Source organism: Cornus florida, unplaced genomic scaffold (genome assembly GCF_030987335.1).
Source record: "Cornus florida cultivar Cherokee Brave unplaced genomic scaffold, ASM3098733v1 CherokeeBrave_3.0.0_Hap2_Chr10, whole genome shotgun sequence".
Taxonomy (NCBI): Eukaryota; Viridiplantae; Streptophyta; class Magnoliopsida; order Cornales; family Cornaceae; genus Cornus; species Cornus florida.
In genome coordinates, this window is record NW_026775580.1 from 98,590,008 (window position 1) to 98,878,365 (window position 288,358).

Genomic DNA, 288,358 nt, shown 5'->3' on the forward strand with positions numbered 1-288,358 from the left:
ACACTATTTCGATGATTCATTTGCTTACACATAACTCCAAAAAAAACGATGAAGATTGGTCAATTATTTACCGACTGACTTCTCATGTTTCTCTTTATATGTTCTTTCACATGTAATCTAGAGAGACGTGAAACATTATTTACTTACCAAATTTCGATGAAAGATTGAAGCAATTCAGTAAGGATTCTTTACCAACTATATATGAGTCATTTTTTTTTTTTAATTTAAAGTATCATATTTTTTTTACAAACAATAATGATTTAATGACCTAATTCGGTTATTACCGAATTTGATTTATGTTAGTGTAGCGGTAGGCTCAACGTGATGTATTCGTCATGTGATTAGACTCACTACCCACTCATATAAATTAAATTCAAACTAGATTCGGTTCAAAAATAATTGAATATACTAAAAATTAAAAATATATAATATCATCGTTGGGCATGGCCAGTAGTTCAATTGTCCAGCATGCTAATATTCTATGGTTCTAATTTTATTTTATTTTATTTATCGTGGTAAAAGACGCCCACACTTACTTAAGAAATCTTCGATATGATTTTAATTTTAATCTTAGATGTCAACTAATTATCCCTCAAAAATCTTGCCGTGATATTTGATAAAAATTTATGTTAATTTACTGCTAAAATTATAAACATTGTTTCCATTCCTTTAATACCCTCATCCGCAGCATGGCTAAATTTCACTACGTCGGTATCTGGGCACCGTGCAGTGTACTAATTGGGGAACATTCAACTTTATTTATTTTACAATTCAAACAGTTATCTGTGAAAACTGAAAATTATAGTTCAGGATTAAATACAATTAAGTCTAAATAAAATTGGGATTCAAAAAACATAGATAAATAATAATAATAATAATAAAATAAAAAAAAAAAAAAAAAAGAGAGAAAATGACGCGAAGGAAGGGAAAAAAAACATGGATAAAGGATACAAAAGAAAAAAGAAAAGAATACACAATTTTTATTAATTTTATTGACATGAATGTTGTATTCCAAGGGAAAAAAATCGAATTATTTTCATTTAATTGAATAAGTTAAGAAGCAAAAGGGCACCCTCGTCATTTACGGAAGTTTGAAGCTTGTTGATCAAGAAGTCAAAAATCCTTCCATTCAGAAACACTCGTTCGTTGCATCTTATCAAACCCTCTAAAACCTCTAGATTATTCCTTCTCCCTCTCTCTCTCTCTATCTAAAACCCTAACTTCCTATGAATCAATGTTTGTACAGGAACTTAACAGGCATAGTCTTTATTACGAGCTTAAATCTCTACCCAGAATCAATCGTCCTCCTTGAGAATCACACATCAGTTTGCTTCTATTCAATTTTTGATCAATCTAAGTAAAAGGTAAGTTGTATCACTCAATAAATTAATAGATTATTAACGCTTATATATATATATGTATGTATGTATGTATGAAATTAATAATAAATTTACTCGTCATGGACATTTTCTGTTTAACATTCTTGTGTTCTTGTTAATTTGATTTCATATTCTCTTGTGTTTTTTTTCGGTAATTTCATATTCTCTTTTGTTGTCCTGTTTCTAGATGAGAAATTCTGTGCACAATGTACTTCTAAACCCTAATTTCACTTTGTAATCGACACATAGATTGGTCGATTATTGTGATTAGTATTTGGTTTTTAGATCTATGATTTCCGTAGACACTAGATTTAGAACTTCACATGCATTTTTTTTATTTTTTATTCTCTTTATTTTATTTTATGCTGTTAAGAAGGGTTTAATGAAATTTTGAGACTCGTCAATCAATAATTGAATTTGCTGATCTTGTAAATTTAGCATTCGCTTGAGTATCGCTTGAATATCTTTTGGCAGTCTTATTTTGTTGAATCATAAATATATGATTTAAGGTAAGGATGATGATGATATAAATACATCACATTTGAATTTTGGCCTCGGCGAGAGGATAGCGTCCTATGCATAGAGTTTTCACTCATATTCTCAAATAAGCACCATATGTTGATGAGACCTGATGTTACCAGATGCATGATCCATCTGCATTGAATTATGAGAAAGTAAATAAGGTTCTTAATTATATGATTTGAAGTATATGAAATTCGTGCCTTGGAATTGGAACTAATTTTTTTTTTCAATTCCAATTTCCATGCTTCCGAAGATATCATAAATCTATGTTTGGGAATCAGCAGCGTCTTGGAATTGACCTCTGAATTTTTTTTTTGTTTAAACTTTGAACTAAATTTTCTCGGATTCTAATTTCAAGGTGCAGACTTGGTGCTCCCAAACATAACTAGTATTTTTAGATAGGTCAAATTTCTCAAAATCCCCAAAACTATTAAAAAGTAATCATAAAACCCCAACCAGTTTTAAAAACCCCCAACAATATAACAACGTTATCATTTTACCCCAACTCTGTCAATGAACCGTTAAAAGGTACGTGAAAATGACTAAATTATCCTTATGATATTCCATTTTATTTAAAAAATCAAAAAATCATGTTTTACAAATTACAATATTATCCTTTTGATTTAATCTAGTAGTGTAATTAACAATTGTAATTAATAATTAATTAACAATTAATTACAATTCAGCAGTATACACACACACACATATATATATATATCTATATATATATATATACACACACACACATATATATATCTCTATATATATACACGGCGGCTGCGAATCAGGGTACCACCGGCAGTATCGATGGCTTGTGAGTTGTGGATTGGAGGTGGCGGTGGCCGGATCTCAATGCCAAAATTGCGAACCCAGGATCAATGTGTCTGTGAAAGGGAATCGGTGATATTCGGCGATGCACGAAGTCGGTGAGCAATGGTATCAACACTCTTCGCCTTTTTCAGCCCCTTTTTGTTAGGAATTGGAATGGGGAAGAAGCATGAAAATCCGGCGGTGTCTCCGGCGGGTAACTGGTTTTTCTGGTCTTGGGTCTAAGAATGTGTTAAAATCGGGCGGTGTTTTCCGGTGAGGCGTAGACGACGGCGAGGGCTTGTAGGAGTAGCCGATTAGGGATTCGAGAGCAGGAAAGAAAGGCCACTGGTTGGTGTAGTTGCCATTCAATCTTGATACCTTTGATTGGTTGAGACTCAAATTCAGAAATCCCAGCGGCGCGTACACCTCCACCGGCGCCGGCGCCGAAACCCACGCCGTGTAGTTATTCTCTGCCATTATGAACTTCGGTATGGACGACGAGCGAATTAGCTTCCTCTCTCTATTTGGGTCCACCCCAAATCAAACGTTCAACGAAAGCCCGAGACTCACCTCCACATCTTCTTCCTCCACCTCCTGCAGAGAAACATGGTTCCCTCAGCCTCTGCCATTTATTACACAAATAAAGCTAAATTTGGTGAAATTTTGAAATACCCAGATGGGTGTTTTTGGTTAGGAAGTCAATTTCCAGCAGAATCTGGGAAAATAAGAAGGAAAATCTAGTAAAGTTGGAGATTTTGAACGAACAACACAAAAAATCTTATGAGTTCCACACGTTGCATTGAGTTGAAACAAAATTTCAAATACCCAGATGGTTGATTTTTGTTAAGAAGTCAATTTCCAGAATAATTTCTCAGGAAAATCTGGTAAAGTTGCAGATTTTGAATGAAGAACACAAAAAACTTACGAGTTTCCCATTTGCATTGAGTTGAAACAAAATTCAACAAAATCCCCATGAAGCTCAGAGGATGTAATTTCGGATTTTCCTACACTTTCTCGGGAAAAAAAATGGCCGGCGAAACAGAGAAAGGCATGATAGAGAAGAGGAAGAGAGAGACATTGGATGTGGTTTTGAGTTATTCAAGTTTCTCAAGAGTGGGAATTTGATCGCGGCTTGGATTGATTACAAGAATGATAAGAGGGCAATGGATGTGGTTTTGAGTTATTCAAATTTCAAAATGAAAGCTCTGCAAATGTGTGCCGCATTCAAATTACAATCAAGAACAAAATTATTCATTGGGTTTCTGTATGTTGTAGTATTTTAATTATAAATTGCCAACCAAAATCAAGAACTTCACTCTAGAAAACTAATAGATCGTAAATGCTGTAATTTTTTAATTATAAATTGCCATCCAAAATCAAGAAAATGGGATGAACTAGGGTTTCCTAAAACTATTTCAAGCATGGAGGAGAGAAGGGATGCTTGGGGGTATTTTCGGAATAACATATATAAATAAATATCACTTGTTTGGCACATGTGACAGCAGGAGTATTTTCGTTACAAAAGTCAATTTGGCAAAGCAATTGTTAACCACGCGCTAGTTAACGGCCTCAATTGACAAAATTGGGGTAAAATGATAACGTTGTTATATTATTGGAGGTTTTAAAAACTGATTGGGGTTTAATGATCACTTTTTAATAGTTTTGGGGGTTTTGAGAAATTTGCCCTTTTAGATATCCACTACTCTTGGTGTTTAACTTTCCTAAATCTAAATTCATATATATTTATATATATATACACATATATATTTCATTTATGAGAGCATTTTTTCAGCTGACCCTTTTACTGTTGGATTGAGAATGGATAAATCTGCTCTTGCACCAGAGCATAGGTGACCGAGCTGAGAAAAACAGCATTGCTGCATTTGGGAACAACAAAATTCTTAATTATACTGTATGTTGATATATAATTTTAAATGTATGCGATGGTGCTGCACTGCGACTTTTTTTTTTTTTCTCCGGTATGTACTGCACTGCTACTTCTTCACACACTGTTATTCTAATTACACACATACTTATAAAAGAGGTCACTTCTATTTGCATGATTATGGCGCCTTCAATTTGGTTTCTTTTTCTGTGGTTTGTACATAATTTTCTGACTCACAACCATTACCATGCTTCACTGTATGTTCTAACATGAACCCTTTTTTTTTTTTTTTTATATGTCAGATTCTTATATGTTTTTAATTCTACATCAAAATGTTGCTTCAAGCTAATCTCAGATGTGTTGGCCTCAAAGACATCTGCCATACAAAATTTCGTCCCCCATTGATAATGCATTGCATGTCTAATCTTAGCAGTCAAAGTTTGAAATCTGACCTTCCATTTTCGCTGCTCGGTCCACCAGAAATTTACACCCCAGCCCCAGTCCCAGATCCGGCCATCAGCAACCCCTTCATGGATTCAATGGTCTCCGGGTACAATAAAGGGCCACCACCAAAACCATATATGGGTTTGACAGAAAACCGCTCCCCAACTTTCCTATCTAGTGGAAATCCATGTCTAGATTTCTTCTTCCATGTGGTTCCTGATACACCCTCAGAAGCAGTAACCCGCCGGTTGCAGTTAGCCTGGGACCAAGACCCTCTGACTGCTCTCAAACTTGTATGCAACTTGAGAGGTGTTCGAGGCACCGGAAAAGGGGACAAAGAAGGATTCTACGCCGCGGCCTTGTGGCTTCATGGGAGTCATCCCAAAACTCTAGCACACAATGCCACTACCATAGCTGAATTTGGGTACTTCAAGGACTTGCCTGAAATTCTATACCGTCTGCTTGAAGGCCTTGACGCTCATGACGTGACAAAGCAAGAGAAAATGGAGAGAGAGAGCGTGATGCACAGTAAGGTCATGAAGAAGAAGTTCTACAGAGGTAAACAAGTATTATCAAGTGAGGAGAAAAGGATTGCAGCGGGCAAGAAAAGTGTGGAGAAGTACAATAGTGATCCAGTTTACCGATTCTTACATGATCAGATATCAAATGTCTTTGTAGAAAGATTAAAATCTGATTTACAGAATCTGCATTCAGGCAATAGGAGAAATCTCAGCTTTGCTGCAAAGTGGTGTCCCTCCCTTTATTCCTTTTATGATCGGTACACCCTTCTATGCGAGAGCATAGCAAAGAGACTATTCCCACGAGACCTTTATCCAGAATACCAAGGCGTAGAAGATGCTCATTATGCATATAGAGTCCGAGATCGTCTACGTAAAGAAGTGATTGTGCCATTACGCAAAGCACTGAAGGTACCTGAGGTTTACATGAGTGCCCACCAATGGGGAATGCTTCCTTACAGCAGAGTAACTTCTGTCGCCATGCAAAACTACACAAACACGTTCATGAGACGCGATAGAGAGCGGTTTGAGGAGTATCTGGAGAGTGTCAAGCGTGGGGACAGGAAGATCACCGCTGGGGCATTGCTCCCTCACCAGATCATAGCATCAGCACGCCGCGGAGGAGATGGCGCCAAAGTTGCAGAACTGCAATGGCAGAGAATAGTGGAAGATCTGTCCGCGAAAGGGAAGCTAAAAAACTGCCTTGCCATATGTGATGTGTCAGGGAGCATGGAATACAGATTTGATGGGAGCATGAAAAGTTCCCCATTGGATGTAAGTGTGGCACTTGGACTATTAGTTTCTGATTTAAGTGAAGAACCCTGGAAGGGAAAGCTCATTACTTTCAGCTTCAATCCTCAGCTTCAGATGATTAGGGGAGAAAGTCTTCGATCAAAGGTTAATTCGATAGATCGTCTGGATTGGGAAATGAATACGGATTTTCAAAAGGTTTTTGATAAAATCTTGAAAGTGGCAAAAGAAGGAAAACTTAGTGAGGAACAGATGGTAAAAAGGCTATTTGTGTTCAGTGATATGGAGTTTGACCAGGCGTCTTCGAATCCGTGGGAGACAGACTATGAAGCAATATGCCGGAAGTTTGAGGAGAGTGGGTATGGGTCGTGTGTGCCAGAGATAGTATTTTGGAACCTAAGAGACTCCAGAGCCACTCCAGTGTCGAGCCATCAGAAAGGGGTGGCACTTGTGAGCGGTTTCTCAAAGAATCTACTCAAAGTGTTCTTGGAGGAAGGTGGGATTTTGAACCCTGAGCACACCATGGAATTGGCCATTGCAGGGGATGAGTACAACAAGCTTGTCGTTGTTGATTGATGCATGTTCTTCTATGGATTCATTCTTAGCACAGTGAATATATACACTATAATAAGATGAATTGCCAATTCATTATGGTTTGTCCTAACCTCTCGAGTACGTTTTGTTGGTAAACCATACCCTATTTTGTCGGAATTAGAGTTTCTCTGGCTTGTGCTCCATGTGTATCCTGCAATTTATTTAAAAACAGAGCTACATCCATGATTTTGTCGGAATTAGAGTTTTGCTGAAGAATGGGGATATCTTCTCTGGCTTGTGCTCCATATGTATCCTGCAATTTATTTAAAAACACAGCAACATCCTGCATCAAGCTTGATTGAGTGGATGAGAATATCTATAAAATAATAATAATAATAATAAGAAAGACAAGATAAGATCTATTAGGTGAAGTACGGGATACAGGGGATTGGAAAAATCTGAATCCTTTACCTATCGGTTATCCTAAGAATTGGAGTTTTTCTTAAATAATCTAATATTAGATAAAATTTTAATTTATCGGCATTAATTCATACATTTAAATGATCATTAACTAATACATTCTTAAGTCCTTTAAATGATAATTAACTAATTAAATTAACTAATACATTATATATATATATATATATATATATATATATATATATATCTCACGAAATTTTTAACACTCCAATCGGTGATTCAATTCGTAAGCTACGTAATTTTTTTTTTTTAATCCTCCATCAGTCCATGAGTGTAGCGATCCTATCTGCACGGATCGGATCAAATCGGATTCACGGATTATTTGTCCATCCCTTGCATAAAACAAGCATCATATTCATCACTTAATAAAATTTTAACCTTTTTTTTAACATTTATATTATTTTTGAAAAAATTGTATTTTAATGTTCAAACTTATTAAAAATGTGTTATGAAGTGTCTATCAGTATACGTGTTAGAAATTAAAAAATATATCATAAAATTATGGATACGTTTAATAAGTAAATACCTAAGAAGTCTTAGATACATATTAGAAATTAAAAAAATGTATCATATGGATACGTTTAAAAAGGACACACATCCGCGAGTATTGAAGTATCCGTGTTGCACATATATTCATATATTGTTTGGACATGAATATGATCGGACATATATTATTCGGACACAGATATGAAATATGTGGGACATTGTTCGGACACAGATATGAAATATGTGGGACATTGTTCGGACACAGATATGAAATATGTGGGACATGGGTATGGGATATGTGTACGAAGGCTGGACATACAGATAAAAATCATATCCAATCAATTTATTTATTTATTTTTGCACCCAATCATTTAGTTATATTATATTATAGATTTCAAATGAGTTAAATGTCTATATTGAACACTATATTACATAAAAAAAAATTACTTTGTTCTAGAAAATTAAATAAAATGAATATTTAGCACTGTTCATGTTCCATTCTTTTTAGAAATTTAACACGTCCGATTACATACCCGTATTCCACCAACATTACTAAGGTAAGGTAACATAGCCGTCAACGACCTTGCAGTGGTTGCATAGCCCCTCAACGACCTTGCAGTGATATTTTGCATTATGCTTGATTAAAATTCACGCACTAGAATTCTAAATGTTATTTTTATTTTAATTTCGGTGGCATGAAATTGAAATCTTAGAATTGGAATTTAAGAAAAATAATTAAAAATTTGAACTAAAATTTTCTCAAATTTCAATTACAATTTCAATTTCAAAACTCTAATTTAATGCACGTAACAACACGCGCTTTGGTCACTTTACGGTCTTCTGTGTATTGCATCCCACTTGATGGGCTTTGGTCACTTTACGGTCTTCATAATCTGATCACATTGAAACCCAATCCAATGCCATCTAAAGTAGGGCAATTCTCTTCTACGAGACAAACTTTGCCTTTGCCTATTAATTATACTATTTCATTTACCTTTAAAATGTTCATTCATTTATATATTATCAAATACATTATATAAAAAATTATATTAATTACAAAAATTAGCAATAATAAAATTTAATAAATTAATATAATCATATTTCAGTGTTATATATATAATATAAAATATATAATATACAGACGTTCTATATATTACTGGACATGCTCTAACTCTTCAAGTAATTTTGGTTTTTTACACTTCTTGTAACTTAGCTATTTGAGGGGAAACAAACTAGAACTATTTTCATTCAATTGGTCATCGTATATATTCTCGAGCAAAACGAGTTCCTTAAGGAAGTTTCTTGTTGAAGAAGGAAAAAAAAAATTTATTCCATTGAAGAAATACTCGTTCGCTAAAATCTTATCAAACCCTTGTAAAACCTTTCCCCTCTGCCTAAAACTAGAAACTCCTAAGAGCAGCCGCAGCGGGCTAGCTAAAGCCCGCTTTTGGCGATATGGGAGCCCAAAGCCGCAGCAGCGGCTTAGCTGAAAAGGGCAAGGCCTACTTTGCCTCGCGAGCAAGCTCGCGGAATACTGCTAGCAGGCCCGCAATCGTTATATATATATATATATATATTCTATTCTATTGCAAAACGGCGCCGTTTTCAATTGCTTTTTTTGTTTTATTCTCAAACGCTCCTAGAACAGTGGCTGAACAATGCCGTAAGGCACTGTTTGGCAGATTTTTTTTTTTTTTTGAAAAAACCTAAAAATAGGTTATTTTGAGCTCTTTTTTTAAAAAATAAAATAAAATAAAATTCATTAAATAAAAAATATATTGTTTAAGCACTGTTTGTCCAAAAAAATATTTATTTGGGCCAAAAATAAATTAAAAAACCTTTTTTTTCCCCCTTAAAATTTGCCTTTATGTTTTATTTTTTTGCATTAAATTTTAAATGTGTACCACAAACAATGCATTTGGCTGTTAAGGCACTATTTGTGTAATACCCCTAGTTTTCAAAAGGATAAAAAGGAAATTTAATTTTGTTTTTATAGCATTTTGATTTAATTATGTGACTTATGTGGTTTATTTGCTTAGTTGATTTAGTGTGACTTTATTTTAAATTAATTGGTTAATTGTTATTATGTATTTATTTTATTTAATTGGTTAATTGTAATTATTTGTTGGTTGGTTTTATTTAATTGTTTAATTGTGATTAAATTTACTTCTTTGATTTATTGGTTTTAATTGACGTGTCTTTGGTATATTATATTTGGTAGCTTTTATATGTTGTTTGTGTCGTAGGGTTTTATTGTTTTTTTTGTATAATTAGGTCGCCGACTTATATTAGGGTTTAATTAAAGCCTATAGAGACACGGATATAATTAGACTTAAGATTGGGATGCCTATATATATATCCTGATACGTCTGCTAGGGTTAGGAAGAACTCTATTCACGTGATAATTAAGGTTTTGAGAGGAAACCGAAGAGAGGTCTTGAGAGGAAAACTAGAGAGAAGCTTAAGGGGAAACAGATAGGGTTTTGATGATAGCTTGTGAGGCTAACGAATAATGAAGGGGTTGGTTCTGGATAGAATCAAGAAGTCACAAAGGAGGGGAACAATGGTCAGAGGAGGATAACAATGTTGGGGTTGCCAGAATTTAGAGACCCGGCGTTGAAAGGTTTCAAACCGAAGCCTAAAGGCAAGTTTCATTCTATCTCCTTCCTGTAAACTTGTGTTCTGTGCATTCTCTATAGTCTCCAGGAATATAATTTAATTATTAAAATGGATGTTTATGCGTGATAGAGTCTCTGTACAATTTTAAACCCCTGTTCGTTTTTGAAACTATGAACTGTTGTGTTTTTGTTTTAAATTTTTGTCAATATTTTCACAAGGGAATTTGAGGAGTTTCTAGGATTGAATGAACCTGAATTGAACCTGAATTGAACCCTAAGAATGTAAGAAAAATTCTAGAACGAAGGGTTGAACTTCGCTAAACGCGAAAAAGACAAACGGAGAAAACATAAACTGTTGCGATCATGGTTTAAGTTTTTGCTAAGTAATTCATGCTGGAATTAAATACGTTTCTATGCTTGTTAGGACTTAATTTGAACCTTAAAAATCTTTAATAAAGTTGGGACAGAGGATTGAGACTTGGTCGGACGCGAAGAAAGTAACATAGAGGAAGCAGAGAAGGAAAAACGAAGGCTGGAGAAGTGGAGGCGGCTCCACCCTTCAATGGAGGCGGCTCCATTGAAGTGGAGCCGGCTCCACAAAGTGTTGAGGCGGCTCCAATATGGGTGGAGCCGGCTCAACTTAAAATTGGAGGCGACTCCAATTTTGGTAAGTGCCCAGAACGTGTTTTTTTGGTGGTTTTTGGACTGCAGGGGCTATAATGCAATACTGAAGCTTAGTTAGGGGTTTTAAAATATTATATATAACATATTTAAAGACCCAGGAGTAATGGTTTAGGCTGTGGGTAAGGGAGATCATGAATTATAAACATAATTATGCATGGTGTTAAGGAAGGAGAAATATTTAAATTTCTAGTTATTTAAGCTAAATGAATGGACTGAAAGGGAAGTTGTTCTTGGGATTTTATATCAATGACCTATATAATCTAATCAGGTTCTAGGAACGATGGTTTCTGCTGTGGTTATAGATATCATGAACTTTAGATAAAAGTTACATGATGTCAGGAGTTGAGGGAATTTTAATCACTGGTTTTGTTTTAATCCAATTTATATGGATATGTATAAAATACTTTTGGGGGTTTTACATAATGTGTAGTTTAGACTTCTGAGTGTCATTATATCCGGCACAGGATTTACAATTGAGAATTAAAGGGACGTCATGAGATTTGAAGATTAATTTACATGCCGTCAAGGATTGAGAAGGATTTAAATGCTAGTCTTCGTTTTAGCAATGTAAATGAACTAGTATGGAAGTACTGGTTGGGAATTTTTTTATTATAATATGCTCAGGTTAAAATTATGAATATTATTATGTCATGCCATGGATGTTAAATGAGGAACTGCTAAAATTACTGTTCATTTAATTATGTGGATATGGATGATTTAAATTGTTGATTATGTTTTAGCAATTTAAATGGAAGTTTTATGGATATAATCATATACTGGCTGCATGATGGGATCTTAATAATATCTGTTTTCTATTATGCTGGTTTCTGGATATATTTGATGTTCATTCGAATGTGTATCATCTGTGGATCATATGCATGTATGTACCGGTATGGGACGGTGACATACGGAGGGACGGATTAGATCAAAACGTTAATTCCAACCCAATCATACATACAGAATGGATTAACTAAAACAGTTAACTCCTACATGGATGCATATCCTGTTAACTAAAATAGTTGAACGACATAACGGATGGTTGCTTTACTTTTCTGTATTAGGAAGGATTTAAATATATACTTATGATGCCGTGATACGAGCTTGAGTCTCCTGATCACGGTTAAGGTGCGTATATCGCCTAGGATGGATAACTAGGCCTAATGATGTTTCCCTGGTTGTTCTACTAAGGTTGAGACGGATTATGTGGGCTGGTGAACGTCCTATAGTGTGTACTTATATCTATATGGACTACTTTAGCTATTGTTGAGCTATCTAGGATGTATCTGCGTATCGGGTTTATGTACGGATTGTAGTAGATTGGAACTTGCATGTGGGCCTGACCCGCTCTTATTTTTCAAGTATTCGTCAGTACCAGGCTTAGAGCTTGATCGTGTTGATACAGATACAAACACTCACTCTTCCGCTTACATAGAATTTCCTTTCTATTTTGGTTTTAGATTTTTAATTCTATAAATTTATTTAAGGATTTGGGATTAGGGGTCCACTAGGTGGATTCCCGAGTTGTACGGATTTTAATTATATTAATTTATTATTTAAGATTTGAGGATTTTCATTTTAGTTTTCTTTCAGCGAATTATTCTTTTATTATTAATCAAGTTTTTTCCTGCTTGTTTGCATATTGATTGTCTGATATCCCTCGGTTCTGTGTTCGGACTTGATCACTCGTGGCTCTAGAATCGAGGGGTATCACAGTTTGGCTGACACAAATAGTGCCTTAATGGCTATAAAATTTTTTTTTTTTTTTTAAATAATTAAAATTTTGTAATCCTTATTTTTTTTATTTCAATTCATTATTTTTAATCTTAAAAAACCATTACATAATAAAAATTCTAGTACACAAAATGTCATAAAATCTTAAAAGCAAACAAAATGCAACATAAATTAAATATCTTCATCACCATAGCAGTTCCACAAATTTTCCATCAAATTATTCCTCAACTGCGTATTTGAATCTCTTTTGCGAATCTGAAGTTGGCGAGAGAATATGTGTGCCGCTAAAACCGATGGGCATCTACTTAAAGTGGGAATAGGGATTGCATCCTCCGGTGGCGAAGTCCATCTTCCAACATTTACGTGACGCTCATCTTCAATGATCATATTATGAAGGATAATGCACGTTTTCTTTATGAAGCGCAAGTCATCTTTCTCCCAGTAACGTACTGGTTCTTGCGTTATTGCCCACTTGATCTTCAATACCCCAAAAGTCCGTTCCATATCTTTCCTGCATGCCTCTTGTCGCTGAGCAAATAATTTTTCTTTTCCAGTGGTTGGGTACGGGATGGTTTGCATCAAAGTTGCTCACTTAAGATATATACCGTCAGACAGGTAATACCCCATTCTATAGTGATGTCCATTCACTACATAATTAACCGGAGGTAGTTGGCCATTGAAGATACCGTTGAATACCGGGGAATGATCCAACACATTTATGTCATTGTGTGAACCCGGCATTCCAAGGAATGCATGCTTCCAATATTAGAATATTGTTGCCAGAGCGTCCCCTATGTGTGTCGTGTCACTCAACTAGGCAATTTTTTCACTCCCAGTACATACAGTCGATAGAACCAAGCAAACCCGGAAATCCTCTCTGTTCCCCTTCTTCAAGCAACCGTACTATGTCAACTTCGTTGGGTGGGCGCATATACTCCTCTGCATACACAGCAACAATAGCATTACAAAATGCCTTCAAGCATTTAATGGCAGTGTTCTCTCCGATTTTAATATACTCGTCATAGTGATCGGCTGCACAACCATATGCGAGTATACGAACAGCAGTTGTCATCTTTTATATAGAAGACAACCCCAGATGACCAGTCGTATCCTTTTTTTGGACAAAGTAGTCATCATAAGCTTTGACATCATTAAGCATTAAGGATACGAAGAAAAAGTTCTCGTCGCATCTTGAATCTCTTATGAAAGTACTCCGGTGGATATGTGCAATTCTCGTTGAAGTAGTCTTTTATTTGTTGTGTAATGTGACCGATTTTTCCTATTTTCTATTTTCTGGGATTTATTTGATTTTTTTTCTGATCCTTACTTCATTTTGCGTGTCATGCGGACCCCGAAGGTCGTTTTGGTCATTTTCTTGAGCCGAGGATTTTAGAAATGTAATTTTTATTTATTTTAAGTCATTTAGAGGCGACGGGACTATTTTAGAATTTTCGGAAATCAAGATGATTTTTGGGTTGGGGAACTTCTCCCGGTTTTCTCATTTTAAGTGAGGGCCATTGTAGTCATTTCATATGCATATATGTGTGTGTGTGTGTGTGTCTATTTTGGTGAGAGATATTTTAAGGACCTTATTGGTATTAAAATGGATATAGATGGGCACAAGAGTAACTAACCAAAAAGTTGCAATCACATACATTTTAACAAGGGGCATGCCATGGACCACAAGGTCAAATGTTGACCAACCCATCTTTTTTCCTCTTCCTCCACTTCGGCCGAACCTCTCTTTCTCTCTCAAAAGTTTTCATTTCTGTCTCTATATCTGTGATGACCTTGTGGGCGGGTGTGCCGTGAGCGGGTGCAAGAGACACTGTCAGGCTACCACACTGGCGAGCTACGGGTGCACAAGTCCCACATCGCCTGGGTAGAGGAAAGGTGAAGTTCTTATATGTAAGTGCATCATCTCCAATTGGTATGAGGCCTTTTGGGGTGAAGCCCAAGAGCAAAACCGTGCGGGCTCAGGCCCAAAGCGGACAATATCATACCATGTGGTGGAGTGGGTCGTTACAATATCCATATGTATTTATATTACATATTGCTTCCAAGCCATTTTTTGGAGGTTTAAGTTATGATTTTGGTGATGATCATGAAAGGAAAATTAGAGAGCATGAAGAGGACTTTCATTTGAGACCAATGGTGTAAGGGTTTGGGTAATTTCAAAAATTTGGAGGCCTTAGGGCTTGTTTGGCTTGGCTAGCTTCCTTAAGTTAGGGGTTGTCTAACTTGTGTAGTCCTAAGTCCTTGTAAGTGATTATTATGTTTCCCCTTAAAAGCATTCTGAAATTTTACATGAATTCGGTTGAATTGGATTATAGGTTTCGTTTGTGATTATTGTTTGTTAAGTTGTTGTTTAAATTGAGATCAATGTCACCTATGTGTTGTTTAGTTGTTAATGAGGACTTCTTGTTAAATTGTTGCTAACGTAAAGTCATTATTCATATTGTAATTATGTGGGATGATGGAAAATGTGTTGAAATTTACTCATTTTATTATGCTCTTTCATGCTATGTGTCATGCCTACTTGACTTGAGGAAACACCATATAGGCATCCTCTACTGAGCGGTAGTACTTACCCCTCTTATCTTAAACATTTTCAGGGTTTTAGGAGCAGCGAAGTGGATGAAACGCCTTCACATGTTATACATAGTTAGAAAGTTTATAAATTGAAGTTCATATATCTATATTCAATGTAATTGAAATTATTTTGATGTATAATGATGTAATTTAATCTCATTATGATGTACAAATGTTATCTTATCAATGTGAGCCAGTTTATGGATGTTCTGGAATAGATTTTAACTATTTTAGAAGTCACAAGTGAAGCAATAGGGTTACCAAATTGTTTAGGCACTTAAACAGTGAGAAACTTGTATTTTCTGGCTATTTCAGTCAACCGGTATCATTTGGAATTGAAACCTGTAACGACCCGAACCAGGGTCCAAATCGCTAACTGGGTCTTTAACTAAACCCGAGAACACTGTAACGCCCAAAAAAGGATACCAAAATAATAATTAAAAATATATATAAAATTTCAACATGACCTCCGCAGAAAAAGTCCCTCTACAACCTGTTGAAATACAAAAATAAATGCAATGGCCTCACTGGGGCTTAAATTTAACCTATCATGTCATAACGCACAATACAGATATTATATTACATTCCCAAAATGGCTACATAAATACAGAAGTCCCGTTCCTCCATCTCATTCAAACAAGGGATACACTTTAGTCACATCAATTTACAGTCCAAAATGTAGTAAGAATTTAAAAGTCCATAACTTATAACATTATACTAATTAAACTAAAGTGTCACAAAGTAGTTAATATTACATTTACAAAATACTAGAGTCTAATACAAAAGATAACAAAATAGAATGGGTCTTCAAGCTTGTCTAAACCTGTGGTGGACCGTCGTCCGCCACCTCTTTTCCATATCCTAATAAATGTTAAAAATAAGGGGGTGAGCATAAACTCAGTAGGAAATGTCTAAGACACACTTCTTATGTCCCCGTGAATCCATACAATGAATAGATAAAAAGTGAACGAGATCATGCCATCGGGAAACACACATTCTCAACCACAATAACAAGTGTAATACCCCTAATTTTAAAAAGGATATTCCTGATATTTAAGGGTATTTAATTTATTATTTAAGTGCATTTTATTTGATTATGTGTCATTATTTTTTTTTATTAGGTGCTTAATTGTTTTCTTTTGTGGTGATTTATGATATTTATTTTTATTTATTTGATTGGAATTACTTGTTAGTGTTTTAATTATTTAATTGGCATTAATGGTTTAAGTGTAATTGGTTTAGTTATTTGATTGGAATTACTTGTTAGTGTTTTAATTATTTAATTGGCATTAATGGTTTAAGTGTAATTGCTTTAATTATTTTATGTGTGTCTTATTTGGTTTAATTGGGTTTACTAATTATTATTTTGTTCAATTAGATTATTTGTTAAGTATTTAATGGTGAATAGGGTAATTAGGTAAATACATCTAACTAGGGTTTTAATTACAGTATAAATTAGGGTTTTATATTATAGCCGTCGTAGGTTTTTACGTTAATTGGATGGACCGGTTAGGATTGTGAGTTGGACTTAAATGAACCTAAGGTTTAGGAAAACTCTATAAGTATAAGGTAGACGTCTGTGTAGGGTGTTTTTTAAACAAAGCACACGTTTTGTGGAAGTGGAGAAGGAAAAACGCAGTTTTTTTCATTCTGCCCAGATTTCATTAAACATCCGATCCTGCTTCGTCCATGGTTCGATCGAGCTTAATTTTGGAGGAGAGGTTCACGACTCAGTGACGCACAATCTGAACGGTGCAGATCAGAATTTGACCTCTGGAACAGTGATTCGTACTCGTGAACAGTAACTAGGTCGCACAGGTTTTTTTCATTCTGCCTAGATTTCATCAAACATCCGATACTGCTTCGTCCGTGGTCCGATCGAGCTGAATTTTGGAGGAGAGGTTCACGACTCAGTGACACACAATCTGAACGGTGAAGATCAGAGTTTGACCTCGGGAACAGTGATTCGTACTCATGAACATTAACTGGGTCGCACAGGTTTTTTTTTCCATTCTGCCCAGATTTCATCAAACATCCGATCCTGCTTCGTCCGTGGTCCGATCGAGCTGAAATTTGGAGGATAGGTTCATGACTCAGTGTCGCATAATCTGAACGGTGGAGATCAGATTTTGAGTTCAGGAATAGTGTTTCATACCCGTGAACAGTAACCGGGTTTTGGAACTCACAGGGATTTTTTAAGAAGACGACGTTGAAACTTTGAACAAAAGTTTCTGAGGCAAGATTCTATCCTTACTCTTTCCCTTAGGCTTCATACTCTTTGCACTCTTAAATGATTCCAGGATTAATGAAGATTAAACCAAACTAAAATGATATCTGTTTTGCTATGAAACTGGTAGTTACAGTAGTGTTGTATGCTTGTTCAACCTAGACTAAGCATGTTTGTGGATGCATTGTGGTTCTGTGGTTCACGTTTTTTCTTACCACTGCTAGTATAAATTATTGGAAGGATGGGTCTAGATGATAGCTATCTTAACTTCTGTAATAGCAACTGTTGGAACTTAACTACTAGGAGGATTTGAGTTTAACACTAGATCGGTTTTGTGGAACACTATAATTTGAGCATGTCTACATACATACTGTGAATATTGTTTTGATGCTTACATTATCACAGTTAGTATCAACTGTGGAGGTTAGGATTTTGTGATACATACCCTACATATCTGTATGTCATTTGTAAGGTGTTAAATGGAAGTTTTAATTAATTCTGTCTTTATATCAGACTAAAGGGAACAACTTAAATTGGGCATGTATATGTTGTTGTTGTGACCCTGTTTATCAATGCTTATTTTATCACTGCTAACATTGAATGTTGGATGTTGGAATTTAGTTGATATATACTTGATTTATTGGTATTATTGACTACTGGAGGATTGGAAAGTAGGCACCGGTATGGGACGGTGGCATACTAAGGATGTGTTTGGTTTTTAAAACAATACCATTACCCACCTACTTGGAATAAGGATGGGAATTACTAAAAGTTAAGTCCCGTGGATTTGTATTGTCATGGCAACTACTTGTTGAGCGGTAATACCAGGGATTTTGGATGGATTTTATATATGTACTGTTATGGTGCTTCAGTATGAGCTTGAGCCTCAGGACCGATGGCTAGGGAGCGTATATGCATCGGGATGTGTAGCTGGCTACGATGGTTGGAGGTGTACCCTGTTTAGGTATAGGTACATATGCCCACTTCGTGTGCGTTTTAGCATGTTACCTTTATTCAGGTTGAGACCGGCCTGTAGTCCAGTGAGAGTCCTTTAATGTGACTATATATATATTTACGGACTATCAGCTATTGTTGAATTGTTTAGGATGTACATGCGTATCGGGCCTCTGTTTGGATTGTAGTAGTATAGAACTTGCGCGTGGGCCTGACCCACTTCTATTTTTTCAGGTACACGACAGTTCCAGGCTTAGACGTGTTCGTGCTGAGCAGAGGTCTCTATTCACTCTTCCGATGATGTAGGGCTCTCTCTATAATTTTATTTCTGGACGTTTATTACAGTTGTTCTATCTTCCGTTTGGATGTTTAATAGGGGTCCACTAGAGATGGATTCCCAAGTTGTAAACTGATGGAGTTTTGGAGTTTGGGTTTGATGGATTTTAATAATTATAATATTTTGCGGATTCTATTTTTAGTTCCTTCCAGCTTTAATTTCATTTCTTAATTTATTTTGTATTCCGTGTTCATTATAAAATATTAATTGTTTGATATTCCCTCGGGTTTGGGCCTGGGCCTGATCAACCCGTGTCTCGGATCCGAGGGGTATCACAACAAGTATATAACAAATATCAACCAATCACAAATTTACCACGATGTCATGAGGTGCAATGTTATGCAAATGTCACTCCCCATTTCTGAAACAATTCCATTTCAACAACCAAATCGTTAGTGTAGTCCGACCCAAGGCACCTCCATGACGTCACGAAAGGAAGGTTGGTTAACTATCCACAACCACAAGGCACCTCCAAGGCGTCGTATCCGGCCTAGTTAATTTAACTACATTCCCTTCTAGATTATACCAACATCACGGACCACTAGGCGCCTCCTAGGCGTCAGGTTTTCGCAACACTTTTAGAAAATATTTTCCCCAAAACAATTTTATTTGTTCTAACAAATATTTTTCCCCTTTTCTCTTTCCCAATGGATGCATGAATGCTTCATGAATCATCAATTTAACTATATGATTTCACACATTTCCATTTACATCATCATCATAATTTAATGAAAATTTCTAAACATTCATTTCCTTTATTTATTTATAACCATAACACCCATTTTTTTTCTTCAAGACAATAAATAAATAAATAATCATGGAACATACAACACATCAAATACTAAGCATGCTCATTTACCGTAATAAAAATAGACATATATATGAACTCAAATAACACATGGAACACAATTATCATTTTAATTACACATAATTACAACAACAACAAGCTCAGTAATTAAAATTTAGCATGCTAAGCATCAAACTTAAGGGGAAAAATTCACCAAAGGCCAAGAAATTGTAGATTAGAACACCCCTACCTCAAATTGATGAAAACCCCCAATTTGAGCCCAAGAACCCTAGAATTTCGAACTCCCTAGAGTGCACCAAATGATAATTGGCTCCTATCAAATTGACGGCCTCGACGAGCTCAACAACTTTGCTTCACAATGTTCTACCAAATTCCAAAAGGATAAAGTTAGATCAAGTTTTGAATGGTGAAAGCAAAAGAAAAACAACTATTCCAGAAAGAGAACATGGAAACTGCCGAGAGAGAGAACCAAAATGCGTATCTGTAATGGCCTTATGACCTTTTTGATGTTTTTAATATAGTGGTGGGGCCCACTTGCTTTATTTCTTTTTATTTTAACATTAATTATATATATACATATATATCACAACATTACAGACACACTAGGGGTGAAATGGTCATTTTATAGTATGAGAGGTTAATCCATCCTTAAACTAGTCAAATGAGGTTTAAAATAATCATTCTAATCATTCCATGATACTCGGTGAGGTTCTATGGTCATCGGTTATGAATTCCCAAAAGTGCCCTTATTCGGTTTAAGAAGAATTCCGACACTGTTCCACTAAAACCACTATAACTCTCAACATGAATGGAATTTGAAGATGAGGTTGGTCTCATTGGAAAGCTAACTCAAAATCCTTGAAAATGGACTTAAGAATGACCCTATTTGGTGTAACAACCCGAACCCGAGGGTCCGAATCACTGACTGGGTCCTTACCCAAACCCGAGGTCAACTAAAGACGTTACAGTCCTTTCCTATGTGAATACTTAATATACGTGTCATCCCAGGGTTTAATAATAATAATAAAATATATAAAATTTCGGCATGACCTCCGCAGAAAAAGTCCCTCTACAAGAAATACATAAAAATGTAATGGCCTCACTAGGCATCAAAACTAATCTATCATGTCCCAACACATAATGCAATAATATACAACATCCCCACAATCAATACATACATATAAAATGTCCCGTTCCTCCATCTCATCCAAACAAAGAATCACTTTAATTAAGTTACAGTCCATTAAATATGTTTATTTACACAAATTTTACCATTACAACACTATACAAGTTACATTTAATTTTTATAAAAGGTACATGATCATATTTATATACAAAAGATAACAAAATAAGAGTTCAAGTCCAGTCTTAATTTACGATGGGTTGTCGCCCGCCCTTTCTTTTCCCAAACCTGAAAAATGTTAAAATAATGGGGTAAGCATAAAGCTCAGTAGGAAGTGTCTAAGACGCATCTCTTATGACCCCGTGAATTCACGTAAGGAATAGAGTAAAAGTAAATGGGATCATGCCTCGGGAAAAACAAGTAAAGTAACGATAATAATCAACAAATACATACGCAAGTCGTATAACCACTAAATATACAATGTATGCCAATGCAATGCCATGCCATGCAATGTCGCTCCCCATTTTTGAAGCAATACCGTTTCAACTTCCAAACCGATAGTGCGATCCGACCAAGGCACCTCCAAGGCGTCACGAAGGGAGGGTTGGCTAGCTTTCCTTGACTACATGGCACCTCTATGGCATCGTCTGGGCCTAGATAGCTTAATCATACTAGAGTCTATCACTAACTCCCCTCTAAACCAAACCAACATCACGGACCACTAGGCGCCTCCTAGGCGTCCGATTTTTCACAAACACTTTTGAAAACGCTTCCCAAAAACAATGTCATTGGTTTTAAAAAATATAATTTTTCCCTTTTTCTTTCCCAATGGATGCATGAATGTTTCATGCTTCACAATTTACCATAATTTTCACATCATCAAACCGTAATAACATTTCATACTAAAGAAAAAATTTCTTATGAATTTATAGCTTGCTTTAGGTCAACAAAATTTTGACAATTACACATATTCAACAAGGACATAATCACAAAGACATGCTTTCCATATCCAATCAACAAATCATACACATATATATTATTTACACATAACACACATAGAGATACACATCATATATCTAGCATCATGGCAATTTTTCAAGAAAAATTTGCAATCTAGCATGCTATACTTCAATTATAGGGAATTAATTCAAAAAAAATCTAAAAGATTGCAAATTATAACACTCCTACCTCTTAATTGTAAAAAAGCCCCAAAATCCCCAAATTCAAACCCAAGAAATTCGAAATCCCAAGTGTTCCAAACTGAAAATTGCTCCAATCAATGTGAAGCCCATAACGAGCTCTTCAACATTGCCTAAGGTACTACTTTCAATTTCTCAATGGTGTGCAAAAAAAAAAAAAAAAATCAAGCTTTAAAAGCTTGATTGAAATAACAAGGAGAGGAAAAGAGAAGTTGCTGGCTGCCGGGGAGAGAGTGAGAGAATGAGACCAAATAATGGTCTAATGGCCAACAAAAATCTTAGGGGTGGGTCCCACCGCTAAGAAAATCCACCCTTTTAATTTTTTTTTCACCACAATATATATATATATGTATGTATGCATGAATCATAAACATTACATTTGGGTTCAAAACAAAGAAGTTATGACCGTCCAAAGTTAAGTGATCAAAACTGATACGCTGACAAGGAAAATGTGCACACTAGAGGACTTGAATCGGTTCAAGATGGGTAGTGTGCCCACTTGAAAACCATTTGCACCCCCTTGAATCGGTTCAATGGGGCTGAATCGGTTCTAAATGCCCAGAACCCTAAAAATGCCCCAAACAATCCAAAATTGTGACCCTGTGCACCTAGGCACTCCTTTAGTCCCTTGGTGACCTTACTCAAAGCCCAAACCTATCCCAAATCTTTCATTTAATAGTGAAACTAACACAACTAGGTGGTACTAAAATCAAATAAGGCCATACATGAATCCGATACACCATCCAAATTAAACAAGAGCGTCATACATCTAAAATATGGCTTTAAGGCCTTGCATGGATATTGAAATCTTAATGAGACCACAAAATACAAATGGATGGTCTCAAGACCATTTCTAACCATGTAGAAGATACAAAATGATCCCTAATACTATTTACAATAGAAGGGGATTAAATACACATCGAGCACAAAAGAGTCCAAGTCCGTCAACCCGACTAAACTGATGGTGGATTGTCGTCCGCCTCTTCTTTGCCATGCCTTGAAAATGTTAATAATAAAGGGGTGAGCAAATTGCTCAATAAGTGGTGCCTAAGACACACATCTTGTGACCCCGTGAATCCAAACAATAAATAGAAAAATAAAGAAGCGGGATAATGCCATACCGGGGTAAACGTAGCAACAAAATCGACAGTCCAAGTCATAATTAAATTATGTCGTGCAATGGTATGCAAAGTCACTCCCCATTTTCCAAAACCATTTCTGCCATCATTTCCAAACCGTTAGTGCAACCTATCCCATGGCAACTCCATAACGGCACGAGAGGAGGATTGACTAACTGTCCCTGACCTATGGCAACTCCATGATGTCATTTGGGGCCCAAGTAACTCAACCACGCTAAGGCAATCTCCCTAGTCCCCTCTAGGCCACACTAACTTCACAGTCCCTGGGCAACTCCTAGGAGGCCGGGTTTTCGTAAACCCTTTCATCAAAAACTTTTCCCCAAAAACCCCTTCTTATTCTTTTCAAAACCAATTTCTCATTTCCTTCCCAATAAAGTACATGAATGCTTCATGCTTCATAAATGTCATAGGATTTTACAATTCTACCTTAACACTTGCATGCTTAAATAAGAAATTTCATACGAAACATAACATGTTTATACATGGCAAAATCTCAACAATTACACCTCCAAAGTAAAATACAATCATTTAAGCATGCTTATATCATATTTCATCAACAATCAAACATATAAATCACTAAACATGAAGTTTACAAGGAATTATAACTCATACACATAACATAGAGACAACTTGGCATGAATTAATCACAATTTAACATGTTAAACTACAAATTATGATAGATTAATTCACTAAGAACCAAGAGATTGTAGATTAAACACCTCTATCTCAATTTTGTAGAAAACTCCCCAAATAATGCCCTAATTTTCGAAATTCCAAATGTGGCCAAACGGTGATTGGCTCCGATCAAATCGAAGATCTCGACGTGCTCTCTAATTTTCCGCAAACGACACCAACAATCTCCAAAAGATGAGAGAGTAATTGGAGCTTGAAATTGTGTAGAAAAGAAAAAGATAAGGGAAAGAGAGAGAAAGAAAGAGCCTACGGGAGAGAGAATGAAAAATGAGGCCATAATGACCTCTTTGGCCACTAAAATGTGAAGGGACGGGTCCCACCTCTTAAAAAAAATCTCCTACCTATATATATATCCATTTAAAGGTGAAGGGGCGAGTCCCACCTCTTAAAAAAAATCGCCCACCTTAATATGTGTGTGTGTGTGTGTGTGTGTGTGTGTGTGTGTTTATTCCAAGTAATTCATAACCACATCCATATAAAATAACACACGGCCATATGAATATGCACAAAACAATTATGCATGAAATGCAATAGACCCAAAATATAGTCCCCGTACACAACAGTCCCGGCAGCGGGTCCCACATGGGATCGTTCGGCCCGAAAAATGAAAAAATGTCAAAATGGCAACCCTTGCATTTCAAAGAGTCCAGAACTCAATGAAATGCCCCAACCAACTCTCAGACACACCCGGCACACTCCACGATGTTCGGCACGCAAAACGAGAAAAGATGAAAATACCCTCGAAAAATCATAAAATTCCAAAAACGAAAAATGGCGAAAATCGGAAACATTACAAAACCAATAGCCTCGAACACTCCAGAGCCACAACCGAACGACCAGAATTTCATTTTGGTCGACCGATGGGTCATTTCGGTCGACCGGAATAAAAAGCAGTGTTTGCCGAAATGTAAACAATGACAACTTTGAAACCCTGACTTAAAACGATCATATCTCACTCATTTTAACTCCAAATGGGGTCAAATTAGAGTCTAACTTCAAGGATTTTAAATCAGATTTCCAATTAAATTAATTTCACTCAAAAATTCCAATTGTAGAGAGAGTTATGACCTTTTTAGTGTGGACTATACCAGAATTCTTTGAAAACGAAGGAGGCAACTGTGTGAAATCTTTATTCTTATGTCCAAGATCTTGTGTCATGGGTTTAAATGACCCTTATGACTTATGTTGATTTATTTAGACTCATTTAGAGTTATCTTATTTATTACCACACCTTAGTTGACCGTTTTACCCTTGGATATTCTAGGGTTCAGGTAAGGACCCGGCTAGCGATTCAGACCCACGGGTTCGAGTTGTTACATGCTGATAGTGGCTTCCCTCTCGGTCACGATAAATGTACCGCTTCTTATTACGGACTTGAAATAATTTAACTATCTCTGGTCTCACTAAATTCATAATCTTATAGAATTCGTCTTGATCCTGTTGAATCAACGCGCCAATAAAATCACCTTCCGAAGAAAATGACGAGGAAGATGAAGAATTAGAGGCTGCCAAATGAAAAGCTTGTGATGACGAATCCATTGGAATTTCAAAATTAAAAAAGATGGATAATGATATTTTACTACAATGAAGAAAGATAAATGCAGTGATGATTTTCAGATTTTAATTTTTAAATTTTTTTTTTTTTTAAAAGCAAAAATTCGAAAAGTTTATTGGAGTGTATCTTTCTAGATAGTCAAATCTGTAGACGTGGATCGTAGAAAAGCTTATGTGGTATTTTTAAAGAGCCAAAATCTGGACAAACCGGCGCAGATGGCTTAAGAATCAATGTTCTGTACAGAAGTCACTGGTCTTTCTTCTAAAACCCCTATTGCGAGTTTAAATCTCTACGCAGAATCAATCATCCTCCTTGAGAATCACACATCAGTTTGCTTCTATTCAATTTTTTATCAATCTAAGTAAAGGTCAGTTGTTTCGCACATTAAATTAAACGCTTATATATATATATATATATATATATATATGAAATTAATATCAAAATAGCTTCTCTTGGACATTTTCTGTTTAACATTCTTGTGTCCTTTTCTTGCCCTGTTTCTATTTGAGGAGTACTGAGGACAATGCTCTTTTAAAACCCTAATTTTACATTGTAGGCGATTCACAGTTTGGCCGATTAGTGTGATTAGTATTTGGTTTTTAGATCTATGATTCCTAGACACTAGATTTGGGGGAAAAAATAAAAATAAAAAAGAGAACTTTTAGTTTGTTCAATGGTAGTCTTATGGGATCGAAATAAGAACTTCACATGGATTAGTTTTTATTTTAATTTTTTTTTTCTCTTTATTTAATTTCATGCTGTTAAGAAGCGTTTTAAAAATTTGAGACTCCTCAATGAATTGAATTTTCTATCTTGTAAATTTAGCAGTTGCTTGAGTTTCTTTTGGCATCTTATTTTGTTTAGTTAAAAATACATGATTAAGGTAAGATTGATGATGATGATGATGATGATGATATAAATACATGATCAGGCCAGATGTTATCAGAAGAAGCATGATTGATCGAACACGCATTCAATCGATTGAAGTATGAGAAAGTACATAGGGTTCTTATTTTTTATTAGAAGTATAAAAAAATTAATGATATGTTCTGTAGTATGGAATGGTGCCTTGGAATTGGAATTAAATATATTTTTTTCAATTTCAATTCCATGCTATCAAAAATAGCATAAACCTATGTTTGGGAGTAATGCATCAATGCCTTAGAATTGGACTTCGGAAATTTAATTAATATATAATTCTGTGTGTAAGTGATGGTTCTTTACTGCTACTTCTTCACATACTGGTATTCTAATCATGTGTCTAATCATGTGTAAATGAGGCGTTGTCGCTGGAAAAAATGTTATGGAAACATTAGACAAATACTTCTATTTGCATTATTATGGTCCCTTCAGTTTTGTTTCTCTTTCTGCCGAACATACTACTGGTTTGGACATATTTTTTTCTAATCCACAACATTCTATACCTTGTTTTACTGTATGTTCTAATATGATCCATTTTTTTAATGTCAGATTCTTATATGTTTCTAATTGTACATCAAAATGTTGCTTCAAGCAAATCTTAGATGTGTTCGATTCAGAGACATCTGCTATACAAAATTTCGTCCCCCACTGATAAACCGCTACATGTCTAATCTTAGCAGTCAAAGTTTGGAATCTGACCTTCCATTTCCACTAGTCGGTCCACCAGAAATTTACACCCCGGCCCCAGCCATCAGCAAACCCTTCACGGATTTGATGGTCTCCGGTTACAATAAGGAGCCACCACCAAAACCAAAAATGGGTTTGACACAAAACCTCTCCCCAACTTTCATATCCACTGGAAATTCATGTCTAGATTTCTTCTTCCACGTGGTTCCTGATACACCCTCAAAAGCAGTAACCCGCCGGTTGCAGTTAGCCTGGGACCAAGACCCTGTGACTGCTCTCAAACTTGTATGCAACTTGAGAGGTGTTTGAGGCACCGGAAAAGGGGACAGAGAAGGATTCTACGCGGCGGCCTTGTGGCTTCATGGGAGTCACCCCAAAACTCTAGCTCACAATGCCACTACCATAGCAGAATTCGGGTACTTCAAGGACTTGCCCGAAATTCTATACCGTCTGCTTGAAGGCCTTCATGCCCATAAAGTGGCAATGCGAGAGAAAATGGAGAGAGAGAGCGGGAAGCATAATAAGGTCATGAAGAAGAAGTTTTACAGAGGTAAAAAAGTATTGTCAAGTGAGGAGAAAAGGATTGCTGCGGGCAAGAAAAGTGTCGACAAGTACAATAGTGATCCAGTTTACCGATTCTTACATCATCAGATATCAAATGTCTTTGCAGAAAGTTTAAAATATGATTTACAGAATCTGCATTCGGGCAATCTAAGAGATCTCAGCTTTGCTGCAAAATGGTGTCCCTCTCTTTATTCCTTTTATGATCGATACACCCTTCTATGCGAGAGCATAGCAAGGAGACTATTCCCACGAGACCTTTATCCAGAATACCAAGGCATAGAAGATGCTCATTATGCTTATAGAGCCCGAGATCGTCTACGTAAAGAAGTGATTGTGCCATTACGCAAAGCTCTAAAGGTACCCGAAGTTTACATGAGTGCCCACCAATGGGGAGTGCTTCCTTACAGCAGAGTCACTTCTGTTGCCATGAAAAACTACACTAACACGTTCGTGAGACACGATAAAGAGCGGTTTGAGGAGTATCTGAAGAGTGTCAAGCGTGGGGACAGGAAGATTGCCGCTGGGGCATTGCTCCCTCACCAGATCATTGCATCAGCACGCCGCGGAGGAGATGGCGCCAAAGTTGCAGAACTGCAATGGCAGAGAATTGTGGAAGATCTGTCGGCGAAAGGGAAGCTAAAAAACTGCCTAGCCATATGTGATGCATCAGTGAGCATGATATGGAGTTCATTGGATGGGAGCATGACATCGACTCAAATTGAAAGGTCAATGGATTGGAGCCCCACGAAATGGAGGAGTTTATTGGATAAGAACAAGAAATTTACAGCATTGGATGTAGGTGTGGCACTTGGACTATTAGTTTCTGATTTGAGTGAAGAACCCTGGAAGGGAAAGCTCGTTACTTTTAGCTGGAGACCTCAGCTTCAGATGATTAAGGGAGAAACCCTTCAATCAAAGATTAGATCGATAGAACAGCTGGATTGGGAAGGGAACACGAATTTTCAGAGGGTTTTTGATAAAATCTTGGAAGTGGCAAAAGAAGGAAAACTTAGTGAGGAACAGATGATAAAAAGACTATTTGTGTTCAGTGATATGGAGTTCGAGAAGGCGTCTTTCACTCCATGGGAGACAGACTACGAAGCAATATGCTGGAAGTTTGAGGAGAGTGGGTATGGGTCGTGTGTGCCGGAGATGGTGTTTTGGAACCTAAGAGACTCCAAAGCCACTCCAGTGCCAAGCCATCAGAAAGGGGTGGCACTTGTGAGCGGTTTCTCAAAGAATTTACTCAAAGTGTTCTTGAAGGAAGGTGGGATTTTCAACCCCGAGCACACCATGGAATTGGCCATTGCCGGGGAAGAGTATGAGCAGCTTGTCGTTGTTGATTGATGCATTTTTTCTCTCTGTGTAGTTAGATCACTTCACCTTTGGATTAATTCTTAGCAGTAGATATATTTCAAAACTTCTCAAATCTCCAATTCATTGTGGGCCTAACCATATGCTATTTTGTTGGAAAGTCTGCTGTATAGGGATGTGTTTTCTAGTGCTTCATAATGCGGCTGAATAGGGATGTTTTTCTAGTTCTTCATACACACTGAAATTTTGTTATACATTTGCAGTTTTCGCATGAGCCCGGATCCTTTGCTGTAAATTTTGGCGCTGTTGTAATTTTCAAAGCTATTACAACTACTTTCAACACATTACATTTGTTTTTCAACACATTAAATCTGGCTAAAAAAGTAGACGTAAAGGTGCTGAACGAGCTAGCTTCTCGAGAGCCATGCATAAATTAAACAAGTTTGGCAAAGGCAAACACATCGGGAATCAGTGCCTACCTGACATGCATGTTATCTGGTTTTTTTACTTCACATTATTCTGTTTCTGCTTTTACATGAATATGCAACTAATAATTCTAGAAAGAACTCTTAAATTATAATGGTCTTCAAACCCAAAATTTAAAAAAGATATGTGGCTATACATGCAAATGTATACATATGTGAGAGACACACACACAGGACTATTCACTATCTCTCCATACTTCCCGCAGGAGCTTATATCTAACAACGTTTTGACTTTTTTCTCCCTTTGGCATCCAGTCGGGTTTTGTTGAAGTAGAGGATAGCCGGGAATTTTCAAGAACGATTGAAGTTATGGGAGAATCCAACTCGTCAAGTTCATCATCACTGGTGTATGCTTTTCTGAGCACCAATGACCAGCTCTTTTGCAGAGTCTGGCTTCCTACTTCTCCCATAAAGCCTGCTAGTGAAGCTACTGTAGGTGGTGAATAGACTGTAGGAGTCGCGATGCATGGAAAGCTTGTGAAAGACTCTCCGGCAGCCTCTGGAGCATCCTTAATCAAGATAAAGACAAACATGTTAGAGGAAAATGATTTTCCAGATAAATTGAATGTGCATTCACGATCAAACATCAATTGAACCCTGCACATTTTCAATCAGATAGTACGGATAAAGCACCAAAGGAATTAGCGGCTTCTAAAGGATGAACTAACCTCAGCATCAAGGGCATCAAGAATAGCCACTGGAACTGGGTCTGGGCAAAACTCGTCTGGAGCAAAATTGTTGAGAACCCTCTTGATCAACGGTGCAAGAAATATCGGGCAAACCTTGAAACAGTGAGATTTAAAACAGTTATTAGAAAAAATGATTGTATGTACCGTTATGTTCTTATAAAAGAAAAGGGGGAAAAACTGTTATAGGGATTCACCTCTTTTCTTGTGGACTTATCAGCAAGCATATCAAATGGAAGCATCATGAGATCACTCAATGCGTTGAGGAGTCGGAAAGCCTTGAAAGATGTCTCGTGATCCAGTCCATTGTCATTGCCTAGGTTATTCGTACATCTTGTTGAGTCACTATCTTCAATGCCAAAGAGATCCGTTAGCCATCTGGACCAGCTCCCGATCTAGTAACCAGAGAAAACAGAATAAAATCTTTTGTCATTCTCCATGATTTTACATAATTCAAATAACCTATTCTGTTGCTAATTTAGTGAGTTGAAAAGAAAAGCAAAAGAAAAGGACAGTAGTACAGTAGGCAAGGATTGCCATTGTGAATTTAGATATTCAAGAACCTCCCATGGTGATTCTTGAATCACAGTGATGATTGTTCACATGGAACCATGGCACTATAGTTTTTCCCTGGCGCAAGAGTGACTTCAATAAATTCTAAATTATATTTAGGACTGCAGACGAAAATAGCTGAACAGAGTATTCGAACAGTTTTTTACCTGCCGGGAGAGTGACTTTAATAAATTCTACAGTCATGTTTAGGACTGCAGGTGAAAATAGCTGAACAGATTATTCGATGTTCAATCAGTTCTTAAATTTTTTAATGAATTCAAGCAGAGTCCGGGCTTAAAAGCATCTTGAAACTTGGTTCATTTACATTTTCCCGAACAAGAGCCTTATTCATATTCCGATCAAGCTTGTTAATATACTATTTCACAAATTTATACTAGAGCCTAGCATATTTAACAAGACATGCGAGAAAGTGACTATATAGCATAGACAAGGAAATCTTAACTTTTTCTCTTAATTTATTAGCATTATATACTAGTCAAATCACTCTATTTAATTTATAAAAGCTTCAGAAAAGACAAATTATAACTATATTACATTTATACAACGTGTTCATCATGCTAAAGTAGCCCAGCTTGATATTGTTCAAATGTAGTTCATCAAGCAAAATGGTGAACAAACTGAATGAGTTTCTAAACAAGCATGCCCAAGCTCACAATTCAGTTCACTTTCACCCTTACTAATCTATGACTACAGTTCTCTTTTTCATTTATTTATTTATTTTTTATTTTTTTTTATTTTTTTTCTCAGTTAAGCAAAATCTTATTGCTCAAAGAAATAGGCATTAAAGTACAGAACCAAGATGGGCATACTCATAACTCAGGGAACAAAAAACACACAAATAGGGACTTCCTCCTATGACTAAAACGTGGCACCTACAACTGACCAAATAAGAACAAATTCCGAATTTTCAATTGCTTCTCTTAAAATTCTCAAACAACTTTGTTTCACACTCGAAGCAGAAAGAAGCACATTTCAATGGGATTCCTTGGCCAAAAATGCTCTACATAATTGTCCAATATCCAAATAACAATCCAAGCGACCAAAACCACTTTATTTATAAGATTTAACCAGCCCATCTAGTAGTATGCTCATAACTTAAAGAAAGAGAAATTTTCAGCACTGGATGGTTAAATCATCAAATTCTGTCAAAAAATTTCTACAATATTTACAATTCTGACCAAGAAATGTCCTGAAACACAAATGCCCAATAGAAGAAATTTGCATTCTCATTTCTCCTTATTTTTCATTATATATTATATCGATTATGACTGAATTTGACAATATTTAGCACTAACAACAAATTGATACAAATTTGCAATGTTCAAAAAACAAATAGCAGGACTACGTCCTCCAAGTCTACAAAATAACACCAAGTTATTCACTTATGCATGAGTCAAATAATTATAACCATCATTTTGCTCGTAATAGGTGGCATTGCAAATAACCACATGATAACTTAATTCTGTACTCACAGCATTTTTCAGTTGTGCGCCAGCCCCAAAGCTTGATTTTCCAGCAGGAATCGGGAGGACTCTAGGTTCACTAATGGGATCTGACACAGGATCTGTTGGCATTTCTTCAGATGATTCACGAAGAATGGCATTAAACATTGCCACATCTAGTCTATCTACCAACTGCTCCATTACCTAAAACCACAGTATAAAAGTATTACAGTTCTATCTTCTTGTGTTTAAACAAAAGCATAATTGGTATCAAAAACATTTTTTTTTTTTCAAAAATCTTCCACACAAAATAAGTATTTTGAAACATGAAGAACAAGACCCAGACATACTCAAGTACTCATGAGATGTCATGCATATGAAAAAACTAATAAACACATCGAAGATTGTAAGTTGACAGAAAAAAGGGAAGGACAATTGTAGGATATTAATATGGCTTACATAAGTATGCAAAACGGGTCTGCACAAGGCCATTTATCTAGATCCACTTATCAAGTGAGCCACTAAAATAACCCTGATGAACCTCAATCTCGGATAAATATTTTAAGAAGCATTATTGGGGTCTGCCTTTATTGTGTCTGCACTGCGTGACTATCCAGCACCAATAGTGGGTGTATACAGGAACATGGCTCCTTATACCAACATAAATAGACAACTGCAGGGATATATTTTGGAGATAATCACAAATTGGTTTACTTTTTACTATACAGGAAGGCATAATAATTTAATACAGATAATCCAGTGCAAGCCATCCATCAGGATAGTTTTACGACTCTCCTCTCATAGGAAATGCATGAAGTACCAACACACTTGACTGTTTGCTTATGTGTTACATACAAACACAAATCACCATAGGTACGCTACATCCATAGACAAAATAGGGGGAAAAAAAAAAGTGGGGGGGAACACAACAATGTTATGCACATTGAGGAATATTGTAATGTATAAACGCACCAATTTAGCCAGCACAGGAAGGCAGCCACACTCATGCCCTCCAGCTCGAATGGGACAAAGCCTTTCACAGGCATCCCTAAAAGCCTTCTTCCAGAGTTCCATTGAAAAATTCCCTTGATCATGATCACCCAAAACATGCGTACTCTTAGAGATTTTCCTTGAGCTTGAGGTCCTAGCTCCTCCACTAGTCTTTGCAGCCGTGGACTGCATATGTGGGGTCAAAGTCTGCAGATGACAAGATATAAAATTATCCATGAAGAGTTATACCACCTAATTTGAGAAAAACACTACAAAGGAAATTTGACAGCAACAGCAGCAGCAAAAGATGTAGTACGCAACCTGCCACCACACAGACTCAACAATTCGGGAGAAGATCCAAGCTTCAACTTTTTCCAATGCAACCATAAAAGTTTGCAGGTCCTCCCAGTCTTCAAATTCTTTTATCAAACTATTTTTTCCTTTCCCAACTGAAGAGTAGTCATCCCGTTTCAATGTGAATCTTCCGGCAGACCCCTCCTCACTACCATTATTTTCTATGCATGGTCCACCAGAAAGTGGCATTTCTTCAACAGAATGTTTGACAATTTCTCTCAACATAATTGAATTTGACAACCAGAAAGTTAACCTGTACAAAATATACAAAAGATTCAGTGAAATAACCAACAAAACAGAGGATCATATTTCGAGTTAAACTTACAGGAGCAAGAAATTCATCTGCTCCCCCCCCCCCCCCCCCCCCCCCCCCCCCCCATAATAATAATAAAAATAAATAAATAAAACATCATATGACGATATCTATCAAAAAGTGATCCAGTTCAACCTTTTTGAGTCTTCTGTTTTCAAGATTCAGCCAAGTTATAATTAAATCCATAAGTCATAAGAGTTGCATTTTGCATCTCAACCAGTTGACAACTAAATTCTACATCTTTAGGGCTGCAGGCTTCTTAATTTATTAAGTCATTTATTTTTCCTTAAGGGTGGGTGGATAAGTGGGGGAGTAGCAAAAGTCTATCAACGAAGAATCGTCAATTCAAATTCTCCAAAGCATAAATTGCTTTCATTGAAGCATACATAAATACTGAAATTATTACATACCTTGGGACATCATTTCCACAGGCTTTAGAAACCAAAACTAATCCTGACACAGCACCTCTTGCTGCAGTTGCTCTTTTAGATTGGGACCTCGCTTTCCAAGCATGGAGATAGAATCTAGAGAGGCGACGAGCTGGAGCATGGACCTTATTTGTGGAACTCCCATGCTCCGCAACTACAGAATAAAGGGAAGCCTCAAGGGCAGCAGCTTCCCTCAACTCTTCCTCGAGTATCTTGATTCTAGACTTCCATTCAGTTTTGCTGTCAGCAAACCCATCTTTTGCTTCTTTTATTTCAGCTGCTACATTACCAGTAGCAGTATTATTGGCATCCTCCAGAATCTCAATTTCCCTAACCTTCTCAATTATCTGAGAAGTGCCCAAAAACTCATTGGCCTTCCCTGAGTCATATGGTAACTGAACAGACTTCAAATGCCTAAGTTTATTATTGGTCTTGGCAGTACCCTGCACTCCGTGATCTCTCCTGCTGGATATAAAAGTATCACTCCTTTGTGTCCAATGCTTTCTGCTAGAACCTTGTGAAGAGTTACCAACTAGTTTGTTTTCTGAAGAACTTTTATTATCCTCAAGTATCTGTTTGTCTTGTCTATTATCTCGTTGTTCCTTTTTCTCTTTGCCCTCCATTGGACCAGCATGTATGTCATTAACAATTGTAGCATTTAGTTGTTCATTTTTGCTCCCTCTTGAGGCTTCTTCATAGTACTCTCGACTGGCAGGTGAGTCTCTAGAGTTTAAGTTGGAGTTCGCGCCCACCTGAACATGTGTATCTAAGACTGTAACTTTGGCTGCAAGTTTGTCAACATAATCATCTTGAAAATTTCCCCTGCTGTGATAAATCTCATCATGAAACTCATGGGTGATATCTTCCTGTTCAAAGCTTGTTATGCAGTTACTAGATGCCTCATTTGTATTTGGGAAATCTAATGAAGATGAAGAAGATTGAACAAAGGGGGTAGCATGACCCTTCTGGATTGGAATTAAGTTCCTCTCTTGATATTTGGACTTACTAGCATGTCTGTTGACAGGATTCGCCAAATCAGAGGAGAAGACTGTTGATGACAAAGTCTGTGAACTTCCATTCGCCTGTTTAACTAATTTAGCCTCTGAAATCTCCACTGACTTTGCAGGTTCCACTCCCAGAGGTAGAGATGGTTCTCCACTACCCCTTCCTGTTCTATACTTTGTTGATCCAGATCCGCTCTGCAATTCCATGGTAACTAAAATATAATATCCACAGTACATAACCAGTTGCTTAGAGAAAATGCAGGCATCGAATCAGTTTCCTAGACTGTCTACCTATATATGGCATATCAGTTTATAAAAATGTAGGCAACTTCTATCCACCATAAAATTGGTTTTAACTGTACTATATCAAAGCAAAATGAATCTGGATTACTGCAATTTTTTTTCCTAGTTGGTACTCACACACACTTGTCTCCTTTGAGACTTGAACCCCTGACCCCCTTTGGGAAGTAAGAGGCTGATACCGCTAAGCCACTGGCCCGTTGGTTGGATTACTGCAATTATCTTATCTAATATTTTTTTTCATAGTTCATACTCACACACACATGCCTCCATTGAGGTTCGAACCCCAGACCTCCCTTTGGGAAGTAGGGGCCTAGTACCGCTAGGCCACAGACCTGTTGGTATCTTATCTAATATTAAATCTATACACCTTTCACTATATGCCCAATGACCAACTACAAACATGTCACTGATGCATCCAGGTTGGACAAATGAAATGGATGGACAAAATCACACATGCTTCATAGGTATGGCTCAAGGGCAAGTAGACTATTCAGAAACTAACCAATCTACGTCATATTTTCTTAATTTCAATAAATGTTATTCATTTGACAGATTAAGCAATTTGATTCATATGGGACTGAAGGTGAAAGACTAGCAATGACGAATAGAAAGAAATGAACTTGGGTACCTCTTCATTTTGAGGGGCTGAAACCTTTGTAGCTTCAAAAGCAGAAGAGGAAATGGTCCGCGATGAATGTGAGGAAACATCATCATCAGTAAAAGAGGCAATCTCCGATTCATCGTCATTTTCTTCATTCACTGTCTCTGAAACAGATTCTCCTCCATCCATGTCTAGTGATGCTTCTTTCGATAAAGTACCTCTTGGTGACGATGTGGAGCTATTCTTATCAAATGGTTGTATATTGAAAAATAGAACTGGTTGCGCCGTGTTCCTAGAACTCTTCTTGCAGCTCACTGGAGCACTAAAGGTTAAAGTTTCTTTAACAATTCCATAATCTGCAAGATTTATAATTGCTGTCCCCAAGTGTTTTCCTTTTGCTGCCTTGTCTTTTTGATGTTCGTACAAGTAGAACTCCAAGCAGTTCTTCTGAAAATTATCACGGGCCCTTTTTTCTCTACATAAACTCGTAGAAAGCATGAAAGATTCATTGAATTCAATATTGAGATCCCCAACACCAGAAGCAAGGGACCCAGAATTGTGATCACCATTTTCCCATTGAAGCAATACAGATTGAACCGATCTCAGAGACTGTGATGGAGGCCAAGGCTTAATTTCCTTTACATGGACAAGGTAATCAACTTGAAGGGAAGTGTCTTTCCGGTGCTTTGACCTCAGCCCAAGAACCATTGTTGGTTATATTATCGCAATACTCTTAGTAGACGAGCAATCAATTATAAAGTCTCTAAGTCAAGAAACAAAAACCCAATCGAAAGTTAATATATATATATATATATATATATATATATATATATATATATATTTCTGGTAAATAAGCATATTATTAGAGGTAGAAATAAACACAGGCCAAAACTATGCAAACAAACATACAACAGAACAAGAGAGCAGAAACAAAGCTCTCAATTAAGCTCCCAATTGAAAGTTAATATAAATTAGAAAAGGAACATTCATGGATTTGAAAATTAAAAATATATATATATATATATAAATGAAAAGGAAGCGAGCAGAGAACAATATTCACTAATATTTATAATCAAAATTCAGGAGAAATAAAATAAACTAGACGGAATGCACACGAATTAGTTTAATCAAGAATACAGGGAAAAAAAATGGAAATCAGTGACTGAAAGAGAGAGAAAAGAAACTAAGCACATGATAAAGTCTTCTCTTTCGATTTACAAGTCTTTCGGGTCTGTCATCTGTTTACCCAATTAATTCAACTCATTTCTATGTAAATCCAATTCAAAACAAAATCTGGGGAATGTGTATGCAAAACTGAACGAGTGTGTGTGTGTGAGAGAGAGAGAAAACCAAAAGTAGAAGAAAGGTAGGCCATTTAAGCTAAACTGATGTCAATTGTTGGATTGGATTTAAATCATTTAAGTATAATTGAGAGGTTATCAAAGAGACATGGATTAAAATAATTGGGTCAAGTACCACTGTATAACATTGGCATTGCGCATCGTTACTAAGCAGAAAATCTAAGAAAATCGAGACACACACACACATATATATATAGTGGCACTCGATCCAGATACATCAACAAAAGTATAATCTGAAACAACCAGATAAGATAATGGCTCAAATAATCAACACAATGCAACCATTTTAAAGTACAAAACTGAAGATACATATACACCGATAGATATAGGTGCATATATATATATTCACAGATTGTAAATCAATTACCTAGATACTGTTGAAGGAAGACCCAACCGAGAATTGGAGAGAAGAGAGACACCTCCCTGCTTGTCCGTTGATCTTCTCAACTTTTGCTCTTTTTCTTATTCTTTTCTTTTCAGATCAACTACCTTTTTTAGTCTCTGGTCAAATCTGTAAAAAAATAAAAATAAAAAAAGCGAAATTGCATGGAGATTGAAAAAGTGGGAACCCAAATGATAACCAAAAGGCGAAAGGCAAGGGATAATTAGATAGAGCCACCGAAAAATAGTCCTCCTTTCACATCACATAAGTAGATGAAAATTATAACTCAATAAAATTTCCTTAAACCTCACTCAAATTATGAAACAAACTTTTCCTCTAACATGAGTAATTTTATGGAACTTCAAACGCCCGTGTCAAAAGATTCTTAGTTTCATGTGGGATCTCAAATTCGAGTATAGAGTAATATAACTTGAGTTTTGAGTTACATTATTACGATATTAAAGTCAAACATAGTCCTTCATTCAATTATAGTAAAAAAAATTGTACTATGAAATTTTTGCATATGACCCCTTTGTACTAAATAAATCTCGTGAACCCTCCTAAACTTTTTAACAATTCATCAAGTGACTCTTACGTATATACCATTCAACTTTTAAACTAAAATTAAAACAGTAAAATTAATATTGTCATTTCACAATTTAGATAACAGATTAAGCAACAGGGATTAGTTATTAATAGATGGGCTTATATAATTATTTGTTTTGTTTTTATCCTGACAACAATAGTAATTATTTGTGATTGAGCAAGCTAGTAAAGGATAGGATAAGAAGTTGTTTACAAATATACTATTTCGTGTTATATAAAGGACAAATGTAGCTAAACGACGCGTTTCCATACAGTAATTTGGCTGTACTATTTGGTGTTAAAGTTGAGTTGGTCCATGGGTTGTGTCTTTACTTGAAAACTTTTTATAGATGAATAATTGTTGGTAACTAACCGCGTTGAAATTAATGAAAAATAGAGGGGAAGGTTGAAGCATCCACGTTGAAGTTGAATTGAAGAAATTTCAATTTCAAGGTGTGGGTAGAGATGGCTGAATGATGCTGACGCTGGATTGAGGCTTGGTGGACCTCTATTTTTTTTACATGCTAAATTTATACAATCTTACTTTTAGGTCGTTCTATATTCTTTTAGTGTCACAAGAAGCAAATGTTTATAAATATACCTTTCCCTCAATATGTATCTCCATTTTTTCTTTTTCTTTTATTTTTTTTTAAACTAAAATGAATATAATCATTTGTTCAGAATTACATTCGCACTTCATAATTATCTGAAACGGCAAACAAAACACTTTTCTATTGAGAAGTAATTTCAACATTTTATGTATGAAAATATTATGTCTCATATTTATGATATTGAAGGGTGGGCTTCGAGAAAACTCTTTTGGTAAGGAGAGGTAAGACAAGGGCGTGAATTAAATTTTAAAAGAGATGTTGAGACAATATTAGATGTTATTCATGTTCAACGCCTGCTGTGAATGTAAATGATGGTTTCACATGGTTTCTTTAATTATGTAATTGATAGTTTCACATGATTTCTTTAATTTAACAATGGCTTCTCATTTTAAAATTATTACATTCCGCGAGAGAGAGAAGGGGCACATCAAAAAGTGACAAACAGTGAGGGTATTAAATATACGAATCAATTCGGTTAAATGTTCTTTTTGTTTCAACACACAAATAAATGCTTCCGTCCAATCTGTTCTCTCTCTTTTCTATTTTATAATGATGTGAACACCACCAACCACATTCTTTTAAAATGTGTCAGTTTGATAGAAGCGTTTGTTGGTTGTAAAATAGTGCTTTCAATTCTTTTTTTCTTTTTATTTTTCTATTTTTCAATTCCATAATTGCCTTTTGCAAAGGCAATAGTGGGAAGGAACGGACGAAGATAGATTCGGTTTCGCAGCGGCATTAGTTTTATTTTACAACGACAAAATATCTACCCACACGCATGATATGTATACGGGGGCAACATGGCCTTTTCACATCAATAGAGGTGCTTTGTGTTACTTTGCCTTACAATAATAATAAGGCCAAGTCAGAAGTAATTGTAGGGTAAAGAAGAAGAAAAATCAAACCAAATTTGGACTATATGAAATTCGCCCACCATTTTTCACCCCATCTCCTATTACAGATTTGTTTACATGAAATTTCCATCTAATCTACCAAGTTGGTTATACTTGAACTAATGTCATCACCACGTGATCGGGCGCCTAGTCAACAAATACTTAACGGTAGCACTGAGCCGAAGCAGATTCAGCTTTGTCAATTGGGTGACAGAGCAGATGATCTATATCTATTGGCTGCATCCATTAGTCACGGATTAATTCTCTTGGCTATGGGTTTAATGCATTGAAAGCATGTGCTTCATTAATTGTCATCGCAGAACAATCCCGTCAATTGCCTATAAAACAATAATATACCACAACCATGATCAACACCAACCCACTCACCCACCCAAATTCACCCGAATATCAAATGCCAGCCGAAAAGTTTTACAACTCAAAAAGGAAAAACACATTCGATATACCCAGGGGTCTCATTGTCCCAAGACTGAGGGCAACATTGAGAGTAAACCAGAAAATACCCAGATCATTAGCAGATCCCACTATCAAGTTATAACACTGGAAAGAGCAATTGCCACATACATATTTCTTCCCATTTAAGTGCTATGAGTGCAAGCTCATCAAACACGTCAACCATGAAAACTTCAAATGGTAGCAGAAATACTACTGTCCAACAGTAATAACACACCAAGAAAGATTCAAAAGAATATGGAAAATATGAAAAGAAAATCAAAACAATGACAAGTGCAACTAAAATAAGGATCCATTCCAAAGGCCTACCCCTTCCAAACATTCTACTTTTGAGCCTAAATTGTCCCAAGGTGAATTCATCAATAAGAACTAATTAGCCTGTTCCGTTCAGTTTACAGCTGGAAACTCAGAGAACAGAAAATTATTTTTGGAGAACTATAAGAGACATTTTTATGATAACGGACTTATTTTAAACCAAAATTTTCAGAAAATAGCATTCAAAAAACTGCAACCAAAAAACTCTGTACAAATTATGATTTTCAGTTCTCTGAGAAAGAAAATAAATAAATAAACTGTTATTAGAAAAGTAAACCAAACAGGCCCAAGGTTTTTTAGCCTTGCCAAACCCATGTCCGTTTTCCACCTACCCTTAGCAGAGGCTCCATTGAAACAATGGTCCACTCTCAAGAACAATCCTTTTTCCCCCTTGTCAACGGTCACTTCCACCCTAAATCCTGGATAATAATATATCCTAAAATATAACTGAACCAAAAATAACTGGATAATAACAGAGAACCAAAGTTAACTTTCATCTCATTACAAAGAAATAAGAGCATCTCCAATGTTAAAAGTCATTTTCGCATGCCAAATATATATTTTGACAGGTGCTACAGTGTAAAAATGTTATATTTTAGCAATTCTGCTCCAATGGTGTATTTAATGCAAAATGCTATTTTTTGACATAGCCACCATTTTTTTTCAACTACCATTCCCACCATTCATATTTGCATAGTAATATTAATATTAGGCACATTCCAAATAAAGTTGTAGACGTTAGAAGGAAACTAAAATTATACCTAATTAAAAAATGCAAAAAACTAAAATATCTGATAAAAAAGGAACAAAAAAAGAACAAATTTTTTATAATTTTTTTACCACTTGTGAATTAATTTTTTTATATAATTTTATTTTCTTTTTCGGAAATTTATATATATATATATATATATATATATATATATATATATATTATATATATATTTGAGTATATTTATTATTAAAGTTGTAGATATTTTTAGGGCAAATCATTTCAGCCTCCCCAATTGCCCTCTCTCTCTCTCTCTCTCTCTCTCTGCAACTGCAAACTACAAAATCTACAAGAAACATCAAGAAAGAAATTCACAAGCTTCAGATCGCCATATCTTTCAGTTTGGCAGAATCGGAAGTTGTAGTGAGGCGGCGAGTTGTTTGACGTGACTTCGGTGGATCAAAACGTCAACGTTGTCGTTCGGATCCTCTTGCCAAGCGAACGACGGCTCTACGACGACAGGGACTTTCTCTTCGGGTTGACTCGCCAGTTGGCTCATTCCACCCTGCAACAAACTCAGAACACCAAGGTATGAAGAATTCCATCTATTTTGTTTTGTTTGGATCTGTTAATTTCGTCCAAATGAGTTCTGATTTGGCCTCTGTATTGACTCAGAAAACATAGACGAAGGAAGAGAACGATTGAGGGCGAAGAAGTAGAAGTGAGAGAAGAAGAAAGAGTGGAGCAGCAGAGGGCACCGGTTTCTGCCATTGAAGAGAGATTTTGGCAAAGCGAGAGAGAGAGAGACGGCAGGCAAGGCAAATAGCTATTGCTATTTGTTTTGCTAGATTTGGCACCAAAAATAGCAAAGTTAAATTTTGACAGGTGATATAGCAGGCCATTGGAGGGCTCAATTTTAACCCACCTGCTACATTTTGAATTGGCAGCCCAAATAGCAGGTGGGTTGGAGATGCTCTAATATCATGGACGGATACCTATTTTAACAGATATGCACACTTCACTAGTTAGAATATAAATGGCTCCAAGGAATCAACAGAGGACAATAATGGACAAACAGAACAAAAATAAAAAGTAATAGAAAATAAAGGATGCAACAAAATTCTTCCCAAGAACTACCACGGACGTCTGATAACGCACCACGCACCACTGGTGCCACCACCATGAACTTAACGAGTCTTAGTATTGTGGATAGAAACCTCGTATTATGTTGACTCCCTGTGCCGTGCCCAGTATTTCTTTACATGGTGATCCCAAGTAAAATTCTCTTTTTACTTAAAGTCCAATATTTGTTGGAATTGATACTTTAGATAAAAGATAGCTCATATCTTCTAATTTTTTTCTTCTGTCGATCGACGTTTCTTCTTTTGCGCTCCTTAATAACCAAACAGTTGAATCTCTTGTAATAATAACAATCCAATTTTGGTCTTGTTTTGGTAGTCATTTTTTATCATCACAATATTCTTGAGAAATTTATCTCAATTATCCTATTCATAGAGAAGGAACTTTTTTTGAAATGGTTGATAAGGAGGACGGCATTACATAGCTGTCAGCCACCTTCCTTGGACCTTTTTATACATGAAGATAGATTTGTACCAATAATAAAGGCCAATAACTCGTACTGCTTGAAACAGCCCCACAAATTCCTAAATAGCACCGAGTCATGGACCAATGAATTTACATATCAAGTTTCCAACATAATGGTGAAACCCCTAAATATAACTATTGAGCAACTCAATCACACGCTTAAAGGTTCAATTCAGCAAAGATGATGAAAAAACACCAAAAAAGCAGCTCAGAATTTGTCAATTGCCTCAACAGTTCATGCAAAACTAAGAGGCATGCCAAAGTGAAATTATAAAATTAGGTGGCAAAGCAAACTTACGCAGAACTGAAGAGGTCTCCTACTGTAGCTAACCAAAATTCCTGGTCTCAACTACGTTGTTGATGACCTGCTGTTGCTTTGCTATTCAGCTGTGACACCATCCATAATGGGAAGAGTTGAGAAGAAAGCCAAGTAGATATTTAAAATATATTATGTATATAATAATCACACTTCAAAGCCAAAGAATTATTATCCAAAGTAACCATTTTCAATGTTTAGGATCAATAATACAAAATGTTATAGGGTAATATGATAAGTAGAATTGGAGCAGGTTGGACAAAATGGAGACTGGCCAGTAGTGTTTTCTACGAGAAAAGAAGAACAAATAAATTAGAAGGAAAATTTTATATAAAATTTATTAGACTGACAATTTTATATGGTACAGAATGTTGGACTTACAAAATAAATAAATAAATAAATAAATTTAAAAAAAATACACAGGAACAAGGGAAAAGAGGATCTTAAGATGGATTACAGGATTAACTAGAAGAGGGTTACTAATCAAAATGTGACGGAGAAATTAGGAGTGGCACGTATTAGTGAAAAAATAAGAGAAAGTAGACTTAGGTGACACGACAAATACAAAGAAAACCTTTAGATTCATTGGTAGAAGAGCTAATTTACATATACGATAGAAGTAAAGGCAAAGAGGGCAACCGAAAGTAAACACGTAATGAAATTACTAGAAATGATTTTGAAAAAAGTTAAATCCTTTAAGAGAGATGTTTATAACAGACATAAATGAGAAACGAAAATTAATAAGGCCAACCCCATCTAAATATATTGTTAAAGGAGTCGTACATATTAAAAAGTATCATCTAGTTCTAAATATATGCAAAGCAAAATATTTATTAAAAAAAACAAACCGAAAATTGTACATCTCTAAATGACATTATATGCAAATCAAAATATTTAACTTTCTATGTCACAGGCATAGAAAGTTACAAAAATGCATCAATATCTATTTCTGAAGCTTTCAAATTGTGAAACGTGAAACCCATTGCATCATTCCAGGCTCCGACAAATTGTGTCCCAGATAACCGAAGTTATATTAATTTATTTCTTGTAGCTAACAACAAGAGGACACGAGCCCCTAGCATTAAGCTTGGTGGACCAACCAGGTACCACTTGACCAACCAGACCATTTATGAGGTAAATTCACATTTAAGTGCAAAGCTATTACACCCTATATACCATTTAATACATTCATAATCCCAATTTAAAAAATATAATGTCATTTAGAGAGGCTATTTTTACATTCAACCATTTAACATTTAATTGTGGAACATTTCCTTTGCATGATTTTCCCTCTTACAGTTAAAAAAGAAAATTGAATTAACATAGGTACTGGCCACATAATAACTGAACATCTTAAATCTCAAAACCATGACACAAAATTAACTTCCCATAGTTCAACAGTGCAGTCAAGAGGGGAACAAACAAGTCACTCGTGTTCTTTCCTTGTATTGATAACAGAGAGATGCATCCCATGTATTAAAATCATACATCACATGGTGTTAAATGCAATTATATCAAAAAAAGATTCCACAGAGGCACGGAGGGAAAGCAAACTAAGCAGAGAAACAAATGAACTAATCAATCATATTAATTGTACAAATTATCTCAAATCGGGGGTTGTATAGTACCTCTGCTGAGCCTGGATGGACAAAATCAATTTTTGAAGCACTGAAAACATAATTGGAAATTCTATATATTCCAGGATGTGCAGGTAATCTCCTCAACCTGCTTGCTTTGATACTGCAGTGACATTTGAAGACAAATGTCATAAGAATTCAGGATCCATTTAAGATGAAATATTTTCACACCAAAAATACAAAACAGAACAACAGAATAATTAACAGCTAATATTTTATTCTTAGAATGCGACCTTTTATGGTCAATATAAAGACCAACACAATTAAGATTTGCACGGGACCACTATATCGGTAGCAAAATATATATAAAGCAAGTGTGGAAGGACATTCTTTCACTAAACAGCATCCTGCCAACAGAACAGTAAACTTCACATGAATGGTGAACATTATGGTACTTGTAGCAGTATGGACAAATCATAGCAACTAGAAACTGCAGATATACACTCAATCTATATTTTAATTTGGCAATTATAGAAGCTTCATAAAATCATGCAAAAACAAACTCAAGCAACAAAATCAGAACAAGAAATAGGTGGACTAGCTTTGTACACCATAAAGATATACTGATTCATTTACCAAGTGGATAATCGTCTTGAATGATTCGATTATCCACTACTGGAAATGCAATCATTTCCCAAATTTCTAAACAACTTCACTTTCATATGCTTCACATTTTCTTTTAACAGGGGATGTTGATATTTAAATATGAAAACAGTCATTTAATAAAATCACAATACTGATCCTCTTCTATGAACTATGGTCATTTTATTCAATGCTCCAAAATTGACAATGAAACATTGATACTTCTACAGGCTATGCAAAAGACAATAAAGACATTCAATTTCCAAGATGGATTCCCAACTCCCTGTTTGAAAACAATAAAATTTTATCCGATTGACTAGATGATCAAAACTTGCTTTTGTATTTTAAGTTGTCAAAGTAAAAGCATCATTTAATATGGTTCTAAGTGATCAAATGATTCTTTAAGCATTATTGAATACTCTACAACTCTTAAATTGCCATGGATGTCAAGCATACAATGGAAGATCAATTATTAAAGAGGATGCTGGACTACTAGAAGACACAGAGTCATATGAAGTTGTAGCCTTATAGAGGCTCCAAGTCATCAGTTGGGAGGGACGGTGGGGGAAGGGCAGATAGCCCTATTTTCTATAAAAATGTCGTATTAATCAAAATCAACAAGAAACACCATCGCTCTTCCAATGGAAAATCGCTCCTTATGACACAACTAATTACATGAGATCATCACATTGTAATTCATTGGCTCCTCAGTAGTACCAACATGTCATTGTAGTGGTGGTATTTCGTGAAAAAACAAGTATCAGAGTAAAGCACAAGTTGAGCCCATCCTAATAAGTATCTACAACATTACAATGGTGATATATTCCACATGGATGGGATGGGAAGCAAATGTTGATCCTGATCACTTTCCACATATGTCAGATTTCATAAGTTACCTTCAAGGTGCAATAGTTTGGTAAGCTTCTTCAACATGAAAAGCTAACATGCCCCTCCGCTTTACACCAACCGTCTCTTGCAAACACAATACGAAGATCAAAAAGTATAAATCTAATAGTAGGCAATAAAAATCCGTACTGTTGTGGTATTCAAACCAAATTTTAAGAGAATTGTTTACAATGTGACAATGATATATGTTACATACACAAGTTTCAACTCAAACTGTTTCTAAAATGAAGGCCATTTTGCCACACCTTGCGATGCAAGCACTGTCACAGAAGCATTTCTATATAACAGCCGGCCAAGATGGAGAACCAACTCAACCTGCAACAAATCTGATTCGCATGCAGAGGCAAAAGAATATGTTTCTCCACCCAGATCATCAAGGGTGCCTGCTAAAAAACAGCATGAATGATCGATTTGCAAACAATGTTCGCAACATCCTTTCAGTACACGGCTCTCACCTCATCCATGTCAAATTGTGAGCACAGAAGAGAAGTGGAGCATGGAGATAGAGGGATTCTAAGCACCCATTATTTCCCATTAGCCAAACAAACCACCTGTCCCTGATTCCCCTTGCTGCAACTCCCTCCGACGTTGCTCTTCCAGAGGATCTGGACTCTTCATAATCCTTCGCATACGCCTGACAATTACATAATCAACATATGATTCGTCTTTCCTTCAATCCAAACTAATAGCTAAATATAGTTATAGTTCAGGCTTTTTCTGAAAGATAAAGTTAATATACCTGTCTTGGGCATGTTGAGCAGGAAAAGTAGGCATAAAATCCTTAGACTTGGGAAGAGGAACTTCACGGAACCACTCATGGTTAAGAGCAGCTTCAGCTGTTATCCGCTGCAAAATTACCAAAGGCCACCTTCATAATCAGCTTCACTAAAAAAATAGACAAACTAGAGCAATGATGCAATTCTTCATAAATGTTTACGAACTTTAATTTTCAATCACCTTCTCGGGGTCATAAGTTAGAAACTTGTTCAACAAGTCAAATCCCGAATCAGATAGAACTGGTGAACCGGTAAAAGATGTAGCAGGGAATTTCCTACGCAACAAATTATACCTGAAAAAAACAAATCACTGATTAATAGAAACGTGATACATTTGTTGTACAACTGAAACTGTCGCCAATGGAGGCCAGAAAGCAAGACCAGAATCACCCAAAGCTGGAAGCCTGGGAAAACAGCGGCAAAAATAAGAAAACATGAATTTCATAGACAGCTAACTTCAACATTGAATTAATCAAAAATGAATACTTACTGGTGCTTGACAAAGTTCACCTTGACTCCAGGAAGCTTTGAGAACCCAGACCAAATTGTCTCATTCGGTGTGCCAAGTGTTCTGAAGATCTGCAGTGACATGGAAAGCCAATAGAAAACCAATAAGACCAAAAATTCATGCACAACAACAAATATTTTTAGATATTTTCTGGCAGCAGCAGTAATTATTGACGGTGAGACAAAGCTACCTAATTTATTTTACCTTATCAAGCTGATCAAACTCTGTTTTCCCATTGAAAAGTGGTTCCTTTGATAACAGTTCAGCCATAATACAACCCAGTGACCACATATCAATCGCTGTTGAATATTGTTTTCCTCCCAACAAAAGTTCGGGTGCCCTGTTAAAAAGAAGTCCCAAATTACATGATTTCTCTCTAGAGAATAAGATAACCACATATCAGACTGAACATATAGAATAAATTGAACACTTACAGAAGTCTAACATGACCAACTATAACAGGTGGACAAGTGTTAAAAGATGAAATCAGCAAAATACAGTATTGAGAAATATGTGCAGTAAGATGAAGAAAGCACCAGTAATTGCTCTGATAAGTTACATAATTTAACGAAAAACAATGACAAAGATCAAGTGACAAAATTACAGCTTGAAAAGTTGTGCGCCTTAAACACAACTTGCAAAACAACAAGGTTTCTTCCATGACTAAGGGCTAGGCAATAAAAATGGCACAGAAACACTAAATGTATCAGCTGATGCTAGACATAATCAACCAAGTAGCACCAAGGCACAAGCAGACAAATGTGAGCAGAATAAGCAAAGCCGTAAAATCAATTAAAAATTAAGAAGATTAAAATTAGGCCTGAAGACGCAACGAGACAAACAATCATCTAGATCACAACTGCAATTATGAAAAACAGAAGAGAATCAAAAAAGTGCAGTTAGAGTGCAGCTCACCTGTACCATAGAGTAACCACCAAATGAGTGTATGGTTTCAATGGGATACCATATTGACGAGCCAACCCAAAATCACAGATCTTCAACTCACCCCGATTATTTAAAAGCAGATTTGACGTCTTTAAGTCGCGATGAAGCACCCAGTTATCATGAAGATATTTGACACCCTCCAATAGCTGAAGCATTAAGCATTTAACTTCACTCTGACTGTAAGGCTGTTTCATTGTCTCCATTAGTCCCTTAAGATCATGTTCCATGTATTCCATTACCATAAAAATACTATCAAGATTGCTCCCAACTACAACTTCCTTGACATCAACAATTGAAGGGTGATGAAAAGAAAGAAGTATATTTATTTCCCTCAAAGAAGTCAGAGGGAAACCTTCTCTCTCTTTCTCCATCTTGACCTTTTTCAGTGCAACAATTTCTCCTGTTTTTTTGTCTCTTGCTCTGTAAACAACCCCATAAGTGCCTTCATCTATCTTGTTCAGTCTCTCAAACTCGTCAACACTTCTACACCCCTGAAGCATGTTTACGCTTCTTTGTGGAGGGACTGCAGGCTCCGGTGTATCATGAGAACCACGTTCATCCTCAGTATCTGTATCTGAGTCACTAACACTAGTACCACTGTTATTGTGTTCCTCATCTATCTCCATGTAGTTATTCTGGTCCAAATCATCGTCATGGTAATCATCTCTACTGGAAGATCTAACACGGAGACCTCCTTCATCAGATTCAGATGACCTCGCCCTAGTTCCCTCAGAACTTTCTCTCTTAAGCTCTGCAATCTCAGGACTCGGTGATTTACTCCGCACCCTCTTTTCAACTGAGTCAGAAAGGGGCATAAGCTTCCTCCTTTTAGGCCTTTGTTCATCATCTAAGATCTCACCTTCATCGGCAGGAGAATTGGCATCATCTGCCCATCGAGAGGCTGATATATTCCGTGCTGTTACATTATCTTCATCTTCTAATTGCCCTGCCTCATGGTAGTTACTCCAGAGCTGCTCTTGAGGTGGAGAAAAAGATAAACCTACTGGGGATTCAGATGCAGCAGACACGTTCAATCCAGAGGCCTCATTAGGCTTAACCGAATGTTCTGAGCTCTGAAGCTTACTATTTTTTGTGGGAGATATTTTTACATGACCTTCCGGAATAAGGTTGGGTGACAGCTGGTAGGACTTGGGGGGCGGAAGGGGAGGGAGAGCAGTAGTTGGTGGGACACTTCTGCTCTTAGATGAATTGCTCACTTCATTATCATCTCTATCCCAAACAATTGGAGAAAACTTCCTCTTCTTACTTTCTAAAGGAGACTGAGTCCCATTTTCTAACTTCAAAGCTTCATTATCTTTAACCTGCGATCTGGAATCAATAGCCTCATCAGACCCACTTTCACTCGACAATTCACCAGGCTCTCGGTCCACAGTCCTAACTGAAAATCCACACCGCCTTGGACCACCGCCACCGCCTCCACTGCTGCCTGAATCACTCCTACTCGAAGTAGAGTGGTAATCACCATTCATTACTTCCCTCTCTTTAATATCCCTCTGCCTAACCCTAACCCTATCTCTCAAGTCCCGTCCACGTCCACGAACCTGATTCAGCTCATAGCCACGATCACCATTCCTAATTCGATAATACTCTCCCTTTGGATAAGCAAAATCCCTCCTTGAAACATCAAAATCAGACTCATGGTCCCTCGTGTCATTATCACGATAACCTCCATGCTTTCCTGCCGCCATATATATCTGAATCTAACGCTCTAACTCCCCGAGCAAAAGATTAAAAAGAAACCCTAAAATTACTTAACTAATTAAGCCTAAACACTAAAAATACCAAATCAGAACTTCAAATCAATTTTTTTTTTCCTTTTTTTAATAATTTTCGAACGCAAATTTCAGAAAAGACGATGCGACACCCTAGATTAAACCAAACACAGATCTGATAACAGTATGACAAATAAACAGGTGAAACAGTTTGCACCTATTCAAGTATCATCCCTTTTCGTGCAGTGAAACTCGAATTTTAAACAGAGATAGAGGGGAAGCGAGAGCGAAACCCTAGAAGTCGAATACGAACTACGCTATAAAAATGAATCAAAAGCCCTAGAAACTGTAAATAATTCTTTCGTGCTCTCTCATACGAGATTGAGTTTGAAAGGGCTTACCGATGATGAAGCGATACGATTGGAGAGAGAGAAAGAGGCGGCGACGCTGCTTCTTTAGAGAGAGACTCCCAAATTCGCCAGTATGAAACCAAAGAAGCGAAGTCGCGACCGCAAAGCCTATTTTAGATGGTTTTGTGCCCGATAAATGATGGCCCTCGATTTTAATATTTGTTTAATTAGATATTGAAATTACGAAAACCTCCCCTGTTTTCTCGATATATCATTTGTTACCCCTTTTTGCTTCATAATTATGATTGAGCATATGGGCCATGGGAGCAATGGCCGCCCAAACTTTTCAAAACCCCTTATAGGCCACGGGACTTCAATTGGGCCTTACTTGGGTTTATTTTCCTAAGCCCAATGGTGTTATAATATACATATATTTAGTACAAAGACATAATATTATAGTATTATTTTACAATTTATGGATCTATTCCTTAGCAATAGCATGAATTGAAAGAGCTTGTTTTAATCAAGTTTTCATGAATATATATGCATTTATTTATTTATACATATTTGTTGCCTAACTAATTAATTTCACTGAATTCGTATAAATATTTGTTTTTGAATGCCTAATCAATTTGTGTCGGTGAAACAATTATGTACATAAAATATGAGCATGAACTATGTGATATTTGTTTTTGGATGATATGATTTCGCATAAAACTTTGTCACCTGTTAAGAATTTAAATCTAACATCAACATGAGTTTAAAATTATCTATTAATATTTAAAGTCAAGTCTTGTAATTTTGACGATTAACGTAAAACTTTGTCATTCATTAATATCAACATGAATTTAAAATCAAATCGGTATACAATTGACGTAATAATCAATCAGCATACGGTTGATGTAATTACTAACGTGGACGCGTTTTGAGGCACCTTTGACAACAATTCTGATGGAACAATTCACATATCATAATATGACATGATTGGAATTCCTGCGTGAGTCTCCAAGCATTGTTTGTTGCATCTATCAACAGCCATAGCCATGAGTAGAATGTACTTTTTGAAAGGGATAACACCTAAATGAACAATCAATTTCACTATGTATCTGTCCACAAGTTATGTGTTTAACCTATGCGAGTACCAACGATAGGGACTCGGCATGGAATAAGTCCAGCTACTGTTCCTACATATTCATCAATGACCATGGACCATCACTTGTGTCATGAAACTACACGGAACGTCGTCACCGAAGCGTATTATTTCCAAATAAATTTATGTTATGTTTGGGAAAATCAAAGGCGCTAATTCAGTGTTATACAATATTACATGATTTATTAAAGGATAATGATTTGAAATTCAAAAATAAGACATTTTTGATTGATTTATGTTTGTGGGATCAACATGACATTAGTCTTTATTCACATAAAATTAGTCATCCGACTATTAGATTCTTTTTCATCACTCTTTACACGTTTAGATTAGTAAGAGAATTATTATATTAGTAATGTTACTTCTTTAAAGAAGTGAATTTTGATAGAAATAAATAAGTTATTTTCTTGTGACTTGAGAAATAATAGAGTTGCTTATATGAACTAATTCTTATTACTTCTCTAAGTAGGGTATGAATTTTTTTTTTTTATTTAAGTTGTTGACCTTTTGGCGGTGAAAGTTGTATTTAATTAACTCCACAACACATATGCAAAGCTATATTATAAATCTTGTCTCTTATGCTTAATGAAAATTTCACCCACATAAACTAAAGAAAAGGTTGCAGAAACTAGTGAACAAGTGAAACTAACATGAAATTTGTATGGAATTGGCAATGCACAAGGGTTCAGAGGGGGTTTATGTGAAGGTGGATTTAAAATACAAACCAAATTGGGGACCCACTGATAACCATAGTAGTATTTAGATGGTCAATGAGTGGTGGGCACTGTAGTAGGGATGAGCAGTTCCCAAATCCAGTAAGTAATGGGACATTCAATGGTCCGTTCTATAAAACGAATGTACCATTCCAGTGACGCAGACGAAAACAGACTCACAGTCTCAGCCTATCTTAGCCACGTGAAACCCTCAGAAACCCAGACGAGCCAGATAGCCAATAGCCAGCAATCAAAGAGGGCCGACACGGACAATTATATGATGACGCGCGTTCACTCTAACGGATACTATGCCCATAAGTAAACTAAAAGGACAACCGTATTTCAAAACTCCTCTCTCTCTCTCTCTCTCTCTCTCTCTATCTGTCACTATTAGTATTATTATTATTTAGAAAAGTGAATTGTCATCAATTATTTTTAATTGATTACTTATACAATAAATAAAAAGTAGAATCCATCCATTCCTACGTATTTTATTTAAATAATCAATAAAAATTATTCAATTAAGTGTAATTTTTATATATATCATTACACACGTCTGTAAATGTGTGAATAATTTGTTTACTAAGCTATATGATTCACAAATGATAAAGAATCGAGTGGAACTAAATCGTTAAATTTGGAACAAGTCGAACCACGCACAAGGTACTTGTGGGCCCTTAAGCCGAACTGACCAACCAATGAAGGTGGGTTCACAATGTCTTTGTGAGCTTTTAATTGTTTTGGTTTTGATTGTAAATTATTTTTTGTTTTTTAAAAGTATTATTATCAAGAGAGTTTTGTGATTACAAAAGGTACATTTTGCATTTAATCACTCAATTTAGATATTTTTTTAATATTTTTTAAAAATTAAATAAATTATTTAGTACATATATCAATCAAATGATTAAATTTGAAGAGTTTACTCTTAGTAGCACTATTTAAACCGTTTTAACTCACAATGCATAAATATTGATACATAAATACTTAACTATTTGAAAAGGATAATATTATACCGTCAAATTTTCATAATAAATTTTAGTTACGATAGATCATACACTTCAGCGAAATTTGACCAAATTTCAACCAAAGTAAAGGTTAAATCTTACCAACTCAAATGATTTTCTTCTAAGGTAATTTTAATTTGTCCTATTCTTTATAATGACCATTTTAAGGGCTAGACCATGTCAAGAAACCTGAAAGATTTTCTCTCTCTCTCTCTCTCTCTCTCTATATATATATATATATATCACCTATATATATATATATATATATATATATATATATATATACACACACACACTAGCATATATTATTTGATCCACATGGGGAGCAGAGCAGAGCCTGCTACAATATATTTATGTGGGTGTCACTGAATGAAACTCTTCCCAAGATTCCATAGTGAGTGAAGGTAATAAAGTCCATCACTTCCAATGTAAAGACTATTTTATAGACACAGCAATTATTTTTTAACCATTTTTGCCATCTGTTGTTACATTTAACCATGCAAATGGAAAATATTTTACCTAGTTATATACTTTAATGTCCAATGGATCTGATTTCATCTTTCTAAACTCTGCCAATCTCAAAAATTCATGCTTTCAAGGTTTTGTTCTCTGCACATTTTGCTTTTCTCCTTCAGCAAAAGCAGTACCCAGTTGGGGTTTGTGTTGTTAGTTACTCACTCACTGTGATACATTTATGTGACTCTCTGTCCAGTTTCTTTGGTAGGGTATGAATATTTATGGTGTTTTGGTCTGTTCTGCTTTAGATCTCAAGTGCACATGGCATATATAATGCATTCACAAGATTGTTTTTGGGTTTTAGTTCTCTCTTAATTTCATTTTTTGTTATTGTGGGTGTTGAAGTTTTAACCTTTCAAGGTTTGCTATTATTACAAACAACAATTGGGTTCATTGTTAATAGTGCCTAGCTTGTGTTTGATGATATTTGTCTGAGATAACATTTATAGCAGTTTTGCTAGAGTCACTTGGAAAAGCACATTGATTGTTTACTCAATTTAGTGAGTGGGTTTTAATGCATAGAATTCATGAGAGTGACATTTTTTTTAAAATCCTTCAGACACTTCATCTTAGGCTTTGAAGCTTCCAGTTTACATTTATTTGTTTTAATTATATGGTTCTCTTTGCAAAATCACATCATAGATTGTGTTGCATAAAAGGAATCAGTGTTGGAATTTATACTCAAGTTGTAGATCTATGTGTGCACTCAGTTAGCAACTCATATTTCAACTATATGATTGTGTCTCATTGATTTACTTGGGATCTACATTGTGTAACTGAGATAGGCACTACTAGGGTGTTCATCTTCAAGAAAGTGGGCTAAAGGGCTTTTTCTTTAGAATTTATTTACAGTTGTAGTGAGTGTGTTTGTAAATGTGATTGAAAGAGAGAGAGAGAAAGAGACAGATCTATATGTTGTGCACCCACAAGGTCTTTGAGCTGTCTGTACTAGATTAGAGAGGAGGCAAAAATGAGGTCCATAGAGGATAAGGGGTGTTTGAACTATGGACCAGCACAGGAGATTTCAACAAGTAGTGCCATTAGCTTTGAGTTTCACAAGGAAAATGGAACAAACCGCACCTCTCATCATCGAACAGCCTTAGGCAAACCGACCCCATCAAAGTGGGACGATGCACAAAAGTGGCTAGTTAACTTGTCAAGGGGAGGGGAGAGGACCCAATCCAATGCCAAGCCACGAAACTCAAATGCCGATGACAGGAGATTGATAGCCCCGGTCCCAAAGAAGGAGGACTACTCGAGTGGCGAAGAGGAAAATGGATGCTCTGGCTCTGCAAGTAGAATTCAGTATGGAGTGGAGACAAAGAAGGTTGATTGCCAAGATCCAATCTGGCGAATCAATAAGACTTCGGAACTTCCCACTTCAGCTGTTCGATCAATTTGTGTGAGGGACATGGGGACAGAGATGACTCCAATTGCAAGCCAAGAGCCTTCACGAACTGCTACCCCGATTAGAGCCACAACACCAGCAGCTCGTAGCCCCATTTCCTCGGGGTCCTCCACTCCGGTAAGGTTTCAGCATGGGTTGCATACTCTCGAAAGCTCTCAGCCCGGTCTGACCTTTCCAGAGAGCGGAGGTGAGGCTGGCAGGGGCAGTGGTGGGACCAGGCAATTTAGCCGAGACGGGGAAGAATCCAATGCTAGCAGAATAGCTGAGAACAAGAACTCGGAACAAGATAGAAAGCCAAGTCCTCTGGAAACCCGAGCACTGGCTTGGGATGAAGCTGAACGCGCCAAATACATGGCCAGGTGATACGTTAGTACTCTTCTATCTGGCCATTAAGTAGTTGTACCCAGTTATGCATCAATCTTTATTGTTTTCTGCTACTCATCTCTTAAAATATATGTAAAGGCCAGCTTCTACACACTGTCATTAGATGCTACAGGTCTTAAATATTTTAGTGCACTGATGTGTATATATATGAAATTGTGTATTTACAGGTATAAACGCGAAGAGGTGAAAATACAAGCATGGGAAAATCATGAGAAGAGGAAAGCTGAAATGGAAATGAAGAGAATGGAGGTATTTAGACCCCATTCTGTATTTGCGGATCAATTTGTGTATATATATATATATATTTGGATTCAGCACACTGTTTCTCATATGACTAATTATTGCAGTTTTCTTTATGTTCTGATTAAGAATACTTGCAGCATAAATTCTCCTGTGAACTTACTAGCAATATAATTACTTCTTTTATTCTTCACAATATCTTACGAGTCCTGTGAGTTGGGCTGTATTCAGTGAATGATAGTAGGTAGATGTATTGACCTTACTTGCCCAATAAATTGTAATCTTTGAAAAACATTGTTGGGGGTATACATGGTCAGGCACTCACATGTATGCAGGGTCTTAATTTGCTTGTGAAGCAACTTGAAGGAAAATTGGCTTCTAGGGGGCACTATGTTTACTATGTGTTTATGCTTGGAGATAAGGAGAATCACTCACTGTCAACTTAATGAGAAATACTTGCCATTAATGGGTTGAAATTGGTTTTCAAAATGAAAAGATATAAATAATGATTCTCAGACACTCAAACCATATATTGTTCAATGTCTTGAACAAATTTGTGTTTATTCAGCTTCTAAATCCTCGTATGTAGGTGAAGGCTGAGAGATTGAAATCTCGGGCGCAAGAGAGATTGTCTAACAAACTTGCTGCAACAAGGAGAATAGCTGAGGAGAAGCGTGCAAACGCGGAGGCTAAGCTAAATGAGAAGGCTGTTAGAACATCTGAAAGGGCAGATTATATAAGGAGGACAGGTCACCTGCCCTCTTCTTTCTCCTCCTTCAAGTTGCCCTCTTCCTTTTGCTGGTAGCATTTCTGCAGTGTATTCACTTGTATTATCTACTGGTGTAATTTTTGTTGGCATGCCATGTCTTTATTTTTCTTCAAATTTGAACTTGTGGATTCATTATGAGTTATTTGATTACGTTAATTGTTGGAAATATGCATTCATGGGATCATAATTCCTTTGAATAAAAATTTGTTTAGCCCATATTAAGCAAACTCTCTTGATGATGATGATTATAGGTTTAACATGAAAACCCAATGTCATGTTCTTGTTCACACTTATATAATTATATATATAGAAGCTAGTATTTCTGTCTTCCATTGATAGCAAACACATGATACTTAAGATGGGATTGATCAAATATTATTTAAATTCATGAGTTACAAGGATTTAATATTTGGAAGCTACTCATGAATTTAAATCATATTTAAATTTTAGTTGAATATTATGACATTTCTATTTCATTTTAATTTATTTATTTTATTTATTTATTTTTTTTTTTTACCTTAACTTATTGCCCTTCAATAATTTATGCCAACATCGCGGGCGACTTCATTGTAGGGTTACGGCATGCGGGGCCATTTCATTGTATTTGTACCCGTCTAGTGCAATTATTTACGTGCATTCCTATACACTCAGATAGTACTGAGTTGAATATTATGGCATTTGGAGATGCAAACAAAAACCATCAATTTTATGTAGCCATCGGTTTCATTTACCAGTACTAGTCTTACATTTAATATTGTTTGGTAAGTAATAATAATAAATAATTAAAAAAGGTACTTTGTTAGTGGAAGAGTTTTTGCCCTATAAGCTTTTTGGATGTAAAGGTGAAAATTTATTTTTTTTAAAAAAGTCTATTTATGGCAAAAGTATATTTATGAAAAGTACTTTACATATTCCATCCCACACAATATTTGATCAACGACACTTAAACTCTACATTGAAAATAGAAAGGAAAAAAAAATGTCTATTACAAGTTAAAGCCAAACATGCACTATTAATGAGATTCTCCTTGCTTGTGCAGTCTTCACCATTCCTGTATGAAGCAGAATCTTCAAAATTTGAAAGTGAAGCAAGAATTTGTACCCTCTACCCTCAAAGGATGCTTACTAAATGGCTAATTAATTATGAGACAATTGTAGAAACAAACATTGTTTGAAAATTCTTGTGGCATTCAACTTCAGTATATGTTATCTTCCACTTCTGTAACAAACTTTTCTCCAGGAGCTAATATTACCCCTGCAACATCATTTTCCATATTGGCAGTAGAAAGCTCGCAGATTTTCATCAGGTGTTTCTTTTTCTAAGACAAAGCTTGGAAAACATGACTTGGAGCTGCAGAGAAAATTGATGTGGTGAATTGTTGCTCTCTGTTCATGTCATAACCGTAACTTTTCATATTGGCTTTCCGGCAGATGAGCCTTTGTTTGCTCAGCTGAGCCTTAAGTAAACACAAAATAATGTAGAGGGACTGGAGCTTCTCACGCTTTTTTGCACTGTTTCTCGCGTAGGAAGGAACATCATAATGAATGCTAGTGGCCCTAAAAGTCCAGCCTTACATAACAGGGCCCTGCAACTGAGAACTGCCTGAACTCTTCAGCAGCCTCGTACCTTCAGAAACCTTTAGTGTGTTTTGTAGAGAGGAAGGAAGGCGGAGAAAAAAAATGGGGAAGGAGGGAGAAGGCTTCTACTGTTTGGTGAAGGGAATAGGGAAAGGGAAATGGTCAAATTACTCGATAACCATTCCATTCCATTCCTTATTTCCTTCCTACTCAACCAAATCGAATGAGGACAAGACTCCTTTGACCACGTATACCTGTTCCATTCCTCCCACCTTTCTTTTCGTCCAATTTTCCATCTTCATACCAAACAGAGCATCAAATTGGTATTGTCATTACAGAGATGCATTTGAGGACCTCCAGTGTCACCACCATTTATTTGTAGGCTATATAACCGACACCACGTTGACCCATCACTTAATGGTCTTCAAGCCTTTGCCCAATTTCAGTGAAAGTGCAAGAGAATTTTCAAGAGTGAGAAGAGTTGAAATTCCCAAGTCCAAATATCTAGAAGAGTTGTAGCTCCAAGTCCAAGTAAGGTGTATGTAAAGAATCTCCTTAGAACAGCTGTTAAAAGACAAACTTGAACCAATCTCTCAGATTGGAGCTTACTATAACAGCTTCAATACCCCTTTGTTGCAACCAAAAAAACCAAAAAGAGTTGCATTCTTGTTCTTACTTTTTCTTCTCTTCTTCCTGAGAGAGAAAAAAAAGATGGAAAATAGCATATGGAACAAATAACCTTGGCCATTTTTTTCACATTAACCACTTAAGTTAACGCTTGATTAGCATGCCCACCAGGAGCAAAACAGAAGAAGCATTTCGCTGTTAATAGATAGCACAGCTTTTAGCTCCGGTCAAAAGATTTATGAACCTGCAAGTGTTGTTTGACAGTTCTTGACGAGGGTGGGAGATAGGTCCAGCAGCTATTAACTAATACAAACCAACCACACATTGCAAAGTCGTATAGATGTCCTCTGTTCTGGGATGTGTTTTATCAAAAGAATAGAACTGATGAACTTCGTTATCAACCTCAATCCAACTGCAACCAGGGATCTTATGAGCATTCTGCTCCTTCAACATCTTCCTTGTCTTCCGGGCCTCATCCCAATTCCCTAACTCCCCATAAACATTTGCCAGCATTATACCATAACCACCATTATTTGGATCCATCTCAATCAGTTTTTTGGCCGCAAATTCTGCCAAATCTGTACGGCCATGAATCTTACATCCATTAAGCAAAGAGCCCCAAACAACCTCATCAGGTGGGATCCTCATTCCCCTCACGACTTCCATGGCTTCTTCAAATCTTCCTGCTCGACCAAGAAGATCTATTAAGCACCCATAATGCTCGATCTGAGGCTCAATGAGATAGTCCCTGATCATCAAATCAAAATAATAACGGCCTTGTTCAACCAACCCTCCATGGGTACAAGCATTCAACAAGCCGACAAAGGTAACTCCATCTGGTTTTACATCATGCCCAGACTGCATCATTTCCTCAAAGACACCAATTGCACTCTCGCTTTGGCCATGGAGAGCAAAGCAATTGATCATGGAATTCCATGATGTCAAGTTTCTATTTGGAATCTTGTCAAAAATCCTTCTTGCTTCTTTCAAGCTCCCACATTTTCCGTACATATCTACAAGAGCATTCGAGATAAATTTATCGTGACCAATACCGTTTCTATAAATATAACCATGGATGCATTTACCAAGCTGGAGCATGCCAGTGTGTCCGCAGGCTGAGAGTGCACAGACAACAGTAACCTGATTTGGCCTAATGTTCCGGTTCGGGCCCTCTTCTGCAACAATGACCATTCTCCTAAAAAACGAAATTGCTTCAGTGAATAGCCCATTCTGAGTGCACCCAGCAATAACAGCATTCCAAGACGGAACGTCTCTCTCAGGCATTTTTTCAAACAGCACTACAGCATTCCCCATCTTCCCAAGTCGGGTATACCCACAAACCATTGCAGTCCAGGACACAACATTCCTCTCAGACATTTCATCGAACAACTGTCTCGCGGTCCCGAGATCAGAACAAAACCTCGAGTACGAATCCACAAGAGCTGTTTGCACAACTGGGTATCGTCCAAAACCGGATTTCAGAATCTGGGTATGCACCAATTCGATGCCTTGAGATTGCAGAACTTCGGGGTAAGACTTCAAGACATGAGGATAGATGAAATGGTTGGGCCGAGGACGTCCCCTTCGAACCATATCGCGGTACAAGAGAAGGGACGAGCAGTGATCGGGTTGGGAAGTATAGGCAGTGATCATGGCGGTGTAAAGGTAGATATTGGGGGAATTGAGATGACTGAAGATGAAACGCGCGTATTGGAGGTTGGAGAGGGAGAGAGTGCAGAAGCGAACGAGCTTGAACGCCAAGAACTGGGTTTGGCCATGGCCGAGGGTTGTGAGAAAGGCTTGGAGTTGCTTGAGATGGTTGAGGTGACTGCATTTGTCAAGAATTGCTAGGACATGTTGGCTTAGAATCGGGTTGTCCAGACCAGCGCCAATCATATTCTGTAGGGGTAGGCCTCTCTTTTCTTTCCGGCCCTGTGCTTTGATTTCATTTCACAACAGGAGTAAGGAACTCCTTGTTTTTAATGGGTTGACCACACCGCCTAAAACCTACTTTTGTTTCAATCATTTGAAAAATTATTCATGGTTCGAACCATTATTGGTTTTGAGTCTTTTACCATTAACTAGTGTATGCAAATTAAAAAGCTCAAAATTGATATATTTATTTGGTAAAAGTTTCTAAAGACAGAACAGAAGCCTTTTTTTGTCAATGACAAAAAATAAAAAATAAAAAATAATAATGGTTTAAAAACTAAACAATTGCTGTCATGAAATAGTAATTTTTTGTCCGACTCCATAACACTAAATAAATTTTGATGTAAGAATAATTTATTTTAAAAAAGTAAGTGCAAAATAAACAAAATAAAGAGAGAGATGAAGGAAAGAAAGAGGGTTACATTAGATTAAAGTATAATACTAATTAATGCTTCAATCATATGGTTTCCACTTTTTAGGATGGAGACCACGGTAATACAGTAATCATTAACAAAAAATGCACATTCCAAAGCAAATTTCTCAATATTTTCAAGAACACAAATATAGCGCTCTTTCTTTCAGTTTATCGCAGGTGATAAAAAAAATTAAAATATTTTGTTAGATCAGCGGACCTTTGAGGTTGCAGTCGTACAAATAATCATGTTTAACAGGCCATAACAAAGCCAGATGCTTCCAAAGATGAACATTGAACCAGAATAAATTATGGCATTTTTAGCAACAGTGCTATTTGAGTGATAACAAATATGAATAAGCGAGAGATTGAATACACACTTCTTCAGCACCACAAGAAAAGAATCCACACCTCTAAGTGAGGACTAGAACCGAAACAAATGACTAACAAGAATATGGCGATTGGAGCAAACACGAACATCCAACGCCTCTCACTATTACCATCCTAATAAAAATTAAGACTTTACAATGATTATGTCACTAATAATAGGACAGTTGTGTTTCATACAAATATATCTGAACCAGCAAAAACCAATTGGCAATCATCCAAACAGCCCCCAAATGTAAATTAAAGCACTTGGCGTCCTCTCCTCCAAATGGGATGGAGGGAGCACACAGAGAGTTTCACGGCAGGTCCACCAGCATGCTCTGAATGGAAAGACTTTCACATTATTGTGCAATTGCACTTGGACTCCAGCTTTGGAGGCTTCATACCGTCACCCTTATTTGGAATCCCAACAATACGAGTTGTAGACTCGTTAGTCTTGTCATCATTTTCAGTGTCGTCAAGAGGCCCAAGAGGGGGTTTTGTATCTATTTCAACCCGCCTCTGCACTGACTTTTGGGATTTTTGGGACTTGGAAGCACGTCTGCCAGCATTTCTGCCCCTTGATTCTTTTCTCTCTGAATTGGATTTTCCCACTATTGTAACTGTTGGTCGGGATCCTTCTAGTGGGACTAAGTTTTCCTTTTCCATTGCTATGGAAACAGCCTCATAGGCCAGATTGTGAATGATAGAGCTGCAGAAGAGTATAGTATCTGTAGCTTCGTCCAGTGTTAGGCTTCTGGCCTTAGTCCCTCCTTGGCCTCCTAACATTATGGTTGATTCCTCTGTCATGGCAAAGTTAATTATGAACATACTCATACGAACTCAAAGACAGGTTTTATCAGACATAATTTAAGATACTGGGAGTGAATCATCACAAAATAAAAAAAACTTGAGAAAGAAACAACAAATGACAGATGATTCAATTCTTCCATTTTTCCTTTTCTTCTTTTTGGTGGGTAAGGGAAAGAGGTAATTTGACCACTGATGATTAGTTTCATGTCACCAGCTGGAAAAGAAGCTCCTCTAGGCCAGCAATTCAAGTACAAGTTCGACATCAAGTAAATAAACATCATTTAATCTATCTTAATCCTCACGTATGGAATATGGAGGAAATAAGAAAAATAAGGAAGATCTCAAGCATGTCAAGATAAGCCCCAATTTTCTTGAGAAACCTTGCAGTTGTAGCAGGAGAGAGCAATATTCCTCAAAAGGAAGAGAAATTTAACACAGAACAACTACCAGATTACTACCTTAATTACCTTTTTGTACTTTATATTTTTGGGAATCAATCTAGATAGTGTTATAGGTCATAATGTGAAAGTTAGAAGACAAAACTTTCTTAGAACTATTCATCACCACCTCTTAAAGGAGGAACAAATTTGTTTCAAGACAGCAAAAGAAAGCAGAAACATCAAAAATCACATTATGACAGATACAGCAATTAAAAACATAAAGAACCACATACACAAAAACCAGACTAACCAAGCAAGTTCAAAGCAGGCAGTACTTGCTTAGTATCCTTCTCTCCCCCCCCCCACCCACAAGTTATAGTATCCATTTATATACCATCTAAAAACTTTCTAAGGGCACATGTTCATGTTGGACAAATGTCAAAAGTGCAACTCGAACGAGTTGAGCGGTTTGAAGAGTCAACTTTAGAATAAAATCCTCAACCCAAACCTGGGTCCAACCAAACGAGACCAACCGAAGAGCCCATTTTTTCTAAAGCTGGGCTTAGGCTCATATTGGTTGGGTTAGACTCAGGTTTGGTAGGATTGGCTCGGGTCAAGTTCAAGTCACACAATGATTAATATTATTTCAATACTAATATAATTACAAAATAATAATATATGTAGAGTATGGAGTGGGCTCTGTTTACGCTAAAATTCTACCCAAACCCAAATCGAGGTTTGGTAAGCAACAAAAGACATCCAAGTCCTTCCCAAAACCAGTTTGGTGACAGAACTGTCATCCTAGGCTCTGATATATCAGAGTATGCTAAGTCCAACTAAACCTAGAAGGAAGGTGAATAGGTCTTGTGTAACCCAAACTGTTATTATCCGATTTTCAATTTTTATATTATTAGTTCAAGTAAATGCAACAAACATAAATACGAAGAGCGAGAAGTGAGATGAACATAAAATAAAGATCAAGCACATACTAAAAACCAAATTGACATGGAAATCCCTGTAGGCAAAAAGCAACAGCCCCCTAAACTAGACATAATAATAAGATCCCCTATGAAAAGACATCGCAATTTCAAGTATTAAATTCTTAAACCTCTTGAAACCACCTACTTACCTCAGGTCTAGACTCATATCAGATGTTCTACCCTCCAGAGATTCTACCCTCAACTCTGTTGTTGTCAATCTACGAACCCTTAATCCAACTCACCACTCTTCTCATAACTGTTAATGGCACACCTAGGATCCAAAAAAATTCTAGTTTTGTCAAGGCTCAATTAGAGAGAGTGCCTCAACCAATCACATGCCAAGCCCCTTTAATCAGGCTCACGTAAGGCCCTCAATCTCACAATTTTTAGCAAGCTCTAGGCTCAAAAAAAGCAAGCAACTTAATGTTAGTCATTCATTCATATCATTTTCTTTTCCTTTTTTTAAATAAGTTTACATACTCTACTTCGCATTATATTGGATCATAAAATTTAATCTTTTCCTATATTTGACGGAATCCATGAGCTTATGGTTGACTATTTATATTAAGTACGTCAAGTGCTTGATTCTGAATTTTTATAACAACATTATATATGCTTTAAACCAACAAGATTATTGCTTTTAATTGATGCACATTTTTAATGATATATGATTTAGTTAATGCATGCATATGCATATGAAAAGAATTTCATGCACATGATTTACTTGATCCTATAAGTTTATGTCAAAAATCCATTTTTAAAGAATTTTAGATGAGTGGAGTTGCATATCTTGAATTGTTTCAAATGTACATTGATCTAGTTCAATTCATATACAAATTGAAAAGATATATATGAAGACTATTTTTCATGATATGTGTAAATTGATTTAGCCAATCCATTGAAATGATGTATTGAAAATTTCCTAGTTTGTGTTGCAAATTTTAATTTCTTTCTAAACTTATTTTCAATATTTATCTTTGTTACACTCGAGCCTTACTTCAATCAGGCTCTCGCCTTGCGCATAGTGCGCCTTGAGCCTTTAATAACTATGACTCATCCCATCATGTTCTGTTTGTTAGCAATCTAACCTTGTTGTTCATTTAGGTTTGATTTGGTGTTGAAACCATTGCTGCTCATCCAAGTATATTGATTCGACAATAAAAATAGTAACTCACCCAGCTAGTGCAGAATGTTAGATGATGCAAAGAAAAGCGCTCATAAATTGCCTAATGTTTTCTCTTTGAATCTATATGCATGTATATGTTAAGAGAACCCTAGTTGGGTTTATATAGCTTTCCTTTTTCAAAAGAATTAGGCTTTTAGCGTTAGAAACAGATAGGAAAACAATCTCGCAAGGTTCAATCCATCAAACTTCGACGGTGGAGGTTGAGCTATCCTTGGATCAATCCAACTCCCTGTTCCTTACCGAATCCTGTTTTCCATTTTAAAATAAATCTAATGCACCTTTATAGGGATCTAATATGAATAATATAAATGTACAAAATAAAGGCCTAGTTTATGAATTGGATATTCAAGAGATAAAGTAACATTTAGTTGAATATTCAAGCGATAAAGTAACATTTAGTTGGATATTCAAGAGGTAAAGTTACATTTTATCCTTATTGAGATCTTAATTTTTCATATCATCAAGGTCCATGAATCATAAGGTAGCTAAAATTTAAAAATAACTAAAGTAAAAGAAATATATTTTGTTACGAAATTTGACAAAACTAAGTCCTAGTGACCTAATAATTTTGCTCTGATTAGATACAAGTTGGTTTGACCAAGTTGCATTGCACCCCTAGTGTCAGAACCAACACTTCTTGGATGCTATTGAACATATTTGCAACATTTTGGATCTGTCTATAAGTTAAAAATGATTTTAATTGCAAACAAATAAACGACGCTAATTGAATATTAACCAAAATATAACTAATGAACTTTGTGCAATGGATAAAATTTTCTTCTAACATATAAAAATATTACTATAAAAATTTAAAGGTTTAAATTAAAGTTATAAAATGTTTTACCATATTAAAAAACAAAATATATAGAAAGGCTTATATTTAAAAAGTGGGTGCAATTTTTTTTTTTTTTTTCCTAGTTGGGATTTACACACACTGCCTCCACTGAGGTTCGAACCCCTGACCTCCCTTTGGGAAGTAGGAGCCTTGTACCGCTAGGCCACAGGCCTATTGGTAAAGTGGGTGCAATAGTAGTTGAGGATAGAGTCATCAAATTTTGTGTAAATATATATATATATATATATATATATATATATATATATATATATATATACATATAGAAATAGAAAAAAATGTATATCCTTATTATGACATCCATCTAACAAGGATGACTATAATTAAGTAATTTATAAGTCATAAATTTAATCTAATGCTTTGTTCGGTAGGAAAGAAAAAAATTGAATGGAAGGGAGAGAAGAAGGGATGGATAAGATATCCCTGGGAAAGAGATTGTGTACTTCCTTCTTTTTGTTCGATTGAATAGAAGAGAAGAAAATAAACTCATAATTTACTATGTTCATTAAGAAAGTTGGAAAGAGAGAGTTTTAATTGTTTTTACCATTATATCCAATAATATTTATAATATTGTAATTTATAGAAGATGGTACTGTAATTTAAAACTTGTATAATATAGGATAGTATTTAATTTAAAACTTCTATAATAGTCCACTTGTCTTCCCTCCTTTCTTCCGCCCATTTTTGGACGGATGAAAATTTGTTAAGGAGGAACGATGGATCATCCTTCTTATTCTCCTTTCTTTCCTTGTATCATCTCTACCAAACAAAGGAAGTTCGTTTCTTCCTTCCTATTTTCTCTCCACACCACTTCTTTCTTTCCTACCGGACACAGCATAAGTAATGTTTGATGTATACAATAGAATTATTACCTGTAAAAGAAATAGATTTAATTTTCATAACCATGACATATTTGTACCCTAATTTTTAAGACTTACAATATCAATGTGTCTGCCTCATGTTAGTATTGGTGGTGTATATCCAACAGATTGCTTTTAACCAATCCGAAATATGCAGCCAAACACCAGATGGGGAAACATATATTCTATCTGGTTATTAATTTTAAAGCTCTATTATAATGTAGTTAATTAATAAGTACTCATTTCAGGTCTAATTTAATGATGAGTGGCTCATATTAAGAAGCATTATCAGGTAGCCAAGCCCCTTGAGTGGCAAACAGTTGGTTATGGTCATTCAAATTGTCAATTTCCATTGCCATTGATAACTCAAAAAGGAAAACTTAACAAAGATTCAATGTACCTTACAAGGAAATCTATGACCACATAACAGAAAAATGAAGACACTAAGATATAATCCTCAACAGCATCATATGGTGCCATAAACATGTAAAGTTTAAATATGCAAAGCCATAGCTTGCTTTGGGAAAGGGTAAATTGTTTCAAAATTCTTAAAATGAAAACTCCAAAGAAATTCATGGGAATGCCAAATCGTTGTAGCAAAGCGGTTATGTTCTAGTATGGAATCTGAAAGAGTGAGATGAGGTTAAGAGTCAATTCTCATTATCGACAGATAACAAAACTTAAAATGATTTGAGAATAATTTAACAAAATGCACGGCCAAGGATGAGTGAAATGACTATCTAGGATTTATGTAGCCGGCCTCGTATGTTTGGGCAAAAGATTTGTTGTGTGGACTTGCGTCCAAACTGCTATAAACCATCAGGACAGCCTTCTGCTTGTGTATTACTATAATAGCATTAACAGTAAAACTACACGCCAACATTGAATTAACTAAGTTGATGAGATGAAAAGTTCATTAAATATTCTAAGTGCTTTCATGCATGTGTGTGTGTGTGTGTATCTATATATATATACATAAATCTCTTCTAGATAAATGGAACTACGGAGTACAGACTTCCTTAATCCGGAAAGATTTTAAAATTTAAATGCTATACCATATTAATTAAAATATTAATGATAGTGATTATAAAAACAAAACATCTCGGATATGGAGACATTAAATCAGATACGACCATAAGAGAGGAAAAATAAAAATAATAATAAATAGGTCAACAGCAATCATGATGCAAGATACACATACCAGGGATACCATGTGCATGATCTGAGGTATCAGACTCTGCAGCGGAAGCTGTTATATCCTTATCACATGCAGCAGGAATAGAAGGCTCCTGTATTTCATCTATGTGGCTTCCTGAATGTACAGAAACAACATCAGATTCTGAACCAGGAGAACTCGGATGACCATTCTCGATTTCTATTTCTGATATTGTGTCCAACGAGCTTTGAATGGGAATCTCTGTAACATGCACTCCGTCAATATTGGAATTTGACATTGCACTTTCCTCTACAATAGAAGATTCTGGAGTCATAGCTGATACTTCTATATCTGAGATACTCCTTGCATTGTTTGTGAAGTTGTCACTGTTCCTATTTGAAGCAGAGTCTTCAAAATTTGAAAATGCAGCAACCGAACTGTCCCTTAAATGAATATTTAGGTTATGTTTTGACAACTCTGAAGTAGAAACATCCATTGTTTGACAATCATTGTTGAATTCAACTTCAGTATATGTATCATCCACGCCTGTATATTCTGAAGCAAGGAATTTCTCTTGAGGAGCTACACATGTGAAGTCTACAGCATCATTTTCCACATGGCCAAAGGAAACCTCAAGTTTTTCTTCATGTGTGCTTGTTACAATACCTAAACCTTGGGAAGCATGATTCGAAGTACCAGATAAAGATGATCCAGTGCGTTGGTGCTTCGTGTTCATGTCATGCCTGTAAATTTCCATGTCAGATTTCCTGCTGCTTAACTGCCGCTGCACACGAATCTCTGTTTGTCTAGCTGAGCCCAAGTCCATGGACGATGATGCAGAGGAACTGCAGTGTCCAATGGAATTTCTTATGCTGCTTGCACCGTCTCTCGCATACGAAGGATCATCATAAGGAATGCTAGTGGCAGTAAAAGTCCTGCCCTGGACAGCAGGCCCCTTGCCACTGCTTGACCTCTTCAGCAGTATGGAAATGCCTGCACCTTCTGAAACATTAGCCTTTAACTTTGAATAGTCACTGAAGTGCTGCATATTTTTACCCGCAGCTTCACCATCAGGTAAGCTATTAACAACAGTTGGTCGGACTATCAATTGCTGGTTTGCAGGTTCCTGCTCACTTTCCTCCACTAGTGGCTGCACAAGAGAATCTTCTGACAAGAAATTCTTGCTTGGCTCACGGTAGGAAATTTGGTGTGCCTCAACAGTCTCTTCATGTTGAACTGCCCTTTCAGCATCCATATCGGTCACTTCTGGAAATTCAGATACAGCCATCAGGGGCTCCAATGCATCAAATGATTCATCTTCTTCTGAAATCTTCATAGAAAGACTAGGTGAATTTTCAGCACACTTTATGGACGTGGCAAGAGTGGTTGTGGTCAAAGGTACCTCTAACTTAATGCAGTCTGGGCAAAGGTTTAAGTCCAGTTCTGATAATTCACTGGCTTGATACCTACAAAGGCATTTAGAACAAAGTCGAATATCCTCACGGCTATTAACTTCTGATAAATCACCCTTGACATCCAAAGCTTCAAAAGTTGCAGTGACTGCCATAGTAGTATCATGGTGGCTAACGTTTCCAGAGCCAGCAAATTGAGAAGTAGCTGCAGAGCCTTCATTAAAGTCACAGTGCCGAGTGTTAGGTGATCCATCGTGGATTTCATGCCCAACATCTTCATTTACATCATCCACCGTATCAAATGCAAACACTTCATCCTGAACATCAGAATATGATGCCTTTCCAAATTCACTAGCCATATTATCCTGGTTTCGCTCACTGCCTTCGGTATCATGTGCACCAGTTGTACCTTGATCAGAACTTGTATTACTGCTAGTTGTGACTGAGGAGTTCCTAGATATCATAGCACGATGTGCAGCACTTGCTTTTCCAATGTAGAAGGTGGAACTGGGGACGCTAGATAAGAGTGGCCTGAACATATTCTGAGGACCTTTCCGGTGATCCTAAACAAAAAATGATTCAACAGCAAATCCTCCTTCAGAATTGGCTTAAAATGAATGTTGCATAAAAAAAATCTAACAGGAAAATAGGATATTTTGAACATTAAAAATAGGATACTATCTCTTTGAAATATTGTGTTGCGTTCCACTCCGTTGCCTCAATTAGGGAAAAGGCAATAAAGCTTTGAGACTTGATAACATTTCAGAGGTTCACAGTGGTCATTTGGCAATTGAAAAAAAATATATATACATTTGCAGAAATTTTACAATATACTTGTTTGATAAGAAGTGCCCAGTGTATGCCCCTCTACAGGGAGTGAAGGGAGGGAACGACTAGAGAGACCTAATATGTGACAGTCACATACAAAGTGATTGCTTTGAGACTATAACCCAAAACCTTATTATAGTCACTCTAAGCTATTACCATTTCACCACACCTTTGTATGTACTTGTCTTAGATAATTATACAATATGTTTAATTTGATGTCACACCACTTCATTTAGATTTCACATTCTAAACTTCTAATATATAATTTTTAAGGCTTCAGAATTTTCTCTATAATAGCAATTTTCCATTAATCATCCCAAATGTAATGGGGAAAAAAGGAATAATAATCAAGCTCCCCTAGTTTGAAGGGCAAAAATAACTCACATGCAATTCTAATCTTATGGAGAGTATAATTTAATCAGGAAAGCAAAAGTCTTCTTTTTTATTTAACATACTTTCCAAATAATATTATAAAAAAATTCCCTAAAATATGCTTACACTTGAATTTTCTCAAATTTAGTCCTAGCAAACAATAAAAACACAAGTTACCCCTACAAGGACTTGAACACTCTAACCCTTCTACTTTCGGAGTGAGAGAATATACCACTGGGCTACAACCCTTGGTCGACATATATCATATTGTATTGTGTATCACGTGTAACCTACCGTCTGTTATTAGACACGTTCAACATAGGATACTTGCTAGTGAATTAGTGATACACATCGATTTACTTGTAAAGCACACCATATCATCTGTATCATATCGTGTATCATAACATACTGATGACTATGGTTCAAAACAAGCCCGGTTAATAAATATCTTACTTATAAATACACAGAAAAATTAGAATTGTTGTTCAATTCAACTTAACTATTAACAAATAAGATGGAAAAAGTTCTTGAAAAAGACATATACAATGTAGACCAGAAGATGCACCAATTAGAAGAGGATTATTGGTTAAATGTAAGGTAAAAGGCAAAGAGGTAAAATTAACATGGAATGGAGTAGTTAAAAAGACCATAAGAAATTAGATATAACAAGCGATATGGCTTACAATAGAAAGGAATAGAAAAGGAAATTATGTGGCCGACCCCCTTCATTGGGACCAAGGCAAGGATGATGACGATGTTAACAAATTAGATGGAATAGATTGAAATACCCACTGTGGTTATGATACCAACACCTGGCAGCACCAGATACAAATAAAGGACTACTTAAAAATTAAATTAGCAACTAAAGGATTGAAGTTAGGTTGAACATGTTAGATAATAATTTGACCATCAGCCCAATTTTCCTTTGATGATGGTACCAATATGCTAGAAAGTAACATCTATCTCATCATTTTTACTGCATAGTGAATCTATATATATATATATATATATAATAAGGCTTAATATAATATTCCGGAGTTTGCTTTACTGGCCTGCAAATGACAAGAAGTCCCCCAATTTAAAGAGATTACCATAGTTGGTACCATTGAGGTGCCAGATCCAAGATGATATATATTTCCATTTTAGCATGATGTTTTTTTGGGCAATTTTTTCTGATAATTCATTTTAGCATCATGCTGTACAGGCCAAAAACTGAAATTGTTGAAAACTCTATCAAACTAAAGAAATTATGCATTTCAAAAGAATAAAAAATAATCGAAATGAGATATTCTTAACAATAATGAATTGCCGAAGATTAATAAAAATATGTTAGGGTGTATTTATATGTCCCCTTGAATGACCCTGTAAAAGGAAAATTCACCACCTAAAATGGGGCAATCCAGAAAAATAGGATACCTCACCATATTTATTGATATGCAAAGATTTTTAGGTGGTTTATGTAAAACCAAAGTTGATTGTTTTTTTTAACATCAAAAGTCAACGAACTGTCTTTTCCTTAGTGATTCCATTAGGATTTCTACTTAAAATGTCCTGTAAAATGGTGATGGGCCATCAAAATTTCATAAAATCCGTTCCCCCCAACCATCTCCCCCCCCCCACACACACACACAAACAAACAAACAAACAAAAAAACCTCAAATTATTGCCCATATTCAGCCTATGCAACAAAAAGTTAAACAGACAAATCAACTTTCTCTAATCAGTTGCAAGTCTATTGTTGCTCAAGTGTGTAAATCTAATAGTGGAAACAGTCACAGTCAAAATGAAACAAACAGTATGATACCATTTGTCGAAGAGCTGAGTCAAAGGATCTTTTTGGAGCAGAACTTGAGGACACTGTTCTGGTTGGCTTCTTGGAAAAGGCCGGAGCTCTATTATTTGGAAATGCACCTACTCTTCTTGAAGCTGAGCGATCTGAGCTACCCATAGGAATAGATTGTAAAGAGTCTACATCATCATCACCAGATGACGCAACAGAACCTTTACTGTGGGAGCTAAACCGGTCCCGATCATAACTATGTGATGAACTGATGCTTCTAGAAGCAGTTGGAGACATTGATTGTCGGCCAGATTTGGAGGATGAATCCCTACCATTTCGGGATGCTGGCGAGGAACCTCTCACATATGATGCCGGTCGATCAGCCAGTGAAGTACGCAGATTAGGAGGTGCATCCAAGGAAAAACCTGGAATATTTGACTGCCATGCCCTTATTTTTGGTGATGCAGAATTCCCTCGACTTGTCTTCACAGGGGAGGTACCCCTCACTCCAGATGAAGCCACAGTACCACTAGACCCTGTGCTCATCCTCCGAGGAGTTGGTGTAGAAGACCTCGGAGCAGGTGTTGGGGATTTACTTGGCATGGGAGATGGTCTCCGTGAAGGAGTGGCATGTCGTAAACTATGAGTAGGACTAGAATGAGGTGCTGAAGAAGACCTTCCCCTTGATTGGAAAGTACTACTCTCAGACCGAGGAGATGGGCTTAAGCGATTTGGACTTGCACTACCTCTACTACTTCTGTAACCCTTCTCCATCTGCAATTAGATACACATTAGTTGTCTTAATGTACAAAGGGAAAAGAAAAACATGACCAGGGCATAAAGGGACAAGTAAATGAACAGTATATATTTGTTCCTATGAAATAAATTATTGACCTACCGTGGAAGATCTTGAGATTGAAATGGGTTGACTTCGAGGTCTTCCCCTTGTTGCAAGATTAACCGGTGGTGTCTCATCATCCAAAGAAGGGAAGAGAGGGGTGTCGGGGGGAGTCAATAACCTTTATTTCAATAACACCAGTTGTTATATCAGGATCAAGAATAGTAAATTACAAACAGCTAAACAGTATCACAAAGAAGAAAGAATAAACTTTATATATCCAAGAATTGATAACCCCTCATTCACTCAATTGGCCCTATAAATTTTAGTTAATAAAGCGACTAGTTGCTAACACCATAAGTTCCATAATTCCAGCTTTGAGATGAGAAAGTTGAACTTATAATGCAGAAAAATGTATGATTTAAATTTTACATTGAACATTAAAAAAACCTTCTGAATGGAAATTATATTCTTTTCTGTTTGTTTTTTCTGTTTTTGGGCTTATTTTTTGAGAAACATTGAAGTTCATAATTGTATTAATATACAATGACAAAACAATGTAAAGTTCAAAGGATCATAAACAGAAGAAAATGACCCACCAGTCATAGTCATTCTTCTCTCCATCCCCATTAAGCAGGTCACTACTCTCTCCTCGAGCAGGGATGGAGATACCGAGCTTATAATCTGAAAAGTATCTCAATCTTGTAGCTGCAAAATTCAAATAAGAATCAAAGGTAATAACAAGGAATTGTCAGTCAAGAGGAACAATAAAAAATCCATCCTTAATAAAAAAAGGGAAGCTAAAAATCAAATTTCAAAGTGGGCTTAGTATCGAAAATTACCGAAAATGTCTTCAAAATCGTCATTTGACTGAAGCAAGAAATTGTCTCTTTCTTTGGTCTGCATCTCGTTGAACAGAGCTAGATCATCGGCTTTCTCTTTGAATAGTATTCCACCCTCAAGACTCTGCCCTCTCTTATGATTTTCTGCTCTAAGCTCCCTCCCGGGAGAGCATCTCATTACCGGAGAAGGAGACATCTCTGCCACCCTATTTCACCACACGCTAGTTATCACTCCAGCACCTCCATAAAACCATATTTGGAAAGCACCTCACAAAATCGACAAAACATAATCAAGCTACAGCCGTCAGCATAAAATAACCTGAGCTCTTCGACCACTCTTAAAATCAAACCAAGGTGTTGCTTGCATTGATATGGAGAAGAATATCAATTAATCCAATGCAATTCCACTTCTCCAGAGCACATGCCCATCCAATTATACTGTCACGACCCAATTACTGAAAACAAGCTCATCTCCCCATTGTCATAAAGAAAAGTGTCATCAAATCAACATAATTACAGTTCCGTAATGCCTAAAACCAATATGAAAATTGTGCCTTCTAAATTGACCCAAAACCCAATCCTTGTAATTGCACAAAGAAACAGTGAATGCTATCGTAATAACTGAAATCCCAGTACCCCTTCAAATGCGAAGGCATGACAACCACAGTGAACGCCAACAAACAACTTTTTCCATGATGACGTACAATTCAAGGCCCTCGAAGCATACTGCAACCCCAATAACCCTAGATTCTGTCAGAATGAGATCTCAACAGTGACGATTACGCAATAAAAAAACCTTAATTCGACTCAAATTCAACGAGAAGCTCTGTTAAGAGTTCGAATTACATGTACAGAATCGTCATTTGAAGAAAGTGGCAGCTCTTTGACTTACCGTCGGCGAAGTCAAATGCCTTCAAAAGCACAGTGAAAGCGGTCGTTAATCACGATTAAGATCTCAAATTACGATGAAAATTGAAGGCCAAACAACTCTGGAAGTAAATTAATGCTTACAGAAGTTGAATCAGAGACTTGGATCTGCCTGCATTCAATTCAGTGTCGGACAGATCGGGAATGTAGATATCGGTAGATCGATTTGCAGAAACCCTAAAAGAGCATTCTCTCTCATCAGTAAGAGTGTAGAGAGAGGAACTGGAATGAATGGAGAGCATCAGCAACGAACCTTTTGTTCAGATTTTTCTTCTTTCCTCCTCAGCAAGCTTTCGTTCTTTCTCAGTTTCTCTCTGCTCTGTGATATTTTTCTCTCTTTTTTTTTTTCTTTTTTTTAATTTCCTCTTTATCTCTCTGGTCAGTTGTCACTTTTTTTCCATTTTAGTTGGCTAATTTTTTTTAGTGACCCCTCAATCAAAAATAATAAAAAAATACATAAATAAACTGATTAAACGACCGTTACAAATTACAGCACGCACACAAAAAGAAAATAGTTCTCACATGATTTGATTCTATCAACGTTGATCGGTCACTTTGTAGTTATGGGTTCAAATCCTGTTACCTAAACAATATATATATATATAAAATATATATATATATATGAAAAATAATTAATTTTTTGACATCATAATTCATGCATATGCAATTTTTCCGTTCCATGAGGACTATTACAAATAGTAAAAGGACCAGTGAATAAATCTGCATTTGGATTTATACACACGTCAAAAAATTAAAAATTTTATCATCCACAATGATTTGAGAAAATGATTTAATTATATTCTCCATATATATTAATTAATTTTTAAAATTAATTTAAAATGATGTTGTATAAATTAAAAAATCATCATTATTATTCTTACCTTTATTTGTGTGAATAGATTCCACATATGGCGAAATAAATTATACTGACCACCCATAATTAAGTAAAAATATAGAAATCATTTTTCTAAATTAAAAAATGATGCTGCCCTTACATGTAAAGAATCTTTATTATTTTACACACATTTCAAAGACAAAAAATAATTTTAAAACATTTATTTTGTTTACATAATGGACCAATTTTGACAGTTAAGGAATTGTAAATTCACTTCATTATATAGGAGGTCAACTGTAACTAATATATCCGAAGGAAAAAATAAATAAATAAATAAATTCATATATACATTAATGTACAACGTGTGTGTGAGTTGGTTATGATTTGACTGTTTGATTAACTGGTTAAGATGATTGGACGAGAAGTACAGCTTTAGAATGTTTAGTTAGACCATGTTTTAATTTATAATTTAACAAACTTGAGCCTCTAATAATATTGTAAATTGCAATTAGACCCACTGTTAAGAAATTTAATCCTTGTCATCGTCTTGTTACTATTTTTTTATTTTTATTTTTACCCTTTTTGGACAATTTTACCTCATTCTTCTATACCATCATCAAACCTTGGGTCCACTAAATTCAATGAAAGAGAGTAATATTTGCATGTTGATAATTAACTGTGATGAGTAGTAGTAGTAGGACAAATAGAATTACAGTTGAGGGATTAACTGTGGTAGTTGGGCTTGCATGTTGATTTTTAAGATACAATTATGTAAAATACTACTTGAAGATGTCAAATGAGAACATTGAGGGAAGAAAGTGCTACTTACATACCTCAAAAGCAATATTGACAAACAAAAAAACAACAACGAAAATGTAAATACGAATACCAAAATAAATGTATACCAACAACCACAAGAAAAACAATATCTGAAAATTGTTACTTTGTCATATTTTTTTAATATTATTTACATAAAACGGGATTATACTGGGTATATGGCGTCATAATAAATGAAATGATATATTATATGTGTGGTTTGCAAGTGATTGCACCTTTCTGGAATTTGTAAATCATTTGAAAGTTCATAATTCTCTACTGCAAAAATAATACTCTAAATGATAACGAGTCACGTATAATATACATATATATATATATATATATTAGGATTCTACATTGATTAACTATTTATTAAATGCCTTTTCACTTAATTAGTTACATCCTAAGACACTTGTTTTTTTTTTCTTTTTCTTTTTTTAATAATATATACACACACATGCCTATATATTATAAAAAAAAAAAAAAAAAGTGTGGAGTATTTTTCAATTCAACCGTAAAATGGAAAGTTCACCCTTTTTTTTTTTTTTTTGGTTAGTTCACCCTTCCTCACCCACAAACTCCAAAACTCTAATAAAGTAGGGATTGAATCCCAAGTCCTGTTTGTTGGTCGCCTAATTACCACCTTAATTGGATCAACATGTCAAATAAAATTCACAATTTTTTTATTTTCGTATTTTTGATAGATAAGCATGCGAGATTTAGTAAATCACAACAATGAGAATTCACTATTTTTTAATGAAAATTAATAATAATCAACTACTTTAAATAGACAGCTAAGAATTAAAGTGACGAATGTACATGATCATGACTTTAGACTTTTAAAAATGCTGGGACAACTATTGCTTAATCTGAATACATCCAACAGCATTAATTAATTTACGGTAAAGGGATGATCATAGTTTGGTGACAAATAGTTTCTTTGTTTTTTTTGGGATCATTATGTTACGTGTTAGGTTAGTTGAAGAGAGAGGTTTGTCATGGCTTTTAAAGTATGGTTTTTATTTCTTTAAGTATGGGATTCAGTGAACATAATTTGTGAAACAATCTTGCTGAAGTACTGTTGTTGAAAATGGGCTACCTTTGTCCACTTGTGGAATGATATAATATTTATGTCATTTTAGTTGGTTGGTGGACAGGGGCAAAAAAGAAAAAGATGTGTCATAATGGATATAAGTTGGTGGGACTTTTCCGTGAAATGTTTAATTTCAACTACTTATTTAAATAAAATGATGAATATATATATATACAATTGTAGTGATTTTGTAAACAACAAGAGATACTGGTTATCACACTAGGTGATCTTGCGAATGGGTGCAAGAGGCACTACTAGTAGGTTATCACAATAGGCAATCCCGCACTGGGTGTGGGAGGGGATGTTCTTTATACGTGGGATTGTATATTTTAATTGGTACGAGACATTTTGAGATAAAATTTAATAATAAAATTATGCGGACTCGATTCAAAGTGAACAATATCACACCATATGGTAAACTAAGTTATCACACTAGGTAAGTTATAAGTGCACAATCTCACATTTGGGTATAAAGAGGGAGATGTTCTTTATATGTAAGGAGATAAAACTCAAGAACAAAATTATGCGGGTTTAATCCAAAACAAACAATATCACACCATTTGGTGGAATGAATCGTTACAAACAATATCAGAACCTGATCCAACAAAAAATGTGGCCAATGATGATTGAACTAAGGGTATACAATTCCACTTTGCCTACCTGTAAAAAAGGAATATCCTTTATATATATAATTGTACACTCTAATTAGCACGAAGTATTTTAAAGTAAAACACAAGAACAAAATTTTTGGGGCTTGAACTCAAAACAGTTATGCCAACACATCACTGCTCGGTGTAAAAAACACTTCCAACTACAAAGTTATGTGGATTGATGAAGAGTTAGTGGTCATTGTCCATCAAATGTTTAATTAATTTCAGCCGCTTGTTAAAAGAATGTGATAAATAATATAAAACTACAGAGCTATGTGGATTTGATGAAGATCTGTAGATTATCCAACTCTACATATGATGAGGTTGACAAAACATCCTACTTAAACCACAATGATTTGCTGATTTGGTGAACCTAATCATAGTTTTATGGTTGATCAATTTGTTAAGCTCTGATTTAGTTAGATAGAAAATAATAGATAATGAAGGAAATTATTTTTTTAACATTTAAAATTTTCTAATAACAGAAAAAGGAAAATTTTTGGAAAATAATTAAATTTTCATAGCCACCTAACTTTATCATAATTTTTTCTTGAAAGCATACATTAAAATTTTGGTTTCTTGAAAAAGCTGTGTAAAGCTTACAATTATACCTTTTTAATCTATCTAAAATCAAATGTGTTTCGCAGCCACATAACTTTATTGGAATTTCTTTCTTGAAAACATACATTAAATTTTTGATTTCAAGAAAAAGTTGCTTAAACTTACAATTATATATATACAGACATACATATATATATATATATAAACAATAAAATGTGTTTTATTTATAACTTCTAAAAGTACAGTACAATGGTCGGTATATCTCTCTCTCAATGTTTTAGAAAAATATTTATTTATGTTCATATATATATATAACCTTTATTATTTTGAAAAAAACTAAAAATATTTATTCAGAGAAAATGTACTTAGACTTGATACATTTGTTAATTAAAAAAGGATAATTTATGGAATAATAACATAATTGGGATGGACCAACAAAATTATGGGAGGAAAGGTGGCCTTTAATATCCACGAGATAAAAAATGTTATGGGGGAAACAATAATGAATTTTTTTATAATTGCGGTGGGAATAATTTTAAAATTTAAGAGGTATATAATACAAAGAATATATATATATATATCAAAATTAGTCGGGACAATTGCCCCCACCGACTTCCATACTGGTCCGTGCCTGTTCTCTGGCCAAACTACCATATAAATTTTTCAAAACTTCCTACATTAATTTTTAGGGTTAAAATAATAAAAATTTCACTATTTTTAAATTTTATCACAAAACACTTATGCTACGACAATTCTCATTCTATTGTTTGGTTGTAAATATGAAATACATAGGAATGAAATGATAAGAACTATTCTAGTGTTTGGTTGGACCAATTTAAAATTTAGAATGAAATAAATTTCAAATTGAATTCTCCAAAATATCCCTCTTAGTAATAAATAAATAAAATTAACAAAATGATATTCTTTTATATATATATATATATTTTAAATAAATAGTGGCAGTAGCGGTGGTCGAGGTGAAAAACGGTAATAGTGTAGGTGGTGGTGTTGGAAAGCGACGGTGGTGGCAATGGTAGAAAACGGTGGCAACGATGGTGGTGGAAGGCGGCAGTGAAAAGCAATGGCTGTAGTGCGGTGGTGATAGAAGGTGATGTGGTGTAAGTGACGATGGTGGAAGTCAATTGAGGTAACTGTGATAGTGGTGGAAAGCAATGGAGGTGGCGGTGGCAGTAGTGGAAAGTGGTGGTGGTGGAAGGCAGTGACGGTGGTGGAAGTGGTGGTGGTGACGGTGGCGGTAATGGTGAAAGGCAGCGGGGAAGGTGGTGGTAGCTGCGGTGGTGATGGTAATAATGGAAGGCGGTGACGGTGGTAGTGGTGGAAGGCGGTGGCGGTGAAAGGTAGTGGTAGTGGAAGGCAATAGCGATGGTGAAAGGTGATGGTGGTGGTGGTGGAAGGTGGTAGCGTTGGAATGCGGTGGCGGTGGAACTTTGGAAGGTAGTGGCAATGAAAGGCAATGGCGGTGGTGAAATGTGGTGGTGGTAATGGAAGGTGGTAGCGGTGGTGAAAAGGGGTGGTGGTGGTGGAAGGTAGTGGTAGTGGTGATGGTTGTGGTGAAAAGGGGTGGTGGAATTTGGTGACGGTGGTGGTGGTGGTGGTGGTGGTGGAAGAGGTAGGCGGTGGTAAAAATCGATGGCAGCGATGGTAAAAATCGATGACAGTGGTGGTGGTAGAAGGCGGTGGTAGTGATGGAAGTCAGTGGTGGTGAAAGGCGAAGGTGGTTACGGTGAAGATAATGGTAGTTTTTGGACTCCGAACACGAGAATTTTTTGGAACGTTGAATTTAAAAAAAAAAAAAAATTACTTGGCCATTCCATAGGTTTAATTGTGGAATGGATTTTCATTTAAATGGAATGACCATTCTCAATTTAAATTGCATACCAAACAAAGGAATGGACATTCCATTCCTGCACATCAAATACAACATTATACTTTAAAAAAGTGAAGGAATAATTTTTGTAATTTAGTTTTTAATTTAACATTAAATATTAAAGTTAAAATTTTCATTTCATAGCCTCGTTAAATTTTTTATTATTATTTTTAAATCTGAATTAAAAGTCTAAAATCTTTTATTTATTCATATTTATTATTATTATTATTATTTTTTATTTATCTAAAGTCTAAAATCTTTTTTGACCCTGCCAAAGGGTCTCTCCTCTCTTCTCTCTCTCTCTCCTTGAAACTGAACCCTTGCTCCTAGTCTGCACGTACGCTTTCACTCAAAAAAACTGCTCGAAAGTGGGGATGTTCTGATTCAATTAGTAGTCTCAATGTGGGCGGCTCTAAGATCGCGAGCTCTTTCTCTCTCATCACCATCTTCTTCCCCTGCTACTGTTCCACGATGGAAATTAGGGTTTTTAGAGGTCAATCGCACACTGTGTTCGTCCCTGTTCGAGAACAATACCGACAACAACAACATCAATAACAACAACAGCAATGGATTACTGAACTTGGAAGAGGTCGAGAAGATTCTCAGCGACGTCAAAGCAGACAACGTCAAAGTCATTCCCGTTCTGAAAAAGTGCGATTTGACCGATTTCATGGTGGTCGCTACCGGTCGATCAGCCTGGCATGTCCGAAACATCGCTCAAGCCCTAATTTACAAGGCAAGTTCTTCTCTTTCCTCACAACGAACAATGTATTTTATGGAATATATAAAAAAAAATTTGACTGTTTTTTATTTGAATTAGATTTGACAAGAATTAAAAAAAAAAAAAAAAAAAAAAAAAAAAAAACTAAAGCCCTAGAAGTGGTACTCTCTGTTGATTTAAATTTGTCGTTTGGTGAACAGGTTAAGCAAAAGCAGAAAGGAGCTAAGAGGATGTTGCTGCCCAGTGTGCAGGGGCAAAGGGGGCAAGAGGGAGGGAAGTGGATTGTCATTGACTCTGGTATGCTAGTATCTCCCTCTACAAAGTTAAGATTTTGGGTTATTTTGATGTGATTCGCTTAATGATTCAACATGCATTGTTCATATCAACCCATGATGGTATGGGCAAAGTTTAACATGTAAAGGGGTCGACTCTTCTTGGTGCTTTTTAATGGACATGTTTTACTTATGAAATAAATTGAATATTCCATGGCTAAATTTTTATTTTTTTATTTTTATTAATGTGACCTTGATGATTTTCTAAACCCGACATGCCTCCACTAACCACTTCAAGGGTAAAAGACCAATGAAGAAAACTTGCAGTGTCAATTAAACTACCTTGCCATGTACAAATGAGCTTGAGGTAATGTAGGTTGCTTCTAAGGTCAAGTTTTACTGGTCTAAGTAGTTCTTATGTAACAGAGTAAGGATATGGATCCATAATCTATGTACACTGACTCAAGTGCCTCGGTTGGGTGTCTATATGCATTTTGAAGTGTCAAATTTATTAAATTCCGAATTCTGAGGATACAATGGCTCAGTTTTCATATATATATATATATATATATATTACTGTTCTTCTTGAAGTAATAATGCAAAAAAGGGCTTTACTTAGTTTACTAGGCTTATTTAATAAGCATGAATTGTTGAAAATGCTAGCTATGCTCATGTTCAATTGTGGTTAATGAAGAAGCATATACACTTCTATGAATGTTTTGTCTTTGTGTCAAACACCGACGCTTCGTGAACACTCCTTGACACGTGTGCGACATCTCATGTGCACTTCCAAACGGGGTTAACACATTGGATTTGAAATGTCTTGTGAGAAAATAGAAGCAAGTTCTGTAGTAGTGAAATAGGCTAACACCACCACGTATAACCTTCCCATTTATAACCTTACCACGTATAACCTTTTTAACCAACACCACGTATAACATGCTTAACCTTACACCCATTTATGACCTATTTAACCAACAACATGTATAACTAGTTTAACTGACACTATGCTACCTTTTTGTGACCTATTTATGACTCCTGCATTTTCCTCCTATTTCTCGGCAACCAAACAAGTTAAAAAAAAAAAAAAAAAAAAAGATTCAATATTCAGAATCCCACTTACCACAGTATGTCTTGCATCTCATGCAGAATGAATCTTGGTAGCAAACTACTACTTTCCATCGTTCTCTCTTGTTTTACCTTGCTAAGAAAAAATAAAATGGAAGAAAAACAAGAATGAACAATCACAGGCTTGCTGTAAGCACCATATGCAAAATTTAGACCAAGAGATAAACACAACATGAATGCAAATCAGGCATATCTGAGATTGAAGAACTTTCTAATTCATGTAGTGATTGAAGAACTTTCTAATTCATGTATCAGTGAAATGTTAGTGGAGCTGACTATTGTTAATAAAATTATATTGTTTTTTAATTACAAATTCTAGTCATTAATTTATTTTCAATGCATGTGTTTTATATATATGAAAATGAATTTTTTATATTATTATGTAATTCTGAAAGATTTCTACACGCCAAATATTTCGATTGAAGTTCATAGCTAATAATTTTTTTTTTCCTTTTTGTATATGGTAGTATCTGCTCAGATTACAATATCAAATGCTTATTTGCTCTTATTAACTTTTCAACCTATTTTTGATGACTATCTTTGCTGAAGGCACAGTGATAGTTCACGCTCTTGATGAGAAAGCGAGAGAGTACTACAATTTGGAGAAGCTTTGGACCACTGAGACTTCAGATATAGAACACTCTCAGGTAAGTGTGATGGTTATTTTTATAGTGGATTTCTTGAGTTATGTTGTTTGCTTTGAGCTGTTTAATTTGTTTGGATCGGATATATTACGGGAAAATTTTAATAGTTATTGGGTTATCTAATATTTTACTTTCTGCACTTAGTAGTTGGTTCACTGCTTGAACTGCAAGATTACAGGCATGAAAAAAATATGGGGATATGAAAATTATTATTGTCTTTTAAATAAGGATTTGTGAATCCAATTCCAACTAATTGAGATTGAAAGCTTTATTGAGTTGATTTTTTAATCAAAAACTTTATATTTACTCTGTTGACTTTGAAGAAAGAAATTACTGGCATTTGAAAGAAATTACTAATAACCAAGAGTAGGGATTTTTGAAATCTATATAGAGTTGGACATTCACAACTCTTTTACGGCATGACCTAGTTTCTTATACAAGTTTTGAGTCATTTTAAATCAGAAGTGATGGTATTTGTGGGCTCATTTAGCCTTTTAGAGTCAATGCTTCGGTTAATAAGAAGCTGATATAGTTTTGGTTTTCTTTTATATTATAGGTATGGGCAGAGGTGATGACCCCATTGCTTTTATTTCATCTGATGGGCCTAAATGTGCCCATGAGTTTTTGTCCCTAATTAGATTTAGGTTATTCATACTATTCAAAGTTTTTGGTAATTTTATCTTATTCTTGCAGATATGGATTTTGTTCACCTAATCTTTTGACAAATTGCCCTAGATGTAACCTTAATTATATGTATTTAGGTTATACGATTTTGAAACATGCTATTAGGAGATCCTTTGAATGATAAAGCTGAAGAATCCTGCCCCGTTGTGTGTTTGTTGGAAAGGATCCAAGTCAGATCTATGTGTCTACTCTGTTCTGTTATCGTAATATGTTTCTTGTTAATCACATAATGTAGATGTTTTCCTTAAATTTACTTAACGACTAGCAGATATTAGATTTTGTTTTTTAAGTAGGCTTCCTGATCCTACATTTTAAATGCCATGGAACTTGGGGAAGGTGAAGAAAAACAATTTTTTCTAAACCGTACGGTTTTAGTTGTTGCAGCTTACTGCTCCTGCTATTTTGTTGCTATTACTGCTGTCATTACTACTGCTATATGTACTCCCAAGTTTTTGGTTTCTTCAAGTCTTTTCGTATCTTTTTCTGGAAGAAACTTGTTCGTCTTTATACGAGGGTCACATCCATCTTATTTTGTCCTAAATTGATATCTTTATTACGAATTCGAAGTCTAAATGACCCTTAAGTTTTCTAGAATTGACTATCCGCAAATATAGCGGGTTTTAATTGATTGGGGAACAACCATTAGGTTTAACTTTGATTGTTTGTTTTCCATCTTTTCGTAGTGATGGGGCATTCTTTCATCTTTGTACCTAAAACCATTGCAATATTTGTTTAACAAAATCTTCCTTTATACCTTTATTTTATTTTATTTTTTAAATTCAGGAGTATGAGAAAGCTTATGTGAAGGTGCGTCGCAAGAATAACTCCAAAAAAAAACCTGCGCAGAGAAGTGCTTAATATCCTGATTTCCCTGTGCAAAACCATGCTTCTTTATTCGAGTGAGTGCAGACATTCTCCATAAGTAGCTATCAAGTGAAAAAGCTCCAAGCATATTTATGAAGGAAGAACAGATTCTGAAGGAAATGCGGTTGGCCTGAATTATCGTCCTTCAGAATCGCTCAGTGTGATGGTGTTAAAAACATGTACATCTTATTGTTACGTTTTACCGTTTTGGAATTGAAATTATGGACCATGTTAGTTTAAATTTTGAAATAATTATATTGCGTTTACAAATGTGGAATCAATGCTGTGTAATTAGATTGCAAGAAAATTAACTAGTGTAATTGAGGTACCCTTACCAAAAGAAAAATCTAACAAATTTTGGATAATCACCATAAGCTCAAAGGGATGGTCCAAAAACAAATTTAGGTAACAGATTTGCTCAAAACGTACTTTAGAAAACTAGAAAAACAGGAATGAAATAGAATGAATATTTTTATTTTATTTTATTTGGTATGATATTTAGAGTGGGAATGATCATTCTCTTTGAAATAAAAATTCGTATAAATTTTGAAAATCTTGACCCCCGCTTTTGGCCACTGTCCCCACCAATGAGAATCACTAATCACTATTTCATGACTATTTCATTCCCTTTCCAATCATATTCCATTTCGTTTATGTGTACCACCTAAGTCTTCACGTAAATGATTCACCATTATTCAAACTTTTGAGTATTTTATAAAAACATCATAGATGATAACTATAAAATCATATAATTTTTGGTGATTTGATCGTGAACTAGTGGTCACCGAGTCACCGAAGCAGAGATCGGTTAAATTTGTTATAGTGGTCACTGACTCACCGAATTAGAAGTCGGTCGCTATAGTGGTCACCGACTCACCGATTCAGACTAAATTCGTTACTTACGTCTTAAAAGAGTCCCTTATAAATACTAAAACGAGGAGTTTCTATTTACATATAAATAAACCATTTCTAGTATAAAATCTCAAACTAGAGTAGATATAGAAATTTCCATTCTCTCTCTCTCCCTCCGGCTATACATATATTAATCCGACCTCACATAGGAGTTTCTATTTTGTAGGAACAGCTTCTAATTGTCAGACTCAACCTCTATTACTAGTTTGTAATATATATATATATAAAAGCCTTCTTTAGCTTTTTTATCTCATCGTTGAGAATTGGAGCTGGAGGTTTCCTCTCTCTCTCAGCCATCATCAATTATGGGTCCTTTCTTCCGGTCTTGTACGAGTCGTGGTCCAAATACAGATAAAAGAAGAAGAAGAAGAAGAAGAATGAACAGCACATCAAGAAACAGAATTATACGGAAAAAAACAAAACCAGTTGGAAAGGTCTCAACCTCCGCCATTAAATCTCTTTCTGGTGATTTGTTGATTGAAGTTCTTGCTAGAGTCGGCTCCTCTTCCTTCACAGACCTCTACAACGCCAAATTATGGTAATTTAATCAATTTAACCCTACCTTCTTATATATTCTCTTCTTCTACATGTGTGTGTATATATATATATATATGTTCATAATTATGACTTGGTGTTGGTGGGTAATTAATGGGTTTTTTTTGTTCTCTTGATTTATGTTTTGGTTTATAGTTGCAGAGAATTTCTTGGAGCAGTAGAGGATGATTATATTCTTCAAAAGGTGTCTATGGACAAATTCCCAATAATTCCATGGACTCCAAGCGATGAATTGATTTCCTTCCTCAATCGTTGCAAGGAGAGTGGAAATCCAGAGGCTCTATACAGGCAAGGATTGGTAATTTTCCTATTTTCCCCAATACTCTGTTTCTTGTTGCCTTGCCTAACTAATTAGAACAAAATTGAATGGTTGATCATATGTGGCTGTCTATGGTTGACTATTGACCCACTTTTAATTGCGTGGGGTGGCATTGCATGTGCTTACCATGTTATATGAGTGCATACATACATGTGTTGTTGTCTCTTTCATCCCTCTGTTTCTTGTTTTATTTTTAGACGTTTTCCTACTTTCTAACATGCAATCATGCTACTCTCTCACTAAACTCAAGGATGCTTGCACGTCCATACATTTTCATTCATATAGAAATTATTACATGATTTGTACTGTATGTTCTCGTAAGTTATAAAAATGTAGTATCGAAAACAGCATGGTAGACTTTTTATATTCTTTTACTTTTTTAAAAATGATATGGTGATCTTATAAACAAAACGAGAGTTAAAATAAGCATCTTATGATATGGTGATCTTATAAACAAAACTATAGTTAAAATAAGATATGTAAGATATGTACAATTATTCATAAATCACACATATTCATTTACAGATTATTATAGACGCATGAATTTATGGACTCATATTTATCATTTAATGAAGTTAAAGTCATATTGTTTTAAAAAGATGAAATTAATCAAAATACTAACGTGGACATGAAAAATTATTATTCATTGTCCACATTACCCTTACTCTTTTCAGATACCACTTTTGTCTTGGGTCATAGAAGTACCACTTTTCTACACATATGTTACACTTTTTGTACACGCATGTACCATAGAAGTACCACTTTTATACACGTGTTTCACCTTTTTGTGCACGCATGTACAATTTTTTTGTGTAACACAAAAAGTGATACATAATGACGTGATCTGCAAAAAAAATGGCACATGCATGTAAAAAAATTATACCTCTATGCCCAAGACAAAAGTGGTATCCAAAAACACTAAGGGTAGTTTGGGCAAATGAATAATATTTTTTCATGTCCATGTAAGCATTTTGGTCAACTTTATTTTTTTAAAATATCATGACTTTGACTCCATTAAATGGTAAATATGGGTTCATAACACCATGTATTCGTAATAATTCCTATCATTTAAACCTCCAATGAAACAACGTTGTAAGGAGTCTCTGGAGGGAAAAATCCCCCTCTAGTAAGAGTTGTCCATGTCATCACAATACAAATTTGTACTTTCAATCCTTAGATAAATTGCGAAAGCCCAGCTCGGGTCGAGCCCAAATTAAGTCTCCATCTAGCCTAAGATCGCTAATACTAAACTTCTGACCTGTCAATCTAGCTCAGCTAGCCCAACATGTATTCAGCCCAAACTATTTGGGAGTGAATGAGTTCTACTAAGCAAAGGATCCTGCATAAAAGGAAAGTTCTACAAAAGAAAGAATTTGACATGGAGATAACTATAAAAGGCAGTAACTTAATTCGTAAAGAATTGTATATGGAATTAATTGGAGGACAAGTAAGGCGAGTCTTACCATAATTCAACCACATTTTTGTATATAAATAGAGGCTTAGTCCTCCAATAAAGATCATCGAGCAATATACGTTTTTTCCTGAGTAATTCTTGTTACTTATTATTTTATTTTGAATGAGTTGTATTATTTCTTTTAAATTCTTTTATAGAGAGAAATTTTGCACCAACACTTTGGCGCCGTCTGTAAGAAATGTATAGAAATATACTCCCACAAATGATTTAAATCGTTTATGTTAATACGATCTGGAATGTCAATCGGAGGATCTGCAGCAGCAGCTGATCAACAGATGGAGTTAATGCAAAAGATGCAAGAAGAGTTCTTGCACCAATTTGAAACGCTTCGTTAAGCGAACGAGGCCAGCACGGCCCAGATTGCGATGCTTCAACAGAGGAACGATGCCTTCCAAGTAGCTATGGCCCAGATAACACCGCAGCCACTATCGGGTGATGCGATAGCACTTCCCCCAACCAAAACATTCCTCCGGTTAATGAACCTCAAGCCAATGAGGTTCGGCCTAATGAGGTTCGACCTAATGACGTTCAACAAGAACAGAGGACAAAAACCAAAGTGGTCGTTTCGGTCAATCATCCTCGTCGCACGCAGGACGAACAGGCCGAGTCCAGCCGTAAGCTTATAGTATGGTCTAATGGTATTCCGGATAGCGCTGGCGTCCAGAAGGCCTTTAGTGAGAAGAGGTTCCTAGGGATTCAGATACCTGCTGAGATGGCCAGAGAGCATAAGAACTCTCTAGTGAGGACTCCATTCACCGATAATATATACCTTGTTGACAGACCTAAGAAATTCACCATACCTTCTTTCACTCAGTTTGATGGTATAGGAGATCATTCTCGTCACCTCGACCACTATTTACAGAAGATGGCTCTGGACAATCACAACGATGCGTTCATGTGTAAGGTTTTCCTTACTAGTTTAACGGGAGCCGCATTGGAATGGTTCGAGAATAGGCCACACAAATCCATCCCGAACTACGAAACTTTGTGCACTATGTTCTTAGCACAATTTTGCGGAAACAAGAAGCAGAAGAAGACCATCTCTAGTTTCTTCACCATAAGGCAAAAGAGAGGAGAAACGCTACAGGATTTCCTGTCCAAATTTAACACGGAGGCCTCAGAAATAGCAGATTGTCATCCTGAGACTGCTATAGAAACATTCAAGATCGGTATGATTCAGGGAACCAAGTTCCATACCTCTCTAGTCAAATATTCCCTTCCGGAAATGCAAATTCTCAATGTTAGGGCACAAATCTACATTCGACTTGAGGAGAATGTAGCCCACCTAGCGCAACATACCACCCTCGTTACGGTAGAAAATAAGTCTTGGGAGAAAGTTTCGAGTTCAAAAAGTCAAAAAAGCCAACATACCTCAGCACCAGTCGCCCAGGTACCCGAGAAGAGGCAAAGGACAGAGAGAGGTTCACACTTCTTCGTACAACCCTGGCTCGGCTATTCCAAGAAAACAAGATGAGGTTCACAACCCCTCAACCAATGAGGTAACCCTTGGAGCAAAGAGACAAAAGCAAACACTGTGCTTACCATAGGGATTACGGGCATACAACCAATGATTGCATATCTCTTAGGCGACAAGTGGAAAACATGATAACCAGAGGTGAGTCAGTAAACTACCTCACACCAAAAGAGCATATGAAGCATAGGGAGGTCAATCCTTGGAAAGTAGAGAGAAATCAAGTGAAGGTTATTCATGCGATACATGGGAGGTCAGAAGACGACCAAGAGTCGGAAGAGGTGTACCGATCCAGATTGAGGGCAGCCCACAAGCTATTCTCAGTAAACACTATCGCTTTGGGCAGTATCAGTATTGGGTTAGGCGATAGAGATTTATCCAGAGTTCAGCTTCTCATGAGGATCCACTAGTCATCAGTCTTCTGGTGGCAAATTGCATAATCAAAAGAGCTTTGGTGGACCCGAGTAGTAGTGCCAATATTATCACAAAGGCGGTTTTCGAGCAATTAGAGATCCCATCATTATCAATTCGGCCCACCTCTAGTCTTTTAATGGGATTCGATGGCACAAAGGTGGACCCCATTGGGGTAATTGATTTATCTGTCACTGTGGCAAAAAGAATATTGAAGGAAAACTTTATTATGACAGAAATCCATCTTTCTTATAATCTCATTATGGGAAGAGGTTGGATCCACCGAATGAATGGGGTCCCGTTTACCCTTCATCAGGTGATGCGATGCTTGTCTCCAGACGGTAAAAAGGTTATTAATCTTTGGGGAGATTAGGTCGCTACCAAATAATGTTACATGTTAACATTGAATGAGGCAAAGAAGAGAATCAAGCAGTCCCAGCCAAATGCAACCCCCGAAAGTACTTCCAAATAGCAATTACAGAGCCATCTGCCCAAGTATTTGAAAACAGAGGAGGAAGCCAACCTACAAAGCCGACCGAGGAATCTCTCAAAACCCTCAAAGTTGTCCTAGGCAATCTTCAGAAAATCACTTATATGGGCTCTTCCCCTACAGCTGAAGAGAAGCAAGTGTTAATTGATGTCATCCGAAGGAATGCAGATGCGTTTGTTTGGGATCATTTGGACATGCTTGGGATCAGCCCTTCGATCTCATGCCATAGCCTGAAGGTGGATCCGGCATTCAAGCCAGTTAAGTAAAGACACAGCAGGTTCGCCCCTGAGTGCAATCGAATCATTGTTGAAGAGGTAAGCAAGTTACTCCAAACAGGTTTCATCCGAGAAGTGCATTGCCCACAATGGCTCTCGAACGTGGTGGTAGTTCAAAAGAAGAATGGAAAATAGAGAGTTTGCATGGATTTTACCAATCTCAACAAGGCTTGCCCCAAGGATAGCTTTCCATTACCCAAGATAGATCAGATGGTTAATGCTACCACTGGGTATGAGAGACTCACGTTCCTCGATGCGTATTCTGGATATAATCAAATCCCTATAAATCTAGAGGATGAAGAAAAATCATCTTCATTACAGAGAAGGGCACTTATTGTTACAGAGTCATGCCCTTTGGGCTTGAGAATGCTGGGGCAACTTACCAACGTCTCGTTAACAAGATCTTCGAAGAGATGCTGGGAAAAATGGTTGAAGCCTACATTGATGACATGGTGGTTAAAAGTGTGAAGAATGAGGATCATCCCAAGCACCTCCAGGAAGTTTTTGACACTTTGAGAAAGTATAACATGAAGCTGAATCCTTCCAAGTGTTCTTTTGCGGTCTCTTCAGGGCAATTCTTTAGCCATATTGTCAACAAGAGAGGAATAGAAGTAAGCCCGGCTCAGGCTCAAACCCTCATACAGAATCAGGAACCAAAGACTCGCAGGGAAGTACAGGTTCTAACAGGCTGAATCGCAACTCTTAGCCGTTTCATATCCCGATTGTTAGATAAGTGTAAGCCATTTTTCGATACCATAAGATCAAAGAGCAAGGATGTATGGGGACCACAACAGTAGGAAGCACTAAATTGGTTAAAGTATTACATTGCTAAACCACCAATATTGTCTATTCCGAAGCCTGGTGAAGCCCTCATCATGCACTTAGCAATCTCCAGCATAGCTACTAGTGCCGTACTAATCCGAGAAAAAGGAAATAATCAGTATCCAATCTTTTACACAAGTAAGACGATGACAGATGCTGAAACAAGATATAACAAAGCAGAGAAGATCATACTAGCCTTGGTGTACGCAAAGAGAAAGTTTCGGCACTATTTTGAGTCTCATAGCATCGTGGTCCTTACCAACTACCCCATGCGAGCTATTCTTTCCAAGCCAGATTTATCTGGAAGAATTACTAAATGGGCAATTGAACTCAGTTCTTTCGATATAACATATGAACCAAAGGTGTCACACAAAGGATAGGTGTCAGTCGATTTTCTCTTGGAATATGAAGATAAACCCGATGAACCTGAGCTTCCTGAACCACATTGGGAGCTTCGGGTAGATGGTTCTTCGAATTTAACTAGTGCAGGGGCTGGAATCGTTATTACAACCCCTGAAGGCACTAATCTGCAACAGTTAATCCGTTTGAATTTTTCTGCCACTAACAGCGAAGCCGAGAATGAGGTCTTGCTTGCCGGGCTTCGGTTGGCAAACCAGTTCCAGGTAAAGTGTCTAAAGGTTTTTAGTGACTCTTAACTTGTTATGCATCAGGTGACAGACAAGTATCAGCCCAAAGAAAAAAGAATGAAAGTATACAAGGAGGCTGTAGAGAGTGCTACACGTGGATTCGACCAAATCGAATTCCACCAAGTACTTCGAGAAGAAAACTCTGAAGCTGATCAACTGGCCACAGTGGTGTCTTCCACAGACGAAGATTTGGTCCAAATAGTGCCAATCGACACCCTGGATGAACCTAGTATGAGTCCTCGGCAGGAGATAATGGTGATCCCAGACATTCCACGAGAACCATGCTGGATGGACTCGTTGGAAGCTTACCTCAAGTATGGTACTCTTCCGAACCAGAAAGTCGAGGCAAGGAAAGTAAGGTTCGCCGCAGCCAAATACTCTATTATTAATAATTAACTGTACAAGAAATTATTCTCAAGTCCTTACCTGAAGTGCTTAAGCCCCATTAAGGCCCTCACAGTATTAAAACAAATTCATGACGGAGATTGTGACAACAACTCCGGCGGCAGATCCCTTGCACATAGGGTTCTAACTCAAAGTTACTTCTAGCCATACCTGGCTCGGAACGCTGAAGAGTATGCCAGGAGATGCGACAAGTGCCAGCGACATGGCCCAATAAAGCATTAGCCTGCTGAAGATTTGAACGCAATGGAAAATCCATTGCCATTTGCACAGTGGGGGATCGATATGGTCGGACCCTTACCCAAAGCTGTGGAGCAAAAGGAATACTTGTTATTAGCCACGGATTACTTCACAAAGTGGGTAGAGGCAGAGGCTTACTCAAGCGTAACTCATGAGCAAGTAAAGAGTTTTTTATGGAACAATATAATATGCCAATTCGGAGTGCCGAAGGTCATCATGATTGACAACGGTAAGAACTTGGACAACAGAAGTACAAGAAAGTTCTTTGCCGAGTATGGAATTAGGCAGAAGTTGGCCGCGGTTAGTTATCCATAAGGGAATGGGCAGGCTGAAATAACTAACCGAACCATCTTCAACTGTCTGAAGAAAAAGTTAGAACAGCTCAAATCAAAGTGGTATGAGAATCTAAATATATCCACAACAGACTAAATAAAGTTTTTTCGAAAAAACTTGCTAGTGGGGGAAGACCTCCTAAGGATAAGAGACATTGGGCTAAAGAGAGAGCTAAAAAAGGATCTTTTGTGTATAATCCTGCATAATCTCGAATGTTATTAGTTTTAGTAGGTAGACCAATTAATACAATGCAAACAAAAGTTCTTAGATCATGAAAATATGGAATATCTTATAGTGCTTGCATATCCATCATTTAAGTCTCCAACAATTATTTCAATCATTACATATTCGATTTGACCTATGACGAATATCCAAAGAGTCACATCCAATGATGTGCATGACTCGGTATGCTTAACTCACCTAATATTTACCCAATCTGTAGAGAACCACAGTAGGCTATTTTTTAATGCTTACTAAGATGCGTACCTAATTTTCATTTCCCAATTGAATGCAATAGATTGAATATTTTAGTTCGTTGAGAACTGAATCGGGACTGGAAAACTTGAAGAGAGCAGCAGAGAAAGGGCACGCAGAAGCATCTTATGTGTATGGTATAATCTTGGTGTGCAAAGGGGGTCAATTGAAACAAGAAGGGTTGAAGCTTCTAAATGCAGTGATGAGTTCAAAGCCAAGAAGTTTGAGGATCAAAGAGTGTCGGAAAAGAATAAAGTCCATTATTTGGAGGATGTGGATACACAATAAAATGGTCCCACAACAACTTCCTTCTTGCAATGGGACAGACTGCTGCATCAGAAAGATCCAAACATGGGATTCGGAGGATGAAGAAATTGATGCCATGAATTGTGATGCTTGTAGATGGAATCATGAAGTTATTTCCTTCTGTAATATGCTACATCGTGGATGATGCGTGTTTTTATTTTGGAGGATAAAAAAAAAAAATTATGTTTAAATTTTTATTATTTTTTAAACATTAAATTAGACTTTATTATTATTTTTTTTTTATTAATCTCGAATGTTTTGAGCTTTTCTTGTGTGAGATTTTTTTTTTTTTTTTTTTGTATATAAATTAATTGTTTTTAGGAAAATGATATTATAAAGAAATTATCTATTGCAAAGCCACGTCATCTTTACTCATCAATATGTGTCCACGAGATATTATCGTAGAGTTATTTTTTAAAATGATTAATTCAAAATATACAAATTTTTCACTATTTTTATTGTGTCGGTAACAACTTAAGTGATTATCATAGGTCAAATCGAATATGTAATGATTGAAATAATTGTTGGAGAATCGAATGATGGATATGCAAGCATAATAAGATGTTATTAGTTTTAGTAGGTAGACCAATTAATACAATGCAAGCAAAAGTTCCTAGATTCATGAAAATATAGAACATCTTATCATGTTTGCATATCCATCATTTGAGTCTCCAACAATGTGATACCCCCTAATTTTGAAACATGGGTTGATCAAGTCCGCGCACAAAATCAGGGAAATATCAAAACAATTAAAGTATTTAAACCAGCACAGAGTACAAAATGAAATAAAAAGGATAAATAATTCGCTGAAGGAAAATCTATTAAATAAAAATTGCATTAATAATTCTCCAACAATTACAATTCGGAAATCCCGTAACTCAAGGACCCCTTAAAACATTATCCAATAATTCAATACTACTTAAAAGTACACAAGATGAATAGATAAATGACAGTCTCCCAGATGCGGATACTCAATCTCGAGACTGGAACCTCTAATAACCTAAAAAAAATAAATCGTGAGTTAAACCCTACGAGCAAGTTCTCTCTACCAATCCTCTTAAAACCAATAAACAAATCATCTAAACCAAAACCAACCCTAATAAAGTTTTAACTTAAATATATGATGATACACATAGATATAAACACTTATATATAATACAATACTCGTATCCATTAATAAGTACATTAAAATATTAAAACCATAACTTAATCAATGATTAATTAATAATCATACTCAAACCAATCCACCAATATAATTTTCTTACAACATAAACTCCACTCACCTTAATTCCGTCCTAAACCGTCATTTAATCATTTAAGTAACAAATTACAACTAAAGGAATAATATAATAAATCAAAAACCCAATAATAATTTTGATTATTTAAGTTACACATCCAAAATTTAAGCCTTGGCAAATCATCCATGTCTCCACCAATATCATTTTATTAATTTATATAAAATAATACACTAATCTGTAAGTACTAGACTATTCTAACCATAATCCAACCTATACATACACTAACCAAGATGAGATTTTAAGCATCTAACACATAATAATTTAATTATGCAATGACAATTCAACCATGCCATTAAAAATATATCTATTTATATATTAGCAATTCAACCATGCTTCCTTAAGTATATTTCTTTATACTTTTAAATAGCAATTCATCCATACTTCCCATTTATGAAATTTATTCATAAATCATAAGGCCATTTATTCAAACCTTTGGCAACTCATCCATGCCTACAATTCAACCATGTATTAACTTTAACTTAACTATAAGCTTAACCATTCATAGATTTCACATGCGTATTATCAGCATGTCCATACTTTAATAACCACTCTATTAATATTTTAAATCAACCACACCATCTACAATTCAAGATAATACCAAATAAGACTTATGACATTTAATAATCATAAATGATATATATATATACACATATATTTTATAATATATATATATGTATGAAACCTTCCATAATAATCCTGGATTATTTAAATCACACACACACACACACATATATCAAAAAGATGTATATACATACAACCTTCCATGCTTACCATCAACTAATTAAACCATATACATGTATATATATAAATAATTGTAGATATATTTATACACATGAACCTCCTTTCATAATAAAATTGTTACTTAATTGTTCCACGCAAATAAATGCTACTAAATATGTTACTAACACTTAATGGCTCTCTAAACCCTACGAATATCTCCACTAATGGCTGATTTCGACCCTGACAGGCTTAAAATTAACTCTGGAAATTCACCAGACCCCACAGGACCTTACCGGGACATCAAACACCCCCGCATGCGCCGCCACACGTGCCTCCACTTGTTGCACGTGCTCCCACGCGCATAGACTCACTGGCAGGTGCGTCCATGCACCTGCACGCGCCGTCACGCGCTTGATTCACTCTTAACGCGTGTTAGCAGCTTTTGGTTGGCTACTTCTCTCCTGTCTTGTGAGCCGCAAAGCATTGGAGCACTTCCCTTGTTGACTAGACTTAGTCAACGTTCTAGATCTGTTGTGCACCAAGATTAGATGCACTCTACCTCACCTGATCAATTACCATTGATCTAGCTATATCAACGGCTGAATCTGAAGGTACATCACATTACTATGTGCCGCATTACACCAGATTACCTCACTAGCCATCAACTCCACATCAACGGTTCCCATCCATGGCACACCATAATTCAGTGCACTGCGCCGCACGGAATCCTAGCCCCTTTGTGACTGCACCGATTCCTAGTAACTTTGTAAAAACATATATATATATATATATATATATATATATATATATATATAACAGTATATATAAAATAACTCCTAAAATAACATTAAAAATACAAATCAATTCCAGAAAATTTCTAGAAAATCCCAAACAATTCATAATTAATATTTTAAGTCCATGATTAATTTATCTAATAATTTAATCATCCATTCAATATACTTAATCATGATAAACATAATTAAGTCCAACTTACACAATTTCAGAAAAATAAGAATTCAAACGTCATAATAACACATACATATATATACACATGATTAATCTACATATATACAAGGAATTAATGTGCTCCTAATAATTTGATTAATAAATTATTTTAAATCCACAAAATTTTAAAGTATAATTTTGGATAATCAAGGTGAAAAGTTTATAAGTCTTAAGAGAAGAATTAGAAAAGAACTTGCCTGTCTATTCCAAATCCAGTCTCCTCTTTCTCTGATCCGGCCTCCTTTTTGTCGGCCTTCTCCTTCTCTCTCTCTCTTATTTTTCTAACGTGTAAACTTTTAACTCTAAAGTCTTATGCGTATATTTATACACATTAGACTCCAAATCCTATTCCTACTAGGACTTTCAAATACAATAATAATCCTTAAATAATATATATCTATAAACATATTATATTATATATATATATATATATACCTTCCATAATTAACACATTGACTATATATATCCACAAATATATATCTCTATATATATCTTTCCATAACAATTATTAATTAATTATATCTATATAGAATTTTATATATTTATAATTAATACAAAAATGATCATTTAAATAATTAAATAACCATGGGCCTTTATTAGTTAACCCAATAAGGCTTCATACAAGCCCAAAACCACATCTTTTGGTCCAACTTCCCTTAAACCCAAATCCAATTAATTTAAATAAATCAAATAATTAAATAAATACTTAAATTAAAATAACTAATTACACTAAGCACATAAACAGAACAATAAATTACAACCAAGTCACACCATACCAATAAAATCAACACGCCAATAATTCAATCAATAATTAAACACACACACAACAATCATCATATCAATAATTCACGAACTATAAATAAAATAAAACAATTAATCTAAGCACTCAATAAAAGAAATCAATTAAAAATTAAAATAAACGCAATTAATTCAAATTAAATCAAATAAATCATTTAGAAAAATAAAATAAAATAAATTAATCATAATTAATAAATCATTTAAAATATCGGGGTATTACAAACAATTATTTCAATCATTACATATTCGATTTGACCTATGACAAATATCCAAAGAGTCACATCCAATGATGTGCATGACTCGATATGCTTAACTCATCTAATATTTACCCAATCTGTAGAAAACCATAGTAGGCTATTTTTTAATGCTTACTAAGGTGTGTACCTAATTTTGATTTCCCAATTGAATGCAATAGATTGAATATTTCAGTTCGTTGAGAACTGAATCAGGACTGGAAAACTTGAAGAGAGCAGCAGAGAAAGGGCACGCAGAAGCATCATATGTGTATGGTATAATCTTGGTGTGCAAAGGGGGTCAATTGAAACAAGAAGGGTTGAAGCTTCTAAATGCAGTGATGAGTTCAAAGCCAAGAAGTTTGAGGATCAAAGAGTGTCGAAGAAGAATAAAGTCCATTATTTGGAGGATGTGGATACACAATAAAATGGTCCCACAACAACTTCCTTCTTGCAATGGGACAGACTGTTGCATCAGAAAGATCCAAACATGGGATCCGGAGGATGAAGAAATTGATGCTATGAATTGTGATGCTTGTAGATGGAATCATGAAGTTATTTCCTTCTGTAATATGTTACATCGTGGATGATGCGTGTTTTTATTTTGGAGGATAAAAAGACAAAAAAAAATTATGTTTAAATTTTTATTATTTTTTAAACATTAAATTAGACTTTATTATTATTTTTTTTATTAATCTCGAATGTTTTGAGCTTTTCTTGTGTGAGAATTTTTTTTTTTTTTTTGTATAAATTAATTGTCTTTAGGAAAATGATATTATAAAGAAACTATCTATTGCAAAGCCACATCATCTTTACTCATCAATATGTGTCCACGAGATATTATCGTATAATTATTTTTTAAAATGATTAATTCAAAATATACAAATTTTCCACTATTTTTATTGTGTCTGTAACACCTTAACTGATTATCGCCTAAGGCACAAATTATGTTTCCATCTTTAATAGTCCACCTAACAAATTCTACCTTAAAAATATATATACAAAAATTGATGAAATTTTAAAATTAGATTAAAAAAATTACGTTTTAAAAAAAAAAAAAAAAATTATTTACTTATTTAACCTAACTATGATGAGTTGAAATACAAGAATTCAAACTTTTTATAGATCATGAAAAATTATTAGCTTTTTAGACAATATACTCGAACCACAATTTATGTAAAATTTGTTAGGTATTACCACATCGTTGTAATTACCATATTCATATTGTGAGGACGCAAAGAAAATTAGCATGCTTTTATCTTTTATTTATTTACTTAATATTATTTTTTGATTGGTGCACGTCAAAACACGATGGATATCAAAATAACAATGATGATTATAAATGTATTATGTTATGAATTATCTGTTTAAAACCCTAATGATAAGATTTCTCTTTTAAGGTTCAAAAAGAAAATCATTGTTTAACAAGAATTAAGAAAGAAGACAGAGCATTGGTGGGCCTGACCAGGTGGTAGTGTTGATCAATCCTCATCCAGATATTATTGGCAGCCCTAAGTCACTATGCTCATGCTAATGGGCTGATTGATGCTTCCAAGTTAAAAAAGTCGTAATTATCATGGTCATTCTTGCTTTTATTCTATATATATGGACTTTTGCATAAATACTTACGAGTGTTTTTTTCCTATTTAAAGATGTTTTTAGAGTTTGAGAAAGTACCTACAAAATCATACAAGCGAACAGAAGATGTGAGTTTGATTGAACCAAAATTTAGTCAAAGAAAAGATTTCATTGCGTGAAGTATTGCTCTTAATGCAAGGATTAATGTATGATTGTTGTTGAAATCCAATATAAGTTCATATACAGCTGGAAGTTTTTTAGAGGTTAAAATGGGAATATTCTACGAGCACATCGTTGTAACATTCAATTATTCATTCATTACACAACAATTATATATAACGTGTGATGTGATTTTGGGACAGCGACAGTGGCGTACTGAATTAGTAGTACATATCCTATTTACACGAACGTGTATCACTAACTTTATTTTGTTTTCTTTTTTGTCCAAACGTGTGAATTGATTGATCGATCATACAAGGTACAGATATTTTCAAGACCTTGTTTTATCAACAACTTTCCCATTCCCTTTCCCTTCCTCTTCCTCTTCCTCTGGTGGAATTGATTTCCATGGAAATTCTGAGCTTTTTACCTCCGACCCTTCCTGTATTTGTATCATTCTATATCATCATATATCTCTTGGGATACTTCATAATCTTCCGAAAATGGAGAGGAATAAACAGAGCTCAAGCTTCAAGTTGTCTTCTCTCTATAGCCCACGCCACACCTGCTGTTCTTTTAGCATCTTATTCAATGCTCAGCACGCAAAACCAACTCGATTTTGCTTCTCCAAACACCGAATTCCAGAACATGGTACTGGAATACAGCATTGCCTACTTCTTCATAGACCTCTTGCACTACATATTTTTCATTCCGAACGACGCCCTTTTCATTGCTCACCATTTGGCAACACTGTATGTGTTCGTGACCTGCCGGTACGTGGTTCATCACGGGGCCTTCGCCATTCTTGTGCTGCTTATTCTCGCCGAGGTCACCAGCCCGTGTCAGAACACTTGGAGCCTCGCCAGATACCGGAAAGACGACGTGCCGGCGGCTGCAAAATTGTGTGAATTCTTGTCGTTGCCGTTCTATGCGTTTTATTCTGTTGTTAGAGGTGTGTTTGGACCCCTTTTTGTGTATAAAATGGGGGTTTTCTATACGAGCAGAGCAGCCGATGGTGTGATTCCTATATGGGCTTCGGTTTCTTGGATGGTTGTGATTGTGAGTGCAATCTTCCTTAGCATATTGTGGGTTTTGAATCTTTGGATAGAACTTTATAGAGAGCGAGCTACAAAAGAACTCAAGAAACTGAGTTAGGGTCTGGAAGTCGTTATTAATAATGGGTTTTGATACCAAACTTATTATTGTGGTGTGAAGTTATTGATTTATGTCAAATTTGTATATATACCATCTTGTATTATAGGCCATTAAAAATATGAAATACAATTGACACATTTTTTTTTTTTGGGTGTGTGAAGCTGGTATTGTATTGTGGATTTGCTGCTTGTACTTCTCTGCCTGCTATGTTATTTTTAGCTGCTTGCATTTCTCCGCCTGCTACTAGCAGAAACAGATACTGTAATAATTTCTGAGAGAAGTCTGCAACTGGGATCCATGATTTGTATTGATCATCCACATAAACATCTAACTATAGTGGAGATATAAAGACCAAACCATAGATTTTTCTTTCCTTCCAAAACACATCACAATCCATGAAGTAAAAAACTAGAAGCAAATTTATGAAAAATTGGGAAATGTTCAATAGCGAAAAGAGAAGTCTTATTAACTCATGTTATATATTACCATCCTGGCAACGAGATCATGAAAACAGAATAAAATTGTTTATATCACTTTTCCTTCACTTTTAATAAGGAATAAGAAGCGCGATTAAATATTCAAAATGGAACCACCAGCAACATTAGACCAAGACATCATAACCACAACTCCAATTTATTCCGGCCATAGACTGAACACAAAAAAAGGTCGGGTCGTTCCTTGAGAAGCATCAGATCAGGCAACAGAAGCCATGTGGACGATCAAGTCAATCACACGTGAACTGCCAACAAGAAAACAATTATGTCAAGAACATACCATTCTATCAATCAACAAAATCATATTTCAACAAGAGATCAAGAATGTGAAATTTAATTATTACCTGTAACCCCATTCGTTGTCATACCAAGAGACAAGCTTGACAAAGTTTTCATTCAAAGCAATCCCGGCCTTGGCATCAAAGATGCTTGATCTGTATTATTACATGAATCAAAATACTCACATTAATTTAATTTCACACTTCATGCATTTAGTAAGAAACCCAAAGAATTAACATTAGTTTACCTGCTATCACCGACGAAGTCAGTGGATACCACATCATCTTCAGTGTATCCCAAAATTCCCTTGAGCTTGCCCTCTGATTCCTCCCTGGGAAAAATTAAGAAACAAAACAAAGGATTAGTACAGAAGCAAAAGTAACATTCCTTGAATTATCTATCAAGGGTGGAATCAATTTCATACTTTGGACAAACAATTAAACTCGACAAGACTTACTTGATGGCAGATTTAATCTGCTCATAGGTGGCCTTCTTCTCAAGCCTTACTGTGAGATCCACAACTGAAACATCCACAGTTGGAACTCGGAAAGACATTCCAGTCAATTTGCCATTCAGTTGTGGCAGCACTTTCCCAACAGCCTATGTTATAAAATAAAAAAATTAGAAAAATTAAATCATTTTAAGTTCATTCAAATCACATTCATGCCAAACCAAATACAAAATTCACTATTCAACAAACAATCGTCCAACTACAATCTGGTGTTTATTCCACAATAAATTACCTTGGCAGCTCCAGTGCTGCTAGGAATAATGTTGAAGGAAGCAGCTCTTCCACCCCTCCAGTCTTTGCTTGATGGCCCATCAACAGTCTTCTGAGTAGCTGAATAACATATCAAAGAAGAAGAATTAATACCAATTTGCAACTCCAATCTAAAATTAACAATACAACTAATCATACAAGCAAAAACACCCCTCACCAGTGATGGAGTGGACTGTGGTCATGAGACCTTCAACAATGCCAAATCTATCATTAATAACCTGAAATTTTCCAAGACGAAATAAATTTAGAAAAACAATGTACATGTTTTACAATTATACATAAACCTTCTTATAAATAAATATAAAGAACATCTTTAAGAATATACCTTGGCAAGGGGAGCAAGGCAGTTGGTAGTGCAGCTAGCATTGGAGACAATGTTGAGTTCGGGTTTGTATTCCTTCTCATTGACACCGACTACAAACATGGGAGCATCCTTGCTTGGGGCTGAAATGACAACCTTCTTGGCACCACCCTGATTATAACAAAGACTCCAAGTCAATCACTACCATGCAAAAATGCAACCTTCAAAGTTCAACAATTCATTTTTGATCAAGTAAGTGCTCACAAACACTGCCACACCGGGCTGCCCCTCCTCTGAGGGTAAGTGTATTATACCATTGGACATGTGTAAAAGACCCTAGGTCAAAATTTTGAAATACGAAAGAAATCCAAAACAGCACTTAGGGTGTGTTTGGTAGGGTTGATTTGGAGGGATAGGTAGAGAAAAGAAAAGAGAGGATAGTGTAAGAGTGTGTTTAGGTAGGTTAAGTGGAGAGATAAGGAGGGATAGGGAGAGAAAGGGAGGGATAGGTATCCCTCCGTATCACTTGTGGGCTTTCTCTCCCAATTTGAGAAGATAGGGAGGGATAGTAAGTTATAAATTATGGGTTACCAAAAATACCCTTTACAAATCAATATACTTAAAAGTAATTCCATTTATGTCCCAACTCTCTCTAGAATAGAGTTAAGAAGCCACTCTGTAATTCAGCCGATTGAAGTTTGACCTAGCAACAAATTCACAAAAAGATACAAGATTTTATTGGTGATTATCTCACAGAGTCCCATCAGCATTTTTTTAGGGGCGGAAATTGAATCCAACAGAAAAAAGATTATGCAATATGTACACAGATATGTACATGATCCCGTCAATAGCATATAATTTTAAGATGGCAGATAATTGTGATTTTATCTTTTAATGTATTACTTTTTCCGTGGGCTTCAGGCAAACAATATAATTTCTACTTCCCGATTGCTTAGGTTGAACGAGTCCTATCTAATTTTGTTTTTACCCATTACTTTTATTTTTTACTTTTGTTTTTACCCATTACATTGAACTATCAAAAAGAAATAAGATTTTGAAAATGGATAATGTATGAAGTGGTTATGAAAGGGTAGGACAGTAATTTCGTCACTATCCTTTCTTTTCTTTTCTCTCCTCTATCTTATCCAAACAAGAATAATTATCATTTCTTTTCTTTTCTCCCCTATCTATCCAACCACGAATAAAAATTATAACTATCCTTTCTTTTCTTTTCTTTTCTCTCCTAACTAATACTATCATTTCTTTTCTTTTCTCCCCTATTTATCCAAACACACCCTTAAAATAAAAGAGAAATTGAATCAATTCGCGAGCAAGGCATGGCACGCCGAAGACCCACCCTTACCAATAGCACTAGATTGACTTGCCTTTTTTCCCATTGTTGGATAGATAGTGGAGCTTTTCTCGGTCTCGGTTGAATAAAGATGCAACTGCTCGAGTCATAAAGGAGAAGAATGGCAAGACCACACCATAGGCTCTTACTCCATGACCTAGAGTGTTAGTTCCTCTCTAACCTTCTTATCAACGAGTGGAACATGTCTGATGGGACAGGTTGACGCCTAACTAAGGAATACAAGCAAAGAGTCTCAATCCAAGGGCTGCAGAAACCAAGAGAGGAAAGCAAGGGTATGTTCCATAAGTCTAAGCAGGAAGTCTCGCATCGGCAGTGTCGACGAAGAAAGGAATTACCCTAACTCCCTTATAAATAGATTAAAGCAAATCAATCACCTTTAATGGTAGTCCAATTGGTTTGAAATAAAAGAAGAGACGTAAGACCAGGAGCCTTATAAGGTCCCATGGACCACAAAGCAGCCTTTAATTCTTCCTCAGTACATACCTTAAAAAGAGTATCATTCATTTTAAAAGACATTTGGGGAGAGAAAGAAATGACGCTATTCAAACAAAGCCTTAATGTTTATAGTTGATTTAAATTTAAAGTATATATAAATTTAAAGTTATACTTAAGTTTTAATTGCTTGTTTGTTGGGTGTACTTGTTTGGTTGATTTGGGTTGGTTGTTGCCGTCACTAAACTACTCATAGGTAAATACCGGCTAAACATAGCAGGAGCCTTACTCAGTTTGAGTGAAGACCAATCACCATTAAAATAGAAATTTTCTCCATTTGGTAAAAAGGGGTTTTATATTGAAATCAGATGAAAGCCAATTAATGGTCAATACTCATTACATATAGCAATAAATTCAACAATATAATCAACAAACAGAAAGGAGATCATAGCAAACCTTCAAGTGGGCAGCAGCCTTATCCTTGTCAGTGAAAACTCCAGTAGATTCCACAACAAACTCCGCACCAGTTTGGGCCCAGGGGATTTCTTCAGGGTTTCTGAAGAATCATGCACAATTTGTATAAAATTATAAAATTCTCTCAAATTCATGTTCTGAATACTCCGATTTTAATATCACAAATGCCAATTGGGGAAAAGGAAAAAAAAGAGGGATCAATACCTAACGCCGAAAACAGCGACGGGCTTCTCACCGAAGAGGAGGGTCTTGTCGTCCTTTACCTTGAGCTCATGGTGTTTCCATTGGCCATGAACACTGTCATACTTGAACATGTATGTCTACACATATCGCAGTCACAAGATCACACTATAAGTAAATGCTCATACATGTTCATGAATTTTCACACACATAGGCGTTTGTATATATATAGAGAGAAAGCAGATTATGGTACCATGTAATCAGTGGTGATGAAGGGATCATTAACGGCGACAAGTTCAACATCGTCTCTCTGGAGAGCAACTCTAGCAACCAGACGACCGATCCTTCCAAAACCTAGTAGTAGATTTAAGAAATCAATCAAATCAGTCAACGCATACAAAATATCAATACCATTACTAAAAACAAGAATCAACCAAACCTATTTTAAGAAAAAACAATCAAACTAAGATTGAACCAAAAAACCAGTACCGTTGATTCCGATCTTGATCTTCTTATCAGAACCTGTAAAAGAAATCAAAAACCCACAAAAATTATTATAGATGTAAATAGAGAAGCAATGAGGAGATATCAGTAAATTAGAATTACTGTTATTACCCATGAATTTAGAGCTAGAAATGAACGAAAAGATGTAGAGAGAGAGAGAAAAATCAACGAAGAGAGATATGAGTGATGTGAGAGAAGTTCCGGGTAGAGGCTATATTTAAATAAGGGGATTAAAAGGGGTTTAGCGGGTGTTAAGCCGTTTTCGTTTTGTCTTGGGCAGAAAGAAACAGCCGCTGAATTCCAAATCGGTATGCGTCGCTGATTTGTGTTTTCTTTGTTCTAGAGTTTCGATCTCAACCGTACAATATTTGTGATCTACTCCTTGGACGGTTCAAGCGTTTACTATTCTAGGTAATATATACTTTTCTTTTTGGAAAATAATTTGGGATCTCAAAATTAAAAAATAAATACTTGTGAAATTTGAATAACACTTTCCTTTGTTCATTTAAGGCGAGAATGAAATATTCGAAAGGAACAGTCTAGAAGGTTAGGATGTGTATGTCATGTGATTATGCAAAAATTGACATGTCTAAAAGAAAATTAAATTTTTGACCATTAAAGTCATAGTCGTGATATAGAAAAATTTGGTTACCATAGATCGTCAAATCAAATTTTCCTTTTGCATTCATTCCCTAATTGAAAGAAACGGCTGTATTGCCAAAGAGGGTTGGACGACATTGTTAGGGAAAATTTGGTTCAATTATTTTAAAATAGTTTTTATTTTAAAATAATTATAAATTATAAAAGAAACTCTTTTTTTTGGTAAATATAAAAGATACTTGGAGTAGTTAAAAATATCTGCTTTTAAATAAAGACATTTTACAGTTGCCAAAAACAATTTTATGTTTTTATAAGTTATGAAAAACTAGTTTAAAAAACTAAACGTGAAGTCATATGTCGCACATTTATTGAGCTTTAATTAATAAAGTATTGGATGACAAATCAATCTCATGTAATAAGGTATTGGATGACAAATCAATCTCATTTCAATATATATATATATACATATAAATATATATATATATTTCGAGACAAGACATGTTATATGTTGAATTTGTAGATGTAGATGAAAATGATAGAAGTATGATATTCCAAATTTTATATAAGGCATTAATTTAAGGAGCAGCTGTTTTTAATTTTCATTATAAGAGAATATACAATTAATTATTTTAAATATTATAAATATTTTTTTACATTATATTTAATGAAACTTTATATATCTAATAATTTAAAGTTGAGAAATTCATGGATGGTAGAGTGATTGAATTGAGTTGGAAAATAAATGTAAAATTGTCAGTGACCAACAAGATACCATAATAAATATGTGAAAATTTTATTATTATTAATTTTGTCAACCCTACCTATCACATCTGAGAGACTAATTGTGATCTCATGGTGCATGCCATTGATAAAAGAAAAGGGTGAGAACGTGCTAATTTGTATAGGTTATTAACAAACCACTTAGTTGACGCAGTTTTTTCAAGCGTGACAGTCGACGTATTGCAAAACGGCAACAAAAAAAAGTGATACAATATGGCGTGACAGTCGACGTAGTTTTTTCACATATTAAATGAAGGCAACAAAAGAAAAAAGTAATACAAAATGCCATCGCCCGGACTCGAACCGGAGACCTTCATCACGACACCTTTGTGTCTAACTTTAGAAAATATCAAATATAACAATAAAAGATTAACATTTTTCTTCGGTATAACTATTTTGGTGCGCATGAAAATTACCATAAAGTTTGGGGCAAGTCTTCCTTATGAGTCCCACCACTAGGACTATTTTGCCCCCCACAAATATATACAAACACGTAAAGAGATATGAGACCAAGGCAGAAAATATCCTAAAGTATATTTTGCGTAACACTTTTTCTATCTGTTTGACAAAGTGACATAAATTAGTGTTGTAATACCCATTTTGCTCTTTTACTCTTCCAAAAATGTATAAGGGGTATATGTGCTACTAATCTTGTAGTATAGAGATATTATTTGCACATTACTTTTTTTTTTTTAAGATTTTTTTCTCTACATATATCTCTAAATTTTTTTTTTTTAGATTTATTTTCTTTAGTTTGCACTTTATTTTCGTTTTTTATTTTTTATTTTTATTTTTATTTTCTATATTTATCTTTACTTGTCATTGCCGGCGTCCTCCAATAGTATCATTTTCGGTCATTTCACAAAATTATTTAATTTTATATATTTTATAAAATGATTTAATAAGTATAATTTAGTCAACTTAGGGTTTAAATTTGTCAGGGATCTATTTGCACCAAATTGAAACTTTAAGGGTGTTTTTTTGCAATTGAGGGGCTTCATATAATAATGTCCTTTTCGGTCATTTTATAAAATTATTTATTTTATATATTTATTTTTAAGGATGTTTTTTTTTTTTTTTGCATGTGGACGTCATCCAATAATGTCACTTTTGGTCATTTTACAAAATTATTTATTTTATATATTTATTTGTTAGAAAGACAATATTTTTTGCATGTGAGAGATGTGATATACAATATAAATCATACTTTAAGTGTGTTTTGTGCACTTCACCCATGGACAATATAGTTATTGGCGTGCTTATCATTGATATTTCTTGGAGAAGGGTCGTTCTTTCTTGGACAGTTTGGCATGATTACCGATTTCACCGACTCTTACAAAGACACATCCAACGATATGAATGGTTACTATGTGAAATGACTAGCAAGGAGTCTTATATGTAACACTATGGTGTGCTCAGGTGATGATATACAAGCAGAGCAGCCCATGGTGTGATTCCTATATGGGCTTCGGTTTCTTGGATGGTTGTGATTGTAAGTGCAATCTTTCTTAACATATTGTGGGTTTTGAATCTTTGGATGGATCTTTATAGAGAGCAAGCTACAAAAGAACCCAAGAAACTGACTTAGAGCCTGGAGGTTTTTATTAATTATGGGTTTTGATACCAAACTTATTATTGTGGTATGAAGTTAATGATTTATGTCAGATTTGAATATCAAAACCAATTGTATTATAGGCAAATATTGTACAATTAAAAATATATACAATTGACACAATTTTTTTGGGGTTTGTTTTGAACCAAAACATTGGTAAATCTTTAAAATAAAATCTCATGAAACAATAATTTGGTGAATTTTAACAGGAAAGAGAGAGAGAGAGAGAGAGAGAGAGTGGTCATTCCGTGATTTGTATTGATCATCCACATTGACACTATAACTATAGTGGAGATATAAAGGACCAAAACCATTGATTTTTCTTTCCTTCCACATCACAACACATGAAAAAAAAAAACTTTGCGCAAATTTATGAGAGATTGGCAATTATTCAATACCGAAAAAAGATGTCTCAACTCATATTATATATATCATCATAATGCCAACAAGATGATGAAAATAGAATAAAATTGTATATATCACTTTTCCTTGACTTTAATAAGGAATAAGAAGCGCGACTAAATATTCAAAATGGAACCACCAGCAACATTATACCAAGACATCATACCACAACTCCCATTTATTCCGACATTAGACTGAACATGTAACAAAAAAGGTCTTGGGTCATTCCTTGAGAAGGATCAGATCAGGTCAGGCAACAGAAGCCATGTGGACGATCAAGTCAATCACACGTGAACTGCCAACAAGAAAACAATTATGTCAAGAATATACCATTCTATCAATCAACAAAATCATATTTCAACAAGAGATCAAGAATGTGAAATTTAATTATTACCTGTAACCCCATTCGTTGTCATACCAAGAGACAAGCTTGACAAAGTTTTCATTCAAAGCAATCCCGGCCTTGGCATCAAAGATGCTTGATCTGTATTATTACATGAATCAAAATACTCACATTAATTTAATTTCACACTTCATGCATTTAGTAAGAAACCCAAAGAATTAACATTAGTTTACCTGCTATCACCGACGAAGTCAGTGGATACCACATCATCTTCAGTGTATCCCAAAATTCCCTTGAGCTTGCCCTCTGATTCCTCCCTGGGAAAAATTAAGAAACAAAACAAAGGATTAGTACAGAAGCAAAAGTAACATTCCTTGAATTATCTATCAAGGGTGGAATCAATTTCATACTTTGGACAAACAATTAAACTCGACAAGACTTACTTGATGGCAGATTTAATCTGCTCATAGGTGGCCTTCTTCTCAAGCCTTACAGTGAGATCCACAACTGAAACATCCACAGTTGGAACTCGGAAAGACATTCCCGTCAATTTGCCATTCAGTTGTGGCAGCACTTTCCCAACAGCCTATGTTATAAAATAAAAAAATTAGAAAAATTAAATCATTTTAAGTTCATTCAAATCACATTCATGCCAAACCAAATACAAAATTCACTATTCAACGAACAATAGTCCAACTACAATCTTGTGTTTATTCCAGAATAAATTACCTTGGCAGCTCCAGTGCTGCTAGGAATAATGTTGAAGGAAGCAGCTCTTCCACCCCTCCAGTCTTTGCTTGATGGCCCATCAACAGTCTTCTGAGTGGCTGAATAACATATCAAAGAAGAAGAATTAATACCAATTTGCAACTCCAATCTAAAATTAACAATACAACTAATCATACAAGTAAAAACACCCCTCACCAGTGATGGAGTGGACTGTGGTCATGAGACCTTCAACAATGCCAAATCTATCATTAATAACCTGAAATTTTCCAAGACGAAACAAATTTAGAAAAACAATGTACTTGTTTTACAATTATACATAAACCTTCTTATAAATAAATATAAAGAACATCTTTAAGAATATACCTTGGCAAGGGGAGCAAGGCAGTTGGTAGTGCAGCTAGCATTGGAGACAATGTTGAGTTCAGGTTTGTATTCCTTCTCATTGACACCCACAACAAACATGGGAGCATCCTTGCTTGGGGCTGAAATGACAACCTTCTTGGCACCACCCTGATTATAAAAAAGACTAACTCAATCACTACCATGCAAGAATACAACCTTCAAAGTTCAACAATTCATTTTTGATCAAGTAAGTACTCACAAACACGGCCCAATTTCATTTTATATCAATATAATTCAATTCCATTCTTATCAATATAATTTGGTGACTGTCCACATTCACATTTTCCTGTCAATTCAATTTCCCGAGAAAAATCTCCTATACCCATCCCCCTCTCTCTCTAGCACTATGCCGCATGCCAAACAGTGTTACAATGTCCTTTTCCTAGGGACAATCAGTATATTGCTCTCTATATGATTCTTTGTAGAGGAGTCAAAGAAAAATAGTTTTAGGGTGGCATTCTGCATTCATTGTAGCAAAGTTAAATACAAGTGTTAAGACTTTTCTTTTTTTTTTTTTTTACATTTATTGGCTCTTCAGAACCTGAGTTATGCCGGTCACACATTGCCCTTAACCACTCACATCTTTTTGCTTCACTGTGGAAGTACTTACTTGTGCACTGCCAGCGCACACATAGCCATACCTCATGGTGCACCTATAAGGCGCCCATGGGCATACCAGCCCAGCATACTGTGGCATGCGCATGGCCATTCCCTGCCCGAAAGGGTTGTTGCACCAAGTACATAGTCATTATTATAAATATATATGTACATATATGTGGTATTTACATTCTATAATTATTGAGTTACAATAGGATAAACAAGTGAAAAACATATTTATCTGACTTTCAGATTTTGACTTTTTTTCTGAAAGGTTATTTGCAAAACATAAAACTAATGTTATTAATATATCAAATATGTAATAGACCATTGGTCAAAATTCAATTCCATTCTTATCAATATATCAAAATTTTACTACACTGAAGACCAATCACCATTAAAATTGAAATTTTCTCCATTTGGTAAAAAGGGTATATTGAAATCATATGAAAGCCAATTAATGGTCAATATTCATTATATATAGCAATAAATTCAACAACATAGTCAGTATACAGAGATATATTATCTAACAGTATTTACAAGTGAAATCAACAAACAGAAAGGAGATCATAGCAAACCTTCAAGTGGGCAGCAGCCTTATCCTTGTCAGTGAACACTCCAGTAGACTCCACAACAAACTCTGCACCAGTTTGGGCCCAGGGGATTTCTTCAGGGTTTCTGAAGAATCATGCACAATTTGTATAAATTATAAATTCTCTCAAATTTATGTTCTGAATACTCCGATTTTAATATCACAAATGCAATTGGGGAAAATAAAAACAGGAATCAATACCTGACACCGAAAACAGCGACGGGCTTTTCACCGAAGAGAAGGGTCTTGTCGTCCTTTACCTTGAGCTCATGGTGTTTCCATTGGCCATGAACACTGTCATACTTGAACATGTATGTCTACAAGTATCGCAGTCAGAAGATCACACTATTAAGTAAATGCTCATACATGTTCATGAATTTTTACACACACATATAGATGTGTGTAATGTGTATATATAAAGAGAGAAAGAGAAAACAAATTATGGTACCATGTAATCAGTGGTGATGAAGGGATCATTAACAGCAACAAGTTCAACATCGTCTCTCTGGAGAGCAACTCTAGCGACCAGACGACCAATCCTTCCAAAACCTAATGGTAGATTTAAGAAGAAATCAATCAAATCAGTCAAAGCATACAACTACTGATCAAGATCAATATCATTACTAAAAACAAGAATCAACCAAACCTATTTTAAGAAAAAAAAAAAAAAAAAAATCAAAATAAATAGCAAACTAAGATTGAACAAAAAAAACAAGTACCGTTGATTCCGATCTTGATCTTCTTATCAGAACCTGTAAAAGAAATAAAAAAACCCACAAAAATTATTATAGATGTAAATAGAGAAGCAATGACGAGATCAGTTAATTAAGAACTAGTACTACTGTTATTACCCATGAATCTAGAGCTAGAAACGAACGAAAAGCTAGAGAGAGAAATCAACGAAGAGAGAACTGAGTGATGTGAGAGAAGTTGTGCCGGTAGAGGCTATATTTAAAAAGGGAGATTAAAAGGGTTTAGTGGGTGCTAAGCGGTTTTCGTTAAACAGCCGCTGAATTCCAAATCGGTATGAGTCGCTGAGTTGCGATCTCAACCGTACAGTATTTGTGATCGGACGGATCAGATTTATTCAAGCCTTTACTATTCTAAGTAATACAGTACATACTTTTGTTTTTGGAAAATAATTTGGGATCTCAAAATTTTCTATGTTCGTTATAATTCTTTGCAGGGTAAAGTGCAAAAAAATGCCTAATTATTGATTTTTTGTAATTAATCGCTGAATTAAAAATTATTTTTTTAAATTATTGATTTGTTACAATTAAAGACAAACTCATCACAAAAGATTATTTTACTCATTATTATTAAATTTATCATTTTTTATTATTTAAATATTAATTATACTATTTACCTTAATTTTATAATTAGCCTCGACTGACTATAAACATAAAAAAAAAAAAAAAATTTGTAACTATTATTTTCTAAAATGATTAACTTATTATAATAAAACTTATTATACTCACTTTAAAAAAATTTAGTATAAAAAAATATCTTCTTTTTCAAACAATATTAATGAAAAATTAATAAATTACGTAAATAAAAAATATTTTATTTTTAATGCAATATATTCATGAAAATAAGAAATTATTTAAATTGTTTCAAATTTTTTTATTTAAATAATTAATTTAAAAAATTAAAAGTAAACTTATACAAATTTAATGAAAAATATTTCATCAAATTAGTATGAATTTTTTTCATAATTTATTTTAACAAGAAAAATATATTAGTTGTAATTTAATAAGAAATGTTATTATAATCATTTAAATATGTAAGATAATGAAATATTTTACAATTAAATATGATAATTTAAAAAAATTTATACACAAAACATAGATCAAAAGAATTATTTCTAAATTTAGACATTGTCAAAAAGGGTTTTGTTTTGCACATTACCGTTCTTTATATCAACACTTTCCTGTAGTCATTTAAGGCGATAATAGAATATTCGAAAGGAATAGTCTAGAAGGTTAGGATGCGTAAATCATGTAACCATCATGCAAAGATTGACATGTCTTAAGGAAATAAAATTGTTAAAAACAAAAAGAAAAGAAAACAAAAGTCATAGTCGTGATAAGGAAAATTTGGCTACCATGGACTGTCAAATCAAAATTTCCTTTTGCATTCATTCCCGAGTCGAAAGAAACGACTGGAAATAAGTTGCGAGGTTAAATTTGGTTCACTTATTTTACAATAGTTTTTTATTTTAAAAGAATTAAAAATTATAAAAAACTTTTTTTTTTTTTTATCATTTTTTTAAAGATTTAGTTTAAAAAATCTGTTGGAAAGAAATTGTTAGGGTAAACTTGGTTAACTTATTTTACAGTAGTTTTTTTATTTTAAAAGAATTAAAAATTATAAAAAAAAAACTTTTTTGTTTATCAAAATTTTAAAATTTAATTAAAAAAAATCTATTTTCAAATAAACATATTTTATAGTTCTCCAAAAATAATTTTATGTTTTTAAAAGTTTTGAAAAACTAAACAAAACATACCTTCTCTCTTTAAACTCCTGTCTCGAGCGTGGAGTGAAAATCAAAATCTAAAAGAAGATCTTCATTAATTAACTAAATAAAAAAAATCAATCTTTTATAAGTAATGAAATTTAAAGTATAAAACAACGTCATTTTAATGAAGAAGGTTTTAAAATTGTTTTAGTGAGAAGGAGGTGGTGGCACCATTACCCTCACAGTCTACGAACTAAGTTTCAAGTGTGTTACATTAATTCTTAAATACTCGGTTGTACTTATTATATGACATACATTAATCAAACTTCAATCAAAGTTTTGGAAGAATTTTAAAATTAGAATGTTCAATTCAACTACAAATCAATTTCATTTTTATTTTTATTGTAAAAAAATAAATTAATTATTCTAGATATTACAAATTTTTACATTCTGAAGAACTTCTCCAATGTCCTAACCTTTCAAAATCAAAATATAACATGTATGAAAATAATACACTTCAATAAACTCTCAAAAGATCTCTCATATTTTGAGATTGTTAAAAGTATTGCCACATATAGCAGTTTTTAAATTTTTTTGAAAAATTTCTTTTTTTCTCATACAGTTTCTCAAAATATAGCAGGTGGATGAAAATAATATACTCCAAATAACATACATGAAATGTATCATTGGAGCATAATTTTATTTTGACATTGTATCTCATCTAAAAATATAACTTTGATATGAAAAAATAACATTTTGCTTTGTAGATGCTCTTAGATCCCAGAGTGATTGAATTGACTTGGAAAATTAATGTAAAATTGTATGTGCACCAACCAGAAACCATAGAATATGTGAAAATTTTATTATTATTAATTTTGTCAAAAAGGTTTGACCAGCGTGACAGCCGACGATATTTTTTCACATGTATCATTAAATATGGCGTCGCCAGGATTCGAACCGGAGACCTTCAGTGTGTTAGACTAACGTGATAACCAACTACACCACGACACCTTTGGTTCAGCGTTTTCAGAAAATATAAAAATAAACAATAAAACACTCTTTTTTAACACTTTTTCTTCAACATAACTATTTTGGTGTGCAAGAAATTACCATAAGCAAATGCCCCAGAAAGTTAGGGCCATTGGTTCAAAGTCAGATGCCAAAGCCAAAGTCTTCCTTCCTTATGAGTCCCACAAATAGGACTAATTTGCCCCTCAAATGTATGTATACAAAAGCATAAAGAGACGGACGGTTTGGCTTTTTTGAGGAGATCATGCATATTCAACCATTAATCTCACTGAAACATTACTTCTGCAGATAGAATTGATTTGAATATCAAGCTAACAGATCTATTGCATTGTTACCTAATGTTTTGATGATTCACAATTTAAACTGTTTTGGCAAATGCATTGCTGATCAGAACAATTGGAATGAATAATTTAGATCACAACTATAATCTATACCTTTCATGTTAGTCAAGTATTCCAGAAAATTGAAACAGGAACTGTATATTCTTTAGTATATTGGGATCTTGCAATTCTTGTCACTATTGTTGAAGTTATTCAAGTTGGGGATCGGAGCTGCTCAGGAGCTTCCATTTCCATACCTAAGTTATCGACTGTACAATGACGATTACTGTTGAAACCTTTCTTGTCTGTCTTTTACTCCCAATGACGATTGCTGTCGGATGATCACCTTGTAAATTCCATTACCAACGTTGAGAAAGCAGAAGAATTGTGTCCTTGAACAACTGATTTGGCGAGCATACTCAACACCCTTACCTGCATTAATATAATAGCACTGATAAGCAATTCAATCTATTTCACTAAAGTAGTCCAAAATGAATAAATGACCTTAATTCCTATTGATAATAGCATTTACTCATGTTTTATAGCTAGTTTATACACAGGTTTAACCAAAACAAGGATTGTGCATAGTTATCAAAGGCCAATCTAAAAGTCATAGCTGAGAATATGTATGCTAATATTTATCTCTGAAGTTCCATAAAATTTTCAATATAAACCTTATAAAGTAAAAAGTCTGTCAATCTTTTTGTTGTTGTTGTTGTTGCAATTTTAATCCTTACCTTCATGAAGAACCAAAACTAGGTTGTTGTCAATGACAGTAGGTATGCGATGGGCCACTGTCATGACTGTGCATCTGCTTGTTAATTTCTTCTCTTATCGTCTTCTAAATCAAATTATCTGTTGTTTTTTTTTCTTCTGTAAATCAAATTATCTGTTGTTGGATCAACTGAAGCAGTGGCTTCGTCCAGAACCAATATTCTTATCCTCTGAAGCATACGAGCTGCCTCTGCCCAACACTCCAATTTTCTCCATCTTCTGCCACTGCAAAATTTCCAAAATTTTCAGTATAAGCAATCGAACCATTTATAGACCACCTGCTCTTTCCTTTTCCTTTTTTTTCAGAGGAATGAGGGGGTAGGGGAGGCTTCTCTGCTTCTCATTTTTGTATATTTTATGCTTTCATGCCTGGTGCATCAAGATGTCTTTCATCATGCCTCACTATCTCAGCAAGTTGACATTTGTTAAGAACCTGACACATTGATTCATTTCAACATAAGTTAGTCTCCATATGATTTGAAATAAACAAAAAATCAAGACCTAAAAACAATGATTCTACCTCCCAGATTTCATGATCTGAATGATGTTGTAGAGGATCAAGATTAGTCCTCATGGTGCCTCAAAACAGTGTTGGGTCTTGTGGGATTATACTCAGCCTAGACCTCGAATCCTGTAAGCTAGTACCTGCTTGTTTATTATTTTTAAATTATAATTGATGTTCAAGTTCATAGTCTCAGCTTCATTTCAATATGATTATGAAGATGTTATTCTTAACTAAAACCCATTCATAGTGCATAAATAATATAGGACTGGCATGCACCTGGCGCAAGTTCATAACCTCTACAATTTTCACATTGAGAATGTACATATGCGAGCTAGTTGAGGAGATCATACATATTCAACCACTAATCTCACTGAAAGAATACTTTTTACAGATAGAATTGATTTGACTATAAATCTAACAGATGTATTGCATTGTTATGTAATGTTGTGATGATTCACAATTTTAACTGTATATTCTTTATATATTGTTCCATTTCCATACCCCCAAGTTATCGACTGTACAAATTCAATGTCACGTCTTCTTTTACGCGCAATGACGAATACTGTTGGATGATCTCCTTGAAAATTCCATTACCAGCTTTGAGAAAGCAGAAGAATTGTCCTCGAGCAATTGATTTGGTGAGTCATACTCAACAACCTTGCCTGCATTAATATAATAGTACTGATAAGCAATTCAATCTATTTACCTACAGTAGTCATAAATTAATTAGCGAATTTTGTTCCTGTTGATATTACCATTATACTCATGTTGTTTTATAGCTGGTTTATGCCTACTGAGTTTCACCAAAATCAAAATTGTGCGTACTTGATCAAAGGCCAATCTAAGAGTCTCAGCTAAAAATATGTTTGCTAATAATTCTCTCCTTATAATGTAAAAAGTGTGTTAATCTTTTTATTGTTGTTGTTGGATTTCTCATCCTTACCTTCATCAAGAACCAGAACTAGATCGTTGTCAATGACAGTAGGTATGCGATGAGCCACTGTAATGACTGTGCATTCACTTGTTTCTTCTCTTATTGTCTTCTGAATCAAATTGTCTGTTGCTGTATCAACTGAAGCTGTGGCCTCGTCCAAAACCAATATTCTCCTCCTCTGAAGCAGTATCCTGGCCAGGCATACGAGCTGCCTCTGACCAACGCTCCAGTTTTCTCCATCTTCTGCAACTGCAAAATTTCCAAAGTTGTCAGTATAACCAATCAAATCAATTTATAGACAACTTGCTCTTTTTTTTCTTTTTTTGGGAGGAGGGCAGTGGCTTCTCTGCTCCTCATTGTCATATATATTTTATGCTTTCATACCTGGTGCATCAAGAAGTCTTTCATCCTGCCTCACTATCTCTGCAAGTTGACATTTGTAAAGAACCTGACACATTGATTTATTTCAATACAAGTTAATCTCCATATGATTTAAAAAGAAAAAAATCAAGAACTAAAAAACAAAATTTCTGATTCATACCTCCCAGATTTCATGATCTGAATGACGTTGTAGAGGATCAAGATTAGTCCTCATGGTGCCTTGAAACAATGTTGGGTCTTGTGGGATTATACTCAGCCTAGACCTCAAATCCTGTAATCCAATCTTTGAAATATCTAATCCGTCAATCAGAATCTGTCCTTCTGCAGGCTCCACTACCCTGAAGAGAGCTTGGATTAGAGTGGACTTTCCACTCCCTGTTCTGCCAACAACGCCAATTTTCTTTCTAGCTGGGAAGGTGCAAGTGATTCCTTTGAGAACTCTAGGGAGAGCAGGGTTATATTGGACATGGAGGTTCTGGAGTTCAATTCTTCCATTCATTGGCCATTCAGGTTCTGGTCTGCATTCTTCAATAACAAGCGGAGCTTCACTCGGTATTTTAGTGAACTGAAGGATTCGTTCCACTGAGATCATTTTGTTCTCGACGTTGCATAGGTTCCAAATAACCCATGCCTGGAGAACATTTAGGTTCAAACCATAAGTAGCTGCAAGTCCTGCCAAGCCTGCAATCAGATCAACCAGTCCATTAGTGCAGATTCAATATCTAAAGCCCTCACAAACAAAAATCACAACCAAAACATTGTTTTACCAATAAAGTCTCTATGTTTCCATATCTACAGTCTCTATATGCATATAAGTAAAATGAAAATGAAGCCATTCCATTTCCATGTACTTGGAACCCATTCAATTTTCTCTATGCATCGAAAGTCTCTATATTCATATATGAAAAATACAAATGAAGCCATTCCATTTCCATGTACATGGAACCCATTTTCAGGGTTCCTTATTTTCTCGATCAACAAATATGTAATCACTAATCCTCATTATGGATTTAAATACAGTTGAAATAGAGTAGCAGCTTACTTGGGTCAATGGCCGACCTTGGGAGGTTCACCAAGATAACAAGAACAAGGAAAAAGACAAGGTTGAAGAGAAAGTTGATTCTAACAGAAAGCCATTCCATGGTGGCAGAGTTGTGGAAGGCAACACGGGAGTAATCATCAATGAGACTTTGATTTTTCTTCAAGAAGCGATCCTGCTGACTGAAGCACCGAATTGTTGCTGCGCCAGTGATGGATTCCGAGAAATGATGAAGGATTGGGGCTTTTCGGATCCCAACCATCCTGGATAGTTCCCTTGCAGTGGTAATGTAATAAGCCTGCAAAAATATAACATGCTTCAGCATTTGAGCAATAAAATCAATAAAGAAGAAACATGCCAGTGCATGTGGCATATTTATAGAATAAGTGTCATCCTTCCGATTTTAATCTTAAAGTGTTGGATATCCTATTTAAAACATAATTGCACACTTGATCTTTATTCATTTGTGAGACTTGTAAACTATATTATCACAATTCCTTTCTTCATAGTGACTTAGTTTTATAAAGTGAAACTGTTAAAAAATGGAAGAGAAATTCAAGATGGAATTTTTTCTTGCCTGATACCAAACAGAGATTGCAATGATGGCGAGGAAGAGAAAGGAGACCTGCCAAGCAATCTGGGACATTAGGATAATAATGCTTAACAGCTGAATAAGTGCAAATGCTAATCCAGCTAATCTGTAGGGAATGTCTGTGTCCACTATGCTCTGATCCGTAGAAGACTGTAAGGAAAAACAATCAAGTTCAGTTTAATCTTGATGATGCAAAAATAAAAGAAAATAAAAGCACTAATGAAGTCGGATATAACTAAAATACTGACCCGGTTGAGAATTCTGCTTGAAGGTGTGCCGTCAAAGAATGATATTGGTGCTCGAAAAACAGATTTGATCATGCCGAGGAAGAGGCGCTGAGCAGTTTCAATAGCAATGGTTGACAGCAAAACAGCCCTCCCCAGTATGAAGAAGGAGCTTCCACCAGACAGCAAAACAAATATTCCAATCATCTGTCCTTTGCTGACCTTTCCCTTCTCTTCTGTTGCCCAAGCAATCCAGTAATTACTTCCCATTTGCAGTGCCTGGAAGAGGACCTGGCAGAGAAGGATAAGTGGAACAAGAGCTCCTTTGTATGCAGCAGTGACAAAGCTCGAGTAAACACTCCATTTCACCCGACCAGTTTCTGTTTCTTCTTCATATGTTCTCTCCGAGAGTCTGTCACTTGCGCTGGGGATTTCAAGTTTCTCTTCTGCAACTTCAATTTGATTGCTTTGGCAGTATTTGTTGGTGGAGAATTTGTGTTTATGAGGACTGTTCACTTGGTTTAAAGATTTACTGTGAGCAGCCATATGTCTAACAAGTTCGCCATCCGGATCTGAATTCAATTCTTCAAATTTTCCTGATTGAGTGATCCTTCCATCTTTCATTACCTAAGGAAATATGCATACAGAAGTTAGAGGTATTAAAAAAAATGACTACCTTAAGTGCTTCAGAAACATAGCAAGAAGCCTACTAACTTACCAGAACAAGGTCTGCAGCATCTAAAAATTCTAACTGATGAGTGGCATAAATAACCGTCTTCGAGGACAAGAGATTCTTCAGACAATTCTGCAAAAAAATATTTAAGTTCACAGGATATCCAATAGCACATAATACATGGTGTTTGATTTACAGTGAGAAGATGCAAAGATGTTGCTTGCCTCGAACAGATGAGCCCCAGTATGTGCATCAACAGCACTGAAAGGATCATCTAGGAAATAAACATCTGAATCACTGTAGATTGCCCTTGCCAATTGAATCCTCTGCTTTTGTCCTCCGCTTAAGTTCATCCCTCTCTCTCCCACCACACACAAATCTCTATCAACCCAGGTCTCAATATCTTGGTTCAAAGCACATGCCTGCAACACATCCTCATAGATAGCCTTGTTCATTTGCTTGCCAAACAGCACATTTTCTCTGACAGTGCCTGATTGAATCCAAGCACTCTGTGGGACAAATGCTTTTGATCCATAAACTTCAATACCAGCCCCAGAAATCCTAGGAATCTCACCAAGTATGCTACATAGTAGGCTTGATTTGCCAGAGCCAACTGAGCCACATATTGCAACCTTGCATCCTTTCATTATTTTTATTTTCTCAGTTATTTTGATTGTCGGTTTTTTTGAAGTTGAATCACATGCTTCCCAAGCATATTCCCCGGTCCCAATTTCAAATGCAACATCGGATGCTTTTGGATTGTCATACTGTAGTGACATCCTTTGATGTTCTTCTTTGATGAACTCTTGTAGTCGATCAATTGAGACCTTTGTTTGAGCTATCATGGAGATGAGCTCTGGCAGGTTATAAATGGGTTCCTGTAGAATTCGAAAAGTTGCTAGAGCTGAGAGAACTGTACCTGATGTCAATGGTGTTCTCAATACAATGCAAACACCAAAGGTGACAACTGAAATTAAAGTTGGTGAAGCCCAAAAGAGAAAGGCCACTGCCGAGCATGTGTAAAGGTATCTCTTCAACCAACTTCTCTCAGTCTCCCTAAGTTGAAGGAGCTTCTTCATGAAAGTGGATTCCCAAGAATGCAACTTCAAGACTCTCATGCTCTTCAGAGTCTCTGAAGTAGCTTTGATTCTTGAGTCCCTGGCTTCCATAATCTTGGTGTGAAGCCCTTCTTGCATGTTGGCCAAAGGAGTGTTGCTAACCATCACCAAGATTGTGGCCAAAAGAGCAGCAATTGAAGGGGCAGCACCAAGGTTTTTGTATAGAATCATCAGGGCCAAAAGGACCTGAACCGGAAGCAACCAAATTCCATTAATGTACCAGCAGAAGTCTCCGATCCTCTCTACGTCCACAGTGATGAAATTTATAATTTTACCATTACTCATGCCACCATACTTGATTGACAAAGACTTCTTGTATATCAATACCATGAGAGCTGCACGAACTCGTATACCAATACGATTGGCACCAAAGTACCAATGTCTCTGAGACAGTGATTCCACTGTCTTTGTGAAGAAGAAGATGAATGCAAGAATTAGTCCATGGTTCCAGCTTGAATTTTCGTGCTTCCCCGATAAGAAATCCACAAAGTTTGTAATAAGCAAGGGACCAATGTATGAAGAAACTGTACAAACTCCTATAAAAAAACAATTCCAACAAAAGCATGTAAATTCATCTAATTTGAATCTTAAAATGAAAAGTGATTGAGAACAGAGTTACCTGCAAAAACTGCATTAATAGCCAAGGAACCCCAGATGGCAAGGACTATGGCTTTTGGCAATAAAGAAGCTCCAGCTTTCTGTTTCCGAAGTGATTCTTCCAACGAAGAAGAAGCTTGATCAGCTGTTTCGGATTGAGGAATAGAAGGTATGTGTGGTAATTCAAGTTTTTGAATTCGACCCGTCTTGAAGAGAGGGTTGAGCCATTGGAAAGTGAGTTGGGTCCAAATACCAGCACTAGTAAACGCATCAGCGTTCTTAGATTGGTTTTTTACCTCTTTTTGAAGTAAAGAATGTTCGATATCACTATCTTTCTTGCTATAACTAATAGGCAGAGCATTGAAACCGAGAAGAATCAACAATGGGGAGGAAACAAAATCAACAATGTTAGCTTCTAGCAGAAAATTTGGCACATCGATCGATTTAAAATAGGTTATGAGGTGAAGAGAGACAAGAAGTAAATTGCAAATGCAAGAACAGACCCACCAGAGAATGAGGACTAAAGGCCAGGTTTTGTATTGTGTTAGAATTTTGTTCTTTGAGTAGACTACAATGACACTAGCTAAAATCCAAGTTAGAGCTGAGAAGAGAGTGTCTAATCTGATGGTTCTAGAATCCCAAAATTCATACAGACAAAAACCCATATAGATGGAGGAGAGTATGACATTAGAAAGAAACGTAATCTTAGTAAAAACTGTAGATCTTCTCTCACTTGCTCCAATTTTTAACTGTTCATCGCTAACCTTTCTTCGATTCAAAATGTCCACCAAAACCCATGTCAGTAACACCAAGAAAAATACCACATTCAAAAGCTTTACAGAGATATCCATCTGCAAAAATTTATAGAACCCTAGTTCAATCCAATTCTCACCCAAGCCGAAAGTTTGAAGAACTGAGAAGTTACAGACACTTGGACCTGTAAGAACAAATCTATTAATGTAACAGTAATAATTAAAATAAACACAAAACAAAAAACAAAAACCCATTTGATTTTACAGGTTGTAAAATTAAGAATTAAAAGAATTAAATGAGAAAAGTATACCTAGAAACAGAATTGAGTCAGTTTGAGTATTGCAGACCTGTGAAGGTATGAAGACAACACGTAACGTGAGAGAGAAATGGTCCGAGCTTTACAAATGGGATGGTTTGTGATTTGGTGCTCGTGGATTATATATATAATAACAATATAACAGTCACAATCGTCAGAACCCTCTATCAGTGTAGAATAGTGAACAATATACCTTTTGTCACACTATGTTTAATTTGTGTACATATTATACACATAAAAAAGAATATTAATGGGACCAGAATCTTTAGAATTGGTATTTAAGTTTATCTCTGGAGTAAGGCTGTCAATTTTTTCAGACTAATGTCTTCATGCATGTTCTCATATATATATATATTTGATATTTTGTTATTTCAATAGAATAATTAAAAACAGAAGAATATATGGTAAATAGATATAAATATATATGTATATGTATCTACGTGTTTTGTATATAAGATTTAGGGTTTGATTGAAGTAAAACGACGAGTGAGAGAATCAATTTGGGTGGAAAATTTACACAAACCTCCTTTATGGTTTGCCATAATTACTGGGACCTCCTCTCCTGTTTCGGAATTATTACTCTCTTAATTTTGAAAAACAGAAGAATATATGGTAAATAGATATAAATATATATGTATATGTATCTACGTGTTTTGTATATAAGATTTAGGGTTTGATTGAAGTAAAACGACGAGTGAGAGAATCAATTTGGGTGGAAAATTTACACAAACCTCCTTTATGGTTTGCCATAATTACTGGGACCTCCTCTCCTGTTTCGGAATTATTACTCTCTTAATTTTGAAAATACCATACACGGACCTCCATTGTGTGTGACGGACCATTAAATATTTGTCAAAATTACTGAAACACCTCCTCTTTAGCATCTGAATACCATACACGGACCTCCATTGTGTGTGACGGACCATTAAATATCTGTCAAAATTACTGAAACACCTCCTCTTTAGCATCTGAAATTACTAAACTACCCATCTGAAACTCTGGGGTCTAGAAAAGATCTGCGAATTTGCAGAGGTTGCAAATTATTTTTCTCTCTGCAAGATTTCAACAGAGGTTGAAAACACTCTCTCTCCAAGATTTAGTGCCTTATCTTTCTCTCTCTGCTCTGCAAATTATTTTTCTCTCTGCAAGATTTCAACAGAGGTTGAAAACACTCTCTCTCCAAGATTTAGTGCCTTATCTTTCTCTCTCTGCAATAAGTCTCTCCTCTGCCTTTCTATTCTCATCTTTCTCTCTTTACTTGTGTTTGGGTTTTTGCCGCCTATTAGGACTAAATGTGCATATAAACACAGAGAAATTTACCAAAATAAAAATAAATATACGGAAAGAAATTTACCAAAATAATAAATATATATATTAAGAAAGAAAAGGGACTAAATGAAGATTATTAGGGTGTGTGCATATATACAGAGAAGGAAAGAGTAATAACTTGGAATTGTGTGTCTTTGGGATTTTGTGATTTTCGGTGATTTTCTAGATCAAAACTTGATTTTGGAGGATTTAGTAGTTTTGTTGGGTAATAAAATATTTAAGGGCGTGATAATTTTATGGTCCAATCTCCGGTGGGGAATTTACGTTAATTTTAACAAAAGAGAAGTTTGTGGAGGATATTTTCAAAATTAGTTATCCTATATATTATGTGCGTGTGAGAGTGGAATGATGGGATGGCCTGGTTACCATCGTCAATTTCCATTCACAATTTGAATTCTAAATAATTTTTAATAAAAAAAATAAAAAATATAGTTCCGGTATTAGTGATTACCAATTTAAAATCGTTGATGCAAATCATTAACCTACTACTTTAAAGAACTTCTCCACCCACAATTTGGACTCTAAAAAAAATTCATAAAAAAGAAAAAGAAAATTAGAGTTCAATATTATTATTATTATTTTTACAATGTCAATATTAATTGAGAAGTGCGTAATTAAAGTGTGAATATTAATTGAGATGTGCCTATAGCTCAAAAGTAAGACAATACTTACACTCCACTTACTCATTTTAATAAAATATAATTATCATACTACCCTTTTTGTATTTAACAATTATCAAAATTCTACGTCTCTTTTCTCTTGTGTTGTAATTTGTTTACTATGGTGTTTTGTTTTTGAACTCTCATTAAACCTTAACTTCATCTAAATGTTAAAAAGTACTTATATTTAATCAAACAAAAAAGAAAATGAGTTTCAGGCTTGTTGCTAAAGAATAATAATTTTTTAATAATTAAAATTGTATCCAAATCCAATACCTACAAGATTTTTAGTACAAAAAAGTAAAAGACTAAAGAAACAACAACGGTGGAGACAGTAGCCACCACTGGTTCAGCACCCTCGCCACCCCGCTGCCACTTGGAGCAGCCAAAGGTCCTTTTTTTCTTCGGGCAGAGCAACTTCTCCAGCTCCACGTCTGCATCCACACGGCCTTTCCTGGTGTCATTCACTAAAATTATGCCCGTTTAAGCATCCCCAATGCAAAATATTATATTTTCATATCAAATATATTTTGAAAAGAGTTACGGTATAAAAATATTATACTTTTGTAATTCTACTTCAATGATCCATTTTATTTAAAATACTATTTTTTAACACAACCATCCATATTTTGAGAGTCCATTAAAGTACCTTATTTTCATTTTAGCAACTTTTTACAATCTCAAAATATGAGAGGTCTTCTAAGAAAGTCCATTGAAATGCCTATTTTTATCAACTTACTATATTTATATTTTGAGTTTGAGAGGCCATTTGAAAGTTGTTATAATTGAGAATACATTTAAGAATATCAAAATATGAGAGAACTTTTGAGGGGCCAGTGCCTTATTTTCATCCATTTGTTATATTTTGAGTTTGAGAGTCCATCTAAGAGGTTGTCGGAGATACTTTTACATAAAAGGATTTGTACTTTTTTGGGGGTGTATCTATGATTTAGTTTTGTACTTCACACAGAATCTTTTTAGTCTAATTTTTTTTGCAAATCATATCTTTATTTATTTTTTTCTTTTTCTTGATTGTTCTGTAGCAGCAAACCGGGAACTCAATTTCTTTTCCATTTGATTCGGAAAAGAAAACATAAACACAGAGTGAAAAAATCGCATGCAAACAAAACGGGAATAAAAAACTTTCATAATTAACATAAAATACTAAAAGAGTACTTTGTCATTATATTTACTAAAATAAGAAATAAAGTTTTAAGTATATTTGTGAAGCGCCACAATGAGCTCCATATTATTAAACAACTTTCCTGCACTTATTCTCACACATTTTACATTGGAGAGATTATGTCATTAAAGACACTTTTTCACCCTTATACACACTTTTCGTCTTCGTGGAGATATCATACATTAAACTAAAAGTCCTTTGGACACTTAAAAAAAAAAAAATAAAAAAAAAACTGTTTTCTTTTTCATATGTTGCATTTTGTAGGTTCTCCATTTATTACTACATTTGTGCCAGTAGAGAGACACTTGGAATGGCATTAATGTCTGCATTGGTTTTGACTTTTGAGAGCACTGAAATGCTCAAGTGTAGGGATGGCACCCAAGCTGAAATCAAATACAGTACACCCACATTATTCAGAGTTTTTTTTTTTTTTTTTGGAATACGTGTATCACCATGTAAGTCATTTTTTTTTTTTTTTTTTTCCCCGGTCATACATGCACCATTAAAGTTAATAGTGACAAAATTTGGAAGAATTACCTTCGAGATCTGTCCCAACCCCACTATGCCACGGGGTATTGAGTTTACGTCACTCTTAACTTTTTGGACTAATAAATATTTGGTTAGATCATATATAATTTTAACTTCTAATGGCATGCATATTTGATGCAGTAAAACCCTGACGTAGACCAGATTTGGAGATCTTGGAGGGCAACTTTTCTGGGCAACCAAACAGTGTCACATGAGTGATTCGGTATATTTAGATTCCTGAATTCTGGATGTAAAGGACAATGGTAGATAGTTGGTGTAGCATTGAGAAGGATGACCATCATATGGGTTTGAGCGTATTGGTCTGCAAAAATTAACCTTTCCTTGAACGGACGAGGCACGGCATTCATGGGGATGGTAAAAGCAAACGCACTGTAGAGCTGTGTTTGTCGCTTGCCCAGTACAAGACACGAATAAAGTTAAAGCTAACACAGGACTATTCCACTTATTTCAATTTCTTTAACCTATGGTCCTCAATGTCAGGTCTAGTTGCTACTTAAATAAATAAAATAAGAAATCAATGAGGGCTAGGAATGGTACCACCATCCAAGCTAGCTGTCCAATGTTGATTCAAATTCGTGTATATATATAAATAAAATAAGAAATCACTGAGGGCTAGGAATGGTACCGCCATCCAAGCTAGCTGTCCAACGTTGATTCAAATTCGTGTGTGTGTGTATATATATATATATGGGTCGGACTGTTGAGTATAAAAAACATCCCTATAATATATTCACAATGCATATTACACTTTTTGTGTATAAAAAATACTCATAAAGTTTTAATTTGGTGTAAATTTGTCCGTTCTGAAACTTTTAAATTATAATTTGACTAAATTACCCTTATATACACATTTTACATATTATTTTAAAATACTTCATTTTATGAACTGACGAAAATGGTCATTTAGCACATGAAGTATGTGATTAGTACTCTATAGGGGTGTTTTTTGTAATTTATAAACTATTATTGTTTTGAATCTTTTGATTTTTACTATTAGATTTAATTGAGAACGTCATTTTATCGCGATTTGAATAGTATGATGATGGTTGGTTATTGAACTTCTTCCTTTTTCTTTTTTTTTTTTCAATAAAGATTTAACACCCATTTGTTGCTATGTAAAGAATTATATATGTGTGTGTGTGAAAATTTATTGTAAATTTAAAAGTTTAAAAAATTAAATGTTTATTGTTTATATATAATGAAATAGTATCTTTAATTTAATTTTTTAATTATATATTTAACGAAAAATTATAATTATATTAAAATATAATTGGATTTTTTTTTATAATTATAAAAGGAATTGAGGTTTTAATTCCATATAATATACCGTACATTAATTTGACAACTGTGACAACAAATTTTTTTTTTTTTTGAGAGAAAATACATTGTTAGCAGAAATATATAGAGAGAAATTTCTCTAAAATGTGAGAGAAAATTCTTAGAAGTGGATTAAATATAGTTAATGTGTATCCTTATATTATGAAATTATTAGTATACATACCCTCTTAGGCATTTTGCGAAAGAATAAAAGGACAAACACATATATTAAAATATTATTTTATGATTGAGGGTGCTCCGAACAATTTTAAAAGAATGAGAGTGTTTTTAACACATTTTTTAAAATAATGAGTAAAAATATTACGTAAAGAAGAAGTATTAAAAATTAGACTAATAAATATAAATAATTATTCTAAAATTTATCAAAATTACTAACCCACCTCACTATCAAAACATTTACGACCATCAAGACACTTGCGAACATGTCGGTTGATGATTGTGTCCCTTGACATACGTGTTGATTACAATTATTAAATAGATAAGATTAGATTGTGTCCCATAAATATCTTGATACACGTGTTGATTACAATTGTTAAATAGATAACATATTACTATTAATAAGAGATTGTTTTATGATTTCAACGACTTTGACTGCAGGAATCTTTTGTTTCAGTCAACTTTTTATAATATCCCCAAAATAATCATAACGCACCCTTTTGTCACCCCCGTCTGTAGAGGTTAGGTCACGCCCGTGACACTTTGCTTCCGTGTTTAGAATATTCCTTATTTACAAAAAATAATAATAAAAAAAATACCTGCATGTCGTCGTCGGCTGTCTTATAATTTTTTTTTTTTTGTTTTTTCTCAGTTAGGTTGCTTTGGAATTTCCGTATTAAAGTACAATCCTCTATTTATTTAAATGTTTTTCCAATGAAATAATGTTTCATAAGAACTATTTTTGACAATTAAAAAAAAACACACACACACCCATTATTAATTTTGATTTCTTAAAAATCAAAGCAATCAAAGAAGCGAGGGCACAACATTATTTTTGACATTCAAACTCGCATCCTCACACAAGACGAACAAAATGTATAATTTATAATTATTCTTTATTTTCAAACACGGTTATTTATTTAAAGAGTGAGCTTCTACAATCAGAAAGGAATTCGGATTTCTCTAGTATTGATATTTTTTCTTCCTAATTCTAAAAACTCGTCTGCAGTTTGTTTTACAAGCTGCAACTCAATTGTATAAAGTTGAAATTGCTACTAATTACAAGTCAGTCATACGACGACGTTGAATTCATTTTCAGACAATATACACACACCGCTCGTTACACTACCAGAGTTGGCAATACTTGAACAATTTACAATTGTGTACCCAATTGAAATGCAACTCTCGAACATTGTAGTCTTTCTTATGAGGCCCACAATAAAGTTGTGTGTTGGCAATAGTTGCCTGTCGCAGTAAAAATATTTTTTCCTCATTTTCATAATTCAAAAGATTACTGCATTATATAAATCCGTATGGAGGAGGATTGCAAATTGACACGTGTTTTGTGTAAAGTACATAGATAATTTATTCTTATTTTCATAAGGGCAAAGTACAGAAAACTCCCGTCAATTTGTAACTTTTTTAGTAAATTCTTTGTCTACTTTTTTATCAAACAATCCACTCGAGTTGTCGCATTTTTCCAATAAATCTTCTTGTCTAATTTTTTACCAAAGAATCCTCCTCAACTATTTAAATGTGGTAAAATAGTTAATATTTGGACCAAGATATCCTTTTATTTAAATCTTAATTCTTCCGAACTTCAAAAATTCATATCTCACAAACCTTATATTTAAAAATTGTAAATAATATATATACGAAAAGTTTATAAAATAAGGATTCTAGAAATATAAGATTTGTACAACAAACCTTCATAACCAGAGAGAAATAGACAATTTAAAAATCTACTCCAACAATCTTATTTTATTTTAAAAATAAAATACTCGAGATATTTGTAAGAAAATTTTTAAAATTATTTATTTACGTATGGAAATGAATATATAAAAAATTTAGCCCCAACAGAGATCGATTTCATGAGATATCATACTTTGCGTTAAAGTATTTTTATTTTTTTATAGACTAACCATTTAAAAAAAATAAAAATGAATATGCGGTCTCTATTGGGGTTAATTTTTGTATATGTTATGTTCGATATGAAAATGAATAATTCTGAAAATTTTCTTACAAATAACCCGAATATTTTATAAAAAATAAAATAAAATAAGATTGTTGTAGTAGATTATTTAATTATCTATTTCTCTCTGGTTATGAAGTTTTGTTAAACAAATCTTATATTTCTGAAATCCTTATTTTATAAACTTTCTGTTCATATATTATTTGTAATATTTTGATGTACGATTTGTGATATATGAATTTTTGAAGTTCGAAAAAATTAAAATTTAAATAAAAGGGTATTTTGATCAAAATATCAACTCTTTTACACCCTTTAGATAGTTGATGGGGGTTCTTTGGTAAAAAATTAGATAAGGAGAATTTATTGGAAATGGTTATAAGTGGAAGAGATTCTTTAATAAAAAATTAGACGAGGTGGTTTATTGAAAAAGACTACGATTTTTTTTTTTTTTTTTTTGGGTACTCTGCCCTTTCATGATTCAAAACCATGGACTGTCCCTAATTGTACCATTATTGACCTAGTCAGTGGGCCAGGTTTAGAGCAATTCTAATAGGCTGTCAAATGGGTTGCCAATTTCAAAATATAACAGGTATGTTTAAAATGGGCTCTCTAATGGCATGTTAAATGGGCTCCCAAAATATAGTGTTGTTAAATCTTGTGCCAAATATAACACAATATATAGCAGATGCCAAATCTGCTATTCTGTGCAAAACCCACTTCCCCATTTACTTTCCAATTTCTATTTTCATCTCTCTCTATATATAACCTTAAAATTCTATATATACACACGCGCATATATATATATATATATATATAGTTGTTCATCTCTTTTACTCTGTATCCACAATTAAGATTCAGAATTCTTGAACATAATCTAATTGAGTCGACGTACTTTTGCTTGTTGCACAAGGATGATTGTTTTATTATATATTTGTGGTGAATTAGTTGATTTATTATTTGTGAGTGATGTGTCCTAAAAATATTTAATGATTTGCCCTAAAAATATTTTATTTTTTGGTTCAGAGTTGCTAATAATATAATCAAATATATAATTTATATTTTATTTATTTTTAATGAGGCAAATAAGCTAAATAAAATACAAAACACTAAAAAAAAAACGGTTGTTGAAAATTGGTAGTTGAAAATAGTAGTTGAAAAAGAATGGTTGTGTAAAAAAATAGCATTTTTTATGAAATGCACGCAGAATTGTTAAAATATAATATTTGGACATTGTATCTCCTCTCAAAATATAGATTTAGCATGCAAAAATGGCATTTTTGCATTGGAGATGGTCTCACCTATCAAGTACCCTTATGACCTTGCATATCTTTTCAAATTTAAGAAGAAAAATATCACGCCATTGATTGGGCAATTGTGATTGTTAACTTATTAAATGGGTTAATTATACTTATCTTCCATGAAGTTTGGACAAACCTCACATAGGTGGAGAGTTTGAAATTTATTATTCTGACTTTTCTTAAGACTATAAAAAGTCAATTAAACCCATATATGTAATACAATATATTTTTATAATACAAAATATATTATAAAATCTAAAAAAATTAATTTTTTATCTCATCTGTCTTATTACTTTCTCTCTCCTCTCCACTACCGTTACCCTCTCCTAAAAAAACCTTGTAAATAAATAAAAAATGAGGGTAAGGGCAGTTTGGTCATTTTATGAAACTTTTTTACAAGTTTTGATGGAGAGGGAATTATTGAACATACACCCAAATCTCAAGGGAGGTAAAAATAATAAATCTTAAACTTTCACTTGTGTAAGATTTGTCCAAACCTCATGTCAGTGTAACTTTTAAATTTATATTTATTAAAAGATAAAAGAGTACTCCGAAATTAGTACACTTTTTAAATCAAATTAATGTCAAAGGATAATTTAGAAATATTATAAAAAATAATACATCCATCTATTTTTGGAATAAAATATGCATCCAAAAGGTGAACAATAATTTTCGAACGGAGTAACACTTATATACAAAAAAGTATTAGGGTATTTTGGAGTTTTTGTAAAAAAAAATTTGATCAAAATTAATAATTAGGGGACAATTTGTTACAAATTTTTAAATTATGAAATTTATATCAATATGCTAAAGTGTTTCGTGCAATTTTTTGATAACACCGTTTTTTTTTTTTACCCTTTACTCAATAAATGCACACAATTAGTTAGAGTATATTATATACACAGTTACACACACATACATTCACGTGTATGAGTGCACTCATACCGGCCGAGCCATGTACAAGTATAACAAACCCGAAGATATAGGTGATGAAGCTTGTATGATAATAAAGTGGATGACAATGATGGTGATGAAATGTTAACATAATGTGCATACTTGTGAAGACATAGTGTCGACACTTTTTAATTAGAAGTGGGTAAAGAATTATCTTAGAAATCTCCATACCATGTGGAAGTTGGAACTTAAGCATGTAGAATATATCTTGGAATATATATATATGGTGAAGAGGACCACAACAAGCTTCGATCTATCAAATTCTTGTGCTTCATTCCTTGAAATTTCTAGATTATGGATATCACTTTCTCTGAAAGCTATATATAGGAATTGTATCACCCACAAATATGAAGGACATTCTATATAGCATAACACAAGCAACCATATATATATAAAGTCTTTGTCATACTCAGCATTGAGAAATATCCAAGTCCAGTCGTAATTATCGTGGTTATACGATCTCAATTATTGAATCTGTGAGTTTCACTCTAAGACTCACATGATTTAAAGATTAAGTTTGCATAATCAAAATAATTATGAGAAACTTACATGATTTAAAGACTGAGTTTACATTATCATAATAATTATGAGTACGCATAACACGGCTCATTAACATTTAATATTTTTTAATGATCATGAAGAGACTTCAATGTCACGGGCTTGGGCCTTAGGAATTCGTGTGTAACACTAAGCTAACGTATTGATGGTCTTTTAAGTATGATTCAATGGTCAATTTACATTGTTAATTGACTAATGTTAAATTTATTTGAGGTATGATGTGACAAATTAACATATGAAATTTTGGCATATATATATATATATATATATAAAAGAACTCCACCTGATGTATTAAATTTATTAATATTTTGTTTATTAATTAAACAACAACAAAAATAAAATGACAATTTTTGCATTTTTTTTTTTTTTCATGCAGCTTTTAATGATATGTGAGACTCATATATTAAAATAATAAAAATAATTTATTTGGTATATCAAAAAGTTGTATACCAAACATATATGAATATCGAATGATAACTAAATATTTGAATATTCGATTGGAAAAAATTGTCTGCAAAAATTATTCATTTAATGCGTCAGAATTGAAGATTAGGATAGAAATGCTCTTATACTCCATTATTTGGCTTGATTGACCATTTTAAGTCTTGCATATGGGATGGGACTTGTCGAGCACACTTGTTAATGTCTCATTCGATATGCGTTTTGCTTTTGGGTTGTTACAGTATTAATTTTGACAACAAAAGCATGTTTGGTGTAATGTTGTTTTATTTTACACAGTACTAAAACACTTTATGAACAATAGTAAAAAACAAAATACCCAAAAGTTATTTTTTCTTATTTTGACAACTGTTCATGATTCAAAACTATAATAATAGTACAACACGGGCCTAACATTTTCATAACAAAATATTGTTCCAAAACATACTTTCGATTTTTTTTTTTTTTTAAAACACTCTTACAGCAAAAATACTATTTCTATTTTAGCTAAAAATAAAATGCTTAAAACAAAATGCATGTCAAAAGGATTCTAATATCTTTGGATGAATTGACCCCTCTAAAAATAGACGTAGATATTTTAATTAATTTTGATTGAGAGGCTCGTAGTAATTGGGATAAGGCTACACTAAAATTCCACGAGGATGTTGATTTTATTGAGTCATGCACCATAGCTCACCTTGTATGATGGGGAGTTATATCGTCACTCGGGAATAAATTCCATTATAGTTAAAGATTCCAATTTGAAGACTTTGCACAATATTCTATTCTCAATTGATGTAGATATCCTTAATTAATTGCATGTGATGTGGTTGAGGATAACGCCACATTAAAATTCCACAAGGATGTTGATTCTACTAACTCATGCACAATAGCGGCTATAGCCCACCATCTATGAATTAGTGTACCATTTATTTCATAGTTAAAGACAGCGAGTTGGAAGCCCTCGTACAATATTATTGGGATGACATATTATTTTATCATTTATTTAAAAGAAAAGAAAATACTGAAATATTAATAGGTCATAAAAAAAATAAATCACATAAAGCGGGAGTGAGAGCGAGAGTAAATTCGAGAGCGAGAGGATAAGAGCGATAGAATTAAATCATAAATAATGAAAATTTGAATTAGAACGCGCACGGAGCGTGAGACAGGAGAGTGAGAGCAGCAGAATTAAGTCATAAATAGTGAGAATTTGAGTCAGAACGCGAGCAGAGCTTGAGAACAGAAGCGCGCTCGAAACGTGAGAATGACAACAGTGGAACGTGAGAATAGGAGTACGCTCGAAACGTGAGAATGACAACAGTTAAAAAGATTGTGTGACTTAAGTTAGGAAACAACCATTTTTTTTTTAATAAAAATCAGTAGATGGTAATCATGTTCCAGATAGTGTATTAACAATAATGAACTGATTTAGAATTCCTAAATTATGTGTTGGATAATAATTAAGGTGATGATTTTATTATACTTTTGTATAGCTTGTGTTAATAATATAAGGGCAGATTATTGTTTAAAATTAATTAGCTAATATAAGTCAAAATGAATAATCTTCTATATGTATTTATAGTAATTGAATCACTTATTTGATGATTCAACGTAGAAAAAAAAGAAAAGAAAGTAAAATCACAAAAAGAGAAGAGAGAGAAAAATAAAATATAGAAAAAGAGCAGCTAGGAATAGGATCCAACATATATGGTTTGGTTTGGACCAGTTTAGCATCAAGTTTTGTTTGCTGTAGGAAATTCTTTTTAGGCTCATGGAAAGGTGGTTAAAGTTTTAAAATGAAAAGTCTAAAATTTCATCGCAACGAGTCACTATTTTGTTGCCAATATTGAAAAGTTGAGTCTATTCTTTGTGGAAAAATAAAAAAGTAGTATATATGGCTGGCTTTAATTTTGGATTCCAGCTTTTTAGACTCGTGAAAAGGGTTGTCGAAGGAAGCTTTTATTTATTACGTGTGTGTGTGTGAAATCCTTCTATCCGTGGCTTATTATTTTATTTATTCTTTCAAGTCAAACACGTCATAAGATACGTCCAAGATACGTCAGAGGATATTCAGATTCTTGTTTGAAAGAAAAAGAGGGTGAAGAAATATGTGTTTTTTTGTGTGGGCGATGAAAGACAACAAACCAAAAGCAACTATAAATAAGAAAAGTGGAAAGCAACTCTAAATAAAAAAAGTGGTGGGGATGAGAGAGAAACTGAAAGAGAAAGAGGAAATCAACAAAGAGATGATGTGTGGATTAAACGAAGACGGAATGAAAGAAGAAAACGTGGTAAATGGGAAGAGACGGCCTCTCTCTGGAGGAGAGAGAATATGGTCAATAAAACATGGGAAGATCAAGGAGATAAGATTGTTATACAAATTTTAGTATTGGATATAAAGATATATTACATATTAATAGAATTTGAATTGGACTTTATTCAAATGGATCATGTCTATTAATGTAAATTAAAAATGAAGAGAAATTAAAATTTTATATATAATAAAAATATATATTATTATTTTATTGTCGTATCCTTGCCGTGTCCGTATTCTATTTTTTTAAAATTTGTTGTATCGCCGTCTCCGTGTCATATCGTACTCGTGTGATGTGTCGATGTCCGTGCTTCATAGGTAAAATCAAATTGTCTATAATAATAATCCACTAAGAATATATTATTATAGACAATTTCTATGATATTTTGTATCCTTAGATTATAATGTAATTATTAACATTTAATGGATTGAATGGATTGTAATTTTCTAACTTATTGATAAAATAACTCTCAAATGAGATTTGAACTCAATATTTTCTTAAAAATTTCTACCCCTCCAGGTACATGCATACAAAATCACCATCTTTATTAATAATTTTCTTTAATATATGCATTATTGGCAACATGGTGTTTTATGATTTATTTTCAACAGCAACTGGCAGTGCTAAATCTCTTTTTATTTTTATTTTGTTTAGCATTTTTCTAGTAATTTCAGAAGTTATCCCCTTTCAAAATATCTAAAACCTCTTTAGTCACAAGGTTATTATCACTTTAACCCAAAATATATTTAGGACTCTGTTCATTTTATTTTTTAAATAAGGGTTAAAATTATAAAACCTTCTTCTACTTTTAAAATCGTGCATAAAATCCTAAAAAAAGATTTTGAACTAACAAAACTTATTAAGTCACTCCCAAACACGTGACCAACCCGTTAAATGGGTTGTGAAATATCAAATTTGACCTTGCTATTTAGTATTAAATTAAAAGTTATAATTTTTATTTTAAAATTTAAAAAATGCACCTTTATAATAATATTATAAATGTTAGATGAGAGGTTGTTATCTTACTGGCTATCGATTACTCATTTTTCACCCCCCAATATTATTTTTATAATTTTAAAATAATAATTATATTTTCTAATTTAATATTAAATAGTAAAGTCAATTTTAACATTTCACAACCCATTTATAAAAAAACTAAAGAGAGTGCAAATATCATAACCCTTGTTTTTAAAATTCAAATTAATTCCTAAATAAAATACAAGGAAAACACCCATTAGGTAACATAAACGACTTTCTTGCTGGTGAACTTCAGAATTATTGTAAAAAGTAAAATAAAATAGTGTACCATAAAGAGTCCTAAAAGATGACCTTTTTGGATAAGGATTGAATTTTATAGTGGTTACTGGTTACATGCATCCTACTACCTTCGTACTAATGAACATGGAGGATATGCATGAATGTATCTGTCCTTTCGTTCTTACATATATATATATATTTTTCATGCGGTCAATTCTAAATTTGGTCTCGTTCTTACATATATATAAAGGACAGATACATTCATGCATATCCTCCATGTTCATTAGTACGAAGGTAGTAGGATGCATGTAACCAGTAACCACTATAATATATATATATTTTTTTCATGCTGTCAATTCTAAATTTGGTCAAATTTAGAATTTAATTAAGTGGAGTCCAGCAATAGAACTAGGTACTTTCCATTTTGTGTTTCTAAATTTGTTTCCAAAAAGCAGCAATCTTTTTTTTTTTTAAAGGGATGATCTTTACCCACTTCCACTTTGAAAAGTCTTGTTGCAGTGGTGACTAGCTCTTTCGAGGTTTCTTCTTGGTACATGTATACTCAAAGTGGCTTAGGGTTTATCCTTTTATTTATATTTATATTTATTTTTATATTTATTTTTATTTTTATTTTTTCTCCTTTTTTTGTAAGGCCATCTATGGAGACATCTCTTTATAATGTTCATCTTTGAATTGTCAATTTGTTCATCCTAAAATATGATTCAATTTGTTCTTATCTTGCCAAACAAAAGTAAGGGTACCTACCTACCTGGGTCAATATTAACGATTAAACAAAATTGGTTTTTGGTGCATGTCATTTCCTCCATTCACATAATAATAGTTTGTAATTGTGAAAATTTGTTCTCAGAGAACTGAAAATCAAAAAATTATACAAATTTTTTTAATTGATTCAGTTTTTTAAAAATCCAATTATAAAAAAGTCTATTTTGAGGTAGTTGTCTTTTATAATTATCTGAAAATAATTTTTTGTTTTCTCAATTCTTGATAATTGTTTTTAGAGTTACAAATCAAGCAGATCCGTGTCTCATTGGTTAAATTTTTTGAAAACATTGGTTTGTTTTCTAAGAACTAAAATTTAGAAAGCTATACAAAAATTTGTTTGGTTATCGATTTCTAAAATTATTTAAAAAAAACTAATTACTTTGGTTCTACAAACTGTCTACGTTAACGGGTGAGAAGAAACTAATTATTATATATTTTGTAGAATAATTACGAAGTAGAGATTTATCAACACCCAAATGAGAAATTAGCTGTGTGTGTATTCAATGGACTACATATACCTCGATACCCCATTGAGTTAGTGTTTCCGGTGAACTTTGGAGTGTTAGGCTTCGACTTTCTGCATTTACTAATCTAACTTATAACACTTCTTGCCTTGTAAAAAAAAAAATAAAAAAAAATCACTGGACTGGGTTATTGGCAGATTTGTTGTCATGTTGATTGGGCTGGGCTTTACCCTTTGCAACCAATCTTTGGCATCTCTTTTGTTTGGGCATGGCCTTCTTTTAGGCTTGGTCTTTTTCATTCCTCTATAGTTCTTCAATGCAATATGCCTTTTATTTTATACCCAAAAATATAATATATAGAAGCTACCACATGTACATGTATTCAAAGTTGTATTGTTGTAAATTTGTCTACGGGAGTTGATATGTTTGTATTTTCTCTATGAATCTTCAATGAAGTAATTGCCTTTTAGCAAAAAAATAAAATAAAACAATAAAAAATTGATTAGGTGATTAAGAAAAAAAATGGAATTTCCACAACACAGATATTGAAAGTTTAAGAAAATAAATCAATTCAATTCCTAGAAAGTAGAAATATTTTAGTCTTTATATTTTTCAAAAAAAGAAAAAGAAAAAAGAAATAAACATATTAAATTGTGCACATAAAAATTACAAAGTTCAAATTAATGAAACTGATGACATTTATAAGCATAACTGATAAGCATAATATTTTAGCATAACTGATATTTTTCAAACTGATGTCATGTGAGTGCGAATAAAAGTACACCCTTTTTATCCGCATCTGCTCTTCTTCTTTTCTCTTTGAATATTTCCTAAGAATTGTGCATTTTTCACTGTTTTTATTGAGAGTTAGAAGGCATTGATTCTTCGATCAGATATTAGTACTCAATCTCAATCCGAGATTTTATGCACTTGCAGTGGCATCTTTCAATTCCAAATCTAAAACACTGATTTGGTGCTCCCAAACATAACAAACATGCTTTTATATTTTAGCTTCCAAAAATTTTGCAACAAATAAACATTACAAAACACCTTTTCAATTAGAAAAATGAGAGGCCTTCTGACGTTAATTGTCGACTTATTCTACGAATATAACGTCGTTGGATCCCACTGGAACTCTTAAAAAAATTCTCGTAAACATCTCTTTCTCTTCGACTCATTCCAAACCACGTTATATTCTGAGGAGTAATTGGCAATTAAAGTCGGAAGACCTATCACTTCTCTTTCAATTATTATCCAAAACATCATATAACAAAACACTTGTTTGTTTCAAGTTAAAATAAAAACACAAAAACAAAACGATGTTTGGGACTATGATGAATTAGAAATTACTCGATCATAATCTAAGTTGTTCATGTCAATTTTTTTGTAATATCTCATTAAAATTTTATATGTCCACTTTTCTTAATTAGAAACTTAGTTGGATTAAACTACATGGTCCAAGACCATTTCATAATTTATTGTAACATGGAGCCATAGACGGAATGCAGGCTTGTTGCTGAATGCGAAAGAAATCTTCTCAAGCCCAATTAGTTTGAGCCCAGCTAATCGGAACGAGTCTCATGCTGCTTGGTGGACCTCCACATCACATGGGCTTCTCTCTATTTCAGCCTAAATTTAGGTTGTACTAGAAAAAGGGCTGCTGTCTGTCGCAGTAATTTAATAGGCTCTCACTGATTTTATTTCCCTTGGTAACATTTTGATTTGTCGTTAGATTGAAAATATAAAAACTGAAATGCACAAAATAAGTAACAAAAAAAACTATACACAATAATTATCTGGACATGGTTTTACCAACAAGATAGCCCAACCGACATAGCTTGCATCTTATTAGGTATAAATTAGCCTTAATAACTTAAATTAGCCTCAAATTATACACAATAATAAGTGGTTTTAGCAGCAAGAAATGCACTTTCATATAACAAAAAAAGCTCTGATAGTAGAAAATATGTAGTCACAACGCTTTGTTAATAAAATCCTATATTGAAGTAGAAAATAACATAAAGGAGGCCAGATTATAACAGACGAAAACTGACATGAGGTAAAAGATGATTGTCAGTTCATAATTCGAACACAATAACAAATGCAATAAGATAATCGACTTCCCCAGCTCCAGCATGAAATGTAGTGCTAAATTTGTGGCTCCATCTTCAGTAACGCGGAGAATAATGTGCGTGCAAGCAGGAACCACCATTGCATCAACAGTTCTATCTTGATACATAGTGGAGAGACCATATTCTCCGTTATTCAAATGACTCAAGCATCCCACTTACCCAATAACTGCCTTCTGGGACCTTCAACGGGGTTGCATACAAGCATATGCAGAACAATGCCCGCTGTTAAAACCACAAAACACACAACATTCCTCTCCGCTACGGTACTCTCACCATTAATAATGCTGTTGTAAGTAACATGATGCCCCTCCCCAACTTCCATCAACAAATCAAATTGGACTCTTCCGAGTTGATAAGACCAACATCAACAAACAACTGGGCACGTTGACAATGCTGCATTAATCAGATCCACTTTCTAACTTCAACAGGCAAACCCACTGTTGTCCAGGGGAGTCTTTTAAGAACTGGTACCAGTGAGACAAACCAGCTGTTCATATGGAACAAAATACGAGGTCCAAAACCTCATTGAAATTTTCCGCTTTCTTCAAATATAAGTCACCTTTTCTCTTTTCTTTACTTTTTTTTTTTTTTTTTTTTTTCTTTTTTTTCCTCCATCCTTTTCACTTAAAGCCATAAAATTGGTTTCAATTATACTTTATCCCCAATGCATCCCGACAAAGAAAGTTCACTAAAAGGCTCCACCCAGCAAACACAAAGAGAGGCAACAGTACACAGAGAGGGAGCCACAATATCACTGGACGCATTGTATTTCTCAATAAGATATCTGAATAACAAAACATGCAATCCCTCATCCATTCATCCATAACACGAAACCAGAAAACAGAAACCAATATCAGCCTCTAGCCATGAAGACAGAAGTTATCACTTGACTTGTCGAGAACAGCATTCTTAGCAAGCCCAATTTTTTTATCTTGCCTTGCTTGGCTCTTACGCAGCTGCTTAAAACAACCTGAGCAAAGAAATTCCAGGCAAAATGTTTCTTCATATTCACTGTCGTTGATGCACCGGCCACACTGAACACACCGTGCTATGCAGAGTGTGCATGCCCTACACAACTGAGTGACACAATCTTTCCCTTGACAACCCTCGGCGGGACAATCATAGACTAGCCTTAATTTTTGGCATCTTGGGCATACTTCAATATCAATAGCGCGATCATCATCACACAAAAGATAGAAGTTCCCCCTATGATAGAAATGTGGCTTGCGTCCATTTTGTGGTGTGGTCCTATCTGTGCCCAGCATAGACTTCAACTCTTCAAAATGATGGTCTGTTATGCCATAAAGCCCACCAATTCTAAGGTACTTTATCCCTGGTGAACCTTTAGACTTTAAAGCTTTTAAGCTATTCACAATGCCCTCAATGCTGAGTCTCGTACATCCAGGAACACAAAGCTGCATTAAGCAACAAAATAATTAGCAGCTTATCAAAGCCTAAAGCACACAGCAACTGAAGTAGAGCTCAAACAAACAAACTCCATCCCACCGGAAAATAAATGAGGATTTGTAAAAACTAGTGTATGCTCAGTCCAGAATGGATACAGGAGCACAAGTGACAGAGGGTCAAACTTCACTGGCCTTAAATCAGTATAATTGTCAAATATGACTGTACAATGCAAGTTAATTTGGAGTGCCAACAAAAAACCAACTCAACAAAACCAAAGTCACCAACCTTAGGTAGTTAGGTGTTATTTTGTTCTTCAAGCACTTGATAAGTAAATAATAATAATAAGATAAAATAAAAAGGAACAAAGTCAGTTCCATTCAAATTAATATTTATGGCACTGAGTCTTCAAGACTAATTCATACACACTAAATCAATCCTCTTCCAAATATACAAAAGATGTTTGCAACTACAAGATTCCTGATTTAAGTTGAAATTAAAAGGGTAATGAGGTTGACTTTAGTAATCCCAATCATTCAACTAACATGAACCAACCTGACATCAAGATAAGTTGATTTAGTCTGATCACATTCGTGTTTCAACCAGCTGATAGACAATGAAACCAACCCTAACTGAATTGTAAAGTTACATGCAGAAAAGGATCAGTTAATGTAACAAGTAATAGGAAAATATATAATGTTTCCCGTTCCTTATCTGACAAATTTTGCAAGCTTTTGTTTCAGTTACTATTCTATCTTGAACCCAGTAATACTAAGTATCATCAACATTGTTAAAGCCAGATCCACATAAAGACTAGCTAGTCAGTTTCATACAAGAGGCAACTCAAAAAAGAAACATCTTGTTGCTGAAGTACAGATGGTAGAAAAGTAAATTCATGACCAAAAAAAAGAGAGAGGGGGGGGGGGGGGGGGGGGGGGGGGGGGAAGATCATAAATACAGGAAAAACTTTAAACACGTGATTAAGGACTACAAGCTTTAAACAAACCAGCTTTGGTTAAAAAATGGTTCTTGAGGGATCATATCTACAAGCAAGCCGTGCTGAATGTATTCAAACAAAAAGCTGGCCTGGGCATCTTCCATAAAGGAGCGAATGAAACTAAAGTTTCTTGTTCTGTTTTAAATCAGCAATGTTAAAAATACTGAACCAAATAATGAACCAAAATTGAGCCCCACCACCAAAGGAGAAAAAGAAAAACAGCTACTTAATAAATAATAAATAAATAAACAGTTAATCCACAGAGGATTGCCCGTGATAACCACAAATATGTATTGCATGCAAATAATTAACAGAGATTCAAGAACCATTGTGAGAGCTAATATCGATCAAATGAACTCTTACTGACCTTTGTTAACTTCGGATTAGTTTCAAGTACATGCTTCAGACCATCATCAGTGATCCTCGGACACTCCACCAAGCTCAAGCATTGCAGGTTACCTTGAGCCCTGCTGGTTAATTCCCAAAGAATATCATCAGTGATCTTCTCATTCAATGGTTGATCTATGTGGATACTCCTCCAAAGAAGGGGATCACTTCGAACCATGGAACGCAAAGATTCGCAAACCCTTTCCATAGAAAGAAGATCCCTCACCCCCAAAAAACTAAGGGCAAAAGGCAAAGCCATGTGAGGAGTCCTTCCATCCTTGTCACAACAAATTCCTGAACCCTCTTGAGATTTCCCAACTTGTTGGTCAACAGTGTTCACAATATCCTGTACACAGCAAGCAGACGCAAAACTTCCCTGGAACATTGCATTTTCCAGCTGCTTCTCCTGAGAACATCCACCAATCGAGCGAACTGTATTAGAATTTTCATCAAACTGCATGTTGCCAGTAAATGCCTGAAATGTCACAGCCTTGTTCCATATCCAATTCAAACCTGCAAGTAGATCGTAATCTTCTTTTCTTGCCCCAATGCTGTTATAGTCCACTTCCAGATCCTCAAGCCAACCCGTAATTGCTGTAAAAGTACTACTTATTCCCATTCCAAAAGGATCTGAAGGTAATAGATCAAGAATGTCTTTAGACACCGACTCCGGCGAGCCACCCCTATCAATTCTATCCCTCCCATAATCAAGGCAATCCTCAACTTCCCGATTCAAATGCCACGGCCTAACAAAACTGTCCTCGTTCCTCTCGGGAATCCCTTCCACAAGATACCCATCAGCAATCCTCATCGGCGAAACAAAATTGTCTTCAGACAAATGGGCCGGAAAGACAGGACGATGCGAAAAATTCAAGGTCATCCTAAACGTGTCTAACCAAATCTTTAACTCAAAACAACCCTTGATTTCATCAGGAGTTTTTCAATAATTTTTTTTATAAAAAAAAAATCAAAGAAAACGAAGAGATTTACAGATATGAACGTAATGATTATGATATAAACAAAGGAAGATCCAACAAGAAAACCCTCGATTTTTGATGACAAACTAAAACAACGCACCTAAAATTTCACAGAGTTTCTTGTAAAGAACCTACTTTCAGCTAAGAAAGTAATCGAAAAACGACTTCATAGATAGGAAACCAATCAAACTAGGGATTGCAAAGAATTCGAATACAAAGAAAGTGGAATATCATCAAACAAGAATAAATAAAAATAAAAATAAATAGAGAAATAAATGAAGAATACCTATTCAAAGGATAATGAAATCAATCATAAAAAAACGAGTCGATTACCACCAAACGAAACCCTAATTTTGCTCGGCGAACGCAGTCGACAGATTGATGAAGATTCTTCTGGCGAGTGGGTGCTTCGATTTGGAAAGTTTGACAGAAAAAGAAAGAAAAATCAAATCTTTTTCTATGATAGAATTCGATCCAAAGAGCAATGTGTCTGTCGATGGAGTTCAGGGAAACGAGAGAAGGAACCCAAAAAAAAAACCAAACGAGTGTGGAAGAGAGAGATAATTGTTAAAAGGGGTATGTATATATATACATATATATTTATATATACGTATTTTTTGTAAATAATATATTTACGTATTGTATAATGTTGAAATTAGGAGAGAAACAGAGTGACGGGAAAACGGACACGTGTCAGGCAAAAAAGAGTTGACTGTCGTTACGCTATAAGATGTGGCGGGAGACGAAATCCTCTATCGGTACTGCCCCTACGTTATCGCTCTAACGCTTGGATTTACCGGCCACTTGGCTTTCGGAGTACATCATAATTCATAAACCAATAAACTCCTCCTCTACATACTTAAATACAGTATATATACACACACATCCACATAGTCATATCAATGAATTTAATTGCAGAAGTTGTGCAATGATTGAAAATTATTGAAACATTGGTCATATACTCCTTCGTGTGACCAAAATAAAAATATTGAGATAAATTGTTGGAGTAACTAAAAATGTCAAATTATATAAAGAATAATCATATATCATTATTATCATTGGTTTAGTTGCTCTATTAGTCTCTTATTTTTTTTTTACATCTCTTAGTTTTTTACACACACTAGACCTCTTACTATTAGTTGATTTGTAAGTCTTGATTATATAAGTTCATATTAATGTAATATTTAGAGTTTTGCTAATGATTAGATTTGTAAGGACTAATATTTTTATTTTATTGTTTTTACTGATAAAAATTATGTTTACACACTCACAATGCTCAAGGCTTAGAAATTTCAAATTTTTTGTTGAAAAAACGAGAAATTGTTATTCTTTGGTGTAATGAACTAAGATTTGATCTTCCTTACTTAAATGTAATGTGATAAATTACTAGTGTAACATAAATACCACTGTTAATTTTTTTATTTTTTTTTGGGCTACCACTGGTAGATTAACCATCAACGGTGTCCCTATGCAATAGCTTAAACCGGAAAATGCGTGTGTTGCTGTACTAGAGACAAGAGTATGCTTGCTTAAGAGTCGCGAAGTTTGACCCGGTGGTGTAATTTATCTGACTAGCCTTGGCCTGATTCGGGGTTAATTGATCCGACCCGTTTCCGGGAAGAAGGTTGTATTGTAAAAGTCCATAATGAAGTTGCCTAGTGGATTCTAATTCCAAGGAAAGTTCACCGGGTCATACAACGTGACTGGAAGATGACCCATGGAGAACTTAATGTGCAAGTATCGTGGGGTGGTTTAGAAATTCCTCAGTGTGAGGAGCAAGTATTCATAAAGCATTGTCATTTATAATATAAAAAAGATAAAGCAACTCAGAATAGTGAATAAAGGACTTTGGGATATCAAATGGACAGCTTGACAAATAAGCATCACTATATTTTAATTCCTTTAGTTTTCAAATACTATACAGAGTTTCTTATCACACATTCAGATGCTTGGGCAACTCGGAAAATAATAATAATAATAAATAAAAGAGGAAAAATGACTCGAGGACTAAAGTTTGGTAGTCTCTGGTGGAGGAGAATAAAAAAACGTCTATAAGGTTTGGTATAGTTTGAACACACAATGTAAATTTTCAAATTAGTTTTTATTGATAAATGTTCTTTTGGTGGCCCAAAAATATAAAAGGAAGAAGAATAAGGAGTTAGAGCTCCAATTGAATAATGGGTCTAACCCAAACTTGGATTAGATACGATAAGGTGAATGGAGTTACGAAAAATGAAGAGAAGATGATTCAATTGCACGTGGTCCTAACAAAATTGCAGTGGTGATAGATATTGCTTTAAACTTTTCCATCGCTAAAGCATAGCCAAATTATGAAGAAAAAACACCAAGATAGAACCAAAAACTAATAATCATTATTATTAAATAGCACCTAAGGCCTTACCTGTTGCCAAATAGAGTCTTTAATGCCACAAAATGAAATAAACACGACAAAACACAGGCCAGTGATAAAATTTCCAAAATTTTATCTTGGTCCCTAATGACACCGAAACAGATCGTTCAAGTATGAATGATTTAAAGAAAGAAAAATCAACTTTTTAAAAAAAAAATAATAATTTTTTTTTCCGAAGTTATTTTCTAGACTTCTTCCTAGAAGACTTGGATGACGAAGGTTTTGATTGCTCTACAGCTGCATCCTGCTGTGATGATCCTTTCGAATTAGATTGATTTGATTTTGAATTCACAATGTTGACAGACTCTTTAGTCACTGCACCTTGCGAACCCCGGATCTGAGCAGCTCTCTTGTCCTTTCTTTTCGGCCTGTAACTAGATCTCTCCCTCTTAGGTAGCCACCGTTCTGGATCTGGTGGAGGACCTGGGTTCGCTGGGTCAAACCCTTTTGGGTATCTCGGTTTTCTCTTCCTCTTTTTCTTTGTTTTCTCTTTACTCTTAGCTTCATACGATTCAGTGATTCCCACATCAACATGTTTTGCACCAGAAGTCTTCTCCAAACTATCCACATCAACTGCTTTCAGACCAGGCAGCGGTTTCAGTTGCTTCTCGTAAGCTTCTGCTTTATCAATGTCTGCATGAGCAGCTGTCCTAACCAGCCCAACCAAAGCTTCAATACTTCCATGGCTTTTAACAAGACCCTCAAACAAACGGGCAGCCTCCTCCTTCCGTCCATGCTTGAGCTTGAAAGAAGCTGCCTCTTGCATAATGATATTGAGCTTGTTGTCTTCAGTCATTGCATCTGACCACCACCGGATTGCTGAATCCAGAATAGCATCTGCACCATCAATATCTCCAGCACGTTCTTTAAGAGTCACAAGAGTGGCAACAGTGGCAGGCATGTGTTCAATTTCAGGAATCTTTGCCAGGGACTCAGCCGCAACTTGATGGTGGCTAGCAGCAGCAGCAACTTGTGCCCTTGCAAGGAGAAGCACCTTAGACTTATCCGGGAACTTCTCTGCAAACTGCCCTAGTATTTCTTCAGCTCTTCCAGCCTTGTTCTCTCTGACCAAAACAGCAGCTTGAAGCAGTACTGGCATCACACTGTCAGGGAACATGTCGGGCAGCACAGCAACAAGTTCTCGAGCCTAAAAAAATTCGTCTATAGTTAGTATTCAAAGAAAAATGGGATCCCCGAGAGGGTAAGAGTGCGAGGTTCATCATTGACACATAACTTTAACCCCATCTCATTTACTAGCCAAAAAAATAAAAATAAAAACGGAGTGACATGCAAGATAGAAATACAAGACCTGATCCATCCTATTAGAATGAAGTAGAAGCAATGCCCGGTTGGTGTATATTGCTTCCCTTTGTTTTGGTGAAAGCTTCAAATCAAGTCCACGAGCAAGCTGGAAGCCCTGTGGCCCATTGCCTTTCTCTACGAGACGGTCAAGTTTCTTCAGACTATCAGATACATCTTTTGGACCCCTCAATACAATAAGGTTGTTTATTGCCACCGCAACCGATGATTCATCTGCCATATTTCGTTTTATGATATCCGTATAAGATCCACTTGCTTCTTGTGTGTGTCCCAGGAGCTGAAGAAATAAGGTAATTTCCATTAATGCCGACTGAACAACAGCAAAATGAAAAGGGAAAACATATGCATTTTGGTATTTTACCTGCTGAACATATGCCAACTGGACGGCAATAGGAGCCAATTCAATCTCTATCTCGTCATCAGCCAAATTCTCTTCCATTAGTGATTCCTGTCCAATTCTGACCTCAGGAAAAAAAGAAAAAAAGGAAGTTGTTAGCATTCAAAGAGTTTATTGATCACCTGTCCAATTCTGACCTGAAAAAATATGCTAGCATTCAAAGAGTTTATTTTGAATTTCATATGGAAAACTCAATCTTCATCAACCACGTCAAGAGGTTTTATTTTATTTTTATTTTTTCCTGAATAGAGGTTTTTATTTTCCATTTGTAGAATGGTAAAAGAAACAGAAGCCAAAAAGTAGAAGGAACACTAACAACCCTAATAGAGGTTTTTATTTTCCATTTGTAGAATGGTAAAAGAAACAGAAGCCAAAAAGTAGAAGGAACACTAACAACCCTTTAAAGAAACTTCTCTAGAGAATGTCATTAAAACATGATTCCAACCAAATTTCAGGAAACAATAGATCTACATAGCATTGAGTAGTTACTTCTCAAAAAGAAAAAAGAATGTTGCATAGCTGTAATGAATTAATGAAGCTCATCCAATTCAAAGTCTTTAAAAAAGCAGAATATAAGTGCTTAAACATTCAGTAACTATAAAGCAAACTGCTAGGTTTAACCAATTCCTTGTGCAAATAGAGGATCACCTTCGAGCTGACAGTAGGAGTTGTTCACCATCTGTGTACTTGTTCATTTCAATCAATGAGCAAGCTGTGTTGTATGCCAACTCAAAGCTGCTGGTTGCTTTCACTCTGAGTGCCTCCATCTTCCCCTGCACTTCAGAAGCTTTCCCAGCAGAAACCAAACCAGCAACGAGATTTATCTCTAATGAGTCGATCTTAGATTTCTGAAGTCTTTCATAAATCTCTATACAATCATCCACCTTTCCCAAGCGAAATAGGATCTGAGATTCTAATAACATAGTCGCAGAGTTTTCCTCTTTGCCTTTCAAGGTTTCCAAAGCTTCACTTAGTTTATTTTGTCTGTATAAGCAGTATGCCTATTTAGAAATGAAAAAGGATGAAGAAAGAAACATGTCAATTACAAATATCTACGTGCATGTTTAAGAAACAATTTCTAGAACAAAACATAGAATAATCTGATGAAGCACATGAGTAATTTTGACTTGAACAAATACAAGGGTACAGACAAAAATACCACTAAATGGATGTATCATATAACATATTCTTGGATAATGCTTACAAGCTCGAACAAAGTGGACGGCATTAGAGTAATGCAATAAAGGAAGCAGAAAAATAGTGAGATAGATGAGCACACATAGTTCATTATTGCAATCTGCAGGAAAGTACCTAAAATGCAGGGATCCTTCTTGTTCCCTGCTAATTAGAACAAAGTAAGCCTGTGGGTTTTTCTCTTCTTCACTTGGTTAAAATTCCCCATCTAACAATGCATTTGCAGACATTTCTTGAAATAATGTTGGTAAGAATAACAACTAGTGACTCAATCAATCATAGCACATCAATAGAAACAACGAGTTCACAAGGGGAAAAAAAAAAAAAAAGAAGAGGAAAAAATAGTTAAACCCTTCAACAAACTATGACGGGATATTGAAAAGTTCAACATATTATTAATTCAAAAAAACAGGTAAAGATGTGATCGGCATGTCACATAGGACTAAAGAAATCCTTAACTTGTGATGGTAAATGAAGATTAAGAAAAATTGGAAAAAAACATGCTTCTCTTTCATAAATAATACTAATTCATGCCTGGGGTAAATGATACGTTATAATTTATAAATATGATTTTAAATTTGTGATTTGGATGTATAACTCTTCCATGTATGTTTGCATAAGTAATGGAGAGGTTAGTCATGACGGTAAGGTCATCGCCATTGTGAGAAAAGGCATTAGGATGGTAAATAATTAGGCAGACCAACCGTATTGAAATGCAATAAAGCTCCAACCTCCTAAATGAGGTCAAATTTGAATACAAACTTTGGCTCCTATTCGGTAATCAATAATTGTAGAGAGGCTTATTTATCTCCTAGAAACCCAAATTTGAGAATACAGATGCAACCATATCGTCCAAATCAAATTCCTTGTAATATGAAAAATAGTGAAGCCATCTTGTGATAAATAGCAATACCAAGTCTAACTCAATAAACTTGACCTACAAAATGGATTTTCCTCTTAGATGCTTGCATTATAGAATGCTTTTTATATAGCTTTAGTATATATAGCAACACAGAACATATAGGTTGCAGATGATTTGAATCAGAATAGCATAAATATAAAAGCAAGTGAACGTGAAATTGTTTAAAAGCACAACAACTCAACATTCATTCTTTGCAAGCCGCATAATATGAAAAAATAAGTACCAAATGATACCCAACGGATAAGACAACACAATTCAAGGAAGAAATTGAAATGCTGGACGATGCTAGAATGGATTACCTTGAAGAAACTGAAATCAATGGGAAGCCTCCGAGAAGACTCGATTGCTGAAAGAGCTTTGTCAATGTTGTCAGCCTTGATTAATGCCACGATCTTGCATCGAATTGCGTCCTCATCGCCAGGGGCAATTGCGAGAACTGCCAACAGGTGTTTAATTCGCAAATCAAAAACATTTCATACTTCCACATATATATATCAAGCAGTTGAGAAGGAAAAATCATATGGATATATAGATATAAGTGTAAATGTAATGACCTTGATCCGTGATTTTGATCGCCGGCCCATACTCTGATCGTTGGATGTGTCGATTGAGAGATGTAAACAAATCTTCGATGGCGATGGTCGGCTGTGCTGCCGTCGATGGCGAGGGTTTCGAGGGTTTTGGCTTCTCCTTAGCCCTGGGTGCCATGGCCGTGTTGTGTGAGCTTCTTCTGCGCTCTCTTCTATTTCAATGGGCTGTCTCTGTGTTAGAAGCCAAAACTGTAGGGATTGCTTGTTAACGTGTGCAGAGCTACTGGGCTTGTATTAATGTGATATTTGCTTAACAGGCTCAATACACGGATTGGGCTTTGCCGAATAAAAAACATTTCAGATGTAGCCCAAAACATATAAATATTTAAGACTGTTGCTCATAAGAGTGGGTACTTAACAATTTAAACTTAAGTTTTTTAACAGTGGCGGTGGGGCCTACCTTTGACAATAATAGTATTATTAAATAATTTAATTCAAAATAATAAATATAAAATTAAAATATTAATGCTAATATATTTTCGTTATTTAAAAAAAAAAAAGAAGTTCATGTAGCCAAATTAACTTAAGAATTCACATGTAATAGATGATTAATAAAATAATATAGTTTACTTAAATCCAATGTAGTTGTAGAATTCCATATTAATATGTTTCATTCTATTTATTGAAATAAAATAAAAAATAAAAAATTTTGACCCAAAAAATAAAATATTTCATTCTAAAATATAAGTAAAATAACATATGTACTTATTAGTCTTTTATTATTAAGTTCTCTTTTTTATATTTAACAAAAGTGTTGCAAATTTAGTAAAACAATTCAATTCTAATCAACCTCTCTAATTAGCCCTGACAAATCAAGTAATAACTAAAGATAATAGAATATGTATATATATTAAAATCTACATCATAATTAATTCATGAACAAAAATAAATTAATTATCTTGATTCACACATATCATTGTAGTTAGATGTCAATTGCACATCTCTCTCTTTCTATTAGTCTTAAAAATGCAAAATAGACTCCCTCTCTCTTTACAGAGAAAATGCTTTTAACTTAGTAAAATATTGTGGGGTCCAACATGAGAGAAAATGCATGGTTATTGGGTCTTGTTGGCTTGGTAAAATGGGTAATTTTTAGCGCTTTATTATAAAACGGATTAAACAATTAAGTGCATTTGATAAATTTGAATATCACTAATGATAAGCATCACTTAAAATGGGATAAAATTTTAATTGATAGAGGTATCACATATCACTAAATGTTAAAAAATAAATATATATATATACAGGGCCAGCCTTGAGATTCCAAATATTTTGAGAGGCCCTAGGCAAACTTTCAAATGTGAGGCCCTCAAGTTTCACACGCGCAAAAAAAATTAAAAGAGTGCGGAATTTTCACACGATGTTTTCAAATTCTATAGCTAATATAATTGTGCGCATGTGCATTGTGCATAAGACAACTAACTAATAACTATAATCTTCATTCATTAAATCTTTATGTTCATTGACTAACTTCCTATGATCTTCATTCATTAAATCTTCATGTTTATTGAGATTTTCTTCATTTGCTTTTGCATTCATATGTTCTTCATCACCAAATCTTCAACTAAACTCTCTATTTGTGTATTGCTCATAAAATAATAATAATAATTTGCTTTGTTTAAAGAAAATATATATTACTCAATATGCAATGATTTGATTCAAGTTCAAGGCAAATAACCTCATGAGATCCTAATAAGAGTGTCCTGTTAGCATGTGAAAGAAGATCACAATTAACATAAAACAGATGCAGAATCAAACAGAAACAATAATAACTAAGCATTGCCGATCATACAATAAATATAATAATAATAAAAAATCCAAAATCAAGCAGTTTGGTCGAATGATCTCCTGGCTGGAGTTTTCACTGGAATCTGGAGGAGAGGAGAGAAGACAAAACAGAGTATCCAAAATACAGTCCAAAAGTGGAAATGAGGAAGAGAAAACTGCAGCTTCTTTTTTACATTCATTGTTTATATAGGTGCTAAAATTTGATGATTAAAGATGACAAAAATATGTGGAGATGAGGTGACTATATATATATATAGGAGGCTGAACTTGTAGTGCTGAAGAAGTAGTGGGACTTTTAGGTTATATGTGGCATCCACTATCATATATAGTTTTGTCTTTCACTCTTTATATTAACTACACTTTGTGTGTGTGTTTTTTGGGAGCCAATTACCCTTTTCTTGATTTCAGGATGAGGAATCAACTTTAGTAGCAGTGATTGATTGATCATTGCTACAGAAGACCTGTGCAAATTAATAGAAAAAAACCATTAACTTTTGTTTTGTTAAAGCCTGCTCTTGATTTCCATGTGTTTGTACGTTCTGATGGCAAGTGCTTTGACAGTATTATTAACTGAAATTCTAGCTGAGCCAACTTCAAATAACATCAATAATGGTGGTATGTATCTTCATATAAAAAAAACCCTTAATTTGGCACTTTTAAGTATGAGCATAATTTAGAGATCGAAAAACGGTTCAACCCACTAGAAGGGATCCTTAATTTTCGTAGTATTGAATGTGAAAATGCAAAAACTTATGAGCAAAAGGGGCATGGACCTATAGTTGCTGCTGTTGTGAGATTGGAGTGGAATTAGGAAGAGCAAAAAAAAAAAGTGCCTGCCATAGATTATGGACTCGATCGCCATGAAAGACACATGTAGAAAGGCACAAATTTATTAAAATACTAAGAGAACCATAATATATTCATTCAGCTTTTGATAGCCATCACACACAGTGACACACACACACACACAAAAAAAACCCTAGTTTGGAAGCTACTTTTCACTATTGGAACAAAGGTAAAGGCCCGAATCAAACGAACCAAAGTTAGAACAAATCAAATGATGAGATGAACGAAAGAAAGAAACATATATAAAAGATCGATTCATACAAAAGGAGAGAGAAGAGAGAAAGAGGATGAACATACCTTGTCACCTGAGGCGATAGCGGAGGCTGCGCCCTTGTCGAAGCAGATTGTGTCGTCTGAAACTTGCCCTAACTTTATTTATTTATTTATTTTTTCCATCCTCTATGGGCCTAAAATTTTGAGGCCCAGGCCGGCCCTGTATATATATAAAATTATTTTTTGTTTATTGCTTAAAATTTTAAACACTAAAAGTTCTAGCTCTTAAAATTTTAAGTACTTGAATCTTGATTTATAATTTTATATAAGACGCCAATCGCTTAATAGCTAAGGGAGTCTAATCCCTAGGAAATAATTTTAATCCTCTATACAATTAATCAAATTACGGAAGTATGGAAATAATTTAATACAAATCAATAAATTTAGAATTGAAGGAAATTTTAATTCAAATTGTATATTAAAATTTATCTAATTCCAAATGAGTAATAGAGTAGGTATTTTGAACCTAGACCTTTTGCCACAATCAACACATATCTTATCACTGAATTATCACACTCAATATTACCAAACATAACATAAATACTTTACTCTAGAAAATTTATTCACATAAATCCACCTACCGAATAGACTATATATAGCATGCTGATATTATTAATCAGTGGGTAGCCGGGAATAGACTATATATAGCATGCTGATATTATTAATCAGTGGGTAGCCGGGATCAGGACCCCCCACTCCCCTAAAAGGGAGTGAGAAGAAAGCAGATGGAGGAAGGCGAGGAGCGACGGCTAGGATAAAGAGAGCAGAGAGAAAAGTCGGGTAGAGAGAGAAAAGTTGTGCACATGTTTTCTTAAATTTATTCACAATTGGTTGCACCTACATCATGCACCATTTACATACAGGTGCAGTTATTTTTTCCGCATTGCTTTGATGTAATTGAGAGAGGACACATGCACATGCAAGCGAATTAATTTTAGTCATAACTAGTAACTGTACAATAAAGTTATATCACCAGCAAATTTGGTATATCTTGTGCGGGTCATACGGCTCATTCTGTCATACCCATATACACAAACAGCACTAGAATTTCTTATTCCGCCGCAGCATAACCCAATCACCTGGTTGGATATAGTTTCCATGACACCCAAACAATCCATTGAGGCATTGACAGCTCTTATCTCCTTCCATTATTCCGTTTCATTCGCCAAGCTCGCCGTCCCCTTTTTTTTCAAAAAATATTACTACTTAAATTATATAACGTACGGAGTAGCGTTTGGTCTGACGTTGAAAGCTCAATTTTCTTTCCGCCCTCACCTACCCAAATTTCCCTCGCATTTGCCGTTTGGTGAGAGAGAAAACGAAACACAGAAAATAGAGAGAGAAAATGACGAAATCAAAGAGGGATAGAAATAACCTACTAGCCCTCACCGGAGCTGCTGCTCTGCTCGCGATAGCCGTCAACTTCGCCATCACTGCAATCAATGCCCAAAAGAAGAAGCACAAGAAGAAGGGTTCGTCTCTCTCTCCGTGTGTATATATCTGTATATCTCTATATACACACATACATCACCTCTAGAAATACACATCCAACTTATTTATGTGTCAGTCTAATAGTATACTAATTTGTTCGATTTGGTTATTTCAGATCTTTCGGGGTCTAATGTTCTTGTCAATCTCTCCGCCTCTGAAATACATAAATTAGCGGACCGCATCATCGGCAAATCGAAGGAGGTTCATGACGCAGTTGCTTCAATTCCCCTCGACAAGGTACTGCAACCCACTCTCAGGACATGTCTATTACTTCCATTATTAGTATTTATGTTTTTGTTGCATAATTTTGAGTGTAATTTTAATTCATGGTCAAGTCGAATCACGGCTCATTTGTTTTAAATTACTGGCTTTTGTTTCAATTGAGACTGTGGGATATATATATATATAAAATTGTTGACACTAAATATTATAGCTGATGTTACATTAAATTTCAGATAGGAGACCTGTTAATTTGAAGCAAGTAGGGACTAATATCTGTTCCAAAACTTCATTCTTTTGGGTATATTTTTTGTTATTTGGATTTGTTCAATATTGGTTCTTGTAAAATTTGCAGATCACATATAAGAATGTTATATTACCATTGGCAGAATTGGAAGCACAACAATTCCCGCTGGTCCAATCTTGTGTCTTCCCAAAGTTGGTGTCCACTTCGGAAGATGTGCGCAAAGCAAGTGTTGCTTCTGAACGGAGAATAGATGCTCATGTTTCAATATGCAGGTTTTACATTTTATTTTGCTGCTGTTGTGTCAGTTCTTGTAATGCTGTGCTCCCAAATCTAATGTGACGGTGCCACTTTAAGGGGCTCTTAAAGACAGAGGAGATAGTTAAGATAACTGCAGACAGGGTCGTTAATAAGATTGTAGATCCTTAGTCTTCAATTTTGCAATTAGACGTATATGGTAAGCTTTAAGGTGACCGTTAATAGCTGGGACAGGGAAATAAATAAATAAATGAGCTCCTGTTCCTTAGTGATGAAACTCTAAGAAAACAGATTTTACGGTATGCTTGTGACATGGCCGGCCAAAGGGTAGAGGTCGTAGTAAGAGAGGCTCAGAGGTCTTCTATCTTTATTTTGATTTTTTTTCCCATATAATAGGAAAACATGGAAATAGAAAGAACCACCTTAATCCCATCTGTGTCCTCCTGCGGTTCTCTACCAATGGAAGACATTAATTATGGCAAGGTTTTGGAATACTTGTTGGTGGAGCAACATAATTATATTTAGATTCCTATCGCATGTGAGACATTTAACACTTTCAAAGTTCTCTCGTTGAGATGTCTCATAAAGTATCTCAATAAGGTTGTTCGAATGGCTTAATGATGTTATTCATGAATCATTAAGTACAAAAAATATGTTCATCATCTAAAATATTATTTTGCTAGGTAGCTATAGGATTTATGATTTAGTTTCGCTGGGCAGCCTATACCTAAAAAAAGGGTTCTTGAGATGACACTATCAAGGGTTAAAGAAATTAGGGAAGTGTTAGAGAAAACATGGCAAATCTTCAAAGTGAATGAAGGCCATGATGAGACAGAACTTGTTGATGCGTATAAAAACCTTTGTAACGATCATCAGGACTAACAAACATGTGCTTAACGAAGTGAGGAATGATCTAAGGGTGTTTGTTTAAAACGTAATCAGGGCAAGACCAGGACATTTTTGATAAATAAGATCAGAGTTGAGTATGTAAGAAGTTTAGTTGGTCAGAAGTAGTTGGGAGAAGTTCTAGATGATGTTCTCTAATAATAAATTTGCTCAGGGTGTTTCTTGTATGAGGGCTTTTGTATTACATTATCTACCAGAGAGCAGTTCTCATTATTCCTACTTCCATTTCATGTCCAAGTAACCAACACTCCTATTAGAAAATAGATATGTTGTAATTTGAAGAGTATATCAAGTGACTTCTTATCATTACTGGATGTTTAAATTCCATTATTTCATGCAAGCTGTTCAGTAAACGTGAAGATGTGTACCGTGTTGTCAAAGCTTTTGTTGCAAGGGGAGAATGGATGAGCCCTGAAGCTAAACATTATACTCAGTGTCTGGTACGGAATTGTAATTGCTTCTTTCCACGCTATTTATTATTATGAGTTTCTCAAATCATTTGCTTTGTATTATTGTTTCATTCCCATATTCATTTTGCTGGGGGGTTTAGCTGGATTTTAAAATATGTACTTCATTTTACTTGTTAATTGAGCATTCCAAATGTTTGATACTAACTTCAGTTATGCCCAACAGTTCCATTTTTGTATATGCACTTCACTTTTACATGCAGAATTGAAAGCATGAATTCATTTCAAATATTATTATTATTTTCAAAAAATCTCTATGTCACTTATCAAACTGTGTCCCTGCTGTTAGATGCTGACACCAGTGTTCTCTCGAGCTTTTATCTACTACCACTCTTAGATACTGGATATTTATGGTTGTGTGACTTGTGATTGTATATGTATAATAAAATGAAGCCAAATAATGGAATGATTTTTGATAGATGATCATGACCTTCAGGCGTCATTATTAATGTTATAACCTTAATTTTGGGAAGCCTAGCATGGATCTATTTAATATTTCGTTGAGATTGCTTAGTTTAACACATTCATATGCCACGAGTTTTATTGAAAACAGCAATTACCTTGTGATGATCACATCAATTCAAGTGCAGGGAGCTTATGCTGTGTAAAAAGACAAATTCTGGCCTTATTGGCATGGGATGACTGTCCTTTGATTTGAGCTGTGTGTTCATGCTTTTCAGATTGTGATGTTGTGGCCTGAATTTTGTTTGGGCTTCGGTTGTGTTGCGACTTGGGAAAGCCACGGTTGCTCTTGTGGGTTGCGGACACGGCTTTAGAACTCTCTTGTAGCCAAGTGGGTTAGGGAGTTTAGGATTTGGGGAGTGCCACAGAGAGAACACTGAAAACCACAGGAAAGAGAGAGAGAGAGAGAGAGAGAGAGAGAGAGTTGGGGCTGAAACTTGTAATCTCTTGTTTCGCACAGTGAAAACTTTTGTCAGATCTTCATTGTGGATGTAGGCTTATGCCGAACCACGTAAATCTTTGTGTGTGAAGTGTTTACTTTTCTATCGTGATTCTTGACTTGTTCTTGGTTCATGGCATTTGTTGTAATATAGATCAACCTTTATGGTTGCACCAAGCAATGACCTTTTTTTTGGAGATGTACCTTTACAATACCTTTACATGTTGCTATTGTTCGAGTATTAATGCTAATATTCTAATTTCATCCAAAAAAAATGTATGACCACTTAAAATGAAAACAAAAGATGTTGGTTTGGATTTTCTATGGTTGAGAGGAGGTCTTATTGCATAAGATGCTTGTTTCCATTAATGCCTGTAGTTTGGGGTTACGTTTGAAAATGCATGGATGGGATTATTTTTGAATGTTGATAATGTTTTTTCAACTTAGTCATAACCCTAGCTATTATGAAGTCCCTAACCTATAAAGAAGCAAAGAGGATGGTTCCATAGTTGTTAAAGCCTTACGGTTCACAATTCGCATCTTCTGACTCAGTCTAAATCTACCCATCTTTGATATGAATTGTTAGGCAATTCCAATAGTGTAAGAAATCTCAATTTATCAATGTGAATCAAAAGAGACTCACATGATTCATGATTCTAGCACGATTTGTGTGATTCAGTAAGCTGTCAACTCCTTTTTTTATTGTTTGTCCCCCCTCCCCTCTTTCCATAAAAAGTTTCCAAAGCCTTTTTAAGGGATTTAAGATTAAAATATATTATCCTTTGCCTTTCTTCCATCTTTTTATGCTGTTGAAGATATTTAGGTCATTTATTTCAGAAGTAGGTTTATTTCTCTTTCTACAAAGCTGCAGATCAAAAAATTGTTTTTTCAGGCGTGCTTCTCGAGGGGTATCTTTTGAAGCCAACTTTTATAAAGTTTAAAGTGGTTTGTTGTAATGGGTAAGTGCTTTGCGATTCGACCCAAAAGTTTAAGCTATTAGGTGGGGCTAACACCCAACCTACTTATACCCATTGAACTTCCTATCTGGATCCGATGTGGGACAAGTCTCCCCTTGTAATATTCTCCCCCACGCAAACTTGCAACGCCCTCGTTGCGGTTGGGCCACCCTGCCAACCCGGATGGCACACCCGGACGTCTTCTGGGTCGAGCGCTTGGCGTGGCACCTGATCAAAGACTGAGTCTGGCTCTAATACTAACTGTAACGGGTGAGCGCTTGCCCATTTACCCAAAAGCTTAAGCTATTAGGTGGGGCTAAAACCCAACCCATTTATACCCATTTCACTTCCCATCCGGATCCGATGTGGGACAAGTCTCCCCTCTTAACATTTATATACTATAATCTTTGAGGTGGGTATTTCATTTAGTGTGTGGATGTTTTATTTTGTTATTAGAAAAGTTGCTAAAATGGGAAGGGAAATGAGGGATTGATCTCACAGTCTACCATTTGTATGTATTGTACCTATGATTGTATAGGTGCTGGAGCTAGGATGGATTTTAAGTATAATTATTGTAATATTGTATGTTTGGATTGTTGTATTTGGATGAAACATCACATAATCAAACTTGTGAAGATGATTCCAATTGTTTACTTTTTTTTTTGGAAGGTTTAGATAATTCATCTGAAAAATGTAGTGGATATCAAAATGAAGACCAGAGTTGATTGTCATTGGCTGTATTGTTTCTAGGAAGGTCATATTGTTGGTGTAAAGGAGCCCATGATAAAATGCTTATGCATAAGGTCTAAATCTGAACATGATAGTATAGGCTCCACGGGGACTACAGTTAGCAATGCTTTGGTTGGGTCTTAGAAACTTTATCCTTGTCCCTCATAGTCCAAACCTCCTTAAGTGCAATACTGTAGTTGGATCTTAGACACTTAACCCTTGTCCCTCATAGTCCAAGTCCCCTCAATTGTCTGACTACCTACTAAAATGGTCTAGCCTACTGAGAAGCAATGCTTTCTAAGCCATAGTGGAACCCTTTGCTGGAGCTCATGATCCTTGGATTACCACCAATTCACTTCCTTGCTCCTCCATTTTATTTGAGTTACCCCACTCTGACTTGAATTAGTTTCCATGGGTGTGTCCATTCTAGAGCTAAGACCCAATTCCTCAACAAGCTGGCCATCAATCTATAATAATGCAAGAGAAGATCTGTAATTTGACAGCATAAAACCTTGATCTATTCTACTCTTCCATTTATCTATATTTGTCCAATGTTCACACACAGTGTAATGAAATACACACACACACATTCATTTCTGAGAATTATTCAAAGTATTTGTACAATTTTCATTTATTATTAGAATAACTACATTTCCTTCCATTTGATTGCTTGTTATCGATGATGGTTTGTATTCCTAATTTAAGAAACAAAGTTTTATTTGAAGCTGTTTCAACTGTTAGGTTCAAATATTTATTCTGTAATATTCAGTGACAGGTTAGAGACTTTGAACGCAATGGATTGAATCTTACCTTAACCAAGAGAGAGGAATTGCAGCGGTTGAAGGCTCAAATAGATGAGCTAAGTATGCGATATATCCGAAATCTGAATGATGACAGTACATCTCTTCTTTTCAATGAGACAGAGCTACTTGGATTACCACCAGAGTTTCTGAAGGTTAAATATCATCATTTTCTCTTATTATCCAATCGTACCATCTTGAATGCATGAGCAATTTTTTGTGAAGAATTTTCTAAACTCTCTCCTCCTATAATTATGATTTGGTTAATTTTATTACCTAATTTTTGTTGGGATGATCTATTGTTTGGTGCATGGTTATTAGCAGTGAAATCTCTCAAAATGGAAGATTAAAATTAGCACCTTAAAATTCTGGCGTGTACCTTGGTTCGCTTTCTTTGGTTACAGATGAAGTAACATCACTCATTGTAACGTGTAATTTGATATGCGTTTCTTCACTTGTGATGTGGAATGTAATATCACTCATTGTGGAAGGTGGAAGAGCGGCACCATTAAAGTATGGTTTGATATTTATCTTGGACGCAATAAGCCAATCAATTATTGTATGCCTTCACTAGATATATCATATTTTTCTTGTTCATTTAGATCTAAATGAAGATTGGATTTTGAAGTATGAAAATTTTGGCTGGTTAAACATGAATGCCATGAACCCACAAATGCTGTCATATAATTAGTTTGAGATGGTAGTTTTGTTTCTGAGACAGAGTAAAGTTGGTAAAATTTGATTTCAACCTGCCTGGTTTCATGGGCACAACACTCATATTTAAATGGTGTGCATCCAACTGCAGTATCTTATAATTTTGTAAATTAAAGTAATTAGGTTTTCAGGTTGGAATTTGAACAGTTCTGGGCTTGTCCAAAGCCAACTTGTAATGTTTTTAGCACTTATTATCTTTAAACTTTTTCTCTATTTCTTTATCCAGCCCATTGTTTTTTTAGTGCATATGGTTGCGTGTTAAGTTAAACTAGTAGCAGATTTTAAATGAGCAAACAATTTTCATTTGTTGTGTTTTTTCTTTTTCCTTTTTATTTATTTATTTATTTTTTATTATTTTTTTTCTGCAATAACTTTTGGATATGTTTCTGTGCAGAGCTTAGAAAAAGCTCGAACTGGTAAATTCAAGGTCACCTTGAGAAGTCATCATGTTTCACCTGTGCTTGAGCTCTGTAAGGTACAAACTTTATGTATCATGTAAAATGTGCCAACCTTCCATCTCGTCTTCTAAACTTAGTTCTCTGGCATCACAAATTCTCTTAATACTGTTACTAGTAGTAGAAGTTTTATTTTTTTCTTTTTCTTTTCATGCTGAGTTAGTTAATTAGCTGGGGAGAAACTCAAATGATCTAAATAATGGTGAAATTTCTTAGGCTCGGTCATATTTTTAGTAACTAAGAAGTCTATATGTTGCTTAAGGGGGTTGAAATACCTTATTGCTACCTTTCAGAAATTCTTTGGATAGACCCATTCCCTGGATCAAAGTTCAAATGATATTGGATAGGTTGAAGCAGTAAAAAATGATCAAATTCATGAGAACACGGGAGTCTAATTTCGCTGTAATGGTTAGTGTGGCTCTTTAAAAGGTTTGGTAATTTTAGGTCCCATTTCTATAATGTTTTGCCCATTCTTTTAGAATTCCAATTACCTATCTTTATTTAGTATTCCATTTTAATATATATTTTTTTTATGAGAAACAGTCTTTAAATTTTTACTTGACCAGTTTGCGGAACATCCTCCTTTCGTTGCCACCATGCATTTTCTTGTTATTATCCTTCTTAAATTATATATATATTGTATCTTGGGAAACTATCAAAAAGAAAAAGGAAGAGTAAAATTAGAAAGAGTGACAGTGGCCTGGGGAAAAAAGAGAGTAAAGAAATTGGTTAATGTTGGAAAAGATGGAGTCTTGAAATCTAGATGAAAGAGTGGAGAACAGCGAGCCTCAACTACTTGGATTGGCTACATGGATTTTTTGTTTTCCAAACAACTCCTTGTAAAATCAATCTTTGGTTAAATTGAAGGCAATCATGTCCTTTATCAGGAGCTTCAACCATGTTCTTTGTCTACATTTTGTCCTTTTCACATGTTCGATTTAGTTTTAAGACCAGCTTTATGTAATCAACTACATTCTTCTTCTGTTCTTTGTGTCAACCCTTTTATTTATCCCTGTATCTTTAGTAATACATCGTCGAATGGTTGACTCTTTCAAATGGTTACTCTGGATACATTTCATTTTGTGTGAGTCTTTGTTAATGCTTGTACGCTTACCTCAATTAAGATATTACAATCCTGGATATTTTGGTTTGCCTATTTTTTTTTCTCACTTGGGTAAATTGTGTTTTGGGGGTTGACTACATGAACTGTTGCTGGTCTACTCTAGGTAAAGCCTTGTCTTTGACCAAATTCGAGCCCACAACATCCTTTCCCATAGCCTTAACTCATGTTCTTTTGGTTTTCCTTTTAGATCTTTTAGTCACAGTTTTATTGGTGTGTGAAACCATTAACAGGTCTGCATTGTACATGGTCAAATCACGTTTGGCGGTTTTTCTCATCAACTGGTGCCACTCCTACCTTCCCAAGATTTCTCTCTTTCTTGTTCTTTCTTTCTTTATATTGTTATTCTTCCATTCCAACACTCTTGTTCAGCTACGTTCATTTTTATTCTTTCTTGATCTCCAGACGTAGTGTGATTCCTGGGTCGGTTGTTTAGTTTGTAGGTAAAGGGCAAAGCTTCTGTTTTAATAAAAGGGCCAGGGAGGAGCAAAAGGAAGAACATTATGCGTTACATGGAAATATTTTGAAAGACTGTAATAAGTGGACCTTTGAATGAGTGGATCGGCTTTTCATAAGTCAATAGATTTGTTAGTGAGTTACTTATTTCATTTGTTGTTGAGTCCCTTATTTTGTAGTTATGTGGGGGTTTCTTTCTCCTCCAATACTTTGTTGATTTCTTGGGTCATAGTTTATTTATTTATTTTTATTTTTTATTTTTCCTGTTGGAGCATAGTTTCTGAGCACTCCCATACACTTTAGCAGCCTTCTGCAGTGCATAGCCATATCCTTTTATTTCTTGTTAAATCACGGTTTTTGTTCTACTTTCTACTATGTTATAGAATATTATATATATGGGAGTATTACAAGTTCCATTTTGTGCTTGTGAAGGTAGGATTAACAAGGCGGGTTGTAGCTGTCTCCTATGGGCGGAGATGTGAAGTCAATCTTTCTGTCTTAGAAAGTCTGGTAATGCAGAATGGACAATTCTTTTGCAATTGGTATCATAATTGGATATAAATTGGTGTTGTTTTACCATCACAATATTGAGAAACTTTGTTCCTTCACAACGTGTTACTATTTAACTTTCTTTTGTACATTTGCTCACTACTTTTGTGTTCAGTTCAAGTTGCTTGTTAATGTAGCTATTATTTTCTGATTTGTAGCTCGCCATTACCTTGTTGTCGGCATTGGTGTCTGAAAGTTTTGTTTTGTTTTTTTTTTTCCTGCTGTTTGACTTGTTAATGGATTGGGCATGGTACATGTCCTGTCATTTAGTAATGCAACCTTTCTCTCTTTTACTGGGTGTATATATGTTCTGATCCACGGAACAAAGCATCTTGTTCTTTCAGGTCTTGTCTTTTGACTGAATAAGTAAATAGCCTGAAATTATTGACCTACTTGACATAAATCCAAATTTATTTTCTGATACTACCAAAGTTTTTATATTCTGACTCATCATTATTTAATACCATAATAATTAGTGCTACTTTGTATATCTCTATTTTTTATACGAGTATTAAAATGCTTCAGCAGATATAGTGCAATGAAAAATTAAAAGTTTTTTTTTTTAAAAAAAAAACAAAAAATTAAAAGTTTTAAAGGATGCCTCTTCTTTGCATTTATTACGTTTCTTTCTAAATGAGTACCGTAATCATAATTGGATTAATTATTATTACTCCAAAGAAATCCAGTTCCTCTTTTTTAACATTTATGATTTGTGTTACTTGTCAAAAAGAAAAATCTAGCTTTTGGCCTGATGGTTGAATATGCAATCTATATAATCAAATGCAAACTAGGTCTTAAATATGGTTAATATGAAAAATATAACTAAAATTTAGAGAATCTGTTTTACTAGTTTCAAAAAGATTGCCTTTTTATGGATAAAGGGATTTTATCCTGTGTGGTCTTTTAATCGGGGTGCTGGGAGGTGGTTGCTTGGAATTGGGAGTAAATTTGATATAGACCTAATTTTTTGTATGAATTTGCATAAAATAGCTCTCAGTATTTAAAATATTGTTCTCATGCTTGACGGTATGAACTTTCACCATTGTACCAAACAATGAATCATATATTTAATTATTTTTTATAACTAGTTTGTCTCCAGTCAACATATTTTTATATATCTATTAGATTGTCTATCAATTGATAAGTGAATGCAACCAACATGTCCCAAAAGTTTTGTTTATGCTAAATTTGCACTAATTAGACCAATTCTCCCCGTTATTAAGTTAAAGCACGAAATTCTTTAGTTACAGGAAGATAAAGCAGAAGTAAGATATCTTTCAATTTGAAATTAAATCTTTTAGTTGTATTCTTTTAGATGCATTTATTTAGTTATAGAAGTCGTAAAAGATAGGGACAAAACAAAAAGGATGATGTTTTTGTTGATCGTTTCTTTTATTATATCAACTATATTCAAAAACCCCTCTTTTAAGTTTTAACTTTAATGTTTAGTTTTTCATCTTTTCATATTTTTTATACAATGAGCTGTTGCTAGCATTGTTTAGTTGTTGAAATTATTTAAAGTTTTTAATGTTGGGCTCTAGGTGATTTGAGGAATATATTGCAAATTAATAGCATGTTCAAAGACATAGTTACAAGTCTTGTAGTTTTATTGATGACTAGAAATCCAATGCTATTGGATAGCATGACAGGAATATGATTGCAGTGAATGAATTAAGGTGTGACTAGTAATTGATACGAAGCAATAGAAACCACCTTATGCATGTGTGGATTCCAGTCTTTTTTATTACTTATTTCCATGTTGGAAGTCGGAACATTCCAATTTGTATACAATAAATATATGTTTTACTATGTCATAACTCATTGTATACTCACATTTCTTGCTGTCATACACTTGGATGCATGATAGTTTCTAAAAGCCAGATGGCATTGATCTTGTATCATATGTGTAGGTAAAATTGCGCCATAAATTTGCTAGATTGCTTGGCTACTCAAACTATGCAGATTATGCTGTTGATCTTAGAATGGCAAAGTCATCCTCAAAGGTTTGCACTAGTTCATAGTTTTTAATTTAGCAATATTTGTACTACATGGAGCAATTTTTAGATGTTCCAACTAGGGAACTTTTTTTATTTTTTATTTTTCGTGGTTACTATGTTTGTGTAATTTCGAGTACATCTTTTCAGTTTTCATCCTGTCTTGATGGATCATTTGATCGTTGATTAATCACGCTGCCCAATCAATCGACTTGTTCCTTTTAGCAGTCAAGTTGGGTCAGTTTGGCCCACTTGTGTGAGACCCATGTATATGTCTACATTTTTACATGCCAACTTATAGTGCCATTGGTTTGGTGCGGGTGGGGGCTAATTGTACAATGCGAAGTTTAAATTGTTACCACTTTGAGAGGTGGCCAGACATTTTAGTTGTACAAATTTATGTTTGGTTTGTTAACAAGGGAATTCAAATTTTAGTTGCCTTGTTTTTGGAGTTGTTGTCAATGTTTCCACTATTTAGGTTCAATTATTCACAGTGAAAGAGTAATTAGAGATGATGGTAATAACATATCAAAAATTAGAGATGATGGTAATAACTAATATAGTCAAGGCATGATGGGTTAAATGGAGGAGTCTATCTAGAATATTGCGTGATCAACGTATCCCTATAAGATTAAAAGAGAAGATTTAAAAAAAAAAAAAAAAAGAACTATTAGACCAGCCATTCTATGTGAGACAGAATGCTGGGCAATTAAGAAACAACATATGCACAAAGTGAGCATGGCGGTAATGCGAATGTTGAGATGAATATGCAGGAAGACAAGAAATGCAGAATTAGAAATGAACACATTTGTGAGATGGTTGAAGTAGCACCCATTAAAGACAAAAAAATCAATTAAGGTGATTTGGCCGTGCAAAGAAGGTCACTAAATGTACCAGTAAGGATGAGTGACATGGGTCCACAATGAGAGTAATGCCAGGGGAATGGGAATACCAAAATTAACATGGGTAGGGTTAGGAAGTATATGATACCATGTGGTTTGACTGAGGATATGACCTTAAACAGAATAGAAAAAATAAGATTCATGTTGCTGACCCCAAGTAGTTGGAAAAGCTTTGCTTCTTGTTTTTGTGATAGCATAAGATATTTTTCATGAGCCTTAAAGTCATTCAAATAACTACAGGATTGCCTAAATTCTGTTGGGTTCTTGGAACTTCAAAATATAAACACGGACTCAATTGGGCTAAAATGGGCTTCAGAACCGTTTATTGTTTTAAACAATTCCCATATTCATTTTGATATGTCCCAATGGTGGATTGATGCCTCAAAAATAATATTTATTCTACAGATAATAAAAAAAGTATGATTCTCGACCAAACTCTCTAAAAACTTATTGGTTATGCAGCTATGCCTTAAACATGAAAGAACTCTAAATTGCATAGATAGCTTTATCCGCATAAATTGCTTCTCTAGATAGACAAAATGGGTGCTTCTAACTTTATTGGTGGAATTCACATGTAACTTACGGGTGTGATTTCATGTGGATTTAAGTAAGACTTTCCTTGATGAATTATTTTACAATATGGCTTAATGAAAGGTCCCGAATTGATAAATTTTAGAGATGTTATCTTCTTATTATTGAATTGATTTAGTAAGAAAACCATAATAAATAAAGATCAACATTGACTAGAAGGGAAAAGAAACACTCTTCCCTGCGGTCATCAGATAATTATTGGGCCAGCTTATAATGGTATACAAATCACCATGAATTATCTAGAATAATATTAAAATTTCGTGCAATTGATCTCTAATTTTTTTTATTCTTTCTCATTTCTCTTATTTTTTGATGATCTCTTTATTGTATTTTCTCTTTCACAACCCTTGTTTTATGAAACTAATTTTTCCTAATGAGCATGTTGTTATTTTCAGGTATTTGAGTTCTTAGAGGACATCTCTGCTGGTTTAACTGACTCCGCGTCTAAAGAATTTACTATATTGAAAGACTTGAAGGTTAGTTATAGTCGGGTTTACGTATAACTTGTCCTGTCGAGAACTTACTCTATAAAAAAGTATTTAAAGGCTTGTTTTTCAGTGGTCTATGTCATCAAATACCAAGTGTTCATGTAATAATTTGTGTATTTGGACACTTCAGAAGAAAGAGGAAGGGGATTTTCCCTTTGGGATTGAGGATCTACCATACTATGTGAAGAGGGCTGAGGAACAACAGTTTGATCTGGACTTTGCAGCTGTTAAGCAGTACTTTCCTGTCAATCTGGTTCTGTCTGGGATCTTCAAAATATGTCAAGACCTTTTCTGTAATTCTATAATATTCATTTTTCTGGAACTCAGAATTCACTCAACCTTTTCATCTCATATATGATGAGCTCTGACTTTCCTTTGCATTGGGCAGGCTTCCGAATTGAGGAAGTTGCAGATGCAGAGGTTTGGCACTGTGATGTGCACCTTTATTCGGTTTTTGACTTAAGTTCTAGTGAACTTTTGGGTCATTTCTACCTTGATATGTACTCCAGGTTCAATTATTACCTATGAATTTAATTTTGGGTCAATACATTTTTGTTGATTAACTTATATGAGTTAGAATAAAATGAATTTGTTGTATCTGTAAGCAGGGATGGAAAATATGGTCACACCTGCGTTGTGGCTCTTCAAAATGGTTCATTCGTCAATAGTGCCAGACAGGTGATTGTTATATTTCATTATCAGTCATCTTGAATTTTAAATATGAATTTTTTTTATAAATATAAACGTTATGTTTTTCATTTGGTGTTAAATATATTATTCCCTTTCTTCATATTATTTCCATGATAACAGCTCCTCTATGATTGTGCACACTCCTACCCTACACTCACTCCACCATGAACTTTATCATACCATCTTAGCACCTTGATCAGCTTAGTTCTACAATCAGTGACATTATCTCCTTCACAGTTGTTATATTTGCCTTGCTAACATTGCCACCACCAATACCGTCAGCTGCACTTACACCACCACTACCACCATCTCTAGTGCCATCCCTACCACGCCTTTTGAACCATTCAAGAACCACCAACACTTCTGATGAGGAGCCGGGTCTGCTCTTTGTGTTTTCATCTTTATGTGCATGTAAAAATTCTTCTTAAAATTTATGGGAGACTTCAACTTTCAAATATACCAAATTTATTACATGGTTTTTATTTTTTTATTTATTATTTATTTTATTTTTATTTTTTGTAATAATTTTTGTTTGGCTATATTTTGTATCCAGATTCCCGTGGCATTACTTATTTCCCAGTTCCAAAAGGAAGTTGATGGTCATCCTGGGTTATTACGATTCTCTGAAGTGGTTAATCTTTTTCATGAGTTTGGCCATGTGGTATGTTGACCTTCACCTTGACACATAATTTCTTTAGAAGTATTTTGTTCGTCTTCTACTAGTCCTATTATAATAGTCTAATGGTATTTGCACTCCCAAACATTCTGTAACGCTCCACTTCTTTTATTACTTCCATCTATTTTGGACCCTTCTTCTGACCCAATGTGTCCTTACCCAAAAAAAAGTCTCTGTATTAAATCAGAGTATAAGTTAATTTTTGTCAAATAGTGTGGCTATTTGAATTCACCTTTTGGGTAATGCACTCCAGAAGTCAGATGCCAGATTATCTATCCTTGCATTTTTTTTTACCCCTATTCTCTACCGGAATAAAAAAACATGTAATGTACTCCAGAAATGAGGTGCCAGATTATCTATCCTTGCATTTTTTTTTTTTACCTATTCTCTATCGGAATAAAAAAACAAAAAAACCTAATTTTCTACACTATAAAAGCTATTCTGAGCTAAAAAGTTTCAGGCAGGTCATGATATATCAAACCCATGAATGTTTCAAACAGTTGTTGGCTTTACTTGAATACAAGTGCATAATTTTATCTAATGTATCCTCTTGACAAGTGTCAAGACTTGTTATCAAAGCAACTGTGATTTATCATAATGACTATTGTGGCTTGATTTTGGTGTCGAATAACAATTTATCATTTCTGATGAGCTTTTAGGTTCATCATATTTGCAATAATGCATCATTTCCTAAATTTTCTGGGTTACGACTTGATCCTGACTTCGTGGAGATCCCTGCACAGATGTTAGAAAACTGGTAAGCTGATAAGTTTACAGTTGCTTATTTTAATTAGACAAAAGAACACAAACTTACGACGCCATGCTTTTGGAAATATTGTGCACAGGTGCTATGAAAGCCTTTCTCTAAAGTTGTTATCTGGTTTCCATCAGGTGATGCATGCTTTTGATGTCTGTTTTAATATTTGAAAATGATGCTTAGACTTCTAATATGTGATTTATCACAACTATTTTGTCAAATTTGATGTCATGTTTTCATATTTGAGAATGGTGCTTAGACTTGATATTTGGTTTTCTAAACTATTCTGTTAAAATAACTTGTCTCCAGAGTGCATGATACTTTGTGTGTGAGGAGCTGTGTGTGTGTCATAAGCCTTTATACTTTTGTATATAGGGATCTGATGAACAACCAGTAAATTTTAGTAATAAAATTGTGAGTCTAGCCTATATATTGTAATGGTTAACAAATCATATTACACATTACATTACATGGTGTATGTTCTCCCACCTACCCGGGTTACTGGGACGTTGGAGACATATCTAACCTTTTGTATCATTTAACACAAAGTGGCTCCTCTGAGACTTGAACTTGCGACCTCAGATTTATGCTTGAACTTTTATCATTGCCCCAGGCAAGGACCCCTAATGATTAACAGATCATGATAGATCCAATTTCAAAAAATGGTCCTTTGCGTCATATTTAATTTGTTATGTCTACGATTTGTAGGATATCACGAAGCCCATCAAGGATGAAATATGTAAAGCCTTGAAAAGGTGGCGATGTTCTTTTTCAGCGCTTAAATTGAAGCAAGAAATTCTTTACTGTAAGTCCTATTATGTCTTTCTTGAAACTGAAAATTTACTTTTCTCCACATAGAGGAAATAGATGTGTAGTTCATGTGGAAGGCCTTTTACGGGTTAAGAAATGTTGGCTAGGATATATTCAATTACCGCAACAATAAGAAAAAGTAGAAGCTACATGTATTTATAATTCAGATTTGCCAAGGCAATTCGGTCTGTATTGAAAACTATCCAGTTTAGCAATGGGGTCAGACATTTTCATAACATCCTTCTGTTAGTGAATAGAAAAAAAAAAAAAATTGACCTCAGTTCGTACTCTTCACCCTAGGGAAATATATGGAGAAAATCCATTAGAATTTGAAAATAATTTTTTTTGATAAACAATTTGATTATTATTATTATTATTATTTTGTAAGTTCTTCATTTTCTTCTTTAACTAGTTATAAATAAAATTTCAAAACAGAATTTTCTTTTAAGAGGAGAATCTTCATTTTAGTAAATATTTAGAAGTTGATGCAAACAACCATATGGACAAGTGGATCCATCAATCACTTCTGGTTTTTCATACTTGAAACAACGATTACCGGTCTCGATAGCTCTTGCTTGCTAGAATTTTTCTCCTCAATGAGATGTGAGAAGAACCATAAAGGGATGTGAAAGCGTCTTGGAGGTGCTCACTCTTTTCATAGTTGCAGTGCCAGCTCAATGTAAAACAAATTTGTTTCTGCACCTTTTTTTGTTTTGTTTTTCCTTAACTCACACTTCTGTTATATTTATTTTAGACTTTCTCTTCCTATTATTTCTCTACTCCCATACCTTTTCATATTCTTGTAAACTCTACTTATAATGTGGTTTAACTTAATCTTAATTTGATAATAATCTCTATGAGAAAGTCACTTTTGTAAGTTATCCATAAATGTAAGATAGGATTAAGGAATCTGTAAAATATCCAACACTCTTGCAGTTTCACACGATCAATAGAATATGGACAAGGCTTCTCCCAACGTTGCCCTTCAATCAATTATAAGCCAATAGAAACTCCTATTGTTATTTAATATATATATATATCTTTTTTTTTTTCCTAGTTGGTACTCACACACACGTCTCTTTTGAGACTTAAACCCCTAACCTCCCTTTGGGAAGTAAAAGGTCGGTATCGCTAGGCCATTGGTCCGTTGGTATATATATATATCTTAGTCTTCGTATTTTTTTTTTTCATAATAAAATCGTGTTTATTTTGATTGTAAATATCTTAGTATTTTTTTTCATAATAAAATCTTGTTTATTTTGATTGTAAATATATTCTATCTATACATATGTTTATGAGAAAATGTCAATTTGGATCTGAAAAACTTAAGCAGAGAGAGAATTAATTAATTCAATCTCAAAAAGATGCTCTTGATAAATTTTAAAAGATAATAAAAAATAAAAAAATCAACAAAGATTTCGTAAATAAAATACCGAGTTTTTCGGAATGAAGTAGAATTTCTGCAATCAAGAAGAATTGACTATAAATAAGAATTTTCAACAATATACAGAGTTAGTATTAATTATATTAGTACATTAAATATCAAAAAACCTCCTCTAAACTTTTTGCCTTAGGCCTAAGCTTCTGTTGAGCCGGCCCTTCATTGCTTATTTGTCATTCATAGAATATTTTGGACCTATCCAGTTACTGAGGAATGCTCTGACTAGAGACACTAGCTTCACTAACGACTGTTTGGACTACTGTCACCAGCTTTATTGAAACTATAAGATGTAAAGTAAAAGATTCAGTTAGTTGAGAACAGAAATCTGGAAGGCTAAACCCGATTGGACAATCCATTTGTTTAAAGTCCGCAAATCCAATTGCAAACTGGCTAAATGAATTTAAGTGGCCAACTCAACTGTTCAATGCATGTTAAACTTGTAACTTTGTATTAAAAGTACAAGTTAATGGCGTATAGAAGTATATCGTTGTCATTGAAATCGTGCATTTGTTGTCAGGTCTTTTTGATCAGATCATACATTCCACCGAAAATGTTGACATGGTTGGGTTATTCAAGCATCTCCATCAAAAGGTAGTAGCTGCCTCTGTAGTTCTCAACTATAAAGGTAAAATTATGGTCACCACTTTTACATCTTAATCTGTTTATTCAGGTAATGTTGGGATTGCCAATGTTAGAAGGAACCAATCCAGCTTCATGTTTTCTACGTAGTGCTATTGGCTATGAAGCTGCTTGCTACAGTCGCATTTGGAGTGAGGTTTGAATCCACTCCTTTCTTGCAATCCATGTTTTCAGCAGCACATTTCATCTCCCTGCTTGCATTTTCTGTGACTATCGACTTTTTTTGGCAAATGATATTCACACTCCTATTTTAAAAAGGGAAATGGCATATAATTTTGTGCTTTAAAGCACTCTCACACTCCACTATTATCCAAAAAATACTAATACACTTTACTTTTGTGTAATTATGTAATTTTTCTTATTGAAAAATCTAAGTGGAGTGCAAGAATATAATAATGAGGTGTGAATATCACATATCTAATTTTTCATTACTCAACTATGTGTGATGCGTTGTCGTTATTTGTTACTGTTCTGTCATTCGTCTGGAGTTTTTTGCTCCTTTATTTGTGACACCTGCAATAAATGTTACTGATGCCTCTCTAGGTTTTTGCTGCTGATATATTTGCTTCAAAGTTTCGTGATGATCTTTTCAATCAGTATGCAGGCATGCAATTCAGGAAAAAGGTAATCAAGTTACTTCAATAAACTAATTGGCCAACAAAATTTAGACAAATTAGTTAAATTTTTTCCTGTTTTTTTTTTCCTTGTATTTTATGGTTAAAGCATTGCCTCAAAGTCTTCCTTTGACACACTGCGCTTGGGTATATATGATATGCCTCAAATATATTTTCCTTGTATAGAAATTACAATATTAATTTATATTTTCATTCTCTTGACAGGTGTTGGCTCCTGGAGGAGCAAAGGATCCTGTAGAGATTCTGACGGATTTTCTAGGAAGAGAACCATCAATCCAAGCTTTTATCGATGACAAAGCTGCATTTGGTTTGTAATGATAATCATTGGAAATTTTAATGATTTTTTTTTTTTTTTTTTTAATTCTTTTATTTCTTGTAGAAAGAAACCCTTGATGCTAAAAACAGTGGCAGTAACTTTTATTCATCATTGTAATGGATCTCCTTTTTGTAATCAATTTAGTTGCAGTAAAATCTTAATTGTAGTGTTCTTGAGCTGATCTGTCTGATGAACAATCTATTGGTTTATTTGTAAAACTGTAATTATGATATGCATATATTCATATAAAACTAGGTTCATGAGCACGGTGCAGATATATTGTCGCTCAAGACTTTGGGTTTTTTTTTTTTTTGTTCCTCTCATCCATTCGTTAGAATGGTGAAATGGAGAATCGTATCGAAACAATGATTCGTTCCTTTTGGTCATTAGGTTTGATTTAGCTTGAACATTCTCCAATTTCTGTGGCAACTTGGTATCCTCATATCAACAACTGAAATGCCATTCCTTTGAGAATACTCATGATGCTTATCTGTACTATCTATCTATCCCATTGAATTGCTTGGAGTGCTGGATATTATGAAAAGGGTTGTGATGGTTTAAGCATGATAGGGTCCGTTTATTGGGGATTGAAATTCACATCAACTTACCGTTGACATCTCACATATGTAATTATGCACACGTGCGAGTGATAAGAACTCTTGAGTGTGTTGTAGAGGATCTGGATACTTCTTTAATTCGGCATGGTTTTCAATCAATTGTTTAGGGTCAAAGGACTGTCTCGCGAACAAAGTAATTTGATATCAAAATAAGTGTGGCATTGTAAGAGATTCTCGTAATCAATTTAAAATTTTAGATTGGAATTATAAGATTTTTCCAAGTCCGGGCCTCTGGGCCGTACTTGTGACAATTTGGATTTAAATCGGGCTTATTTCAACACTTATAAGGTCGAGTTCAAATTGTATTATAAGTTGACTACAATTTTTTTTTTTTTATTAACTACAATCAAACCTTTTTTTTTTTTTTTTCACAAAATGTATAACTAATTCGACTAAATAAGTATATACTTATAATTATTGGTACTTAAATAGTTTATATATATTTAGTTATAATTAAGTAATAATAATTATATATTAAGATTTATAATTTTATAGTATCTTCTTTATTTTTTGAAGTGGGAGGTGGGGTGGAAGTCCATATATATTTCACATTGAAATATGAAATATGAAGTTTGATTCAAACAAATATATTAGTAAAAAAACATTTCCGTGTTGATATGTCTGTGTTGAATAGGACTTGAATGGATGATTTTACAACATATATTAAAATGTACACTGCCTTTAATAAGAGAGAAATTAAAAGTCAACAGCCCACACTCGGACCATGTGGTGGTAAATTGGCAATACAATTGGGACGACCACTTTGACTTGACTCTTAATAATTAAGACTCGCATTTGATTGAAATTGGAAGGAAGAACTAATTATTACATGGTCCGCACTAAATTACTAAGAATTTATTACATATTACAATGACATGAATGGAATTGAAGTATAATTTTAGAATTATTAATTTTAATTAAGAAGTAATTATTAATTGATACATAAATAAAAATTAATTTAAGTGATCAACGGGTCAGTCATGATATCAAGTTATTACTTTCTAAAGAAAAATTAGAAATTCAAATTTTAACTAATATAAAATTGACTTAAATTATAATTTTTACAAATTATTAGCTGACTTGCAAAATAAAAAATTAAATAAAATTTATACGGAGTATTTATTTGTGTGTCAATTAGTGTTTGGAGGGGGATTTGTAAAATGTTTGTAAGTCCTTGCCTTAAAAAGGAAAAAAAAAAGGAACAAAAAAAAAAGAAAGAAAGAAAGTTTTACTTAACTCCCAAGACTGGCTTTTGATTGAAATGAGGAATGATCGGAAATAAATAAATAAATAAATAAAAATTGCTGAAAGACAAGAAAATATTACTAAAAAGAAAAGAAAATTTTCCCAGTCAACAAACAACAAAGAAGAAGAGAGTAAAGACAATCGTTGGGCGGCGTTTCCTTCTACAGTTTTCTTTCTAAGCCTCTGTAAGTGTCATTTACTAGCACTCTCTCTCTCTCTCTCTCTCTTGGGGTTTCGTTTTCTTTTCTTCTCTTTTTCGTTCTTCGAACTCTGTACATGACATGCATAATGCATTGTTGACTAAATGAAAAAAAATTGTTTGTTTATTCATCTAAAACCATACTCTGATATGTTTATTTTTTTTGTTTAATTCCTTTCAAAGGTATTGATTTGTTAAAGAAAGGGAGTGTGGTGAATATACTTCATCGATTACCTTCTATTGCTAAGTAGAAGAAGCAATTCATTTTGGAATTTTACTGTGGAATGTTGTCATTGATATCTGATATCGGCAATTAAACATATGGGTGTTTGTGTTCAATTCAGCTCAAATCTTTTTAGTACTTGGAATTTGGAAATTTGTGGATTTGCACGAAGGTGAAGAGGGTTTCAATTTGGGCTGATTGAGATTTTATTGTTTGGGTTGGTCTGTATAATCTGTATTTCAGACTTGATTTCTGTATACAGTATATCTGAGCTTTCTCTTTCTAGAGATGATTTTGATTTCTCAACTGTTCAGATGACAAGGAGGTCTTCGGTTCTTCTTTTTTTGTTAATAGTAGAAATAATGGAGGTTTGCTTGTTTTCGGATTGATGGACATAGATTAAGTTTTTGAGTGCGAAACATCGGCTTTTTTCAGCTACTAATTTGGGTCATGTGGGTTATAAATGATTCTGGTTTTTTGATTAATTGATATTGGGAAGGCAGATTTAGGTCACAATTAGCTTTGGGTGGTTTTTGCCTTAGATCGGTATAGTTCCTTTGGTTTTGTAGAGGGTGGTTTTGTGTTTGTTTAATAGAATGATCAAACAGATACTTGGTAAATTTTCTCGGAAGGGCTCGAAGTCAGCTGGAAATCGTGAATTTGCTGGAACATCTACCCCCATTTTAAATGCTTCTACCACTTCAAAGAACGGCGATGCAGGAAATAAGAATTCAGGGAATCCAATCAATGCATCTTTTTCAGCCCCTTATCCTGCTTCATATATAGGATATAGTCAAGGAGAAAATTTTTCATCAGGTGTGAACTTGAAGTTGAATGGGGATTCAGTCATTGCTTCTTATGATTCTTATGAAGCTTTGCCAAGTTTTAGGGATGTTCCAAGCTCTGAAAAGCAGAACTTGTTTATCAGAAAGCTGAATATGTCTTGTGTGGTATTTGACTTCACTGATCCAACAAAGAACATCAAAGAAAAGGAGATCAAGCGGCAGACATTGTTAGAGCTTGTGGATTATGTGACTTCTGTAAATGGGAAATTCACTGAAACTATGATGCAAGAAGCTATAAAGATGGTATCTACAAATTTATTTAGGACACCTACTCCTCAGCCACGTGATAACAAAATTTTTGAAGCCTTTGATTTAGAAGAGGAGGAACCCTCAATGGATCCTGCATGGCCTCACTTGCAGCTCGTGTATGAGTTTCTATTGAGATTCGTTGCGTCACCTGAAACGGATGCAAAATTGGCTAAGAGATACGTTGATCACTCGTTTGTTCTCAAGGTGCTGGATCTATTTGACTCTGAAGATCCCAGAGAAAGGGAATACTTGAAAACGATTCTGCATCGAATTTATGGGAAATTCATGGTACACCGTCCATTTATCCGGAAAGGTATCAATAACATATTTTATCGTTTTGTTTTTGAGACCGAAAAACATAATGGTACAGCTGAACTTTTAGAGATTTTGGGCAGTATAATTAATGGATTTGCTTTGCCACTGAAAGAAGAACACAAACTATTTCTTGTTCGGGCGCTAATCCCCCTGCACAAACCAAAGTGCTTGGCAATGTACCATCAGCAGTTATCTTACTGTATTACACAATTTGTGGAGAAAGATTGCAAGCTTGCTGATACTGTTATAAGGGGTTTGTTGAAGTATTGGCCAGTTACTAATAGTTCAAAGGAAGTCTTGTTCCTCAGTGAGTTGGAGGAGGTTCTAGAAGCAACTCAGCCATCAGAATTCCAGCGCTGTATGGTGCCTTTGTTTCGCCGAATTGCTCGTTGCTTGAATAATTTGCACTTTCAGGTACAAAATTTTCAATTTTTGTGCATGTTTCTTTCCCTACCAACAACACAACAAACCCCAAACCCCACCACCCCCCCCCCCTTCTCTCTTTCCTAACTGATTTATGGTGCAAGATGTGTTTTCATTTCAAAATATACATCACAAGTCCTGTGTTTTTAGGCCAATAAGTGCTCATTGTGAATGTTTTAAAAATTGTATTATTTTAATTCCGTGAGGGTTGAATTCCCCTACAATATCTAAAGGTTGCCGATCAGTAATGTATACACAAACTACACCATTTTGCGCTTGTATTTTGCATTTTAACATTATCTCTCCAATGTTGGGATGCCTTTGTTTTAGAGATTTATAATTGATGTTGGAATTTCCACTTCAAAGAAAAGAGAATTAGAATTGTAAATGTGTAGAATACTAGAATGTGAGCGGATAGATTTTTCAATTCTTCTTTGAATTTGGAACCTGAATTGGATATGAAGACATTTTGAGTAGTCTACCTCTCTCAAACATCGCGTATTGGCAGGATAAATGTTTGGTGATGGTCCTATTATTCTATTCCGTTCAATATGGAAATTGGAGTTAAATGGTGATAAGTAGGTAGTGGAAAGGACAGGATCTTGAAAACAATGGCATAGTGGTAGGTGTTGATAACAAGAAGTCGATGACTGTTAAGATTGTGGTAATGTTATGGCAATGTCCCAAAAGTTATAAAAGAGTCAGCAAGTTGTTGTGGTAACGACAAGTTGTCAAGTTGAGGGTGCAATGGTGGTAAATGATTTGCTAGAGGTGATGGTGGTGATGGCACAGTAATGAAGAAGTTGAGAAAGTAGCATGGCTATGGGGTCTTAAGAGAGTTAATCCATTAGCAGCAGTGATTGTCTGGCATGATACTAAAATTGGAGGTGTGTTGGTAGTAGTAGTTAGTGATATGTAATTTTGGTGGTGGTGGCAATGGATGGACTGAGGTAGTAGTGGTGGATCAACCATAGTGGCTGTCATGTCTATGTTGATGATGGTGAAGGTGAAGGTTTGTAGTGGTGGTGTAATTATGTTGATGATGGTGATCATGGGGTGTGTAGTGGTATTGATGTTGTGGTGATGGTGAAGGTTGTTGAGAATGACACTATATTGGTTAAGTGTCGTGTTTTAATTTAATTCCCCCTCAGATAATATGTTGTTAGCTGATAACTTGCATTTGTACTCACATTACAGAGTTGATGTGGTTTGGGCCTTTTGAGATTGTAGCAAGCCCATGGATGTATTTACTATTTATCCACCTTCCTTAATCTCACTGTGAAATGGTGACTACTTGTCTGACACTATTGGCTTGTTAAATTGCTTTGGCATCGCCTATTGATTTGATGACATTCTGGCATGGTTTTCCTTTTTTACTTCTTCTACTCTACTAGAAAGTAAACATTGAAGATGAGATTAAATATGTGTAGAATGTAATGACTTAAGCCAACTTCATGCCCTTGAATGTTGGAACCAAAGTCTCTTCATATATAAATGGTCTTGGGTTTTACATTAGTTGCAAGTGCATTGAATTGATTGTTCTTATAGATGTCAGTGAACAACATACACTTAAAAGATATATCATTGCAGATTTGCCAGATTGCAATGGATATCATGCCATCATCATCCTTGCCTTATGTTTGTCTTTGGAATTATTAAATATTAGCCAAAAGCTGAATCCTTGTGAAACTCAGAACCATATTGACAAAGATCTACCACCATATCAGTACATCAGCCGACCACTTTGATGATGGTCACTGCAGTTTTTTCCTGTTTGCCTATGTTCTTGGGTTTTGCTGATATCTGAACTGAAAATACTTTACATGAGATGCATTCCTAGTTTCAATTACATAAGTTTCCAACTTTAAAAATAGCAGCTCTCAAAAATCTTGGAATATCCGCTAGGTCTTGGGATATATTTGTAATGTGCCTTGCTTAGTTTTTGTTCCCCAGATATCCTATCTGCAATAGGGTGATCTTTTCTGCTGTTTATCCAAAGCAGAAAAAAATCACGATCAATGAAATCAGGCTTACCCAGAAGTTGATATGGACTAATAGATATATAATGAAAGTGTAACATTTTCATGATTCATGACCACTAGGTCTATGGTATTGAGGTTCACTTGTCATGAAAAGTCTATGGTATTGAGATTCACTTGACATGAAATTTCAGACAAGGTCATTATCATTTTTCATGATGCCTTGCTCCTATTATTAGCAGTCCAGTATATAGTTTAGGCTCTGCCGATGCATCCCGAGCTTGCTTCTTTTGCTTCCAATGTTGTTTGACGTGGTCTGTATGGCACATCAGCTGAACGAGTAGGACAACTAACAGGCTGTAAACATCCATTGGAATGACCTTAATGTTGCAACCATCTCAATTTACCTTTGCTAGATATGATATCTAGTTTGGAATATTGATGTTATGCATCCATTTAACTTATTGGCCAATGTAATTTGAAGTTCCTTCCGATATTAGAGAACGTAAATGGGAGCTTTGCGTGACAAATTTTGGTTGGCATGCTTTCAAGGCATACTTTTTGTGTTGATTAATATTTGATCTATCTTTGGCGAAACGGTACAAGTGACTCTTGAATAATGCCACGGGATGGATTCAACCAATACATGTAATGTGGTAAATGTGCACGATTAACAACTGATAAGTATAAATCAATGGGCAATATGTTGAAGGTAGGAATGAGAGAAAATATATATCAACATCGAGAATTTTTTCTGTGTGTTCTTTCCGTAAAATATATCAACATACATAGAGGGGAAAAAAAAAAATTCTGTTTTTTGCTAGTTTCTTTGGTATTTGTTTGCTTTCATGCAAATAGCTCTCTTCTAGCACATGTTATCTTATTAGATTGAAATTCAAGTTCCTTAGGGTTTCAATGAGCAATATATTAAAATTCTAGTATATTTTTTATTTTGTATTATTATTATTTTTTTAGTAAGAAAATATATTATTAAAGAGTGCCAAGGGGCTGCAACTCAAGGACAAGTAATTGTACAAAGAATAAAAACAAGAAAATAACCTATTGATTTGAGTGATCTTGAGGAACTATGAAAATCTGGCTGAATGAACGACTTCTCATCCACCCACGAAAATAAAGAACTCAGAAAGACATAGGTAACTCCACTCCCTAAAATGACCTTCTTTGCCTATATTTCGACACACCAAGAGGACCTTGATGGGAGTTATACAAATAAACAGCGGAAACACGTTCATGTGTATTTCCGAGACCTTTCAAATGAAAAAAGTCCAAGGTTATGGTTGCATGCGGCATAATTGGAGACATTTATCGAAAATAATATTTGATGATATTATCACAAGAAGTCAAGATTGTCCTTTTCAATGAGGCATAATACTGAAACAACGAGGTTTCTGAAGTTATTAAATCCCTGTGAACAGCCTGAATGAAAATGACTTGAGTCGTGTCTTTAGCTTGAGATTAACTTATTCTGATTGTGTAGCTTCCTCATGGTGGTCATTCTTGATGCCTGAATCGTGTTAAGTGATTGATGCTCATTTTTTATTTTTTTTTTCCCAGGTTGCAGAGAGAGCTTTGTTTTTATGGAACAATGATCATATCGAGAACTTAATCAAACAAAATCGTGAGGTTATACTGCCCATTATCTTCCCTGCTCTGGAGAAGAATTCTAGGAACCATTGGAATCAGGCTGTTCATGGTTTGACACTAAATATCCGTAAAATATTCTTTGATCTTGATCCAGAGCTATTCAAGGAGTGCTTGAACAAGTTTCAGGAAGATGAATTAAAGGAAGAAGAAGTTAAAGCAAGACGTGAAGCCACATGGAAGCAATTAGAAGAAATTGCTGGAAAGAATGCTGCAAGCAATGAACCAGTGCTTGTACCTTGTATATGGCCCCGTCGTATGTCTTCAGGTTAGAGAAAGATGAAGAGAGAGATTTAGGTAGTTCCAGTGGGCCATTTCATCTTTCCTGATTGAGATGTGCACTTCACAAAACCAGTAGCACACTGCAGAAAGGCAGAATTTTTGTGGATTGTCATTGGTTCATTTTGTTACTCCCCAAGTAGGGCCTGTAATAGAAAAAAACATAGCTTTATGTGAATGGTCTGTTGATTTAATCAAATCCATAGTATACTTTTTTACCATCCATGCGGAATTTGGGAAATGAATAAAGGTCAAACAAAGAAGATTCAATTCCCAAAGATTAGGACAATGCTTTTAAAGTTTTGCTTTGTGCTATCTAGTTTCATTACTGGTAATAATTTGTATGGAACATGATACTATCCAAAGAATATTTTGGAGAAAGAAAATGAACAAGAAAAAGGGGTGTCGGCGGATGGAAGATTATTGATTCGAGCAACAGAATGTTTTATGGCTGTTTTAAGTGATTTTAGAGCGTCCTAAATGCTCGTCTTTTTTGGTATTTTTCCCTACTTTCAGTTCATTGCTTGTCAGGTTCCAGCAAAAGAATGTTGCATCCTGCTGTGTAATATGGTGCGTAACTGTTGCATTCTCGAGATAAATGCGTTCCATGTTGCATTCTCAATGTAATTATATATTGAAAATGTTTATATAATTGACGACATTGTGACACCAACTAAGAAATAAAGAGGGTGTGAGGTGGTGGACTCATGCTCTCTTTTCTTTCTTAGTAGTAATGTCGGCAATTGTAGCAATCTCTTTTCCCTCTTAATAGCAATGACGGTAACTGTAGCATTGCTCATTTCCGGATGTAAATGTATGTATATATAATTCTAAACTGCTATAATCCCAAAAGCAGATTCAAAAGGAGACCCAAATCATGGCCAACTCAACAGGGTTAAATGAGACTTCCCCTTGGGCAGAAAGCCCAGCCCACCTATACCTGACACAAGTCAACCAAGCCCAAGTACCCAATTTGGATACAAGTTAAAGTGACGTTGGATCTGATCAAACTTGAATCAAACTCTCTCCATTACAAGCTCTAATTCTAATAAGATTTAACTTAAAACTAATACAGTACTTTAGAACATTTCTCTTTCTCTGCACCACTTTTATTCTAAATTTTAAGTTGACAAATAATGAGAAAGAGTAATGAGAATTACTACAATTTTATTTAAATAAGACATGGTACTTCAATCGGATTTCTACAATGTAAGAACAATTGTGCATTTTATTGCTTGCTAGAAAGATATTTATTATGTGGTGCCCCAACTAATTCTCAACCATGTTTTTACCTTAAAAATTCTCAATTTATCTCTTCTCAAGATAAATTAAAATTTTTCTTGATTGTCCATTTATTGAGAGATATTATATGTATATAACTTGCATTATTGTATACTTTCTCGATGCTTTGCACCAATTTCTTCAAAAAAGAAAAGAAAAGAAATGTATAGCAGAGAGAGAAAGAGAGTTGTAAAGGCACCAATATCTACAAAGAAACGTGAAATGCCTAGAGAGACGGGGAGAGATACTTGTTGCACCAATGCCAACAAAGGAAGACTAGTTGCATTGCACCAATGTGGACAAAGAAATGTGGCCTAGAGAGAGAGAGAATCAATTCTTGTGTATTATTGAATCCGCTTCCTTTCACGAGACTGTCTTGGAAGCTGGGACATTAATTAAGTAATTAATCACATTTTTTTTTGGAGTTCAATACTTTCAAATAAAAAAAAGATTTAACTATTCATCAAAAGAATATCGGTTTAACCCTTACTCTTTCAATATATTAATTAATGACCCAATAAAGTTGATAGACGCAAATAGTGTCAAAAACATTAAGACCAAATAACTCAAAATTGAAATAGTAAATTGTTTAAAGTCTCTCTAGTCTCTACTCAAATTGGAATATAAGATGAATGTGTGTGTGTGTGTGTGTGTGTGTGTGAGAGAGAGAGAGAGAGAGAGAGTGAGAGTGGTGCTGGACCATATACCTTTCTAAAAGGCTGAATAAGAATAATGATTTTAAAATTGGAGGAGTACTGAATTGAACAACTAAAGGCTGTTAGATGCTCTGAATTGGGATCGGTCCCCACTTCAAGGTAGTTTTTCTAATATTTAATTTTGGGTCAAACTATACCTCTTTCTTGAGACAGATTATTATGTGATGCCGAGCAATCATATAAAGTCACATACGTAAAATGTTAGATACAATTATATACATGGCTGATACCTTGATAGAAACAAAGCCGGAGTGATTAACTGATGATAAAATCTTTAAATAATACTCAAACGCATTGGTGGGTTTTTCAAGTGCTAACACCACACATAGTGACACCCCAAGTCCGTTTTTTAATTGCAATGGCATCCTAATGTTGTTTTTCATTAATCATTCTTGCAAATTTTAATACATATGTAGATTTCTAAAGATTTTGTCAATCAGTTAGATATATAATATGAACCTTTCCAGCTGCTAAGCTAGCCCTTTGTCTACTTCAAGAGGGAATCTAGCTAGCTCTCACACAAATGAGTGGCGATTCGTTCTCCAAATCTTTAATCCTACATATATTGGCTATATTTATGTGCACACAAGCACATGAGGAATGCCAACCTATAGACACAGATTAACCATTAATGGGAGAGCTAGGTACCATCCAGGTTAAGATTATCTCAAGAGAAGTCATCAAACCCTCCTCTCCAACTCCTCCTCACCTCCGAATTTACAACCTCTCTTTGTTGGATCAGTTCACTAGTCCCAACTATGTACCAAGAGTTCTCTTCTACTCCAACAACGATATTGTGTGTGACAGCCCACTCATCTGTACTACTGCCAACAACAAATCTCATCAGCTCCAGAAATCCCTATCTGAAATCTTGACCCTCTACTACCCTTTCGCCGGAATTCTCAAAGACGACGGAGCCTCCATCGATTGCAACGATGAGGGCGTTGAGTTTTTGGAAGCTCAAATCGATAGCCAACTGTTTGATATTCTCAAACAACCTACGTTCGAGGCTCTACGCTCGATGTTTCCCAGTGACCTACTGGGAAACAACTCATCATACAAGGGTCGTAGTTTAGTGGTCATTCAAGTCAGTCATTTCACTTGTGGTGGAATGGCCATTGGCGTGTGCATGTCACATAAAATAGCCGACGGCTCCACCATGGCAAACTTTTTGAATGACTGGGCCACCACGGCGCGTCGTAATGAAATAGTACCCTCTCCTCATTTCATTTCACTATCGTCTGGCTCATCACCGATCGATGATCCACTCATTGTGGGCGAAATCAAGATGGGAAGAGTAAGTTCTGTCACGAAGAGGTTCGTGTTTGATGCCTCCAAATTAGCTGAACTCAAGGCCATAATCACTTGTGAATCAGCAGAAATTGAAAATCCCACCCGAGTCGAAGTTGTGACTGCACTGCTCTATAAATGTGCTATGGCTGCGTCAAAAGCAAACTCACCCTCTACTTCGAGGCCATCCATTTTGAGCCAAGTAGCGAACATGCGCCCGAAAATGGTCCCTCCCTTGCCGGAAAATTCTGTTGGGAATTTTGCGTGGCACTTCGACATCTCTGTAACAGACGAGGAAGAGGTAAATTTGCATGGATTGGTTGGTCAATTGAGGGAAAGTAGGACAAAATTTTACAAGTACGCGGAAAATGTTACAGTGAATGAATGGTTGTTAGTAGTACGAGAGTTTTTCAAGGAGGTAAAAGAGCTATTTGAAAGAAAGGGTGCTAATAATGTTGATTTCTATATCAGCAATAGCATGTGTAGGTTCCCATTTTACAAAGTGGATTTTGGTTGGGGAAAGCCAATATGGGTATCTACTGATGGAGTAAATGTGTCTAAGAATTTATTTTCGTTGATGGATTCAAATAGAGAGGGTGGAATAGAAGCTTGGGTATCGTTGGGTGAGATGGAGATGAGATTATTTGAACGTGATGAGGAGTTACTTTCATTTGCCCAATTCAATCCAAGTGTAAGGCCTTATTTGTTGCAGTGATTTTTGCTTTGCTGTTTGACATACACTAAATATGTTACCAACTATGTCATTAGGTGATACCTGATAATACCATGCATAATAAAGTGAAACTACTTGTTTATTTGCGCACTAAGTATAAATTAATTTTTTTTAATTTAATTATTAAATATTTTATCAAATTTTTTTTAATATAATTAAATAACAATAAAAAAAAAAAAATTGATGGCATTAGAGAGCAAATTCTCACCCACAATTTGAGGAATTGCGATGAATCCAGACGAATCATCCATGACTGAGACTTTTCTACCGCCTGCCTCATCAGGCCATCGCCTAACCGATTTCTCCATTGACTGACATCAGTTGTTGCGTTGATTCGAGTACAAAGCTCTCCTATCGGGCATGGGCTTGGATTATGCATTTGTAACTTGGTTTTGCCTAAGCTTTTGCTTCTGGTTCCTTTTGTTCTTGAACCAGTAATCACTATACAGTTTATACTTCTACTTCGATTTAGCAAGGGTATTTAGATAGAACTTAAATGAAGAAAAAAAAATCTCAAGGGTAGGACTCATTGATCATTTAGGTTCCGTTACCGTTTGTTTCAACTTAAAATATTTTTCTCTCAAAATATATATATTTTAAGTAATATATATATATATATATATATGTATATATAGGTGTTTGGCAAAGTTTTAAGTTGAGGTCGAATCTATCGGGTAAGACATGTAAAAATTGATAAATAAATTATTTTTATTAAATTTTAATATTTTTTTGTTTGTAAATATTTTATGACAATCAAACACCAGAAAACGAAAGTATTTTAAACTCAAACACATGGAGCCTTAAAACAAATATTTAGGACAAGATTCTCTGTTAATAAACAAAATTAAATAGGACTTGATGTTAATTTTCCCTAATTAAAAACAAAGTAATGTTGATTAATTGATGATGACATCTTTAAATAATATAAGCATGGGTGGAATTTTCATATGCTAACACCACACGTAGTGACATCCTAAGTTCCTAAGTTTTTTATAATTGCAATGCCATCCTAAGTTTGTTTTTCATAAATCGTCTTGAAAATTTTAATATATATATGTCGATTTTCCAAAGATTTTAAAAATCCGTTAGATATACTATAGCATGGGTGGAATTTTCATATGCTAACACCACACGTAGTGACATCCTAAGTTCCTAAGTTTTTTATAATTGCAATGCCATCCTAAGTTTGTTTTTCATTAATCGTCTTGAAAATTTTAATATATATATATATGTCGATTTTCCAAAGATTTTAAAAATCCGTGAGATATACTATGTCCCTTCCCGGGTGCTTAGCCAGCCCTTCAATTTGTCCTCTTCATGCTGGAATCTTGCTCTGACAAATGAGTTGTGATTCGGTTTCCAAATCTGTATCATATATATTTATATATAGAAAATAATTAGTTTAACAGATTATATAAGCAGGGATGCGCAAAAGAAATGTAACCTATAGACGCAGCTTAACCATTAATGATGGGAGAGCTGGGCACCATGCAGGTTAAGATAATCTCAAGAGACATCATCAAACCCTCCTCTGCAACTCCTCCACACCTCCGAAATTACAAGCTTTCTATAATGGATCAGCTCAGTAGTAGCAACTATGTTCCCTCAGTTCTGTTTTACTCCAACAATATTAATGTCCCGCTCAACAACATATCTCATCCACTCAAGAAATCCCTATCTGAAACCTTGACCCTCTACTACCCTTTCGCCGGAATTCTCAAAGATGATGGAGTCTCCATTGATTGCAACGACGAGGGTGTCGAGTTTTTGGAAGCTCAAATCCATTGCCAACTCTCTGATATTCTCAATCCACCTAAGTTTGAGGCTATACAGTTGATGTTTCCCAGGAGTTTGCTGGAAAACAACTCAGATGAGGGTGGTCATAGTCTAGTGGTCATTCAGGTGACTCACTTCACTTGCGGAGGAATAGCTATTGGGATGTGCATGTCACACAAAATAGGGGACGGTTCAACCGGGACCACCTTCTTAAATGACTGGGCCACCATGGCACGTCAGTCCGGTGAACTAGTACCATCCCCTCATTTCATTTCATCATCATCCTCCACAGACCATCCGGTAGTTGTGCGCGAAATCAAGGTGGGGAAAGAAACTTGTGTCACTAGGAGGTTTGTGTTTGATGCCCCAAAGTTAGCTGAACTCAAGGCTATGATCATTTCTCAATCTTCAGCCAAAAAAATTGAAAATCCCAGCAGAACCGAAGTTGTGACTGCACTGCTCTATAAATGTGCCATGGCTGCTGCTGCATCAATTGCAAACTCGCCTAATTCTACTTTCAAGCCGTCCATTTTGAGCCAATCCACAAACATGCGTCCGAAAATGGTCCCTCCGTTGGCAGAAAATTCTACTGGGAATTTTGTATGGTACTTTACGATCTCAGTAACAGATGGGAAGGATGCAAATTTGCATGGATTGGTGACTCAATTGAGGGAAAATAGGACACAATTCTACAATAAGTACGCGAAAAATGTTACAGTGAATGACTGGTTGTTAGTGGTACCAGAGTTTTTCAAGGAGGCAAACGAGCTATATGAAATCAAAAGTACCAGTAGTAATAATGTTGATATTTATATGAGTAGCAGCAAGTGTAGGCTCCCGTTTTACAAAGTGGATTTTGGTTGGGGGAAGCCAATTTGGGTATCTGGTGGTGGATCAATTGTGTATAAGAATATATTTTCTTTGGTGGATTCAAATAAAGAGGGAGGAATAGAAGCATGGGTTTCGCTGGGTGAGAAGGAGATGTCAGTATTTGAACGTGATGAGGAGCTACTTTCTTTTGCCGAATTGAATCCAAGTGTTCTGGACACTGACTTGATCTTCGCCGCAAATATCATGTATTAGCTACTCGTAGTATAATAATGTGAAATTGCTTGTTCATTTTTAAAGTATAATTTATTGATAAACAATAGCCTATTTAAATTTTTCGGTAAATTATAGAGACAATCCATGAGGTTTGTCAAAAAAGCATTCAAATGAAAGTTTGTCTATTATGGGACAACCACATTCCCTTGTGAAATGAATCTTAAAACATGTGAAAATTCATTTTACCCTTCACTATTTTATTAATTTTAATTATAAAATATCAAAATATTTAAATGACCAAATTACCCTCAGCACCCAATCAATCCTACAACCCTACTACTAGATTCTGGCACCACCACCACACTAAAATCCACAACCACCACCATCCCCACCCCCAAACCACCGCCACCATCTCCACCCTAACAACCACCCCTACATATTCCGACAATTTATTTTCTCTGTTCATTCATCATTAGCAGACCTTCACCCTTCATCACCAATTATCACCACCAATCAATTACAAAGCCAAACCCACCAAAAAAAAAAAAAAGCAAGAAAGAGCAACCCATTTATAGAACAGTCAAGCCATCACCGCCGGATTTTTCTCTTTGGTCGTCCTTGCTCAGCGGCGGCCATCATCCAAAGCCGAGCTTGCCGTTGCCATCATCCACAGCCGAGCTATGACATCACTGAGCTCGCCGCCGCCTCCATCACAACCGATATCATCAAAGCCGAAGCTTTCCGCCGTCTCCTTCATCTGAGCCGCCACCGATTCATCCACGGCTGAACCAGTCCGTCTCCACCAGTCGAGTTCTCCTTACCCGCTGGTGTCGCGCCAGTCCACCGCTGTTCTGCGCTTTCTGCCGCGAACCAGCCCATCGCCTTTATCTTTGCCATCACCCATCACGGTCGAGCCCTCCACCGGCCGAACCATTGCCGCACTTATCTCATTAGCGACTGTGGGGCTCTATAAGTCGATGGAATCGAAGGCGAGCTGCGGATCTAGAGTCGGCCACGTCGGATTCGAAGGATCTAGAGGCGGAGGATAACGATGACTCCGACGGTGGAGGAGAGGCGGCTCGCCGTCGTCGCCGTCGCCGCCACCACCCGTCGCCGCTTTGTGTGTGTATATAAGTATATGTATGTGTATATATGGGGGGTATGTGTGTGTGTATGTGTGACAGTATGTATGTATGTGTTGGTGATGGGGCAGAGGAAGAGAGAACAGAGAGGAGAGAAGGAAAGAAATGGTAATGGGTATGAGGTAATCAGAAAGGTCATTTCAACATTCAAATTAGTCAATATAAAAGTCAAAAGGAAGAAATGTCAATTTATTACCATTGGGGTATCTTTGGTAATTGTATCAAACTTGAAGGGTTGTCATTGTCCCAAAATAGACAAATTTTCATCTCGGTATCCTTTTAACAAACCTCAGACGGTATTGCTGTACTTTACCCATTATTAAATATTTTATCAAAATAAGTTTTAATATAATTAAATATCAATAAAAAAATTATTGAAGACATTAGAGAGCGAATTCTCACCCACAATTTGAGGAATTGCGACGAATTCAGACGAATCATCCATGACTGGGACTTTTTTGCCACCTGCCTCGAGTTATCGCCTAACTGATTTCTCCATTTACTGACATCAGCTGTTGCATTGATTCGGTTCAAAGCACTCCTATTGGACATGGGCTTGGATTATGCATTTGTTTATTACTTGGGCTGGGTCCAATCACTATATAGTTTATACTCTTTTTTTTTTTATAAAATATATATTTTTATTTTTCGGTATTTGATAAAGGTCTAAGTCAAGATTGAAAATGATCCGTCGCTTGAGTCATGTAAAAATTGACAAATAAATTATTTTTGTTAATTTTTAATATTTTTTTCTTCCTAAATATTTTAGGACAACCAAATACGGAAACACAAAATATTTTTCGAAAAAATATTTTAAGCTCAAACACAGTGCCTTAAAAAAAAATAAAAAAATAAAAAAAAAACGATTTAGGACAAATTTATTTATTTATTTTTAATAAGAAAATTAAGTAGGACTTGATGTTAATTTTTCCAAATTAAAAACAAAGTGAGGTTAATTGATTGATGATGACATCTTTGAGTAATATAAGTATTTCATATGCTAACATCACACATAGCGACCTCCAAACTTCTTAAGTTTGTTTTATTTTAAGCTCAGACACACGGTGCCTTAAAAAAAAAAAAAAAAAAGATTTAGGACAAAAAATTTTATTTATTTTTTAGGATGCCGAAAACGGCACGGGCTGGGTATAGCCTATGCGGCGAGAAACGGGCCGGGTAAGTGATCTTGGACAAAACCAAGTTCTTGCAGGTCAGGCCCAAAATTGAGTAATCAAGCTGAAGGCCTGCTGGATATGATCAAGCCCATGACTAGAGAAGCCCTATGAATGAGCCCAGCGCAAGGAGTTAGTTAGAAAATATCTAGAAGGTCTGTAACAATCTATAAATAGGCTGAAAATAGAGAGAAGAGGGGAGAAAAAAATCTTGAAGTGTAAAGATATTTTGTCAAAATAGAGAGAAATTCCTTGCATCTTTAATGGTGCCGTCTGTGGGAATCGATCAAGATTGATTCGATCAAGACTAGTTCGTGAAGAAAAAACCTAATCTTTGAAAATTGAATCCAGATTGGTGCGATCGGAATTTATCCCGTAGAGTTTCGATTCTGGCTGTGTAATACCCCTAATTTTGAAAGGATAGTCTCAGCATTTTAGTTATTATTTTATTACATTTTTGTTTGATTATTTGCTTATTTGCTTAATTGTTGAATTGTTTTATTATTTATTTGATTTAATTGTTTAACGGTGTATTTAATTGCATTATTTGGTTAATTGATTATTGAATTGAATTTATTGGTAAATTGTTTTATTTAACTGTTTATTGAATTTATTTGATTTATTTACATTTATGCTTAGATTAGGGTTTTATTCTTTTATGAAATCACGTTGTGGCCGACTAGGATTTAATTAGGGTTTTCGGTCTCTAATTATAAGTGGACTTAAGTTTTATATTTGCCTATAAATACACTATTATAAGTCTGCATAGGGGTTGTAGAACCTTATTCACGTGCAGAGATATAGAGAGAAACAGAGAGAGAATTGTGAGAAAAATAAGAGATTTCAGTTAGGGTTTCGACTGTGGATTAAAGGACGGACCTAGGAGGAGGGAAGGTTGAGCAGTAGGAGGTTGATAGTGAACGGACGTCGTCGAAAAACTTAGGAAGATGCATACTAGAGTTTAGATGTTTTATGAGGAATTTTGGGACATGAATTGAACCCTAGGAACTGTATTAGACATCACAGTAGGTTCAGTAAAGTCGTCAGAGGCGAAGAAAACGAACCAGAACAGGTAACGGCTCTCTGTGAGAGAGAGAGCCGGCTCTATGGATTGAGCGAGCCGGCTCCCTAGGCCACAGAGCCGGCTCCCAAGGTGTGGGAGCCGGTTCTCAACTTATGAGAGCATGCTCTCATGCCAAACTTGATATTGGACGTGGTTTGAGGGTCTGTTTTGGGTTTTTGAAATTCCTGGACTGTTTTGGGTGATTAGTAAGGACTTTAAACATTATATTATGCTGTATTAGAACCCACATTGCATAATTAATGTCTTTATGCTAATGGATTTAATAGTAGGGAAGTTTAAACAATCTTGTATGTCGTTAACGGATATAAAGGATTAAATTGTTTAATTTTTTCTGGACTGTTTTGGGTGATTAGTAAGGACTCTAAACATTATATTATGTTGTATTAGAACCCACATTGCATAATTAATGTCTTTATGCTAATGGATTTAACAGTAAGGAAGTTTAAACAATCTTGCATGCTGTTAATGGATAGAAATGATTAACTTGTTTAATTTTGTTTTAACAATTTAACGGACTGTAGCATGATTATAAACTTGTTTTGGATGTGCAATAGGGTTATTTATTTATCAGACTTGCTTTATACTTACTCTGGATTCTAATTGTTGTAATAATAAACTTTGTTCTGTAATTATATAGATTATTGTTTTAGTTACTAATTGCTGAACTATTAAACTATGTTCTGTCAATTACATGAATTTATGTGTTGGACTTTAATTGCTGAATTATTATATTAAATTCTGTCAATTACATGGATGTTATGGATTGTATGCACCGGTATGGGACGATGGCATACTATGGATGGTTTAGCTCAAAACGCTAAGGCCTACTTTATTGGAATAAGGGAATAGATTGTAAAAATTGAATCCTACTTATATTTAAGTCAGATCAACTGAGTAAGTTGAGTGACTACCTGGATTAATTGTTATTTGTGGTTAAGTCAGATCAGCTGAATAAGTTGAGTGACTAACTGGATTAGAAATCTTATGTCAGATCAATGAACAATTGAATGACATACTCTGGTTTTGGACGGATTTTAAATATATGACTATGGTACCACAATATGAGCTTGAGTCTCAGGATTGTTGGTTAGGGAGCGTATATATATTGGGATGCATAATTGGCTATGACGGTTGAGGTGTACCCTGTTAGGTCTAGGTACTCATGCCCACCTCTGGTGCGTTTTGCATGTTGCCTTTTATTCAGGTTGAGACCCCTTTGTAGTCCAGTGAGAGTCCCTTAGTGTGGATATATATATATATATATATATATATATATGTATGGATTAGATAGATATTATTGAGGTATCTAGGCTGTATCTGCTTATCGGGTCTCTGCTTGGATTGTAGTTAGAATAGAACTTGTTCGTGGGCCTGACCCACTCTTATATTTTTCAGGTGTTCGATAGTTCCAGCCTTAGATCTTGATTGTGCTGAGCAGATACAGTCATTCATTCCTCTGATTACGTAGGATTTCTCTTTATGTTTTAGTTTGGATTTTATTTTCAGTTATTTAGTTCCAATTGGGATTAAATTTAGAGGTCCACTAGATAGATTCCCAAGTTGTACTCTTGGAGGTTTTGGAAAGTTTGGATTATATTAATCTTTAACCTTTGAGAATTTTATATTAATAATTCTTTCAGCTTTATTATTTATTTCTTAAGTCTTTTTGTATTCATGTTCATTTAAATATTAATTGTTTGATATTCCCTCGGGTTTAGGTTTGGGCCTGATCAACCCATGTCTCGGAGTCGAGGGGTATCACAGGCTGGTGGTGAGAGATTCGCGTTGGATCTACGTAATTGTCATTTGTTTAGTGAGGCTAAATCTGACAAGTTCACGGTAGGAGAGATTCAGATCCAGCCAAAGGAGATCAGAATTCGGCTGGTTCGGGTCTAGATTTAGTACGTTCGCATCAGCGAAGCTCAGATCTGATCCGGAACTTGTAGTTAATGACTTTGCTCCGATCAGGAATGATGATAGGAGGTGAGAGCTCAAATCCGTTGGAGAATGGCCAGCAGTCAAAGCTTAATGAACTGATGAGTATGATCAAGGTCCTGAGAAGAGAGAATGCAGAATTGCGAGCTGGAATGGAGCATCGAGAAGTTCCGGTCATTCCACGACCACCTCCAGTAGGGGAGAGAGTTTTGTAGTCCAATATTGCTCATTAAAATGATCAGGACAGAGACAATCACATGGATCTTCATCATGAGGAGATCGTGCCAGGCAGTTTACCGCCAAATGTCCGTCAAATGGAAGATCTAGAAAGATCTATCCACTTAGATCCGCATCGTGAGCGGATCATGTGAGAAGAAGTTACAGTGTTTGATCCTAATCAAGGAAGATTGAGGCGTGAGGAAGCCATAGAGTTAGGTCATCATAGAGCTACGTCACCGTGGCAGAGGGAATTCACGAAAGAAAGATCAGTTGATCCACCCTACCGGCCCTCAATGGCTACATATGATTACAGGAGTTCAGAGAGAAGATCTGAAGATCAGAGGATTCCTTCACGGTTTTCAAGGGAAAATGGAGCCCTCCGGTCGTCAGCATAAACGGTTGCCTCTCCATTCACTGACGAGATTTTGAACGCTTCGAATCCGAGGAAATTTTCCATGCTGGTATTCATTCTATTTAACAGAACGTTTGATCCGATTGATCACATTTACCACATTCAGTTGAAAATGGCTCTAAACACTGAGAATGATCCTTTGATGTGCAAATGCTTCCCTATAAGTTTGGCCGGGCTAGCACTCAACTGGTTCAAGAATTTGGCTTAAGGCTTAATCGCTAGCTTCCAAGTTTGTGCGACAAGTTCATAAGCCAGTATTATGGGAATAAACGCTCGGCTAAAGATGTTTCAAGCCTTTTTACAATGAAGCAATACGAAGATAAGAAGCTCTAAGCTTTCCTCACCAGGTTCAACCTTGTCAAGAGTATAGTAATGGAATGTTATCCGTCCACGACGGTTCAAGCATTCAAGCTGGCCAAAAATCGAGGGACACTGTTCCATACAAGCCTAGTGGTGAATACGCCAAAGACCATGGATAAGCTGAATGAAAAAGCTAACGGATTCGTGCATCTGGAAGAAGATGAGGCAATTAATGTAAGGAAGACGTCGATTATATCAACAGAGGGGAAGTCTAAAGCTAAGATCCGACAGAAACAAGTTCCGCTATAGTGTCAAACCTCCTAGAAGGAAGAAAAGAGGCCGAGGGAAGAAGAACTGGTCACTCCACTCAAGGTCACCTTGGCTAGATTGTTCCAAGAAAACAAAGATAAGTTTTGCTCTCCTCTACCAATTAGACAACCTCTCGAACAGAGGGATCAATCCAAACACTATGCTTTTCATAGTGATTTCGGTCACCTAACTAATAAATGCAAGAACCTAAGGAAGCAAGTGGAGACGCTGATATCCAGGAGGGAGTTCGTAGAATATGTCCAAGGGCCACTAATGGAGCAGAACCGACTGACTGAACAGGTTAAAAGAAATCAAAAGTCAAGCCACCATAGCGCCCAACCTGTTCGGATTATAAACACAATTCATGGCCGACCTAAATAATTCGAAGAGTCAGAAGAGTTACTCCGAACATGTTTCATCAGGCATAGATGAAGAGGAGAATCGGCAATGTAAATGCTCTGCACCAACATAATGCCTCAATACAGATAAAGTTTGACAGAACAGACTTGTTGCGAGTTCAGATTCCTCAGCACGAACGGGGAGGAAGAGCTTTCGGCATTGACCGATGAACCTCTGGTTGAAGTGTAAATTGATCATTCGAGGACAGACCAAACCACAAAAATAGGCTCAGGGCTTGCAGAGGAAGAAAAACGCCAGTTAGTTGATTTCCTTTCTCAGAATGCAGATATATTCGCTTGGAGCCATTCAGATATGCCAGGGATCGACCCCTCTGTCTCTTGTCATTCCCTTAACGTAGATCCAAGCGTCAAGCCCGTACGACAGAAGCAGAGGAGGTTCGCCCTGGAGCGCAACCAGATCATTGCTGATAAAATAGATAGGTTGTTGGAGGCTGGGTTCATTAGAGAGGTTCAATATCCATCCTGGCTATCGAACGTGGTTGTAGTGCAAAAGAAGAATGGAAAGTGGAGAATTTGCATTGATTTCACCAACCTGAATAAAGCCTATCTAAAGGATAGCTTTCCACTTCCAAAGATTGATCAGATGGTGGATGCTACAACTGGTTACGAGCGGCTAACCTTTTTGGATGCTTATTCAAGCTACAATCAAATCCCTATGGATCTGAACGATGAGGAAAATACATCTTTTGTTATTGAACGAGGGATCTACTGTTATAAGGTCATGCCGTTCGGACTGAAGAACGCCGAAGCCACGTACCAAAGGCTGGTCTAGGATTTTTAAGAATCAAATGGGTAAGACTGTAGAAACTTATATCGATGACATGGTGGTAAAGAGCAAAAAGAAAGACCTTCATTTACTACACTTGCGAGAGGTGTTCGGATTATTAAGAAGGTACGGTATGAAGTTGAACCCGACCAAGTCCTCGTTCGGTGTAGGTTCCGGGCAATTCTTTGGCCACGTGGTTAATAACATAAGGATTGAAGTTAGCCCAGCCCAAGCAGAGGCTCTACTGAAAAATGCAGAACCAAGCACAATTAAGGAAGTGCAAGCCCTCATCGGACGCATAGCGGTACTAAGTCGATTCATTTTGAAGTTGTCTGACTGATGCAAACCATCCTTTGATACAATAAGAAGTTACGGAAAGCAATCTTGGGGGGATGAGCAGAGGCAAGCATTGACCAAGTTGAAAGAGTACATGCGAAACCCACCAGTCTTAACTGCTCCAAAACTAGGCGAAAAACTTTTCCTGTACCTTGGAGTCTCCAGCATTGCAATAAGCGTCGTTCTGATACAATGTGAAGAGGGTAAGCAGTTCATAGTGTTCTATGTCAGCAAAATAATGTCTGAGCCGGAGAGTAGGTACTCAAAGGCTGAGCGAGTGATCCTATCTTTGGTGAATGTAAAGAGAAAACTCAGACACTATTTTGAATCCCATCCTATAGTCGTTCTGACCACTTTTCCCATAAGAGTGATTCTGCATAAGCCAGATTTGTCTGGGAGAATGACGAAGTGAGCAATAGAGCTGAGCTCTTTTGATATAACGTATGAACCTCGAGCGGCCATTAAAGGACAAACGGTGGCTGATTTCCTATTGGAGTGGGATGTAGGGGATGCGGAGGAAAATCCTGGAGAATCTTCATAGAAGCTTTTCGTTGATTGTTCTTCAAATCAAATAGGGGTAGGAAATGGGATTAAGTTGCAGACGCCAAAAGGCACCACGTTGAGTCAAGTGATCAGACTTGAGTTCAGGGCGACCAATAATGAAGCAGAATATGAGGCATTGCTGGCTGGATTGAGGCTGGCTAATAAATTAAAGGTCAAAAGTTTAGTTGCATTTAACGATTCGCAGCTAATCGTTCTGCAGGTGACTGGGGAGTACGGAGCTAAAGATGAAACAATTGAGGCATACTGTTCTGCCGTTTTGCATGAGGCTAAGAGTTTTGATCAAATCAAGTTCATCCAACTGCCGATGGAGCGTAATGAGGATGCCAATCGGTTAGCATGCGGTGCGTCGAGTTCTGGAGAAACATTGGCAAGGATAATTCCGGTTGGTGTGTTATGCCAACTGTCTATTTTTGAAGAACCACTGAGCTCGGATCCTTGGCAAGTGAATGTCATACCATATGAGCCGAGCTGGATAGATCCAATTATGACTTATATACGAGATGGTGTTCTGCCTAAGCAAGGAAGATCAGATAGAATGCTACAAAGTATGCCATAGTACACAACCAATTGTATAGGAAGTCTTACTTAGGGCCTTATTTGAAGTGTGTTACCCCTACAGAAGCTAGGCGGATATTGCGAACTATCCATGAAGGTATATGTGGTAATCATTCAGGGGGGAGGTCTCTAGCGCACAAAACGATGACGTAGGGGTATTTTTTGCCAAACATGTCGCAAGATGCGGAATAATTCTCTAGAAGATGCAATAAGTGCCAAATGTTCGGACTATTTATCCACCAACCACATGAAGACTTGCATGTAATGGCCAAACCATGGCCTTTCGTGTAATGGGAGATGGATGTGGTTGGTCCACTACCGACCGCCAGATCACAGAATAAGTACATTCTGCTTGCAATAAATTACTTTACCAAATAGGTAGAGGTAGTTACATATCCCAGCGTCACTCAGACTCAAGTGAGACGCTTCATTTGGAGTAATATCATTTGTCGATTTGGTGTTCCAAGGTCAATTGTTTTGGACAATGGGACTAATCTTGACAGTAAGCAAGTGAGGGAATTGTTTGAAGAGTATCGAATCAATCAAAAGTTAGCAGCGGTCAGCTACCCGCTGGCAAATGGTCAAGTTGAGATCATGAACAGAACAATCTTTGCTTGTATAAAAAAGAAGCTTGAGGAAGAAAAAGGGAAATGGTTGGATGAGCTCCCAAACGTCCTGTGGGCTTACAGAACAACCCCGAGACGACCGACCGGAGAAAGCCCATTTGTTATGGAATATGGCACTGAGGCAGTAATATCGGTCGAACATTTAGTTCTAACTATTTGGAGCTTAGCATGGAATCAAAAGCAGAACGATAACATGTTGAGACTCAACCTTGACTTACTAGAAGAAAAGAGAGACGCAACAGCAGTAAGGCTTGCAGCTTATCAGCAAACGCTCATGAATAGCTAAAATAAAAGGGTAAGGCGTAGAGGTTTTGTACTTGGTGATCTAGTTCTGAAGAAGAAGGTGGGAATTGTCAAAAGGATGATGTCACCATGGGAAGGTCCATACTGAGTTGCGGAGGTCATAAGAAAGGGGGTATACGTTCTGGAGACTATAGCTGGAAGGTTGGTCAATAAACCATAGAACACTACATCCTTGAAAAGGTACTACCAGTAGGAAGTTGAATTCCATTTTAAGCAATGCACACTTCGAGTTATGTACTCACAAATGTATGCATGGAATTTCCAAAATCTATATAAAAAAAAAAATGCCATTTTATTTCAAGTAAGAAGAGAAAACAAAAGCTGACTGAGCGAAAAACACTTAGCAAAGTAAGTGGCAAGTAGCACTCTGAGTCGAACGCTAAGCACTTGCACAAAAATGAAAAGTCAAGTGGCAAGTGGCATTCTAGCCGAACGCCAAGCACTTAGCAAAGTAAGTGGCAAGTGGCACTCTAAGCCGAACGCCAAACACTTGCACAAAAATGAAAAGTCAAATGGCAAGTGGCATTCTAGCCGAGCACCAAGCACTTAGCAAAATAAGTGGCAAATGACACTTTGAGCCGAACGCCAAACACTTGCACAAAAATGAAAAGTCAAGTGGCAAGTGGCATTCTAACTAAGCGCCAAACACTTAGCAAAGTAAGTGGCAAGTGGCACTCTAAGCCGAACGTCAAACACTTGCACAAAAATAAAAAGTCAAGTGGCAAGTGGCATTCTAGCCGAGCGCCAAGCAATTAGCAAAGTAAGTAGCAAGTGGAACTCTGAGCCGAACACCAAACACTTGCACAAAAATGAAAAGTCAAGTGGCAAGTGGCATTATAGCCGAGCGCTAAGCACTTAGCAAAGTAAGTGGCAAGTGGCACTCTGAGCCAAACGCCAAATACTTACAGAAAAATGAAAAGCCAAGTGGCAAGTGACATTCTAGCCGAGCGCCAAGCACTTAAGCCAAGTAAATGGCAAGTGGCACTACGAGCTGAACGTTAAAAACTTGCACCAAAAAAGAAAAAGAAAAAAAGAGTCAAGTGGCAAGTGGCATTCCAGCTAAGCGCTCAGCACTTGAGCCAAGTAAGTAGCAAGTAGAAATATGAGCTAAATGCCAAAAACTTCCACTGGAAATAAAATTAACTGTTAGAATATTATCATGGATGAGCACCAGATACATGTCAAAAGACAAAAGCAACAATATGATATTAAGAGTTGGCTAAAAATAGTTTATCTCATTGAAGTTCAAGTTTTGGATTACAATAGTGGAGTATCTTGTTGAAGTTAATACATTGCAAAAAGCTGGCATATTCGTAAGCTCTTAGCTAGCCCTATTCGTTCTCTCAGTTTCCTGATCGTGCTCGGTGTTTTCCTCACCATCATTAACTGTCCCATTTCCTCAGGGAGGAGAGTCGAGCTAGATTATCACTTCATTTTGTTGCGTTCCACCCTCGGCAACAGGTGCAGGGGGAATCATAGTGGATAGAAGAGGAATATCTAGAGGATGATCAGATGAAGGGATAGGGATGACCCCGGAGGAAGCAATTTGTTGGCATTCTTCAAAAATGTGCTCTTCAGGAGTGAGGTCTGGGTCAGCATAGATCCGACCCATCCGCTGGGATGAATCGGGGGTTCCAGGAACCAGTTCAGGAAGGGAAGTAGAAGTTCCGCCAGTTCTAAGAACGTTGATAGCCATAGTTTGGGGTGTTTAGGATGCACCCACCCCAGAGGGTCGGATCCTTCTCGAGAAAGGGATGTCATCGGGGTCGGTTCCACTATCAGGCTGAGGTCTCTTCCCTCGTTCTTTATTTTGGACAGGAGTAGTGACTCTTGAAGGGTTACTAGCCCTTAGAGCAGTGTTCGGATTGACAGGTGAAACGTTGACAATTGGGCTGGTGGTAGCCACAACGCTCAGCGTGGTGCTGGAAGTAATGGCAGAAGTGGATGCCGAGGCTGGAGAGGAGTCTAGGGTAAAAGTGGTGACACTCCTAGGAAGGTTTTTCCTTATGCTGAAAGAAGGGATCCGAAGCTGACTCATGGAAGTGCCGAGGAGTGAAATATCTCTGAGATTCTCAGACACAAGGAGTTCCGAGCAAGAAAGAACGTTGCTCAGAAAGTATTCCTTCAGGTGGTTGATCCTATCCTTACAAATGCTGTAACTAAGTTCGTTATGAGGAATACCTAAAGAATTGTAAAGAAAAGAACAGAAGCGATGAGTACAAATTTCACAAAGGCAATCGTTTTTGTGGTTCTTGAATTTTTAGTAGGAAGAAGCAGAGCATTCGTCGAAGGCGTTCGGGACGGGGTAATCCTTGGCAGCCGGAGCAAACCGAACCCCCCGAACCCCAATTATGTTATTCTTCCACCCTTTCTCAGAGTCAAGTTTGTCCGTACATATGGATCTCTTTTCAATAGGGTAAAAATGGTAATACATGTCATTCAACCTGATCTTGTTGACTTTGTAACAGAGGAAAAGATCTATAATATCAAAATCTAAACCCCTGTCATGGTTCAGAAGTAGCATAATTGACAAAACCCTAAGAAAATTGGGGTTTACTTGAAGAGGGGAAAACCTCAACCTGTTAAAGACGTAACTGAAAAAGGATGCAAAGGGAATCTAATAATGTTTAGGTGGAGGAGGGAAAACAAGATCTCACCAGGAAGAAGGCCGGCACCAGTTCTAATGTCTACATTCTTGGGACATTCCCTAATATGGATATTGCTAGGGAGTTGGAGTTTCATGCGAAGAATGTCTAAATCGATGGGCATGGTGAAGACGAACAAGATCCCCAAGGGAGTATAAAGTTTTTAAAGAGAAAGGGAAACAAAACTAAACTCAAGAGGAATGAAGGTTGCAAAAGATGTTGCAAGATAGCTGAGAAGGAAGAATCTTTCGTAGGGATTCGTCGCGGAAGATCTGATTTGCTGGAAATGATGAACAGTGAGTTGATTGACAGCGAGATGTGATTTAGACAGTAAAGAAGGTTGAGAATACGGATTGGGGGTTCATAAAGGAAAGGTGGACCTAATAATCGAGACATCAGGAAAGTAAAAAGACTCCAAATTTAAAAAACATTGAGTCTTGAGCCAACCGCTAATTCCCCCACGTAATCACCCCGAGCCGCCAAATCATGATTAGTTCCCATTGATACTCTCACCCTAATTGATTAAGGAAAAGATTATGGGGGCAAATGAGGATGCCGAAAACGGCGTGGGCCGGGTACAGCCCATGCAACGAGAAACGGGCCGGGTAAGTGATCTTGGACAACCAAGTTCTTGTAGGTTAGGCCCAAAATTGAAAAATCAAGCTGAAGGCCTGCTGGATGTGATCAAGCCCATGACTAGATAAGCCCTATGAATGAGCCCAGCGCAAGGTGTTAGTTAGAAAATATCTGGAAGGCCTGTAACAGTTTATAAATAGGCTGAAAATAGAGGAAAAATGGGAGAAAAATTCTTGAAGTGTAAAGATATTCCGTCAAAGTAGAGAGAGAAATTTCTTACATCTTCAATTTTTAATAAGAAAAATAAGTAGGACTTAATGTTAATTTTTCCTAATTAAAAATAGAGTGAGGTTGATTGATTGAAGAAAACATCTTTAAATAATATAAGTATGGGTGTAATTTTCATATGCTAGCATCACTCGTAGCGACATCCTAACTTCCTAAGTTTGTTTTTCTTAATGGTCTTGCAAATTTTAATATATATATATATATATATATGTCGACATCCTAACTTCTTGGGTGCTTAGCCAGCACTTCAATTTGTCCTCTTTAAATAATACTCGTACGCATTGGTGGGTTTTTCGAGTGCTAACACCACACATAGTGACACCCCAAGTCCGTTTTTTAATTGCAATGCCATCCTAATGTTGTTTTTCATTAATCATTCTTGCAAATTTATATATATATATATATATATATATATATATATATATATATGTAGATTTATAAAGATTTTGCCAATTAGTGAGATATATTATGTACCTTTCCAGCTGCTAAGCTAGCCCTTTGTCTACTTCAAGAGGGAATCTAGCTCTCACACAAATGAGTGGGTGGTTCGTTCTCCAAATCTTTATCCTATATATTGGCTATATATATGCACATGAGAAATGCCAACCTATAGACACAGATTAACCATTAATGGGAGAGCTAGGTACCATCCAGGTTAAGATTATCTCAAGAGAAGTCATCAAACCCTCCTCTCCAACTCCTCATCACCTCCGAAATTACAAGCTCTCCTTGTTGGATCAGTTCGCTAGTCATTACTATGTACCAAGAGTTCTCTTCTACTCCAACAACAATATTGCGTGTGACAGCCCACCCATCTGTACTAACGCCAACAACAAATCTCATCAGCTCCAGAAATCCCTATCTGAAATCTTGACCCTCTACTACCCTTTTGCCGGAATTCTCAAAGACGATGGAGCCTCCATCGATTGCAACGATGAGGGTGTTGAGTTTTTGAAAGCTCAAATCGATAGCCAACTGTGTGATATTCTCAAACAACCTACTTTTGAGGCTCTACGCTCGATGTTTCCGAGTGACTTACAGGGAAACAACTCATCATACAAAGGTCGTAGTTTAGTGGTCATTCAAGTCAGTCACTTCGCTTGTGGTGGAATGGCCATTGGGGTGTGCATGTCACACAAAATAGCCGACGGCTCCACCATGGCAAACTTTTTGAAAGACTGGGCCACCACGGCGCGTGGTCATGAAATAGTACCCTCTCCTCATTTCATTTCATTATCGTCCGGCTCATCGCCAATCGATGATCCGCTCATTCAGGGCGAAACCAAGATGGGAAAAGTAAGTTCTGTCACGAGGAGGTTCGTGTTTGATGCCTCCAAATTAGCTGAACTCAAGGCTGTAATCACTTGTGAATCAGCAGAAATTGACAATCCCAGCCGAGTCGAAGTTGTGACTGCACTGCTCTATAAATGTGCTATGGCTGCATCAAAAGCAAACTCACGCTCTACTTCGAGGCCATCCATTTTGAGGCAAGTGGCAAACATGCGCCCGAAAATGGTCCCTCCTTTGCCAGAAAATTCTGTTGGGAATTTTGCGTGGCACTTTGACATCTCTGTAGCAGACGACGAGGAGGTAAATTTGCATGGATTGGTTGGTCAATTGAGGGAAAGTAGGACAAAATTCTACAACAAGTACGCGGAAAATGTTACAGTGAATGAATGGTTGTTAGTAGTACGAGAATTTTTCAAGGAGGTAAAAGAGCTATTTGAAAGAAAGCGTACTAATAATGTTGATTTCTATATCAGCAATAGCATGTGTAGGTACCCATTTTACAAAGTGGATTTTGGTTGGGGGAAGCCAATATGGGTTTATGGTGGTGGAGCAAATGCAACTAGGAAGAATATATTTAGTTTGGTGGATTCAAATAAAGAGGGAGGAATAGAAGCATGGGTATCGCTGGGTGAGATGGAGATGTCAGTATTTGAACGTGATGAGGAGCTACTTTCATTTGCCCAATTGAATCCAAGTGTTTTGGACATTGCTTGATCTTTGCTGCAAATATTATGTACTAGCTAGTAGTATAATAATGTGAATTTGCTTCTTCATTTTTAAAATTAAAATATGAATTCCGAAGAGACAAGTCAATATATAATGCGCGTGTTTTAATGTAAATATGTATTAAATTAAATTAAAAACTGTGTGTATAAATTTAAAATAATTGTTTGTTTTGTTATGTAGTACTTTTGTTGTTGCGGGTAGTCCAATGAATTAGTGTCTGTCATAAGTTTTGTAGTGTTAGGATTCAATCCTCTGTATCTACTAATCTAACATCTAACACTTCTTATTTTGTCAAAAAATTAATAATAACATATTCCCTCAATTTTAAATTTCTTTTTCTAAATTTATATTTTAAAATTTATTATTATTATTTTTTTCATTGATAAAAAACTCACACAAACACCCCCTTTACTAAGATTCAGATGCTCATCATCTAGTACTTTATAATAGAGAAAATACCACTCGTAAGTACAATTTCTTCTTCTTTTTTTTTTTTTTTTTTTTTTTTTTTTTGGGAAATTAATTGAGAAAAATTACAAAGGTGGGCTATTGGCCAAACTGCCCAAAAGGGCACACATAATAGGCCCAGGAGCAACAAGGGACCAGCCCAACAACAAGGAAAACAGAAACTGAAATAACAGAAAGATTCTGTTAATAATTAGCCCCCCCAAACCCCCTTTTTTTATTATTATTTTTTTTTAGGGCATCTACAAACACAGTTATAAACACCGTACAAATACTAACGGACCACTCATGAAGAAGAGCATCAATGAAAGTGACTCAAAGATCAGGCCATTATCAAGGCAACAGCTCCAAGGCTGTATCCACAAGGCGCCACCGATTGGAAAAAAAACTATCCAAACCACGCACAAAAAGGCGGGGACACCAAAATCCGACATAGATCAGGGATCTAGCCGAAGACAAAACTCCAGATCCACCCTGTCAAGTCAAAGCAAACCAAACCAGGAGCAGATCTAGCAAAACGGCGTGAAACCACCCACCGAGCGAAACTATGTACACCACACGCGAATTTATTTATCGGTGGGAGGCAAGGATCGGGCCCTCCCCACTCCCATGGGAGGGAGTGGGAGCAAAAGAGAGAAGATGAGAGGGAGGCGACTGAGGTTTAGAGAGAGGCGAGAGAAAAAGTAGAGAGAGAAAGAAAGGCGGTGTGATATAATTAGCTTGTTTGGCATACACTTTGTTTTAAACGTTCTGTTTTTGGTTAAAACAGAAACAATATTTTTGCTATAGGAGTGTTTTAGAAAAAAATTTGAAGCACATTTGGGAACAATGTTTTGCCGTGGAAATGTCGAAAACAGAAACGTGCAAAATATGATTATGATTTTGGGTTATGAACAATTGTCAAAACCTAAGTCACATAATTCGCTCAAACCACTGGCGCTCCATTGCTCTGCGTGTGAATTGGCGTTTTGAGAGCGAATTCACCAAAAATTCACGCTATCATGTTTTTGAATTCGCGAATTCATAATTTTGAATTCGCAAATTCAATTTAAGAATTCGTTGATTTTTAAAGTTCAATTCGACAAATTGTGTAAGGTAAAATTGCGTATTTTGTTCAAGAATTCGACGACTTTTGACAATAAATTCACGAATTTAGTATGAATCTAGAGGAATTTCGATTTAACCCCAACTTAAATAGACCAAATAAGGTTAATTATGTCAAAAAGTAATCAATTTAATTTAATTAATTAAACTCTGTCCTTTATAGGTAAAAATAAAATAATATAACAATATACTTAATATTTAATAATACTTATTTATTAGTAAAGAAAGAAATGAATGAATAACTTTTCATATTTTGATTGTGATTTCTCCTGCTATTAAGTGTTGGGTTCGTGATTCTTAAACTTCTTTTACTAGTAATTGACTCTTGATTCACTCTTATAGTCTTATTCTCATTCCATCATTTCATATTATCACTGCTATTTCATATATTTTTCATATGCTTTTGAACATTGCTATTTCAAAAACAATGATTGTCATCCTGAGAGTTTAAAGTATGTTAAATATATAAAAGACAATGTTTTTGAATATTGCTTTTTCTATTATGCCCTATTCACTGTTATGTTTTATTTTTATAAAACAGCTTGTTTGATTGTCATATTTGTTAATTTATGCATTTTTATAAAGTAGGTTATATTGGTTGTACTGGACTCATATTTGATTCACTATTTTATCTTTTTATTTGCATTAAATTTATTTAAAACATATATTTATTATTATAAATTAATATTTTATATATTTATAATGCGGCACTCTAGCGACGCTCCCGTTCTAAGATTTTTTGAGGTATGCCGCTCTCACGCTCCGCTCCCGCTTTATGTGACGTAGGTCAAAATACGAAAAATATTACTGTTTTGGGAGTTACAAAAAAACTGTTCTTGGTTTTTTGGTCTGCTTGGAGCCTATTTTCACAGAATAGTTTTTAAAAAACTGGGAACTGATAGTATCAGTTTTCAGAAAACACCTTCTAGGTGTTTTGAGAGTTTTGAAACTCAGTTCTCATTTTTTAGAAAACACGGAGAACGCCCCCAGACTTAAAAAAATGACGTAATTTCACGCTCGTTTAAAACACTCACTCCTTCAGCAACCCTCTCTCTCCTCTCTGATAGATCTGACGGCTCGCTCTTTCTCAACTCCCTCCTCTACTCTCTAGACCTGAGGATCCAGACTCATCTTCATTCCTCAACATCTATTTCTCGCCCCATCAGTAGATCAAGAAGCCCTTCAGGTGAGTTTTGTTGTGAATTTGATTTTTAGTTTAGGGATTTGTGATTTTCAATTTAGGGATTTGATTTTCAATTTAGGGATTTGATTTTCTCCTTTTTTCTGTTTGTCATCATTAATTTAATTTTTAATTTTGTTCACAGAAGATTGTTGTGATTTTCTTTTTCATCCTCTTTTCGTTTTTGTTCCTTCTCACTTCCTGTAAAAAGGTGAGATAATTTTTACTTCTCTGTTAGGTGGTATGATTAGCATATATATGGCAAACACAAGCACAAAAAAAGGCACAATTTAGCTAGATTTGAGTCCCAGAATTCCCATATCTCGTTCTTCCCAAATATGTTTAGTATGTTCCGCTATTGTTTGGAATAACGAATTGGTATATATAATATATGTGTTTATACATTTAAACATTAGACTATAGATTATAAAAATAGGATGTTGGCTTAAATTCCTCTTAGTTATATGCACCTGTTGAAGAACTTCACAATTGCTTGTATTTTCTGCTAATTGTCTATTATGGTTGGTGCATTATACTATTGTTCTTATTATTGTTTTTATTGTATGTTTATGTTTTATATTAGTCTATCAACTAATTTATGCATGCCAACACTGGTATTATTATACATTGAATTTGCTGATCCAATTCACAGTGGTGAAGCCTTAAACTGGTACCACATAGGTGTAGAACAACCTGTGAAAGATAAAAGAGATGGTAAAGATAAAAGAGTTTGATTAAAAGGAATTTAATCAAGTAAGAGGGAAAAGGCAAAGAAATAGATGGTGAAGGATTAAAGAGTTTGATTAAAAAGAGTTTAATAAAGTAAGAGGAAAAGAAAGCAAAGAAATAGATGGTGAAAGATAAAACAGAGGGAAAGAATAGGAAAAAAAAAAAAAAAGAAAGAAAAACAATAAGGGGTTCTATATAAACTTACGTAGTGTCTTTACTTTCAGCACCAAAAGAATGAAAATCTTAAAAGATGTGAAGGATTGAAATTTGAAGGTTATAGAAGGAAGAAAAGAAAAGATTAAAAAAACAGAGAAGGTTGCACAATCACACCCAAGTTCTTTGGCAGTTATTGAGAAGATGCATCAATAATTGAAGATGCATCAATAATTGAATACTGGCTCAAGGGGCTTTTCCATTCTAAGATACAAAACTGACATATTGCTACTTAGAAGATTTTTGTTTGGAGACCAACTAAAGTTAGAATTGTATGAAGGTTAAGACTTGAGACTACTTTAGAAGCCGCAAACCAGTAGACCTATTAGTACAATTGATTGGAGACCTTTACAATCCTGTTCAGCAAACAAAACCAACAATCCATATCACTATTAACCTGATCTATTTATTTCTCTAAGTTGATATCACTGCCTAATTCTTTGCTTGTAATTCATTTTATTGCTTGTAATTCTTTGCTTAATGCACAAATAAAGGATGGCATCTCAAATTGCTGATGTTGTCTACACAATTAGAGAGATGTTTTGTTGATATAATGGTTGAGGAGGTTAACAAGGGGAACATGCCATCTGGGATATTTACTTCCAAGTGTTGGAAAAAGATTGCAGAGGAGTTCAAAACACAAGACTAATCACGCTTATAATGTGAAACAACTAAAGGTAAAATTTAATCGATTACGTACAAAGCATCGTGAGTTTTCAACTCTTCTAAATGAGACAACTGGGTTTGGTTGGGATGCGGAAACAAACACTGTGACTGCTGATGAAGAAACTTGGCAAACATATTTGCGGGTAAAATATGTATTTAATTAATTATTTTACAATAGTTAGTTTAATTTTTAAATATGGTTATTCCTAACAATCTTTATATATATATATATATATATATATATATATATTTTTCAGGCTCATCCCAATGCTAAGTGTTTTCGCAAAAAAGGTTGTGAAAATTACAAACTTTTGGGAGTTCTTTTTAATACGTCGACTGCTACTGGGCAACTCACTATGCATCCACTCAAGATCCACCTAATACAGACGAAGAACGAGAGCAGGAGGATCAATTTATGAATACAGGTGTCCATGTTAGTTCAACTGCTGAAGGTCAAGATGATTCAAATAATATTCTAGTTAAAAACAATAACCCTCGTCGTCGTAAATCCACATCCTCTGATCGTCGTGCAAAAAAGGTGAGTAAAAAAGATTTCATTACTGATACTCTTGCTTGTATTGTTGAAGCTTCCAAAGCAAGGACTGAAGCTTCATTAGCTAAGGCGGAGACGTATAAGAAAATGAAACATACTCAAAAGGCAACTGGCCCAGACACATACTCTCTAAGTAATTGTATTGAATGCCTTGAGGGTCTTGATGAGATAAATGATGACACATATTTGAAGGCAACTGAAAAGTTCAAGGAATTGCACTACAAAGAATTGTTCATTAGGATGAGTATTTCCAGGAAGTTTGCTTGGTTGAAGAGCTTGGACTGACTTGGGTGGTTACTGAATGCAGGGCTTAGTTTTTGGTTGCATGTGACTTGAAACACATATTTGGTTTTATGTGTTATTGAACAATTTCCTTATGCCTTTTTTTTATTTTTTTATTTTATGCATGTGACTTTATGTTATATTCGTGTGGGGGACAATTTATTATGTTTTATGTTATGAAAACTTTGTTTTGGTGTACCTTTTATTATGTTTAATTTATAATGTTTCATGTAACTTTTTTATTGTATTTAAATTTAGGAAGAATGTACATTGAGTCCCATGAAGGGGAAACAAAATACAAGCACCAAACAGAACCTCCATTTTGGAGTTATGCAGAAAGAGGATTGTAATTAACCTTGATATATGTATTTGTGTAACTGTTATTAAGTTAATAATACTAGCTAAAATGAATATACCTCCGACACTTATTTACATTAATAGTTAATATTATAAATTAAAGAAATAAAAAAATGAGGTACAATAATATTTTTATTTATTTTCTTAGTTTAGAAAATTATTTTCAAAAACTCATACAACCAAGTAGTTTTATGAGTTTTTGTTTTTCGGAAACTGTTTTGTAAATTCTCTTAACCAAGCTGGCTTGAAATCTGAAAAAACTAAAAACCGTTCTTTGAAAATTGTTCTCGAGAACTGTTCTTGAGAATTGTTTTATGAAATGCAATCCAAGCATGGCCATAACTTTTTTGTGTTTTGGTTTTGGAGCACTGTTTACGAATTATTTTAGTACTGTGCAAAATAATATAAGCCCCACCAAATATACTTTTGTTGCTAAAATTGATACTGTACAGTCCAAAAATAAAAACAGCAAAAGCAAAAACAAACGGGCTTACAGCGTCCAAAAACAAAAACAGCATAACCAAACGGGCCTAGTAAACTTATTATTAACGTTGTCACGGAGCTCCGATCACTCTCTGCACTCCACCTTACCAAACTCAAAGAATTCATAGATTAACTGGTTCAGAGAACTCACAGATGACCTAGTTCAGAGAAGTCCATCGTCACTCGATCTCTCGATTTTCTCGATTCCATCGTCATCATCCTCTCTCTCTCCAGGTTCTCTCTATGTGAATTATATACATGCAAATAGAATCAATAGACCTAGTTTAGCTAATCGTGAAATTAAGTCTGGATTAAAATACGAGGAAAAACTAGACAGATAAAAAATAATGTGTCGTTTTTCTAATCAGAATATCTATAAATGTATATATTGTATAGCCGTGTGTAATGAATCTCTCTCTAGTTGTGTATATATATAATATATAGTATAGGTTGTTTGTTTGTATTTTCAATTACTACTGTATTTTTTATTCATCTATGTCTTCTCTTCGGAAGTAAGGAATAGAGGTTGGGTGAGTTTAATTTGTTATTTGATACATCTAAGCATATAGTATTGTTATCATAAAGTTCTATTGTGAATGTGGGGAAGTCCCAGTTTGCGCTTAAAATGTTTGATAAAATGCTTGGTGTTAAATTCTAAGCTGCACTTCCTCTAAACAATTGTAAAGTCGTAGTCTATGGCTTAGTATTTGAGCAATAAGGAATCTGGCTTGGGAAATACAGATTTATTAATTGATTGTTGTTGGGGAAAGTGATGAAATAGATTTCAACCCATTTTAATGTTTGAAGAAGGTAATAAAATAAATTTTTTTGGTCTAATATATCATAATAATTTGGTGACTTTGGGTCACCTTTTATATGTCTGAACATATGTATTAATGGCAGGTTGATTTGATATGGTTGCCTTTTGAAAGAGATTATACATCAGGTTCAAACAGTTTTTATGGGTCTCTTTCATCACAAGAAGCTCTTCCTGTCCACACAAGAGAACTCTTATGACCCAACATGAACCTTTCTAATTAGCATTAATCAATGCTTTTCAACCACAAAATTTGTACATAAAGGTCAATTTTTTTAAAGCATTTTTCTAACTTCTCTTCTCTGAATGTGTTCCTGTAATAAAGTCTCAGAGCTCAGGGTACAAATTAAAGAGATTGTATGCAGGATCTGACATATATGTTGAACACACCATTCTTATGGCTGTAATGCTTGGTGTTGGACCCCGATTCATTGAACTTAATAACACCCTTATTAAAGTTATCATATGGATTTTCAAATATTGTGCAGCACTGACGCACTACCTTGTAAAGATGGCCCAGCAATAATGTGAATCAATTGCTATCCTGGTGGTAATGCCATAATGGATATTTGGCTGGAATTCAGCAAGAGAAGAACTCCTTTTTATTTTTAATTTCCATTTCACATTCGATCAATGTTTGCCCTTTTACTTGTCCAATTTTCTCTTTTTCCAAGACAAAGTGACCTTTTATAGCATTGAAGAATAATTAGTAGGAAAACTCAAATGTAACCTGACCTATGTGAGTTCAGGGAGGAATGAAATGGGTTGTACCAGATCTTTTGGACCTCCTTTTGTTTAATTAATTGATTGGGGTGCACTGTATGGTATATGCGTCTCACCAAATATTTGTGTTTTTGTATATATATTTATCTTAAATCTTTATCATTGCATTTTGTAGGGAATTCAAGGTAAGCCAGCACCAGCAATTGAAGAAACTACTGTGCAAATTGGGAGTTATTCAGTAGAAGAAAGGAAGGACAAAATTCTCGGATATCTGAAGAAGAGAAACCGAAGGAACTTCAACAAAACTATCAAGGTTCTCTCTCTTTCTCTCAGACACACACACTTGAGAGTCATTGTATAGATTGTATGTTTTGCTAATTGGTTGATGAAATGCCCATGCCCATCTAGGCTCTCTCTAATTAAATGCCATCTAGGCTCTAAGTCCTTATGTTGTTGGATACATATGAATATAAAAATTTACAGAAAGTTGGTCCCTCTGGATTCACCACCTGAAATCAATCCGATGCTTCGTGGAGATGTATATATGCCTTACTAGATGAGCAGATGATGTGATGAGAAAAAATAACCAAGACTATGATGTGAAGCATGCAAAACTAATGGAGAATTGTAAATGAACCAATTCTATATGACATAGCTTTGACAGGATTGAAAATTAGTAGGTTTTATAGAATTAGTGGATGTAAAGTGACATAGCTTTGACAAAATTGAAGCACAATTAGTAGGTTTTGTGATACCCCCGGATTTCCGAATGCGGGTTGGCCAGGCCCACGCCCGAATACCCGAGGATATTAAAACAAATTGATAATAAGCGAACACAGAGTACAAAAGAATAAAGAAGAATAAATAAAATGCTGACAAGAAACTAAAATGATAATCTAATAATAAACCTCAGAATATATTTCAATTAATTAATAAACTCTTCTGATACAACTGATCCTCCAAAATACAACTCGGGAATCCATACTGTGTGGACCCTTAGAAAATCCAAACTAAATAAATGACAGCAATAACTGTCTAAATCAGGAAACTGAATCATAAAGGAACTCCTATGTAGCATCGGAAGAATGAAGTAGACTGATCCTCGCTCAGCACGAACAACCTCTACTCCTGACGAACACCTGAAAAATAATGATGGGTCAAGCCCACAAACAAGTTCTACTCTACTACAGTCCAAGCAGAGATCCGATACACGTATACATCCTAGTCAATCCAACAGTAACTAGTAGTCCGTATATATATATATATACACACTAAAGGAACCTCACTAGAGTATAAGGTTGTCTCATCCTGAATAGTAGGCAACATGCAAAACGCACATATAGTGGGTATGAGTACCTAGACCTACCAGGGTACACAACTACACTATATCTAGCTACACATCCCTGGCGATATACGCGCCCTAACCACTGATCCTGAGACTCAAGCTCATATCATGGCACCATACTTATATATATATAATTTAGTAACCATCCTATCTAGTATAAATTAATCCTCCATAAGTCATTCAACTTGTTCAGCTGACCTGACTTAAATATAAGTAGGACTTAACATTTTAGTTAATCCATTCCCTTATATAATAAATTAATCCTCCATAAGTCATTCAACTTGTTCAGCTGACCTAACTTGAATATAAGTAGGACTTAACATTTTAGTTAATCCATTCCCTTATATAAAATAGGTAGGACTTAACTGATAAGTTAATCCGTCCCTAGAATGCTACCGTCCCATACCGGTGCATAAAACCACACAATCCAACAATTGATGTAACGATTAAGAAAATACATCAAACAATCCAGAAAATAACTATGATAATATGATATCAGTTATCACAAAATAGGAATGACTTATTATTTATTTATAATAAGTCTATTCATACGATGATATTTTATTATACCGTCAAATAAGCATTCTCCATATCTATTCATCCTACACATTTAATCTCAATTGTTAAAACATATTAAAAGATTAAATTCATTCGTTTGTTTAAAACATTCAAATAGCAAGCATCATTATGATTAAGTTTATTTAAATTTATTTAAACCCAAACTTAGTTCCTATTTAATGTTCAGGAATCCTAGGCATGTTTCTACATTCCATCATTCCACAGATATGAAATATACATAATTTAAACATGTAAAAATTCACACCGGAAATCAAATCAAAATCATGCATTTATCAATTCATAACACAAGAACAGATATGAACCAAATTCATAAAACCTATGATCTAATCCAATTAAACATGCATAATTATTTAATTTTATGTGTTTAATAAATCCTGAAATTTCCTAGGCATGTATAGAAACACGAATCAAAGGGAAAGAGATAGAAGAAGAACTTGCCTTAAACTTTCGGATTGAAAGTTAAACTTCTTCTTCCTTGATCTTCACTCTAAAGGGTTTTTTCCTCATTCCTTCCTCTTCCTCTTTCTCTCTCTAACTCTCTCTCTCTAGAATATATTACGTGATATATTTTCACTCATTTTTCAACCTATAGTTGTGTATTTATAGGCTAAATAATAACCCTATTCCTTTTCCCAATCTAAGTTAACTTAATAAAGAAAAATAAAAAATGAAAATATTAAAAAGGAAACTTAAAATATGTTACGTATATAATCTATGTATATCCTTATTAATTAAATAAAATATATACATTAGATTATTTATTAATACTAAAGTTACCATAATATTAAAAGGTAACTTAAAACTTGTTACGTATATAATCTATCTATATCCTCATTAAATAAATAAAATATATACATCAGATTATTTATTTATACTAAAGTTACCATAATATTAAAAAGTAACTTAAAACATGTTACGTATATAATCTATCTGTATCCTCATTAAATAAATAAAATATATACATCAAATTATTTATTTATACTAAAGTTACCATAATATTAAAAAGGTAACTTAAAACATGTTACGTATAAAATATATGTATATCCTTATTATATAAATATATAAAATATATACATCAGATTATTTATTAATACTAAAGTTACTATAATATTAATAAATTACTTTCCTTTATATATATATGTATATACATATATATCTATATATATACATATACAACTATCCATGGGTAATTATCCATACCTATCCAACCTCCTATCCAAGTAGTCCATGGGACCCAATTAGTTAGCCCATTACCACTAACCATAACCATAAAATAAAATAAAATAAAACATTTAATCATTTAATTTACAATTAATCAAATACATCATTTAAGCACACAATTTAATTAAACAAATAATACAAATAACACCTAGACAAAATACAAATAACATATAGATAAGTAGCCAATTAATCAAGTAACACTTAATTCAATTAAACACATAAATAATTAGTCAAATAATCAATTAAACAATTAAAAAAAATACAATAAAAATAAATAAATAAATACCGAGACTATCCTTTTAAAATTAGGGTTATTACAGGTTTTAGAGAATTAAATTTCATGGAAGTGCTATTGTAAGACGACCAAGCCACTGGAGTTTGGTTCATGATCCACTCGATTAAAGATTTGTCAAAAGAGTCAAACTCTTATCATATTTTGAAGTTTGTTAGTTTATTAGCATTAGCTAGTTAAATTGTTTAGCATCATTGGACTATGATCAATTCACTTGAACTTATATCTAGATCATACTGTTAAGTACGGTTCAAGTTGGAACTTCTTTTCTGAATTCTATCTTTTCTATAACCTCCCTACTGTCTTCCTCGTAAAAAAATCAACTTTTTTAGGCTGTTTTGAGCAAACCAATACTTGACTATGCTTAGGTTGGTAACTGTCCTGCTCCAAATTGATACTGGATTTCTAACCATGTGACCAAGTGGTTTTTGCAACAGTGACATTACCAAAGTTTAGGACTATTAATAAAACATTTTGGACTCATCATCATCTTCCTCATCATCTGTGCTTTATTTCTATATTAATAGAGCTTTTTGTCTTAATATCATCATCATCATTCTGGACTGCAAAATGCAAAAGCTTCCACACATTTATGATAAGATGATTGATTTTACTAAGACACATTAGGGGGCAGAGAAATTACACATACCATACAGCTGCCTTCCATGACATTGAGCTCCCATCTATAGGCTCCAAGTAGGGGTAAGCCCAAATCTCCTATTCATAGGTTATATGGAGGGCGTAATCCCAAAGAAACAGAAACTAATTACACTAGAACCACTTATATATAGTCATGTGCTATTAGGTGGTACCTGTGTTAGATAGCACTTGGTTTGTTTCTAAATTTTGTCAACACAGAAAAAAGAAAAAAGAAAAAAGAAAAAAAAAAAAAAAAAAAAAGAAGAAGAAGGAAGAAGAATAGAATAGAGAAGAAAAAAAAGAAAAGAAAGGAAATAATCAGCTGATGGTTCATGTCTCCATCATGGTTGCTTACTAGTGATAGTTGCAATTAACTTATATATAGTCATCTGCTCGTATTGGATATTTAAAACAACTCCCATTCTGCAAAGAAGTTGGAGCTGGTGCATAAACTAACATGATTAGGTGAATCATCTCTTAACTGGTCCTATTTCTTTTTGATTTCCCTTATTTATTTGCTTTCAACTGTTTAAATTATGCTGCAATCACAACCCATACCTCATTTTAAATTGACGAATTCAATGGTAATCTAAACCATTTGACCTAGTTCAATATAATAACCACAACTTCGCCTCAAAGTCTTCAGATAGCAATAACAAAAGCTTTTAACTGTCTTCAAAACCTAATGCATGTGGACACCATACTCTCAACCCTTCTCTTCCTCCATAACTCTCTCTCTTCCCTTCTCCTTTTGCCGTTGTCACCGAAATCATCCACCACCGCCAAAACCTTTTGATTGAAAACGCATTGTATTTTCCAAAGACTCCATGTTTTTAGTGCATCGTCTTGTATGCATATAATATATGCATACATATCCAAGAGAATACCCTTATTTTTTCCATCAAAGAGAGATTTATTTATTTGTTTTTGTTGTAATTTTATAGTATTTTAAGGGTATAAGGCCATTTCAATTGGTTTAAGGGCATTTTAGTTGGTCTGTTCATTTTTTGGCAGAGTAAACATATATTTTGGCAGAAGGGGTCATTGTTATTACCCTTCAAAGTTATCATGGGTGTGTAATTAGGCCAAACTTCATTGTATTTTAACCTAATAAAAACAAAGTGAGAGTGATTGATGATGACGTCTTTAAATAATATAAGCAGGTTTTTTATATTCTAACACCGTGACATCCTAAGTCTATTTTTTAATTGCAATGCCATCCTATAGGTTTGTTTTCAGTTAATCATTTTTGCAAATTTTAATATATATGTAGATATCTAAAGATTTTGCCAATCGTCAAGAAGATATATTATGCGCTAGCCCTTTGTCCACTTCACACGGGAATCTAGCTCTTAAATGAGTGGTGATTCGGTCTCCAAATCTGTATAATATGGTGGATATGTGGAACTACGCTATGATGATCCAGAGAAGCCTTAGGTGACTGCTACCACCTTAGTAAGGTGTTTCCAGCAGTTTTGAACCCTTTTTCCAAATATATATATGCTTGCAAACACGTGAGAAATATATGCCTACCGCTTATGGAAGAATTAGGCACTGTTCAGGCTAAGATAATCTCAAGAGAGATCATCAAACCCTCCTGTCCCACTCCTCCTCACCTCCGAAATTACAAGCTCTCTTCGTTGGATCAGCTTACTAATCGTAACTATATACCCAGAGTTCTCTTCTACTCCAACAATATTAATTACTGTGATAGCCCACACAATACTACTGCCAACAACAAATCTCATCAGCTCAAAAAATCCCTATCTGAAACCTTGACCCTCTACTACCCTTTTGCCGGAATTCTCAAAGGTGACGGAATCTCCGTCGATTGCAACGATGAGGGTGTCGATTTTTTGGAAGCTCAAATCCATTGCCAGCTCTCTGATATTCTAAAACCACCTAAGCTTGAGGCACTACACTTGGTGCTTCCAAGTGGCCTGTTATTGGGAAACAACTCGTACAAAGGTGGTAGTCTAGTAGTCATTCAGTTCAGTCACTTCACTTGTGGAGGAATGGCCATTGGCATGTGCATGTCGCACAAAATAGCCGATGGCTGCAACATGGGCACCTTTTTGAACGACTGGGCTGCAATGGCACGCCAGTCAATAGTACTATCCCCTCATTTCATTACAGTATCGGCCATGTCTTCAGTACCTCCACCGGGTGATCCATTCATTGTGCCTGAAGTTGAGATTGGGAAAGAGGCTCGTGTCACTAGGAGGTTTGTGTTTGAACCCTCCAAGTTAGCTGAACTCAAGGCTATGATCACTTCTGAATCAGCAGAAATTGAAAATCCCACCCGCGTTGAAGCCGTGACAGCACTGCTCTATAAATGTGCCATGACTGCATCAAAAGCAAACTCAGTACCTTTTACTTTGCGGTCGTCCATTTTGAGCCAACTATTGAACATGCGACCGAAAATGGTCCCTCCGTTGCAAGAAAATTCTGTTGGGAATTTGGTATGGTACTTTACAATCTCGGTAACAGATGAGAAGGATGTAAATTTGCATGGATTGGTTGGTCAATTGAGGAAAAATAGGACAGAGTTCTACAATAAGTACGCGAAAAATGTTACAGTGAATGAATGGTTCATAGTATCACGGAAGCTTCTCAGGGATTTAAAAGAGCTATTTGAAAGTAACAATAGTACTAATAATGTTGATTTTTATGTGAGTAGCAGCATGTGTAGGTTCCCATTTTACAAAGTGGATTTTGGTTGGGGGAAGCCAATATGGGTATCTACTGCTGGAGGAAATGTGTTTGAGAATAAATTTGTTTTGATGGATTCAAATAGAGAGGGTGGGATAGAAGCATGGGTATCGCTGGGTGAGATGGAGATGAGAGCTTTTGAACGTGATGAGGAGCTACTTTCATTTGCCCAATTCAATCCAAGTGTTTTGGATTAGTCTGTTTTTATCATCGTCATTGATCTTTGCTGCTTGTATCATGTATAATAAAGTGAGAATTGTTTGTTCATTTTGTGCACTCATGTATAATAAAGTGTAAAATTTGTGTATAAATTTAAAATAATCATTTGTAATGTGAGATATATATTGTTGCTTACATTTCTGACGACAAACCATATGAAGGTTGACCGTTATATTTCATGAATAAATTTTAAGACCAAATTAATCATGATGTATATTTCAAAACTTATTAATGAATAAATTTTTGTAACTTTAAATCACATAACCCCCTCTGTTATTATATTCCTACAAAAAACTTCATTAAAATTAAACAGTCTCCGAACTAAAAAACAAGGTTATCAAGTTACCATGGCTGACCCCTGAACAAAACTAAATTAAAAATTTTGATAAAGATAATTTTAAAATTACAAAAGTACCCTTTTAAATGGGTCTTCTTCCTCGTACCGCGTCAAAATCCGCCAAGTTGGTCGGCACGAATCCCCGAAGTTCGAACTCTACACTGATACGAACTGAAAAGTACATCAATTTCCTAAAATTTCTCCATGCCATCTGCAACAGACCCGGACATATGGTGGGTTAGGACGTGCTCTGCTCCTTCGCGGGTCCCACACAACCTCTGCTGGCGTTTTTTCCTTTCCTTTCTCTTCCATCTCTTTCTTTCCTTCCCAGTTCTCCATTCATTTGACCTCCTCCGATTTCCATCCCTCTCATGTCGACTCCATTGAACTCGCATTGACCTTCTCCATCACTCTAATTTGCTCTGCTCTGAATATGAGGCTATATATATGTGCCATTGTTGTATTGACATTCGTAGAGTGCCAAGTCGCGGACGACGACGACTACAGCCAAATCGACAACCCTGCGGTTCTTCAGTACCTTACATAGCATGTTGTGGAGGGAAAAAAACTCCCTCCAATAAAAAGCGCACACGTCACCACTACCCATATCTACATTCCAAGGACATATAAGGCCCATCATGCTCAAGCCCAAATTGAGGGTATTTACAGCCCAAGACCATTGTTATTTATCCTCCAACTTCCATCAAGGCCGAATCAAGAAGTCATCAGCCCAGCTTGTCGTCAGCCCAGCGTATGAGTATTTAACATCCGGCCTGTTACCCAAGCCCAGCCGGATCAAAATATATTCAGCCCAAGAATGCACAAATCCTACCATTTGAAGGATTTACTGTAGAAGGAAAATTCAGATAGGAAGTTCTGTACAAGGCAATTTCTATGCATGGAAGATTCGACAATGGAAAGAACTCTATTAGAAAAGAATGGTTATATAGAAAGAATTGGAGGGCAAGCAACGCGAGTCCTACCATAATTTTGCAATCTTTTGTATATAAATAGAGGCTAAGACCTCCAATAAAGGATCAAGCAATTTTACGCCTCTACACACTGTTCTTATTTATTTTTATTGTTTTTGAGTGAGTTGTTTTATTTTTCTCAATCATTATTGGTTGGGCGAAATTTTGCACCTACACTTTGGCGCCGTCTATGGGAACCGTATAGAAATATACTCCCACTTGTTCTTCAAATTAAATCCTTTAATCGTGTCTGGAATGTCAAACCGAGAGTCAGCAATGAATCAACAGATAGAATTGATGCAAAAGATGCGAGAAGAGTTCTTGCACCAATTTGAGACACTCCGGCAAGTAAACGATACGAGTGTCGCCCAGATAGCTGCGCTTCAGCAGCAGACTCATACGCTGCACACGGCCATGGCCAGGCTAACGCCACAACCACCACCAGGCGATGCTACGGCACCACCCCCCACCCGGAATTTACCTCCGGTTCACGAGCCTCCAGCCAACGAGACACCACCCAACGGGGCTCGACCTAGTGAGGTTCAGCAAAAGCAAGGGATGAGGTCCGAGGCGGTTGCTTCGGATAATCTCCCGCATCGCACACAGGACGAACAGGCCGAGTCCAGCCATAGGCTTACGGTATGGTCCAATGGCGTTCCAGATGGCGCACGTGTACAAGATGCCTTCGACGAAAAGAAGCTCTTGAGAGTCCAGACACCAGCCGAGATGGCTAGAGAGCACAAGAACTCCTTGGTCAAGACCCCCTTTACTGATGAGGTGTACCTTGTGGAGAGGCCGAAGAAGTTCACTATGCCATCCTTCACCCAGTTCGATGGGGCAGGAGACCCCTCTCGGCATCTCGATCATTATGCGCAAAAGATGGCACTGGACGATCATAACGATCCGTGGATGTGTAAGGTTTTTCCTACCAGTTTAACCGGAGCAGCGTTAGAATGGTTCAGGAATAGGCCACACAAGTCTATCCCTGACTATGAGACCTTGTGCACTATGTTCTTAGCCCAGTATTGCGGAAATAAGAAGCAGAAGAAAAGTATCGCCAGCCTTTTCACCATAAGGCAAAGGAAGGGAGAAACTTTGCAAGATTTTTTATCCAGGTTTAACATGGAGGCCTCGGAGATAGCAAATTGCCATCCTGCCACGGCAATCGAAACGTTTAAGTTGGCAATGATCCAGGGAACCAAGTTTCACACATCCTTGGTCAAATATTCCCCCCCGGATATGCAGACTTTGAACGCTAGGGCACAAATCTACATCCGGTTGGAGGAAAACGTAGCCCACTGTGCACAGCACGCTACCCTCGTCACGGTGGAAAACAAGTCTCGAGAGAAAGCTGCGAGCACAAGGATGCAGAAGGTTCCTCATACCGCCACACAAGTCACCCAAGCGTCTGAGAAAAGGCGAAGGACAGAGGACAGGCTTACCCCTCTCCGTACTACCTTGGCGCGCCTATTCCAAGAGAATAAGACGAGGTTCGCGACTCCTCTGCCCATGAAGCAACCCTTGGAGCAGAGGGACAAAAGCAAACATTGTGCCTACCATAGAGATTATGGGCATACCACCAATGACTGCAGGTCCCTACAGCGACAAGTAGAAAGCATGATAGCGAGAGGAGAATTGGTGAAGTATCTCGCCACGAAGGAGCACGTAAAACCTCGGGAGGTTAACCCTCGACGGGTAGAGGGCGGTCAGGTAAAGGTTATCCATGCTATACACGGAAGGTCAGAGGATGATGAAGAGTCTGAAGAGTTGTACAGATCCAGGCTGAGAGAGGCTCATAAGTTACGAAGAGTGTCTTCGGTCAACATGGTTGCGCCAGGTAGCATCAACATTGGATTCGGTAACAATGATCTTTCTAGAGTCCAACGCCCGCATGAGGACCCCTTGGTCATCAGCCTCCTGGTAGCGAATTACATGATCAGGAGAGTGCTGATAGATCCGGGAAGTAGCGCCAACATCATTACAAAAACAACTTTTGATTAGTTGGGGGTTTCACCATCGTCCATCAGGCCAACTTCCAGCCCCCTAATGGGATTTGATGGTACTAAGGTGAATCCGCTCGGGGTGATCGATCTATCCGTTACTGCAGCAAAGAGGACTCTGAAGGAAAACTTCGTCGTAACAGAAATTCATCCATCTTATAACCTCATTATGGGGAGAGGTTGGATCCATCGTATAAACGGAGTCCCCTCTACACTTCACCAAGTAATGAGGTGTTTATCCCCGGATGGCAGAGAGGTCATCGACCTCTGGGGAGACCAGGTTGCTGCAAAAGAATGTTACATGCTAACGCTACATGAAGCAAAGAAAGCGTCGAAGTCACCTCAGTCAGAGGCGAATCCCAAAGACACGATCAAATAGCAGTTACAGTATCCTCTGCCCAAGTATCTCAAGGCAGAGGAGGAAGCCGAAGCTGAAGCACCTACCGAGGAGTCCCTCGAAGCTATAGAGGTAGTCCTCGGAGACCCCCAGAAGATCACCTACATTGGCTCATCTTGCACAGCCGAAGAGAAAGAAGCATTGATTAGGGTCATTCGGTGCAATTCGGATGTCTTTGCCTGGGATCACTCGGACATGGTGGGGATCGATCCTGCAGTCTCATGCCATAGTCTGAGGGTTAACCCAGAGTTCAAGCCAGTCAAGCAGAGGCACCGACGGTTCGCACCTGAACGGAATCGCATAATAGCCGAGGAAGTAAATAAACTATTACAAGCAGGATTCATTCGAGAAGTGCAATACCCGCAATGGCTCTCAAATGTAGTAGTCGTTCAAAAGAAGAATGGGAAATGGAGGGTATGCGTAGATTATACCAACCTTAACAAAGCTTGCCTAAAAGATAGCTTTCCTCTGCCCAAGATTGATCAAATGGCGGATGCTACGACGGGTTATGAAAGGCTCACATTCCTCGATGCATACTCCGGCTATAATCAGATTCCCATGAATCCTGAAGATGAGGAGAAAACCGCTTTTATCACAGAAACAGGCACTTACTGCTACAGAGTGATGCCCTTCGGTCTAAAGAATGCCGGAGCCACCTACCAACGACTTGTCAATAAAATTTTCAATAATCTGCTGGGAAATACGGTCGAAGCCTATATCGATGATATGGTGGTCAAAAGTATACGGAAAGAGGACCACCCGAAGCACCTCCAGGAGGTCTTTGATACTCTCAAGAGATACAATATGAAGCTGAACCCCACCAAGTGCTCCTTCGCCGTCTCGTCAGGACAGTTCCTTGGGCACGTCGTGAATAAAAGAGGAATAGAAGTAAGCCCAGCTCAGGCAAAGGCATTAATACAGAACCAGGAGCCGAAAACCCGCAGGGAAGTGCAAGTTCTAACCGGCCGAATTGCGGCTCTCAGCCGGTTCATATCCCGATTATTTGATAAGTATAAACCTTTCTTCGATGCTATTCGATCCAAAAACAAAGATATGTGGGGACCTCAGCAGCAGGAAGCTCTCAATCAATTGAAAAGCTACATGACAAAACCCCCAATCCTTTCTGCTCCAACGCCCGGGGACACTCTCATCCTGTACCTGGCAGTATCAACTGTAGCAACAAGCGCAGTGTTGATCAAAGAAGGAGGCAAGGTTCAACATCCAATCTTTTACACAAGCAAAACGATGACGGATGCCGAGACACGGTACAGCAAGACAGAAAAGGTAATCCTGGCGTTAATTTATGCCAAGAGGAAACTTCGACATTACTTCGAGTCTCACAGCATAGTGGTACTTACAAATCACCCTATACGGGCTATCCTAGCTAAACCAGACCTGTCTGGTCGAATTACAAAATGGGCTATTGAACTTAGCTCTTTTGACATCACCTATGCACCGAAGGTATCTCACAAGGGGCAGTCAGTAGCGGATTTCGTACTAGAGTACGAAGATCAACCTGAGGAACCGACACTTCAAGAGCCATACTGGGAGTTACGGGTTGATGGCTCTTCCAACCGGAAACGAGCAGGGGCCGGTATTGAAATCACAACACCCGAGGGTACCAAGCTGCAGCAATCAATTTTGTTAGATTTCCCATCTACCAATAACGAGGCCGAGTACGAGGCGATGCTTGCCGGACTTCGGCTAGCTAAACAGCTGCAGGTACGATGTTTAAAAGTTTTTAGTGACTCACAGCTTGTGATCAATCAAGTGACAGGGCAATATTCTCCCAAGGAGGAATGTATGAAGTCGTACAAAAATGCTGTAGAGAGTGCTATCCAGGAGTTCGATCAAATCGAGTTCCATCAGGTACCACGAGATGAAAATGCCGAAGCGGATCGATTGGCCGTAGCCGCATCATCTTCAGATGAAGAGTTGATTCGGCTTGTTCCAATCGATGTTCTCGAAGAACCCAGCATTAATCCCCGGCAAGAGGTGATGGTGATCCCGGAAGTATCACGCAAGCCCTGCTGGATTGATCCAATCGAGGCCTACCTCAAGGAAGGGGTTCTCCCGAATCAGAAAGCTGAGGCAAGGAAGCTTAGGCTTGCCGTGGCTAAGTACGCAATCATCAATAACCAGTTGTACCGAAGGTCATTCTCCGGTCCCTATCTCAAGTGTTTAACCCCTACTGAGGCTCTCACAATTCTAAAATAAGTTCATGAAGGAGATTGTGGAAACTACTCCGGAGGAAGATCCCTTGCACACAAAATTCTAACCCAAGGTTATTTCTGGCCATACTTGGCTCGGAATGCCGAGGAATACACAAGACGATGTGATAAGTGTCAGCGCCATGGTCCAATAAAGCACCAACCTGCCGAAGGTTTGCACGCCATGGCTAATCCATGGCCGTTCGCACAATGGGGGATTGATATAGTAGGACCATTACCCAAAACCATGGAAAAAAAGGAACATGTGCTTCTGGCTACGGATTACTTCACCAAGTGGGTGGAAGCTGAAGCCTTCTCTAGCGTCACCCATGAAGAAGTAAAACATTTCATTTGGAGCAACATTATTTGCCGGTTTGGGGTACAAAAAGTCATTGTAATGGACAATGGTAAGAACCTCGATAACAGAAGTACAAGGAAATTCTTTGGCGAACATGGAATCTTGCAAAAATTGGCTGCAGTTAGTCATCCACAAGGCAATGGGCAAGCTGAAATAACTAATCGCACGATATTCGGGTGCTTAAAGAAAAAGTTAGAGAAGTTGAAGACAAAGTGGTACGAGAATCTCCCTCAAGTGCTTTGGGCCTATCGAACCACTCCAAGGCGACCCACGGGAGAAAGCCCATTTGCTATGGCATATGGATCCGAAGCTGTCATTCCTACCGAGTCCATAATCCCAACCCTTCGGACATCCTTGGTACTGGAGGGGAACAATGAGCAACAACTCGAACAAAGCCTTGATTTGGTGGACGAAAGGAGAGATGCAGCAGCAATTCGTCTCGCGGCATACCAATAGCAGGTGTGTAACAGTTACAACAAACGCGTCAGATTCAGGAGTTTTGTGGTAGGCGATTGGGTTTTGAAGCAGGAGACAGCTCATGTAAAGAAACTGGAACCTAATTGGACCGGCCCCTACAGGGTTACCGAAGTAGTAGGGAAAGGAGCATATCGTTTGGCCGAAGCTGGCGGACGTCCCATTGCGCGTCCTTGGAACGCAATACACCTGAAAAGGTATTTCCATTAGTTAAGTTTGTCCATTTTGCTACAACTTTTTCACAAATAAAGCTGTGTATATCCACAGTCAGCCAAGCTTTTCTTTATTTTGCTTCTATATTCAGTATCACTTTCCTCTATTTTTTTTTTTTTTATAAAAATGGGGGGCCATATTATGCATGGCATTCGTTTGATTTTTTGACACAAAACAAAAATTCGTCTGATTTTTTGACCAAAAACAAAAAAGCACAAAGCAACAAAACATGAGTTATGGCCTGTGCTTAAACCTTTCTATCCCACATCGACAAAAAAGTATGTGCCACGTTCTGTTATATATGGAAATATTCAAATAGTTAATCACGGTGTAAGGAGGGCCCACTTGTATTTAAGGCTGTCAAGCTCAATACCAGAGGCATTCCTTACACCGACCTTTTTGACAAAATTTAGTCTATGTCCCACATCGAATAGAAATAGAAAAGAAATGCGGTTCATATATGCGTGGTCCACAACATTTGGTTGCCAAGAAAGGAGTATCAGTGGAGGCAGGTCTCTAAAGTCAACACTTGGAAAACTTCACAGCCACTGTTACTCGCTTTCTTGGCCTCCTATCATTTTTGAGTCCTCGGCCTCATGATAAGTGGTTTGAGGAAAAATATAAAACAAACCTCCCCTCAGGCTCAGCGCCGGGGAGTAATTCATTCGCCTCGGACCTTAAGTGTCCGGTTCGGCACGACCTCCCCTCAGGCTCAGCGCCGGGGAGTAATTCATTCGCCTCGGACCTTAAGTGTCCGGCTAGGCAAAACCTCCCCTCAGGCTCAGCGCTGGGGAGTAATTCATTCGCCTCGGACCTTAAGTGTCCGGTTCGGCACAACCTCCCCTCAGGCTCAGCGTCGGGGAGTAGTTCTCTCGCCTCGGACCCTAAGTGTCCGGCTCGGCAAAACCTCCTCTCTGGCTCAGCGCCGGGGAGTGATTCATTTAAACCTCCCCTCAAGCTCAGCGCCGGAGAGTAGGTCATTCGCTTCAGACCCTGTGTATTTGGCTCAGCAAAAATCTCGCCTCGGACCCGAAGTGTTCAACTCGGCGAAAATTTCACATCAGACCCTAAGTGTTCGGCTCGGCGAAATTTCACCTCGGACCCTAAGTGTTCGGCTCGGCGAAACCCCCCCTCCGGCTCCACGCCAGGGAATGGATAATTCGCCTCGGATCCTAAGTATCCGAGACAGCTTCGGACCCTAAGTGTCCTATTCAGTACTAGTCCTCCGCACTCAGTGCCGAGGAGTAATTCGCTTTAAACCTCTGGTACCCGGATCAGAACTCTTTCCACTAGACTCCAAGTGTTTAAAACCCTGTGGATGCGGATATATCATAAGTTCATCATACTCCACCTCACATCAGGAACACATGAGAAGGAAAGAGTATGTATACGTCTACCACAGGCAAGTAAAAGGCAAGGAGGGTCATTTAACAATTAAATCATTGTCCATGTGAATCATCCTGCGATATCAACTAAACTATTAAAAGGATCTCCTTCTTCCCACAATCCTTACGTTTTCACGGATAGCATAAATCCGAAGCATAGAGACAATGTTTAGTGTTTAAACACATTACCAGACAGAGAAATATGAATAGTATCAAGAGCATACAGCAAAAACAAGTCAGGCAAAGCCTAAAACGAAAAATTATATTCATTATCCCAAAACAGGCTGTTCATAAAAACAAAATACATGGCTCTACTTCCTCTTCGGATCGAAGGGAGTAGATTCGAAAGCATCCACTACATTAGGACTTGAGGTAGGAGGAGTTGAAGCCGCAGGAGCAGGGGAGCTAGGAGTACCCTTCAGGTGCGCCTTCACCATCTCGGCAAAGCGAATTTCAGCTTCCAAAGCCTCTGGCCCTTCATCTTATGGGAAGTGTACCCCCACTTTCTTGTCAAAAGCGTCCGGATCCATCGTCTTAGGGCCTGAGCCCTGATTGTAGCCAGATTGAAACGCTTTAGCACTAGCCAGGTGCGCCAGACAAGAGTAGCGCCCCTGCATTTGCTTCCCCGCCTTGAAGCAAGTAGTAAGAGCCTCGGTTAGGCGTTGAACCTCGGCCTGAAGAGAATCCACCTTAGCCTCAGAGGCCGACAACTGCCTCTTGTACGCATCCTTGGCTTCAGAAGCTATCTTCAGATTGGTAGAGGCAGTAGTGGCTCTCTTCTCTGCATTGTCAAGATCCTTCTCCAACTTCTTGATGGAGAGGGATTGAGCTTCAGCAGTGGCGCAGAGGGCCATGGTGTGGTATAGACTCTGTTTAACAAGGAAGCAAATATAAGCATAAAGAGAAACATAAGCAAGCAAGAGTAACTTAATGCTGAAGGAGCAATGCGAACCTCTATGGCCCGGACTGGGGCAGAGGGGAGTAGTTGCTCCAACCCCATTTGGCTGATGGCTTCCTCGTCCTTTGGGAGCCACATTCCTCGAGCCACCGCCAGTGCAGCTGAAGGGTCTGTAATCACAGAATCCCCTGAGTGAAGGACTGACCTGTCAGCCCTGGTGAAGGAAGGAGTCCAAGGAGCCCCAGTCTCAGCCAAGACAAAGGCCCTGACTTCATCTTCAGGTTCGGCCTCTCCAGCCTTTTTCCCTCTGCTTTTAGAAGGGACCTTGCCCTTGCTAGAGGATGAAGGGTTGAGGCGAGATTTCTTCAATGGTGGTTCCTCAATCTCCACTTCATCCTCAGTTGATCCAATGACGACCAAGGGTTGGGCATCTTCGGCTTTCTTTTTTAAAGCCTCAGCCCTCTGTATCTCCTCCTCAGTCATGGGGAAACTGTCAAAGGATGGTAGAGACAGATCCATGAGGTCTGCAGCAACGGCACTGGAGGTAATGTCCTTGAGGTTTGAAGAAGTTAGCAGGTCCTCGATAGGCGAGGGGTCACTCCAGACTCGTTCCTCAAGAAAAGAAAGTCTGTTCCTTGCTGCGGAGGATGGGAATGTAGCTAAAAAAACACCAAGAAACTCATAAATACGACGAAATATTAAGACTTGGCAAAGAAAACAACCAGAACACTTGGTATGAAGGGAGGTTAAATATTCTATACCTAATTTCCCGAATTTGCGCGGGATAGGGAGCGCAATTGATTGGGACACGAACCATTTTCCTTTAACTACAACCATCCTTTCTTTCCATTTCTTTTCGGATGAAGGGAGGTTCGTGTATATCCTCTGATGAAGGGGAGAAGTAAAAAAGAAGCGACCAGGCTCGGTCCCATGCTTAGATATATTGTAAGTAAGCAGAAGGTCGGCAAGGGTCAAATCTAGAGCCTCTAATTTCCGGCGCACCAACAGTGCCGAAAGGATGCGAAAGAAATTAGGATTTACCTGAAGGGGGGCGAGACCTAGCTTATTGAAAACTAAATGATAGAAGGGATGAAGAGGGAATCGGAGGGCGTTAAGGTGCCCTACCAAAAGAAGCAACTCATCCTCCTCAATTCCCTCGCCGGAGGTGAAATCGGCACCCTCGGGATATTCTGCAATTTCTACTCCCTCAGGAATATCAAATTCTTCCATTACCGAAGCAATAGAGAACTTGATGCGGCGAATAGAGATGATTGCTTTCTTCTCTTCATGGGTAAGAACATAATCAGAGCCTGAGGTGGATGTTTCGGTTGGGAGAGGGGAAGTACCTAATGGATTCAACGAAGGGCGATCTGTAGAAACCCTAGGAGGGGGAGCCCTAATGCGAACGGGGGAAGATGAAGGTGTGGATTCAGAATCCCCAAGGTTTGCACGTTCGGGAGTAGATGAAGTACTCATAATGAAAGATTGAAGAGAAAGATGCGAGACTAACCTGACAAAGCGAAGGAAACGATGGAATGAAAGACGCAGAAGTGCAGCAAGAGCAAATGTAACTCTTGCAAAATCTTGTGTGACGGAGTAATAACGAAAGACCACGAACCGTTTCTGAAGCGAAGTAAAAACCGGTTTCAATTCCCTCTTTAATAGGAGCCGTCACTCAATTAAAAATGGAATTTGGGGCAAAGTGTGGAGGGAAAAAAACTCCCTCCAATAAAAAGCGCACACGTCACCACTACCCATATCTACATTCCAAGGACATATAAGGCCCATCATGCTCAAGCCCAAATTGAGGGTATTTACAGCCCAAGACCATTGTTATTTATCCTCCAACTTCCATCAAGGCCGAATCAAGAAGTCATTAGCCCAGCTTGTCGTCAGCCCAGCGTATAAGTATTTAACATCCGACCTGTTACCCAAGCCCAGCCGGATCAAAATATATTCAGCCCAAGAATGCACAAATCCTACCATTTGAAGGATTTACTGTAGAAGGAAAATTCGGATAGGAAGTTCTGTACAAGGCAATTTCTATGTATGGAAGATTCGACAATGGAAAGAACTCTATTAGAAAAGAATGGTTATATAGAAAGAATTGGAGGGCAAGCAACGCGAGTCCTTCCATAATTTTACAATCTTTTGTATATAAATAGAGGCTAAGACCTCCAATAAAGGATTAAGCAATTCTACGCTTCTTTACACACTGTTCTTATTTATTTTTATTGTTTTTGAGTGAGTTATTTTATTTTTCTCAATCATTATTGGTTGGGCGAAATTTTGCACCTACACATGTCTACGCTCAGCTCTCGAACGTCAACAAATCGATTCTCACTAGCGAAATCAGTAATCGCTCCAGATTTTGCGTTAAGGATCTGTGAGTTGTTCATATCTCTTGTGGCCTCTGTTTGGTTGCCGGGGAAACTGCAGGAAAATTTGGGAAGAGAAATTGTAATTGTGAATTCTTTTTCGAGTTGAGTTTGAGATATATATATATTTTTTTTAATCTCGGCAACGGAACAGAGGATTAGTGTTTCTTTGATGTATGTAATGTTGGGATGAGTATGAATTTGATGTTTTAAAAAATATTTGTACTTCAGGGAAGCTGATTGGGATCGTGCCTTCAATTTCTCTTCTAATTTGGACTTTTTGACTTCTTTTTTTTTAGTTAAAGACTTTTTGACTTCTTGCATTCAGAAAACTAAAGGTATTAGTGGTTATTTTTTATCCTTTGGTTGCTGAGAAAATGTAGAAAAAGAAAAGGAAAAAATTCAAATTTTGACTTTTAAATTTGACTTGTTTGGGGTTTGAGGAAACAATTCCCTCAATAACCTGTTGCCAGTATTGTTTTTAGCTTAATTCAACCATATATATATATATGTGTGTGTGTGTGTAATGAATAAACTGCTTAAAGCATGAGTTTTGAATTTCATTTTCTTTTCGTTTGCTTCCTTTATCCTATTTATCAAAGGTGATCAAGTGAAATTGTGCTTTTTCTTGGTCTGAAATGACTATCTTGATGGATCAGCATTGATGGGGAATAACAGGGTTTAATGATATAAAACTTGAGGTACCAGTTCTGCCGTGTCTGGTAGATTGAATTGGCTTTTTGCTACTACTTAGTCAAAGCCATTCAAATCTGGAGGGTTTCACTTTAACATAATTGCAATTGATTGGGTAATTTTTGGAGGGTGAAATGAGGAAGAAGACCCATTTAAAAGGGTATTTTTGTAATTTTAAAATTATTTTTATTAGAATTTTTAATTTAACATCAAATCATAAGATTAATTTTGTCATTTCACAACCTAATATAATTTTTTCATTATTTAGGGGCTGTTTAATTTAAATGGGAATTTTTTTGCACCAATATAATAATAGATAGAAGTTATGCGATTTTATCCCAAAAATAAATTTATATACAATATTGACTTGGTTAAATATGTGTTCTCATGTTTTTCTTTTCTTTTTATTTTTTTTATTTTTTTGGCATTTCGAAAATTAAAAAGCAAAAGAATTAATGTGTCCTCATGTTGCCAAAATATGTGAACCCATTCCCTTCCCTCTCTTATTGAGCCACCTTGTGGCATGCGTTTGTATAGGACCACATTGTCCTTTATGAGAAGTCAAAATTCTACCATAAGAAAGGACGTGGGACCATCTTCCACCCAGTTACCAAACGTCCACGACCTTTTCAAAGTTTATATATTCTCTATCTAATAGTAATATTCATGCTATTGTGAATAGAGAAAGAAAAGTAGGGGTTTAGAGCTTTGGTTTTTAAGAGAATTCAAAATGAAAAGTGTGAGATTCGCATTGAATTGATCAAATTTTCAGTTCCAATAGTTTAATTACACTTTTAAATTTCACATTTAAGTAAAAATAATAAAAATACATTTTTATTTTATTTTTTCTTGAAGTCACGTAGATATATGAATTCACACGAGTTTAAATCTACTGACAAACACTCAAACAAGCAAACTTACTTTTACACTTGAAGCTACTTCTTCGGGCAATACATACATATATATATTTGGAAGGTTAAGTAATCACACATGCGCATGCTTCTGGAACTCTGGACCTCTTCTTTGAGAATGAAACATATGCAAGCAACTCCTTGTTAACTTCAAACTTAGCCATGTCTTTCTCCTCCAAATTTATCCATGCTTCTATACCATCCCCTTCTCTGGTGTCCATGAAAGTCACCAGATTTTTGAATGTCAACCTTGTGGAACCCACCTGCACCGGCTTCCCCCACCCAAACTCAACTTCATACAAAGGCAACCTGCACAAACTTGTAAACCTAAACGAAACCACCTCTCCCTTCATGAACTTCTCTGCTCTCTCTTTGATGAAATTCAAGTGTTCCTCACCTCCCCGGAGTTTCTCTACAAACTCTCCGTCAATACTCTTTACGGTGCTCTTCATCTGCCTCACAAGGCCTCGACACTTATCCCCGGCTTCCATGGACGGCGTGGCTATTGCTATCCGGTACAGATTCCCGAAAGAATATTCCGGCAGTGGCGGGTCCATCCTTGTACGGAGGTTCACCGCATGAAGCACTGTGTAGAGCCTCTCATCATGTCCTGATGATGCTCTTGTGGAAGCAACAAAACAGCTCCAGATAAACACCGATAACGCCTCAACACGTGTTGGACGTATCGGGTTTTCTGTGTCGGAGCTCTCAGTGTACTTATCTCTGAGAGCAGCCACGACAGGGTTGCTAAAAACAAACCTCTTTGTCACAATCTTGTCCTTGGTCATCCCTGTCTGTGGTTGAAACCCGGACAGGTTTCGAGGTGGGAAGAACTTGGCTCCATCAAATGTTGGACATGGAATATTGGTTTCCGCACGAGAAGTTGCCGCCCAGCTAGTGATGAACATGACAATGGACAAGCCATCCGCGATTTTATGCGAAAAGCATGTGCCGACGGCTATTCCACCGCAGTTGAAGTAAGTGACTTGAATGGCCAACAACGTGTCATCCACTTTGTCCAGTTCATGGGGAAGAAATTTGTTGTATTCATTAGGGTTTGGGTCAGTGACCACTTGTGAGAGTCCGCACTTGGCCCGGGCTTCGGTGTAGAGGACTCCCTCGTCGTTGCAGGCTATGGAGGTGTTGTCAATGAGTCGTCCGGCCAGTGGGTAGAAGCGAGTTAAGGTCTCCGATAGGGAGATCTTAAGGCGGTCGGATTTTTCGGTGTTGGTCAGTTTGGTGGTGGAGTCAGCTGAAAAGAAGAGGATCATAGGCATGTAGACTGGAGGGGATATTTGATCAAGGAAGGAGAGCTGGTAGTTTTGGAGGTGGTGAGGAGTTGGAGCAGATGGTTTGATTGTTTCGCGGGAAATAAATTCAACTTCAACCTTCATTTCTCTTCTTAGAAGGTTTATGCATTCAAACAGTACTGTGTGTAAAAACTGTGACGCACTGTGTTTGTGTTATTTTGCAAGTGTGTGTGGTGAATGGCTTTCCCAAAATTGGCTTAAATAGAGTGTCGCATCGTGAAAGATGGAAACAACACTCCTCATGCGCCCATTACGTGCATGTTTGATGTTTGAACACATAATGCAAAATGTCTACTCAGCTAAACGTGGCATTGTCGACATGACAAAAAAAAAAAATAGGTAAAAAGAAAATAAGAATTAAGATTAGGAACAATCATATGTGTAGTAGAAAATTTTAAAATAATTTAAGAAAATGATTGGCTTTCAAGATCAACTTCTCTCTCAGTTTAAATAGCAGCTATAGTGATAAAATATAATCCAGGAACTTACAAGTTTGGACCTACTTATAGGTTTATTCATTTAATTGATACGTACTTCACATAAAATTGAACAATAATTGTCTCCTTACAAGAAGGAATTTTTTTCATAGTTTGATGTGTCATGAGATTATTGCGGATGTATTTTTTATTTATATAATAGTAAGAGATAAAACAGAAAGGAAAATAAAGTAATTGTATAATGAGTTTGGGATCAATTTGACCCAAATAATTAAAATGGGTTGTCCAAAAAAAAAAAACATATGGGTTATCATATTCATGACAAGTATTGTTCATAGAAACGTTTAGATAAATGAGATGAAAAACATCCTATTGATGCATTGTGGGAAATTTAGGATAATAAATTGTGATTTCCAAAAATTTTGCGGTACTAAATATTTTATCAAAAGTTCAAGTAAATATACCACACTACTTACAATATTGTTCTTAATAGATTTGGAATACTTAACCTCTTTTTTTTTTCTTCTGATAAATATACTTAACTTCTCTTTCAGAAAGGAGATATCATATCATTTAAACTAATACCCAATAATCATATTAATAAAAAAATAAAAAAAATTAAAAAAATAAAAATTGAGCAAAACGCATCTAAGGTCGACTCTCTCTTTTTTATTACTATTATTATTATCTTTTTCGAATGTTCATTTCGATAGGCTTATAAAAAACAGATGGTATAATCGTCTGATTTTAAAATCAAAATTCAAAGTCTGTCTATATAAGCTAATAGTTTTGTAAATTAATCAAAAACTTAAAAATAATCAAATCAAGCGGATTTCTATTTGTTTTGACACTCCAAGTCAGATCATCTTACCATTGATCTCAATCCATTTAATTCTTGAAAACAGTGCGTGATATTATTTCTATTTAGTATGCATGATGTAGCATGAGATTGACCCACACACATAATGTAAAATTATGTCCAATACTTGTACAATTACTTAAGCATGTGCCTAATCATTATTTAATAGTTTCTTAAGAGTTTCGACCTAGTTTTCATCCAAAAGATAAGATATGACAAGGACTTAGATCTTTGTTTTCAAATGCACATGCTATATAGTATCACACACTTCTCCTAATATAATTAAAATAAATAGAATATATAATTATATTTAACTAATTAAATATTAATTCTTCTATTTCAAACTCAATGTGTCGATTCGGTGCTCTAAATATATTTGATGGGAAATGAAGAACCTGAAGTTCTTATACGAATACAAACCCTAGCCTTCCATAGAATTTTTGAAATTCACCAGCTGTCTCTAATTTAATTATATCCAAGACTTGAAGTTTTACGGAGGAGATCTCACAAGTTATTTACAAGAAGTTTTCTATGATTTAATTATACCCAAAACTTGAAGCATTACAGAGATCTCACAAGTTAATTACAACAAGTTTCCAAATTGTATTAATTCTAAAAAAAAAAGGTTGCTTCAAACGTGACTATTGTTGAGACTGTGACACGCAATATTTGTCACAAATGGTTTTTCTATTATCCTATACAAAACTTTGTCCACTCCATTCTTTCCGGCAAATCAGATGCTCTTACTTCAATACTTAATTTGTTGGCATAACCAATCTATATATACAATCAATATATATTCATCAGAGCTATAATTTGAATCATTTAGATGTGGATTTGTCACCTAATATATATTGGCCGGCTTCTTCATAAAGCGTTGAAGATCACGCATGTGAGGCCCTGCAACATTCCTAGGGAGGGGTTGTATGACTAGCAACTAGGAAAAAAGAAAAATAAAAAAAAAAGAACTAAAACCCTTGACTTCTTCCATAGCCTCACCCTTTTTGGGGATAAGAGGCATTGATACTCCTCTCAAAGTGGCCGTGAATAATAGAGGAAGTATTAAGCGATCCCATTGCCTTCGCCACTCTCAATTATGTAGAAAGAATGCCATACTGAAACTATATGGGTTTGGTGCCTTGTGTCCATTACAAGGGCTTTTTGTTTTTTTTTTTTTACCTTGCTTGCTTGCTTGGAACTTACACACACGTGCCTCCACTGAGTCTCAAACTCCTGAATATGGGTTTGGTACCGTTAGGCCACTGGCCTGTTAGTATGTCCTTTACAATTCTTCAATGCCACTTCTACCTTCTCCACCCCAAAAGGCTTCTCTGGCCATTCTCTTACTTCAACCAAAATACTACCAAACTCTAAGCCATCTAGTAAGGGTCTCCATCTATGTAATTATGTTGCTCCATATACAAATGTTGGAAGAAAGTAGAAATCCCTTGCTTTATTTCCTCCTTGCAAAGCTTGATGCCATCAACCCGAATTCTTCCAATGTGATTACTCCTTCGGTGAGCATTCGCGAGCCACTAGAATAACTTCATATTCTTGTCCCCTTCCCTAGGACATAAAGCCCTCGACTTTTGCCTCCAAGCTATGTTAGATGGACTCTTCAATGGTAGGTGAAGCACACATTGCTTGAACATGGGTATAGGATATGTGTCCGGTACTTTTGGTTGGACATGCACCTAAAAACCATGTCCATGAATTTAATTTTATTGTATTATTGCTTCAAAATGAGTGAAATGTCAATATTGCACACTATGTTGCATAAAAACATTATTTTACCTAGAAAATAAAATAGAATACTAAATAATATAAACATTTGGCAGTGTCCATGTGTCTTTTTGTTTGGAAATTTGACACATCCGACATGTGAATATATACCCACACCTGACATACGTAAGTGAGTCCATGTAACATTGCCTCCAAGATATTTCCTCCATAATGGTAATCTCGCCAATTGCGCTCTGCCTTGTATTCCTCTCTTCTGCTACTTTCCACATCATCCAACCGTTCATGTCCTTCCTTATGGTCCCACTCTGATATCTAGATCAAGAGTACCACTCCAAACTGCCAAGTACTACTTTGTTTCACTTCTTGACATCACCCTTCAACATACTTAGTTTGTTGGCCAGGATGTAGCTTGGACTTCTTCTCACAACGGAGCCATCCCACCAAGTGGTAATCAATTTTAGAGAATTCAAAAGGACATTCCTTGACAACTACTCTGTAATAGGAGATATTTCAATGGAAATGAGATATTTATTTCTATTCTTAAATTCTCTATTGTTTCCACTCTTTTTTGTTGGGTTTCAGGAAGAGATTCTAGATCTTTAGTGGATATTGTCGATGTTTTGGCCTCTTTGAAGGCTTAGAGGCTCTTTTTGGCCTTGTGTAGTTCTCTTGGGATGCACTCCTCCTTTAAGCTCTTTTTATACATTTTTTACTTTAAAAAAAAAAAAAAAAACTCTGTAAATATCATGCCTTTCTTAATCCTACACAAAATTGGAATTTGACTTGTGTTACTCCCTTGGTTATTTTTTTTATTATCAGCTTTGTAATAGGCAATATCCATGTTCCCCCAATGTTCCATTTTGTGTGTTGAAACCTTGTACCACTTCCTTGTTTTGCATCTAGATGCATTGCTTTAGCATCTTCCTTTTATCATACCATCATTGCATTAAAGGCCATTTGCTTTGATTCTTTCGACATCTAAGAGGAAACCAATACGCATAATCCGTGTTCTAAAATGGGATGACATAAGGATGACTTTTATCTTAAACTCAAGAACAAAAATTTATAACCACAACTTTTGTTTACCTTGAACTAAATTTTCTCCAATTTCAAATCCAAACTTTAACGTGTAAAATTATAAAGAATGATGTCCCAATGTGTATAAGTCAAACTCCATGTGGGTGAGTTATGTCACTTATGTGGATTTTTTTGATAAAAACCAACAGATGTGGACATTGAAACAACCTCCTATAGAACTCATTGCAGAAACAAAGGTAGGAACAAAAGTTCTACAAGACGGACCTCGCTATAAAGGCCATACGGTGGAGGAAGTTATTCCCTCTTTCGAAGATCAACCACTTCGAAGTACTTATCTTTGGTTGGATTTACGATTAAATTAAGTCGTCAGTGTTTCAACCTAGCATTGCCTCACATAATATTAATGTGCTACTGAACACTCGTTAGGAGGACTTCCCTTGTACTCTATTTGATCTCTTCCTCCAAGATATACCTCAAATAGGAATGGATCCTACATTGTACATAGGGATGGCAACGGGGCGAGGTGGGGTAGGGATTCCATTCCCTATCCCCATCCCCGATGCATTTTTCATTTCCCATCCCCGCCCCCATCATCGCTTAAAATTTTACCAGAATCCCTATACCCACCCCCGCCCCCGACACCTTATCCCCGTCCCCGGCCCCGGCCTCATAATTTTTTTTATTAAAAAAAAACACATTTTTTCTTATTTTCATATATATAATAAATCTAATTTAGTAATAAACTATTATATGTAAGGGTATATTAGTAACTTCACACTTAATCGGGGCGGGTTTACCCCATCCCTGCCTCTGGCCCCGGTCATGGCAGGGATTCATAATTTGCCCCCATCCTCATCCCCATTTAGCTAAAAAGATCCCCATCCCCGCTAAAAACGGGGCGGGGCGGGGATGGAGAAATTGCCATCCCTAATTGTGCAACTCCAAATTCATGAGGGACCTCTCTTATAGCTAAGTTCAAAAACTTCATGATGTATCATGGTATCCTCTATAACTGTGCGTTTGGCGGCCTTATTACCTGTTGCACAAGACCACATGAAGGAAAAGCTAAGCATTGGTTTGGTCATTAATAATCAGTGATGTCAACCGTTTTTTGTCGCATGTAATGGCAAAGATATTATCGATTTCAACTAGCTAATGAGGCGACAGTGCTCGAATAAGATTATCCCAAGTTAGAAATCCAAACAAAGAGTATAATTTATCATTTTTCCTTGGATTGGAGACAAAATGCACATTGACTGTCTTAAGGAAGAATCTGTTTTCTAGATCGTATAGCAAGGGTGAAGGAAAGTTAAAAAGTTAGCTCAGCTCTCTTGTCCGTCTTTTGATGACACTGGTTTGCACATTGTTTAATGATAATAATCCACTTCAATACGTTGTTGCCTCATTGTCACTGAAATCTAAACGTCGATTTCTAGGAAAGTGAGTTTTAGGGGTTAATAAACATTATAAACTCATTCTTCTCATTTTGCAGTTTCATTTCCATAAGTTACTTTTGACCTAGACTCATGCAAGACATTCCCCTCAAACTTTGCTGCTGTTAGGCAGCAAATTTGCTCTGCTCCTCAAGCAATCCGCTCTTCAATCCATACTTTGATCTCCTAAACTAGTCATCCAAGCCTTTGATTGTTGATGATGAATGAAGTAAGCAAAAATCTAGCAATAAGATTGCTAGAATGAACTCTAGATTTATTGTATCCCTATTTTATTTTATTTTTCTGGGTTCATGATTGATATTGTAAATCTTTGGTGGACATTTTGTAGATTTTTTGGACAACTTGAGAACATAGTAGGCCTTCTGTTGGCTTCTATTGGCCTTTTGTGTAGTAGTACTTTATAATGCGCTCTCCTTTTTCTTTTTCTTTTTTTAAGTAATAATTCATTAAAAACTTTCAAAAGGGGAACACATCTCTCAAAAAACAACACAAGGCCAAATAGGGTCTCTAAACCCTTAACAAATCCAAAAATTCTACAAGCTCATCCAAGGATTTACAATTTCCTCTTAGGACCCAGCAAAAAACAGTGCTAAGAATGGAGAACTTCAACGACCCAATATGATTTTCCTTTTCCTTCAAAGGATCTTTTATTTCTTTCAAACCACAAACACTACCAAACACAAAAAGGAGTAACCCTCCAAGAGTCACGAGCTTGGGCCCCACTATACGACCTCTCCAAGCCTCAATTTTGGTAGATCGTGGCATAACCCAGTGAATTGATCTCAAACAAACCCAAAAACAAAAGCCAACAATCTCGAGCCATGTTTTTGATTGTTTTTGGTGTGGATTGTGTTGCTTCAAGGACCATGGTGGAGATCTTAGAGGCTTGGAGAGGGTGTTTAGTGGTCAGCCGAGTTAGAGAGGCTTGGAGGGTAACTCCTCTTTGTTTATGGTGGGGTCTGTGGCGAGAGAGGAATAGGAGATCCTTTGAAGGCGGGGAGTCCCCTTTTTGGAATATTAAATTGAATATTTTGCATTTTTTTTTTTTTTTTTTTTTTGGGTCAACCGGAAAAGTTGTTTATCTATGGATAACCTCTCGGAGTTTGTTGACAACTTGAAGTTGTAGGGGTACCTTGGGTGTCTTTTTCTTTTCTTGTTTCGGGCACGCTCCCCTTTTTGAGCGTATTTAATGATAATTTTTGTTTACTTAAAGAAAAGAAAAAAAAAAAAAAATGACCAAACATCAAAGCGCCCATGAGAAGATGGAGTCCACACACAAAAGTCAGAAGTCTCCTCCACTATCTCCTAGCTATATAACAACTCCAGAAAGACAATCGCCTCCTCCATCTTCCAATCGTGAAACAGCCTTAAGAAACGTACATCCCACACCATTCTTTCACTATCAAGACATAGCCAGGGGCAAAGCTGGGTGGGTGGGGGGGGGGGGGGGGGGGGGGATTTTTTTGAATTTTTTTTAGTATAGGTAAAAATAAAAATAAATATAGTAATATACTTGGCCCCCCTAAGAAAAAAAAAATTATTTCTTTAATTAACATTTAACAGAGATAATTTATATATAATCTGAAGGAAAGTGATTTAATTGACGACTATAGAATCTCGATAAAAACTGACTCATATAAAAATTTAATGTGAATATCTTAAAATTTCAACTCTAACACCGTTTTTGTTCATAATTTGACTATCTTAAAATCCTTACAACTATTATTTCCATAACCTTATTATTCTAAAATTCCATCTCATACATGATTCTTTCCGATCACTTTTTTAAAATTTATTAATTTTTATTGGAATTCTTTTATAAGAAATTAATTTTTACAAAATCTAGAACAAAAATTTCATTTGAAGTTTTGAATATCAACAAAAATTCTTATTTTATTAATTTGTTTGTGTTTTTTTTTTTTTATCATAGATATAATTTTTATGATATATTACAATGATTATTAATTTGTGCAAGTATTACATCAATTTCTCTAATTGTTTAATTAAAAAAAATTTTAAAAATTTTTGGCATAAATCTTATTTGTGTTTGTTCAGAAAGTTTGATAAAAAGCTTGTTTAAATAACTATTTTTTAAAAGAAATTGGCAAAAGTTTAGATAGATATATTTTTGTATGACTATAATAAATTGTAAAATATTTTTACCTATGGAATTTTTTTTTCTCCAAAAAATTCTAATGTTGCTTATAATTTTAGCCTCCGAACCTCAAAATCCTGATTCTGCCCCTGACGATAGCAATCATCCATGATAGCATGTCTATCAATAGTAATCCCAAAAAGTCTAGGGAAAGTGATTGCAAGGGAACGATCCCCACACCATGTCATAAAGAAAAACGTGATCTTCAATGGTTAAATATATATAAGAGGAATGTTGCAGGGCCTCACATGCTTGACCTTCAACGCTTTATGAAGAAGCCGGCCAATGTATATTAGGTGACAAATCCACATCTAAATGATTCAGTCCTCCCCCTCTTTTTGCTTTTTGGAATAAATTACGCAATTCAGGCAACACACGCAAATTCACTTGGACAGTCGAATGTACTGCATCATTACGAGCTCTACTTCTTAATCGTCTTGCTTGATAGAATATTTATTTCAAAATTTATTTAAATTTTTATAGATCTAAAAAAATGGTCTTGATCCAGTGATTAATAAATTAAGGAGTTTATTGCTCTTGTCTACCAGCTAGTGGAACGAAAGATTCATGAGCAAATTATATACATTGAGGAAGAGGAGACCTAGCTTGAAGTTGAAGCTGGCTTTTAAACATGCATCTAATTAAGGTACGATGAATCAGTAGTACTAGGTGATGAACTTTTTGTTTGTGATTTACTACATCAGCCTTTGTCACTCTTTTCATATATAATATATATTTCAATATTGTTGTACGGGTGCTATACATGCAAAGATTTATTTTATTTTTTATTTTAGGAAAAGTCACATGCAAAGATGTTGTTGAGGCACAAGGTCATGAGTTAAGGGAGGATTCATGAATTGTTAATGGGGTGGGTTAATATTTTTTTGAGTTGGCTAATACTAATAATTATTATTATTTTTATTTATTTATTTATTTATTTATTATTTTTTGGACTGGGCTAAAATTGACTATAGGGAAATTTTTTTTTTGGGATGGGCTCAACCCACCCCCTAAATACGCCCATCATATATTCGATATATATATACACACTCATATAAATAAAAATAATATGTGAGATAGAATTAAGTTTGTTTATAATGGAATGTTGCACTTAGAAAAAACTTAATGTTACAACAATGGTACCAGGTTATGGATCCAAGCCTCAGTATAAGCTGTATGTGAGTGAATTGCTTTACCTTTTAAAAAAAAAACATTTTATTACACTCAATCAACTCCAAGATAAAAAAAAAAAAAAAAAACATTTTATTAACCTTGATAGTCCTCCTCTTTTTGCGAGTTTTGACGAAATTAGTCAGCTCCAAGATATAACTCAACCAATTCGCAGTAGTGTTTCCTCTGTACACAACCACAGGAAGACTAATTCCAAATCTATATGTGTCTCGTTACTCATAAACTCAATATATAAATTACTCTCAAGAAATAAATAGAATAGCTAGGTTTACAATCTTATCAAAGTGTCACTCTATATTTTTACAATACACCAGAAGTAATATTCTAGATGTTTTATATACAGAGTATACATATATAGGGAGTAAAATATGTACCGGCTAAGATATAATAATGATAGAAATTATAATTAAAATAATATACACTATAACTAAATTTAATTAGCGGAATAAAATTTCATTAAACTATAATCAATAAGATTTAATTACATTTTTATTAAAATATTTTCAACAATGCAGTATTGAATTCAGGGATAATTCCATATGGTATTGAAATCCGATAGAGGAAAGGTGACAGGACATTGAAAGTTCTTGAAACTTCAATCCTTCTAATTTCTTAAGGTATGTGCAAGTCTCTTATTTCTAATCCGCCAACTTATGGGCAACAAAGTCAAAATGTGCTACTGCTGATGAGAAATAGTTTTTCTTTTTGGAAGTCTCTAGAAAGTCGGTTTTCCTCATGTCTTTCTTTCCAGGTGTACTATAAAATTGCGACATGCTTTTACCGGCACGTGTTTTGATCGCGACACTTAATCTTTATGGTATGGGGCGCTTCAAAGTTCAAACCCAATCCAATGACTTTTATGAATTGGGCCTGATTTTGACAAACGATTAAGGCGACCAAGTTGAGTTTGGATGCTACATGGGAGTAAACGCTACACGTTATACCCACCCAATCTTATCTATACCACAATATTTATAGGTATTTATATTTGTTTCTATTTTATTGTTTACAATATTTTATCGTTTACCTATCCCCCAACTAGTAAAATATCTTTTTGTCAGAAAAAAAGAAAAAAGAAAAGAGTAACTATTATTATAGCATATATTGTCAATAGTTATTCTACTTTTGATTTTCTTACTTTTATTATTTTTCATGATCTTTTAAGTTTTTAAATAAATAAATTAGGGGAGTGATATTTGTACTTCAAGGAGATGTTCTAGCACTCCACTTATATTTTTATTAAATTGAAATGACAAAAAACTCCTCTCTTTCCTTTCTCTCCTTTTGGTATTTCTTCTCCCCTCTAATTGTTTATCTCATTTGCAAATCTCTTAAACTTTCTTCTCAGCCTCCACCACCAATTATAACGCGATTAAAATGACTCATCATCCTTCTCAACCATCACAATAATTTCACGTAATTTGTAAATTGAAGCGAAATCAAAAGACTCAAGAATACTCCTTCAAAATTGAAGCTATGAAAGAGTGGGAGGGCTGCAAAATTGTAGAGACAAGTCTCTTTGCAAATCATATAATGCTTAATTTTTCTTTTTTGTATGCTTTATCAAAAAATTAAAAATATATATTTTTTAATAAAATAAAAGAGAAGATATTCATACTTCACTTCTTTTCTTTTCGTTTACTTTTTACTTTTTCCTCAACAAAAAAAATCACATAATTGTTCAAAACACAATACTATTATCATATAAAACGCATCTACATCATTAAAAAAATAATATTTTCATTATCTCAAAATAATTGAATACTTTGATAATTGTAATTTGAGGAAGTAATAATCTACACTTAGAAAAATAATTTTGTCATGATGTAAGTAAAAAAAAAAAAAAAAATTATAGATAGGTGGATAGTGTTGAATAGTATCCAGAATCCAGCTAGATATTGCAATGTAGCCACGTGTCCGCGTATTACGCACCCCCTCACCTCACCACACTGAACATAATCAAAACCAAATGCGACTAATACACAAATTATTCAAACGCGGTCTCTCTCTCTCTCTCTCTCTACTCTCTAGAAGAGTAGAATTACAACAACACGCCTTTTACAAATTATATGATAATTTGATTTGAAATTGAAGCAGTCTCTTCTCTGATTTGTTAATGTCGTCTCCATAAAAACGTATAATTTCATCCTTCATGAATACTTTTAAAGAACTCTCTCTCTCTCTCTCTAAATCTTTCTCTCTCTAGAGACATGCCAAGCGTGTCCGTGAAGCTCTACAGCATACTCTACAAATTCCTTCTCAAAAAGCGATTGCAGAGCCTAATTGAAGCTTCTCTTCAGCCCAACACCACCGCCAACCCATTCGGCGTCACATCTCGGCCCGATGAATCGGTCGCTCCTGCTAACCCTTCCTTCTCTGACGGCGTCGCCACCAAAGACCTCCACATCGACCCCTTAACCTCTCTCTCCCTCCGAATTTTCCTCCCCGAAAACGCCCTTTCCACCACCAACTCCGTCCTCCCACCTAGGGTTAGAGTTAGGGCTTCGACGAATTCTCCCAATACTTTGAAGCAGGATTTTGGGGATTATAGGGGTTATTCGCCGGCGATAGATAAAAGGCTGCGTAGATTGCCGGTGATTTTGCAATTTCATGGTGGAGGGTTCGTCAGTGGGAGCAATGACTCGGTTGCGAATGATTTGTTTTGCAGACGAATCGCAAAATTGTGTGATGCGATTGTTGTAGCAGTCGGGTATAGGCTTGCGCCAGAGAGTCGGTACCCTGCGGCGTTCGAGGATGGGATAAAGGTGTTGAATTGGCTGGGGAAGCAATCCAATTTAGCCGAGTGCAGTAAATCACTTGATGGGGACCTCAGGAGATGGATCGTTCATAAGCAGATTGTTGATGGTTTCGGAGCATCTATGGTTGAGCCCTGGTTGGCTGCTCATGGAGATCCTTCAAGGTATATTTGACTTTGCTTTTCTTACTTTACTGGTTTAGAGTTTTTCCATGTCCAGTGAAGTGGTGTTAAATTTGAGCTAAAGCACATTCTCAAGTCTCTTGCTTGATACCAAAATTCAATTTCACATAAACCACAAGTAGTTCATTGATCACTTAATGATGCCGTGTTTGGATTTTGCTTGAGTTGAATCTTGGCGGTGGAATTGTAGCAATGCTAGCTAACATTCTAAATTTTATGCATTGGAATTAGTGTTGTTTGTTGGTCATGTTACCGTTACACTAACATGTAGATAGATGCATGAGCAATGATGCTATACTGATAGGGAATGTTATTCTAGTGTTAATGCTTAGTTGTAGCACCGCTGCAATCCCATCCGTTGCCACTGCCACCTTATCCCACTGGTGAATTTCATCTCGGCCACTATAGCTGCCATCACAACAATGTTCCACCCCCATTGTCGACTAGCAGGACATCCCACCGGACCCACCTACACTCAAATGTTTACACCCTTGCACCTCATCCACCACTCGTTTCATGATCGTCCCTGCTTCACTACTACACCCTGCCACGACAACCGCGAATCACTGGCATTTCTAACTACTTGTCAGTGAGAGTCTCATTCCTGATTTGCCGGGAATAATATAATTTCCATAATGACATGATGTAAATATGACCGCTAGGTTAAGCAATAGGTCTGAAGAAATTTAGTGTAAATCCATAGATATGCGCTGATGTTCTTTGAACTTTTGGAAACTGGTTTCCCTATTGTTTCAAATATGTTTTTTCATAAGGAAATTTATCATTTCTTGAATGTGGTTAATAATAGGAAACACTTCTTGGAAACCAACTCTTTTAGAAGAATTTTTGTATCAGTTATTTATGCCCTTGTCAACTGCCAGGAAAAAAGAAAAAAAATCTGAACACGGAATATCTAAGGTTTATTAATGTGGCCATTTCATAGGATTATTCTTTAATTAGCGGAACGCAAAATAGTCATTCTCCCTTGTCATCTTTTTGAATGTTGTTTTCCTTTCTTTTTTATTTTTTGCTAATGTAACATGTATATAACCACAAACTTGTTATTTCATTAAACAGGTGTGTTCTCCTTGGAGTGAGCTGCGGTGCAAACATTGCAAATTATGTTGCTCGAAAAGCTGCAAAGGCAGGCAAGCTTTTAGATCCTGTAAGGGTGGTGGCACAAATTCTGATGTACCCTTTCTTCATTGGGAGCATGCCCATGCGTTCTGAGATAAAACTGGCAAACTCGTACTTCTATGATAAGGCTATGTGCATTCTCTCATGGAAACTCTTCCTACCTAAAGAAGATTACAACCTGGACCACCCAGCTGCTAACCCTCTGGTTCATGGAAATGAGATACCCCTTAAGCACATGCCCCCAACACTAACAGTTGTAGCAGAACATGACTGGATGCGGGATCGTGCTATAGTTTATTCGGAGGAGCTTCGTAAGGTCAATGTGGATGCTCCTGTTCTTGATTACAAGGATGCTGTGCATGAGTTTGCCACCCTTGATGTGTTATCTAAAACACAACAGGCCCAAGTATGTGCGGAGGACATTTCTATATGGGTTAAAAAGTATATCTCACTCAGAGGGCATGAGTTTTCTTATTGATAAGTTGGAAAAAGGGAGAAGTGAAGGGGCAAAATGCAACTAAAAGAATTGCAGGAGTAACATTGTATGTATATATCAACCAACTTTGTTTGTACAATCTTTTAGGTTGCTCATGGTTCCTCTCCATCCTTTTCCCCATCACTTGTTGTCTGTAATCTGATGGTTGCGATAGGCATTTTTGTCCATTGTTTTTGGTTGGTAGCTTATTCATTTGTTCATATTCTTTAGATTTAAGTTGAGTGGAATATATATATGCTATTTTAATACAGCAGTTTTTTGGTTTCAATTCGTATTACTACTGCTTGCCACAACTTGGAGCAACTGTAATTATGGTTCGCAGTCTTAGTATCTGTTGTAGTGTAACTGATTCAAATAAAATCAGTATAAATTGACCGATACAAGTCGTGTATTGGACTTAAAAATAGGTCCATAAGTCGCGTATCGAACGACTGCAGGCAAAAAATTTATCACGGTGAACAATAATATTTGAAGCTTGGAAACCGTGGGATTCCGTGAAAATGATGGAAAAGAATGTCATATTAATCTCTCTACCCTACTCATTTTTTATTTCTTCTTGAACATGAACAAGTTCCGGATCATTTTTCTTTTCTGAACTTTTCAAATATTTTATGTTTAAATATTTCAAAATCTGGTCCGTTAGCCGCCACTTGGGGAGAAAAGTAGCGAGGCTAATAGCAAGAAACGGTAGGTGGGTAAAGCAAAGTCAGATTGCTAACGTGTTAAATTAATGTCAATAATGCCCCCATCAGATTGGTGCACCTGTTGCTTCTTTAATCAAGTCTTGAATCAAGTGTTGGCTTCTTTCTGAACAAAATTCACACAATCTGAATTTACACTTCTATTTTTACAAATCCTAAAAGCTTTTCTCCAATTCCAAACATTATATAAATTTAATAATGAATTCAACACAATAAATCTGATCATTTACTCTACTATTTTTATATATTAAACAAAAACAATAAAGTTCATCTCGACTAAGAGTAACAGCTCTAAAAAAACAAAACGAAGAAAAGTAAGAAAAAGAGGGGAAAGAAAAGAAAAAAGAAAAAAGAAAAAAGAAATGTAATGACCCGAACCCGTGGGTCCGGATCATTAACCGGGTCCCTACCCAAACTCGAGGTCAACAAGGGTACAATGATCATTTCCTATGCTTATCGGTAGTACTCAACTCATTCAAAGGTCCAAAGTATACTCCAAATTACAGCTCAGGTGAAAATGTCAAGATGCGGGTCAATGGAAAAGTTAGCCGGGTCAATGGGAGAGTCAGCCAAGTCAATGGGAGAGTCAGCCGGGTCAATGGAAAAGTCAGCCGACTGAAAATGCATGATCGGCCGGCTGACTAAGATGGTCAGTTGGCCGAAACGATATCAAATTTGCAAACTCTTGGGACTTTGTTAGAAAGGGTTCATCGGCCGGCTGAAAGTGAAGTTCGACCGGCTAAAGAGAGGTTCAACCGACTGATCTGCAGGGTCGGCCAGTGAAACGATTTCCAAAATTATGTGCTCTCGGGACTTCTTTAAAATGAACTGTCCGCCGGCTGATAATGGGGTGTCGGCCGACTGATGATGAAGTTTCGGTCGACCGATGGTGAGGTTCGGTCGACCGAAACAAGACTTCTCAATTACCAAATTCACTGGAATGCCTAGAAAATGCTTGTCAGTCGACTGACATACCTTGTCAACTGACTAATGAGCCCTGCTATGCTGCTATGTGCAGCCTGAAGTCTAGAAATCTGGGCTCTTTGTGAGCCAAACCTATTAGACAATTCAATTCCGAATTCATGGCAACATAAATAGCATTTCATGGATATATGAAATAATCAATTTCCCAAATTATACATCATTTTCCCAATTAAAACATAACATAGACATAGTTCCGAATACATAAAAATACTATCAAAATCACAGTTATAAAACATGGTTGTACTTTACACAAAACGATTACATTTTCTTCAAATTATTATTTTACAAAAAAGAATGGAATCCCATATACAAAAGACGACAAAATAACTTCTAGTCCGCTAAACTTGTGGTGGGTTTTCTTCCGCCACTCATTTCCCAAACTTGAAAATGTTAAGTTAAGGGGTGAGCATAAAGCCTAGTAGAAGTCACCTAAGACATTAGTTTTGGACTCCCTTGAGTCACATAACACATAAGGAAAATGAGATGAAGGGATTATGCTTTGGGGTATGTGGAACATTACAATAAGCCAAAAATATTTCCAGCATATAATACAAAATTCTACTAGTGCCATGCATGATAATAAAATGTAAATGCACCGCGTTTCCAACTCGGTCTGAATCGGCCTAACCCACACCTTTGGAAAACCCACTAGCTGACTTTACCGAGGCAAGATTGATGACTATCCCAGGTTCCAATTCTGACAATGCCTGGCAACTGTTAAATGGTATAGTATCAACTTTTTCACGCCCAAAGCTGGGCCGTGCTTCCAATAAGTCAAGCGAGCCCCAGACTTGCGAAATCTGGTTTATTTTTTTAAAAAAAACTCCTTTCCATTATTGAAAACTTCACTTTCAAAAAAAAAAAAAAAAAAAAAAAAATTCTTTTTCAATTCATTTCCAAAACTCTTCTTGATGCCATGATATGCCCTGCATAACCATTCTGTGACAGCCCTGGTTTTTCAAGCCAGTGCGTCCTATGATGAACCGAAGATTGACCCAATAACGAATCCGAATGTGGAAGTGAAAACAGAAAATAAGACTCTAGGAAGTTAGAGTGACCTTCCATGAGGTCGTAGAACTCAATGAGAACTGATGCGGAAGCAAAAGATCGAAAATATGATAAATAAGCCCCTAGGGGCAAAATGATAATTTTCTAAAAATATGAATTTGGGTGCCACCGAGCACACCGCTGGAAAGACAACAAAAAACTAATCAAAATGGACTCAAGAATCACATGATTCAGAGTTCGGATGAAGGAGAAACGACATGACGAAGAAAAACGAGCACTTAAGGCTAAAAGGGTACACTGATAATTTTATAGGAAGATCTGGGTGCAACCGAGTACATCGTTGGAAAGATAACAAAAAATTAGTCAAGTTCAAAAAAAAATTTCACTCGATTTGGAGTCCGGACGAATGAGAATGAGCGAAAATAAGAATCGACGTCACGACGTCGAGACGAACACCCCGCGAGCATCCTGACAAGCACCATGACATGCCAAGGAGAAAAAAAGTTTCAGCCAAAACTGAGAGCCGAAATGAGGTTTGAAACAAATTTTTCTGGAAAAACACAAAGAAGAAACACTTCCCAAGATCGAGTTTTGTACCCGACCTTGGAAAAGAAAACGAAAAAAACTCACTGTGAAATACCTAAAATGCCCCTAGATCAGAAGAGGTCAAGAGGGCCAAAAAGAACTGCTACAGTAACTGTCCACATCTGAGAGCAGAAATGGGCTACCAAACGAATTTTCCTGGAAAAACACGAAGAAGAAACCCTTCCCAAAATCGAGTTTTCTACCCGGCTATGTGAAAAAAAAATGAAAAAAATATAATATGAAATACCCGAAATGCCCCTAGATCATAAGAGGTCAAGAGGACCCAAAAAGATGCTACAGTGACTGTCCACATCTGAGATCAAAAACGGGCTATCAAACGAATTTTTCTGAAAAAACATAAAGAAGAAACCCCTCCCAAAATCAAAATTTCTACCTAGCTGCTTAGGAGAAAATGAAAAAAAACACTGTGAAATTACCAAAATGCCCCTAGATCAGTAAGGGCTTAAAAACTCAAAAAATGCAACTTTGCACAAAATATGCATTTGACCCTAAATGCATTTCTAGGTTGAAACAAATGTGCACGCAAGTGTAATAAATGATTCTAAGCACGGGGGAATGGTCAGCGGCTCCCGAGAAGCCCCGACTCAAAATCCGACCCCTCGACGGCCAAAAATGATAAAAATGAACAAGAAATGGAAATTTTGAAAACTAAAAATATAAAATAGAGTCAAATTACCGTTTGGCCCTTGATCACACTTCATACATGATAAATGAGACTCTATGAAAGAATAAAAACGGAATTTCCACACCCGATGCAAAAGCAATAAAGTAATGATTTATGAATTTTCAATATTTTTCATAACATTTCATGAAATCAAGAATTACATAAGATGCAATATAAATGTCATTGGTCTCCGGCCTCATCTCATACAAATCAAATACATCGTAAAAGGTGTACTTATGTACACATTACATATATGGAATCAAAGATACAAGTTTTGATATATAAGGCTATAAAATGATATTTCATACTAACATTTGCATGAAATGGAAATTTAACAGTTACAAGTCATCCAAAGAATGATGAGCATCACGAACCAAGCCTTCGTACCTGAAATAAATCCCCAATAACTTCGGGGTGAGTAACATAAAGTTACTCGTGGGAAATGAGCATGCATCGACCTAACATTTTACAAAATTATCACCTTAAGGTGAAACAAATCAAAGGGGCTCATGCTACCTAACGTCTATGTTAAGATGAGACTCAGGAAGCATCCTAAGCTACCTTAGATATTTTCTAGCGTAAATCACATCATTAATGCAATTTAAACAATATAGAAACATGTTATACAAATCAACAAGATATAGATTCTCAAAGTCCTCAACTTGAAATCTAAAACACGAAAACAACTAAAGTGGATCATGCCACCTAACGTCTATATTCTAAATGAATCTATAGGATCGTTCCTAAGCTACATTTGAACATCAAAATACAAATCACAATATCGATGCAATTTAACCAAAATTGGAACTTCCAATATAATGCATAAAACATGATTTTTCTAAGTTAACATCTTGAAACTCAAAATGGGAAATCAATTAAAGAATAACAAGTTACGATATCATCTAGTTATCAACTTGAAATGAAATGCGAAATCAAACAAAGTGGGTACTTGGATATTACGCCGGATCAGACCGACACCATAGTTACTTTAGAATTACTAGCCCATGGGTAACCTCCCTATGTGCGCACTAGACTGTAGAGGGATAATCCCACGTACTAGAACCATATCCTAGCCGTAGTCAAACAACGACATTCCCAAGTTTCCAAAATCAACAAGTTATGCAATAACGTATATATCAATAGGAATACACAAGATAATCAACTATCTACCAAGCACAACAAAATTTGGAAACACATACAATACATGCACTAAGTCCACAACTACTATGGCATGACAAATATCGAATCTTCAGTGTGCGATTCATTACACGCTATAAGAATATATTTCAACATTGAAAACATAAACTCATGAATCTAATACATGTCCAAAATCATGATTTAAATATATAACTAACGTGAAACACATGATTAAATCATTAATGCTATAGAAACGAAAATTAATTAAATAAACTAATTAATTTCTCTAAGTTTCAAATCTCAATCAAATGACCCTTAATTAACACATGTTAAACAACATTGCATGGTCATTACATATATCCATTCAAAATCTTAATTAGGCCGGAACAACAAATTAGAATTTAATTAAATCATGATAATTAAATCTTTAACTTCTAAAGCAACTTCAAATGGTCCCAAATTAATATATATGCTAGTAAACAAGTCTTAGTCATTTCAAATATCAAGTTTAAAACTCAATTAAGCCAATGGAACCTTTAAATCGATTTTAATTAATTCTTTTAATTAAAGTCTCTAGATTTTCAAACTCATCCCAATTCTCTAAAATTAAAGTATGTTAAAGAGCATGCCAAGACTTAATTTAATAACATATCACAAGTTAATTCCATGCAACGTACAACCATAATAATTAAACTTTCACAAAAGAAAATTATTAAATAAAAGATGCAATTTTTATTCAAATAATTCCAATTTAATATATGTTAACAAAAATACCAAAACCTAATTTACTGGTATGCCACAATTTAATTCTAAGTTGAATATCATCATGAGGTTAAATCTTAAACATAGAAAATAATTAAATTAAATTCTAGATTTTAAACAAAAGCATGCATAAAAATTGTATAAGCATCAATAGCATGCAAGACAATAAAAATAATAACCTATAACATCCCCTACCTCAATTTGAGATGAAAATCTCAAATGCCACCAAAATGAAACCCTCCGAATCTGACAAAACTTCGGGGTTTTGTTAGGGACAACACGGTGAACAATAAACTCCAAAGAGGACATACCAAAATCCTAACTTGACCTCAAACCCGAACTCAAAAAATGGCCAAAAATGAATTCTAATAAGAGGAAAAGATGCGTGTAGTCAAGACAAACATAAAACACAAAGGCATTACGACTTTTTAACAAATGGAAGAAACTCAAAAGAAGAGAGAGAATGTGGCAACCCCTTGGCTGCCATGGAATTTGGCCAAGAGAGGGAGGAAGAAGGTGAAAAAGTGATTTTTCACTTTAAGGCATTCTATTTATAGTAAAACCCTAAAAGTGTCCTGAAAGGGCCCCACCGGGTCCGAAAAAGTAGAATTCGCTTAAACGCGCTCAAACAGCAAAACTCCGTGAACAAAAAAGAACCGAAGTGAGAAAAGATGAACAACGGAAGAAACGGTGTCAAAAATCGAGTCCCGAGTATAAAGATATGTGCCGAACAAGTTCGGCAGCAACCTAGGCTCGACAAAATGTGAAAATGAATCCCATACGAGAATTCAGGTTCAAAACGAGGCATTTTTGTAATAACTTTCATTAATTGCACAATGACCCCTCCAAAAAGTGAAAACTGCACTAATGACCCAGAATGAAAATATCTTCTAAAAATATTTTCTTAAAAACCCTTAAAATAATATATCTTTAAAAGATATTTATGAAAAGCACTCCAAGAAAAGAAAAAGATTCTGAAAAACTATGAATCTATGCCCCTATGGACATCAGGAGAAACCATAGTACTTTATTGCAAAAGTAAAGATACGTATTTCCTAGACACTACTTAGAATGAAGATACGTGAAGTCAAAAATCAACTCCGAACACAAAAAGTGAGGTTATGCCAACAAAGTGACAAATGGGAAAAAGACAAAATAGGGAAAATGACGAAAAGCGAATAGTATCGAAAAAATGAAAATGTGGAAATGACGCGGTCCTCAAAGGAAGTTGTCAATCCAAAGAAAAGAGTCTCAGAAATCATTCAAGAGCACCCGAGATGACACAAAGTGATGAGAAACTGAACTCAGAAAAGAAAAGATCAACGGAAAAAAAAATATCCGTGAAAATCTAAGAAAAATGAAAGGAAGGAAAATGACCGGATCATTACACATTCATTCTTAAAAATCATGAATTCATTACTATAATAAGAACAACATCATCATTTCATATTATAATAATTAAGGAAAGAGCATGGCAAGATTTGGAAACCTCATATAACAAGAACATCATCAACCAAGGTAAAATATGAAATTTATCCATAAGCATGCTTGACACATAATCATATACACAATAGCATAACTTATCATCTTAAAGGCATTATTAAATCCTAAATTTCATACCAAGTTTAATAATTTTAAAGACATACCAAAGGAAAGAGAAATTTACTCAATTGAAACTAAAACTTGGGTATTAGGAAAACCCCTACCTTTTAATTGAAGAAAAGCCCTAATTTCCCCCAAATCCAAGCCCTAGAACTTGAAATCCCAAGGTCCACCAAATGGAGATTGGCTCCGATCAAATCGAAGATCTCGTCGAGCTCTCCGACTTGTCGCAAACGACACCAAAAATCTCTCAAAGATGAGAGAGAAATCAAAATTTGAAACTTGAAGCAAAAAGAGAAGAAAAAAATAGAGAAATGAGAGAGATTCGTAGAGAGAGAAATGAGAGAGAAAAAGTGAGGCCAATATTAGCCTCTTGGCCTTTATTAAAAATAAAAAAAAATTGTGGGTCCCACCCTTTAATAAAAATCTTTTCCCTCTTTATTTCCACCACACACATATATATACACATATTAATTTACATCCACAAAAACATATTAAATAAAATGAATGTGATGCAAATGAATCCAAACAAAACCCCCGTTCGCGACAATTCCAGCAGCGAGTCTCACCCGGGACTCTCTACTCCGAAAAACGAAAAAAATGCCGAAATGGCCACCGATACATTTCCAGGAGTCCTAGACTCAAACAAATGTCCCAAATAACTCTCTGACACACTCGGCACACCTCACCATGTCTGGCATGCAAAACGAGAAAATACGAAAATACCATCGGAAAAAGAAATTTTCAAAAATTAAAAAATGTAATACCTCTAATTTTAAAAGGATGGTTTTGGTATTTTAATTAAGGATTTTATTACATTTTTATTAAATTATGTGCTTATTTGCTTAATTGGTTAATTGTGTATTTATTTAAATTAATTGTTTATTGTAATTGTTTGTTTATTTTAACTTAATTGTTTGATTATTTATTTAAATTAATTCTTTGATTAATTGGTGATTTAATTGATGTGTTTTATTTAATAGCTTATATGATTTATTTGTGTTAGTTACATGTGTGCTTTGGTGGACGTTATTTGTTTAGTCATTTGTTTATAAATTATTTACGTTATAAATAATTTAGGGTTTTATTTTGTGTAATTATGTTAGCCGCCTTATAATTAGGTCGGAATTAGGATTAGGTTTTATAGAAACTTATATATATATAAGTTTTATGTCTACAAGGGTTTTAGAACCCTTTTCCCGTGACCGGAGGTAGAGAGAAACAGAGAGGGCACAAAGGGAAGCTTGAGAGGAAAACAGAGAGGGTATTGAGAGATAACCTGGGAGGCTAAAGGAGAAGGAATTGATTGCTTCTGGATTGAATCAAGAGTAACGGAGGTGTTGAACGGCAGTAGGAAATCTGTTGGAAAACTCAGAGACGACGTTAAAATGTTTCAAACAGAAGCCTAAAGAGAAGTCTCAATTATAACTCTTTCCCTTAAACCTGTGTTCTGTGCATGCTTAGGTAAACTCCAGTGATTAAATTAATACTAAAACATATCTTTTAATTATGCATGTTTAAACGATGTTTAAGTTCGTTGAATTAAACTGGTTTGAGATTTCTTAAAGTTTCTAACTGAACCATTTTGTCATTAATTGTAAGCTTTGTTCAAATCTATGTCGTTAAGGCATAGCAGTGACTTATGAAGATACCAAGAGGGGGGTGATTTGGTATCTTATGAGATTTCTACAACTTTTTATCTTAATGCATGATGATAGAACATCAAATGAAATGCTACTATTGTCCTAGCACAATCACTCAAGCACTCCCCCTGTTCACAGCATCCCAATGCTTGAACCAAGTGCTCAATAAGTCACTCAGCAAGAAAATATAATACAATGATGGTGTTCTTCCAAGTTTTACAAGATAAGATTTAAATAAGCATAAAACTTGAAGTATAGATTTCACAGCCCTTACATGATAAACATTGCACTCCGCTTCTGGATTTGATCTTATCAACTTCAAAGCTTCAACCGGAGATGGTGTTTGTTTGAACAGAACTAGACTGAAGCTCGCTTGAAATTTTTCTGTAGGATGAAACTGCACCAGAGATTGGATACAAGCTTAGAGATTTTTGCCGTCTTGGTATGCTACTATTTGAGCTCGCTGGACTGAGAATGAATATCACCGGAATGAGGTTTTCTCGCCGATAAAGATTTTAGCTCGCTGTAATGAAGTCTTCACGCAGGTATGGTCGCTGTAGCTCTCCGGTGATGGGTTCTTCAATGGAGTGTCACCTATTCGGCCAAAATGGGTCTTCATGGTTGCTTTAAATTCGTCTGCAATCAGGCTCACTCTTTGGTCTTCAATAGATGAACATCACAGGTTATCTCAGATTGTCAATGAAGCATAGACCCACTCAATCTTTCTTGATTTTTCCTTGCGCACTGCTATGTCATTCTGATTTTTCTCTAGAGCTCACAATGTGTCTTCATCTTTAAGCACTCTGATAGTTTTTCTGTTCAGTTTTTGTGCTTTCTCTAATAGATGTACACCTGATCTGTATATGTATCTCTAAACTATGAAGCCGTTAGAGAAAGAACGCACCAGCTTCTTACAGCCACACAAAAGCTATTTAATCAATGAATTAATCACAGCCCTTGACTTCAAATAAAAGCTGACCAGATAACTTATGGCCGTTGGATCACTTTAGATAGCAAATCATATATTATTATATAATAAGCTTCATTTAAGCACAGCTAGCAAACATTCCATGACCTGGATATTGAAGTATGTGGAATTAATGGATATAGAAGACACTTGGTTATCCTTGCAATACATCTGCATACACGCACATGGACTAAAAGAAATATTGAAACAATTGTTAGTGCACACCTGATAATGACATATAAATATAACTAAAATAATACCCAATAATACTTAAGATAAAAATGAGATGTCTAGTAAAATTGATTTTACATTAAATGAGCAAACATGATAAACCTATGGATTAACAATTTCCCCTTTTTTGACAGAAAAAGTCAAAAGGCAAGGAATAAACCGTAAACATTCTTACTAAAGAGGGGGCATGAATGCCCAGTGCAGCTCGTAAGGTGGCAAACCTAGCTGCAGGTAATGGTTTGGTCATAATATCCGCTAATTGGACATCAGTTGAGACATACGATATCTTAATAGATCCTTTTTGCACATTATCTCGTAAGAAATGATATTTGATGTCAATATGCTTGCTGCGGCTGTGAAGTGTGTGATTTTTGCTAATGGTAATAACACTTTGATTGTCACACAAAATGGTGGTAGGATTGGTAAAAGATATTCCTAAATCAGTCAAGGTGGACCTCATCCACAGTGCTTGGGAGCATGCCTGAGTAGCTAAGATATACTCAGCTTCTGAAGTGGATAGAGCAACACTATCATGTTTCTTGCTTAACCAAGAAACCAAATTGTTTCCCAACAAATAACAACACCTAGAAATGCTTTTCCTATCAGGTAATGACCCTCCCCAATTGGCATCGGAATAAATAAGCAAGAATATCAAGGTTTGGTGAAGGTGTATAATGCAGTCCATAATTAAGTGTCCCTTTGATATATTGCATTATTCTTTTAGCAGCAACTAAATGAGATGCTTTAGGAGCACTTTGAAATCTAGCAACTAAACCAACAACATGCATGATATCAGATCTAGAAGCAGTTAAGTACAACAAGCTACCTATGATAGACCTATAAAAAGTAGAATTCACCGTTTCACTAGTGCATTCTATGGTTAATTTAGTGGATGTGCACATAGGCGTAGTCACGGGTTTACAATCATGCATATTAAATTTTATTAGGTGCTCCTTAGCATACTTTTCTTGGGAAATGAATATGCCTTTCTTAGATTGACATATTTGAAGGCCTAAAAAATACTTTAGGGTGCCGAGCATAGACATTTCAAACTTGGTTTTCATAAGATCAGCAAAGTGTACAGTTAAGCTAGTATTTGAGCCACAAAACTTGATATCATCAACATAAACCTGTAAAATAAGAAAATTTGAGTTAAAGAGTTTCACATGCAGTGTGCTATCTACTTTACCTCTCGTGAACCCTTGTTCAATGAGAAATGAGTGAAGCTTATCATACCAGGCTCGAGGTGCTTGCTTGAGACCATAAAGAGCTTTCCTAAGTTTGTAAACATGTTTTGGATGCAATGAATTTTCAAATCCTTCAGGCTGCTCAATGTACACTTCTTCATGGAGATCACCATTCAAGAAAGCTGATTTTATATCCATCTGATAAACCATGACTATTTTGTACCAAGCAAATGAGAGAAACATTCTAATGAACAAAAGTTTCATCATAATCAAGTCCAGCTATTTGAGCAAAACCTTTGTAAACCAATCTTGCTTTGTTTCTAATCACAATGCCCTTCCCATTTAACTTGTTTCTGAAGATCCATTTTGAGCCAATAACATTCTTGTTTTCTGGTCTAGGAACAATGATCCAAGTGTCATTTTTCTCAATCTGTTCCAGCTCTTCTTTCACAGCAATGATCCAGTCTTTATGATCCTTGGCGCCTTGGTAGTGTTTCGGCTCAACAGAGGACAACATAGCTATATGACTATACTCATCTATCTCAAATGTTTCAGCGGCATTCTTCTTAGATCTGGTAATGACACTTGTATCTTTGTCACCAATGATGTTGTGTTGTTGCACATGCTTTTAAAGAGTGGGATATAAAGTTTCTCTTTTATCTTGCTGAATCTCTGTTGAAGTGCTAGCACCATCATTTTCCAAAATAGGTTGCTTTGCTACAGTGATAGTCTCATCGTCTTCATCTACTTTGACATCACCCCCTTCATCAATCTTTACATGAATTGATTCCACCATCTTCTTTGTTCTCAAGTTGTAGCATCTGTAAGTTTTGCTCTTTGTGGAGTAACCTAGAAAAATTCCTTCATCTGACTTGGCATCAAATTTTCCAAGATTGTCGAGATGATTGAGAATGTAGCACTTGCTTCCAAAGACTTTGAAGTAATGAACTGTTGTAGGCCTTCCATATCACAACTCAAAAGGAGTTTTTGTAGATTTTGGTCTCAGAAGTACTCTGTTGATGATATAAACAACTGTGTTTGTAGCTTCAGCCCAGAAGCCTTTTGAGATGCCTCTTTCCAACATTAAAGTCTTGCCCATTTCTTGAATGGTCCTGTTCTTTCTTTCAACAACCCCGTTTTGTTGTGGAGTAGCAACTATTGAGAATTCTTTCTTTATGTCTCTTGAATCACAGAAAGCCTCAAACTCATTCATTGTGAATTTAGTGCCAAAGTCTGATCTTAGTCTTTTGACCTTACAGTTTTTCTTATTTTTTACAATGTTGACAAACTTGATAAAATGGTTAATGGCATCAGATTTTTCTTTCAGAAAATATATCCATGTCATTCTACTAAAGTCATTAATAAGAAGCATGAAATATCTACTTCCACCTATGCTTGTGGTCCTAGTAGGCCCACATAAATCCATATGAATAATCTTAAGTGGTTGTGAAGTATTGATTTCTTTAGATTTAAATGAAGCTTTAGTTTGTTTGCCAAATTGACATGCTTTGCATACATGATTTTCATCAAATTTTAACTCAGGTATGCCTCTAGCAGCTTTATACTTAACTACATTCATGATATTCTTAGCATGCACATGACCAAGCTTTTTATGCCATAAGATGCTATCTTCAGATGTAGACAAATTACACACATTTAAAGACGTGTCCTCAGCAATGGTGTAAACATTTGTATGGGATCTACTTGCAGAAAATAAAGCTTTTCCAGATTGTTCATCAATGACTTTACAGTCATTCTTATCAAAACATACCATACATCCAGTGTCACACAATTGACTAACACTGAGCAAATTATGTTTAAGGCCCTCAACATATAAAACATCTTTAATTTTAGGGATGTCAACAGTTTTAGAAATGATTCATTTTCCCACAATTTTGGTCTTTTTGTTATCTCCAAAGATAACTGTGCCACCATTATACTTTTCAAGTTTTTCAAATTTTGACATTTCACCTGTCATGTGTCTAGAGCAGCCACTATTAACATACCATTTATTGATAATATTGCATGCTTTAAAAGCAGTGTAAATTAGAAAACTAATAGCATTTTGTTTCTTAGGTATCCACATCATTCTAGTTTTCACAAATGACTTTCACAAATGACTTGTTTATCTTAGATACACTACCTTGCTTCAATTCAGATTTCGTTACATATGCAAGTTTACCTTTAGAGTTTCTATTTGCATATGATGCAATATCTAAGTGATCATGTTTTAAATTGAAGTAAGTGGACTGAAGCAATTCATACTTGGGTTTACATGCACTGATAGTAATAGGATAGGCAGCATAAATTTCACCACTTTCAGATTTAACAAAGATAGAGTGTGATGAGGTTTGTTTTACCTTTTCAAGTGAATTTAGATCATAGCCAATACCTATCCTTCCAATTTGCTTAGTTGAGTTAGTCCAGATCTTAGTCATCTTTTAGACCTTTCTTCTAATGCCATAGCCAATTCCTCTTTACATCTTTTAGTGCTCCATTTTGTATCACATATCCTGTCTTTGGTACACTGACACACAATTAAGGAAATGGAACAGAAAAGAGAAAGTTTTACCTTGATATGTTTCATGAGTAGCTCTTTAGTTGTTTCTAACTTATGGCTGATCAGCTTCAATTCTTTCTTCTGTGAATTACATTTTCTTCCAAGCCTTTCACATTCAGCAAGGACTTCATCAAGATCATCTTCTTCATCTTCATTTACCTCTTCATTAATTTGAAATGAGGAAGACTGTGATACCACTCGGATCCGAGACACGGGTTGATCAGGCCAAAGCCCGAGCCCGAGGAAATATCAAATAATTAAAGTATTTATAATGAACACGGAATACAAAATGAATTAAGAAATGAAATTAAAGCTGAAAAGAACTAAAAACAGAATCCGCAAAATATTATAATTATTAAAATCCATCAAACCCAAACTCCAAAACTCCATCAGTTTACAACTCGAGAATCCATCCATTGGACCCCTTATTTAAATTCTCCAAACGATACTGAAATAATAAAAACAAAATCCAAAGCTAACATAGAGAAAATTCCTACATAATCAGAGGAGTGAATAGCTGTATCTGCTCTACACGTCCAAACTCTAACCCTGGAACTGACGAGCACCCGAAAAATAAAGAAGTGGGTCAGGCCCACATGCAAGTCCTGATCTACTACAATCCAAACAGGAATCCGATATGCAGATACATACTAGAAAGACTCAACAATATCTAGAGTAGTCCATATATGTATAAGTACACACTATAGGACGCTCACTAGTCCAAAAAAGTCTGTCTCAGCCTGAATAGAGATACCATGCAAATCGCACATACTGTGGTCATGTGTATCTAGACCTACCAGGGAACAACACCTCTGTCCAGCTATCCATCCTAGGCAATATACGCACCCTAACCGTGGTCCTGAGACTCAAGCTCATACCATGGCACATATAATAAATATATAAAGTCCGTATCCTCCTATTACAAAATATCAACCATCTGAAAAGTGGTTTGATAAATGTAAAGCAAATCCATCCTGAAACCATATTAAGTCATTCAATTATTTGATTGATATGACACAAGTAGGTGATGGACTTAACTCATAGGGTTAATCCATACCTTAATCCAAATTAGGTAGGATTTAGTGTTTGACTAATCCATACCTAGTATGTCACCGTCCCATACCGGTACATACAAATTCTCCACATAGCATAGTTATTAAAACAACACTATATAATCAACAACCATCCTCCAGTATATGCATTGGTATAAATTCATACATATATCAATATTAGGTATTCACTACAGAACCTAAATATCATGCTCCAATCATTTAAACAGCTAGAATAAGACATAGCATTTGAATCCTCCAAAACAGCCAATAAATTGATACATATTAAACAAGTTAAATGTCAATTTAAATCCAACTAAGTATAGATAAATATAATTAATTTACCATACTTATAACACAGTAACAATATAGGGTTATATATAATTGAATTATATATAAAAACTTTGCCAAGTTCCAGTTATATAAACCTAGCAAAAACAGTGCAACGTATAGCCATTATTTGATCTGTTCATTGCTCCTACCCTTAAACCATTATGGTATTAAATGTTTTAAACATTTATTTAAGTCCCTAACATATAATTACATTTCACAGTAGCTTTAAACGGCTTTAGAAAACACTGCACAGCCAAACAACCCCTTAAAACCAAATATGTGCGCAATAAAAGAGAGCAGGCTCAAATTAAACATTGAGCCTGCTCAATTTTCCACTTGGAGCCGGCTCCATTAGCATTGAGCCGGCTCCAAACAAAGATAGAGCCGGCTCCTTTGCCTTTGAGCCGGCTCTAAGGCTTTTTTGAGCCTGCTCAATCCCCTTCAGTAGCCTTTTGCCCGTTCTAGCTTCATCTTCTCCAGCTCCGGTGATTACAGAGCCTCTGAGGTGTTTCTAAAACTTTGTTCTAAGTTCAAACTCAGTCCCAGATTAGTTACAAGGCATCAAGTCGCATCCCTAATCTCAACCATCAAAGCTTAATCGTAACCCATAGAAGGAAACAAAAACAGAATAGTAAGATTATGCAAAACAATTAATTCACGAGATTAAACATAAATTCCTATATGCACAAAACATGTTATTATGTTTATTTACAACTGTTTTAGCATTTATTAAATCCCTGGAGTCCAACTAGTCATGCACAGAACACGAATTAACGGGAGAGAGAAGAACAGAACTTGCCTTTGAATTTCAGATTTGAAATTCTAATTCACCGTCTCTGTAAGCTATGTTCGTGTCCTATACTGCAAGTCTGCTCCTCTAATGCCTTGGTTCAACCCCAAAAACACCTCTCCTTCTTCCTTCTTGGTCCAACCTTGGTCTAAACCACCTCTCTTTTCTCTCTCTGTATCTCCCTATTCTTTGTAAAACTCTGTTACGTAAATAGGTTTTATTGAATTTTCTAAAACCCTAAACCCACATGCGATTATATTTATAGACTTAAACATTAACCCTAATCCATAAATAACTTGGCCAATTGAATATTCTAGGTTTAAAACAGTGTCGGCTAAACTAGAAACATAAAACCCTAAATTCAGATAAGTAAAATAAAATAATTAAATTAAAGCAAATAAATAATTAAATGCCCTAAAACAATTTAAAACAATTAAACCACACCAAAAAAAATAAACAAATGCAATTTAACCAATTGATTGCATAAAATACAATTTAAACAATTAATTAAATAAAAATATTGTTTAAACAATTTATTAAATTCCAGGACTGTCCCTTTTAACCAATTGATTACATAAAATACAATTTAAACAATTAATTAAATAAAAATACTATTTAAACAATTTATTAAATTCCAGGACTATCCCTTTTAAAATTAGGGGTATTACATTCTTCCCTCCTAACAAAAGGAATTTCATCCTCGGAATTCGCTCTTACCTTCTTCCCATAATTTAGGAAATTACGAGCGACTCCAACCTCCTATTCCCCAGTGGACTCAGCCTCATTGTAATGACTTTACTGAACACGCATCAAAGAAAAACCTTATTACGAAGGATTTAATTATCCCTACAGTTAATAATACTATTCAGTGACTTCAAAATAAGTCACATCTGGCTGCAACTCAAATTCCCCAACTTCGATATACTAATAACCTCGTCCTCATCCCAGATAAAAAAATATAAACACCGAAATATAACGAGTGTGTGGCACTCCACAAAACACGTCCTAGTAATCATGAATAGGAAACTTACCTTCAATAGCCTGAGGTGCCTGCATATCCTGTGGCATGGGGTTGTACACCCTGCCATGGTGCAATTGCTGCGGTGCATGTCCCTGAGGCTGCGGCGGTGCCGGTAAAGCCGGATAAGTCTGTCCCTGAATCCGGGGTACCTGTGGAGCGAGTAAAGGTACTGGCGCCCTCTGCCCCTGCTGCACATGCTGCCCATATCCCTGTCCTGCTTTAGGACACTGCCTGAAGGTATGACCATACTCTCACAAGTGTAGTAACTACCCTGGAAAGTACCAAATGGCCTCCGCTGTCTGTTAGCCTATGGCTGACCTTGTCCAGTCTGTGGTCCCCCATTCTGCTGCCCATGAATAGGTGACACATCCCTGTTATCATCTGAACCACCCTTGTGTTTCTTCCAAGGCTGCTGTCCCTGGAACTTGCCCTTGTCATTCTGTCGATGATCATTTCCATTTCCCTTCTCAACTGACCGATTAGCAGAGTCTTTATCACCCCGCTTCTCACCCTTGTCCTGTCTGATGTCCACTGTCAGCTGATACTGCTGCAAAGCGGCGTCTACCACCTGAGCATAGGTAGTGTAAGCTGGACTGCCTATAATAGCTCGCTTAATCGACCACATCAGTCCCTTCACAAAACTATTGCGCTTTTTCTCTTCCGTATCCACCTTCTCCGGAGCAAACAGAGATAAGCGTGTGAACTGCTACTCATACTCTGCCACCGTCATGTTCCCCTGCTGCAGATTTAGAAACTCAGTCTTCATAACTGCCCTGACTGCATAGGAAAAATATTTCTCATCAAAGCGAGTACTGAACTGATCATAACTCAATGTCATCCTCTCCTCTACAGTGGTAACGGACTCTCACCACTGTAGTGCATCCCCAACCAGCTTGAAGGTAGCAAGCATCTGCTTTTGAACCTCCATGCACTGAACCAAGCGAAGATGACGCTCAATGTCCCGTTTCCACTGGTGAGCTGCTTTCGCATCGGTGGAGCCTGAGAACCCAGGTGGACTCCCCTTGGTGAAAGAGCTCTTAGCCGTCTCCTAAGTATTAGTCTAAACAACCGGTGCTGGTATAGGTGCCTACTGAACCGGTGGTTGATTCCGAAGTGCAGCTGTTACCCCAGCCTCTATAGCCCGAGCAACAAGGTCATTGAGGTGAGGAGGAATCTCTGGATCTCTGACCTGACCCGGAGTCTGCTGAACTTCCTCCTGCTCATTACGAAAATGACCTTCAACATCCTGAAACCCAGGCATTTGCTGCTCTTCCTCCATCTGCCGACGCCGTAGGAAATCTTGCTGACTACGTGCCTCCTCCCTTCGTCGATGATTGTTACGTCTGGTTCTTGCGTTAACAATGCTGTTAACACATAAAATCAGACATCAGTACGATATACTAGGACCGTAAAGAATACAACGAATCCTAAACTTAAGCTCTAATCAAGAGATAACGCTACGCGGAAATCTTATACGATAGAATCCTAGAGACACTTGAACCTGGAGTGCTCTGATACCAACTGTGATACCCCTCGAATCCGAGACACGGGTTAATTAGGCCCAGGCCCGAGCCCGAGGGAATATCAAACAACTAAAGTATTTATAATGAACACGGAATACAAAATGAATTAAGAAATGAAATTAAAGCTGAAAAGAACTAAAAACAGAATCCGCAAAATATTATAATTATTAAAATCCATCAAACCCAAACTCCAAAACTCCATCAGTTTACAACTCGGGAATCCATCCATTGGACCCCTTATTTAAATTCTCCAAACGATGCTGAAATAATAAAAACAAAATCCAAAGTTAACATAGAGAAAATTCCTACATAATCGGAGGAGTGAATAGTTGTATCTGCTCTGCACGTCCAAACTCTAACTCTGGAACTGACGAGCACCTGAAAAATAAAGAAGTGGGTCAGGCCCACATGCAAGTCCTGATCTACTACAATCCAAACAGGAATCCGATACGTAGATACATACTAGAAAGACTCAACAATATCTAGAGTAGTCCATATATGTATAAGTACACACTATAGGACGCTCACTAGTCCAAAAAGGTCTGTCTCAGCCTGAATAGAGATACCATGTAAATCGCACATACTGTGGTCATGTGTATCTAGACCTACCAGGGAACAACACCTCTGTCCAGCTATCCATCCTAGGCAATATACGCACCCTAACCATGGTCCTAAGACTCAAGCTCATACCATGGCACATATAATAAATATATAAAGTCCGTGTCCTCCTATTACAAAATATCAACCATCTGAAAAGTAGTTTGATAAATGTAAAGCAAATCCATCCTGAAACCATATTAAGTCATTCAATTATTTGATTGATATGACACAAGTAGGTGATGGACTTAACTCATAGGGTTAATCCATACCTTAATCCAAATTAGGTAGGATTTAGTGTTTGACTAATCCATACCTAGTATGTCACCGTCCCATACCGGTACATACAAATTCTCCACATAGCATAGTTATTAAAACAACACTATATAATCAACAACCATCCTCCAGTATATGCATTGGTATAAATTCATACATATATCAATATTAGGTATTCACTACAGAACCTAAATATCATGCTCCAATCATTTAAACAACTAGAATAAGACATAGCATTTGAATCCTCCAAAACAGCCAATAAATTGATACATATTAAACAAGTTAAATGTCAATTTAAATCCAACTAAGTATAGATAAATATAATTAATTTACCATACTTATAACATAGTAACAATATAGGGTTATATATAATTGAATTATATATAAAAACTTTGCCAAGTTCCAGTTATATAAACCTAGCAAAAACAGTGCAACGTATAACCATTATTTGATCTGTTCATTGCTCCTACCCTTAAACCATTATGGTATTAAATGTTTTAAACCTTTATTTAAGTCCCTAACATTTAATTACATCTCACAGTAGCTTTTAAACGGCTTCAGAAAACACTGCACAGCCAAACAACCCCTTAAAACCAAATATGTGCGCAATAAAAGAGAGCAGGCTCAAATTAAACATTGAGCTTGCTCAATTTTCCACTTGGAGTCGGCTCCATTAACATTGAGCCAGCTCCAAACAAAGATAGAGCCGGCTCCTTTGCCTTTGAGCCGGCTCTAAGGCTTTTTTGAGCCTGCTCAATCCCCTTCAGTAGCCTTTTGCCCGTTCTAGCTTCATCTTCTCCAGCTCCGGTGATTACAGAGCCTCTGAGGTGTTTCTAAAACTTTGTTCTAAGTTCAAACTCAGTCCCAAATTAGTTACAAGGCATCAAGTCGCATCCCTAATCTCAACCATCAAAGCTTAATCGTAACCCATAGAAGGAAACAAAAACAGAATAGTAAAATCATGCAAAACAATTAATTCACGAGATTAAACATAAATTCCTATATGCACAAAACATGTTATTATGTTTATTTACAACTGTTTTAGCATTTATTAAATCCCCGGAGTCCAACTAGTCATGCACAAAACACGAATTAACGGGAGAAAGAAGAACAGAACTTACCTTTAAATTTTAGATTTGAAATTCTAATTCACCGTCTCTGTAAGCTATGTTCGTGTCCTATACTGCAAGTCTGCTCCTCCAATGCCTTGGTTCAACCCCAAAAACACCTCTCCTTCCTCCTTCTTGGTCCAACCTTGGTCTAAACCTCCTCTCTTTTCTCTCTCTGTATCTCCCTATTCTTTGTAGAACTCTGTTACGTAAATAGGTTTTATTGAATTTTCTAAAACCCTAAACCCACATGCGATTATATTTATAGACTTAAACATTAACCCTAATCCATAAATAACTTGGCCCATTGAATATTCTAGGTTTAAAACAGTGTCGGCTAAACTAGAAACATAAAACCCTAAATTCAGATAAGTAAAATAAAATAATTAAATTAAAGCAAATAAATAATTAAATGCCCTAAAACAATTTAAAACAATTAAACCACACCAAAGAAATAAACAAATGCAATTTAACCAATTGATTACATAAAATACAATTTAAACAATTAATTAAATAAAAATACTATTTAAACAATTTATTAAATTTCAGGACTGTCCCTTTTAAAATTAGGGGTATTACAGAGACTCATGAATAGCCCTGAATAGACAGGTTCCTTCATCCCCTGAAATTATTTTTTCTTTTTCTTCTTCAGAGCTTGATTCCCAACCAGTGAGGAAAGCCTTCTTCTACCTTTATTTTTGTTGTTGAAATTCTCTGGTTTTCTATAAGTTTGAGCCCTTGTGTTACTTGGATAACTTGTAATAAAGTGACCAGATTTTCCACATCCAAAACAAGTCTGACCCTGTGATTGTCTTCTTTTCTTGAACCTGAACTTCTTGAATTTCTTAGCTAGATAAGCTACTTCATCATCAGATAAGTCACCATCAGATTTTTGAACTTCTTCTTCCACAGTTTCCTTAGCCTTTACAGCAGTTTCTCTTCTATATTGAGTCTGAACACTAATCCTCATCTCATATGCAGTCAAAAAGGCTTGCAAATCATCAATAGTCATTTTGGATATTTCCTTATCATCAAGAAAAGTCACTTTTGGATTGAATCTAGGTGTTAGTGACCTGAGTATTTTTTTTGCACACTTCTGAGCCCTTCATGTCTTCACCAAGAGCTCTTATGTTGTTGACAATTTTATTAATTCTAAACATGTATTCCGCTACATTCGCCTTCTCTTCCATTTTGCATCCTTCGTATTGAACCTTAAGAAGCTAAATCTTGTTCTCCTTAATAATATTGTTTCCCTCATGAGCAGCTTTTAAAGAATCCCATATTTCTTTTGCAGTTTTACAATTTTTCACTCTGGTGAACTCCTGTTGCTTCAATGCGTAATACAGATCATGTTTCACTCTGCCATCATTTGACAAAGCTGTTCTATCTGCGGTTGAGGGGTTATTAGGATCGAGTACAACAATTCCTATTGTAGCAGCTTGCCAAACCTCATAGGCTTGAAACATTAAAAATGCCTTCATCCTAATCTTCCATGAGTCATAGTCTGTCCCATCAAATCCTGGAGCTTTGTTAATAGCCTGACCTTCATCTGCCATGATTTAAGACCTTTTCTACAGGTGGTGAAACCTGACACAAGTAGACCTTCGCTCTGATACCAATTGAAGATACCAAGAGGGGGGTGAATTAGTATCTTATGAGATTTCTACAACTTTTTATCCTAATACATGATGATAGAACATCAAATGAAATGCTACGATTGTCTTACACCAGATATATGAGGTAAAACCCCCAGTGTGGGGGAAACGTCCTCGGGGCTGTGAAACCCAACTTAAAATCCACTATGAATGAAATAGAGTACACCAACTCTCAATCTAACTCACCAACCTCACATATAAGTCACTCTTGCACTCTCCCGTGTCCACAACACCCTTGTGCTAGGACCACTCACCAATCTTACAACAATCACTCAAGTACTCCCCCTGTTCATAGCATCCCAATGCTTGAACCAAGTGCTCACCAAGTCACTCAGCAAGAAAATATAATACAATGACAGTGTTCTTCCAAGTTTTACAAGATAAGATTTAAATAAGCATAAAACTTGAAATATAGATTTCACAGCCCTTACATGATAAACATTGCACTCCGCTTCTGGATTTGATCTTATCAACTTCAAAGCTTCAACCGGAGATGGTGTTTGTTTGAACGGAACTGGACTGAAGCTCGCTTGAAATATTTCTGTAGGATGAAACTGCACCGAAGCTTGGATACAAGCTTAGAGATTTTTGCCGTCCTGGTATACTGCTATTTGAGCTCACTGGACTGAGAATGAATATCACTGGAATGAGGTCTTCTCACCGATAGAGATTTCAGCTCGCTGTAATGAAGTCTTCAAGCAGGTATGGTCGTTGTAGCTCTTCGGTGTGGTCGTTGTAGCTCTCCGGTGATGGGTTCTTCAATAGAGTGTCACCTATTTTTCTTCAACAGGACTTCGGCCAAAATGGGTCTTCATGGTTGCTCTAAATTCGTCTGCAATCAGGCTCACTCTTTGGTCTTCAATAGATGAACATCACAGGTTATCTCAGATTGTTAATGAAGCACAGACCCACTCAATCTTTCTTGATTTTTCCTTGCGCACTGCTATGTCACCCTGATTTTTCTCTGGAGCTCACAATGTGTCTTCATCTTTAAGCACTCTGATAGTTTTTCTGTTCAGTTTTTGTGTTTTCTCTAACAGATGCATACCTGATCTACAAATGTATCTCTAAACTATGAAGCCGTTAGAGAGAGAACGCACCAGCTTCTTACAGCCACACAAAAGCTATCTAATCAAAGAATTAATCACAGCCCTTGACTTCAAATAAAAGCTGACCAGATAACTTATGGCCTTTGGATCACTTTAGATAGCAAATCATATACTATTATATAATAAGCTTCATTTAAGCACAACTAGCAAACATTCCATGACTTGGATATTGAAGAACGTGGAATTAATGGATATAGAAGACACTTTGTTATCCTTGCAATACATCTGCATACACGCACATGGACTAAAAGAAATATTGAAACAATTGTTAGTGCACACCTGATAATGACATATAAATATAACTAAAATAATACCCAACAATACTTAAGATAAAAATGAGATGTCTAGTAAAATTGATTTTACATTAAATGAGCAAACATGATAAACCTATGGATCAACAACTTATAATTAGCCTGGGACATTAATTTAACTCTAGAACAAGTAATAAAAATGTTACACAGGCTCTGGGTATCGCCAGAGGCGAAGAAGACGAAGTAGAATCGGACAACGGCTCTTAAGGGAGAGAGAACAAGCTCCCAAAATAAGGGAGCCAGCTCCCTCAAAGCAAAAGCCGGCTCCCACATGGAGGGATCCGGCTCCCAACTCCTTAGACCCGGCTCCCAAGGGTGGGGAGCTGACTCCCATTGTTTTGGAGCAGGCTCTCAACATGTGAGAGCCTGATCTCGCTCTGAAACGCGCAAAATTGGTTTTTTGGGGCTATTTGGGCTGTCTAGAGTATTTTTTAAACTGTTTAAATTGCACTGAAGAATGGAAATAGCTGTGATGGACCTATGAAAATATTAGGAAGCATTATCACATTAATATATTAAGGAATAGAGTAACATAAAGTGAAAGAAAAACCTACAAGTGGAATACTATTCTGTTAATTTGTTTACTTACTGAAACTTTGCGAACCTTTGGTATATGATTTAATAATATTTAATCATATTCCAACAGTGTTATAAGTGTAAGGGATTATCTGAAAATAGCTGCGCTTGGATTGGATTAAATTGATGTTTTTAATACATTATAAACTGCATCAATTTATGGACTGATTAAAGGATTTAATTGCTTACTATAATTCTAGCAATTTGTCTATGTATGATTAAATAGTATTAATCATGTTTAGGTACGGTAGTAAGCATAATTGACTACCTGAAACTGTAGTGTGCTTATATGGAGTTAATTGATAATTTAACTGTTTTGATTTCATCAATTGTTGGATTTATGGATTTTTATGAAATTTACGTTTAAGAATTTCATTATAATGTGTTTAGTATTGATTCTGATTGTCATTATATTGTTCTGGATTATAATTGATAAACTGTTTGTTCTGTTTTATCAATTGTTGGATTTGTTGTATGTGTATGCACCGGTATGAGATGGTGGCATACTAGGGACGGATCAATTCAAAACACTAAGTCCTACCTATTCTGGAATAAGTTGGATTAACTATAAAAGTTAAGTCCTACTTATATATATGTGTATGCACCGGTATGGGACGGTGACATATTAAGGATGGCTTAGTTCAAAACACTAAAACCTACCTATTTTGGGGATGGATTAGTTCAAAATACTAAGTCCTACTAATTCAGAAATAAGATGGATTAACTGTAAAAGTTAAGTCCTACTTATAATTATATGCCAGGTCAATAAACCTTTGAATGACATTCCTTAAACGGATTTTTATATATTTATGATTATGGTGCCATGATATGAGTTTGAGTCTCAGGATCATGGTTAGGGTGCGTATATCGCCTAGGATGGATAATTGGATATAGTTGCTGTTTCCCGGTAGGTTTAGATATACATGACCACGTTATGTGCGATTTGCATGATATCTCTACTCAGACTGAGACAGACCTATTGGGCTAGTGAGCGTCTTATAGTGTGTATTTAAATATATATGGACTATTTTAGTTATTATTAAGCTATCTAGGATATATTTGCGTATCGGGTTTCTGTATGGATTATAATAGGATAGAATTTGCATGTGAGCCTGACCCACTCTTATTTTTCAGGTGTTCGTCAGTTTCAGGCTTGGAGTTTGATCGTGCTGAGCAAATACAGTCATCACTCCTCCGACTACGTAGGACTTCCGTTCTTATTTTAGTTTTGGATGTTGGTTCTATATTTTACTTTCATTTGGGATTATTAAGGGTCCACTAGATGGATTCCTGAGCTGTACGAATTTGGAATGTTTAATATTATATCAATGTATATTATTTTTGAGGATTTTTAATTTAGAATTCTTTTAGCTTTAAATTTGTTTCTTAATTCTTATACATTCTTGCTTGTTTACATATTAATTGTTTGGTATCCTTCGAATCTGTGCTCGGACTTGATCACCCGTGGCTCTAGAATCGAGGAGTATCACAGAAAATGACAAAAATCGAAAATATTACAAGAAAAGAAAGAGAAAACAATTTCTTAGATATTCAAGCTCAACGCTTTTTGGTTCTTAGATACTGAATGATTTAGAGTCAATTTTTTAGTTGGGTTTTTTTGGTTCTTCAATGTTTGAGTTTGAATATTGGTGATCTGTCCCTCTTTTGCAATTTTTCTACCTATTCTTATATATTGAAGATTTAAAGGTAATTTTTTAGTTGCGTGTTTTTTTGGTTCCCTTTGGTTGGGGTTCTAAGAAAATGTATTTTATCTTTCTTTTCTTTGTTTTGTTTTTTTTGTTTTAAAGTTGTGTTACTCTCAGCCTTGATGTACTTTATTGTTTTATAAATTTTTTCGCATTTAGGGGGAAAAAAATAAATTAAATGACCATATTCATTGTATTAGATTTGTTATCAAATTTAGAGTAGCCTGGCGAAAAACACCAATATGGTATGTATATTGAGCATATAACCCCTATACGTTTTGAAAAATTCCCAACATTCAATTTTTGAGCATAAAATGTTAAAAAATAATAAATGTGAAATGACTAAAGTTTTTTTTTATTTATTTTATTATATATATATATATAAGGACATTATTAAAAGGAAAACAGGCATTTTTAGAATTTTATATATTAAAAATATCATGTGAAATGCACTTGACTAAATTTGTAATTAATCAGTGACCTCAAACTCTTCTCTAATGTTTTAAAATTGGGATAAGATTTTTAGAATTTGCAAAAATTAAAGTGAAAATTCAAATTATGTGGATTTTGTTTAGAAAGAAGGCAAACAACATTTAAGAGAGGCTGGTTTTCTCAACCAATACAAATAGGGACGAGTGACAAATCGATTATTCGAAAGAAGTCGGAGATAGAGCCTGATATGAATTTTATTATTAAGATACAATAAATTGTACCATTTTAATTCATTCATAAGAAAATTCCTAACCAAGAGCACCAATATAATATTTCTCAATCTAAGACTGGACTTCCCTTCCAAAAGTTGTAATCATGTCTGTAACTTTGTTGAGGTTTTCAGCGAAAGGTTTTAATCCCTTAAGTGATTTCAAGGGTGGGTATACTCCAATTATCAGCGAAAGGTTTTAATCCCTTAAGTGATTTCAAGGGTGGGTATACTCCAATTATCATCTGGGTTAATTCACCTTCTTTTCCTCTCTCAATGAAAAATCACCGAATCAAGCCATTCGATTATCTTACCGTGATATTTATCAATTTCACATTATATGGAAGAATAATTTAAAAAAAACATGCTCAATAAATAATAATATTTGTTACTAAGTTAAATTTTGTCTGAAAAAACAATAAATATCCATATGTATATATGCTCTCTTATAACAATCAGATATAATGTGAAAGAATTCTCTACTCAATTTTATTGGGTTTGTTGTTTACAAATGAAATTCTTATCCTATTTATAATATCTAATTATTATCTACAATCCCTTACATAAACACTACTATAAAATTCTCTGCTATTTTAGAATATTATTACTTTCTGCATATATCTACAATTTCTACAACATCCTAAAATCTTCCGACTCTTTTTACAGTACTTCATAATTTTCATACAATTTTAAAAGACTATAGAACTCTATTTTACTTATGCCATGGTAGCCATACGGCCCATACAGACGCTATGTAGAGTCACCCTTAGCGCTCATGCGTCTCCATGGCAGAAGCTCTCCATGCAGACACATATATGTGCGTGGATACATTAGACATATAGGCATACATACAATATGATGGAAGGTAACTTGTGTAATCCAAACACAATTCGCAGATTGGGGAAATGAATTCGCAAATTGGAAGGTAAACCACACACAATTCGGGAACTGTTGAAATGAATTTGCGAACTCTTGTTTGAGAATTTGGGGAGAATTTGTTCCCAACTCCCCTGTTCATGCTCAGAATTTGGGAAGTGTCACTCCATGCGCAGATTATGTGACTTAGCTAAAGTCATTACATCAACTAAAGAATGACATCCACTTTAATTTTAGTGAACCAAACCAAAATGTATGCACTCCAAAGTCTCCAATAGTTTATGCTCAAGCTAGCTTCCGGAATGGATACAAGTCGAAGATATAACCAAAAAAAAAAAAAAGTCTCAGAATACTCATAAATTTATTTGGAGCCATGCTCATATTAAAATTGCTTGGAAATACGGCAATTTATAGAATTGGTATATTCAGAATAATCAGCCAAAGATTTGGTACATGGAACAAGTTGAATTTGTGAAAATAAAAATAAGATGCTCGAAATTAATCAATCAAAAACCCTTTTCCAAATAAAAGAAAAAGAGTTGCCCCCCATAAATGGAACTTGCCAACTAAAAGGTGACCTTGGAATCTTTCCAATTTATTGTTTAACATCTCAATTCAATAATAAAAAATTAAAAAAAAATAGGAGAAGACTTTGCAGGCAAATGAAAGAGCTTGTCAACGACAAGGACTCACGTCTGTTTCTCTCTTTTTCCTTCTCAATTTTCTGGACTCTAATAGCTTGCAATTATTTTAACAATGGTGGTGACCAATTAATTTCTTATTAACAAGGAGACAATTATTCTAATGGGTATCAAGTTTGATGCTTTCTCACTCAATCATGAACTCCTCATAAACAATATTTCTTCAAACTGTGTATGAACTGGCAGAGCATCTTTGCTTGAATTTAAAAGCACCTTTTTTTGGGCTGCAACCCCTACATTAACTATCTCTTCTCTCTTCATCAATTCATTAAATCTTCCATTGTTTTGATCAGTTTCTTTCTACTGTGAAATCTAATTGCATAATGGGGAGACAACCTTGTTGTGATAAGATAGGATTGAAAAGAGGTCCATGGACTATTGAAGAAGATCATAAACTCATGAACTTCATCCTCAACAATGGTATACAATGCTGGAGACTTGTTCCAAAACTTGCTGGTGCCTCTCTCTCTCTCTCTCTAATACACACACACACACACACACACACATAAACACAATAAATTACATAAGTATGTTTTGTATAGTGTTAACGCAAATGTTATGTCAAGTACTGATAATGCAGCTAACAATGGTTTGGGTAATAATGAAGGTTTGCTGAGATGTGGAAAGAGCTGTAGACTAAGATGGATTAATTATCTGAGGCCTGATCTCAAGAGAGGAGCATTAACAGAAGCAGAAGAAGATATGATCATCCAACTTCATTCTCGCTTCGGTAACAGGTATTATAGTGCAAAATGCAAATATTATCTTCTAGACCTAGAATAAATTTTTATTTTTTATTTTTTTTTAGTTTGAAATTGATTATGGATGATAATTTCTTGAGATAGCTAGTCATTGTAAAAAAATCAAAAACTTTGGCAGGTGGTCCAAGATTGCTTCACATTTTCCTGGCCGAACGGATAATGAAATCAAGAATCACTGGAATACCAGAATCAAGAAGAAACTAAAGCTTCTTGGTTTAGACCCCATCACCCACAAGCCTATTGAGCAGCATGAAAATGGCGACACGAAAGATGAATTAGGAATGTTGCAGCCTAGTTCCTCAGGAGAACAAGAAAACAACTTGGACCTCGACTTGCAGACTAAGACTAGTTCAGGCTCTAAGGATCATCAAATGTCACATAGGGAAGGGACATCCAGCTTTGGCTTAAATGAGTCCAATCTTTCCAATATCAATCAAATGTGGGGAGGCTTCGAGGATGGATCAGAGGTCGCGCCAGACGCGAATCCTTCTGGTTTGGGAATGGATGCAGCTCTGCCTACAGATTTTCTCCAAGATTGGGTTGATGGCCCCAATAATTTGCTCTCATGGGATGGTTTTAATAATCTAGAAGAGATTTTCCTATGAAAAAAAGATCTCCAAGTTTGTGTGTTGCATAAACTCATACCTGAATATTTTGTACATCTTTTATTTTCCCAAGTATGTACTTCTCTGTCATGCAAAATGTGTGCTTGAAGGTTCACTTGGATTCTGGGTTTGAGTATATACATGTAACTGATGATACAAAGAATGTGCATACATGAAATGAAACTGGTTAATATGTGCATACATTAAGGAAATAAAAATTAAAGTGCATTTAACTATAAGGGGAGAAATAATTTATACAAGTATATTCAATCATGAGAACAACTAATTCTAAAAACAAATAACTGAATAATAATAGGCAGCATTATATTTATTAACTGTTTATTGGAATCATTTAATCAAGTAAACAAAATTGTAAGCTTATATGTTTGTACTCAACATTTAGATGTTGGGTAAGCATCATCAAGGCTTCAACAATTATCAATGTTTTCCATAATTAATCTTGTAAACAATTTTGCAAGAAATTCAGAGCACTGATTAGGGTTTCTAGCGACATAATTTTGACATGACATTTCTCAATTATTGCCGTGACATAATTTTGACATTTTTTTTTTTTTTTTTAAAGTTTGGGGGAAAAAGTTACAAGCTGCAAATGACACCCAACTATTGAGATATACAAAGATTATGCTTAGTCACAAGAGAATCAAAAGGATCCAAAGTTAGAAATTCTTGAAAAAAATTGATTAAAAAACCCTAGTTTCAGCACACCTCTCCAACTTGTCATTATCTAACAAGCTACAAACCAGAAATTTCTTTGATTGCATTCTCAATTTCATGAATTTTATAGGGTTTATGATGGTTGTCAGGCTGGCTTCACTACCACTGCACAAATAAACAACATGCAGTGCAGAAATAGTGATATGAATATATAAATATTATCCACAAATTGATGCATCTTATTAAAAGCAATGACCTAAAAAACTTTATATTACTTCCATAAAATTCATAAGCAACTGCCAAAAAATATGGGGAAAAGAACTGCAAGTGAAATCAAAAGTAGACAAAGTAATTATAGTACTAGTGTACAACTACCTACCACAAAAGTTCAAGATATCAATAGATTCTTCTACTTTTGAATTCATTAATCAGTAACAAACCATGCCAGTTGAATTAATATTGTTTATCATTTGAGTGAAACCAGACAAGATCAATTGTAATTAATACAATTTAATTGTTAATCACCAGATAGCATCATCTTAAACATGTCTAATCAAATAAGAAACCCATATTTTTTAGGAAAAAATAAAATTCTTCCCAGACCCTAAGCTTGATATCTAATGTCAAATATGAGTCGTAGGGGTGTGAAAAATTTGATGTTTTCACACAAATGAGAAGTTTTCATGTAAACCTTCGAGATAGAATTTTCACTTTTCAACAAATTTTTAGTTAATCAAATGGGAAGCACAATTCAGTTATGATAAATTAAAGAAAACTGTCACACTTGACGATTCAATTTTTCCACTATTTTAGTATCTAACAAGAACTCTTTTTAATTAACATAATTATTATTTAAATAAATAAAAAAAACCAACATGAAAATCTCATATTTTCCAAATTTATTTGGAAACATTATAATTTACAGAAGCAAAGAATTTATGTGTCAGCTGTTGGATTCTGTCGCCATCAAGAGAGAGAGAGAGAGAGAGAGAAACTTTCCCTCTATAAAGACCATTTTGCCCACGAGAGAGAACTTATCCAGTGAAGACCTTCTGGAGAAGTCCAGAAAACAGATCACCCCTAAAACTTATCCAGTGAAGGTCTTCTGGAGGAGTCCAGAAAACAGAGCAACCCTTCTTTCCAGAAATGTCCATTCCTTCATTAAATATCATTCAATCCATCAATCCTACCCAAATACAGTCTAGTTTAATCTCTTGGTTTTGTTCTAGTATCAAAGAAACAGAGAAGCAAAATGTCCCAAACTCTTGCAAACTTCTCAATCTATGTGCCCATTTCATCATCCCAAAGAACCAGTCCCAATTCCAAGCTATTACACTCAAAATCCCCCAACTTGTTGATCCCAATTAGTACTAGTAGAGGTCGTCACAACAACATCAAAGCTGTGGCAGGGGATGACAGAGACAGTCTTGACCACTTGCAAAGAGCAAGCAAGAATCAACCTCAAGGTCCTCAACAACCCAAGAAAAGAGTTGCCCAAGTTACTCCTATAGGTATAATTCATACCCAAATCACAAAACTCACCATGTAGTCTCAATTTTATGCATATGGACTGACTAGTTATATATATTTGTGTATGCAGGGTTGTGGGATAGGTTCCCAACAGCTAGGACAGTGCAGCAAATGATGGAGACAATGGAGAGGATGATGGAGGACCCTTTGGCCTACGGTGGTGGGTGGCCGTCACCGGTGCCGCCGACGGAGAGCGGTGGGTACAGCAGAGGAAGAACTCCTTGGGAGATAAAAGAAGGGAAGGGAGAGTACAAGATGAGGTTTGACATGCCTGGCATGACCAAAGAGGATGTGAAGGTTTGGGTTGAAGAGAAAATGTTGGTTGTGAAAGCTGAGAAGGTGCCCAAGGAGAGGAGTGAAAGTGGTGATGAGGGTGAGGAAGAGTGGTCTGCCAAGAGCTATGGCAGGTACAGCAGCAGGATTGCCTTGCCAGAGAATGTTCAGTTTGAGAAAATCAAGGCTGAGGTTAAAGATGGAGTGTTGTATATAGCTATACCCAAAGCTAGTGCCACTTCCAAGATTTTGGACATCAATGTGGAATGAGTGAAGAAGACGAGTGTGTTTTTTCTTCAATTCTTGGTTTAGTGCTTGTTTTTGCCTTCTTTTTTATCTTCAAATTGTGCATTAATATATAAATGCACATGTAACTTCTAATTTTTTGGTATGTAATTTTCAATGATTAAAATTCACAAATGATATTTGATACGTACTAAGAAAGTTTTAACGGGAAATGGGGTTAAATGACCCTTAATTATCAATGTCTAAGTTTTGACTTAGACATTGCTCCCAAGTCCCAAGCCAATTGTACTTGCTCCTATATATAAGAGCATATCAAGCAGCAAAATTTCAAACTATATTGACATGAAAAATGCAGGTCTGTCGGGAAGTCTGGTTTGATTCCAGAATTAAGTCATCCATAAACTTCGAAAGTAGGATATTGGTACCTTCTTTTTTATTTTTTTCATTTATTATTATTATTTTTTTTGTTGGGTGCAATTCCTCCCGTGGCTACCATCCATTACTAGTCAAGTTAAAGGGACAGAGATTAATGTAGTTCATCGGTTCAATATAAAATCAGCATTAAAAAAGCGACATAACTTCTTCATACAACTAAAAATATAGTAGGACTTTAAAATCATCAAAACCTTGGCTTGGGTGGTATGCCCTCCACCTTCTCAATAGAAAGGTTTGAGGTTTCAAGCCTCACTGAGGGGGCGGGTGTGTGTGTTTGTGTGTGTGAGAGAGAGAGGGAGAGAGAGAGGGAGTACATTTACCTACCCGAAAAGAAATGGAATATATTACAAAAATTGCAAGGACTTATGCATTGTATATGTAACACAAAGTAAACATAAGTCACCTTGAAGTACTTGAAGAAGCTTGCTTATCATGCTTATTGTTTCTCATCAACCCCCATGTACATGTTCAACAACCATGTCCATTTTGGTAGGAAAGAAGATAATTTAGTACATCAATTTGGAGTTACTTTACTTACATACCAGTTGACAGGAATAAAACATGGAGTTGCCTTTCTTTGTTGAAGACATCTTGTAAACAAAAGCCCTAATTGATCATCTTCATAACCTTAACCTATTACAAGATAGTCCATTATGTCACAGGATACTCATAGTCAAACCTCAGTGCATCGTACCAGTGTACTGGAACTTCGGCAATTAGCTCTGAATTGTCATGGTCAAAAAATTCTTTGTTCTGCAGTCCAGGATCCATTGTATAACAATCACTTTGAAGAAGACGGGTTCTCCAGCCCTCTTCTAAAGACGCAAAAACCTGCCCACTGCCCAAAATTAGATTTCCTTGGGCAGATTCAGAATCTTCGATACAACTCAGGTCTAAGCCATGATTCTTCATGCTCAATGAAGTTGTAGGAATTGGTTCACAAGATAGAAAGTTTGCCAAATGGCTCTCAGGTTGAGCAGAAAACAAGTCAATTACACTTCCTACAGGAGCAATGTGTTTGATGTGATTGCTTCCATATTTGGCATATGGAGGCTTGACATCAATTGGTGCCGGTTTATCTCTTTCTGTGTCGAAAGGCCTGGGAGGATTAATAGATGGAGCAGGCTGTAGGCAACCAACTTGGATGTGATGCTGTGGATCAGGCATTAACAGATTGCTGAAGTCATCCTCCGACTGAAGATAGTGCTTATGTTCATGTTTGAACTGAATTTTGGAAACTTCACTGCAAGTGTTCTCCTCGATGGTAGAACCAAATGCTGCATAGTTTACATGTGGCTTTGGTTGTCTCAGAGAGTTATTAAAGCCCATCCATGAATAACTAGATGTCTGAGGATCGGGAATGTCACCAATCAGAACTTTATGGGGTTCTGTAATTGGCAATGACTTAACACAATTAACATCACCTTCATTGATTTTGGGATCCACGTTATGTACTAGGATTTTATCGACAGAAAATCCGTAGTTGGCATTAGCGGCATCATTTTGTTGCATACTGTTTGAAATCTGAAGGCCAAGACTTCCAGCAGACTCTTTTGAAGACAGATCCGAATGCTTTATCCCAGCAAAAGAAGCTTGTAGGTCATCATCTTCTTGTAACCTACTCAAATATAGGCGGTACTTCTGTAAAAGGAAAAAAATATATAAACGTGGTTTCCTATGATTATCATACAATTAGCTGAACATACTTCTCTTTTCTCTTTTTTAAGACCGTCTGTTTTTAAAAGCCACAGATGTGCTTTCATTACATTGGGTTGGGGGAAAGAGGGGATGTTAAAACAACTTTATATTCTTGGAAATAAAAATGTACAGTTAATGTGAATGAGCGACCATTTCCAATAGTAGGCTGCGAATTCATGACAGATTATGCTAGAAACTCCCGAAGAGAAGAGGGGAGCTAAATTTTAATATTACCAATTTTTGACCTATTTAATTTATAGTCTCATAGTACAGACATCACAGTGTTGCTTTGATGATATAGAAAACTCAGAAGTAATATTTCCTAATGATGGTATGATTTTTTTTAACCAATATCAGTAGAAGGAGTTTATATATGTACCTGCAAGTGACTAGCAACATTTTCTCTTGTCAACCACGGCACGTTCATCAAGTCAAGTATTTTTTTAGGACCAACTTCTGCCAAAAGAAATGAAACACCATGGCTCTCCATAAGCATGTTTGAAGACAACATCTATGTATCTATATATAATAGAAAATCTCCTACATAATAAAAGGAAGGTTAACAATGTAAAATTTAATGCACAATAATCTCTAATTTACATAATCATCTAAATACCAATCTATTGGAAATGAGAGTTCATTTTACACTTACTATCAAATCCAATCAGATTAACAGCTTTGACAAATTTCTGGTGAAGTTCTACAGTCCAAACTACTCTAGGTTTCTTCACAGAAGGATCACCAAAGTCTCTCTCATCGTGCTTGATTTCAACTTCTTTCCTTTTCTTTCCAGGAGACAGATCACCTCCACTATGCAAATGCCTATCATCATATTGGTCTAATCCATTTCTCATCATCTTAACTTCTTCAGAGCCTTCAAGACTTTCAATGTCTCTTACCTCATGTATTTTTTTCCTGAGGACATGCTGCCAAATATTTTTTAGTTCTTTCAATCTTATAGGCTTGAGAAGATAATCGCATGCTCCATGTTGAACACCTTTCATCACTCTGCTTGTTTCCCCATCAACAGACATCACTGTGCAGGTTCAAAGAACAAAGCTTGTCAAAAACAAATATCAGAGGATGTAAATGAAAAAGAATAAGAAAAGCTAGCACTAAGAGAAGCTTCAAACATTATGACAGTGGACTAACTAATGACAGGAAGATCCATCTCAAGTCCGACATGCTCAAGAAGCTTGAAACCATCCATGTCAGGCATGTTAACATCACTGATGACAATGTCAAATCCATCTTTTCTTTCACGAAGCAACTGTAAAGCGTCTCTGGCCAGACTACATGTAGTCACTGAATCAAACAAATTCAAAAGGAACAGAAATGGTCAGAAAGGATAAAGATAAAGCATTTTCATCCTGTCCAGTAGAGAATAGCTGAACAAAAGTTTGTGGACTGCAAAAAAAAAAAAGGGGGGGGGGGGGGGGGGGGGGGGATTCCATCCAGTTGCATAGCTTCATTCTTTGAACAGAATTCAATGTTACATTAAGTGGTACCAAACATTTTGACATCAAGGATGCAACTATATTCTATTTCCTCAATGAACAATTCAAACAATGGAAAAACCTTTGATATCTTGATTTCATACATTAAAAATCAGATTTTTTTTTCTTTCTATATCATCCCCAGCTGCTCTGTGATCATTAACTTCTTTTTCCCTGTTTTATTATTTATTTATATATTAATATTTTGAAGACTCAAAAGTTTAATCAAATCTAATCAAATTGCAGCCTACAGTCCATACAAGCCCATCTATTTAGATCACAAGTTAAAACTGATTCCAAATAATCATATTCACAAACACAAATAGCACAAAGGCAAACAATTACTGCTATTGCAAAATCCAAATACTTGAACATAATTTTCTTTGAAATTTTATCGTTCCCAATGTCAATATACACTTTCCTTTGGATGGGCATGTATAAACATGAATTTGAACTTCTACAATCAGTCTTTCAAAAACTGAGCATGAGCTCAAAAAACATCATGATCAAAATGAAAAACTTATTTAAGAAACCCAACTCAATATTAACAATTAACGTAACATAAAACTAAAATAGTATTGAAAAAATACATAATCACACTTAATTAGTGGCTTTCCATAATTCAAATACAAATACTGAACAATATAGCATGAGAACACTTATAATTGTACACATGACTAAAGAAATTGTTCTTATTATACATCAAAAGTGTAATATTGCACTCTAATTATATCATCTAGTATAACCAATCACTTAATTATAAGATGAATAAGGAAAAAAAAAATTAAAAAATTTGTTGGGTTTAAGGAAAACCTTCATAGGAACACTTTTTGAGCATCTTCTCAAGGATTTTCAACCATGTTAGATCATCGTCGACCACAAGCACCCGAAGACCGGCCGGAAAGGTGTCAGCTCGAGGAGAAGAAAAACCACTATCCATCGGGAAATTAAGGAACAGCTAGCTAGCAGGGAAGTCAGATTCTAGCAATTAAACACGACCTTGAAGAAACTAGCTAGGGCATATATAATTCTAAACTATAAAAACACAATTTAGTGTATGTGTGTGTGAGAGAGAGACAGCTTGGTCTGGTTTTGAGGGAGGGAGGAAGAGAAGAAGGAATGTTGGCGGAGGGTACGGCCAGGGGTTAACGGTCCCCCACGGCGCACGTGCAACTGTTTTGTCTTTCCTTTGTGCGAGTCTACTTTAACAAGAAATGCTACCAGAAGACCCCCATTATTTATTTGTATTTTGATTGTTATTATTATTGTTGTTGTTTTGAAATGTTATTTTTATTATTAAGAAAATAATAGAGTTATCGAATGATTTTTTTTGAATAAGTTCAGAATTTGAAGTATTTTTGTCCACCTCATTTATTTAAATAATTTTTAAAAAATAATTATTTAACATGTGATAAATATAGCCGAACTTCGGTGTTAATTCAACGATTCATTTTCAATTCCTCTATTATTACTCTTATTATTATTATTTCTTCTAACCTATTTTAAAAGTCTTCTTTCAAATTTGTGGCTCATAAAAATCAAATTGTATTATTATTTTTGTGAGTCACAGTTTTCGAAGTAGACATTTAAAATGAAACAGAAATAAATATTATTTTTAAGAAGTTCAAGCAAACTTTTATATACTGACAATAACGACTTCAAAACTCAAAGACAATGAAATCCTCCCTCAATTGAATAGTCTTGAATTAAAAAAAAAATTCAAGAGAGCTCGGATGATAAGGGAATTATTTTCATTCTCAAAATCATATTATACATACATTTTTAAGTGAATGTGTGTGTGTGTATATATATATATGTTTAAGTAAATATTTATTAGGAGAAAATGCAACCTCCCTTAACTTGTACGATTTTTTAAAAAGAATTTTATTGTTTTTTTCCATAAAACTTCCTTATATTATTTCAAAAACAAAATTGAAATGCGGGAGTTTTGGTTATACATGTAGGGTGGAAAATACATTTCACATCAAAATATTCTTTTTCATTTGAAATTACTAAAATATGAAGGGTAAAATGGATTTTTCATTCCATAAATTAGGTCCATGCTCATTGATAGGCAGTACACATTGCATATAATTAGTGTGCTTGTAAACGGGTCCCATTTGAACCGGATCAGGCACAATCCAATATGAGTCGTTACTAACTCAAATTAATTATTTAAAATTTAATCTAAATCTAATTTGTTAAGGTTTGTTTGATACGTGTTTTGTTCTTAATATTTTTGTTTTTGTTTTTATCGGGTACGTAATAGTAAACAGTAAAAAAACACATTTTTTCTTTCATAATGTCGAAATGTTTAACAAAAATTGAAATACCAATTTGATATTTTTATATGTTTTCACACTTGTAATATTTTATTACCAAATATGTTTTTGTTTTCAAAAATCTTATCAAACATACTTCAAATTACCATTCAAAACAGTCTACAACAAAACACCTATTTTGTTTTGAGTTAAAACAAACAAAAAATAAATAAAAAAATGTGTACCAAACAGCCATTGGTAAATATACATTCAACCTAACAACTCAATTAGAAAAGGAAATTTTTTTTTTTTAAGAGAAACTTAATGTCAAAATATATTAGCAAACAATTATTAAGAAAAAAAGAGAGAAGCCAGGGAAGAAAAATAAAATATAAACAAATGATTACAAGAAAGAAGGTGTTTGACTTTTTATTAAAGGAAAAAAATAAAAGTGACACAAAGTAGAGGAAGAAGGAGAAAATAATCATAAAATATAATTTTAATAATATGTAAATATGTTCCCGGGGGCTTGACCGAATTGGAAAGCTAACGACCTAGGAACGCTCATGCCTCAGGTTCAAACTCGTCCATCTCCATTATAACTCTCGACTGAAATTGTTGCTGAGGTGTATGACCGTCGACAGGATCCCCGATTTGTAGCCTTGGGTGGATCTTGAAGAGGTCCTGCCCAGGTGAGTTCCGATGCCAACCAAAATAATAATAATAATAATAATAATATTATGTAAATATTATATAGTATAACATTAGATAATATAATATATATATATATATATATATATATATATATATATTGTTGTATATTGTTTCGGATATAATTATTATTGAATGGAATCAAACATAATTTATATTTAATTTGTTTAATTAATTAATTTGACAATATTTTTTATTAAAATTTGATCTATTGACAAATCAAGTAAATAATCTGTCCCGTGTAATTAATTGTTTGAAGCGTTGAATGTTTAATCACACGTTTAATAAATAGAGCATCTCGTACTTGGGGGGAAGTACTAGAGTGGGGTTTCTTTTGTGGACAAAACATCCCTATGAATTGCTTGATGTCTCCGATTCATTGGAGGGTGTTTTTTTTTTGGGGGGGAGGGGGGGTCACTTGTTTTTATAACTTGTGGAGTTACACTAAGATTCCTAAGAAATCCAACTTTCACTTCCATTTAATTTATTATTTATTGGGAAGGAATATTAAGCTTTGTGACACATTCAAGGATAGAGAGTGGACACAATTGAATTTCTATTTAGTAGGATTCTACTACCTACAGACATTAAGCAATCAATATTATTCCGCATGCTTTTTACAATACTACTACTAGCATTTAATGATTCAAACCACTACACATTGGACATTGGTTAATTTGCTACCTATTTATTGGTTTTATACAAGGTGATCTACCATGTTGCTTTATGATTGATTGGAATTTTGTTTGGGGTAATAATATATATATATATATATATTTGCTGGAAGAAAAGAAAAAAAAAAAGTTTTTTTATTATTTTTATTAATCTACACATTATATAAATTTTTTTTTTTCATTAGTAAGAAACACAAGCACACATCTAAGGACTCAAATGCTCAACTTTTTATTTTGAAAGATGAAGAAATACCGTCAAATTACTAGGTCTTTGAACCCTCATTATATAAAATTATATTAATTAAATATCTATTTCAAATTATGCAACATTTATGAACCAATGATTTATCAAATCCACTCGTTTACAGTGCAATGCAAGTCGGTCTCCTTTCTACATTTTGAAAAGGTCATTCTATCTCCGCTATCATCCATCCCTATCTTTCT

General features: G+C 35.6%; 26 protein-coding genes, 1 long non-coding RNA gene, 1 other non-coding gene and 1 pseudogene across 41 annotated transcripts; 15 read left to right on the forward strand and 14 right to left on the reverse strand.

The window, feature by feature from the left end:
- The first annotated feature begins 1,094 nt into the window (after positions 1 to 1,094).
- On the forward strand, positions 1,095 to 7,145 carry LOC132276237 (uncharacterized). Of its 2 annotated transcripts, none has more exons than XM_059777578.1 (2): positions 1,095 to 1,364; positions 4,899 to 7,145. In XM_059777578.1, the coding sequence occupies exon 2, from the start codon at positions 4,929 to 4,931 to the stop codon at positions 6,882 to 6,884; it is 1,956 nt and encodes a 651-aa protein (XP_059633561.1). In that variant the 5' UTR covers positions 1,095 to 1,364; positions 4,899 to 4,928; the 3' UTR covers positions 6,885 to 7,145. The 2 variants fall into 2 exon arrangements, with proteins under 2 accessions (XP_059633561.1, XP_059633562.1); XM_059777579.1 differs by having other exon boundaries at positions 1,096 to 1,364; positions 5,077 to 7,145.
- Positions 7,146 to 13,012: 5,867 nt separating this feature from the next.
- On the reverse strand, positions 13,013 to 13,345 carry LOC132278215 (uncharacterized). Its single transcript, XM_059780024.1, has one exon. The coding sequence runs from the start codon at positions 13,343 to 13,345 to the stop codon at positions 13,013 to 13,015; it is 333 nt and encodes a 110-aa protein (XP_059636007.1).
- Positions 13,346 to 25,615: 12,270 nt separating this feature from the next.
- LOC132276241 (uncharacterized) lies at positions 25,616 to 29,355 on the forward strand (annotated as a pseudogene).
- A 60-nt stretch (positions 29,356 to 29,415) lies between these two features.
- Positions 29,416 to 45,119, reverse strand: LOC132276238 (uncharacterized). Its single transcript, XM_059777580.1, has 11 exons — positions 45,010 to 45,119; positions 43,364 to 43,452; positions 37,862 to 38,005; positions 36,161 to 36,896; positions 34,208 to 35,424; positions 33,452 to 33,737; positions 33,113 to 33,337; positions 32,171 to 32,344; positions 30,323 to 30,520; positions 30,108 to 30,221; positions 29,416 to 29,948 (listed from the first exon to the last, which is right to left on the reverse strand). The coding sequence occupies exons 4-11, from the start codon at positions 36,839 to 36,841 to the stop codon at positions 29,616 to 29,618; spliced, it is 3,228 nt and encodes a 1,075-aa protein (XP_059633563.1). The 5' UTR covers positions 36,842 to 36,896; positions 37,862 to 38,005; positions 43,364 to 43,452; positions 45,010 to 45,119; the 3' UTR covers positions 29,416 to 29,615.
- Positions 45,120 to 46,615: 1,496 nt separating this feature from the next.
- Positions 46,616 to 50,998, reverse strand: LOC132276240 (cyclin-dependent kinase G-2-like). 3 transcript variants are annotated; one of them, XR_009470854.1, is made up of 7 exons: positions 48,706 to 50,998; positions 47,995 to 48,130; positions 47,773 to 47,861; positions 47,464 to 47,575; positions 47,246 to 47,352; positions 46,962 to 47,140; positions 46,616 to 46,889 (listed from the first exon to the last, which is right to left on the reverse strand). XR_009470854.1 is itself a non-coding variant. In XM_059777581.1 (6 exons), exons 1-6 carry the CDS (start codon positions 50,442 to 50,444, stop codon positions 47,041 to 47,043), a joined length of 2,283 nt encoding a protein of 760 aa, XP_059633564.1. In that variant the 5' UTR covers positions 50,445 to 50,998; the 3' UTR covers positions 46,616 to 47,040. The 3 variants fall into 3 exon arrangements, 2 of the variants coding, with proteins under 2 accessions (XP_059633564.1, XP_059633565.1); XM_059777581.1 differs by having other exon boundaries at positions 46,616 to 47,140; XM_059777582.1 differs by lacking the exons at positions 46,616 to 46,889; positions 46,962 to 47,140 and adding an exon at positions 47,664 to 47,686 and having other exon boundaries at positions 47,240 to 47,352.
- Positions 50,999 to 53,949: 2,951 nt separating this feature from the next.
- LOC132276243 (remorin 1.4) lies at positions 53,950 to 57,229 on the forward strand. Its single transcript, XM_059777585.1, has 3 exons — positions 53,950 to 55,968; positions 56,161 to 56,242; positions 56,823 to 57,229. Exons 1-3 carry the CDS (start codon positions 55,172 to 55,174, stop codon positions 57,036 to 57,038), a joined length of 1,095 nt encoding a protein of 364 aa, XP_059633568.1. The 5' UTR covers positions 53,950 to 55,171; the 3' UTR covers positions 57,039 to 57,229.
- A 701-nt stretch (positions 57,230 to 57,930) lies between these two features.
- On the reverse strand, positions 57,931 to 61,512 carry LOC132276242 (pentatricopeptide repeat-containing protein At1g33350). Its single transcript, XM_059777584.1, has one exon. It carries the CDS (start codon positions 61,100 to 61,102, stop codon positions 59,510 to 59,512), a length of 1,593 nt encoding a protein of 530 aa, XP_059633567.1. The 5' UTR covers positions 61,103 to 61,512; the 3' UTR covers positions 57,931 to 59,509.
- Positions 61,513 to 61,844: 332 nt separating this feature from the next.
- LOC132276244 (uncharacterized) lies at positions 61,845 to 75,636 on the reverse strand. Of its 2 annotated transcripts, XM_059777587.1 has the most exons (9): positions 75,397 to 75,636; positions 75,228 to 75,320; positions 75,109 to 75,127; positions 74,217 to 74,942; positions 73,974 to 74,082; positions 73,435 to 73,555; positions 72,561 to 73,310; positions 68,190 to 70,119; positions 61,845 to 62,719 (listed from the first exon to the last, which is right to left on the reverse strand). In XM_059777587.1, exons 4-9 carry the CDS (start codon positions 74,410 to 74,412, stop codon positions 62,274 to 62,276), a joined length of 3,552 nt encoding a protein of 1,183 aa, XP_059633570.1. In that variant the 5' UTR covers positions 74,413 to 74,942; positions 75,109 to 75,127; positions 75,228 to 75,320; positions 75,397 to 75,636; the 3' UTR covers positions 61,845 to 62,273. The 2 variants fall into 2 exon arrangements, with proteins under 2 accessions (XP_059633570.1, XP_059633569.1); XM_059777586.1 differs by having other exon boundaries at positions 75,063 to 75,127; positions 75,228 to 75,636.
- Positions 75,637 to 81,240: 5,604 nt separating this feature from the next.
- On the forward strand, positions 81,241 to 85,569 carry LOC132276246 (protein Iojap-related, mitochondrial). Its single transcript, XM_059777590.1, has 4 exons — positions 81,241 to 81,722; positions 81,908 to 82,004; positions 83,657 to 83,754; positions 85,219 to 85,569. The coding sequence occupies exons 1-4, from the start codon at positions 81,387 to 81,389 to the stop codon at positions 85,291 to 85,293; spliced, it is 606 nt and encodes a 201-aa protein (XP_059633573.1). The 5' UTR covers positions 81,241 to 81,386; the 3' UTR covers positions 85,294 to 85,569.
- A 664-nt stretch (positions 85,570 to 86,233) lies between these two features.
- Positions 86,234 to 99,197, forward strand: LOC132276245 (putative F-box protein At1g67623). Of its 2 annotated transcripts, none has more exons than XM_059777589.1 (3): positions 86,234 to 86,749; positions 86,902 to 87,064; positions 98,667 to 99,197. In XM_059777589.1, exons 1-3 carry the CDS (start codon positions 86,517 to 86,519, stop codon positions 99,072 to 99,074), a joined length of 804 nt encoding a protein of 267 aa, XP_059633572.1. In that variant the 5' UTR covers positions 86,234 to 86,516; the 3' UTR covers positions 99,075 to 99,197. The 2 variants fall into 2 exon arrangements, with proteins under 2 accessions (XP_059633572.1, XP_059633571.1); XM_059777588.1 differs by lacking the exon at positions 98,667 to 99,197 and adding an exon at positions 94,168 to 94,707 and having other exon boundaries at positions 86,242 to 86,749.
- A 1,318-nt stretch (positions 99,198 to 100,515) lies between these two features.
- LOC132276249 (TLC domain-containing protein At5g14285-like) lies at positions 100,516 to 101,522 on the forward strand. Its single transcript, XM_059777594.1, has one exon. The coding sequence runs from the start codon at positions 100,630 to 100,632 to the stop codon at positions 101,374 to 101,376; it is 747 nt and encodes a 248-aa protein (XP_059633577.1). The 5' UTR covers positions 100,516 to 100,629; the 3' UTR covers positions 101,377 to 101,522.
- A 299-nt stretch (positions 101,523 to 101,821) lies between these two features.
- LOC132276247 (glyceraldehyde-3-phosphate dehydrogenase, cytosolic) lies at positions 101,822 to 113,160 on the reverse strand. Of its 2 annotated transcripts, none has more exons than XM_059777592.1 (12): positions 113,102 to 113,160; positions 106,179 to 106,211; positions 105,943 to 106,043; positions 105,714 to 105,829; positions 105,492 to 105,591; positions 103,256 to 103,402; positions 103,088 to 103,148; positions 102,893 to 102,990; positions 102,607 to 102,749; positions 102,397 to 102,480; positions 102,215 to 102,304; positions 101,822 to 102,115 (listed from the first exon to the last, which is right to left on the reverse strand). In XM_059777592.1, exons 1-12 carry the CDS (start codon positions 113,103 to 113,105, stop codon positions 102,070 to 102,072), a joined length of 1,023 nt encoding a protein of 340 aa, XP_059633575.1. In that variant the 5' UTR covers positions 113,106 to 113,160; the 3' UTR covers positions 101,822 to 102,069. The 2 variants fall into 2 exon arrangements, with proteins under 2 accessions (XP_059633575.1, XP_059633574.1); XM_059777591.1 differs by lacking the exon at positions 113,102 to 113,160 and adding an exon at positions 106,305 to 106,457.
- Positions 109,581 to 113,221, reverse strand: LOC132276248 (glyceraldehyde-3-phosphate dehydrogenase, cytosolic). Its single transcript, XM_059777593.1, has 12 exons — positions 113,102 to 113,221; positions 112,970 to 113,002; positions 112,699 to 112,799; positions 112,452 to 112,567; positions 112,237 to 112,336; positions 111,023 to 111,169; positions 110,855 to 110,915; positions 110,660 to 110,757; positions 110,374 to 110,516; positions 110,164 to 110,247; positions 109,982 to 110,071; positions 109,581 to 109,882 (listed from the first exon to the last, which is right to left on the reverse strand). The coding sequence occupies exons 1-12, from the start codon at positions 113,103 to 113,105 to the stop codon at positions 109,837 to 109,839; spliced, it is 1,023 nt and encodes a 340-aa protein (XP_059633576.1). The 5' UTR covers positions 113,106 to 113,221; the 3' UTR covers positions 109,581 to 109,836.
- A 2,335-nt stretch (positions 113,222 to 115,556) lies between these two features.
- LOC132276250 (putative ABC transporter C family member 15) lies at positions 115,557 to 124,107 on the reverse strand. 3 transcript variants are annotated; one of them, XM_059777596.1, is made up of 13 exons: positions 123,958 to 124,107; positions 122,917 to 123,831; positions 121,404 to 122,833; positions 121,225 to 121,311; positions 120,531 to 121,133; positions 120,268 to 120,432; positions 119,694 to 119,988; positions 118,812 to 119,332; positions 118,655 to 118,718; positions 118,280 to 118,519; positions 117,352 to 117,998; positions 116,795 to 117,264; positions 115,557 to 116,489 (listed from the first exon to the last, which is right to left on the reverse strand). In XM_059777596.1, exons 2-11 carry the CDS (start codon positions 123,743 to 123,745, stop codon positions 117,880 to 117,882), a joined length of 4,353 nt encoding a protein of 1,450 aa, XP_059633579.1. In that variant the 5' UTR covers positions 123,746 to 123,831; positions 123,958 to 124,107; the 3' UTR covers positions 115,557 to 116,489; positions 116,795 to 117,264; positions 117,352 to 117,879. The 3 variants fall into 3 exon arrangements, with proteins under 3 accessions (XP_059633579.1, XP_059633580.1, XP_059633578.1); XM_059777597.1 differs by having other exon boundaries at positions 116,795 to 117,998; positions 123,995 to 124,107; XM_059777595.1 differs by having other exon boundaries at positions 116,795 to 117,998.
- On the reverse strand, positions 115,646 to 115,719 carry TRNAV-AAC (transfer RNA valine (anticodon AAC)). Its single transcript has one exon. It is a non-coding gene; the product is annotated as a tRNA-Val (tRNA).
- Positions 124,108 to 141,177: 17,070 nt separating the features above from the next.
- LOC132276252 (F-box protein SKIP14-like) lies at positions 141,178 to 145,677 on the reverse strand. The gene is made up of 2 exons (XM_059777600.1): positions 144,120 to 145,677; positions 141,178 to 142,766 (listed from the first exon to the last, which is right to left on the reverse strand). Exons 1-2 carry the CDS (start codon positions 145,017 to 145,019, stop codon positions 142,212 to 142,214), a joined length of 1,455 nt encoding a protein of 484 aa, XP_059633583.1. The 5' UTR covers positions 145,020 to 145,677; the 3' UTR covers positions 141,178 to 142,211.
- Positions 145,678 to 147,468: 1,791 nt separating this feature from the next.
- On the reverse strand, positions 147,469 to 155,010 carry LOC132276253 (uncharacterized). 3 transcript variants are annotated; one of them, XM_059777601.1, is made up of 7 exons: positions 154,881 to 155,010; positions 151,914 to 152,138; positions 151,659 to 151,795; positions 149,892 to 150,244; positions 149,208 to 149,304; positions 148,836 to 149,123; positions 147,469 to 148,673 (listed from the first exon to the last, which is right to left on the reverse strand). In XM_059777601.1, the coding sequence occupies exons 2-7, from the start codon at positions 152,065 to 152,067 to the stop codon at positions 147,705 to 147,707; spliced, it is 1,998 nt and encodes a 665-aa protein (XP_059633584.1). In that variant the 5' UTR covers positions 152,068 to 152,138; positions 154,881 to 155,010; the 3' UTR covers positions 147,469 to 147,704. The 3 variants fall into 3 exon arrangements, with proteins under 3 accessions (XP_059633584.1, XP_059633586.1, XP_059633585.1); XM_059777603.1 differs by having other exon boundaries at positions 151,914 to 152,120; positions 154,881 to 154,946; XM_059777602.1 differs by having other exon boundaries at positions 151,914 to 152,225; positions 154,881 to 154,922.
- Positions 155,011 to 155,928: 918 nt separating this feature from the next.
- LOC132276254 (probable thimet oligopeptidase) lies at positions 155,929 to 175,215 on the forward strand. Of its 2 annotated transcripts, XM_059777604.1 has the most exons (20): positions 155,929 to 156,328; positions 156,463 to 156,584; positions 156,922 to 157,085; positions 158,324 to 158,414; positions 161,803 to 161,982; positions 162,936 to 163,016; positions 165,005 to 165,082; positions 167,032 to 167,124; positions 169,004 to 169,084; positions 169,227 to 169,389; positions 169,485 to 169,605; positions 169,705 to 169,774; positions 170,340 to 170,447; positions 171,122 to 171,219; positions 171,308 to 171,353; positions 171,928 to 172,024; positions 173,988 to 174,061; positions 174,141 to 174,245; positions 174,653 to 174,733; positions 174,949 to 175,215. In XM_059777604.1, the coding sequence occupies exons 1-20, from the start codon at positions 156,202 to 156,204 to the stop codon at positions 175,057 to 175,059; spliced, it is 2,091 nt and encodes a 696-aa protein (XP_059633587.1). In that variant the 5' UTR covers positions 155,929 to 156,201; the 3' UTR covers positions 175,060 to 175,215. The 2 variants fall into 2 exon arrangements, with proteins under 2 accessions (XP_059633587.1, XP_059633588.1); XM_059777605.1 differs by lacking the exon at positions 155,929 to 156,328 and having other exon boundaries at positions 156,462 to 156,584; positions 156,956 to 157,085; positions 158,316 to 158,414.
- A 1,530-nt stretch (positions 175,216 to 176,745) lies between these two features.
- On the forward strand, positions 176,746 to 183,319 carry LOC132276255 (serine/threonine protein phosphatase 2A 57 kDa regulatory subunit B' theta isoform-like). The gene is made up of 3 exons (XM_059777606.1): positions 176,746 to 177,107; positions 177,305 to 179,167; positions 182,731 to 183,319. The coding sequence occupies exons 2-3, from the start codon at positions 177,941 to 177,943 to the stop codon at positions 183,088 to 183,090; spliced, it is 1,587 nt and encodes a 528-aa protein (XP_059633589.1). The 5' UTR covers positions 176,746 to 177,107; positions 177,305 to 177,940; the 3' UTR covers positions 183,091 to 183,319.
- Positions 183,320 to 185,724: 2,405 nt separating this feature from the next.
- On the forward strand, positions 185,725 to 187,098 carry LOC132278216 (acyltransferase Pun1-like). The gene has a single exon (XM_059780025.1). The coding sequence runs from the start codon at positions 185,725 to 185,727 to the stop codon at positions 187,096 to 187,098; it is 1,374 nt and encodes a 457-aa protein (XP_059636008.1).
- A 1,488-nt stretch (positions 187,099 to 188,586) lies between these two features.
- On the forward strand, positions 188,587 to 189,975 carry LOC132278218 (acyltransferase Pun1-like). Its single transcript, XM_059780026.1, has one exon. It carries the CDS (start codon positions 188,587 to 188,589, stop codon positions 189,973 to 189,975), a length of 1,389 nt encoding a protein of 462 aa, XP_059636009.1.
- Positions 189,976 to 204,217: 14,242 nt separating this feature from the next.
- LOC132278219 (acyltransferase Pun1-like) lies at positions 204,218 to 205,591 on the forward strand. The gene has a single exon (XM_059780027.1). It carries the CDS (start codon positions 204,218 to 204,220, stop codon positions 205,589 to 205,591), a length of 1,374 nt encoding a protein of 457 aa, XP_059636010.1.
- Positions 205,592 to 208,053: 2,462 nt separating this feature from the next.
- Positions 208,054 to 220,284, forward strand: LOC132276256 (acyltransferase Pun1-like). 3 transcript variants are annotated; one of them, XM_059777608.1, is made up of 4 exons: positions 211,647 to 211,869; positions 212,539 to 212,717; positions 213,351 to 213,488; positions 218,525 to 220,284. In XM_059777608.1, the coding sequence occupies exon 4, from the start codon at positions 218,790 to 218,792 to the stop codon at positions 220,158 to 220,160; it is 1,371 nt and encodes a 456-aa protein (XP_059633591.1). In that variant the 5' UTR covers positions 211,647 to 211,869; positions 212,539 to 212,717; positions 213,351 to 213,488; positions 218,525 to 218,789; the 3' UTR covers positions 220,161 to 220,284. The 3 variants fall into 3 exon arrangements, with proteins under 3 accessions (XP_059633592.1, XP_059633591.1, XP_059633590.1); XM_059777609.1 differs by lacking the exons at positions 211,647 to 211,869; positions 212,539 to 212,717 and adding an exon at positions 208,054 to 208,358; XM_059777607.1 differs by lacking the exon at positions 212,539 to 212,717.
- Positions 220,285 to 233,387: 13,103 nt separating this feature from the next.
- Positions 233,388 to 234,890, reverse strand: LOC132279487 (stemmadenine O-acetyltransferase-like). The gene has a single exon (XM_059781475.1). The coding sequence runs from the start codon at positions 234,799 to 234,801 to the stop codon at positions 233,473 to 233,475; it is 1,329 nt and encodes a 442-aa protein (XP_059637458.1). The 5' UTR covers positions 234,802 to 234,890; the 3' UTR covers positions 233,388 to 233,472.
- A 10,677-nt stretch (positions 234,891 to 245,567) lies between these two features.
- Positions 245,568 to 248,415, forward strand: LOC132276258 (probable carboxylesterase 11). Its single transcript, XM_059777612.1, has 2 exons — positions 245,568 to 246,514; positions 247,610 to 248,415. Exons 1-2 carry the CDS (start codon positions 245,805 to 245,807, stop codon positions 248,145 to 248,147), a joined length of 1,248 nt encoding a protein of 415 aa, XP_059633595.1. The 5' UTR covers positions 245,568 to 245,804; the 3' UTR covers positions 248,148 to 248,415.
- A 20,951-nt stretch (positions 248,416 to 269,366) lies between these two features.
- Positions 269,367 to 271,835, reverse strand: LOC132276260 (uncharacterized). The gene is made up of 2 exons (XR_009470855.1): positions 271,002 to 271,835; positions 269,367 to 270,524 (listed from the first exon to the last, which is right to left on the reverse strand). It is a non-coding gene; the product is annotated as an uncharacterized LOC132276260 (long non-coding RNA).
- A 5,037-nt stretch (positions 271,836 to 276,872) lies between these two features.
- LOC132278220 (transcription factor MYB20-like) lies at positions 276,873 to 277,915 on the forward strand. The gene is made up of 3 exons (XM_059780028.1): positions 276,873 to 277,005; positions 277,157 to 277,286; positions 277,429 to 277,915. Exons 1-3 carry the CDS (start codon positions 276,873 to 276,875, stop codon positions 277,913 to 277,915), a joined length of 750 nt encoding a protein of 249 aa, XP_059636011.1.
- A 1,725-nt stretch (positions 277,916 to 279,640) lies between these two features.
- On the forward strand, positions 279,641 to 280,825 carry LOC132276262 (small heat shock protein, chloroplastic-like). The gene is made up of 2 exons (XM_059777619.1): positions 279,641 to 280,101; positions 280,191 to 280,825. Exons 1-2 carry the CDS (start codon positions 279,843 to 279,845, stop codon positions 280,661 to 280,663), a joined length of 732 nt encoding a protein of 243 aa, XP_059633602.1. The 5' UTR covers positions 279,641 to 279,842; the 3' UTR covers positions 280,664 to 280,825.
- A 557-nt stretch (positions 280,826 to 281,382) lies between these two features.
- On the reverse strand, positions 281,383 to 285,466 carry LOC132276261 (two-component response regulator ARR11-like). The gene is made up of 5 exons (XM_059777618.1): positions 285,082 to 285,466; positions 283,925 to 284,077; positions 283,425 to 283,808; positions 283,152 to 283,228; positions 281,383 to 282,715 (listed from the first exon to the last, which is right to left on the reverse strand). The coding sequence occupies exons 1-5, from the start codon at positions 285,206 to 285,208 to the stop codon at positions 281,726 to 281,728; spliced, it is 1,731 nt and encodes a 576-aa protein (XP_059633601.1). The 5' UTR covers positions 285,209 to 285,466; the 3' UTR covers positions 281,383 to 281,725.
- Positions 285,467 to 288,358: the final 2,892 nt, after the last annotated feature.

Coding starts and splice junctions, on each gene's coding strand:
- LOC132276256 (XM_059777609.1), top strand. CDS start 218,790: ATGGAAGAATTAGGCACTGTTCAGGCTAAGATAATCTCAAGAGAGATC.
- LOC132278218 (XM_059780026.1), top strand. CDS start 188,587: ATGGGAGAGCTGGGCACCATGCAGGTTAAGATAATCTCAAGAGACATC.
- LOC132276237 (XM_059777578.1), top strand. CDS start 4,929: ATGTTGCTTCAAGCTAATCTCAGATGTGTTGGCCTCAAAGACATCTGC.
- LOC132276261 (XM_059777618.1), bottom strand. CDS start 285,208: ATGGATAGTGGTTTTTCTTCTCCTCGAGCTGACACCTTTCCGGCCGGT. Junction 284,078..285,081: donor CAAAAAGTGTTCCTATGAAG/GTTTTCCTTAAA, acceptor TGTTTGATTCAG/TGACTACATGTAGTCTGGCC. Junction 282,716..283,151: donor ATGTTGCTAGTCACTTGCAG/GTACATATATAA, acceptor TTCCTTTTACAG/AAGTACCGCCTATATTTGAG.
- LOC132278215 (XM_059780024.1), bottom strand. CDS start 13,345: ATGGAACGGACTTTTGGGGTATTGAAGATCAAGTGGGCAATAACGCAA.
- LOC132276250 (XM_059777597.1), bottom strand. CDS start 123,745: ATGGATATCTCTGTAAAGCTTTTGAATGTGGTATTTTTCTTGGTGTTA. Junction 119,989..120,267: donor CAATCTCTGTTTGGTATCAG/GCAAGAAAAAAT, acceptor ATATTTTTGCAG/GCTTATTACATTACCACTGC. Junction 118,520..118,654: donor AAGACTTCTTGATGCACCAG/GTATGAAAGCAT, acceptor GAAATTTTGCAG/TTGCAGAAGATGGAGAAAAC.
- LOC132276244 (XM_059777587.1), bottom strand. CDS start 74,412: ATGTCTCCTTCTCCGGTAATGAGATGCTCTCCCGGGAGGGAGCTTAGA. Junction 74,083..74,216: donor CGATTTTGAAGACATTTTCG/GTAATTTTCGAT, acceptor TGAATTTTGCAG/CTACAAGATTGAGATACTTT. Junction 73,311..73,434: donor CAATCTCAAGATCTTCCACG/GTAGGTCAATAA, acceptor ATCTAATTGCAG/ATGGAGAAGGGTTACAGAAG.
- LOC132276253 (XM_059777601.1), bottom strand. CDS start 152,067: ATGGCACCCAGGGCTAAGGAGAAGCCAAAACCCTCGAAACCCTCGCCA. Junction 150,245..151,658: donor TTGATTTCAGTTTCTTCAAG/GTAATCCATTCT, acceptor ATTTCTAAATAG/GCATACTGCTTATACAGACA. Junction 148,674..148,835: donor ATTCTAATAGGATGGATCAG/GTCTTGTATTTC, acceptor GAATTTTTTTAG/GCTCGAGAACTTGTTGCTGT.
- LOC132276246 (XM_059777590.1), top strand. CDS start 81,387: ATGTGGGCGGCTCTAAGATCGCGAGCTCTTTCTCTCTCATCACCATCT. Junction 81,723..81,907: donor CTCAAGCCCTAATTTACAAG/GCAAGTTCTTCT, acceptor TTTGGTGAACAG/GTTAAGCAAAAGCAGAAAGG. Junction 83,755..85,218: donor CAGATATAGAACACTCTCAG/GTAAGTGTGATG, acceptor TTTTAAATTCAG/GAGTATGAGAAAGCTTATGT.
- LOC132278220 (XM_059780028.1), top strand. CDS start 276,873: ATGGGGAGACAACCTTGTTGTGATAAGATAGGATTGAAAAGAGGTCCA. Junction 277,006..277,156: donor ACTTGTTCCAAAACTTGCTG/GTGCCTCTCTCT, acceptor GTAATAATGAAG/GTTTGCTGAGATGTGGAAAG. Junction 277,287..277,428: donor CATTCTCGCTTCGGTAACAG/GTATTATAGTGC, acceptor AAACTTTGGCAG/GTGGTCCAAGATTGCTTCAC.
- LOC132276245 (XM_059777589.1), top strand. CDS start 86,517: ATGGGTCCTTTCTTCCGGTCTTGTACGAGTCGTGGTCCAAATACAGAT. Junction 86,750..86,901: donor CTCTACAACGCCAAATTATG/GTAATTTAATCA, acceptor TTTGGTTTATAG/TTGCAGAGAATTTCTTGGAG. Junction 87,065..98,666: donor CTCTATACAGGCAAGGATTG/GTAATTTTCCTA, acceptor TGAATGCAATAG/ATTGAATATTTCAGTTCGTT.
- LOC132276243 (XM_059777585.1), top strand. CDS start 55,172: ATGAGGTCCATAGAGGATAAGGGGTGTTTGAACTATGGACCAGCACAG. Junction 55,969..56,160: donor CGCGCCAAATACATGGCCAG/GTGATACGTTAG, acceptor GTGTATTTACAG/GTATAAACGCGAAGAGGTGA. Junction 56,243..56,822: donor TGGAAATGAAGAGAATGGAG/GTATTTAGACCC, acceptor CCTCGTATGTAG/GTGAAGGCTGAGAGATTGAA.
- LOC132276247 (XM_059777592.1), bottom strand. Junction 102,991..103,087: donor CACAGTCCACTCCATCACTG/GTGAGGGGTGTT, acceptor TATGTTATTCAG/CTACTCAGAAGACTGTTGAT. Junction 102,481..102,606: donor CAGATTAAATCTGCCATCAA/GTAAGTCTTGTC, acceptor AATTTTTCCCAG/GGAGGAATCAGAGGGCAAGC.
- LOC132276262 (XM_059777619.1), top strand. CDS start 279,843: ATGTCCCAAACTCTTGCAAACTTCTCAATCTATGTGCCCATTTCATCA. Junction 280,102..280,190: donor TGCCCAAGTTACTCCTATAG/GTATAATTCATA, acceptor TTGTGTATGCAG/GGTTGTGGGATAGGTTCCCA.
- LOC132276249 (XM_059777594.1), top strand. CDS start 100,630: ATGGAAATTCTGAGCTTTTTACCTCCGACCCTTCCTGTATTTGTATCA.
- LOC132278216 (XM_059780025.1), top strand. CDS start 185,725: ATGGGAGAGCTAGGTACCATCCAGGTTAAGATTATCTCAAGAGAAGTC.
- LOC132278219 (XM_059780027.1), top strand. CDS start 204,218: ATGGGAGAGCTAGGTACCATCCAGGTTAAGATTATCTCAAGAGAAGTC.
- LOC132279487 (XM_059781475.1), bottom strand. CDS start 234,801: ATGAAGGTTGAAGTTGAATTTATTTCCCGCGAAACAATCAAACCATCT.
- LOC132276258 (XM_059777612.1), top strand. CDS start 245,805: ATGCCAAGCGTGTCCGTGAAGCTCTACAGCATACTCTACAAATTCCTT. Junction 246,515..247,609: donor GCTCATGGAGATCCTTCAAG/GTATATTTGACT, acceptor TTCATTAAACAG/GTGTGTTCTCCTTGGAGTGA.
- LOC132276238 (XM_059777580.1), bottom strand. CDS start 36,841: ATGGTTCTTGGGCTGAGGTCAAAGCACCGGAAAGACACTTCCCTTCAA. Junction 33,738..34,207: donor TGTGGAAATGATGTCCCAAG/GTATGTAATAAT, acceptor TATTTTGTACAG/GTTAACTTTCTGGTTGTCAA. Junction 32,345..33,112: donor TTCCTGTGCTGGCTAAATTG/GTGCGTTTATAC, acceptor CTGTGGTTTTAG/GTAATGGAGCAGTTGGTAGA.
- LOC132276248 (XM_059777593.1), bottom strand. Junction 112,337..112,451: donor GTCGCTGTTTTCGGTGTCAG/GTATTGATTCCT, acceptor ATGATTCTTCAG/AAACCCTGAAGAAATCCCCT. Junction 110,916..111,022: donor GCCTTGCTCCCCTTGCCAAG/GTATATTCTTAA, acceptor GGAAAATTTCAG/GTTATTAATGATAGATTTGG.
- LOC132276240 (XM_059777581.1), bottom strand. CDS start 50,444: ATGGCGGCAGGAAAGCATGGAGGTTATCGTGATAATGACACGAGGGAC. Junction 47,353..47,463: donor TAACTTATGACCCCGAGAAG/GTGATTGAAAAT, acceptor GTAATTTTGCAG/CGGATAACAGCTGAAGCTGC. Junction 47,141..47,245: donor GCTCAACATGCCCAAGACAG/GTATATTAACTT, acceptor TGTAATTGTCAG/GCGTATGCGAAGGATTATGA.
- LOC132276252 (XM_059777600.1), bottom strand. CDS start 145,019: ATGACCTTGAATTTTTCGCATCGTCCTGTCTTTCCGGCCCATTTGTCT. Junction 142,767..144,119: donor CTAATCCGAAGTTAACAAAG/GTCAGTAAGAGT, acceptor TGCTTAATGCAG/CTTTGTGTTCCTGGATGTAC.
- LOC132276242 (XM_059777584.1), bottom strand. CDS start 61,102: ATGATTGGCGCTGGTCTGGACAACCCGATTCTAAGCCAACATGTCCTA.
- LOC132276254 (XM_059777604.1), top strand. CDS start 156,202: ATGACGAAATCAAAGAGGGATAGAAATAACCTACTAGCCCTCACCGGA. Junction 163,017..165,004: donor CTGTGCTTGAGCTCTGTAAG/GTACAAACTTTA, acceptor GTGCTTGTGAAG/GTAGGATTAACAAGGCGGGT. Junction 169,085..169,226: donor CTATATTGAAAGACTTGAAG/GTTAGTTATAGT, acceptor TGGACACTTCAG/AAGAAAGAGGAAGGGGATTT.
- LOC132276255 (XM_059777606.1), top strand. CDS start 177,941: ATGATCAAACAGATACTTGGTAAATTTTCTCGGAAGGGCTCGAAGTCA. Junction 179,168..182,730: donor TGAATAATTTGCACTTTCAG/GTACAAAATTTT, acceptor TTTTTTTCCCAG/GTTGCAGAGAGAGCTTTGTT.